Source organism: Rhinolophus hipposideros, assembly GCF_964194185.1.
Source record: "Rhinolophus hipposideros genome assembly, chromosome: 11".
Taxonomy (NCBI): Eukaryota; Metazoa; Chordata; class Mammalia; order Chiroptera; family Rhinolophidae; genus Rhinolophus; species Rhinolophus hipposideros.
This window is the reverse complement of record NC_138057.1, coordinates 80,334,792-80,557,098: the sequence shown is the minus strand read 5'-3', so window position 1 is coordinate 80,557,098 and position 222,307 is coordinate 80,334,792. Positions and strand designations below refer to the sequence as shown.

Here is a 222,307-nt window from a genome sequence, read left to right as displayed (position 1 = left end):
AGGGCAGGGAGGCCCTGGGCTGTGTCCAGAGGCCAACAAGGAGCCTTGGACAGTGGCCCCCCATGTCCGTCCCCCTTGCTGGAAACACAAGGTGTCCACAGTCTCTTGTACAATGAACCTCCACCCCAGGAACAGTTAACGTCCACCAGGGAGGAGACGTGCCTCAGTCAGCAGTGACACGGCCTGAGCACCTGCTGTCCCCGTGGGGTCCCCCCAGCACCTGCGAGCAGGAGACAGGGCGGAAGGCCACTTTCGTCCCGGGCATGCCCGTCCACTCCGACTCTAACAGGGGGAGGCACGAGGCCTGGCACACGGCAGGTGTCCCGTCTGGCATGTTGCAACCAGCGCATGAATATATGAAAGCTGCCCGGACCCCAGAGCCCCGCACTGAAGTCACATTCGGACAATGCTCCGATTGTTTACCACCCAAAGGGACCCCTTGCAGAATTCCATGTATTTTCAACCTTGGGAATCAGGGCTTAGACTGGCACGGCTTTTCCACGTGGCACGTGGAGGTGAGAACTTGCCACATGCTAATGAACCGGTTTAAGTCAGTGCAGCCAATGAGGGCGGGCCCAGCTGGGTGACCAGGAGGCGGGCGGGCAGGGCAGGGCTGGTGGTGGGAGGCTCTGCTCACCTTCCGCAGCTCCTCCTCCACCTTCCGGTCCAGGGGGTTGGTGCAGACCCTCCTCCACGTCTGGACGGCAGCCTCCAGCGGCTGCACAGGCACCTCGTCCTCCTCGAAGTTGACAAAGATGGCGTTGTGCGGGCGCCGAGCCCTGCTCAGGCCAATCAGGTTCTCACCAGAGATGGGGGGGTTGTTGTAGCCTTCCCTGGGGGCAGAGAGGCCAGTGAGGGCCTGTGTGCCGAGGACGACCCCAGGCTAGTCCCAGCTGGACGGGGCAGCAGCCCACCAGGCCTGTGACGCCAGCAGCCCACGTTTTTGTGCTTTCCCCTGGAATCTGGGTTAGGGAGAGGGTCTTCGGTCACCTGCTAAAGGCAGGAATCTGTTCTCGGGCTGACCACCAGGAGAAGGGGTAGCGAATGCCAAAGACAACTCAGCTCTGAAGCTGGGGCCAAAAGGTGCCAGAGGCTGGGGGGTGGGGAAAGGCTCCTGCCACGAGGCTGGTGGCTTCCTGACTGCTTTGAGTCCTGCATGGCACCGGCTTACTGGTGACAACCTAAATGCTCCTCAGGCAGGAGTGATGAAATCAGTTAGCACAGTCAAACAGGACGTGATCGATCTGCTGTCAGACAACAGCTACGCTCACTGACTGATGATTCAGGTATTCAGCCCTCTGAACAACCTATGAGGAAGGAATGCGGAAGTAACTGAGGCCACAGGGGTTAGAAACCTGCCTAGAGTCAGAGCTCATAATAATGGAGCTGGGACTCAGACCCGAGGAGGCCAGCCAGGGGCCACCCATGAACCACCAGCCCGGAGGCATCCAGACAATACAAAGATAAAGGAACAAGGGATATTACCAAACGGTGTCGCCAAAGCACAGGTTCTCATACCCTTGGGTCTCTCTCCATGCAGGCACAGAGCACACCCAGCCGAGTGAGCCCAAGGTGCCCAGAGTGGTCACCTCTTTAAGGCAGGTGTCAGAAGTGTCTAATCTGTACTGAAGCAGGGAGAGCACTACAAAGAACCCCCATAAGCCCATCATCAGCTTCAACAATTACCATCACATGGTTAATTTCATTTCAATCGTAACCCACCCCAAACCCACTAAATTATTTCGAGTACATTTTAAAGTATGTCCTGGGCATCATATAATTTATTTCAGGTCACTATTACCTTTTAAATTTGCTTCCATTTTACCTTAATTTTCTACACGAGTACATACCATGTGCATATTTATAAAGGACAAGGTAATTTTCACATTGAGAAATAAAATTACAAAGACAGGATCAAATGTGTACCTTTTTTAAAACAAAAAGGGACTCCATCAGAAACCGTCTGACAGGAGCAGCATTGCCCTGTTTTCAAAACCCTGGACGCCCCCACGAAGGAAAGTAGCTCACTGGAAGGCGAGGGTGCCCCACCCCCCACCAGCTTCCGCAAGGAGAGGCCCCCATCAGGCCACCTCCTAGCCTCTCCTCAGCCCACCTGTCCTACAGGAAGCTCAACCTCCCTGGACAGGGAGGGCCTGCGAGGTGGCAGCCAGGCCTCCTCCCTGCCAATCAGTGCGTCCCCAGGAAGGCCAGAAGAGCACAAAGATTGATAGCAGCCCTGGGAGAAAAGGCAGGTTCTTTCTACAAAACCACATAGGGAGGAAAACCGGCCTCCCAAGGGCAGTCGGCCCCCCTCCCCGCCCTCCTCCCAGGGGCTGGAGAACAGCTGCCTGCTGGCCCCGAAGGACAGAGAAGTGACTCAGACGCTGTCACTGGTGCCAGGGCCAGCAGCGCATTGGGGACTCTTTTCTATGTATTTTTGTTTGTTTGTTTCCAACTATAAGAGTAAAATGCTTGTGGGAGGAAAATAATCAAAACATTTCAGAAATATGTAAAATTTTTAAATTGATCATATCAACCCTGCTTAAAACTCAACTGTACTAACTATAATATCCACACAGAAATATATTTCCATGTGCAAGGGTTTCAGCAGGAAGGGATGGGACCTGATTCTTTTAGTCACATGTTTCTGTGATGTTTTGTTCTTTCTAACAAGCATGATTTACTCTTGCAGTCAGAAAAGCGGCCTGGGGATGGTGACAGGGATCCAACAGGAGCCTGAGACGTCAATCATAGCACCCCATGTGGCCCCGAGACGAGGGTGAAACAAGGGCCGGGTATTGGACGCCATTAAGGAATATTGTTAACCTTGCTTGCTATGGTGACAGCATTCCAGTTGTGTTTCTAAAAACAAGTCACATACACTGTTAGACACATACACTGACTTGTTTCTTGAGGACGTGCTGTGAAGCTGGGCTGGGGATGGGGGTGAGATGAGGCGAGCAGCAGAAGGCTGCTAGTCATTGCAGCTGGCGACGGCGGTGGGGGCCCAGGAGACAGTTCTCTTTACTTTGGGGTATGTTTACAACTTTCCGTATTTTGTTTTTAAAGGAAGAGAATACACCTTCTCCTTGGAATACGATCAAGGCCCCTTGCCGGGGTCTGTAAGGCCCTCACCCCTCCCACTCCCCAGCTCATTCTGTGAAAGACTGCATGTGCTCCCTGGCACAGACAGGCTGTAATTGAACTAACCACGTGTCTACTAAGGGACTGACCCTTATTTATTTTATCAAACTCTGCCAGGTGCAGAGTTTGTAAGTGTTCCAGAACCTTTGTCTTTTAGCTCTCCCAACAATGCAGGAGCTGTGCGCTATTGTCACCTCCCTTACAGGCGGGACGCAGTGCGGAGAGGTCGGGGCTCACTCACGGTGGCACACTGTGGCCGTGCCAGGACCTGAATGCGGACGCCTGGCACCAGTCTGGGCTCTCCCACCACACCAGGCTCTCAGTTTCTTGCTGCTGCCAACAATTAACCAGTAGACACTCTCATAAGTATATCTTTGAGCTCTTAGGTGACAGTCACTGTGGGATAAATTCCTAAGTGGGATTGCTACAGGCCAACAGGAAAGAACATCTAAAATCAGAACAGATTTTGCCAAACTGCTCTCCAAAAAAGCTGCCCTCGTTCTTGGTGCCCCTTCAGTAGGAGGGTGTCTGTCTCTCTGTCCCCTGAGGTGCATGCTTTGGGGGATGGGTCTTCAAGTCCAAAGTCAACATCCCGATTCACTCTCCTGCTGTGGGGACAGCTCTGAGCAAGGCCTCCGGGAGGGGTCAGGGACCAGGGCTGGATCCTGACACTTCTTGTCACCAGCTGCTCTGCCTCAGGAGGCACTGAAGCCATGGGCCTGGGCACAGCTGGCAGCCCCTGACCAGCGAAAGGGGAGATGAGCCTCAGCTGCCCAAGTCAGCAGGTGCTGAAACTCCATTTTGGGACGCTTAAAACATGCTATGGAATAATTCTTTAACAAATGTCACCACCTACTGGCCATTTTCGAAGCTGTCTTTTTCCTTGTGCTTATCTGTTTTTCCTGCTCTTGCTACCCCAAATCTCCACTCACTGGGGGCACAGATACTTGCTGAATACCTCTCATGGGTCAGGCTCTGTTCTAAGCACCAGGGTTATGACAGAGCACAGAAGAAGCCAAATCGCTACCTCCGGGGAGCTTACGTTGCAATTGAGACATTTTAAAAACAATTTGTCTTCTTGTTTGTAATCTGGAAAAGGAAAGCATCCCACAACAGAACGGTGCAGCACCCGTGCAAGGCCTGGGGGATAACTGTGTGCCCTGCATGAGTCACTGACCGTGAGTACCACCTCCCCCATGTGTCAAATGGGGGTGACAGAAACGGGGAACCTCCACAGGTTGGCGAGCAAACGCACGCACGGCACCTCTCCCACAGGACTGCTAGGTCACTGGCTGGGGAGGTGGCTGCGTTCATCTCCAGCTGGGTATTGTCAAACTCATGTTTTCTTTTTTGTACTGTTCAGTCTTGATTTTTACACAAAGGAAATTCCATTCCTTTGTGTCACTGTGGGGCCGGTCTCCAGTGTAAAACATGTGACATGCCCAGGCCTGTCTTGCCTACAACCCCAGGGGTCTCTCCTTATTGTCGAGATTGTGTAAATGAAAGAATTTATTTCATTTGCGCAAACCCAGCCCTGGCACATGGTCTCGCTGGGGTGCATGCAGGGGCGGGGTGGGGACGGGCTGTGCTACAGGCTATGACATGCGTCCGTCTGGCGTTTCCACTCTCGGTGCGAGAGAAACCACCCGAGTCAGGAGGGGCGAGCGCCCGCCCGTGCTCTCAGGAGCAGACGGACCGTAACCGAGCACTGTCAGAGCCACCCGGAGGGAGGGCACCGGGAGATGGCACACAGCTGGGCAAACTGGGCTGTGGTCGGGAGGTGAATATGGCAAAGGGAGACGGGCATAGCGAGGAGGAATTATACAGATGGCCATGAAGTCACTGCCAGAGATGGGGACAGCAAGGCAGGAGGGGATGGAGGTGGTGGGGAGACGTTAGAGGGGGACACTCGAAGGTGGCATTTCTTTGGTAGTATCATTACTGGTGACAGCAAGGTCCAGCAAGGACCAGGGACTCAGCTAAAACAGCCGTTTCTCGGCAGGAACCAAGTCCTAGCACTAGGCTCTCTGTCTTTCAGGGACCGCAAGCTTGTGAGCACACAGGCCACCATTCAGCGAGGGCGCGCTCTGTACTCATCCCTGGGCTGCAACTCCTCAGGCTTTTTCAATGTAACCCCCACGCCTCTGTTGGGGAGGTGCTCCTGCTATCCCGTCTTAGATAGGGAGCTGAGGCTCAGAGAGGCTAATGGTGTGCGAGGCCTCTCACCCCTGGGGGGCGGATGGGGCCTCAGACCAGGCCCGCTGGCCGGCCGCAGGGCCCTTGCTGTGACCAAAAGCTGTGGGGGCGGGGCTCACCGGTGCTGCGTCTCTGGGCGGTAGAAGTAGTCTACCGGGGTGTCCAGCCGCGAGAAGATGGGCGGGGGGATATAGAGTGGCAGCTCCTGGTGGAAGAAAGCCTCCTTCTCGGGCTTCAGCATGAGCACTTTGTCATACATTGATGTGTGACCGCTGCCCGCTTCCGTGTGCACTGCCAAGTACTGGAAGTCGGACATTCCTGGAAAGAGAGGCAGACAGATGGCAGACGCTGCAGCCAGGGACAACCCCCCTATTACACCTGCCCAGAAAGTGGCAGCTGCCATGTGCCCATGCCCAGGTCTTCTTGGGGAGGTGAGCCGTGCGGTGCAGGCTGCCGGGCCATGGTGGCAGGAGCTGAAACCACACCCTTCCAAAATGCTGCCATGCACTTGGCTTCATGCACCCCAAGTCACTTGAATATAATTTGGGGGGGGAAGGTTTATGTGAAATGTGACAATAACGCCCCGCTGTGCGCTTCTCAAAATGCAATGTGCCTGTGACTCACCTGGGATCTTGCTAAATGCAGACTTTGAGATGTTGCATTTCTAACAAGCTCCCGGGTGAGGCAGATGCCACTGGTCCAGAGACGCACAATGACTGGTGAGGTGCTGGCTCAGTTAGAGAGAGAAAACAGTCACTGGGAAAGCCTTGTCCGAGCAAGGACTGCCCTCGGTGGTCAATGCCACGTGCCACCAGAATGACTGACATTCAAAATGCCCAACCCCTGGGGTCCCAGGTCCTGCTTTCGTTTCTTTTCACTTTTCTCTTTCTACCACCTCTTCCTTTCTCAGTCTTTATTCTCTTCAGATTCTGAAAACTGCAGCTACAGCTACAGACATTTCTAAGTGCCCCCAGGTGCCTGCGCAGGTCCCTTAATGGGCATCATTTCCCTGAGGACTTAACGAACTCGGGGCCCGCCATACAGACCAGGAGAATGACGCAGAGAGAGGCCAACTGAGCGAACTGCACAAAGAACCTCGCAGAGCTCAGGCCCGCACAACTCCAAAGTCTGCGTTCTTTCTCACTCCCCCTCCCCAACCCCTTCCTATAGCCTCCTCACTGGGCTTCCCTTTGGGTAGCAAACTCAACTGAGGACCCCACCAGAGACATCCCATTGGCTAAGAGTTCAAAAGAACACGAAGTCCCAAGACACTGAGGCGATCTGGGAAGGCTTCAGAGGGGAGGCCAGCAGCAGTCACAGCCAAGAGAAGGTTCCAAAACACTGGGGGTTGAAAACTGGAGGCCTGCCGACCAGTTTTCTTTGGCCCCATATAATGTCTTTAAACATTAGGACTCTTCTCATGCAACTCTAGCTTCTCCTAAGAATGCAGATCAATGGCAATGAGCCCAGAGTCCATAGGAGCTGCTGGCTGCAGGGAGGAGGCTCCCTCATTTCCTGCCCCTCAAGCCTGGGCACACCCTGGTCGCCTTCACTGTGCACACGACCCACAAGGCTTCTGTAGGCAGCTGGGACACAGGCCCTGAAATGACCCAGCGTAGTAAGAATGCATTTGGCAGTTACCTTGAAATTTGTAAATGGTGGAGACGATGCCAAGGATCTCAATGTCCAAGGTGACCTCGGGCCGGGCCTCGGGTCCGATCGCCCCCGTCTGCCGTTTTGTCTTCCTCCTGATCCGCAGCAGCAAGCTGCTGGTACTGAAGCGATTGGCACACACAGGGTGGCAGTAGGGGTCCTTGGGCCGGAAGTACAGCTCCAGCCTCTTGGAGGGGTCTGCGTAGATCTGTGGTGAGGCCAAGGGAGACAGATGAAGCAGTGACCAGCTAAGCAGCCGGCGGGGAACTGCTCCTCTCTCAACAAAAGCCTGGTGGTGACCCAGGTGACCGGGGGAGGGCCAGGAAGCTCATGTTTCTTTCTGAGCTCTTAGTTCCCAAAAGACTCCCTTTTCAAACCAAGTATCTTAGCTTTTATCTGGCAGGGAAACTGAGGATCATCTCTTCCTTCTAAGTGCTTGTGAAGCTGGAGATAATAACTGCCAGTTCAGTAAAGCCTTCATCTGTCAAGGGCCCGGCCCATTCAGTGTAGGAAGTCACGTGATCCTCTGGCAGCGCTTCCCGGAGATATTATCACCTGAATTAACCATGGAGGTAACTGAGGCTGAGGGCTTGTCCAGGGCTTCCTATTCTAGGAACTACTCACCCCAAGGGTCTGGGTATTCAGTATCATATACAAATGTTTCTAGGTTCAAAGGAAGTTAAATCGATCAGTAATAAGCAGTTTGGCTCTGACTAGTTGTTACTTATTCTTTCCCAGCCTTGGTTCCTTCTTAACATGGAGATAATAAGAGCCGCTAATAACAGAATTGTTATGATGATTAAATGAAAGTATGTGTAAAGCAGTGCAGCACCCAGCTCGAGGTAGACACTCAACACGCGTCATCTACATATGAATGCTTGTCCCACACGACCTGTGTGCATATGGAAGCACCAGTAATGCTCACCGGTCCAAGACTACCTACTGCTGACTCCCCAACACCCAGGACAGGGCCTGGCCCTTAGTAGGTGCTCAGGAAACACCTAGGAAAAGAAGAAGGTTAAAAGGAGCCTTAACCCTCAGGAATCGCTTCTCATGAAACACAGACCTTTGAGCCTGCTGGGCTGGGAATGACTCCAGAGTGGGCCTGGCCCAGAGGAACTGCTCAAGAAACATGAAAGGAATGAATGACCAGTCTGTTCCCAAGGGGCTCACATTGCAGTTGGGCACAAATATCCGTGGGGCTAGGGAGAGTAAGCGTCCTGTTAATACCACAGGAAAGTGAGTCAGTCAGGATGAAAGAACACAACATGACGGATGGGGCCACTACAGGCATCCGGTGCCTAATGACGGGTTTTTCAATATTCATAAAGGGTGCGGAGCAATTAAGAGTTCAGACTTCAGAGCGGGAGCATCCCCACTGCACCATGTCCATGTACCAGCTTGTTTGACACAACCTTTCTTACCTGTGTCTTTACCTGAAAAGGGGGAGTAACAAGGGGATCTAGCTCCCTAGATTGTAGTGAGAACTCAGTCATGCCCGTGACAAATATTTTGGAGGCAGGTGACGGGTGTTAGGCTTGCAGGGATGGACACGAGAGGCAGGGATTCACAGGCTTCGAGCCCAGGGGCCCAGCCAGACAAGAAACACACTGCAACATCATTTCAGTCTGGAATTCGCAGGTTGTGGACAGATACCACCTGCCAGAGGCCACTTCAGTGAGGGCACTTAGTGAAGCCTCCCGAGAGGAGGGACGTTTCGAGCTCCGGTGCACGTAAAGCTCTCACGGAGCCGGGCACAAGGTAAGAATTCACCCAGCTCCCCTATTTCCTGGTGACCTCGAACAAGCTGCCCGTTTCCTTGTGAAATGCAGACGGCGACAGTCCCTGCCTGGCAGGGTCCAACGAGCACTGAACGTCCGTGCAGCACCTAGCACTGTGCCTGGTACAGAGCACGTCGTAGCCGCCACGACCGTCGGTCCTGAACACAGAACACGTCGTCCCGCTTCCATGGAGGTCACCGATGCTTCATCTCGCTGCGCCTGTTTCTCCTCCGTGAAAATAGGACCCGACAACTCCCACACCCTGCGGGGTTGCGGGTGAACTGCGTTCCCGGCGGCGATGCCGAGGCTGCGGCTCTTCCGAGGACGGGGTGCCTGCCCTACCGCCCTCTTCCCTCTGCGCCCAGGAAGAAACGGTCCACTCCCGGCGGCCTCCCAAAGCAAAGCCCCGCCCACTGTCCGCCCCAGAGCGGGCCTCCGGCTCCGTTGCCATGGAAACCCGTACTTCGCTCCCCGGGGCCCGGGCCCGCCCCTCCGTCCCTGCCAGGGGGTCGCGGAGACTCCCCGATCCTCACCCGGGAGACGCCTTCTTCGCCGCCCAGGGTCGTCAGCATCTTGGACACGTCACGCACCACGCCCGGGTACTCCACGCACACCATGCGCCTCTCGCGCCGCAGCTCCACTGGGATGGCGACCCCCAGCCCCGCGTCGCCCGACCCCGCTGCCATCCCGGCGGGTCTGGCCCGGGCCGCCGCAGACAGTTCCTCGACGCGCTCCCACAGGCCTCGCGTCAATGGTTCCTCGAAGGATTCGTTCCAGCCTCCCTCACCGATCACGTCTCTGTAAATCCCTGGGCTCAGGAAAACTCGAAGGCCTCGGGGAGCACATGCCGGAGGGTGAGCCCTAGGCGTCGGGGTAAAGGGCCACCCTGTCCTCAACTTAGTTTAAAATGAAGGGGTTTGCCCGAGGGGCGGGCAAAGGCCTGCGTCTCCTACCAACCCGCGAGGAACTCGGAGCCTCGTAGGACACCGCCGAGTGACTACAGCCAATGAAAACCGGGCCGAGCCGAGGTTTAGCCAATGAACAGTCAGGCGGAAGCCAGGGTCCCTCCCTCCCCCCGGCGAGCTGAGGCAGACTTCCGGCCGCCTTCCCCTGTGGGGAGAGTCGCAGCGGTGAATTGGTTCCCCCGGCGCGGAGCCCCGGCAGCGGCTTCCTGGGGGCTGGGGTTCCCACTCCTGCCAGCGTCCCCAGCAGGACGGGGTTCCCAGCGCACCTCCACTCGCAGGAAACTCCCAGGCGCCCTTGGCGTGTGTGGGGAGGGGGGTCGGTCCTTCGAGTCTTAGACACTTATTAAGCTCCTACTGTGTGCCGGGCGCTGCTCAGAACCCGACAGGAGAGAAGCGCCTGGACTTCCCTGCCGCCCGCAACGCGCACGTCTGGCTCCGGTCGGGCTCTGAGTATCGAATGCGGGCTGGGGAGCCCCTTCCGTGGGGTCACCGATCCTCCATGCACCGAGGGCGAGGAGGGCTTGGAAGGTGCTTTCTTTAGGCCCCAGAGCCTGGGTATTGCTGCCCGGCTGCCGCTCAGTCTAGGAAGCGCACTGAGACGTGAAGCTCGTCCAGCGGGGGCCGGATCCCCCCGCACCCCAGGGACGCGCGAAGGCGTAGTGGTCACCTGCGGCCACGAGGCGGCGGCAGAGAGCCCTCGCGGGCAGCAGCGCCCCCGGGCGGTCAGCAGCGCCCACGACACGTGGGGGACAGGGCCCGCTGCCGGGGGCGCGGGGCGCGGGGGGCGGAGCCGCGGTGCTGGGCGGCGCGTGTGCGCCGGGCCGCCGTCAGCCGCCGCTCCTCGTCCGGTGCGACCCCTGGGAGGCGTGCGCCCCTCCCCGCGACACCCCGACGCGCGCGCCCGGGTCCAGCAGCCCTGCCACGCAGGCCCGCGCCGGGTCGTGGCAAGGGACGGGGGCGTGGGGCGCGGGCTTTGCACGGAGGTTTCCCGCTTTTCTTCCCAGGGACATCGGCCTTCCCCGTCGACGCGTCATCCCGAAACAAAAGCAAATACGTATAGGACGGGCCTGCACAGGCTGCTCAGCAATGGAGTGTGTGTGTTGCCAAGTTCAATGTCCCCAGAAATGAGCCAGGCACGGGCCGGTGTACAAGGACAGTCACAGCGTTTGCGTGTCCAGCCCCCTGCATTGCAGGTGCCCTTTGTCAGGGCCCCGGGAGGTGCCTCGTTCTTGTGTTCACGTGGGCATACGTCTGATACAAATGGAAACAGTAACGTGTTTTAGCTACGACTGGTTCAGACCCTCGTGTCTTCTCCTTCAGCGTGCCCTCTGCCACACTGTCCTTGTTCCGGGAGGCAGTGGTCACCCGACCTGAAGGGTCTGGGCCCAGGGCACGTTGGGGCTGCGTGGGTGCGCGTGTGCAGTCCGCAGCCGCTTGTGTGGGTGGTGAGCTCACGCCCTGTGTGGCTGTGCTTTCCTGGAGGACACACTCCTGCCGCTTTCCGGGACGGTGTCCGGTGCTGTGACAGGTGGTACAGCGCTCGGAGCCAGCCAGTCCGCAAAATTCCTCCCATCGGCGGACGCGTGAAGTTGGAAGCAGAGGGATGTAAAATGGTCCCGCCGCTGTGCAAACCAGTAGGGAGGTTCGTCAAAAAATTAAACATAGAACGACCGTATGATCCAGCAATTCCACCCCTGAGTATATGACCAGCAGGATCAAAAGCAGACTCGCAAAGACATGTTTATACCCCATCGTCTGTAACAGTATTATTCACAATAGCGGAAAGGTAGAAGCAACCCACGTGTCCACTGACAGATGACGGATAAACAAAATGCGGTCCCTCCACGCCCTGGAATATCATCCAGCCTTAGAAAGGAGGGAAATCCTGACTCCTGCTACAACATGGATGAACGTTGAGGGCATCGTGCTAAGTGAAAGAAGCCAGTCACAAAAGGACAAATACTCTGTAATCCCACTTATCTGAGGTCCCTAGAGTAGACAAATGCATAGAGACGGGAAGTAGAATGGTGGGTGCCAGGGGCTGGGGGAGGCGAAAGAAGTGTTGAATGGGCACAGAGTTTCAGTTTTTCCAGGTGAAAACCTTCTAGGGATGGACGGTGGTGACACTTGTACAAAAGTGTGAATGTACTTAACACGGCTGAACTGCACATTAAAAATTGGTTAAGATGGTAAATTGTATGTTATGTGTATTTTGCCACACATGTTTAAAAAGCTAAGCAAAGGATTTGGTTCTCGTCAACAATCAGGAATGAATCTGATAGTGCAGAGTATGCAAGTAGAAATGCACCATACTTTTGGGGGGGTTTTAATAGGATTCGCACAAAACAGAATGCATCAGAAGTCTGTGTAGGGTCCAACTCATGGCAGTGCTACGGGTGGCCAGTACCCCTGGGTGCAAAGTAGCGTGTTTTATGCTCCCTAATTAGCTCCATATTTGATCGTATCTTACCACAGCGTTCTCACTAAGTTGAGATGCTGGGAAAAAATGCCCTTAACTTGCCATGACAAAAGCCAAATTTTCATCAACCCTGCTAAAGACTCCATTATTTTTTCGTTTTCTCTGTAGAAAATGATGTTACAAAATCATTGTCATGTGAGGTGGTGAGCAAAGAGTATGTAGACCAAAATGTAGGGAAAAGGTATGGAAAAGAGATGTCTGGCCGTTAATTAATACACATTTTTTTTCTGAACTTCTGGATTTTTTTGTATTTGTCATATAGAATTTAATGTGTTACAATTTCTTTTCTCATCGTAAATCACTTCTTACTTTTACACCTGTTGTTTTCTCGATTTTGTTGTTGTTTTTGGGGGCGTAAAGGAGGACTCTAAAATTGCATAAGTGTTAATTCCCCCAAATCTCGGAACTGTCCCCGGTACCAGGCAGAGGACTGGTGGCGGAGGCAGAAAATAAGTAAACAGACTGGGTATATTGATAGCAAGCCGCTCCCCCACCCACCCCAGCACCTTCTCGCTTCTTCCCGCAGGAGTGTGGGGACAGCCTCTCTCTGATCCTCCCTCCATGGGTGTTGGTGACCCCTCTCTCTTTTTGAAAACTGAACTCTTTAGTTGAAGGATAACATCCAGGTCAGAAAGCACGTGGTAAGTGCTCCTCCTGGTGAATCATTCCCAGGTGAACACACCTGTGGAACTAGCACCCAGATCAAGAACTGGAACCTCCATTGTCTGTATCTGAGAAGCAAGCCCCCCTTTCCTTTTATGACTCTGGTTCCTTTTACGGTGTTCTAAGAAATCTTTCCCTATCTGAAGCTCATGAAAATATTTTCTTCTGGAAGGTTTGGTTTAGTTCATCTAATGTTTTTTCGTTGTTATGGTGAGTTTTAGTTCATCTTGAGTTTTTTCTTTGGGTTCATCTTGAGTTTGTTATGGTGGGAGCAGCTGTTTTACACGATTCCTGCACCATAACTGAAGGTGAAATTTCTGTTAGGGTCTTTTTCATGTCTTTCCTCCCTGAAATAGTGCTCTCCCCTCCGTTGAAAATATTTTCCAACAGCCATTATGATTCTTTTTTTTTTTGATATGTGGGTTATTTATAAGCCTATTGCTTAATATCCCAAAATTGGGGAATTTAAAAATTATCTCCCTGTTACTGGCTTCTAGCTTAATTTCACTGTAGTCAGATAACATATTCTGTATGATTTCAATCCTTCCTTTGAAATTGATGAGGAGGGAGCTGGGGGGCACTTGCTTTGTGGCCCAACATGTAGTCAGACTTATTAAGTAAGTGTTCCGGGTACATCAGCAAAAATTGTGTGTTCTGCAGGTGTCAGGTGCAATGTCCTGTATCCTGCCTGGGGTGTGTGTGTGTGAGTGTGTGTGTGTGTGTGTGTGTGTCTGCTCCTTCTATGAGAGATGTGTTAGACTTTCCCATTATGATTGCAGATTTCCCTATTTCTCTTGTAGCTTTGTCAGTTTTGCTCTGTTTACAATTGAGGCCCTGTTATGTACGTATATACATATAAATTTAGACATGCTACATATTCTTGGTAAATGGCTCTTTCATCATCACAAAATGTTCCTCTTTATCTCTAGGAAAGTCTAAATTGTGTGATATGAATATAGCTACAAGAGATTTGTTTTGGTTAATGTTTTCACAATATATATCCATTTAAAAAAATTTTTTTCAGTTACAGTTGACATTCAATATTATTTTTTGTTAGTTTCAGGTGTACAACATAGTGCTTCGACATTTATATAATTTATGCAGTGATCCCCTCATTAGTATCCACCTGGCACTATACATGGTTACTTGTTATTACCATATTATTGACTATGTTCTCTGTGCTATATTTACATGCCCCCCCCCCGCCCCCGACTGTTTTGTAACTACCAATTTGTATTTCTTAATCCCTTCACCTTTTTCACCTAGCTCCCAACCCCCCACCTCTGGCAACCATCAGTTTTTCTTTGTATCTATGAGTCTGTTTCTGTTTTGTTTGTTTGTTTATTTTGTTCTTTAGATTCCACGTATAAGTGAGATCATGTGGTATTTGTTCTTCTCCCTTCTGACTTATTTCATATGTATCTTTTTCTATCTTTTCACTTTCAATCCTTCTGTATCCTTATATTTTAAATCTGTCTCTAGTAAGCAGGATGTTGTGGGGTTTTTTCTCCTGTCTAATATCCTTTGTCTTTGAACTGGAGTATTTAATTGTTTTATATTTAATGTAATGCTGACGTATTTAAATCTTTTCATATTACTATTGCTTTTCTATTTGTTCCATCTGTTCTCTGTCCTTTTCTTCCCCTTTCTCTTCCTCTTTTATAGTCATTATATTTTGTTACTCTATTTTCATTTTAATGGTTACCCTAGAGATCATAATATGAATCGTTGATCTATTAAAGTCAAATATAAATTAGTACCTTTACCATGTCCATGACAAAGCAGAGACACATTTAGACCCCTCTTGCTTCTTGCCTTTTGAGTGACTGTTACCATGTCATATATGAATATATATGGTGTGTGTATATATACAGAGGGTGCCAAAAAATGTATACACATTTTAAGAAAGGAAAAGTGTATTAAAATTATAATACTCAATATATACCGATAATAAAAGATGAATACATGTCACGTTTGACTTCTGCAATTACAAGAGGTGCTCAAAGTGGTTCCCATCAGCATCCAGATACTTCCAATTACGGTGAACTGCTGCTTGAGCAACGTTGACCAAAATGTCCACTTGTCTACATTTCTTTGGCACCACCGGTATAAATTATATAAATATATATAATTTATAATATAATATATAATATATATATAATATATAATAAAATATATATTATAATACGATATATATATTATACCGGGTGTGTGTGTGTGCGTGTGTGTGTGTATATATATAATATATATATTATAAAGTATATATATATAAAATATATGTATAAAAATATATATATATATAAAGTATATATATATTAGGTTGGTGCAAAAGTAATTGTGGTTTTTGCAATTTTTAACCTTTTAAATCGCAATTACTTTTGCACCAACCTAATATATATACTTTTAAATCAACTTTATTGAGGTACAATTTACATGCAATAAAATACACCCAGTTTAAGTGTGTAGTTCGATGACTTGACAAATATCTGGATGTAGTCATCTCCTCAGTTGTGATACAGAATGCTTCAACAACCCAAGGCGTTGCCCAGTTCCCTTTGCAGTGAGCCAGCTCACCAATCCGGGAAACAGGAGGGGGCGCAAAGCTCTGCCAGGTGACAGAGGAGGCCCTGAGCCCAGGCCTCACTCAGCCACGCAAGGGTGGTGCTGGGAACTGCCCTACCCCGGGGACCTCCCACGAGGTGAGATTTCTCCCAAAGGGAGGTGGGGGGGGATCCAGGACAGTCAAAGGGGAAAAAGGACGAATGCTGCCTAAACTCAACTCTTGTTGTCTCCACCGCAAGCTGCCCCCCAGCTCCCTCCTCTAGGATTCCCTTTCTCTAGGAACTTGGGTGTCAGTCACCCTGGAGTCTCACCCTCCCCAGCCTGGTCATCCAATGCTGAGGGTCCCCTCCATCACCTAAACCAGGAGTCCATCTTCTTTTTCCACTTCTTCCATCACCCCCACTCAGCTCACCCCACCTTTCAACTTTACTGCAGCACACAGCTTCCCAATGGATCTTCCACATCCACTTACGTTTTTATTTCAAGTGGATGGCTAACTAGATACACGTGGTTCAAAATCCAAAAGACACCAAAACCTGGTGGTGAAAGGGTTTCCCTCCCACTCCTTTCCTCAGACATGAGGATCAGCTTTTCTATGGAGGTGACTAATGTCACCAGTTTCTTGCTTATCCCTCTGGAGATAATCTCCATAGTTAAAAGCAAAGTCATATATATGTTCTTCATCCACTTTAAAAAAAGTGAACAGCTAACCCACAAATGGGTTTATTACTCTACTTCCCCTCTAATAAATAGTTGCACAGGTTTTTATTGGCTTCCCTGGAGTTGATAATATGACTCTTCAATCTATTAAAGTCGACTATAAATAAGTTGACCACAAATGGCAGCTTGGATACACTCCCTTCCATATCTTCCCTTTTTCACTTGACAATGTATGGGGGAAATTACTCCGCATCAATTCATACAGTGCTTCCTCATTGTTTTTGACAGTCGCACGCAATTCCACTGTATGGTTAGACAATGATTTATTTATCAGCTTTCTGCGAGGGACACTGGGGTCGTTCCAACCTTCTGCAAATACAATGTAGCCATGAATCACTGTTGTATGTCATTTCACACCTGGGCTAGATATCTGGAAAGTATTGTTGGGTCAAAGGGTATGTGCGTCTGTGATTTTGTTAGACGTCACTAAATGTTCCCCCATTGGGGCCACAACCATTTATAATCTCTCTCCCAATGAAGCCGGGTCACAGGGGCCCCCGGAGCCCCAGGCCATCCTCCAGCCCTGGCCTGAGACCTGTTTCATCCCGGGGGTGGGTGGGGGGCTGTCCCACTCCCTCCGCAGCCCCCACTTCTCTGGTTCGGGGCTTTACCTAGTGATTGCCTTGACCCCCTATCCCGCAAAAGGCCTCAGAACTGCCACGGCTCCCCGTGGCTGGGGTGGGGGGAAGGGCGCCCACACCCTTAAACGGAGATTCTGAGGGATCTCTTCTTCTAACCCCAGATTTCTAACTTTGCAGTTCCATGGTTCCCCCAGGGTCTCGTTGCCTTGTCCCGGTTGGCTCAGGGCAACCTGAGAAGGGCTGTCCTCCCCCCACTTGGAAGAGGCCTCTGCACGCGGCACACCTGCTGTCCCCGCTTTGGTAAGCTGGTGCCTCAGTTTCCCGCTGGATTGTTGGCGGGCCTCCGGCGGGTTTCTGGCGCCTTTCACAGACAGACACCTAATCGACGATGGCGCAGGGGCGCGTCCGCAGCGAACGCGGGAGCCGCACCCGCGGGATTCGGCCTCCACGGCGCCCTCGGCCGCCGCCAGGGGGCGCGTCCCCACTGCGACGCCCGCGGCTCCGCGAGCTCCGCGCCCACCCGGGGCGGGGTGGCACCTCCACCCAGACGTCCCTGCTGCAAAGGGGCGCTCGGGGACGGCGAGAAGCGGGATGAAGGACCTGAATGATCGCATAATTCGGCAGTTTTGGCCTCAAGGCTTTCCAGGGCCATGGCCCCACTTTCGGCTAGGAAGAGGAAAGGGAGCCCGGGAGGAGGAAGAGGAGGGCGAGAGAGGAGGGAAGGTGGTGGATGCGGGAGGTGAAGAGGGAGAATGCGCGGGGCCAGCATCGGGCGTGGCCAGCGCCCGACTCCGTCCTTCCTCCATCCTTCCCAGGCTGCCCAGTGTGAACCTGGCGCTGGGGCTCTGGAGGAGAGTGGGCCACAGAGCCGGGATGAACCCTGGATTCGTGGGCAGCGTTTACCTTCGGATTCAAAAGCCTTTGGGCAGAGGTTCTGTGAAGTTCAGTCCAACTTTGGGAAGGGGTGTCTCCGTTTCCTCGTTGTAAAACAAGTATCCACGGCACCCGCTATTTACATGGGAAGTGCTCAGTGTGGAGGGTGACCGGCCTCCACGGTGGTCAGAGCACATGAGGGCTCGTCCTTCGGGTGGGGAGTGGGTGCTGTGCTCCAGGTGCGGCTTTGAGCTGAGGTCCCTGTCATTTTCTCACTGAGGCCGGGGGAGGGGGGGTGGGGGGGTGGGGGTGGGGGTGGGGGGGAGTTCTCAAACGGGTCCAGCAACCACCCTGCTCAGTAGGATGGACTGTGGTTCTGAACTGCAATACACCATCCTAGAGAGACGATCAGAAAGCCCCAGGCCGCCAGCCCCACCCATTACCTAGCCCTGGGTCCTTTGGGGTGGGGAGGGGTCAGGCCCATTAGTTGGCCACCCATTGTCCAGCCATCGAACAGTATTTGTGCTGGGGAAGCAGTGGAGATCTTCATGGAATGTGTTCAGACAATGGCCCAGCTATTTAATGACAATTATGATTGGCAGCAGCGACGGTCACTGGGGGCTGTGCCTGGCAAGGGGAGGCCTCCTTGTAAGGTACATGTGGGCTGAAACAACAATGCAGAAAGGGCAAGCCCGGTGAAGAATTGAGGGAGCCACCTTCCAGGCAAAGGGAACAGCATTCCATGAAGCCCAGAGGCAGGCAAAGGCAGTCCCGGAGCGGTCGTGGCTGCCTGCTGGGTGCCCAGCCGCTTACTCTATGGAGAAGTGGCCCGTTCGGCTGCAGCCCAGAGCTGGGCTCCTGGCATTGTGGCCTCAGTCAAGGGGCATTGTCCGCCCTGGACTGTGAGCTGTTTGGGGCTGGGCTCTGGGTCTCAAGCCTTTGTTCAGGAAACACCAAGATCACATGTACCTGCCAGCTTTTGTGTGTGTGTATGTGGTACCAAAATATACATAACATAAAACTTGCCATTTTACCCATTTTTAGGTGTAGAGTTCAGTGGCATTAAAAGTACATTGACTCTGTGACCGTCACCACCATCCATCTCCATAGCTCTTTTCATCTTGTAAAACTGAAACTCTACCTATGAAACAATAACTGCGCATTCCTCCCTCCCCACAGCCCCCGGCAACCACCATTCTACTTCCTGTGTCTAAATTTGCCTACTCCAGGGACCTCACATAAGTGGAATCACACAGGATTTGTTATTTTGTGTCCGGCTTATTTCTCTTCACATCATGTCCTCGAGGCCCACGCATGTCATAGCAGGTGTCAGGATTTCCTTCCTTTCTAAGGCTGGACAGTGCTCCATGGTGCGGGGTCCTTTGGTTTTGCCTCCATCCGGTGGTGGATACGTGGCGCTGCTTCCCCTTTGGCTGCTGTGTGCGGCTGGCTTTTCTTGCCTCTTTGGCTCAGCACCTTGGGCCAAGCACACACCCAATGAGGTGTTTTGCAAAGGTCTAAAGGGGCTGTAGACCTCGTCTTGACTGGCGGTCTTCCTTTTGCATCTGGAGGCCCCAGAGGAAGAAAGGGCCTCCCAGGAGTCACAGCAGAGGTTTGAGGAGCTCCAAAGCTGCTGGGGACTGAAGGCACTGGCCCTTGGCACCAGGCCCGGGCCTGGACCATACTCTCTCTGTCGCTTATTCCACTCTAGCCATCCTCATGGTTTCCTGAGAAATGACCCCAGGAAGCTTCCCCAGATAAAGGAGAGGCAGCCAGACACATGGCCCTGTGTGCCAGGCACCCCCATTCCAACCTGATGCTGACCCCCAGAGACTGTCTGGGGCCACTCAGCCCTGTGGGGTGTGTGTGTGTGTGTGTGTTGGGGGGGGTGTTATTATCACTCTCTTTTTACAGACAAGCCAGGTGTCCAGAGTAGAGAAATGACTCGTCTAGGGTGACAGAACTCTGCCCAAAGTCTAACTTCAGGCCCATCATTCTGACCGTCTGTCTCTATCGGTGGAGGCGGCCCACAGGCCTCACTCCCCAGCTCCCTCCCATGTCCAGAGGTCTCCTAAGGAGAAGTGGGGGCCCCAGGGCGAGTCTACACCAACTCCAGCCTGGAGAGCCAGGATTCCGCCTGGAGATAGCTGAGCCGGCTGGGAGGCTGCTGGCCTGGGGTGGCCCCCATTCCTCCCCCCTCTAGGGCTGCCTGAGGACCAGCACCCTCACTTCCTCAGCACAGTGGGGCCCTGCTCAGAGCACGGCTTGCAGGCCGAGCTGGCACAGGGACGGGGTAGAGGGCATTTGTGGGCACCCTCCCACCCAACTTTCTGAGAAGGCCCCCGCCCTTCTCTTTCAACCTCCGGGGTGGGGGAGTGGGATGGCAACACTAGCACCCGCCACGGGCGCTTCCTCTTTGTGCCCAGCTCACTGCGCGGTGGCTGGTCCCAGGACCTCAGATCTGGCAGGGCCACCCAACGGCCCATCTCTCCAGCTAGACTTCCTCGAGGACAGGCCTCGGCACCCACATGTGCAGCAGCCCTCTGCCACTTTCGAAAGTTTATCTGCCAGAGGGGCTTTGAGGGTGGAGAGGGGACCCTTATCTCCCTGCCAGGGGCCTGCCCTACAGTTGGGGCTTTGTAATCTGACATTGTGATTTTTTCACCCTTGTTTTTTCCCCCCAGGGAGGGAAGATTTGCTGACTCACCGGGGGAGGTGGTTGGAGGGGTTGGGGGCGAGGCAGCTGGAGGGCAGTGATAAGTCTGAGGCCGGCTGAGGGGCGCTGGAGAGGAAACCCCGAACTGTGACGGTTTCCAGCTAAGATTGCTGTTCTGCAGAACTGCTCTGGGGACACTCAGCTCAGGGACCTTAACCTGCCCCCCAGAGCAGTCCCGAGGAGGGCCGGGCCGGCGCATGTGGGCACCCGGGGAGCCAGCAAGGACTGGCAGCAGGGGCCCTGAGAGCCTACAGAGAGCCGGGGTGAATGGGGCTGGGCACCGAGACCCCCCAGGACGGCTCCGGGGACCCTACTCGGTCACTCTAGCTTTCCACATTGGCCTCCCACGGCCCTGCGGGGGCACTGGCTGGCCCCCTGACCCTCAGCTGGATGGGTGCGGAGCTGGGAGCAGATCAGAGGCCTTTTGTCTCCCCAGGGCCTTTGCAGCCCGTTTCCTTGGCGAGGGGCCGCGCTTTTCCCTTTTGACAGATCAAATTCTTTTTTTTTTTTTTTTTTTTTTTTTTAGATCAAATTCTTTTCATCTTTCAGATGTCTGCTTCCTCCAGGAAGACTTCCCTGATCCCGGGGTTGGGCTTGGTGACCCACTAGCCACCCAGTATCCCCCAGGTGTCCCTCTCCTGAGTCTTGACCCATCAGGGCCCAGCCAGCAGTGGACACCCAGCAAATGCTTGTTGAGTGGGGTTCTGGGAGTCTCTCCTCACAACCCTGAGAGGAGTTGCCTTACATTGGGACTAAATGTATGGGGCCTGCAAGATGGGAAGAAATCCCCAGAGGGGACGGACTGACCCCCAGGGCTCCTCTCTGCTGCAGAGTGGACCCACTGGCAGGGAAAGGTGTCCCCAGCCCCGGGCCTGCCCTGCCTTTCCACAGCCTGTACCTCCTCGGGCCATCACCCTCAGTCTCCTTGTGGTGGCCTGACCTTCAGGTGCCTAGTGCCTCGCCCCCGCAGTGGCTATAGGGGAGACAGATGTCCCTCCCCCCACACTGCATGGTGGTGGCCACATACAGACACAGGGTCGGTGGGGCTGGGTGCAGCGGGAGGGCTCCGGGCAGAGGCCAGGCTGGCTAGGAGGAAGCTTCCCAGGATGCTCTCTGCCCCCTGATTTCTGACTCCCCCCAGAGTCCGGTGGGTAACCACAGCCCCGGGGAAGAGTGGTGATTGACGCCCCTGAGTCACTGGCCACACCCCCTGCTGCTCCCAAAAGGGGCTTCTGGGGCAGGAAGAGCTGCCCACGGTGGTCGCTTCACTGCCTTCCTGCTGCTCAACTGAGCTTAGAGATAAGTCCTCTCTGGGCTGAGAGAGACATGGGGGCTCTGGCCTTCCCCCGAAATCATGTCAGGGTTCCTCATGTGGAGGAAAGAGCCTGAGCGCCACGATAACCCCTTTATTTTTAAGAGATCCGGGAGGAAGTCCCAAGTCACCCTTTGCAGAAATAGCTCCGAGCCTCAGCCTGGCATCTGTGGCTCCAGCTGTCAGCTGCGCATGAGTATAGCGTGGATCCGTTCATCACACAGCGGCGGGGAGGACGGCGTCCGGGTCATCCAGCCCAGGACCTGTGCACACGGTCAGAGCCACTGACACTGATCATAACAGCTACATTCACTTTGTGTAACGTGTGGAAAGAGCAGAGGGTCTGGGTCGAGGGGTGTGGACGGGGCCAGCTCTTCTTAAGCTCTCAATACATATTAGATACGCGTCGTCGTCTATTATCAGGAATGCCAAGCAGAGGTCTAAGCTGCCAAAATGCGTTGGGCCCCACTTTTCTGTCGTCCTCAGTTTCAAACCACACTCCACGTGTGGACTCTCAGCTGCATCCCTCTGTGCTGCAGGCCCACAAATGTGCGTTCTCCATTCTCTCCCTCCCCCTCTCCCCGCCCCCACCCAGGTGCCACCCCACCCTCCCTTCCCTTGTTCAAGAATTCATGGAAGGAAATCTTGGGACCCAGGTGCACACAGGCTGAATCCAGAGATTTCTAAAGACCACAGGTGACTGGCAGACAGATGCTGAGACCCAGAGGGAAGTGCCTGAAAGTCACCCGGCCTCGTGGGGGCCAGAGTGACATTCCAGCCTCCCAGCACCCTGTCCCCAACTCTCTCCTGTGGGAGGGAACAACTCAGGGCTTCTCAGTGAGGCCCTGGCCACCCATAAAAATGCTGACCCCCCACGTGGACACACACCACCCCCTTCTCTGGATCGTCTCTCCTGACTGTTTTCCCTCTGTGTCCCCACGGAGCTCCAACAGAGTGGGCATTTTGTCTGTTTTCCCGTTGCTCTATCCTCACCATCTGGGCTGGGGCCTGGCATGTGGCAGGCACTTGGTCAATATGAGTTGATGAATGAATGTTTTTCTAACCCATTAGGGTGGTCTTTGTACCTCTGGAGATGTTCTGGGCCTAGGCTGTCACAGGGGACACAGCTGTGGGCTCTGCAGACCCCGGCAGCCCAGGCCCTCTGTGTGCATCTCAGGCTGAGCAGAGGCAGGTGTGGACAAACTGCCCCTGGGCTGGAAGGCCCAGCCGCGTGTTCCCAGTCCACCAGGGACCCTGCCCGGGACCCTCTCCTTGTCTCCCTGTTAAACAAATCACCTTTCTCCTCCTCCTCCCCCCAAAACACTCTACATTGTTGTTACAAAAACATCATGGGAAACCCAGAGAATGTCTAAAAAAGGAATTTAAAAAATCCTCCATGATGATTTTTTGACCCCTCCCCCAAGATAGCCCTCTGGACCTTGAGGCGCTCCCTCCGACAGGTGGGCTCGCACCACCCAGGTCAGGCTGCCTGCTCAGCAGCTGTGCTGTGGGCCTCGGGCACGGCTCCCTAGTAGGTCTCCTAGAGCCTCCAGCCCTGGGGGTGGCAGCCAGGCCTCAGGCTCCCGTCCCTTCTTCTGCTCTTCCCACTCCTGGCCTCCTGGGTCCTCAGCCATCTGCCCCTCATCTTCACACACTCTGAGACTCAGTTTCCTCATTCATAAGGTGGGGAAGATAACGTACCCGACAGCTGAGGAGTGATTCCTGGGACAAGTGCCAGGATGGACGTTCAGGGGCTCCCTAACTGAGAACTGAGTCCTCACCCCAAGACCACAGGGGCAGGGAGAGAAAAAGCTGGAATGGAAACGAATGGTGAAGTACCCTCCCATTTTCTCTCACATGCTTTCCCTCATGCGTTCTGGGGCATGGAAACTTCCAGAAAAGGAGACTTTTTCTTTTGGCTTTGAGGAAGAGCTGGGAAGCATCGGCTCCATTCCATGGCCTGGAAGGTTGTGACCAGGGAGAAATGGGGTCTTTAGCCTGTGCCCCCACAGAGCGAATTCCCAGCTACATATGCTCGTGTGGCTGGGATGTCAAGCCCCACCCCCACCCTCTCACCCCCGCCCCCACCCAAGGAACCTCAGAGGCAGCTTCCTCACTGCTCTTGTCGTTGGGGTGAAGTGGCTGGAAGCCTCTCTCTCTCCCTCTGTCCTGCTCCCCTTCTCCCGCTCTCTAGGCCACCAGGCCCCTGATAACACTTGGAAGGCGCTATCGGCGCGGGAGTGGCCTCCTACCCAAGCCCGCTGGCCTGCTCCATGCTGACGGTTGGCAGCCGGCACCATTTGATAAACTTATCAGGCCAAACCTGAGCACGGCCGCTCAGCCCATGTCCCTGCCTCAGATTTGCCTCCTCCTGCCTTCCTGCAGCCCACCCACCCCCAACCCTTTGGAACTCTGGGCTCTGCCTGGCTCCAGCTGGACACCAGGGAGGTGGAAGAGAGGAGCCCTCCACCAAGGCCCGGGGCAAGAAGTGCATGTCGGCATCCATCCCACTGCTCCCAAGACAGGGGCTTCACTTCAGGGGTCACCCCCACCGGCCAAGGAGGCGCCAGGGGCCCTGAGGGCGTTGTCTATTCATCCTAGACTTACTGGGGACCTACTAGGGGCTGGGCCCTAGCTAAGTATTAGGACACAAAGGATTGGAGCCAGCACTTGTGCAGGAGGAAGGAAGCTGCCTGTGGCACTGTGCATGGCCTGTGGGAGCCTGGAGGGCTAGCAGCTGGGGTGGGGTGGGGTGGGGTGGGGTAGGGTGGGGGGGAGACAGCAAGGCAGAGAAATGGTGTTTGTGTAGAGGGAGGCTTTTTTTATTACCAGTGATAATGTTATCGTGCATACCCATTACAGAAAAATATACTGAAAAATAAGGAGAAAAAAATACGCACAACCCCCTGTATTCAGCGACGGCCCCTGTTGATATGCTGCTCCTTTATCCTAGCAAACTTCCTTCCATGTGTGTGTAACTAACAAAATGGAATCACATGGTGCCTACTGATTTTTTAAACCACTTTTTCACTTAAGATATCATGAACAGCTTCCTATTTTGACACATTTATTCTGCAAAATCTATTTTCTCTTCCATTTTTTTCAGTGAAACACACACACAAATCCACGTCTCTTATAGATAGCATTGGGGGTGAAACCCAGCCCTCCTTCCCGGCCCCCAGAAACAACTGCTATCAATGGTTTGGTGGACCTGTTTCAGATTTGTTTCTCTAGGCATCGGCAAATGCACATTGTGCTGTTTTTACAGAACTGGCACACTACCGTGAAAAGCATTTTTCACTCCACACGGCGCCAGGCCCCTTCCAGGTCAGTCCTTGTAAAGCACACCCTGTCCTTTCAGTGGCTTCGTGGACTCCACCATCTGACTCACCTAGCCAGCCTCATAGCTAGTCTCCTCTCACGAGAGTTTAGGGTGGTTCCAGTTATTTCCCCCATTCACAGGGGTTTCAGAAGATGGTTCTATAGCTGGTCTGTGTGCCCAGCCATGACTATTTCTTTAACTCAAATTCCTAGGAGAGGGATGGAGTCTTAGGGTGAGCACAAGTTGAGTATTTAGGCACTTGAGCTTGGTTTCAAGAGTTCAGGGGAGGGAAGAGGGCATTCCAGGTGGAGGCGTGAGGGTGAGAAATGGCATGGAGAATTCCCTAAAGGCCTTTTGGGGAAATAACGGGAGAGACAGAATCCCAGGGAAGTGGGAAGGTTCCGCCTTGAGGTTCTGTGTGTCCTCCCTTCCTGGGGGGCCCTTCCCTCCCTGACCAGCCTCGGCAGGGAGCTGGGGACGAGCTCAGTTGACATCAAGTGCGGCTGGCATTTCTGACACTGACTCAGGCCTCCAGCCCCCAGGGCTCCCCTCTGCTCCCCAGGCCACACCATGTACCCCATGGATTGTCTTTCTATAGCTCAGCTCTGATGTCTCTTCAGCTCCTCCCCTGGTCCGCAAAGCAGTCAATGGCTCGGTGCCTTTAGAAGACTGCTGGGCCTGGCTCTCCTGCTGCCCCCAGCCCACCTCATGCTCTGCCCCACTGCTTCGTACACTTCTGGCCAGTCCAGATTCTTCATCATTCTCTGGTCGTGTCTCTTCTATTCCCTATAGCCACCCCTTATTTGTCCTGCCCCTTCCTTTTGAGAAGCCTGCACTCACACCAAGTGGGAGCCCATCTATGGCAGTGCAGGTTAGGTCACAGCAGTTGGGACTTGAGTCTTTAGGTAACTTTCAGAATAGGTCCTATTCTTCTAGAAAATCCAGAACCCTACATCCTTCCACTGCCCCCTCGGCCCTGCCTCCTCCCCTTGCTCCATCGTCCACTCCTTCCAGGCCAACATACCCTACTCTGGGCACCAGCAGATGGGGACAACTCAGCCACACACACACATGCCTGGGCCAACCCTGGGAGATACATTTCCATCCTGGTCAGTGATTTCCATGGAGACCTCTGGGCATCTTCCAGCTTCTGCCTCAGCGAACCTGGTCCTGGAACTGGCAGGGCCTGGCTACCCTGTTGGGGTGTGGCCTGCTCTGGGGCAGGGCTTCTCCCCCTTCCAGGGGGACACAGAGTGGAGGCTGGGATGGAGCCGGAAGCTGCTGACTCGACCTTTTATCCCAAAATGAACTCAAATGTTGCATTCTGAGCCCTAATGTGGCCGGTTTAATAGCAAAATACTGGTTTTGTTATTTGCCATTGAGTAGGCTGATACTCTGGGTGGTGTTACTGGCACCCTCCTCAAGTCTCACGTGCCCCCTCCACACCCACCCAGCCCTCAGCGGTGCGTTCAGTGTGGCAGTCTGAGAAGTGTGACAGCCCCCCCATCTCATGAAATTTCAGCGGCCACCATTTGTGCCGTATTCTATGTACAGAGTCCGCTGGTGTCATGTAATCAATCCTCGTGGAAAGACCACTGGACGAGGAGTCAGAAAACCTGGATTCTATGTGACCTTGCTGCTAACAGGAGGTGTCACGAGGGCCACCACTTCCCCTCTCTGGGCCCAGGGCCCTGGGGTGGCAAAGGGAAGCCATGTCCTTTCACAGGGCTGGACCATGCCTTCCAGTTCACATAATGCGACTCAGATGGTGGGAATTTCAGAGGTGGAAGTGGGATAGGAAGTGGAAAATGGACCCCCACGATCACAGACAGCAGCTGGGTGGTGCCCCACTGCGCCTACTGAGTTGTCCCCCCATCCCAGTGTAATGAGTGCAGACTCCACATCATGAAAAGGATAGAACTTCGGCGGGGAGCTCTGCTCCTACTGGCTGTGGGCTGGCACCATCCAGGGCCTTCTCAAGGGGCTGTAGCTCTGCTTATGAAAGCCATCTTTCCTGGGACAGCCTGGGACGGGTGGGGCGAGAAAGGCACAACAGGGTGACTGAGCTGGGCGCACTTCCCCACCCCAATGACTGCCTTCTGTGTGTGTGTGGGGAAAACAGGAGGGGGACCCCCAAGCCAGGCCCTTCCATACAGTGCTGACTCCTCCTGGGGAAGCAGATTTCATGGAGCCACCCCATACCTGCCCACTGGCCCCCTTTCTCTGCAATGTGCAAATGGGGTGCCAGACCCCACTCTCTGAGGCTGCAGTGCCCCCCCACACACCATTGTGGGCACTCTGTGGAGGGACCCCAAGCTAAATCCTGATCTTGAACCTCAGCAGATGAAGAAAGGCCCATTGTCTAGCTCATGGTCCCGCCCTACTGCAGAAGTAGCTAAAATCCTGATATTGGTGTGGTTTTGTTTAGCAAACAAGGAGCATGCAAAGCAGCTCCTTCATGCGTGTGCATGCGTGTATGTATGTGTGTGCGTCCCCAGCACCCGCCCTCACACTTCCCCAGACCTAAGAGGTGCAGGGAGAGGTCACTTACGAAGGGATCAGGAGCTCATTCCAGGCCTGGCTGTGTGGCTTTGGGCAAGTCCCTTCCCTCTCTGGGCTTCACATCTCCATGGGCAGGAGGAGGAAGGGAGTAGGGGGTTTCCAAGGCTTTGTTGGCTCTGGTGTGCTGGCTGCTCGAGGCCCAGGAGTGGGGCCTCCAGGTCATGAACTGGGAGGTGGCTGTGGAGGCCAGACCACCTTTCTCTGCAAATCTCGAACCCCCACCCCACTCTTTGCACCCCGGACAGGTTTGTTCAGGGGAATTCTGGCTAAGGTAAACAGGAAGAGCCTCTGGAATGAAATGTGCCATCGGGGTCCTGCCCAGCCAAACCCAGAGCTTGGGAGTCCCCATTCCAAGGGGCCTCGGAACCCCATAGGTTCACAGCAAAGGTGAGGACTAGAGGAATCGTTTGTGTGTGTCATTGAGAGGAAGGATAAATGGAGACTCGAAGAAGACTTGGAAGCAGATACCCTGATCCCGGGTCTGCACTTGCCCTCTGTGTGACTTTGGGCAAGTTGGCTGACCTTTCTGAGCCTCAGTTGCCACCTCTTAAAATGGAATAATGATACCTCCTTGCACAGGTTAGAGAGAATGGGTGGAAACCAGCTTGGTACCCAGAAGTAACACGTTTAGAAGTATCCGTTCCTGTGGGCCAGGCCCAGGCTTGGTACTGAGGGCTAGAGCCCAGAGAGGATATCTCCTAGCAGAGGGGAAAGTTACCCAGAGATAACTGCCAGTCCAGGTTCACTGGGTCCTGAGCCGTAAGTAAGGAGCCCAAGGAGCTCAGTGCTAAGGGGCAGGAGAAGAACTTCTGGCTGGAGTGACCCAGGAGGGCCTCAGGGCGGAGGTAGCATTGAGTGGGCCTTGTACTTACCATGTTCTGGGCCCTGCTTGCTGCTATTCCTCACATATGGTCTCGGGGAATCCTCCCCACAACCCACAGGAAAGGACTGTGCTGTTCACCATTTTACAGGGGAGGGAGCTCAACCTGAAGTCACACAGCCGGCAGCGAGGGGCGGCAGCAGGCTTCACTTAGTCACGTCTGCAAAGCCCCTTTTGCCATTTCATGTAACACCCACAGGATCCAGGGACCCTCTTTGGGGGCCATTATCCAGGCTGCCACCGTGGCGATGTTAGGACCTTGAGATGGAAAGCTTAGCCTGCGTCAGCCAGGTGGGCCCCATCACAAGGGTCCTTTCAAGAAGGTGAGCCCTGGATGAGACGGGATGATGGAAGCAGATGTCAGTGACGTGCTTTGTGGACGAGGAAGCAGCCACAAGCTGGGGAACTGGAGGCCTTAGAAGTCCAAAAAGACGGAGGAAACTGTCTCCCTCCAGAGGGAATGCACCCTGCTGACACCTTGAATTTAGCCCGCTTTTGGGTTTCTGACCGCCAAAAAAAATAGATTTGTGTTGTTTGAAGCCACTAAGTTTGTGGTGATTTGTCACAGCAGCCACAGGAAATGGACACAGCCTCCAACTACATTAACCTTGCCTTTCCCTGCGGTCTTGCTGCACCCACCGACTCTTTATGCTTCTGGTCCAGCCCGTCCCCGTTTGCTCTGGGCACACGTCTCCCAACTCATCTGAGAGCAACTGCCTAGCTTTCTCTGCTTTCAAAGCTCCCCACCACCCCTCGCCAAAGCCTCACCCACTGGCTTGCATGCAGGAGGCACTTAATAAATACTGGTCAAATGTAAAGAAATCTGTGTCTTTATTTCCATTTACAGCAATTGAGGGAAAGAGGCTTTGGACAGCAATAACTTCTGGTTTCTCCAGCCCCATGCTCAGACAGCAGAACTATCCCCACACAGACCACTCCCCATGGCCAGCTGAGCGCAGTGGGGCACAGCCAGCATGTCTGGCTAAAGCAGAGGGGTGCTAGGCCTCCCACTGGGGCAGGAGGCAGCTCTGCCTGTCATCCATGGCAGTCTGAAAGAGGCCCGCTGAAAACCAAGGGGACCAAGCCCCAACATGGTGGGCAGCAGGCAGGGGGAAGGATTTCTCTGTGGGTCCCAGCACTGGTCTGTTCTTGGCACCCCTGTCCACCTGGGGCTACTCCGGCCTTCTGCGCTCTGCCCTGGGGAAGGCACCCAAGTTTTTATACCTGTAGACAACTTCAGCTCAGAAAAGACCCATCCCAGCTCCCACACTTGGCAGCAGAGATGTTGGTCCAGAGAGGGAAAGCGATTTGCCCAAGGTCATACAGCACTTTTGTAAGTCTGAACACAAGCTGGAAGACTCCCATCCAGTGCTGCCTCCAGGAGACTGGGGATCTGGGTGCGTGAGGCTGGCCTCCCTCCCGGAGATGGGACATCAGGATAGGGGGCCAGGAGCCGGGAGCGGGCACAGCCTCACTTAAGGTTGTGCTGGCTCTCGTGGTGCCGTCTCAGGTCCACTTTGCGCTGGAAGCCCTTGGTGCAGAGCTCACAGCTGAAGGGCTTGAAACCCGTGTGCTTCCGGCTGTGGGTGATGAGGTTGGAGCTCTGGCTGAAGGCCTTCCCACACACCTGACACTTGTGTGGCTTCTCACCTGTGGGGCAGCAAGGACCGGGTCAGGGCCGTCCGCGCCGGGCCTGCTGCCCCGATGCCCTGCTTTTGTTCTGCAGAACTTGATTATGTTTTTATCTCACGGCCAACCCACATTCACTTTAGAAAACCATTAGAAAAGGGAGACAAGCAAAAAATAAAATTCTGACCCCCCCCCCCCTACACACACACACACTGATTTGTACCCGGATTAGGGCAGGGACTGGATCCATCTTGTTTATCAATATAACCCAGCACCTGGCACAAGTTCTGGTGCAAAATAGCCGAGGAATGAATGGATGAAGAAATGAATGAATGAAGAAATGAATGAACGAATGAATGAAAAATTCACCGGCTGGTGTCACTTCTACCCAGAGAGCACCAGTGTTGACTTGTGCTGTTTCCTTCCAGCTTTTTTTCTACGCATTAAGTGAACTTAAATAACAGAGCATCTAGCCCTCTTGTTGGAAGGGAGCCCTCCACCGTGTAACTTGATCCCACCCTCATCCTAAAGCTGGGACCTTTTAACAGTGAAAGGTAGGGGTGCCCAGAGGCTATGCCTGAGCCCTGGACAGGCTTGGCCTTGGGGGGCTTGGCCCGGGGACTTGGGCCGGGTGGGGTGGAGTGCTGGGCCGGCGGCCTGACCTGTGTGAATGTAGGTGTGCTTCTTCATGTCCGACTTCTGGTGGAAGCGCTTGCCACAGAACTGGCAGGGGTAGGGCCGGGTGTCCGAGTGAATGAGCAGGTGGGTGGACAGCGTGGACGAGCGCTTGAAGGCTTTGCCGCACATCCGGCACTCAAAGCTGCGCTCCTGCCGGAGGAAACGAGGCCCCGGGGGGTCAGGCGCAGGCGGGGCCTCGCGACCCGGGACTGCCAAGCTGGGCGCAGGACTGGACCCGGCCGGAATCCCCTGAGGAACAGGACACTCCATTGGGGTGGCCTCGAGGACAACTGGAGGAACAGGACCCAGGGCATGCCGCCCACCCTGTTCCTGCCTCCCAGGAGGGGCTGAGGCTTGGGGCCTGAGTGGCCGCCTGTGGAATTTTTCCTTGTAACTTTCACAGTCTCCCCAACACAGTGAGCCTCAATGCATGTTTGTTGGCTGACTGATGGACCGAGTGATCTAGGAGTTTTTTTCGAGGGTTCACATTTCACGTCCCTTAACCCAGAGTGAGTTCCCTGACACAAGGATGGTCATGGGCTGCACAGTGGTTTGGTTAAGAGTCTGAATTATGGGGGCCCAATTTTGGCTTCTGCCTCTTACTAGCCACCTGATGGAAGGCAAGTCACTTAACCTCCCTGAGATTCAGTTACAGATGAGGATCTGTAACAGAAATGACCTCAAAGGGCCGTCGGGAGGGTTGGGGGTAGAGCACTGGGCCGGCAATGGGCACGTGTTCACGAATGGAAGCTCTCGCATTCATTTTCTGCTTTTCCCACCTGAGCTTTTATATTTACCCGGCCGTTAGCAACTCAGGTCAGCTGCAGATGCTTTCCCGGAATGGAATACTAAAGAAGGGGCTCCTGCCTCAAGTAGGGCCAAGTGGGATGAGACGAATGTTTAAGCCTGACTCAGGGATTCTAAGACTCAGGGCCTCCAACCCAGGGGTGGAGCCGTTTCTGAGCGTCACAGACTTCGTGCAGCCCCTGAAAGCCCACCTGGGCCAAGAGTCTCTTCCAATAGTGTGCGATGCCAAGTGTGTTAAGAGTGGGTGTTGGGGACCCAGACCGGGAGGCAGATAGTTAGCGACCCTGTGTCACCCTCAGGGTCAGCCAGAGTCCCTGGGGCTTCCTGGGAGGAACACAGAGCAGGAGAGGGAATGGGGGTGCTGTGCTTGGCCAGCTGCCCACCTGGGAGTGGACGTGCGTGTGCTGTTCCAGGCTCACGGCGTGGCCGAAGGTTTTGCCGCAGACGTCACAGGCGAAGGGCCGGGTCCCGCTGTGGGAGCGGCGGACATGTACCTCAAGCCCGTGTGGGGTGGAGAACACCTGGGGGCAGGGGCAGAGCGTGAGGCCACTGGGGAGAGGGAGCCAGGCCGGGTCCCATGGCCACCCCACCCCCACTCCGTGCCCAGTGCAGGCACAGGTGGGCGTATAGGAGAAGGGGCCCTGAATTGCTAGTTCTGGAGTATGTGCTGTGTGTCCTGGGAAGGTACCTTTCTCTCTCTGTGGCTGGATTTCCTCTCTATAAAATGGGGGCTAGGGGACCTGGAAGCCACCACCCCCTTCCCTCCAGCCCTATCTAGTGGCTGCATAGCCTACTTGTTAAGAACTGGAGTTGGCCAGAGCCAGGTGGAACGCTGGTTCTGATACCTACTTGCTGTGTGTTCTTGGGCAAGTGACTCAACTTTTCTGAACCTTAGCCCCTTTTTCACCTCCCGGGGCTCATGCATGTCAAGTGCTTAGCATTGGGCCGGACACATACATGGTCAGGGCTCAGTGAGCAGTGGTGACGAACATTGTGAATCCTTGACGTCCACAGCACAGCACAGGGGACACCCAGCTATGAACACCCGCAGTTGCCAACGTGCCGGGGATGGGATGCAGAGCAGGGCCCGTGAGCCCACCTGCAGCCCCTGCTCACCTTGTTGCACTTGATGCAATGGTACGTGTCCATGCCTGGGGAATAGCGAAGGCTGAAGTCCAAGGGCGGCTCGGCACTGGGCACCAGAGGGCTGCCGTACAGGCTGACGGAGCGCTCCAGGAAGGCAGACTGCATGGTGGAGGGGGCCTGCCGGTAGCTGTGGCTGTAGGACGAGGCCAGGGCATCCCAGGAGAAGCTGGGCTTGTAGAACGGGGGTGAGTCGGAGAGTGGCAAGTCCCCGTCCTGGGGCTGGGACATCACAGCAGGATCCTCTGTGGAGAGTGGGACATAGGCCTGGTGGTGACTCATTTGAAAATTGGGTACCCACTCCCCACCATGTGCTTAGGATTTCAGTGTTTGAGTGTCAAACATTTACTGTGGGGGGATGTGCGTCCTTCCTGTGGCTCCTCAGCGTTTCCAGGCCCAAAGTGTCCCCACCCCAGAGTGCCCACCTCACCCACTTCGTCGGCCTGCCCTCTGAACCCCACACTGGAGTCTCGTCTGGAAATGAGCTCCCATCCAGGAGAGGTCCAAGCAGAAGCCCGAGACCCAGATTGCATCCAGGCGACCTTGCTGGTCCTTCCTGATTCCTCCACTCCAAGGGTCTCTGCTCTCTGGAGAGAACGGGCTCTCTCCAGGAGCCCGTTCACCTTCCGTTCCCCTTGTGCTCGCTGGGGAACGGCTGGCGGTCTGGGGCCACGTACCTGGTGCTGAGGCCATCCTGGTCAAGCTCGGCTCCAGCTCCAGCTCCAGCTCCGGCTCCCGTTTGAGGTTGTTCCAGTCCAGGCACTGGTTCGGGAACAGGGTGCTGAGAGCAGGAGCGTTGCTCAGGCCCTGGTCTCTGGCTGCTGTGGGGAGACAGGACCATCAGCTCCCTGCTCCAGCCCTAGGGAGTCAGGGGGAGGACTCCCTCCCCGAGAGGAGGGGGACCCAGAGCGACACCTGCGTGTTGCTGCCTCTGGCTGCTGACAGGGGCTCTGCCAGGAGGGGGGAAGCGGGTGGAGGCCAGTTCCCTTGGAGAACTCTTAGACCAGTCTCGCTTTTCCCTAACACCTCACCTTGGCCCCAGATCGACCCCCCACCTAGGTCTCCCATGACCTCATCTGGACCAGCTCCACTCTGATGCTGGCCTTGTCCCACATGGGTACATTCATTCAATCAACATGGGCCGAGCTCCTCCTGCTCCATGCCTGGAAGGGGGACTATTTCCAGTGAGCTGCTGCTGCATCTTAATCACGGGGGCAAGGCGGGGAGCCCCGAGGGGCCAGCCCGCGCTGGGACTCACCGTGGGCAGGAGGCCAGACTAGCTCATCCTCCTGGGCGCGGGGCTGGTGGTACCTGTGAGCCTTCTTACTCTTCACTAGGAAGGAGCGTGGCATTGTCAGCGTGCACCTGACGCCTACAAGGGGGCAGGGAGAGAACGGTTAGGAGGGACCAGAGGACATTTGTCCTCCTGAAGTCAGAATCCACTGTCCTCTGTTGAGGAGTGTCCCCCAAATGTTCATGGCCACCCAGAACCTGTGACTGTGACCTTATTTAGAAATCGGGTGTTTGAAGATGTGATCAAGTTAAGATGAGGTCATACTGGGTTAGGGTGGACCCTTTTTGTAAGTCCTTATAAAAAGAGGGGAATTTGGGCGCAGACACAGACGCACAGGGAGAATCCACGGGGAGGTGGAGGCAGAGACTGGAGTAGTGCAGCGACATGCGAAGGCAGCCGAGGCTTGCTGGCGACCGCCAGAGACTAGGAGAGAGGCCGGGAACAGACGCTCCCTCAGAATCTGCAGAAAGAACCGACCTGACTGTCACCTTGATTTTGGTTTCGGAGACCACAGAACCCCACGAGAACACATTTCAGTCGTTGTAAGCCAGTCAGTTTGTGGTACTTTGTTATGGCAACTAAATCCTAACCTCCTTCACTAGGGAGGCTAGGAAATGAACACAGCAACCTCTAGGAAACCTCAGGGCCAGCCTGCTCCTGCCTGCATGCCCCAGAGAAGGGTGGGAATGGGGTCTCCATGTGTGACACACTGTGGACCCTGCATCTGGAAACCTGCATTTGCACCCTATTGGCTGCATCCTGTTGCATTTGCACCCTGTTGGATGGGCCTTTGGATGCTGGTGAGGGGTGGTCTCAGCTCAGCTTGCGGAGTCAGAGGCTCATGAGTTAGAATCCCAGCTCACCTGCTGTGCACTTTGGGGCAGACACTTAACCTCTCTGGGCCTCTCTAGTCCCTCTTCTGCCAAGTGGGGCATCCAGGCTTGTAGTACTGGCAAGAGAATCCTACGTGCGGCTGCCTGTCAAAGGGGGGCTGGGTGGGCGAGCTGCAGCAAGGAAGGCCACCTCTATCACAAACCCACGTTACTCTGCAAGCTGGAAGCTGATACAGCCAGAGCACGCTGCCCCTTGACCGGCCCCAGCCCAGAGTCTGGTCCCCAGAGAGGGAGGAGGTCTCTCTCTCTCTCTCTCTCTCTGTCTCGGTGGGGGTAAGGGGAAGGTTGGAGTTGTGTGTGTGGCCCAAGGCTGAGAGGATCCCCAGTGCACCCCATCGGGAGGCCTGCGGTCTCTGTAGATATGGACGAAGAGGCCAATGTCCCCAACTCCAGGAGCTGTGCAGTGGGCCGGCCAGCCAACCGCCATCAGCAAACCTACTGGGCAGGGGCTTCGGGGGGACACCGAGGACCCAATCAGTGAAGAGACCTGCCCTTTGTCCCGAGTAGCTGGACCACGCAGACCACTGCTTCCCCTGCAGAGCGCTCTGGGGCATGACGTGTCTCCTGCCACCCAAAACGTCTCACATCCCTGTTCCCAGAGAGCATCTTCTGGTGGTCCTCTCTCCTCTCCACGCCCATGCCGCTGAGCCTAGGAAGAAGCTCAGAGGACATGCTCAGCCGGGGTGTCCCTTCGGCTTCCCTGCTGGTCTTGTTCCCCAGGCCTCAGAGGACTCCCTCCTGCCTGAGGCCGGCCACCGCGCAGGGCTGCAGGGGCGATAGGGCTAAGCGCGGGAAAGGGATCACGGCTGCTTCTGAACAACAGCGAGGGCCTGGGAGATAAGGCCACTGGAGGAGGGAGATTACAGAGGGCAGCTTGGAGCTCTGCCTTTGGAACGGGCTGGGAGTCGCCCATTCCCCAAGGGGATGACCCAGAGTGGGCAGAAGAGGGACCCAGGGGCATTCGGAGTATGGGCTGAGGCCATTCTGCCTGGGGGCCAGCCCAGGCCTGGCCCTCCTTGCGGCAGCTCAGTGTCCAGATCAACGCCCAACCCCCTGAGATTGCTGGGGGAAGACAGGACCTTCATTTATTACCAACAAGGGTGTGAGGTGCTCCCATGGTGCCTGGGCTGCAGGAAGCACTGGGCGATGGCACTATGTCAGCCCACATTCTAAGGATGGGAACAAGCCCTGGCCCAGGAGCAGGGACGTGCTCCAGGCCCTGTCCCTCGGAGCTCCGAAATGGGGGTGGGGTCCCATCCAGCTGTCAGATTTTAACCTCACAGGCTTGCCGGCCCTGCTGTCCTCCCCAGGCTTGCCAGGCGACCACAGTGGCCTTATCTCCCTGGGACATTCTTTTTCCTGCCACCCCCACTCACTGCTGGGGCTCCCCACAGCCCCTTTCCTTCCCCCTTCTAGCTCTTGGCTTCAGGAACCCCATGGGGAGGCCAGACCGTGGGCAGTTTGAGAGGAGACCCCCACACTGGGAGAGAGCTAGGGAGCTGGGTTCCCCTCGCCCTTTGTCCTGGGGGGCCTCCAAGCACCATGGGCTCTCTCTAGCAAAAGATGAATTTTGTTTTTTTACATGGTATTTTATTAGTAAATCAACCAGAACCAAAGGCAGGCATGGAAGCCGCTGTGCCCAAACTCTAGGAAATCCTTGCAGCTGCGCTCTGCTTCGTCCTGGCTGCCTTAGTCCTGGCAGTGAGCTGAGCCCCTACCACCCCATTTTATGGAGGAGGAACTGAGACCGAGAGACTGGTTCACAGTCCCAGGGCAGAGCGGGACTCAGTCACCCAGGCCTCCAGGCTCGTGATCGCCAGACCACGGGGTGGGCACTTAGTTTGGAGGGAACTGAGCTGACATGCTAAGGAGGAAAATGGGGCATTTAAAGCTCCCTGGTGTGTTATGTCATGGAATCCAAATCACCCCTACTGGGGTTAAGAGAAGCCGTGACTGCCTTCCCAGGTCATGGGGGACACAAGGCTGAGAGAGGACAGGGGCTCGCCAGAGTCTTACAGCCGAGCCAGGCCAGTGCCCGTCCTGTGAGAACTTGACCTCTGGTCCCGTGCTGGGCTCATCGCCCTGTGGTCCTTTCAGCACTGGATGAAGACAGCCTGCCTGGAGCAGGGAGGAGAGGCTGGTTGTGGGGGCAAAAGGGTGGGAAACCCAAATCCCCCTGAGTTTTGCCTCTTTTCCAGAACCCAAGAGGCCCGACAGCAATCCTTGAAGTGTTTTGGTGAGAGAACAGACTTCCTTTGGGAAGCTTTGGCCTCCCCTTGGGCTCAGATCCCGAGGAGACCCTAGACGTCTGCTAATTCGAACTCAGGACCACACACAATAGCCCTCTCTCAGGTTCGTGAGCTCACCGTGGGGGCCACCTGCACCCACAGAACTTCCTTTTGGACTCTGTTAGTGGAGTTTAAAAAACAAAACAAAACAAACAAAAAAAACAGGAACCAATCACCTAGATGGTAGTTAATTAACAACCACACCGTTTTGATTCACATAAACCCGTTCTGAGAAAGAGCTAAGAGCAGAGATTATGAAAGAAGCTGAAGATTTCTTCATAAAACAGAGACCTTGATGGTATCGGACTCCGGAAAGAGACTCACTGTTAACATCTCTTCAAAAACCCCCAATCCTGATAGAGGGTCCCCTGACCCTGAGTCAGAATCTCGGCTGAAGCTTTTGAAGTGAGGGAGCGACCCTGCACCTCAGCTTCCAGGAGGAGTTGGAACAGCAGGTCTGTGATTTTCCTACACACAGAGGTGCCTCGGGCAGGCTTCTGGAGGGCTGTCTGCTTCTGTGACCTTGGGTTTCACCACATCAACCGCCAACCTGGGCCTTGGTTTTCCTATCTCTCAGAAGGGATGGTTGGACTAAGATTTCTACACTTCCCTTTTGCTCTAAAATCCCATGCACAGTTCGTTGACCTTGAGCGCGGGACTGACCCACCTTGACTGAGAAACTCATCACTTGGGTTCCCTTTTTGGGAGGGTTGGGTAAGACTCCGTTGTTTCTCAGAGTCGGCTACCGAGGACCCTTTGGACTTCCTTTATGTTTAAAGACGTGACTTAAGGGGAAACACAAACAAAGAAAAAAAATCTTTCCATGTAGGAGTCAGAGGAAGTGAGCGTGGGTCATTTTAGGGGCTGGAGCAGAGAGTGGTCATTATTTGTATTTGAAACTTGGAAGGAGGTCCTACCTTCAGAGAATGCAACGTCAAAAGCCAGTGAATCAATTCCTGGGTGTATCCCCACAAGAATCGAAAGCAGGGACTCGAACAGATATTTGTACGCCCACGTTCACAGCAGCAGCATTCATAATACCAAAAGATGGATGTAACTCAAGTGTTCATCAATGGATAAATAAAATAAAATGTGATATATACCTACAATGGAATCATACTCAGCCTTAAAAAGGAAGGAAATCCTGACACTTGCTACAACACAGGTGGACCACGAAGACATTATGAGTGAAATGAGCCAGTCACAAGAGGACAAATACTATACGATCCCATTTACATGAGGTCCCTAGAGTGGACAAATTCATAGCGACCAAAAATAGAATTATGGGTGCCAGGGACTGGGGGTGGGGTGGGGAATGGGGAGTTAGTGTTTAATGGGGACAGAGTTTCAGTTTTGCGAGATGAAAAAGTCCTGTAAATGGATGGTGGTGATGGTCACACAACAATGTGAATGCAATTAATGCCGCTGAACTATACACTTCCAGTGGTTAAAATGGTCAATTGCATGTTATGTATATTTTATCTTAGTAAAAACAAAAATGAGTGAACAAGACATTTCCTGAGCATTTCTGAATTAGAGACCAAAGCAGCTCCCATTGGCTTGAATTCCTGGAAACAAATGAACAAAAACCTCCCTCTAGACTAAGGAGGAGAGTGGTAAGGTTTTCTATTGTTTCTGAAAAGGGTTAAGGGGATATGTCCCAGTGAAGCATCGCATGTGATCAGGCTATTTTCCTGGGGGGTGATCTGGGGTGATCTGGTCCCAGAGCCCTCGTGCTCTCCAATAGGCACTCCCAAGCCCTCCTGAAACCTCCAGAAAATGGTCTGCACGGGTTTTGAGTGACTCCCTCAATCCAATCCAATTAACCCCGGTAGCTTTCTGATGTTCCCCAAGAACTGTCTGCAAGGGAACCAGCGTGTATACTGACCCCCAAATCTGAGTTGGAAGAGACCTCATCTCCTTATCCGAGAATCTCTTCTGTGCCAGCTCTAAGAACAAGAAACCCGCCACTCCACCAAGACTGAAATCTGCCCATCGCCCACGAAGCAGGGTGTAGGAGCCAGGAGCCCTGGAGGGCGGATACAGCTCAGGTCACCCAGAGACCGCAAACAAACACCCCCCCACACAGCTCATGAAAGCTGTGGACTTTCTCCCCAGAAGAATGTACTCACGGCAATTTCATGGACGGTCCCCCCTTACGAAGCCCTATTTTAAAGCACCTTTTCCCAAACGCCCAGTCTCTAACTTGCTTTTTCGCCCCCCAAAAAGGTAGAAAAGACTGTGACACCACTCCCCAAGGCCCACGCTCTTGTTCCCAGAGGTTGTGGGGAGTGCAGTGGAGAGGGCAGCCTCCCCCGCTCCCGTCAGTAGGCTCTGGATGGGAGGGCGTCTCACTCTCGGGGGTCCCAGGAACTTTGGTGATGGTCATTTGGGACCATGGGCGCTGGGGCTGGGACTTCCTTCAGAGTTATCTCAACCCCACTCTCTACAGACAAAGAGGGGTCAGAGTGCCCCCGGGACAGAGCTCCAACTCAGGGTCCTCAGCGTGTGACATGCGCTCTCTGCCCAGGTCCTGGGACAGCTGGGATGTGCGTATCACACCGTGCGTGTAGCTGATATCTTGCATCCAGTTTTGAATGAGTTTTGAAAACGGTGTTTTTGTACTCTCGCCGGGAGGCGTAAGTCCTGTGCAGGCTCACGGCATCTCACACACTGTCTCCTCAGCCCTGCTTCTCCCGCTCCAAGGGCTGAAAGCTACATTCCATAAGAGAGATTGCCAGCCCACCTCATTCTTCCTAGAAGTGCAAAAAGGACTAGGTAACCTGCCTGGAAACAATCTAAGTGAGACATGCAAATGGAAAGAAGAGGCAGGGACGAGTCCTCCGCACTCACCTGTCCGGAGTCCTGCGGGTCCTGGTCCTGCAGTGGGGACTTCCCAGCCACTCTCTGGGGATTGGCTCAACTCGGTCAACTCTGTGACTCTCTGCACAAATAGATACTTCTCCTTTTCTGTCTCTCTCTCTCTCTCTCCCCCCCTCTTCTGTTCCCCTCCCTGATTTTCAATCTGATTATTTGTGTCAAAATCTGGCGGTGAAGGGCCAACCAATAGAGAGCGGCAGCGCCGGGCTGTATTTGCTTATCAAAGCTTCCCAGGACTCAGGGCACCCATTCATTTCTAACCCTGGGCTCCTGGAGCTGCACTCTTTTCTCCCGGAAATTTTGAGTAACATCTAGATGAAAAGAAAGTGATGGCTGAATTACTATATTTTAAAAATGAAAGTTAAAACAACATGGAATGGTTTACTTATAAACCTGATTTTTTATAGAGACTTATAACTCTCTTTAGTTTTTCTTTCTTTTCTTTCCTCCATCCGTCCGTCCTTCCCTCCTTCTTCCCTCCTCTCTCTCTCCCTCTCACCCTCCCTCCTTCTCTCCCTGCACTAGTTTACCATCTCCAGCCAGGAACACTCTGCTACAAGAACTTGGCTAGCGAGCTGCTGCATGTGGCTCTTAGAGAGGTCTCTCTTTTCCTTGCAGAGGTCACCCTTGAGAAGAAAGGTCAAATTCATGCGTCCCCGGACTTGACCCTAGAAGGGGTGAAGGAGCAGTCGTGTGGTAGCACGAAGAGTCAGCCAGACCCCCTGCCCGCTCAGGCCCACAGGCAGGCTGCCCTTGGGTCCCAGGGCCTGTGTCGCCATCTGCTGGCCGCGGAGGAGACCAGCGGAGGTCCATGGGGCCTCCAGCGTGACCCCGGTCACAGGGGGAAAGCAGGGACGGCCAGTCTCAAACACTTCATCCCATTGGACACGGAACCCCAGCCCCTTATCCCATCCCCAACACCCCATACCTTCTCCTCCTCCTCTGGCTAACAGGATGACTAATTTATTTCAGGAGGAGGTTTTGCATAAGACAAGAACTCACAAAACACTGCACTGTTAGGCTGATTTGCATGCTCTTCCAGCCCAGTGCTGGAGAGATTATGTTTCCCTCATAAAGAAATCAAGTGTGGCGACAGAAAGCCCCAACTTAAACTGCAAGTCCAAGGTCCGATGGAAGAGAAACGGGGTTTCACGGGAGGTGTGTCCCAGCTGAGCCCAGCCCTTCAGTGAGTGCTAGCCTGGCTGTCATCTGGGCCCGCGAGAGGCCGCGGGGCTCAGGGCGCAACCCCAGGCTGCTCACAGGAGACCCCAGCCCTGGGTCTCTCTTCTTGCCAGAGAGAGATTAGTGGAAGCATCTAGAATATTCTTTGGATGTTGCACATTGCCAACAGTCAGCCGTAACCATTTGTCATTATGCAGAAAACTTAGAAAATACTTCAACACCCAGAAAAAAGTCTCCCGTAACTTGACAGTTCCCATTCCTTCATGTTCTCACTTCATCATACGCACACATCCATATTTTGCCATTGTAAACTGGTGGGTCTTCTCCCACTGAATGTTATTTTATTAAAATACCTCCTGGATTTTCTTGGGGCTTTTATTAACATATTTCAGTTCTCCATGGTTTACCTTACCGACCACTTCATCAATTGGGGTGTTTAGTTCTCGGGATATTTTCTAGTGTAAAGCTGCTACATGGGGCCTATACAGTTTAGCTGCTGTCCTAAGGCTGGGATCCCACTTTGGGGTCCTTATGTTCCCTCTTGAGTAACCAACTCAGGAACTCCCTTCCTAGACCAGGATCCCAGCCTGGAAGCAAAGGCAGGCCTTCCCTGGAGCCGCCCCGGGACTCCCTCCAGGGGGAGCAGTGTCCAGGCCTCCAACCCCGGGGCTGTGTCACGTAGGCCTTGCAGCTGAGACCTCCCAGCTTTGGATCAATGCCCTCCCGGGATGCCCACAGAGCCCACTCTACTCCACTTAGCAAGCAGCCCTGGAAATGAAGTGCATTCATTAGCCTGCTCCCGGGGCAAAATCACTTCAGCATCTGTGTGCTCATTCATCCATCCATCCTTCCATCCATCCATCATCCATCCATCCATCCATCCATCCATCCATCCTAGTTACTGTTGGTACCTTTCATATACCAGGGTCCTTCTTCTTCCTTCTTCCCCCCTCCCTTGCTCCGTCTTAGTCAGCTTGGGCTGCCATGACAAAATACCATAGACTGCGTGCCTTAACATTTATTTCTCACAGAGGATGGGAAGTCCAAGATCAAGGTGCCAGCAGATTTAGTTTCTGGTGAGGACAAGCTTTCTGACTCGCAGACAGCCACCTTCTCGAAGAGACCTCACACAGCAGAGAGAGAGCTCTGGAGTCTCTTTCTCTTCTGATAAGGACACTAATCCATCAGGGGGCCCCACCCTCAGGACCTCATCTACACCTAATTACCTCCCAAGGCCCCACCTCCAAAGAGCTTCACATTGGGGGTAGGGCTTCAGCATATGAATTAGAGGGGGACACAAACATTTAGTCCATGCTTACTGAGTGCCTAGTAGGTACTAGATGACAGGCTTTCACATACGAACCAGACAGAAACCCTCATGAGCTCCTTCCTGATCCAGTAGGTGGAACGGAATACCCTGAAATTTCCAATTTGGGGTGAAAGTGCTGTGATGTAAACACGGTATGCAGAGGAGCATGAGGCCTGGGGAGATGGACCCAGACTTGGAGATTTAATGAAGGAAGTGACGTCTGTGATGCTAAGCTGGGTTAGCTGGGAGAAGGAAAGTAGGGAAACATGTCTAAAAGAGGAAGGGCTGGAGCTCAGGACCTTCAGGAAACTGACGGCAGCCAAGTTCAATGTGCGTGGAGGGTAGAGACTGAAGGGGAGGGAAGGATGGGACATTGGAGAAAAGAGCCTAGAGAGAAAAGAAGCAAGGTCAGGAAGATTCCCCTCGGGTGGAAAAACTGTCCGTGATTTCCCTTTGCCTAGCAGGACAAATTCTCCGTTTCAGAGATGAATGGTTCCCACAGTGTCAGAGCTCTTTCACATGACAGCACTTTCTCGGGTGCACATTGAAGAAACCCCAATTAGATTAGTTTAACAACAACAGCAAACCAATTCATTCGCTGTCACTGAAACGTTTCAGCTTCAGGCGTGGTTGGATCCAGGTGCTCAAATAATATTGTCTGGCTCACATTCATTCTTGCCTCAGGATATTTGCGTTTGTTGTCACCGCTGCCTAGATGGCCTAACTCCCAGAGATTCCCGTGGCTATCTCCTTTGCATTCAGGTGTCAACTGAAGTGTCACCTCCGCAGAGAAACCTGCTTGGCCATCAACTAAAGCAGGACTTCCCACTCCAGTCACTTTCTGCTCCATTAGCCTACCCTCTGTTCTTTTTGGCATTCATAATTATCTGAAAATATCTTGTTGACATATAACCTTTTAATTTATTTATTTGCTTATTTATTTATTTATTATTGACCTGACTGCCCACAAAGAATGGAAACACTACTAGAGCAGGTGTTGTGTGTGCCTGGCTCACAGAGGAATCTCCAGTGCTTTGGCACTGATGATGCATTTACAGAACGAATGAATGAATGAATGAATGAATGAATGAATACCACTCTCTCCATCTCTCAACTGTGCTTTGTTCTGTACTGGTTTTACCTTGGTGCTGAGATCACCAACACTACCAGCTATAGTCCACGAACTTAGAAACTCCAGTGGAAAAAAAGCCCCTTTCTCAATAGTTTCCATAAGAGGCCTGGGGTTGGCTCTGATTGGTTCAACCTAGTCACACGCCCATCCCTGCACCCATCACTTTGGCCAGGGGGAGAGATATGGGTCTCTCATTGGCCCAATTCAATGTTCTTTCTCTCCAATCTCCTCCTTAACAGCCTAATTCGGCCTCAACTCCTCCAGGAAGCCTTCCCAGACTTCCCACAATCCCTGGGGTCACCTGTGTCTAAAGGGTTTGGTCCACGCAGGACAACCTGTGGGTTCTTGTCTTGCTTTGTCGGTCGCGGTTACTCCGCTGTTTCTCAATGAGATCAACAAGCTATCTGAGGGTAGGAACACTGGGAAGTCCTCTCTCAGCAGGCAGCGGACACAGGCTGACCCAGTAACAAGGGCCCGCAGGAGCCGTGATCAGACTGAATAAATGGGCACCACTGTCACTGAGGGCTGGGCAGTGGACAGTGTGCAGAGTCCCCTGCCCTCCGTGGGGACATCTCAGGCAAGTAGAGGTGGTTCCGGAAGCTGTGTGTGTGGGGGGAGGTGAGGGCAGTGAATGCGCTGTGCTGGCTGGGTGGCAGGGTCCAGGCTGGTCCCATCACCAGCTGGCATTGGCTATGTGACCTTGGGCACGTTTCCGGCCTTGGCTTAGAATGGCCACAGAATTAGGAATGAAACAAACATGAATGAGTCCATCAGCCCGGGAATGGCAAGGGCGGACTGGGTGGTTCTTGCCCTGGGGGTGAGGGTGGGGGGGCTCCTAGCGAGTGGTTGAGCCCGGGGGCTACCCTTCTCTACCTGCCTCTTGAGGTGCCAGAAAAAGCACTCAACCGCTGTCCTGCTGAGACAGTCCTTCAGGGAGATTGCGGAGCTCTTTCCAAACCCAGGCTTCTTGCCAGGAGCCGCAAGCAGCTGAGGTGGAGGGAGCCCTGCCTGGAAACGCTGCTTGGCACTGGGGCATGGCACTGCCCTGCGGGGTCACCGCCTCACGACCCAGGCGACTGCGCTCCGCGGGAGGACGCAATTCACAGTGTAGCCACGCGGTGGCGCTCATACCTACTTTTCCTCTGGCATAAACCAGTCTGAAAACACTAAAAATTCTTACCTACCTACCTACCTACCTACCTACCTACCTGCCTACCTACCTACCTATATCCATCCATCCATCCATCATCCATCCATCCATCCATCCATCCATCCATCCATCCATCCATCCATCCATCCATCCGTATATATCTATTATCTATCTATCGTTCAATCTATCTATATCTAGCATCACCTATCTAACTACCATTTAAATTACAAGAATGATATATAATCAGAGTAGAAAGAAGAAAAAACGGAAGGTGCACCTCTGTCCTGGTCTGTATTCTTTTAGTTTCTCTGTTTCCCTCCCTCTCCTTTGTCCCCTCTCCCCTCCTCCTTCCTCCCCCCAACCATATGCATGTGTGCATGTGCATATAACGTTTTTGAATGCAGACAAATCTTGATTGACCCTTTGCTTTGAGGCCCACAGAGTTAGGCAGTATCTCCCCCAACCTGTGAGTGCAACCCTCAGTCCTCTGGCCTCCATGACCCTCAGAGGGGGCGGGCTACACCCTGCAGGAAGACCACGGGGCGTTCACTTCACAGGATGATTGGTGGCCTCAGGGGAGCAGGACACAAAAGAGGGGCGCAGAGAAATGGGCTGGGGAAGCAGGGGTGCTTGGCCAGGATCCTGCATTCCTACCCAATGCCTCCTAGCCACCCCAGCAGGGGCGTCAAACAGGTACTCGGGAACTCTGCCTCTAGGTTTAGGAAATACCAAGATGGTGAAGAGGCCCTTCTGCTCCTTGTATCCTGACAGACATCTCAGCAGGGAATCCTCTTCAAAAGTCTCCACCAGTTCTCCTCAGGTAAACATGAAACCTTCTGCCAGGAGGCCCGTGAGGACCCGGGAGGCAGGATGACCGCAGACCCTCAGTTCACCCACCTGAGGTTGCAGAAGGGGAAACTGAGGCCCAGAGAGAGACTTGCCAAGGGCACGTGGCTTCTGAGAAGGTGTGGGGACAGAGCCCCAGAGAGCAGTTTCCAGGCTCTCGGCCTCATGTGGAAAGGTGCTGGCTCGGGTAGTAGATGGCCGTCAGCTGTGACTGGGTGGCCATCAGCAGTTACCGGTTAGCCATTAGCCACTGACATAGCTGCCGTGGCTGCCCTGGTTGGGTTGGTTGGCAGGCAGAAAAGCAGACGACAGATTGCAGGTTGTGTGGATCCTACTTCCTATGTTTGTGTCACCCGGCCGCCAGAGAGACTGGGTTGCAGGGAGACCCCTTGTTGGGGTGTTGGCGGATGTTTGCTACTTGTGTCTCGACCAGCCGCCAGCGAGAATATAGTGGTGTGACTCCCCTACCTATGGCTTTGGGGGTGTCCCTTTTTGGCCTCACCATGTCCTGTGTTCTTATGTGGGGAGTGGGACCAGAGACCCCGCATGACACCCTGCATGACAGAAGGAGACTCAGGACTGGGACCCTGGCCTCCTAACTCTCTTTGAAAGCCCTTCATGATGGCGGCCGTTGTTTTAGTGCCTCAATCTGGGTATCTCATCTGTTTTATAAAACATAAATGCCCAATGGTGATTCACAGAGCAGGGAACGTCTAGTTCTCCAGGGTGGCCTGGTGGAATGGAAGACTCGCTCTGACGCTCAGGCCTGGGACTACGCACAGGCTTGACACAGCAGCTGCATAATCGGGGCCAGGTCTCCCCTGAGACCCTAACTTCGCATCTGTCAAACAGGGCTAAGGACGTGCTTCCCTTGAGGTCGTTATAGGTAGGAAATGAGGTAACGTGTGCAAAAGCATTCCATAAATGTGAAAACACCTCAATTCATGAGTTACTCTTTATCAGCAGAAATATTCCATAGCCGACTAACAAACTCTGCTCTTTTTTCAGAAGGTCAAGAGCAGCCTTAGTTGCTGGGGAGAAAACACCCCCCAAACCCAGGGCCTGCTTCTCCTCAGGGGGCTGTGCTCATTTCCATGGCAGGTTGATTATTAACGTAACACCTACATTTGGTTCCTGCTCCATGAACTGCCAGGGACTTCTTCGTGTTCTCTCTGGACGCTCACAGGAAGCTCACTCAGAGGCTGCACAGATGGAGGAGGAAGGAAAGGAAGTTCTGTGAACATGTACCCCGGGCCAGATGGGAGGGTGCTTCACAGGCCTCTTCTCTTAGTCCGAGGGAGCATTTTGTCACTTGGAATTCCCGACCGTGTGATGGGAAACCAAGCACCAACTTCCAGAGGTGGCTGGCAGCAGGCCCAAGTCCACACAGTGGTACTGGGGGCAACTGCTCCATCCACTGGGTATGGCCCTCCCCTTTGCTCCCCAGTCTTTCCCCAGCTCCAGGCCGAGCACATCACAGGACCAGCAAGTGTGCGATGCACGAAGGCAAGTCTGTGTTTTCTCAACAAGCTGTGTACGTGTGCGTGTTCATTAGCCAGCCTTAGGAGTGTAAACATATCCCGATGGGTCCTCACCTCCCCAGTCAGGCCTCGTGGAGTAGCACCCCCCGAGGGGGATGGCCTTGGTACCTGGGCACTTTCAGCAGACAGGAGTAGCACCCCCAGAGGGAGATGGCCTTGGTACCTGGGTACTTTCAGCAGACAGGAGTTTGCTGTGGCTGCTGAGCAGGCAGCGGCCCTCCCTTCCCCCACACCTACTTGGGTCAGGAGGCTCCAGGACTAGGACTTGGCTTCAGACCCCCCCGCCCAGGAAGCAGAGCCCGAAATGAATACATAAACAATGTGGACGTTTGGGAGGACGCACACCCCTTCTCGGAGAACTAGAAAGACAAACCCATCTGGGAAAGAGCCCTCTCTTTTGGCACCGGGGGCTCTGTCTCGCCGCTGGTGGGCACCAGGAGTGTCCTGCCTGCAGGAGGGCTGCATGGAATCAACACTCCCACCCGCCAGGCTCTGCACCCAATTTACATCTGCTTTGCATGTTCCCACGGTCTTCAGAGGTTTTCAGGTCTCCATTTTATCAGAGTCCCCTGAAGAACCAGCATGTTTCTCCTCTGTTGCTTCTTATCAACCCATGAGCCAGCAGGGAGGTCCCCTCTGACGAACATTAGAAGAAGACAACAGTGGTGGTGCTGGGGACAGAGGGAGAACCGGTGGTCTTGTGCTCATGGTCCGTAGAGCCCTGAAAAGTGATCTGTCCATGCTTTTCTGCAGGATGAGTGGTTTGTAGTTTTGAAAAGACACGTGTAATAAGCTCATTTGGAAAGCAGGAAAGGGTCCTTTACAAAGCATCCAGCCCAGACCCAGCCATTCCACTTCTGTGGCTGTCCCAGAAAGCATCAGAAAAGGGGACTCAAAGAGGTATCTGTATGTTCCTATGCACAGCGGCTGTGTTTACCACAGCCACGTGGTGGGAGCCACCCAAGTGTCTGTAGACAGAATAGGTAAACAAAATATAGTATATCCATACGATGGGATATTATTCAGCCGTAGAAGGAGGGAAACCCTGACACCTGCTACACCGTGGATGGAACCCCAAGGTATTTGTAAGTGAAATAAGCCAGCCACAGAGGGACAAATACTCTATGATTCCACTCACCTGAGGGACCTGGAGAAGTCACAATCACAGAGCCAAAGCAGAATGGCAGGTGCCAAGGGACTGGGAGGGGAGGGGAAATGAGTTATTTGTAGGAACAGAGTTTCAGTTTGGGAAGGTGAAAAAGTTCTGTGAGTGGACGGTGGTGATGGTCGTACAACCGTGTAAATGTCCTTAATGCCCCAGAATTCACACTTTTTAAGGGTGAGGATGGTCTGTGCATTTGACCACAGTCTCAAACAAGCCATCTTGCCCAGTGCTTCATTTCCACAGGTGGGGAAAGCGGACGTGCAGGAAGGTAACGCACCCCTGGAAGCAGAGGGACTCGCCGCCTCGTGACCAGGATTTAAGCGTTTCCTTCACTGCGGATTCCAGTTACTTTTTGATCTTCAAATACTTTTCCAAGTTTTTATTATGAAAACTTTTAAACAGGAAAACGAAGGAAACGTCTAATGAACACCCATCTGGCCACTACTTGTATTCAACAATAGTTACTATTTGCCAAACGTGCTTTAGCTCCCTATGTGCACATACTTGTACATGTATGTATAAACGTTGTTTTGATAAAACGTTTTGAAAGTATATAGCAGACATCGTGATACTACACCCATAAATACTTGAGCCTATGTCTCCTAAAAATGATATTTCTTACATAGTCCCCTAACTATGGTGTCATTATCAGACCTAAGAAAATTGTAATTCCCAAATATTCTGGAATATCCAGTTTCTATTCACATTTTTGCAATTTCGCCAGTTTTCTTCCAGAGGTGCTCTTTTAGAATCAGAACCCAGTTTTCTTTTAGAGGTGCTCTTTTAGAACCAGAACCCAGTTTTCTTTTAGAGGTGCTCTTTTAGAATCAGAACCCTACCGAGTTCGAGCATTGCATTTGCTTGTTTCTTTAGTCTCCTATGTGACAGAACAGTGCCCTCTACTCTTTTCATTTGACATTGATTTTCTCATCCCCCCACCAAGAGTCCAGTCCTGGTAGAAAGTCCTGCATCCTGGATCTGTCTAGCTGATGATCTACGAGGTCAGACAATTAAGTTCGCGAACTCATCCTAGAACAAGTGCTACGTACCTCATTGCTGAATATCACTAAAGTCACCCTTGAAGTACTCCCCTTGGGAAGCTATGCACTGACGCCAGCATCTAGTCCACGCTTCAAAGCAATTTTGGAACTCTTTTTCTGGAACGGCCATCAGAGCTGTCGTCGTATTACCCTTGATGTTCTGAATGTCATCAAAATGTCTTCCTTTCAATATTTCCTCTACCATCTCTGTGTCTTTCCCATCTTTTGGCCGGACTTCTTATAGAGCTTGATGTAGCAGAGCAGAGGGAAAGCATCAGGGCCTTCTCATCCCAGTTTAGTGACGCCAGAGGAAAGACAAACATCTCTTTTTTAGCATTCATATTATACAGACCCAGGGAAGGGCACTAGTTGGCCTGGCTCAAGCCACATATGCAAATGTGGGCCAATCAGTGTGGCTAGATATGGGGATCTCTGATGGGCAAGGCCTGGTCCAGGTGCCTGTGGCCTGGGGTGGTGGCACTGTGCTTGTCCCCAGGAAGGGGAACGGGAGACGCTAAATGGACCAATGCAATGGATGTACATTCCATACATCGGGTCAGTCCCACCTGCTTACAAGGTGGGGACGCCGGTCACACAGAGGCTCCAGGGTGGTGCGTGGAAGGTACTGGTCTGATTAACATCTATTCAGCAAGTGACAAAAATCAACCCCAGAGAAGCGGAAACTGTCTAGGCAGTCCAGACTGGGCAGTGCCCAGAGATGGTGGCAGGGCTGCCTCTGCCTGTTCTTTCCAGCCTCTTCTCATGAGCCCCTGGTGGTCCACACTGAGAGAACAATTACCATTCTTCTTCCAGACACTGTGTAAACAGTAGCAATGTGTGTATAGCCCCCTGAGGGCCAGGAGCCGAGGAGCTCCCTGTATCACTGCACCCTTCCAGGGAGGACAGAATTTCAGCAGGATGAGGTCAGCCAAGAAAAGTTAGGGGTTCAAAGGGGGGTTCCTGGGTCAGAGCTCTGGAGCAGTGCCTGTTCCCCGACTCTACCCCTTAACCTGCGCTCTCCCCATCCCTGGTGGTCTTAGAAATCCCTGAATGCACTGAGTCCCTGCCCTTGTGTGAATGCAAAGGTGGGGCCGGTTCTGGACATGGTTTGTGGACTGGAGGAAGTGGGAGACCCCAGACACGCCCCCGTCTCCCCCAACCTTTCCATCTCTGGACCCCAAGCTGACTGTGCTTGGGGGGCTACACAGAAGTTATTTGGTGAACTGGAATTTGGTGAACTGATTCCTGGGAGCAACGGGTCCTGCTGTGAGCGTACTTAACACAGTAACAAAACGAACATTTATTGAACTAAGCTCTACACTAGTTATAGCTTCATATCTCACTGAATCCACCCCAAATCCCCATTAGGTAAGCATTAGGATTACCCCGACGTTGTAGGTAAGGCAACTGAGGCTCACCCAGTTAGTAGGAAAGCAGAAACCGACCTTCTAACTCTGGTCTGTTTAAATCAAGAACTCTTGGCTTCTCCCAACTGCCTCCATGACTCAATGCCCACCTCCCCCACAAGCCAGCGTGGGCATCAAGGTGGTGTGCACTGCTCAAGGGCCCCCAGGAGAGTTGCAGGTGAGTAGGGACTGAAATACGCCTGGGCTCTATTCACATGGGCTCTGGGCCGAGGGGGTGCCTTTTTCCAACTCACAAATATACCCACCTGCCGGCAGCAGCCCCCTCGCAGACCACGCTGCGCCTCTTGGAATCCTGACAACACCCAGCACGCTGGCCCCTCCTGTACAGCAGGCCCCTGAAATCAAGGTTCCCAGACTGGTTTTTCCCATAACTCACCCAGCTTTTTCCTGCTTCCAGGCTCTTGCCTTGGGTCTCTAGGCCTGGAACGCCTTTCTCTTCCCAACCACCTCTCCCATTTCTGGTTCATCAAACCTACCTTTCCTTGAAAACCCGGGCGGATGCCCAGTCCTAAACGCCTTTCAGACACCAGTTAGACTTCATGTCACCCTCCGCCGCCTCCCTCACTGTTTGTCGTAACCCGTCTATCCTGCCTCTGATAAGGACCATCACCTATGAACGTGCTCTGCGTGGGACACCGCGCTAACACTCTCCATACTTGATCTTCCTGAATCTTTGTATTATTATGCCCATTTCACAGAGGACGAAACTGAGGCTCAGAGGCCTTCCAGACTTGTCCGGGTTTGCACAGCTAGGAAGTAGCACTGGATTAAGAGGTTCTGATTTGGAAGCCGCCTGCTCTCACGAGAGCGGTTGCCAGAGTTGTCGTGACCGGGTCTGGAGCGTCGGCAACCCGAGAGCAGAAGCCAGCGGTTCTTCGCAGCTCCGGATGTGGCCTTTTACAAATATTCGGCGAAGGAAAGAAGGTCGCCCTGGGCCGCGATTCTGTCCTTTGCTAGGTGAGCTGCCACCCTCTAAGGAGCCCCTTCACCCACGCGCGTCCCAGGGGCTCCGCGGGAAGCAGGACCGCACGTCGGCGGCCGGGGCCGCCAAGCAGAAGCCGCCGAGCGCAGGTAGGAGGCGCGCCAGCCACACCCGGCCGGTCGGACTTGTTTACGCCTCTCGCGCAGCCCCGCCCGCCCGGCCCGGGCACGTGACCGCCGCCCCGCCCCTCGCTCCCCGCGTGGCTCCTCCCGCCCGCCGGCCCTTCTTTTCGCCTCCTTCGGAGTCACAAGATCGCTCGGCCGCCGGCTTTCGGGATCCTTCCGCCCGTCCCCGCCCCCCCACCTCATCAACTCTCCTTGTTGGTTTTTCTCCTGGACCAGTTCGCGGCAGCAGTGATGAACGGAATGGCGTCTTCCGTCCCACGGGCCTGCCCCCCGCAGTCATCTGTCCCTGGGTTCGAGAGGGCGGCCAGACCCCGCCGGGGACTCTTTTTCGTGGCGGAGGCCGCGGCGGCCGTGGACGTTTCACGACGGGGGAGGCGCTGCGCGTCCAAGATGGCGGCGCCCTGGAGGCCGGAGGGGCTGTGAGGTAAACAGCCGCGGGGGACGCGACGCGGGGTGAGTCTGGGGGTGTCGCGCCCCCCTTCTCACCGGGGCCTCTCGGCGCAGCCCCGGCGCCGTGACCCCAGGCGGGGAGGCCCTGGGGGGCCGCGGCGAGGGGCTCGCTTGCTGGGGAGGGTCCCCGGGAGGGGGCTTCGGCAAGCTGCCCCTCCCTCTGGCGACGCGCCGTCTCCGCCGGGCCCGGCACAGCTCCGCGTCCCCGCGGGGGAGGCGCCCCGGGCTGTCACCGCGGCCCGGTCGGCGGCGGAGGGCGGACGGCTGCGCTCGGGCCGCGGCGCCGGGGGCAGGGGAGCTGAGCCCCGCGGCCAGCCGCCCCCCGGGGGTGGCCGGTTCCCGCGGAGGGCAGGGGACTCCCCCGCGGCGCGGGGTCGGGGTCGGCCGAGCGGTGGGCTCGTCCCGGGCTCGGGGAGCGGGTCGCGCGGGGGCGAATGAATGGAGGCAGCCCGTGGGCATCCGGGAGTGGCGCGGACTCGGCGTGTCCGCGGGAACGTGCGTGACCCGAGCGCCTGGGTCCGCCTGTGCCGGGGGGCGCGTCACGGACGGCGAAGGACGGTCCCCGCGGCCCGCGGGGGGGTCCGAGCGCCGGCGCCGCGCCGAGCCCGTCCTGGGCGCGTTCATTCATTCGGGCACGGGGGGGGCTGCGCGCGGCCCCGCGTGGGTCCCGGGCCGCCCGCCTTGCGGTGTCGCGCGTGTTGGGGGTAAAGACCAACAGCGCCTGTGTGTGTGTGTGGAGCACCCACTGCGGAGGAGCTCTGCCGCCACCGCCGCCTTGGTCCTCGGGACCGAGGGAACGCGGCCACCGATCCCTCCATTTCCCAGATGGGGGACTCGAGGCCCGGGGACGGCAGGTCACGTGCCCCCGCTGACTCCGCCCCCAGCACTAGAGCCCGGGCTGGCACCGGGGTCGCCCCACTCCCGGGCGGTGGGCCTGCGTGGTCCGTACTCCCGCGGCCCTCGTGTGCACCTGCCGTTGGGTCCAGGCTGGCCTGTCCTTCTAAGCGAGCGATTAGGAAGGACCCGTGGACCCAGGTGTGTGCACAGGTCACGTGCCCCGGCTGACTCCGCCCCCAGCACTAGAGCCCGGGCTGGCACCGGGGTCGCACCCCTCCCGGGCCGTGGGCCTGCGTGGTCCGTACTCCCGCGGCCCTCGTGTGCACCTGCCGTTGGGTCCAGGCTGGCCTGTCCTTCTAAGCGAGCGATTAGGAAGGACCGGTGGACCCAGGTGTGTGCACAGGTCCGTGCGCGCGCGCTGGGCGTTGAAAAGATGGTCAACTTGCTTACGTGTCTGAGCTTTTGTGTGCACGGTGCTGTTGTGCGTATGAACACGTTCGTCTACGTCAGGCTGGAAAGTATTTGACGCGTTAGAAAACGGACAAGTTCACTGCGGAAAGAAGTCCTGCTGAAACCCTCGCTGGATTTTTCGCCGAAATGTAGCAGCACTTCGCTTTACGTGGAGTAAGCTGTAAAAGTACTAACACAGAAGAATTCTCCTCTGAGATACTTTGATTTATAATGTTGGCATCAACCTGGACTCATCTGAATTCACACAGGCCGGCAAAGTGGAGCTGTACGTTTCAAGAAGCATTGTAGAAGCGGATCTTCTGGGAGCCCTCGATTTACGGGGCAGCCACCTGTGATTTTTAAGTTCAACATCCCTGAGTAAACCTGGAGTATGCAAATGTGACAACGGCTTTAGTGCAGGCAGATGGACCTCCCACAGTCACGCGCCACGCAAAGAAGGCTCCTCAGAAACACTGAACCGGTCCTCTCTGCCGCCCTGGGGAGCTGCAGAACCTTCTTTTAAGCACCTGGTATAAACTTAAGAGATACTTGTAGAAGATGTAAATGGAAAATATCCTCTTACTAAAGTTAGTATCTTATCCAAAACACTCTTACCTCACATGCCTGGAAGGGTGGATGATGAAAGCTTTCTTTGCTTCCTGGTGCTTTCTTTGCTTTCCATGCATTTCCTGGTGTTATACAAACTTGGTATGTCCCTAAATTCCTCGTTAGACAGATTCCGAGGTGGCTACATGCCTTCTTACTTGTTTTCCTTGAAATTGGAGTATCTCCAGTCCTGTGTGACTCAGTTGTACTCTCCCTCCCGGTTCAGCCAAAGACCTCTGAAACCACTCCTGTTGTGGTGTAATATGATCCCTTCTTCTGTGCATGCCTGGTTTCATTTGTGAGATGAAACTGAACAGTCTTAGTAGGACAAATCAAATACATACCTGTCTATGTGGTGTTTGCAGGATAATGAAATTACCGAAAGAAGCGATCTCGGAACCTCCGGCAGACCCCATAGTAGGTAGACGTGCATTTTTGGTCTTTGCAGACACCTTGGGTATATATTTTGGAAGAAGTCAGACGTGATTTGGATATGCACCAGAGGTTGTGGACCAGTGGCTTAAAGTTTCAATTTGGCTTTTTTCTTCTAATTTATAATTTATTGCAGAAGCATTTCTTAAAATAGCTTCTAACCTCTGATGTGTATAGTGGTGGGTGAATTTTGGACTCTGAATTACAGCCGACTTGATCTTATAGCTCTGTCTTCTTTCAGAGTTTGTTAGGATACACGTATGTTTTTTTCTGGGTACCAGGACCAGTAGTGGACTAAAATTAGCTTCTCCTGGAATTGATTGGATGTTCTCAGATGCAGATGAGCCAAATACAGCAATATTATCAATCATTGCAAGCTTTTCTAAAAGTCAAATAGCTTTCAACTTTGAAGAAGTCATTTAAGTTCTCTGAGCCTCAGGTTCTTCATGTGGTTGTAAATTAGAGTATTTCTAAGTCTAAATTTCTGTGATTTAAAGTCCTCCTGGGGCTTCTGTTAAACATTCTGATTAAATTGATGGAATCAAAGTGTTAATGGCTTTATAATAACTTAGCAAACTGGTGACTCTCAACCTGAACTGTTGATCTTTTGCTTTATATCACATTATTTTTCAAAAGTAATTTCCTGTGAGTTCCTCATTATAAATCTCTCTTTGAAAGATTAGTTTTATTTGTATTAGTTTCGTCTGTCATTTTAGTAGCTACAATCATGAAAGAAAGTATACTCAGTAGCATTCGAACCTGTAGTGTTTTGCTTAAATATGTGTGTGTATTTGTACGTGTGTATACATACACGTACACGTTTTATATATATGCAAACACTGAGTTTTTCCCTCGTGTTTAATATAATTTAGTTTGCATGAAATACCCATTTTCTTCTATTTAAATTGGTCTGAAAGAGGTCTACCGTCAGTAATTTGAGATTATTCTTTTTCTGATTTACTTTTTTAAGCCTATAATTACTAGAAATTAGTAATTTAATGTCTAATGTCTTTTTAGGGGGAGAATAAAAAATATTGCTATATTTTATCAATATCCGTGTATATATATATCCATTCATTCTCAGGACCTTGCTAATTTTTCTTGTCCCTTCTCTTGTGCAGTGCTAACTTTTGTTCTATACAGGGAAGTAGCTAAAAGTAACAGAATACTTTTTCAGGTTGAATGAATTCAGATAGTCATCTAATGAGTAAAGTGCCTTAAAAACCAAGCTTTGATACAAAACAAGGCATGATAGGGACTGGCCTAGAACTCACAGGTCGCTTTGTAAGGATAACGGCAGCAGAGGCCACGAAGTATTTGAGTCACGAGGGACAAGGTTGCCCATCTATTGGTGATGGCAGCCACAGTGAGAAGAATATGTGTAGTGAGTGACCTTACTGCCTGCGGTCAAGACCTGTGCTGCTTCAGTAGTTCACACAGCACAGGAACAAACATAAAGTGTATCCATTCTAAGTTATAGAATGTTTTGTCAATGTTTCAAATGCAAGTTGCCGGAATGGATAGACTGCTGAGCTGGAGGTACCCATTCATACATTTTGTTGAGTAGTAATATTGTTATAATAAAGTTTGTATTTATTGAGTACTTAAGAGCCAAATGTTGTGCTAAATATTTTACACATGAGCCTATTAACTCTTCCCACAACCTTAAGAGACAGGGTAAGGAGGTCAGGAAACTGAGGCCTCAAGTCACTCATTCAGTCGCTGATCTGGAATTTGAACCCCATTGGTTGACTCCAGAGCCCCCAAATTTAGTATTTCACTGTGTTAAGCTGCCTTGAGTTGCTATCTCATAAACTAACTCATTGATCCATGGTTCTTAACTTTTTTTTTTGGGGGGGGGGGGCTCGTTTCCCTTCTGAAAATCCATGGGAAACTGGACCAATATCCCTTCCTATCTCATCACCACCAAAAAAGTTCATACGGATACGAAATTTTGGGTATGACTTCAGGAATGTCATGGATCGCTTGAGCCCAACTGATCATTCTAGATAGGTTAATGTTCTTAAAAATGGACTCGGGCTTTATGAAAAACGCTCTTTTTCTTTTTTTAACCAGTAGGTAGGAAAGGCCCAAGTTTTTAAAAGATGAGCCTATGTTTGTATTATAAATCACTTCGTTCAACTTTTACATTGAAAGATTCTTTCCACTTCGCTGGGAATTCAACTTTAGGTGCCACGTTTTAAAGAAAAAAAAATCAGAAATGGAGAACTCAGTATAGAACTTGCTAAATGCTTGTCAGGCTTGGCATTCAGTCTGTGCTGGTATCTTCAGCACCTGGAAGAATTTCATTGGGATTTTCCCCAAGATTCATGCACTGTTTTTTTCCCCTTTGAACCTCAAAGCCTATATATAATACATATATTTATTTAATGTTTCTTGGCTTCATTTTTCTTCCTTGACCAGTGGTCTTAACCTTTAGTGGGCATCAGAATCAGCTAGAGGACCCCACTCCCAAAGTTTCTGATTCAGAGGTCCGGGGCAAGGCCCAAGAATTTGTATTTCTAACGAATCCCCGGTAATGCTGAAGTTGCTGGTGTGAGCCCCACGTCTGAGAATCCCTGTCCTAGACCATCAAACCCTGTGCCTTCATTCCATGGATAGTTCTGTTTTAGTTCTATGAACTTGAAACCTAAAGAAATCTTACAGTTTGCTCAGATTCCTTTTAAGGGAAGCTTTGTATAGTGACTTTTTGAAACATACGTGGTATCTGTCTCGCCTCTATTTTCTTGGTACGTAATTTTGGTTATGCTAATAGGAAGTCGGAAGGTAAGAAACATTACTTATAGAAGTGGTGTACCTTACCAAAATCAAGCTCTCTCTCCTCAGGCAAGTGACTAAAGGATTCACCTTTGAAATGGGATATAAGCTTCAGCAAATTGTCCATCGGGGGTCACTAACGGCAGAATTCTGAATGGAGAATCGGGAGCTCTCCTGTCCCGGCTTATATGACCTTGAGAGGGACCACAACTGCTGAGCCCGTTTCAGTCCCACATGACCACATTTGGGCAGGTTTTGCCATCAGCTGTTTTACTCACATGCTAAATAGTATGTCCTACCCCTTTCTCTTTCCTTCTACTCATTGGTAGGAAGAATGAATTGGAGCTAGGACCATCTTACCCTTTTTGTATGCATTTGTGCTGAAGGCAACTTTGTTCACTTGATAGACTTATTCTAGGAAATCACCTCAGAGGCGAACATAATAGTATGTATAACAGCGTCTTATTAACATAACATTATTACTTGTGTTACTAACATATGTTATCTGTATTATTAACATAGCAGTGTAATAGTTGTGCTTTACAGAATGAAATAGTCCATCTATGCCTGAGTCCGTGTCTGAATTGTCTTTGAATTTTTTTAGATAAAAACCTGAATATAGAACACAAGTTATAGTGAAGTGGTATCTGCCTTCATTTTACACCCGCCGTTGTGGTTTTCACTGTAGACCAGTGTGTGCACAGTGACCTTAGGCGATACGATTTGCAGTAATGTGTTCTGTGATTTGAAGTTTTGGGGCTCCTAGGACGTGCACGGCCACACACAACACTGGCTTTCCAAAAGTCTGAATAGTCACCTGATATTTTCAGGTAAAAGACTTTCTAAAGGCATTTTAGGTACCCGCCCCTCGTGTTCAGAAAGATGTGCGTAGTTTGTAGCCCTCCGACAGCTCGTAATGCATCTTGCCGAGGGCAGAGATAAGTGAAAAAATGTGTGTGGGCCCTGCTGACGTCAGCTCTACGTGGCTGTTGTGCTGGGGTTTATGTGTAATCCCAGGTGTATGAGCCGCCCATCTGTCAACACCTACAGAGTAAAATTAACTAAGGTGAACTGTGATAACAAACTGACCCATGTTCCTTTTGTTTGATCTAAAAATACTAAAGCACCGAGCCCCCTCATCTTCTCCCTCAAACCTACCTTTTATTTTTATTCAAAAACATTGCTTGTGGAAGTGCAATTACAATGTTGCATTTAGGTGAGAGCACAACTTGAAACTATCACAGAGGAAAAATCTAGATTTGGGAGCATTTGTTTTTTATTTGGCTTTTGAATCTGAGAACATGGATTGACCCTGTTATGCTCTGACCAGCATTTCCATCCATACCCTTGAGGGGCACATACATCTTTGAGAAGGGTCTTCTCCATTTGTCACTGCTGAACAGGAAATTCGCAGGTCACATTTCACTTTGCAACCAGAATGATTGCACCCAGTGGTACTTCCATAGGGCAGGATTTAAATATAAATTAATAAGTGAATAAACATAAACATTTACAAATCATTAAGTGATGGCAGGTAGCCTTTGACATGGCCACATGACAGTGATGCGGATTTATTAGCATTACCATTTTTTAGTGTAGCGCTAAAGACGCTCAGAAGCCTTACTGCTGAGCATTGGACAAAAGCCATGCTGATTTCCTGTGCCAGGGCCTTTATCTAGGACAGTGATCTTGCCTGGGCGGGATGAGATCTCATCTTGGATATATTCTAATTTTACCCTTGCTTTAGATATTCCTGTTCAGGTAAAAGATCCAACTGGGATTAATTGCAAGAGGAAGTCTACATGACTCATTGGACTAACAGCTGATTGTAAGATTCTGAAGATGAGAGATTTCTGTGTGTTTTTGTTTTTTTAAAAATTTTTAAAAAAAATTTTTATTGGGGAATATTGGGGAACTGTGTGTTTCTTCAGGACCCATCAGCCCCAAGTCGTCCTTCAATCTAGTTGTGGAGGGCGCAGCTCAGCTCCAGGGCCAGTTGCCGTTTTCAATCTTTAGTTGCAGGGGGCGCAGCCCACCATCCCATGCGGGAATTGAACCTGCAGCCTTGTTGACAGCTCGCGCTCTAACCGAGCCACTGGGCCGCCCCTTCAGAAGCTCAGCGGCAGCTCGTTGTCTTCAGTCTAGTTGTGGAGGTCGCAGCTCACTGGCCCATGTGGGAATCGAACCGGCAACCCTGTCATTCAGAGCTCGCGCTCTAACCAACTGAGCCATCCGGCCGCCCCGAGGCTCCCATGTTTTAATTCCAGCTCTGCTTGGCTTAGTGACCGAGGCCCTGTCTGAATGGTTTGGTGGGCCTTCTGAAAGGCCAGCCCGCCTAGCGGCACTGCACACACGTTTGCATGTGCCACTGAGGACCATTGATATAATACCCTTGACATCTGGAGCAGGAGGTCGCAACTGTCAGGGAGTGGCTCAACCCACCAGTTCGACTTTGACCAGCATGTTCAAGGGCTTGTTTCCAAGCTTTTCTGTGCTCTGTGGAATTGGGTGTATGTACCGCGTTTCCCCAAAAAGAAGACCTCGCCGGACAGTCAGCTCTGAGGCGTCTTTTGGAGCAAAAGTTAATATAAGACTGGGTATTATATTATATTACATTATATTATACCCGGTCTTATATAAGACCCAGTCTATTTTACTATAAGACGGGGTCTTATATTAATCTTTGCTCCAAAAGACTCATTAGAGCTGATTGTCTGTCTCATTAGAGATGATTAGGTCTTGTTTTCGGAGAAACACGGTACATGAGGCTCAGCTTTCATACTCAACCCTGGAATGGCTACCAGAGAAGCTGATGAAACCTTTGCCCATCTAAACAGGGTGTATTTGCCTCTTGGGTGCCAGAGCTGAAATCGGCCCTGGGTGCCCATTGATGGGCCAGGGCTCTCTGTCCTCGTGGAGTTTACAGTCTCGTGATCAGCCTGTACCCCAATAGATTTTGAAGGGCTCACATTGTAAAAGCAACCCAGAATGTACGTATTTATACATATTCATATTTAACATAGATATTTGATATGAGATCATTTGGACAGAAGGAGGAAGAAAGTAGAGAGATGATAGCTGTTTATGCTTGTCATGTAGAAGTAGATGAAGGTTGTGCTGTTTTGAGGGCAGAAGTTGCCCTTGTACATCCATTTAAGAAATACGGTAACTCCTCGTCATTCAGTCACCGACTGCAGTAAATCCTCACTTAGCATTGTCAATAGGTGCCTACGGCATCTCATCAACGTTACCACGAGGGGGTGCTGAACGAAATGACGACAGGACCTGCTGTACCAGACACTGGTAGCTGCTAGAGACGGAATAGCTCCTTTCCCTCCCTGGCTGTAACTTCTGTTCTAGTGAGGGAGACACATTCAGTAACTAATTACACTTAATTGATTGGGTTGTGGTAAGAGACACAGAAGTAGAGGCTGCTAAGAGGGTATAAACTAAGGCTTGCTTCTCTGATGAGGGGAACGTTTAAGCTGAGAGATTAAGGTGAAGACCAATCGCGGGAGGGGCACGGGTAGAGTCGCAGGCACAGGGACAGCAGGGACATGATCCTGCAGTGGGGACAAGGTGACTTGGCTGAGAGGCCGGTGGAGGTAAGGGACTGGGGCAGCCGATGAGGCCATGCAGGCCCACTCAGTGCGTGGTGCCTGGCCCTGCTCCTGCTCTTGGGCGCGCCTCACGGGGCTCCTGGGGAAGGACTCTGCCACACGCTGTGCCCCAGGCTATGGCACGCACCCTCTCCTGTAACCCCCACACAGCCTTATGAGGAAGAGGCCATGGCTCTCCTTGCTTGACACATGAGGTAACTTAAGGGTAGACATTAGAGACTTAAAGTAAATAGCCCAAAGTTACCCAGCTAATAAGTGGCAGAGCTTGGATTTCAACTCGGAACCCTCTGGTTCTAGGGCCTGGTCCTGACCATTTACTGCCCGTTTGTTTCTAGCTCTAATAAACGGGCAGTTAACAAAAGGCAGAGATTCCAAGTTCAGCACAATATGAAGAATTTTCCAGCACCCGGCTATTCAGACACGTAGACAGGGAGAGGCACGTGCACCCAATGATTGTAAGTGTTCATTCCAGTGGGACCCAGGTGGCCACCTGTAAGGGACAGAGCAGGAAGGAGGTTGAACCAGCGAACCCTGAACTCCGTCTCCTGTGTCTGGCTTCACTTCGCTGTAGGATGAATACATGTTTACATGTGTGTTTTCTTCCCTTCAGTGACCATGAAAGACACCAGGTTGACAGCACTGGAAACTGAATTACCGAGTGTCCCCAGGACAGGTAAGGCATCGGCTCAGTCCTCTGGGTGGGGGAGGACGGAAGGGAATTGGCCGTCTTGTCTGTGGTTGTGCACCCATATTCCTCTGCATTCAGGATTTGACGTCGATGCTTTTAGCTGCTCGCCAGGAGCTGGACCTTCTGTGGCATGAAGGAACTGGTCAAACTCCTGGTGATTGATGAATTGCTTATTCAGTGCCAGGCACTATCAGATGCATTGTATGTGTTACTTATTTTCTTCTTCAGAACCACGCGTTTGGTGTATCCCCGTTTTACAGGCGCAGACTCGGGCTCTGAGATGTTCCGTACTTTCCCTAAGGTCATGAGGCTGGTGCTTGGTGGACCCCTGACTCAGATAGTTCTGTCTAGCAGCAACGTTTCGTTTTCATCACTAACTGAAGTTGAAGCCTGTGTGTTGGAGCAGGTCATTTAACTAGTGCAGACATTCTCAACCCAGCCTGTCTTGGAAATGCACTTGGGTCTGTAAACGTAACTTTAGTGTAAACCAGTTGCGCTCTGTGGCCCCTGCCCCGTGCCCTGCTTTTCAGTGGGGCCTGGGCGTTGGGATTATGTAAACTGTCCAGGTGGCTGAGGTACATCCTGGGCTGAGAGCCCCGGAGCTAGTGACTTAGCCTCTACATCTTCACAGGGCTTTCTCTGTTGATTGTCTGAGGTAGTTTTCTGCGCTGAATTATATGCTGTAATCATTTCTGGAATTGGAGGATCCTGAGTCCCCGAATTTATCCTTCATAAACGCTGAGGCGCTGGCATTTCCGTGGAGATGGGTTTAGTCCTGGTGGTCTGACTGAGCGCGGAGCTGTGATTTTGAGTTTACAGCAGGAATGCCCCGTGCAGCCGCGTGGTGTGTCCATGGGAAGGCAGGAGGGAAGGGCTTGGCTCTGCTCCTTATACACAGACAGCCAGTGGGCTTCATTAATGGCTCACTGCTTGCCATTTACTGGATTCCGTCACTGCCTCACCTTACCGCATAGGAACTGTGAAATAAGGAGGGATTTTTGCCTTAAAGACCAATGTCTGTTCACAAACAAGGACTTAATATATATAGATGGTAGACCGTCTAATAAGGAAGTGGAAACATGGTTCTCTCACAAGTAGGGGAGGCTTTCTAAGTTTGACTTTAAATTTTTGAATTTTGTGTGTGTACTTAACACGGTCCCTTTTGCAGAGAGCCACTGAATAAGAATTTGAACCCAGTGTCAAATGGTCAGCTGTTCATGTCCTTCAGGCCCAGGCTGAGTATCACACAACCTAAATCTCAAATTTTATGAAACATTTTTTATTACTACAGTTGTATCACATTTTAGTAGCCAGATTTTTAAAGTTTGAAATTTTAATTGAAATTTTAATTTCAATACGGCCAATACTTTGCCGGCACTGCCAGCTGCTGGATTGCTCCTGCGGCCACTGGGGTCGTGTGTGTGTCACCGAATAAACAGCCATCTTTAGTTGCCACATGTGGTCCCATCACTGATCTTTTTGGACAAAGCAGGTCCAAAATTCAGGAGAGGTTCTCGTAGGTTGTTTTCTGGGATTCATAGCTCGGGCAAGCTTCAAGGATCCTTCATTTCCAGCTACTAGAAATCATTGGCGGTCATTTTGACAAGCTTTTCGTTGAAATTTTTAGCCTTCATAGGTGCAAAACTCCAAGAAATTTTCTCTATAAAGCGTTTTTATAAAGTGTGAAATTTGATTACAAAGTGTGTTTTTGAGTATTTTATTTTTTTCTTAACATTCTTTTCCTCATAGTCTATTTTTCTATTTTTTTTTATGTTTGGCTTGAAGACTGTCATGGATATTGTTGAGTGTGATTTTGAATTTTTTTTGTGTCTTAAAATTGAGATGACAGGTAGGCATTTTGTTTTTAATTTATCCTTACAAGATGTGAATTATTCCCCAATGTGACCTTTTCTTGAAAGACTACAAATTAAATGCAGTTCTTAAGGTTATTTTGTAATCAATGCTACAAAACAATCCTATGGAAGTTAAAATGAAAATATAATTTGATTTATGTCATTTAGCCAGGTATTAAAATTTGGTAAATATTTGACTCAGAGTAATTACTATTATTTATAAAAGTATCTAGCTAAGCTACCCTTTTAATATTTATGTTATTAGTTAACATATTTAACTATTTGGAAGTTCGTAATTTTTTTTCCTCCCTCTTTCCGCCTCCCTCTCTTTTTTTTTTAAATTTATTTATTGGGGTGACAATTGTTAATGAAATTACATAGATTTCAGGTGTACAATTCTGTATTACATCATCTATAAATCCCACTGTGTGTTCACCACCCAGAGTCAGTTCTCCTTCCATCACCATATATTTGATCCCCCTTACCCTCATCACCCACCCCCCACCCCTTACCCTCTGGTAACCACTAAACTATTGTGTGTGTCTATGAGATTTTGTTTCTCATTTGTTTGTCTTCTTCTTTTGTTGTTTTTGGTTTATATACCACATATCAGTGAAATCATAGGGTTCTCTGCTTTTTCTGTCTGATTTATTTCACTTAGCATCATACTCTCAAGATCCATCATGGAATACTACTATTTGGCGTTAAGGAAAGATGATATAGGAACATCCTCCTCCCTCTCTTCCCCGCCCACTCCGGTTCAAGCCGTTGTTTCTCAGTCTAGTTGTAGGACCCAGCGCCCTGGCCCATGCTGGTATTACGAGCCTTGCGCTCCCCCCCGCTGAGGCAGTCAGTTGTGACTGCTCACAGCAGCCCGCTGCAGCCCTCAGCAGCCCACGGCAGCTCATGGCAGCTCACGCCAACCTCTGGTTGCTCACGGCAGCCCAGCTCCAGGGAGAGCTATTGTTCACAGTCTTAGCTGTAGAGGGTGCAGCTCACTGGCCCATGTGGGAATCGAACCGGCGACCCTGGAGTTAGAGCACGGTGCTCCATCCACCTGAGCCACCCAGCCGACCCTGGAAGTTCATAATTGTTTTTAAGTATAAAAATCACATCATGAACTGAAGCTTCTATTTTTATGAGTAAACATTTATACTTAAACTGACAGAATTTCCACTTATAAAACACAAAACTTGGATGGTACTTCTAGAATGTTTTACTCTTATTTGAAAGTGATTATTCAGAGCATTCCAGGGATGGAGGGAACAGTAAATACAAAGCCATCGAGCAAGAACCTGCTGTCCCGGGTTTGAGAAGGCTGAGACTAGAGCAGGGAGATGAAGAGGAAGAGTGGAGAAGGGACGGTGTGTGGGCGTTCGTAAATGGCCGAATCAACGTGGAGCCTTAGCGGCCACTTGTGAGTTTAGTTCTTATTAGCTCCCTGCGAAGCCACTGAAGGGTTTTAGATGGAGTGATGGATTCTGATTTCCATATTTCAGCGTCTCTTGTGGTTGTTTGGTGGCACATGAATGGTAGGGGATCGGGAATACAAGTGAGGGAGGCGGCCACCGCCTTGTCTCCAAGGGGACACCATGGGGGCTTGGACGTGGCCGACAACAGAAGGGGTAGCGAAGTCAGTGGGTTGCTGACGGATGAGATGTGAGGGGAGGAGTGATTGAAGAGTCAAAGGTGTCGCCTAGATGTTTGCTGTAGACTGACGGTCGTGCCTTTTACTGAGACCCAGAAGACTGGCAGAGTGACAGGGTTTGGTGGGTGTTGAAAGTCACGGCTCCTTAGTATAAATAGCATCGTCTATAGCGCTGTGCTGTGGCCTGCGGCCGCTGAAGATAATATTAAAGTAGATGGAATGTTGCTTTGGCTTGTAGATGCAGAACTGCATTAACCCAGATACTGACTTTTGGCTGCTTCTGTCTCCTCTGTTTTCTACACTTGGTTGTTTCCAAAATGGAAGAGAGACTTTCACGGCTCTAAGCAGATGTTTCACGTGCCTGTGGTGCTCACCTTTAAGTGACTTCTTCTAGCCAATCTTTTGTAGGCTGTAAAGTGTGTCTAACATGTGCGTCTCACCCACCACGTCCAGTGTGAGCTGCTCCCTTCCCTCCTTTGTGCACGCGCTGAACCATGGCGATTTCCTACTCGTGCACATATAATTCTTCATTGCACTCTCTAAGTCCGTCTTCTCTGCGTAGCACCCTGCAGTTGGGCCCTCAAGAAACATTTGAATGAGTATAAAAACAGATATTCCAGTCACTGATTCCAAAAGCTTATGATTTAACTCTTGTGAGGGCTTTTCGAATATCAGAAATCCTTGAACTTGGGTCACTGAAACGAAGAATATTACACAAAGCCCAAGATTTATATGTTTTTCTGGGGATTCGAAAATGTGGTTAAAGGCAGAATTTTAGAATCACAGAGAAAAGCTTGTTGCCAAAAATATTCTAGTGTGTTTTAGATAAAACCTTATTTTTTCTTCTATAAAGTATTTGGAAAGAGTAGGCTTCAGAAACTAGACTTTTACACCTAAATTATATGTACAAACTGAAAACAACCTAGATAGTCCAAGCCGGTCAGCCCTAACTATCGCCAAGTTGACTGGATGGGCGCCATCTTTGTTTAGAAATGAGCTCATGTCACTCTGAGCTCTGGGCTGCCTGCATTTGGAGGAACAGCTCTGACACGCTTGTCTTCTGAATACACGAAAGAGAAACGCAGAGTCTCACCAGGCTCATACTAGGTAAGTAGCAGTGTTTTGGGAACATTTGAGAATCATTTTGAGATTTATCTGGAGTAGAAATGAACGTGGGGCTAGGAAAGTAAATGTGCTATTAAAATGTCATCTTGAAAGTGGTATCCCAAAGTTTTTTATTTGAATTCTTTCTGATAGTATACAGGTGCTGCTCAGTGAGTATTGTGCCAGGTATTGTGCTAAGTCTGTGACATATATTATCTCATTTAATCCTCTCAAAGAAGACTAAACCCTGACAGATTGGTGTTAGCTTCACTTATCAATTTAATTTAATCCAACTCACAACAAGGTGAAATTTGTTTCTCTTTCCAGTTTTGAACTCTTTTCTGATAAAAATCTTACCAGTTGAAGCCTCACATTTCTGAGCTCTTTGCCTATAAGGTTTGTATTTATAGGGGTGACCCAGCAACAAGAATTCTTACATCATGATTTGCTATGAAAAATGCCTTTAGACATTTTAATTGATTTTTCTGGCTAATGAACTTTTGATTCACCAAGAGCCAAAGCAGTGAATATCGCCAGGTTATAATTAAGTAAGAGCAGAGACAGTAGTAAGTTAATACTTGCCAGTTTTTGGGGTCATTGCTACTTTAAATTCGGCATCTTTGCAGGAGTAGCTTGACTCTTTAGCATAGTGTTTTCTCAAACAGGGCTTATGTATCACCCGTGTAAGAATTACCTGGAGTGCTGATTAAAAGACCAATTCCTGAGCCCCAAATTCAGTTCTGGAATGGGCCCAGGAAATTGCATTTCTGACGAGCGTCCCACCTGGTTTTGGTAGACCCTGTTGCTTGAGAACTGCTAATTTAGCTTACTCAAAGGAAAGCAAATAGGAAATGAGAATATATTTTAATACGGTTGCAAATGACCTGTGCATTCATTAGCCTGGGAGCTGGGCCGCCTATGTTCTGCTTTACTACGTGACCTTGGTAAAATTATTTACTGTTTTGGAGCGTCCATGTTCTCACTTGTAAAATAAGGATAATATCTACTCACCTCACAGAGTTGTTAAGAGGGTCAAAGCCACAAGCTAGCTTAATGTCACATTTAAGGGCTTGGGGCTTTGCACTGAAGCAAATCTGGGCTCAGATTTCAGTTCTCCCCTGGCTTTGCCTCTTGCTAGCTTTGTGACCCCAAGCCAATGGCCACTGGCTTGGGGTCATTGTTTCTATCCCTATAAAATCGGGACCAAAAAACCAATTCCACGGTACTAGTATAAGAAGTATATTCAATGGCTTTGTGACAGGTGTGCAGTGCCTGTCTAATAAACCGTAGTTGTTACTACTTGTTTTTGAAAATAGAGCTCTCGAGCCCAAAGCAGGGAGAAATGCCTAAGTGTCGGCTGTGTAGCCACGCTCGGAGGAGAAATGCATAAGTGTAGGTATGCATAGCCACACGGGGGTGAGGTGTGCTCCGTATGTGAAGATACTTCCTTATGGCTGCTCCACCGCCATACAGAACTGAGTTTGGAAGGTGAAGGTCCTCCCTGGCGCTCCTGCTGCTGTCAGTAACCCACGGCCTAGGAGGAGGGGTAGACGCTAAAAATGGAGAAATGACCCCGGGTTCAAACTGGGTATCGACCTTGGGGACTTGTGATCCCAGCAGCTATACTAACTTGCAGACACCGACGCGGTTGTCAAGAAGAAAATAGGATGCTCTTAGTCCTTTTTCTGAAAAGAGTTCGTCTACTTTTTAGATCCGTGATTTGAAACATACACATAATCTTAGCCAAAGCCCAAGGTGGAATCAGAAGTAGGAATGAAACTTGGCTTTGGTCCTTGTGTTAAGTTGCTGTGAAGATCGCTTCTGACTTGTGGCAGTTTTGTAGGTTTCTCTCTGATGGTTCCATTCCATAGAACGCCTCTTCAGAAATTTGTCAAAGATAGAATTACTCTTACACCCTAGCTGCCTTTATCAGCAGAGTTCTGGACAAACTTTTCACGGCACTGAACGCGTGCTCTGGATTGTCCTGCAGGTAGTTTTTTGTAGGGGAAAATGGGACCGTTTTGTTACACTGTCCTGTTCCTTTTCCTCAGTCTGGTAGTGGCACCAATGAAGAGCCTTCAGAATCTTTAACGAACGTCCTGGACCCGGCACAGCACATCCGTGTAAGATAATGGCCCAACAAGCAAACATCGGGGAGCTGCTCTCCATGCTGGACTCCTCCGTGCTGAGTGTGCGTGATGACGTCACAGCTGTATTTAAAGAGAACCTCACTTCCGGTGAGCAAGACCATATTGTCTCCAGCTTGTCTGCTAATCAGAGGACATTGGCCTGGAGGAGACTAGGATGCTGCCGATGAATTCTGGTTTTCATCTTCTAAGGCAGGGGTGGCCAAACTGTTTTCAACGGTTTTTACCAAGGGCCATATGTGGTAAACTACACACACAGCCGGGCCACTCACTCGAGGTGAAGTACGTATTGCCTCACCTGGTTTATTTAAGTAAACTAAACATATTTTTGGAATTTGCTGCGGGCCAATTAACAATGGATTGCGGGCCGCAGTTGGCCCGCGGGCTGCAGTTTGGACACCCCTGTTCTAAGGAGTCTTTAAAACCACCAGTAAAGACAACACACTGCTGGATTCACTCTCTATGTGGTTTTAGCTTTAAATTGTGGAAATATTCAAATACCCAAATATAGACATAAGAATACTAACCCCACAAACCCAGTGCCAACTTTTCTGCCATTCTTTGTTCTTACCTTCTGGACTCTCCCACCCAATGTCTTAAAGCAAATCCCAGATATGGCATTTTACTGTAAATCAAATATGTGATTTTTAATGTGAAAAATGCTTAATCTTTCTTTAATCAGAGGAATACAAATTTAAATAGTACCCTTTTTTGCTTACCAGGTTGGTAAAAACATCAGATATTGAGCATAGAAATGGATGTTGTTAGCAGGAGAATGTATTGTTTAACCTTTTGGGAGTATCTTTCATCAATTCAAAAGCATGTACCATCTGGCCCACTCCTAAGAATCTGTATTTCATTGTAGCCTTAAATGAAGTACAGTGAAAAATTAGAAAAAGCCAACTGTCCTTCAGTAGATGGATGGTCAAATTATGTGAGAAGAAGAGGTCAGGAAGGTCGAAGGTGCTGCCATGGGAAGGTGTCTGCAGCATCTTGTTAAGGGGAAAACGCACATGCAGGCTATGGGCGTATGGACGTGGGACTGTCCGTGCAAGTATGTGCGCGTGAGATTATGCAGCAGGAAAAGATTTGAAAGGACACGTCCAAACTCAAGGGTGTCTTCTGCAGAGTGGCTTGGGAGGCAGGTGGTAAGGGGAGTTTCACTTTTATGTGTTTTCTTATAGTCTGAATTGTTAACAATGGGCACAAATTATTTTTGTAAATAAAAAAGATAGTGTTTCATGTGCTTTTATGGATATTTAGGCAAAGCAACTTGGTATTATCCTATTGTTAAACCTAAATTAGTGTAAGGAGGCAGAAACGTAATGCTTCATAAAACTTTGGGTAGCATCTAAAGAAACACATTCTGGATTTTGTGACAGGGAACTATTTGCGGGAAGTTTAGAATATTAAAGGAAGTAACTGTTATCGACTGCCCTTTTCTTTATTCTTTATTTAGACCGTGGTCCGATGCTTGTAAACACCTTGGTGGATTATTACCTGGAAACCAATTCTCAACCGGTATTGCAGATCCTGACTACCTTGCAAGAGCCACACGATAAGGTAACTGCTGGCAGGTACTAGTAAGGCATTACTAGTAAGGCATTCAACACCGTTTCCACAAGGAGTGTGGCAGCGTCTGTGCAAACCCACGGTCCAGTCTGCCCAGAGCTTACTCCTGCCACCTGCGTGTGCCGTAGAGGATGTTGTTATAACCACATGTAACAACAATTTGCAGGACCTGTTTCCTGAAAAGTTTACAAAATAAAACATTTCAGAGGCTTTTGAAGCTCTTGCTGTGTAAAGCAATCCTGTAATCCCAATACTATAACTGTGCAATGACAACTGGATCCATGAGGCACCTTTCTTTGAAGCCATAAACTTTTAATCAATATGGGAAAGTGTGTAAGTGCAGGTAACCAGTGGGGCTACTTGACCAGTTCCGTTGCCCAGCACAAGGCCCTTGGATGGTTCCTTCTGGTTTGTTTTTGCTCTTATTTCTGTTGGGGGTAAATAGCCAACAAGGCGCTGTAGTGGCAGACTGGGGGGGTCTGGAGTTCATGTGCCAGTGACGTGACTCCGATTTGAAGGCCTTGCCATTGGCTGCCTCTTACGGGACATCCTGTTTGATTTTTACTCTGGGTTGAGTTTTAACTTCTGCTCCTACCTGATTTATATTTGGGGCCAATCATGTGGGCAGTCAGTCGCTGCTTCCAGCGGGATCCCCTCACAGCTTCCGCCCACCACACAGGCTGGAGCCCAGTGGTTATGGGGTCCCAGGGGCCTGCTGGGACTTCAGAGCGGGTGTCCTCCTACAGGCGGGCGGGTGTAAGGGGATCCTTTCTCAGGAATTGCGAACTGGCTGCCCTCTCAGGCCAAATGCAACACTGCTGTTTTCCCACGTGGTTTATAAAACCTTGACTTTGACCTCTTTACCTGCATGACCTTTAACTTCACATCAGAGGGAAGACTTGTGGGACTGGATGGAGTACCTCACTGCTGGTTATTTGTGTGAACCTCATATTTTCATAGGAGGATTTCCCTGGGTTCTCGTGACCCCCATCCCCAGCTTTATTGAGACATATTTCCTTGTTCTTTCACATTTTTAGCACCTCTTGGACAAAATGAATGAGTACGTGGGCAAAGCCTCCTCTCGGTTATCCACCCTCTCCCTGCTGGGGCACGTCATAAGGCTGCAGCCATCTTGGAAGCATAAGCTCTCTCAAGCACCTCTTTTGCCTTCTTTACTAAAATGTCTCAAGGTACGATGTTATAAGGATTCCAACGAAATGACCGTGAATATCGTTTCTGAAATGTCGAGTAGTTTAAAGCAAGCAAGCTGGGTTTTAACTTTACGAGTTGGCAAACTCCTAGGCATTTGGCTTTTCTCACTCAACACCAGAGTTGGGATTTACTGGGCACATTCCCAGTGCGTCACTGTGACTGTCGGGTATCTTTTGTCCAAGCACAAACGATACCATTTCAGTCAGATTGGTTCAATATTTCGTTGTCCCAGCCCTCTCCGATTTCATCATCGTCTTGCCTTCCCTCAGTAAAAAATATGCTGGTTTGTCTTGGGGGAAGCCCCATTTCTAAGTTTCTTCTTAGCTAACAGAAAAAGAGCTAACAGCTCTTAACCATTTAGGAGCATGTCTGGTTGCAGCTCTAATGAAGGTGCCTACAGAGTTGCATTCTACTTTCCTGCACTAACCTGAGCGCATTTTTCTACATTGGGAGGCAAAGCCTAAATAGAACTTTAAGATTTTCGTTTGACAGTGACTTCCTGAAATACTCAGGGCTATTTGCTTAATCTGTTTTAGTTTCTGAACTTGTTTCCTATCTATAAAATGAGAAAATGTGGTTAATATTAACTGCCTGTACCTCACCGAGACATGAAAATGTCCAGTAGTGTTTGTTCCCGGATGGCAGTACCTTTGGGTTCATCTGATACAGCACTGTGCAAATTGATTTTTGTCTTTGCCAAAAGCGTAACTGTTTTATTATCCCTAGAGGTGGGTTCCAAGGAGTCACAGTGGTAGGGGGTTATATAATCTGCATGTAATGTTAAAAAACAGAAACAATTTTAACAACTTAATTTTTAAGTGAATGGCTTGATGAGAATGTAATTCAATTTGGAGTCACACCACTTAGTTCAGATTGCAAAACTACTTATCTTTTCCCAAAGGACAAGCCTTGAAAATCACTTGTGGACTGTTACCCAAGCCTTCGGCTAGAATGTTATAAAATTAGGGTTAGTCCTTTTTACTGGAACTCATGTATTCTTGATTCTCCTACCAATATTTTATGTTCTTACTAGATATCTGCCATAATAAAAGATACGGTGCTTGATGTAAAAAGTAAACATATTTAAAACTTGATTTCCAGACGCCTAGATTCCTTTTTCAATAGGAATAATGAATGTCTTAGCGTCTGTGGAAGTCTTTTGATTACTATCTTGTTTCTTAAATCTGAATTCCGGTTACTTGGCAAACATTCATGATTTAATTATGGGTCAGGTGAGCTGCTGTAGCTTGTCTAGTTGATTCATTATCCATTGGGTATTAAGTGTCTTTAATTAGCATAAGGTTATAAGACTTGATATTTCTACTGTAGCCATGGTCAGAGGTCACCGTACCTTCTTTTACTTGCTGATTTCTAAATACTGCCTCAAAGGTGAGCCATGAAGTAGACTTGTTAGTGCTGCACTAATTTCTTCTTAAGTTGCAATCCTTTGAAGAGTAGTGGCATTACTTGTCAGTGTGTAGTGTTATTTAAAATTGACTTTGAAAAGGTAACTATTTTAGGATTTGGTTGAATGAACAAAAGCAGCAGCATTCCTTTGTTCTGTTAAAAAGTGCCTTCTCGTCCTTCCTCCACGTGCGGTCAATACAACATTCTCAGGCTTTGGGACGTGGGCGTCACCAAGCCAAGTTTAAGTGCCTCTCCCAGACGACGTTATCCAGGGGCACGGAGCGGTCCTCGCAGACTCACTGTGAGGCTGGTCCTCAATAGTTTTTCTGCTGAGCCTGTTTCAGTGTTGTCCCTCCAAATCCCTGAGGGATTTATGGGCAGGGAAGGGCGTCTGGACAGACCTCTCACTGGTGATCCCCTTGGTATCTAGACCCTCCGTGTGCCGTCACGCTGACCCCAGTGCCGCGCCTGACACGTGTTTCTTCTGCAGATGGACACTGATGTCATCGTCCTCACTACGGGCGTCTTAGTGCTGATAACTATGCTGCCAATGATCCCACAGTCAGGGAAGCAGCACCTTCACGACTTCTTTGACATTTTTGGCCGTCTTTCGTCGTGGTGCCTCAAGAAACCAGGTAAAGCTCTGCTGTGTGCCTGTCGCACTCCACCAGGTGAATGCTTCCATTACTGACAAACAGGTCGTGAGCTAGAAGCGAAGGATGGGTTGGATTTGACAGCTGAGATGGGTGGTTGTCACTAGCCAGGTGAGGAAATACCTGGGGTGCGTCCTTCGGAGTCACAAATGGGCAGCATGACTATTGAGATACCTTCGGGTCCTGTGGGCTTAAAGGATTCGTTCTCAGGTAGGATGTAGAACTCCCTGATTTTCAGTAAAGCGAGAGATAACTTCAGTCTGTGCTGTAGCAGTCTAAGCGTGAGCTTGTGGACCCGCTGGTCTGGCGGGGCAGAACGTACACTTCTGGTTCTCAGAAAGCCATTCAGTGCATATGGACGACGAGGAGGAGGAAGGAAAACGCAGGATGTGCTAATTAGCGTTCTCGTTTCCAGGGCAGTGGGATGTTTGTCCGTCTCGGCAGGTAGCACAGGTCTATCGGAACGATTCAGAAGCTAGGTGCATGTGACATTCGGGATCTTGTGATGATCCCAGCATGAGAGGATGGCGTGTGCGAGCCCTGTGGCTTCCAATGCAGGATGAAGTACAGCACAGGCTCATGTGACACTGGCTTATTCAGTGGGCTCTTGTTGTGGCGAAGGGGTGGTCCGCCCATTGTACGAGGAGCTTTCTGTATACTGTGCACGTGGGGGTCGAGGGAAGTAGAGATTAACTCAGTTTTCTTTCGCCCACTTTTAGCTCTTGAAGCTAATTTCAGGAGAAGCGTTTTTTTCACTCTAATTACAAATCTGCACAGCTACAACTACATAGTGGTTTTCAAAGGTTCGCATGCATTCATTCGTTCCCCAAATATTTGAATGCCTGTTGTGCACCAAGCTCAGTGCCAGGCACTAGGAGGACAGAGCTGGGTACGACAGTGCCGTTTTCAGGAGCCAGATGCCCATAGGGTAATGGAGAAGTGTAATTACCAATGTCGGGGAAAGCGAGTGACCCTCATGGTACAGGCAGTTCAGTATTGTGAGACCGTCTGGGGTCCTTTTTAAGGGCTGACTGCACAGCAGGGCAGAGGTTTGATCAGTCAGAGCCTCGTGGGTCATTCGGAGTAGATTGGAGTTCGTCTGAAGGTCGGAGGGAGCCACTGGTGGGTTTCAGTAGGGGACTGGTGTGTCCGCACCTGCGCTTTAGAAAACCATTCTTGCTATCTTTGGAGCAAGCTGGGAATGTATGTAAGCCCAAAGTCAGGCTGGTAGCCTCGGCTTCATGTCTCTTCTGCACACACCCATCTCGTGTCCAGCCAAGAGTCTCCTCTACATGGTTTTCTTTTTTAGGCCACGTGACAGAAATCTACCTTGTCCATCTCCACGCCAGTGTGTATGCTCTCTTTCATCGCCTCTATGGAATGTACCCTTGCAACTTTGTCTCCTTTCTGCGGTCTCACTACAGTATGAAGGAGAACTTGGAGACTTTTGAGGAAGTGGTCAAGGTAAGCGAGAACCACTCATTTATTTGATACTGTGTAGACAGGCTGCATTTATGACTTTTGTATTAAATGGTAGCCAGGAATTTTGAAAAGAAGTTCTGCTGCCTCCCGCACCGACCCATGCCCCCCTGTTCCCCAGCCCTAGGCAATCACTAATCCACTTTCTGCCTTTGTAGACTTGCCTATCGAGAAGATTTCACATAAATGGAATCATAATGTATGCTCTTTGTGACTGGCTTCTTTCATTTAACAGTGTTTCAGGGTCCATCCATGTTATAGCTCGTATGAGTACTTCATCCTTTTTATTGTCAGATAGTAATTCCGTTGTATGGAGATACCACAGAAATTCAGCCTTTTATAATTTGTATAAACTCTTCTAGCCAATGATGGAGCATGTGCGAATTCATCCGGAATTAGTGACTGGATCCAAGGACCATGAACTGGACCCTCGGAGGTATGGAAACTGTAGTGACACAGCATTGTAGAGAATCTCATGGGAGATTGAAAGTGTGGTCCAGGAGTTGCCCCTCTGGGGCCTTATTTGGGAATACAGGTTCTTCTGCTCATGGAATCATTCCATTTTGAAGGACTTGTGCTAACTTTCCTTTTTTCCATTGTCTCTGTCTTTTTTCTAGAACTCCTAGTTTTCAAATTAGGACCTCTTGGAGTGGTTCTCTGCTTTTCTTTGTTCTCCTGTTTTTTTTCTCTCTGCTCTTTTCTATTTCCTGAAGATGTTCTCGTCTTTAGCTTTTAATCTTTCTATTATAGTTTTATTTCTACCACATTGTTTTCAATACCTAAGAGCTCTTTAGTTCTCTGAATGTTCCTTTTTTTTTTATAATAGCCAGTTTCTGTTTCATGGATGCAAACTCTCATATCTTTAAGAATGTTGTAGTTGGGTTTTTTTAGTGGGAGGTTGTACAATTGGATGTATATGTTCAGTCTACTCGATTAACTTAGAAGCCTCGTAGGACAACCTCCAGAACTTCACTCACTTTGATTGGCAGAGGTTATCTGGCTTTTGAAGAAAGCTCTAACACAAAAGATAAGAGAGCAATGTAAAGAAAAGGGAGCTAGAAACTGATAATACAGAGAGCAGAAGAAAATGTCTGTAGTAGCTACAGAGATGAAGTATTTGTGCATATATATATGAAGGTCAGGATACCACAGAAGGGGACTGTCAGACTAAAGAAAGAACTCGTGAAAAATGAAAAAATCATATCCATAAAAAACATTTCAGTAAAAGAATTGGAAGATAAAACCTAGAATGTCTCAGAAAGCATAATCAAAGGCTCAAGATAAGTAATATGGGAAGATGGATGAGAAATTTCAAATAATCAGTGCACGAAGCCCAACATGCAATAACAAAGAGTTTTAAAAAAAGAGGAGAAAGCTTTGGTGGGGGAAGAAATTGTGAGAGAAATAATAGAAGAAAATTTCCAATACAAGTACAAATAATACAAGAAAACACATAATGCAATCATTGGAAGATATAACTTTCCAGATTGAAGGGGCTTACTTAGTGCTCAGCTTAAAGAATGAAAAAGAATGCTGCTAAGTCTCAATACTGTGAAATTTGAAATTTAGGGATAAACCTTTTAGAGAGAGAAAAGACCAAAACAGTAAGGATCAGAAATCAGAATGGTGTTAGTTTCTGAAACATCTTCAAAACTGAGAGAGAGATTTTCAACTTATAATTCTATACCCAGCCAAATTGCCTATCAAGTATGAGACATTTTTAGATATGCAAGGACTCAAATTTATCTCATAGACACTCTCTCAGCTAAGCACTGGAAAGTGTGTTTCACTGAAACGAGAGTAAAATCAAGGAAGACCCACAGTCCAGGAAACAGTGCACCTGACTTAGGATCATGGTCCAGGGGAATCTTGGGATAACACTGTGTGGCAGTGCTGAGAACAAGCAGTCCAGACTGAAGTGGGGGTGAGAGAGCCCCAGCAGGAGACTCTTTAGGGAGGGGGTGATTAATCCCGGTAGGCTATTTGCATTTCATTATGTAAAGATTATATTACGCATTATTTCAGAGCTGTTAGAGTAAGTTTAAGAAGAATTGGTAGTGGATATGCAGAAGACTGAGGAAAAGGAGCAGAAAAATTCATACTCCAGTACAAACTAAATCAAGAAGAAAGGAAGTATTGTGGTAGTATGACTTTGGCTCAGTCCTGAATAATACTTATGTAGTCATAATAATTGTTGAAAATCAATTTTGAAAAAGAATGAAACAATGATATGTTTGAGAGCATTGGGAAGGAGGGAAAAGGATGTATGAAAGTGACCTACGTCCTCACTTACCAAAATTATATTGTCTAAGAGAAAGTAAGTTGATAGTGGAACAGGTAAATGTTATGTTAATTGTTAGGACTTTGTAGAACATTTGGCAAATACTGAAGCGTCAGGGAAAAGAAACCATCACCCAAAACTTCAGGTCTTTTCATTTGAATTCTTAGTGTGGTCATCTCTCTATTTATGGACACATCTCTGAGTAGTTTTGTATCCTTTATTCATGTAGGATCATATCCTGAGCATTTTATGTCATTTGATCTTTGAAACCATGATTTTTAAAACCAACTTCAGTAAGAGGTACTTTGGATACAATAAAATTCATCAATTTTATTAAGTTTTGACCATCATGGTAAAAGAATGTTTCATTGCCCAGAAAGTCTTCCTTGCCCTTTGTCCGGCCCCCGCCTCACTCTTGGCAGCCATTGATCTGCTGAAAGCATGCTTTTTCATGGTGTGTAATAATTTTTCTTCCGTAGAATGTAGCTGTTTGGTTGGACTTCGGGTTTTATGCTGCTGCTTTTTCTGTTACAATCTGTGCTGGTCATTGTACGTCTTAATGTACATCTGTTTCCATAGGCTAAATTCTTCGAAGTGGAGCTGTGGATCCCATAACAGGACTTTTTAGACAATTCCTTACATGTCATTGTGGGCTTTCTCACTATATTTGTGGTCTAGGGATGGGTTAGAATCCCAAGGCTTTGGTAGGAAACCTTAAATCAGCCTCAGCAACCTGGCAGTTTCTGGGTCTCCCTGTTCTTTGATTACCTTCATTTCAAGGGGGATTTCCCCCTGGTGATTCACTGCTCTGCATAGTTCCTTTCTGTTTTGGGGCTAGGCCTAGTCTCTTGTTGATGAAGTTATCGGATTAGTTTCTGATAACTTCCTATAACCAATTGAAATAGGAATGTTACAGGTTTGTGACTTGAATAGCTAATTTCTTTCTTTGGTAGTACTAATTAGTACTAATTAATATAAGGGCTAGCATGCTTCTGCCTTGAACTGTGCTAACCTTAGGTCAGCGCTGGCATTGAGTTAGCACACTTAGGTATTTGACTGTTTGATTAAATGGATTACAACGGCATACGTGCATTTCTTGACTTTCGTTGCCTTTTCCAGGTGGAAGAAATTAGAAACACATGATGTTGTGATAGAGTGTGCCAAAATCTCTCTGGACCCTACAGAAGCCTCCTATGAAGACGGCTATTCTGTGTCTCACCAAAACTCAGCCCGCTTTCCTCATCGTTCAGCCGATGTCACCACAAGCCCTTATGTTGACACACAGAATAGCTATGGTAAAAACTGACTTTGGTACTTATCTGCTTTATCACTTTGTCTCTGGAAAGCATTGTTTATTTTTGTTGATTTTATTTTCTTTTCCTAGAATAAGACTTGGTTCAGCTCCTAGGAGCTGTTTCCCAAATATTTAAAATTTGAATTTACCTCCATTTGCTTCTGATGAATTCCTCCTTTAAGTTGAATTTAGTCCCATGCCCTTGGGCTCCTCCCTGATCTCATGCCAACACAGGTGGATGGGCCTTCAGTGATTAAAAAGAAAATGGATTGAAAGATTTGACTTGTGGGCTCCCCCTCCTGAGGGAACCTTTCTGTTTTTCAGACACGTCCAGTGAGGCCTTGTGGGCTGTAGAACTCACACAGTGTGAGCCAGTGTGGACAGTTTAGAGCTGCATTCGGAGAAATGTCCAGATTTCCCTGCAGGCAGCACCCACTGAAGTTGTCGTCCAGTGTGTTCCTATCCAAGTGGTCCTGAATCTTAACTGGACAGCAAACCTGACTGAGCTTTGTCTAGAGAACTTTGTGAATGTGACTTTGTCCTCAGGGGGGGCAGGAGTCCCCTCGGGTTTTTTCAGTACAGAGAACTGAATCGAACTGAATCGAACTGATGGGTCTAGAGGCCCACACTGGTGATGGGAGTCAGCAGAACCCTCACTCAGCCCGTGCGCTTTTTCCTTTTCATTTTAGGGAGTGCTGCCTCCACCCCTTACTGCACGTCCCGGCTGACGTCATTCAGCTCGCCAGGGCAGCTGCCTCCGACTCTGAGCGCCCCATCGACACGGCCGTTAACTGAACCGCCACAAGTATGGTGTCAAATAGTGCCTGCTTTCTCCTCTGCCTGCTGCTGAAGCTGACCATTGGGTCAGAATTGAGCGTATGGTCTGGGAAAATCTCACACTGCTCATTTCCAAAGGAGTCATTTTTAAGGATATGTGATATTAACAAAGGCCACTTGAGTTTCTCTTGGCATCAAGACTTACCAAAGGGGATTTGTCTCTTTGTAAATCTTTAATAAGATACCTTTTTCCAGTTAGCAGTGACCACTGGTCAGGGTATAAACCGTGGGATGATACGGGATTCACTCCTCATTGCTGATATGCCTTATTGACTTCGCAGGCCACCTTTTGGAGCCCATCTGTGGTTTGTGGTATGACCACTCCTCCAACTTCTCCCGGAAATGTCCCACCTGATTTGTCACACCCTTACAGTAAAGTCTTCGGTACAACTGGTACGTGTGTCTTAGGTTGGGCTTGGTTGGTTGGTTGGGGCCTGCCTTTTGTGACCAGGAACTGTTTCTCAGGTCTAACAGTGAGTTTGGGGGTCACTTGCAGCTGTGAACCCGTTTTTGACACTTCAAAACCTCGGGGGCTTTCAGAACATGTAAAGTGAACCTTAAAAAAAGGGCTGATTTCGATGCCCAGAAAGCAGCATTCTTTACAGTAGCAGTTAGGCTGAAGATAATTTGGCCATTGTTCTATTAGTTAGGCTCAGTGCCTGTGTGTTCTGTTCTTATCTCTGAGCAGGTGGAAAAGGGACTCCTCTGGGAACCCCGGCGACCTCGCCCCCTCCAGCCGCGCTCTGCCACTCGGATGACTACATGCACATTTCACTCCCGCAGGCCTCAGCCGTACCCCCCAGGAAGGTACGCTCGGCCCATCTGTGCCCCTCTGCCAAGCACAGTGACCTGCTGGCAGACTCACCTGGGGAAGCATATTATGCCAGAGAGAATTCTGCCCTAAAATGGGACAGTTGGAAGCAGAACTATTGAAAATAGACTAATCAGCGGCTCTCAAAGTGTGGTCTGCTGACCCCAGGGGTCCCGAAACCCTTGCAGGGAACCCACTAGGTTGGGACTGCTTTCGTGGTAATGCTGACCTGTTCTTTGCCCTTGGACTGTGTTGGCATTTGCACTCGTGCGACAGAAACAATGGTGGGTAAATGGCTGGCCCCTTAGCACGAATCGAGGCGTACACCCAACTCCGGTGGGCACTGCATCCTTCTTCCTTGGCGTGCTCTTTCAGTTTGAAAGAAGAAAAGAAAAACCAAAAATCTAACTTAAGAGTGTTCTGTAGAAAAAAGCAGTAAAAGTTACTAATTTTACAAAGTCTTGGCCCTTGAGAACGTGTATGTGTAACATTCTCTGTGATAAAAAAGGAAATATACACAAAGCACTTTATTGCATTCCAAAGTGTGGTGGAAATCTCAAGCACTTGTGCGATTGTCTGAGCTGAGAGGTGACCTGGCTGCTTTCTTTCATGGAGCACCACGCACACACTGCGGGTCTTCAGGCCGGAGTCAGTGGCAGACAGTTTCTTAGGACTGTAACCTTTCAGAAATTACCCCTTCTCCCGTTTGGGTGTAATATCAAAGATGGTTCTCCACAGTTAGCTGAAAAGTCTTTTAATCTACATTTATGTCTTACAACTACGTATCTGTGGGGCCCAGAATTTTCTTCATATACTTTAGCCAAAACAACATACTGCAACAGATGGACAACAGAGGCAGACGTGTGAATCCAGCTTTCTTCCGTTAAGCCAGATATTAAAGAGGTTGCAAAAATAGAAAACAGCTCCACTCTTCTTGCTAAGTTATTTTTGTTTTGGGAAATACAGATGTTTTTCAGAAAAATGTGTTATTTATGTTTACATGTAATGGGTGTGTTATTTTTAAGTGAATCAATGAGTATTTTAAAATGTGTTTTAATTTCTAATACAGTAACTACCAAGAGATACAACTGCATAAATAAAAGCTCTTGGGAGTCTCAATCATTTTTAAGACTATGAAGACATCCTAAGAGCAAACAGCTTGGGAACCACTGGGCTAACCTTTCAACTCCTTTATAACAGACTGAAAATTTAGATATTTAGGATTTTTCTCTTGCGTCGAGGCCATGTACATGATTTTTGCCTTGTGAGGAATATGGTCTGTGTCTTTTCAGGAGGAGAGAACAGACTCTACGAGGCCGTGTCTGCAGAGACAGCACCATCTTCCAAATGACCGGGGACCAGGTGAAATCTCGGGGTGACCATACACCTTGTTTGTCTCCTCCTGTTGAGTTATCTGGAAACAGGGAAATTCTGTAAAACACTGAAGCCTAGAAATAATTAAACATGTATTACTTCATTCTAAAAGCAACTTAATAATAATAGCGAAAATGGCTTTTAAGCCATTGCAGTGAAGGACCTGTGTTTAGAGCCATTCAAGCTGTGGTTTTATCTGTTCTCTGAGACGTGAAGAACGGAGAGTTTTCTTTTCTGTGGGATTATTTCTTGGCACCTTTAATTAGATTATTTATAAGATTTTAGTGTTCTGTAGTAGCCCCAGGAGAAGCACTTCAGCCTTCTCTGCCCGGCAGGAAGCATCATTACAGATGTGTTCTGTTACAGCGGAAGCAGTGTGCAGTGTCTGTCTTTGACTTGAGTGGTTTTTGTGTCTCCTCAGAAGAACTGTCTGGCAGCAAAGGTTCTGTCACTCTAAGTGACCTTCAAGTGTTTCTTGGTAACCTGGCCTTTGAAGAAGACAGCATAGAAAAAGACAAAGAAGAAGGTAATAGACATGGGACCCTGGGCTTATTTATACGAGGTGCTGTGAGATGATAGAACCCCCGTCCTGCCCTGAAATCGGGATTTACTGTCAACGCTCCCAGGCTGACCTGGTTTTTCTTCTCTTGGGAGGAAATGATGGGAGTTTTATTCCGGATCCTATGCCAGGCAAAGAGGTGGTCTTTTGTGCCTGTCTGGGCGGCACGCAGCACACGGCAGCACGCAGCCCCACACTGCCTGGCCTTCCCCAGGTGGCCTGTTTACTGTGCTGTGTCTTGTCCCTCCCCCACAGCGGCAATATCTAAAGAACTTTCTGAGATCACGACGGCCGATGCTGAGCCCCTGGTTCCTCGAGGAGGCTTTGACTCTCCCTTCTACCGAGATAGCCTCCCGGGCTGTCCAAGGAAAACCCATTCCGCCGCCTGCGGTGCTCAGGGTGCCAGTGTGAATGCTGAGCCTTTGAACTCCTCCCTGGACAAGCTTGGGCCTGACACACCAAAGCAAGCGTTTACTCCCATCGACCTGCCCTGCGGGGGCGCCGAGGGCAGCCCTGCCGGGAACACGGAGCGCCAGACTTCTCTGCAGACCAGTATCCTCACTCCCAGCCCTTGTAAAATCCCACCTCAGAAGGGCGCCGGCTTTGGAAGCGGGCAGCCTCCCCCGTACGATCATCTGTTTGAGGTGGCATTGCCAAAGACTGCCCATCATTTTGTCAGCAAGAAGACCGAGGAACTACTACAGAAAGCAAAAGGACACAGCGCGGAAGACTACAGGCCCTGCAGCTCCCCGGTGGAGGTGCTGGACAGGCTGATCCAACAGGGGGCAGATGCGCACAGCAGGGAGCTGAACAAGTAAGGCGCTCCCAGCCAGAGGCACCTGGCTCCCCTCCGGTCAGGCGGCCCTCTGGGCTGTTGCCTTTTCATAAACGTGCACGTGTGTGTCCTCTGTATGTGCACAGTAAGTTGGCATCATTCCTTAAATGAGTTCCATTTGAAAAGGAGTCTTCATATGTAGGCCGCTCGTGCCACTATTCTGTGAGGAAGTTCAAATGCTTCCACATTTGCGCTCAGAATTGGAGGAGGACGTTATGGTATTTCAAATATAGGAATATCTGTCATGGTATCTCTCTAGATGAAGATTTCCCCCCCTATTTTGGTAACATAGTTCATAAGGTGCTGCTGGCCACTCACGGTGGCACACGGTAGCCCACGGCAGCCCACGGCCGCTCACGGCCGCTCACGGCAGCCCAGCTCCAGGGAGAGCTGTTGTTCACAAGCTTAGCTGTAGAGGGCACAGCTCACTGGCCCATGTGGGAATCGAACCTGCGACCTCAGCATTAGGAGCACCGTGCTCCATCCACCTGAGCCACTGGGCTGGCCCCTTGTTGTGATTAAAAGCGATTAAAAGTCCAGAGACTACCCCCCCCCCCCCAGGTAAGATCGGTAACTTCGTCATTCAAAATCTTTCTTCCTAGGTTGTCTTTACCGAGCAAGTCTGTGGACTGGACCCACTTTGGAGGTAAAGTTGTTAACTTCAGCTCCAAATACAGCCGCTATGGATCCTGCTTGCTTATTGCCTTTTCTGTCCTTGAGGGAGGCGCCCTACAGGAAACCTCTTCCCTTTACTGCTGCTCCAGCCAGATTCTCCACTAAAGAGTATCTCAAGTGTTGCAAAGTCAGCATTTTCTATTTTCCAAAAGTGGCAAGGACCATGCACTTCCCAGTAGAATTGCAAAAAGTGTGGACCTAACTGACGCCCGGCTTCCCTAGCAAATTTCCGAGTGCAGTAAATGGTACTGGGAGGGGAGTAAGGGGAGAACACAGCAGTGAAGGGAGAAAAGGAGTCTTAAAAATATATACGTGTGGCTCAGGTTTGTGGGGCAAAATCAACAAAGCTCTCAAAGCATCATGCCACCACATGCCCCTTTGCGGTCCTTTCCAAGGGAGGTAGCTGTAGATAGCCCCTCTCCTCTAGAAAGACTATCGCTGGGGACCAAGTGGTCGTTGGCCGTGGGGCGGTGGTTTGGTCCTTAAAGAATTGTGTTTCTTAAGCTGACAAACCATGGGTGGGAGCTCAAGTGAACGGTACATAAAAGGCATCTTTGCTACCCTCCCTCTGCTTTAAAATCAGGCTCTCCTCCCTCAGATGAGATCCGCAGCCTCCGTAACCAGCTGCTTTTACTGCACAACCAGTTGCTCTATGAGCGCTTTAAGAGGCAGCAGCATGCTGTCCGGAACAGGCGGCTCCTCAGGAAGGTGATCCGAGCCGCAGCCCTGGAGGAGCATAACGCAGCCATGGTGAGCGGGCGGGGCGGCGGGCGCTGTCTGCTTTGGAGTCAGCGTGAGAGCGTGTGACAAGCAGCCTGCGTCGAGGGCAGAGCTCCCCATCCTCGCTCTGCTCACTGGGTGGCCGGGGACCGGCCCCCTGGGCAGGCTGCGAGCTTAGGCGTGAGCCTCAGGCCTCTGAGCTCCCTTGCAGACCATCGGGACCAGTGAGTCTTTCTGTCGTGATTGGCTGTGGTGCTGACAGGGAGAGAAGGTTCCTTTGTTTCTCCAGTGGTGAAGCCACCTCTCCTGAAGCTATTCTGTGGCCCAGAACTTGTGGCTCAGTTGTGAAGGCAGTTAGACCTGGAGATTAGACCTTGGCTCTGCCATGTAGGAAAGGAATTAGCCCCCGGAAGCCTGTCACCTGTCCTGTAAAATGGGAAGAACAATAGCCGCACCTGTTCCTAACTGTGCTGCTTAGAAGAAGTCATGTCGTAAGCGCTTGCTCAGTGTCTGGCGCAGGGGAGGCGTTTAGGAAATGTTCATCACTTTTGCGACCGTAAGATTGTCCATAGCAGAGGTCTCATTCCAGTGCTGGCGATGAGGACTCCTGAAGGTATCAGGACAGGTGGATCCCTGAGAAAAGCTCTGTAGGCAGTTCTGATCATTTGCTCATGTGAAGTTTGATAACCCCTGAGCTTAGACAGTAGCGAGCCATCAGGCTGTGGGCCTGTAGCTAAAGTTCCAGGACAGCATATGAGTCCCATGAAATGGTCGCAGCCTGTGTGCTACTTGCGTGTCACTGCCCATGGCGGGAGGCAGCTAAAATGATGGCATGTTTGGTCTCTGCTAGAAAGACCAGTTGAAGTTACAAGAGAAAGACATCCAGATATGGAAGGTCAGTCTGCAGAGAGAACAAGCCAGATACAGTCAGCTGCAGGAGCAGCGGGACACAGTGGTCACCCAGCTCCACAGTCAGGTCCGACAGCTGCAGCACGACCGAGAAGAATTCTACAACCAGAGCCAGGAGTTACAGGTACGGACCGCAAGCAGGAGAGGGCGTGAAGCACGTCTTGCCTCTTAGCTAAGACGAGCAGACCGCTGTGGCCGAAGCCGCAGCCGGTCTATCTCCCGGCACACACATTTTATTTAGGGCAGAGGGTCCCCAGGTCTCTCGGTGCCTAGTTCCCTGAGCGTCTCCGTAATCTTTTCCTGGCATTCGGCAGCCAAAACAAACACCTGACAGTTCTGCTTATTAAGTAGATCTAAACAACTTAGTGGTTTGTGTGTCCTGACAACTTAGTAGCTGTTTGAAAATATACATATAAGTTTCAAAAAAAAATTCCTTTTTTTAAACAACAGCAATTACTTAACCAACGCTGTGTGTGACCTCCTGGGCACTGCACAGAGTCTCAGACCTGGAATCAGACTGGACACGGACACCCTCATTTCCGGTTTCACACTGGCTTTCAAAACGCATGGTGATTTTTATCACAACCACCCGAAGCCCAGCTTTGCAAAGACCACGTCACCCACAGGCAGGGAGTGCATCTCGGACGGAAACTGGACGGCCTCCGGTTAGCAGTGCACACGATGACCAACAGATGTCGCTGTGTGCCCCTCAGAAACCAGATATCCCACAGCATCCGCGAGTTGGCTGCTTTCTGCTCCATAGCCCCAGGGCTCTTTGGGGCACAGTTTGGGAACTGTGGGCCTAAGGCCTTTTTTCCTTTTGTTAAACAAATCAGGAATTCAGAAATCAACCCTAACTTATTTTTTCAAACTAAGAAGTTAAATCCTGGGTCCAAGAGTAGTAGAGCAGCTGAGGACCCAGGCCCGGTCCTTCTGTGGCTGGCCTGGCGTGCCCTCACCCCCTGCGCCCGTCTCTGTTGCAGACAAAGCTGGAGGACTGCAGGAACATGGTGGCCGAGCTGCGCCTGCAGCTGAAGAAGGCGAACAGCAAGGTGTGTCACACGGAGCTGCTGCTCAGCCAGGTCTCTCAGAAGGTGAGACACGGGCGGGCGGTGGGCTGGGTTGTGTGCACAGCGCAGGCCCACACTCCCTTCAGACGGGCAGAGGTGCTACTCGTGTATCTGTGCCAGGGGTTCCCAGCACGGAGTGAGTCTGCCCTCTCCCTCCCAGGGGACATTTGGGTTGATATTTTTGGTGCTACTGACATGAAGTGGGCAGGGGCCAGTGTGCTGCTAAGCACCCTGCATGCGCAGGGCAGTGTCCACGACAGGGACCCACCTCCCAGCCTGAGCCCTGCTTTGTGTAGCTTGGAGAGCTCGCGCTTCATGCCTTGTGTAGGTAAGTATGCAGTTTGTTCGGGCCTTTGAGCCGTCATCCCTCTCTCTGGGATGCACGGCACTTCTTAGAAGTCACTTACTCACGAATGGTGAGTTTCCCTGGGGCCAAATGCCGCTGGCCCTGCCGTTCCTGGTATGGTAGGCCTGTGCGCCACCACCTTCTCCAGGTGTCCCGGGCGGAGCCAGCTCCGTGGAGCACGTTGGCACTTCCGCCCCTCCGCCTAGCACTGTTTGGAAGTGCATTTCTGTCCATTTTCATCACTCTTGGACACCTCCCTCCCCAGCAGCCATTGTGGTAGGGAAGTTGAACCCCGGAGCTGTTGCTTCTACCCTCGCACTGACTGGTATACCCAGCTGGTTCCCTGTCTGGGTCCATGTGCCAGCTTTGCGCTGTCCGCTCTTTTACTTCGCTGTGTGTCTTTGGTCAGCTCTCAAACAGCGAGTCGGTCCAGCAGCACATGGAGTTCCTGAACAGGCAGCTGCTGGTTCTCGGGGAGGTCAACGAGCTGTATCTGGAGCAACTGCAGAACAAGCATTCAGACACCACAAAGGTATGCGGGCGCACCGGCAGCCACGCCCCAGCGGGGCAGCGCTCAGGACCCAGGGGTGTCATGCAGGATGGCTGTCCGAGTCATTTCCTGAAAGGTGCTGCCCGGTCCTGGGACCCATCCCCACCTCTCCCCGGCCTGGCCATTCAGGCACTCAGCCGTCATGTCACTTTACATGAGCTTGTTTCCCTAGCTGGCTGGCTGGCTTTGAAGTTAAGTCAGGTATCACTGAAAGTACCTCATGGTAATTGGTACAGAGTAGGTGATGAAAGTATTTCCCGTCTCTTACCCACACCAGGTGTGGGTGGGTGGGGGAGGAATGGGGGAGTAACGGATGGGCGAGGGGGGGAGGAGGGAGGGAAGGGGGCGGGGCAGCCACTTCCGTTAAGCATAACCCAGGACTGGGTATATACTGAGATGCATATTTTTTCTCCCTTTTCATGTTGAGTTTAATTTCAGCAGACGGAGGTTCACTCCTGGCAACAAGGCCAGTAACAGGATGATCTGACGTTAATTAGCGCCTCCCCAATGGGGTGGAAGCGGAAGTTTTGTGTCACTTTATAAATAGCCTCGGGTAATGTTAGTGAAAGAGTCGGGAATGGAACTTGAACAGTAAATGCTCAGATGTTTCCTGTCACTAACTTCTCCATCACACCTGGGCTTTCTTTGTAGAGCATCTTTTTTGGCCAAATGGAGAGAGTAGTCTTAGAACCACAGATGTGATTTTTATAATAGAGTTACTCCTTATTTCTCAGCTCCTCTCAGCTCTCAGATGCAGACTCCCTTTAGAAGGATGTTAAATGTGGAGCTTTCTCTAGAAACCAGGCCTCACTGATTTTGGAAGTGTAATAGCTCTGGAGAAAGAAAGGGGAAAGGAGACCTATGGGCCAAGAGGATCTCTGGGACAGTCGCTTAGATGCATCCTGACGTCCCCTGAGATGGGTGGAGACGGCCTTGCTTCTGGCGCGTCTTGTGGTTGGAACTCGGACACTTGGGGCCTCAGGCAAGCCAGCTGACCTCCGTTTATAAAGCTCGTCACAGGAGGCCTTCCTCGTAAGCAGCAACAAAACCCACACTAAGCTGGCTTACCAAGAAGTCACTTCATGACTGCACTTGAGAAGAAGTCCCAAGGCAGGCAGCTCCAGACTGATCAAGTGAGCAATCTAGGAACAGCCTCGGGAGCCTGCACCGCCCGACCTGTTCTGTCGGCCTTGCCCTGGGGCCAGCAAGCTGTGCTCATGGGGCAGGCCGTGTGCCGAAGGGAGCGCTGTCCCAGGTAGACGCCATGATGTCCTGTGCAAGAGGAGAGCGTCGCTCCCTGCAGGCTCGTCAGCTGAGAACCCTTTCCCAGGAACCCTCCACCAGATTCCCACGCTTGTCATTGGCCAGGAGTGTCGTGTGCCCATCGGGAGCCAGGTGTTGCCCTGCCCCTGTCAGGATTTGCCCCTGGACTGAGCTGGCTTCCTCTTGTTCAGTGAAGTGTGTGTGTGTGTGGGGGGGGGCGGGGAGTGGGTATCTAAACACCAGGTAGGGAATGGCTGGTAGGTGCTGGCGGCAGCGCCGCACGCAGTGGTTGTGAGGGTTGGTGAAAGCACATGGATGTTTCTAGCTCCGTACCTTGTTTGGTTCTCCATAAGTAGCTGCACAGAGGTCCGATGTGCTTACCTGCTCTGTGCGGACGTGTGGAGCCATTGGCACAGCCGGAATGGCGGCGTTCCCGGGTGCCCAGTGCTGAGTTTCAGTCTGTCGCGTTCTATACCGAGAAAGCACCGGGTTCACTGATCAGCCTCTGTGGAAGCTCATCTGCTCGCTTCTTACGGCTTCTTATCTTTTTAAAAACACAAACGTGTGGTCAGTTTCGTTACGTGTATTTCACCCCAATAAAAACAGACAACACAAATGGAATGAACACGTGCTTGTTATGGACGTCTGCTTTGGCCTCTTTTCTGAGCGTTGCCGTGTCTTTGCTGTGGATTTTAAGCTGTTTCAATCCATCAGCAGGCGGGCAGGCCGTTTGCCTGGCGTGGTGGACGAAGCTTGTCAGGCCACCCAGTCTGAGGTGCTGCTTTGCCTGGGCACAGCCGCTTGTTCTGTTGCGTTCTCGAGCTTTACCTCAGCTGGCATCAGGAGAGGGAGAAGGATAGAAAAGAAAACAAATGGCCCACAATAAATACACTGTGCCCAAGTTACAGTGGGACATTGGCGTATTGTCATGTGAACGGGTATGTTTACACAGTTGATCATCTAGTCCCAGGGTTTCATAGTCTGCTTTTTTATCTTTTTACTGATACGTGTCATTTTTAAAAAAACTTATAAGATGTACTTTAATTTACTTGTTTCCCTGACGTCAGGTCGAACAGTATTTCTAGCTTTTTATTGCTCTTCTAAATACACTATGATAATTTTTTGTGCCAAAGTATCTTTTCAGGTTTCAAATGATTTCCTCAGGGATAGGCTTCAGGAAGCGCTACTAGGTTAATACTTACCGCCAGCTTACTTTCCAGAAAGTTGTACTGGTTTATATTTCCACTAGCAGTATTCTAAAGTACCTTCTCAGTGCTTATTATCTGGGTTTTTCAGACTGGATATGCCATGTTCATTTTCTGAAAGTACTAACTTCAATCCCTTTTTTAGGAAGTGGAAATGATGAAAGCTGCGTATCGGAAAGAACTAGAAAAAAACAGAAGCCACGTTCTCCAGCAGAATCAGAGGCTCGACACCTCACAAAAAAGGATTTTGGAACTGGAATCTCATCTGGCCAAGAAAGACCACCTTCTTTTGGAACAGAAGAAGTATTTAGAGGATGTCAAACTCCAGGCAAGGTAACTTCCATCGGGAAAGCTCTCTGCAGTGATGTGTTCTTTGTGAAGTGGAATTGCCCACATTCTGGGTGGTCTGTATCTTTCAGAGGACAGCTGCAGGCTGCAGAGAGCAGGTATGAGGCCCAGAAAAGGATTACCCAAGTGTTTGAATTGGAGGTCTTAGACTTATACGGCAGGTTGGAGAAAGATGGCCTCCTGAAAAAACTTGAAGAAGAAAAAACAGAAGCAGCTGAAGCGGCAGAAGAAAGGTAGGAACAAAGAGTTGGCATCAATGGCCATCTTTCTCACTGAGCTGCCACGCACAGAGCAGGGCCTGCTCAGGAGCTGGTACGTGGGAGCAATGACAGCCTGATCGGACAGGGCCGCAGCTCGCAGCTCCCTCCATTTCAGAGCCACCACAAGCTCCTGTCCTCAGAATGCCCAGTGATCTGCCCATGTTCCTTCTTCCTTGGCCCCGAATCACTCGATGTGGTCACAGGGCGCGTCCGTATTTCAGATTGCCATGTGCTGCCCCTACTCGTAGGTTCTCCTGGTGGGAGCTCACGCTTGCGTCTTCTGTGATGACACACAGAGCAGGCTGGCAGAGTCCAGTGTCAGTGTGAGCGAGCATCCGTGCGACCCTCGCCTCCCAGACCCGGGCGCTGCAATCACCACCTGCTTTTCTCCTCCCTGCATTTCTTACAGGCTTGACTGTTGTAGTGACGGCTGCTCGGATTCCGTAACAGGGCACAGTGAAGAGGCATCTGGCCACAACGGGGAGGCCAAGCCCCCCAGGCCTGGCATCCCCCGGGGCAGCAGTGGGAGTAGAGGTGGAGGCGGCAGCAGCAGTAGCAGCAGTGAGCTTTCCACCCCCGAGAAGCCCCCCAGCCAGAGGGCGGGCCCGTTCAGCAGTCGGTGGGAGTCGGCCATGGGCGAGCCGTCTGCCAGCATCCCTGCGACTGTCGGCTCACTTCCCAGTTCCAAAAGCTTCCTGGGCATGAAGGCGCGAGAGTTATTTCGGAATAAGAGTGAGAGCCAGTGCGATGAGGACGGCGTGACCATCAGTAGCCTTCCTGAGGCCCTAAAGACAGAACTGGGCAAAGACGCAGGCGTGGAAGCCAAGCCTGCCTTGACCGTGGACGGCCCGCACCCGTGCCCCGCCACCCCGGACAGTGTTGGACAGCTCCGTATCATGGACTACAACGAGACCCACCATGAACACAGCTAAGGCTGCTGGCCCATCAGTGTTAACTTGCGTATTGCTGACATAGAACAGGAGGTGTGGACGCACGTTTCAAAGCTTTCCTGTTTCCAGGGTTTGAGTGGCTAGCTCACGCAGTGGAAATGGGAGGGAGGTCCTTTTGACAGTTGACTGAATGCGGAACGGTTTTTGGATCTGGCATGGAAATGCCTCTTAACCTTCCCCTCGACCCACCCCCAAACCTCTCTCTCATTTACCTAGCAGTGTGTACTAATCCGAGGGCCAGTTTGCATTCCTCAGTAGTTTTATTTTCTTCCTTTCTCCCCCAAATGGTCGCGTCCTTTGAACCAGTGCAATATGAGGCCAAATTTAATCTCTGAATCTAACACACCACTCTCTCCTGAAGCTCAGATAACTGGGTTGGCGCCCCGTGAGCCCAGATGTTTGGGGGTACTGCAGGTAAGTCTGCTTTTCTCCTTTTCCAGGAGGACATAGCATGCAAAGCTGCCCCCCTTCACGTGGAAGCTTTTCCATGAGATTTCTTTGCTGCTTTTCGGTCTGAAGTTTAGCATGTAAAGCAGCAGGTCTGGAAAAACAATGGTTTGGTCACCCTTACATTCTTTTGGCGGTTCTCATAAGCTTCCTAGAAAGTTCTATGTGAACAGATGTCCGTTGTTTGGAAAGTCTGGAGCTGGCACTGTGGAGACCACCCTCCCCTTTGGGAATGCTTATCCCCTTCCCCACTACCTCTTATTTATTTGGTGTTTGCTCGAACGCTGGTACTGTTCCGACCTCAGGCTGGTGTGTGGGTGGGAAGCCTGCTCCCTGCAGGACGGAAGGAAGGGTAGAAGGAAGGGGGTGATGGGAGCCGTTAGCCGAGGGGCACTGCACTCATGGGTGAGGAACCGGTCCTCCAGGCAGGGCTGGGCTGGCTAAGTCTGTTCTGTGCCTCGGTGTTCCCACGCGCCTCTCGTTGATGTCAGCTTCTTTGTGACACTGCAGCAGGATGGCTTGGAAGGTCCAAAGAGTCTCTTCTCAGTTTCTATGACCATTGTTCTCAGGCTGTTAGAGTCGCCTCGCTATAGTAGGTTCTAGGCCACCAAAAAGGTGTCAGCTTTGTCACAACAGTTCTGATTTTCAGGGGCCGACTCCAGGGAGCCTGATTGTGCTGCTGCCCTCCCACACGTTAGTGATGGAAGAGCATTTTAAGGCAGAGTCCTGGAGAGTGTTGTTGCCACAGGCTGACTGATGGGAACCCACTGGGCTCAGAGGTGACACCAGTCAGAACACTGGCAGTGGCAGAGAATCGGGACTCAGCACATGCTCTTGAAATAAGTGCTAGAAGCCTAAGAATTCTTGCCTGGTGGTCCATCTGAGGCAAGGAGAGACTGGGAGGAAAGAGCCAATGAACTTGGTTGTTCTCTTTCTCTTCTTTCAGTTAAAAGTACAGAAGGGTTCAGCCATGAAGAGGGAAAAGAAACTAACGGTACGAAATCTTACTGCATATGGAAGCTTCCAGCAGGTCAGGGTCGAAGTCTCTTTTAAAGTGTGGCAATAAACAGTCTGGCATCGTAACCCAAAGGAGCCCGATCACGAGAGACGTCACCGTGGCGTGGGACAGAGGTCCCCCTTGGGACAGGATTGCAGGCTGACCTATTCCCAGCCTGAGGGGTGTGTGCCCACCTGCTCGCAGCCTCGCACTGTGCCTGCAGTGACCGCTGGATGTCCCAGGGGGGTATTAATAACACCAGACGTTTAACTCAGCTTTGTCCAAAGGAAAGCTTCAAGTCGAATGCGTTCCCGTTTCCTAGTTCAGGTTTAGAAAACAAAAACAAGACAAATTCAGAAAGGAAAGAAAAATGTTACAGGATGACTATTGAAAGCTGTTCTAGAAGCTGACCCCTCCCCACGCCCAGGAGATCTGCCACAGAACGTGACCCCAGGCGATTTAATCGGAGCCTTTTCCCTAACTGACAAGGGCAAGGAGGCCAACGTAAAGAAAGCAAACATTTTTAAAAACAGGCAGATGGTGCAGGTATAGGGAAGAAGGGCGGCGGGGTGAGCGGACTGCGGCCCAGCTGGGCTCGCGGGCCCCCGGCAGGGCTCAGGGCCTGCAGCCCGGGGCACCCCCAGCCTGGGCTGTCCACTCGCTCAGCTTTGCCTCCACAGCTGCCCAGAGGCACTGCACTCAGATTCCTTTGGGTTGTAGGAGGCCATGGGCTGGCTGCATTCAGCCCAGGCTGGGAGGTCGAGACCTGGAGCCTTGTTGAACTTACCCAGCCTGAAAATGGAGGCTTTTCTGTTGCAAAGGACTCGAGTCAATAGTCAGGTTTTGTTTGGTTTTGAAATTGATAAACCTGCCAAGAGTCCACGGGTCATCTGATCACGCTGCAGCAAGCGTTTTTAAGGATGGAGAGGTGACAGTAGAGGAAGGTCCTGAGAGAATCCGGCCTGGGAACAGGCAGGCCAAAGGCATCAGACAGTCGGGGTCCTGGGCGGTGCGGCGCGGATGTGTTAGGGCGGGGGGACCTCCATCAGTCACTCTGGGCACCCGCCTGCCTCAATGGGGGGGACGTCCTGACCCCACCTGACACTAACAGGGCGGCACAGACCCTGAGAAGAGGAGTCTGCTTCCTAGGCAGCATGGAATTTGTTTCTAAGAGGAGCACTACAGTATCATGTGGGGGCGGGGGGAGGGAGGGGGAAGGAGATGGCAGCGTGGGCTCCACAGGGAAAGGGAGTTCCTGAACCTGTTACAGCTCCGTTAGCACATGGATCTGTAGCAGACAGAACTTTTATGGATTTACAAAAAAGCTTTGACAAGGTTCTGCTCTAACGTCTATCAAAACTGTTATCAGATGGAAGAAATCCCTGGTCAGGAATCAGAAAACTGGCTGAAATCCAAAGGTAGGAGATAAAGGCCATTTCTTGGGTCAAGAGGTTTTAAGAGTTCTCCTTGGAGATGAGATGACCAGCCTCAGAAGGCGGCTGGGCAGACGTGACCTCCCTGGGTTTGTCAGCAGTTTTTCAGGAGGGAAAACTGCCTACCTAACCTTTGGGAATAAGCTGCTGAAGGCTCTTATTAGGCTCTATGAGTGGAGAGAGAAATGCTAGATAAGCTACTTCGTGAGCCAGAATATATGTACTGTCTTTAGGGGGAAATAGTCCAAACTCTTCTTAAAAGGTAAACTGTTAGAATGCAGGACACGGTCCTGGAAAGCCACTGACAATTGGAAAAATTAGCCCAGCAGGCCACGGCGGCCTGAGAGGCCAGCACCCTACTGGGCAGGTAGGACAACAGGAAACAAAGCTGCAGGCTCTGGGCCGTCCCCACCTGTAGCAGCTCCTGGAGTTTCCGGTGTTTTTGTCGAGAAAGAGCAAACTAGCAGTTGTCTAGAAGAGAATGAATAAAATCGTCGTGGCGATGAGAGGATCTGTGAGCTGGGCCACAGAGCAGTGGGTGTTTCTGTGTAGAGAATGTAACAGTGTGCTGTGATTAGCCAATGTGAATTTCACCAAATACTAGAACATACCACTTGAAGCCAGAAAGAAGTAACTGAAGAATGAAAGAAAGTACCGCGTAGTTTTCCTAAGCGAGAGCACTAAGGTGGTAGGAAATGTGAACAGGTGTAAGGACGGTGTGGGCAGAATGAAGGCTCTGTCCGGAGCTGCAGCCCGGGGGCTGTGTCCCTGCCTCGTACAGAGACTCAGAGAAGTCCGGTCGCACCCAAGAGCGTGTCTCCCATCGGGGAGAGGGCTGACTTTTTGCGGAATGACCCATCAGCACACCTTACTCTGCTGTATTTTCACTCTTTGAGGTACATGCTTTAAAACTGACCAGCAGTGGGTATTGGAAAAGGTTTCGGTCTGAAGATGTTTGTGTATCTGTTTACATCCAGAGTTCTGTGACACACGCCGCTGCCCTCTCTCCCCGCCCCCTCCCCATGCAAAGGAACTGATTGCACTTGATTAAGCTTTTCTCTAGGATGACAGAACCAGTTGAGGTCGGGGCCTGGCCCTTAGGCTGCTGCTGTGACCCTTGTCCCTGGTGGCTCATTTCCCTGTCCATGACTCTGACATGCCCAGGGAGAGCGATGTTCCCGTCTTTTCTGCAAGTCTGTACATGCCCGTCTGAGAAGGGTGGCTGTGGCTGCGTGGGCACCTGAGCCCACGACTGCTTTTGGCCTTGAAACGAGTTAATGAAGGCAGAGGACCTTTCTCCCCCACTTACCTTCCCGGTGCCACAAAATTGTCCTTCCTCTGGGCTCAGTAGGCTATTGGACCATTTTAGAGGAGACCCCTGAGAGTTTGAGACCCTCCCAGACCAACCCCCTCCCCCCCATACAGTGTTTGGACAGAGGGTACGACGCTGCTCGGCGCAGCAGACGCTCTGGCTTATCAAGGAGGCAGCCGGCGTTTCGCAGTGGGAAGAATCAGTGATCACTTCGGAAGACGTCTGTGGTCCATGAGGACGTTATTACGGAGGGACAGATTTCGCTGCCATAAACTGAGTTCTTAATCATGGATCAAGTGTAGCGGGCTAGCTTGCAGTGTAAAGGGGTCCCATCAGTGAAAAACAGAATTTTTAAACTGACTGCTTTTAGTTCAATTTTAAAAAGTCATCTCTTGTCAACAAATTGAAACCTTCCTGCCTCAATCTTGAAAGCATGTCACACGATCCACGTAAGATGCCATAAACATGAACTGCAAGAGAAAATGGTACAATCTTAGTGAGTGGGGATTGGAATCACGAGGGTTTGCTGTCTTTAGAATGTTCTCAAATGTCAAGGCAGTTGCTTGTGTTTAACTGTGAACAAATAAAAATTTATCGTTTTGCACTACTCTGCTGTGTTGCCATGAAGTGACTCCTGTCAGCCTCTGAGGGGCTTTTGGGCCGAGTAGGGACTGGTCCAAGATGGAAAAACCTCAGGGTCTGGGTGGGTTGGTGTGGAACCTGGCTTTAGTCTCTAAGATCCTTTTTGTTCTGCCAAAACATCTGGCAAACAGCCAGATTGATGTGTCGCAAATTCATGCCCTTTCCCCGAAGAGTGTCCTGGTGGTGTGGGAAAGGTGACTTGGCTCCTGCCTTCCAGAAAGCTCTCGAAAGCAGGCGGCCTGCCGGATCTGCACTGCCATGCAGCCTTACTATTCGTGCGCACTTGTGTTCCTAGGGATTGGCTGGCACGATGGGGTTAATGCAGCCCAAGGGACACTGAACTTGTTGAGAGCTGACTGACTGTGAGCCTTGCCGGTTTTGTGAGTGTGAAGGAAGGTGCAGCCAGCAGCCAGCACCTCCCAGGTGCCGTCAGGTGTTTGGAAGAAGGCAGGACCCTATCTACATGATTGTTAGACCACCCTAGCCTCCCATCTCTTGTTGGGGACGCACTGGGAAAGAACTCCGACACAAAGCGCCATTTGCAATGTGGTTTTCAGTTATTCCCCGGAATTTGGTAAACGGCTCCTTTGAAAGATGGGAGCAGCTTTGATTCAAAGACTCAGAGGTGGCAGTTTGGAATTGTCTGGAAAATCCAGGCACTCATCTGCGTAGGTCTCACACACGAGGGGTTACCGCGCCCCTTCCTGTGGGTCGTGGCCAGGACCTTCGAAGCGCACTTTCTGGAGCCGGGCTACTCCTGCCTGAAGTGGCTACTCTGTGCTCGTGGTTTTGCGGGCAGGCTGCTGCCTAGTGGCCTCTGAGGTCTTAGGATACATGTGCTTTCCTCTAAGGGACGCATCCCAGGAAACCAAGCCAGGCAGTGGTGGTAGAACACTTTTATTCTTGACTGTCGCCCGGGAAGAAGCAAGAATACAGAAGCTAAGGCACCCCCTGCGAAGGGAAAAAGCAAAGGTCAGACAGGACAGCAAGCTCAGCAGCCAGTGGCATATCTGACAATCCTGGGCCTCGCTTAGGCTGTGAAAACCAGGGAAGCGTCCTTGGACAGGAGCCACACGACCGGTGGTGTTCTCAGTGTCCTGGTTGCAAGTACAGGACAGGGAGGCGCCCGGTCCTCTTGGGCTGCGGTGCGGAGACCTGCTCGCACTGAGGATGGTGCCGTGGGAGCCGCAGCGGCCCGACGGTGGGAGCAGCCGTCTGCCACACACATGCGCCTTGCCCAGCGCTGCCGCTGCCGCTGCGGCCACCTCCGGCTGGATGGCTCCGCCTGGAAAGCTGGGCCTGCACGGGGCGAGCCTGGCAGAGGGGTGGTGGGTGCTCGAAGGGGACCTGGGCCAGGCAGGCAGTGCCGTAGCTCGTTCCTAGCCTCCCCAACACCCTCTTCATGGGCACAGAGCCTGCTGCTTAGAGGCGAGAAAAGTTAGAAGTTGAAGCAAGAGAGGGAGAGAGGTTCTCAGTAATACGCTGGGTGGCCCCTTTGGGGTTGAGGAGTGGCAGGGGCTGTGGTGCCAATGCAAATGGATGGACCCATGGAGACCAAGTTTAGTAAAGGCGCCCCACAGGGTGGCACCGGCCGTGAGCACGTCACTGGTCTTCAGTTACAGTTTCCCACCAGGTGGTCTCCAGGGAGGTTTTGGACAGCCTCTGTCTCTCCCCCCAGGCTGGAGGTTGTCTTTTCTAAGCTGCCTACACTGATGTTTCCGTGACCCAGGCCGGGTGCCTGCGGTCTGGGAGGGGCCAGCGGTTCCCGCAGTGGCTTCCTGGCGTGCCTCGGGCTCACTCACGTGCAGCACTTTCCGGGGCAGCTTCTCCGAGTGGGCCACCCATTCTTTCATTAAGTCCAGGATGAGGGGGATGAGGCTGACCACGCCTCCGTAGTGGTTCCTGGCCTCGTCACAGCTGAGGTGGTTCACCACGTCGTGAGGGTATCTGCAGGGCAGCGAGAGGGGGCCGGGTGAGTCCCCGCTGCGGGGACTCGCCACGCTTTGGCATGTGACTTCCAGACATCGGGCAGGGAGCCCTCCTCCTGACCCCACATTGAATCCCCTGGGGAGGTTTCACAACTGTGGCTGCATGTGCCAGCCTCCCTGTTCCGGACCCTGTGGGTGGGCAGGTTTAGGGGTCAAGGGCCCCAGGTAACCCTGGTGCAAAAGATGTGTAGAAACCTGGACGAGGGGCTGTGGAAACCTGCTGTCATTGCTCAAAAACATGCTGTTAGTCCCCTCCACGTTTCTTGCCAGAATAGGAAACAGCTTCCTTGAGAATGTAGCACTTTGTGCTGTGAATTCCCCGGAGTAGGGAACCCCACTGGCGCCAGACACCCCACTGCTCTATGAGCCCCTCCCTGCTCCAGGGCCAGGGTCTGTGCCCCACTGTACCTGGGGCCTCAGGAGCCCTGGTTTTCACTAACACGTTTTGTTTCGTGGGGTCAGTCATTCCAATAGACCCACGGGCCGAGGAGGGTCCAGCGGCTTCAGCAGCCCAGCCGCAGAGGCGCCTCTGCGGGTCTCAGCCCCCTCCCCGTCTGTGCACGTGCCGAGGCCTTAGGGGCAGGGCCAGCGGGACTCACTTGGCTCGCAGGCTGCTCAGGTCGTTGCTCTGGCTCACGAGGGTTTTGCATTTCTCGAGGAGATTATTAGTGACCGGCGTGCCCGAGTGCAGGGCCTCGAAGCCCTGGCAGAGCTTGTTGAGCTCGGCGCACGTGTCCAGAAACATGAGCAGGATACGCCGGTCTGTGGAGTTGTTGCAGTGGTGATCCGCGTAGCTCTGCACCTGCAGAAACCGTGTGACGTCAGCTGGCAGGTGCCAGCCGCGGCCTGGCTGCTCCTGGGGCAAACATTCCAGAGCACCCCCCACCCTGCCTGTTCCAGCCTCTCAGAGCCGAGATGCCAGTGACGTCGGTGCATTTCAGTGTACAGACCGCTACGCAGAGCTCAGGCCATTGTGTCCCGGGTGCCACGCGAAATGCTTCGCAGGCCTGTCTCACTTCATCCTCACCTAAGCCGCATACCCTGTGTGGCTTTTAAATCCTCATTTCACAAGTGAATGGGAGGTGGCTCAGGGCGGTGACGTCACCGCCTTGGGCACCACCGGAAGTGGTGCAGCTGGACTGCACACCCAGCAAAGCAGGTCTGAGCCGGTACCTGTCACTAGTCCCCATACACCTAAGTCGATGCCTAAAGCAAGGAGGGCTGGTCCCCGACGTTTCAGGCCACCGTCCCGCTTAGAGGACTGCTGGGTGAGGCCACCCGGGCTGAGGAGCAAACAGAAGGAACTAGAATCCTTTGCACTATTGTCCTGTGTGTCCAAGGCAGACAGAGGAGGGCCACATCAGTCAGTGGAGCTGGGGAAAACGGTTATCCATAGAAGGAAAAAGACGTCTCTACCTCATTCCACAGCCAAACATCACCTCGGGGAGGGTGAAGCGCTTAACTGCCAGACCACAGTGACGCTCCGAGGTGGGCTGTGGCGGGGGACCAGGGAAACTTGCTTGAACAACTCCTTTCCCTGGGGCGTGGTGGGGGTCCTTCCGGGCTCCGTGCGCCCGTGCCTCTGGGTCTGAGGTCGGCCAAGAGCGGGGGTTGACCTTGTGCTGTGGAGGACCCGCGCCTCTCCCAGTCAGGTGGTCCTCTTACCCTCCACCATCTGCCCGAAGGGGCATCACTACCCCTCCACCACCCATAAAGTTCTAGTCTGAACCAGCGTTTCCCTGCTGCCACCGGTTGCCTTTTTGTTGGCAGGGAATGTCTTCCCAAGCAATCCAAAGTGGTTCCTTCCAAAGTACAGGAGCTTTGCAAGGGGGAGGGAAGGAGGAGAGGGAGAGGCTTCGCACCCACTGCACATGCCCGCCCACCATGCACGCGGCCCAGGGGCCTGCACTGCGGTGTAACTACAACAGAGCAGTGTCGCCAGGCTACCCGGTGTGTGTGTGGGTAACGTTGGATGCATCTGGTCCCGGGAGGGCAGGGTGAGGCTTGAGAGTCAACACTTCAGATGGGGAGGCAGAATGTGGGGCCGCTGTTCCGAGTGCCTTCGCGGAACCTCAGGGAAGAGGGCCACACCCTTATGCTTGGGGGATCTGGGCTCACTCCGCAGCGAAGTACCAGTATTGTGAGCAGAGGTGGCGGGGCTCCGGTGCTCCTTCCTGATACTGAAAGCCTGGCCAGTGCCTTTGGACGTCTGAGCCTTTGGAGGATGGGCTGAAAAGGCCACAGCCAATTTACTTTCACATAGTTCAGGGGAAAGAGGGTGTGTGTCTGGAGAGAGCATGGAAACCTGGCCACTTATTACAAATTGGTGTACTTAACACAAATTGAAGTTTACCTGGGTGTTCGTTTTCCATAGGTTTAGAAGTTTTCAAGTTAAAAAACTGGGAAAAATTTTTATAAAAGTTAGAAAAACGAATTTTGAAAAGTGTGCTGCCAAGAAGGGTTGCTGTTCTCCACGGCTGGGGTGAGGTGGGGGCCTGCGTGTGTGCCCATGACTTCCTGGAAGACCGGCTGGGTGCTGAGTCCTCTAACTCCTGCAGAACAAACTGACACAGCAGCTAATCCATGAGGAGACACAGGTTACATGGCAACGTCAGTGTGCTTGGCATGCTGAGTTTCTTGAACCCCAGTGGAATCGACGGCTGGGGCCCATGCGTCTGTCCCTCAATACACCCCCAGTACTCAGCTGGCGGGACACGGGCTGACCACGTTCCTCCCATGACCTCATTTAATCCGCACTCAGCTCCGGGGAGGTGTGTGCTGCTCCTCTCACTTGACAGATGAGGAAACTGAGGCGTAGAGAGGCAAATCACTAGCCCAAGGGCAGAGGTGGCCTGGGGTAGAGCTGGGATTTAAGCCCTGGCCGGCTGAGTCTTGAGTCCATGTTTTTCACCACTTTGTTATTCACTCCCAGGTGCCAAGGGAAGGAATGGATGGCTCTTTCCACCAGGTAGGATCCGAGTCCTGATTCTGGCAGAATCGTGCTTCCCCTCTCTGGGCCTGTTTTATTTTTCTCATCTTCCAAGCAAGGGACAGGGCCTGGTGCTGCCCAGGCATCTCTGGGTCTGGCAGGTCCCGGAGATCCTGGCCTGACCCCGCCCCCATCCCCCTCCCAGCCCCCCCACCTGCCTGGTGGCTCCACCTGTTCAATGCTGGTGATTGGCCGGATCTTGTCGTGGGCGGTCTCCCTGCAATGCTCCAGCGCCGCGATGAAAGTGAACTGTTGCTGCTGGAAGAGCTTGTACTTCTGCTCGAGGTTTCGAAGAGACTCTTTTACCTCGTTCATTGTCTTGCTCAGGGTCACTTAACAGGAGAAGAGGGGTCTGTGGGGAGGAAGAGCAGAGCACTGAGGCCCCAGGGCCCGGACCACGGACCAGCTCTGGAGTCAACAGGACGCCGTCCACGCCCCTTTTGGTGGAGCTTTGAACTAAGTGGCTCCCTGCAACCCTGGGGGGCGGGGGGGGGGGGGGAGGGGGCAGGGACTGTTGTCATCTCTTTTGCAGCGGAGGGAATGAGGCCCTAGAAGGCCACACACTTGCTCAATCTCCCCCAGGCTATCCATGACAGAGCTGAGCCTGACCCAAGCCATTTATCCTCCAAGGACACATTCTCTGCCATAAAATAGGACCTACTTTCCTCTACGGTGGCCAATAAGTTCTCTGTATTTAAAATACACACACACACACACACACACACACACACACACACACACACACACACACCCCTCTCCGGGGGGCCTCCCTGTGGTGTCAGCAAAAGCTGGGATCAAGGAATGTGCCATGGCATGTAAAATTTGATTTTATCAGCTTGGACCAAATTATTTTAAAACACCTGCCACTCTGCAGTTAGTGGGATTCTTTCCTGTGGGCCAAGCAGGAGATGAGTCTCCTCTGGACTGTCCAGTCTGAGAAGACACAGCTGCGTTTGGGGCAGGGGCTCTGATTTCAGGTTTGCCCCTTCCTGGGGGGCGGGGGGGAGCTTGGTCACTGGCCACTCCTCCCTGCCTTCCCTTGTTAATTGCAGGATGACCCTGATTGGAAACGGACACCATGGGAAGTACTCTTCTTTGGTGCCTCACAGATTGTCTCAGTATGAGTCCGGCGGTCCACAACTGGTCTAGAATCTCCTCTGGGAGCAGAAAAGCTATGGGTTCTGCCCTCCGTGACATCACAATTTTGCCAAGCACACGCAAAATACTCCAGGTCACAGATTTATGGAATGTTAGAGCTGGCGGGACCTCAGCCGATCGATTCCCCTTAACTTCCCAGGGGCTGGGTGTCACAGCAAGCTTGTGCCGGAGACCCCCTAGGTGCAGTGTAAACAGCGTCCTGGAGCTGCCCCAGCTGGCTGCCCCCACACCTCAGGCACCAAGCAGCATGCAAGGAGTGCAGGCTTGGACACGCCCCCGTGGGGGGTGGGGGGCTGGGGGTGGGTCCAGGGAGGCTGCCCTGAGGGAGGCTGAGGAGTTGAGGTCCAAGGCAGATGCTGCGAGGGGCAGGGGCCGGAATACTTGGCAAGGGCGGGTGGGGAAGGCCACATCCCAGCTTCCTGGATGGTCCCAGGCGGAGAATGAGAATAGGATGGAACCGGAGGCATTTCCTTCTGCTGTGTGTCCCTCCGCTCCCTGAGCCCAGAGCAGGGCTGGGGCCAGGGAGGGCGTCTCCATGACAAGAAGAACTGGCATCAGGGGGATGAAAGGAAACGCAGGGGAAACAGACCAGATGGTGGCCTCCAGGACTTGACGGGAGTGGTAAATCAGAGAACTTGGGGAGGGCCGGGAGCTGAAACGCAGCCCGGTTGCCATAAAAGAGCTGGGCCAGAAGGGACCCTGACAATTGCTCCCCATAAACCTGAGTGGGTTGACTGTAAATACAATGGAGCTCACTTACTTCAGTGGCAGCGTCCTAAGGCTGTCCCTGGGAGCCATAGCGCCTGTTTGCCAACAGAGCAGGGCAGCTTCCCTGGGGACTGGCCTGGTCCAGGGCCAGGCAGGTGGGCGGCCTCCTTCCAGCTCAACCTCCTCCCCACTCAGCCTCCCTATCCCACCACCCATCTGAAGTGGGCAAGCCGGGAGGGGAGCTGGGGTTGTGGGGACGTGGTAGGAGCCCACGGTTTGTTGAACGCCTGCAGTATCCAGCCGAGGTTTTCCCCACAGCCCTCCTGGAAATGGCCCATGGGAAACTTAGGGCAGAGCGTTTTCTGTTGCGCCTCCCCTGGTGTCAGGCTCACCCGGGCCGAGGCTAGGGTGAGGCAAGTGAGGCACTCACCTCGGAGCCAACTTTAAGAGGCGGCAGAAAACTCAGCAATTGAGATAGGTAAGAATATTTAATGCACTACTTAAAAAAATAGAAGTTAACACCAAAAAGTCTACAAAGAACAACGTGTCAGAATTTTAAAGAAAGACGGATGGGCTGTGTCTTGCCATATTGGAGCCTGAGGCGGAAGGGAAAATCAATAATACCCTGTCTTTTTAAAATCTGTGGTATTTTATTCTAAATGGACTTTAGGCATTAATTCTGATCTTTGAAAACACAGCATTAAAATATTACGTATCTTGATGACTGAGGTTTGGGGCGCCTCCTTAGCACCGAGGCAAACTGCCTCACTTGCCTCATCCTAGTGGAGATCAGGGCTTACAAAGGACTCAGGAGTTGAAACCTCAAGTGCAGTACATTGGTGGGTGCTTGGGGTCGTGCTCAGAGCTGTGATTGGTGGTTAAGAATCTGAACTCTGGAGTCACATAGTCCTAGGTTCAGATCCTTCTCCCACCACTTCTTGCTGGCCTTGGCAAGCTGCTCATCCTCGGAGCCCCGGAGTCCTAACGTGCATTGCGTGAGACAGCAGTGTAAGGTGTGGAGCTCAGAGCCCAGAGCGCGGCAGTGCCTGGTTCTCAGAGCAATCAAAGCCACTGTGATTATTAAACAGTGTACATGTGACGCTGGCGGAATGCCACATGGGTATGGTGTGCACCCCAAAAGAAGCAGAGGCTGCTGAGGGCTTAACCTCCTGGAGGAGGGAAGGTTTGAAAGCAGGCTTTGGAGAGGTAGAGAAGGGGGGGAAGGGGATTGGGGAGATTGGAGGAACGCTGGGCTACAGGTTGGGAGGTGGGAATATTGTGAGCACGTGCAGAACGCAACAGAAGGGTGAGGCTGAGTGACCCCACGTGTCAGGCAAAGCTATGAGAAGAGGCCCTGAAGGCGTCTAAGCCAAGGAGGTGAAAAGCACTTCATGCATTCATTCACTTGTTTATTCATTCATACTGCAGTGCCTACTACATGCCAGGCCTATTCAGGGTGCTGGGCTATATGACATCGAACAAAACAGACAAGGTGCCATACCCTGGAGGAACTGTCCTTTCGAGTGGAAGGCGGACAAGAGGCGTAAGTGAATGAAGAGCGGTTTAGATAGGGCACAGCTAAAGAGAAAATGCAGCAGGGAAGTGGGATGGGACCTCAGGGACAAGGGGCTACCGTCTGCAAGAGGGCCACTGGCAGGTGGGTGGGTGCGTGTGGAGCGGAGCGAGCTGTGCTCCTGCCTCAACGAGGTCCTGGACAGCTCACCCCAATCCTGTCTACAGCAGGTTACTTGATGGGGCTCTGGGAAGACCGTGGACACGCATTACCACCAGCCCTACGAACCCACAATTATCCCCACACGACAGAAGATGAAGCTGAGATCACACAGCCAGGAAGTGGGTAAGCCAAGGTCTCTCTTTCACCTCTGCCTGACTATAAAGTCTGGGCTCTTAAGTTATCTCCTTCCTTCCCTCTGTGATGGTCCGGAGACAAACACGCCAGACAGCTTGACTGCTTGGGGGTTGGGTGACGCAAGGGCCTGCAAAGCTGTGCTCCTCGGGGTCATACTAGCTGGACCCCTGGACCTTGCTTCCACTCCCATGAGACTTTTCTGTCCCCCATCCCAAAACAATGAGGACTAGCATTCAGAGGCTGCCCCGTATGCCCGGCTCCCTGCTACTCTCCTGGGGCTTCCTAGGGCTGCCAAGTTCTCCAGGGATACAGCCCTACCTATGCTGGTGGCCCCAAGAGCCCCCGAGAGAAAAACTGACTCGGGCCTTGATCCTAGTGACATGCGTGCCAGGAATGTCGTGAGAAGAGCTGTAATAAGCTATCCAAAGTGATTGTCCCTTGAACCAGAGTCACTGCAGCCAAATTAGTTGGGATGAAAGACACAGGGTGGAGCACTCCTCGGTCTGCGGGAGGAGGACAGAAAAAATGATTACCCAATGGGTTTTCGGCTGTAATTGATTTGTATTTTTCCAGGCTGCTAAAGAACATTCAATCGCGGTATGAAAAGCGCCTGGGGCTTAAAATAAACGAGGAGGAGGCAAGTCATTTCAGAAACGTCCAGGAAGCAAACTGAGCCTCTCCAGTGCAAACTGCAGGCTTGGTGGTTGTGTTCTTTGTTCCGGGGGCGGCAGCTTGCTTTTCTTCCCCAGCTGTCTTTGCAGTTGGGTTTGACAAGCCTACCACGGTTTGCGGCTTTGAGGAAGCCTTTCTGAGGGGGAGGCAGAACTCCGCCTTTTACTGTTGGAGGGCGTGTCTCTGGGCTGGTGCCTGGGGGAAAAGGCTTTTACTAGGAGTCAGAACACCTAGTTCCAGTCCTGGCTCTGCCTTGGATGAACAAGGGACCTTGGCCAAGAATTTCCTCCTTTCTGGGCCTCAGTTTATCCATCTATAAAATGAGGGAGTCTGGATTAGAGGCTCTTCAAGGGGCTTTTGGATTCTAACGCTTTGTGATCAATAACTGATGAGGAAAGGGCCCCAGAAAGGGGAAATGACTTGCCCAAAGTCACTCATCCAACTATTTTTCACCATTCTGATCCTCCAAATTTTCATCTGTAAAATGGGAATGAAGGTACGTATTTCTGAGTTGGTGCAAAGATTAAATATGATAATAATCGTAGCCCCTATGTATTGTGCCCTTACTAGATGCCAATTACTGCCTGGCACTTAAGCTATATTAACTCTCCTGGCACCCTTCCATAACCCCACTTCTCAGGGGAGGAAAGGCAGGCTCACACCGCTGGTCAGAGTGCAGTCAGGGTTGGAACTCTGGGCAATCAGTACTGACTACGCCACATTCCCGCTCCGTAATGGACACACACACCACAGTTGAACGCGCAGAGAGCTCAAAACGGTAGCTCCTGCCGAGAACGGCAGCGAGAACTACAGCTCCCAAGTCAGTAGCGTCGGACACCTGGCTGCTCTCGTCCCACTGGGGATGAAAACGACACGCGCCACGTCCCACCCCCATCCCCTCGTCCTCCCGGGGCAGCAGCCGCGGTCCCTTGCACTCTGCTCCACCCCCACCCCCGTTTCCGAACGCGGGGCTTTAACCTTGCGTGTCCTAGAGCGGCCTTCACTCACAGAGCTCCCTGAAGCTGGCGTGCCTCCGTGGGTGTCTGGGGCCCCAGAGGGGCGGCGAGGCCCTTCCCAGGGCTTGGGGTGGGGAAGTTGGCGTGGAAGGGGCGGGGCCTCATTGTTACCGTAGGTGCCATAGCAACCGGGTCACGTGGCAGCCCCCCCACCCCGGGAGCGAGCGGCGGGGTGTCCAGGGGCCAGAAGCTGCGAGTCAGGCCGTGGGTTTCCAGGTGTCGTCCGCCCTCTGGTCGGCCCCATAGGCGCCCCCTCCCTCATCAAATATATTCTCCTACCTCTATTCTTCATTTGAAGATGGGGACACTGAGGCCCAGAGAGAGGAGCCAGGGCCCACGGAACCCCTAACGCCCGGGCCAGGGCGTGTTGGCGGAACCAGAAGCAGGATCCGCCGCCCGCCCTCTGCGGGGGGCCCACGTGCCCTCGGGGTGTTGTCGGGTGTCTCAGCACAGAGGGGGGCCCCTACCGGGGGCGCGTCTGTTCCTAGAAGGCAACAGCTGGAAGTGACCTGTGGCGCCCCGTTGAGAGGCGCAGAAGGGACAGCGAGGGAGGGGTGGGAGACCACCTGTCCCAGGCGGCGCGCCGGCCAAGGAGCCCGGGCCCAGGCGGGGAGCCAGCCGCCCCGGAGGGCGGTTGGGCTCGGCACGCGCTGATGACGTAGGAGTGGCGCCCCTAACGACCGCAGTCTCTAGGGGCGGCGCGCGCTGATGACGCAAGGAGCGGCGCCCCTAGCGACGGCGGTCACCAGGGAACGGCCGCCCGCGCCCTGGTAGCATGGACGCGACCACAGCCCCGCACCGCATCCCCCCGGAGATGCCCCAGTACGGGGAGGCGAACCACATCTTCGAGCTGATGCAGGTGACCCGGGCAGCCCCGCCCTGTCGCGACAGTGGGCGGCGGCGGGGATCCTCTGTCGCGGTACCAGGGTGCGCGCCGCTGATCTTGCAGCTGGGGGGCCACGTTTGTTAACCCACGAGATTGCCCAACTTGGGGAGTCTGACTCCTCTACCGCTGTGACCCCGAAGGACCCCTCACGCTGAGGGGTAGGCTGTCCTGACCAGGACTGGGTCCTGGCTCCGCACCAGCCGGCTGGATGGCCGGGAACCAGGTCCTCCCTTTTCTCAGTTCCCCCGTTGTGAAATGCCGGGGTGCAAGAGGTGCTCTCCAGGGGTCTCATGCGGCGCTGAGCATTCCCCGGAGGTCGGCAGTGTTGGTTTCAGAGCTGGGGCGTGGCCCTGTTCAAGGGGGCGGCCCCGTCCTCTGAGACGGCCTCCTCCTGAGACAGCAGCCCTGGGGTCTGGACAGCAGCCTTTCTCCCCTGGCTCTTCCTCCTTGGAGCCAGGAGCTCCCAAGCTCTCCTCCTGGGTTCCTGACCGACTGGCCCCCACTCCCTGTGTGACCTTAGGCAGAGCCCCACCCCGGGTGTTCTGCCGGTGTCCCTTCTGCACCTAGAGGTACAGGCTTTCCGGAGCTGCTTAGCCTCTCAGGTTCTGAGGGCCAGAGGGACCCAGGAGCCCAGCTTCCAGAGCATTTGTCTGCTCCTCGGGCTCTGCCCCACTCCCACAGGCATCATCTCTCTAGCAAACATGTTTCCTCTAAACAGTGTTAGCTGATAGAGGAAAAGAGAGAAAATTTTCTAAAACGGAGTGGCCAATCAGAGTAAAGAAAATGGGTGGTGAGCAGGATGGGGAGCTCCTAGGGGCACTGTGGTCTGCTCTACAGAACCAGGTGGATCTCATAGTGCTTGCTGGAAGGAGCAGTCCCAGAAAACGTTTAGTCCAGTATTTCCCGTCTGCAGTCCTTTGTGTGTTTCCTCCATGGTTTTTGTTGGTTTTACCATTTCTGCTTTTTTTTTTCATTTTAAAATAATTTCAGACCCACAGAATGCTACAAAAATAGTCTGATGTTCTGGTGTGTCCTTCCCCCAAATCCCTCCAGTAATAACATCTAATATAACCAGTACATTGTGAAAACCGGGACCCTGACGTTGGTACAAGACTTAACTAGACTATAGGCTTTCATTGGATTTCAGCCATTTTTACCTGCACTCGTTTTTGTGTGTGTGTATATGGTTCTATGAGATTTTATCACCTGTATAGATTCGTGTAACCACCACCACGTTGCCATTTTAACCTAATTATTTCTTTAAATCAACCCACTTTTAAAAAATTGAGTAACTTATTCTGCTTCGTCCTAAACGGTATCCTTGAAATCATAGGTTTGATGTATTTTTCTAATACACACATTCGATATACAACTATTTAAAAGTGACATTAAGAATATTCATCTGTGAACCATCTAAAATCATCTCACACCATCTCACCAGTGATATATGACCAACGACCTCATCCAACCATGCCATTTAACAGGTGGGGAAGCTGAGGCCCAGAGAAGGGAAGGGGCTTGCTGGTGAGATGCAGCGCGGGGCTAGGACTTCGTACAGTTCAGTGCTCTTTTTACTGCCCCACACTCCCTCTGCCCTCCCAGGGCTAAAGCCCCTCCCTGCTTGTCCCTAGGGTGAAAGGGTGCCCTATTGTACCAGCCCAGCTCCTCTCAGCTACCTGGTTCATTTCTGTGCCTTTTGTTCTGGAACAGTGGAAGCTCTTTCTCTTGGAATGAAATGGCCAGGCTATCCCAGAACTAGTTAGATATTTGGCTGGTAAATATTCTGTCCCACTCTGGAGGGACACTGGTAGCAGTGAGGGCCATGTCTCCCAGCAGACATCTGCACTGGACACCTACTGTGATTGTGCCAGGCACTGGGACGAGGGCGAGGCAGTAACAGTACTCACAGGCTGCAGCCGCAAGTGGCAGGATTTACCTAGTGAGTGTGATCAGGAAGGTTTTTTTCCATTGAGACCTGAGGACTGAGGAAGCGCAGTCCAAGATGAGGGAGCAGCATTTGCTAAGGCTCCAGGGTGCATGAGAAGGAACGGAGAGAGAGAAGGCTGGTCTGGGAAGCACAAAGGGATGGAGGGGAGCAGGCCCTGGACTGACTGAGTCAGGGGCATGGTCCCTCCAGCAGCCTCCCCTCCCTCATGCCTGTGCTTATGGGATACAAGCAGTTGCCAGCTGGGGCAGGTGCTAGGTCCCAAGTTGAAGGTATATTGGTGAGGTGCAGTGATTAGGCCCCATAGTGACCAGGTCCTGAGCCACCTGAACTCGGGGTCATGGGTGCCCCTGCAGGTGTTAACCACCTGGGTGTCTGCCCTGTGCCCACAGAACATGCTGGAGCAACTACTGATCCACCGGCCCGAGGAGCCCATCCCGTTCATGATTGGTTACTTACAGCAAAACAATGATAATGGTGAGCACGAGAGGTGGGGGCTGGGGTGGGGGCGCTCCCCCTTCTCCTGGGAACAGCTGTGACCCACTTTGCCCTCCTGTGTCTGAAAGGATGTCAGAACAGGGTGGGTAGGGGTTTTGACAACTTGGGGTGGTGGTTAATTGAAAAATGCCTTAATTTCTTATTAGCACAACTAATAAAAATTCTCTTGCTAAGTTATGAAAATGAAAAACTCAGAATGGCCTATGGAATCAATTATTCATGCTTTCGCACATCCCATCTGATGTCGCCTGTTGGGTTTGAGCCCTGTGATCACTCTACTTGTCAGGTGTAAATTTGGTTTCTGGTCGACCTAGACAGGCAGCGTTTGCATTTTCCTGATGGTCTCATTATCAGTGCCCGTTAATGAGTTCCAGAGCTCCCCACATCTTGGCCCGAGTGCAGGTCAGCCGGACCCAAAGCCAGAGCCCAAAACCAGGGAGTGGGGAGAAGTGGCTGCCTTCCACGGGATTTGCCACGTGGCCGAGGGTCATTACATCCCAGGAGCTGCCAGGAGAACTGGGCTCTCGGAGCTTTGATGTTTCTTTCATTGGAGCACTAACCACTTTGAAGGAGCTACCAGGCACCAGTGAAATTAGCGCTTGGTGCAGCTGAGAGGGATGGAGACCTGATGTGCCAGTGGTGGGGCTCAGAAGCCCGAGATGAGAAAGGACACTAAGTGGTTTAAAAAATCAGTAAGAGAGAGGAGAGCTCCCCCCCACACACACACACAGGGGAGCCCTGCGCACCTGGCCTTTTCTGGGAGCTCTGCCTGCAGCCCCCATGCAGTGTCAGGCTTGGTGCAGAGCGTGGAGGGGCCGTTTCACAGACCTCTGCAAGGTGGTCCAAAAAGAGCCCCAGCAGTGCCTTTTTCTGAGCCTCTAGTTGGCCAGAATTGAGAATGGACATTGACTGTGAGCCCGTAAGCCCCAGTGGGCACAGAGCCCTGACCCCAGGGGTCCCAGGAGGACACCTTCTCAAGCCGTCACCCTGCCTTTCCGCCTCTCCTTGTGATTCACTTTGCCCCACAAAGACCCTTTTAAGAGGCCTGCAGTCTCTGGTTCATGCGGGTGGGAGGGGCTCCTGTTCTGCAGGGTGGGTGTTAAGCCACCTTCCTTTCTTCCTGGTGGGCCTGCTGCACATGGCACTACTTACTCCCTACCCCCACCCCACCCCCCAGCCTCCCAAACCCCCTGCCCTGGGGCTCTGCTGTGAGGGCTGCTGGGAGCATTTCCGCCCATGTTCAACTTGTGAACATCTAAAGAAGTGGTGAGAGGGCTCTGCTCTCTTGGGCTCGGTTTCCCCATTCGTAAAATGGGCATGTTTGGTTACCAGACAGACTGAGATGGAGGTGGCGAAGCTCTGGCATGGTCCCTGGTGACTGGTCGGCGACAGCCACGGGAAGGATGCCTCAGACACGGGTGGGCTGTGGAAATGGCAGGGCCCCGACACTCACTCAGAGCTTCAGGTGGGGCGATGTCAGAGCTTCCACCTGTGAAAAGCTTAGTGAGATCTTTCGAAATTAAAATTGCACTTGACAAAAATATGACTTTGAACCCCAAGTAGCATTGTGATGGCACCTCACACTGCTGGTTTGAAACATCTTGATTAGGGGTGTATGTGCCATGCTGTGTGTTCACCTTGAACCTTGGAGCTGAGCCTGTCTGCCCGGCTGGAAATTCAAGAGCCTGGTATTTGAGACCAGTTCCATCTTTATGTTTTGATCTTGTTCCTCTGTGTGCAGATATCATTTTCAGTGTCAAACTATCCACTTCACCAGAGTGTTTCAGTTCAAACCTCATTTTTCTGCTTTGGACGCAGTGCGGCCGCCTCCATGCGTCCTTCACTAACCCCCGCCACCCTCCTCAGCGCCCCATTCATTCACGGGTCTCGTGGCTTTCCACGGCTGCCCTCCATGGAGCCTTGGCCCCTTTCTCCACATGACCCCGCTCTGTTGCTCTCAAGTTGGCTGAAGCATCTGGACCTTCTTGGGTCACCTCCAGCTGGGGCCGGCCTCCTGCTTGTCCTCTTGGATAGAGGAGGCGAGGTTTGGGCCACATGCTCTGTCACAGGGAGCAGAGTCATTGGGGTGCTGATCTGTCCCCACACTCTCAGGCCTTTGGCTGAGAGCTTTTATGGACGTTGGAGCATCTTGGCCCTTTGGCTCAAGCCCCACTCACTTAAGTGAAAAGGACAGAGGGACATCTGTGGGTTTCTTCCCCGTGCCCCGCCTTCCACCTACAAGGGAAGCAAAACGAGAAAGTGGAGGGGAGGCAGCGGAGAGGACCACACTTTTGTGATTTTTCTAGTAGTGGGGGGAAGGTGAAAACGGTTTAGCCCAACCCCCATGTGTTCTAGAAGTCGGACAGCAGGCACGGAGAGGTCCCCTGTCACTCAGCGAGCATTTCCCCTGCTCTAGGTTAGATTGTCACACCTCCCTTGGCAGTGGCCTTTGTTACCTGAAGCCGACTGTTGATCCTCTGCTTCCTGGGCATGGGTGTTGGGTGGTCCTGGCTTCACAGTGACAGGCCCAGTGGCTGGTCCAGAGGGAGAGAGGGTTCCAGACTTCTCCTGGTGAGCGAGCAAGCACACAGGGAACTAGGGGAGCCACCCGCACTTAGGCTGGCAGCCCCTTCACCGCAAGAAAAGCAGATTTAGTACAAAGTGAGCATTTACAGTAGCCCTGGGCAATATTAGAGCAGGCGACGGTGTGCATAATGGTATGTTTCGTTTTTTATCAAACGTTTGTCCAAGAAAGCTGTGTATTAGAACTCCAATACCTAAGGGTTTTCTTGTGAATTTTAAATCATGCTCCTAGTTAAACCTCAAAAGGATCTGTGGATGGAAAGGTTTTTTGATTTCCTTTGAAGTGGTTTGAAGAAGTTGATTACTCTTGGCAGTCAAGCAGCCTTTATGACACTGTTTATAAATAATTACTCATGAGCAGGGCTGGAGTTTCAAGGTGTTAGATTTTAAGAAACTGAAATTAAACACATAAATGTGTGTGAGAAATTGTGGGGGGAGGCCGTGGACGTTCCCCTTTTGAAACATTTCCACAGCTGTGTACAATTTGGGTGCCACTTACAGGAGCCCGGAAGGGGGAGGGGTTCCCCAGTAGCCTTTGAACCCTGTCACTTGGTCAGGACGAATCTGTGACTTGGGTGTCGTTCCCTGACCGCTCTCGCAGAGGTGCGTCTCCCTTCTCCTTGGGTTCTGCAGGCCCTCAGCACTGTTGGGTCCAGCCCAGGTTCTGAGGAACTTCGATGGAGGCCTGTGGTTAGAGAGGCGGCCGGGAGATGGGCACATGAGCCAGACCCCGTCCTCCATTGCGCCCTCACTCTGGCTTTGGCGAACAGGCCTTCTCGTCATGTCCAAGTAAGCTCTTTGCTTCAGTGCACGAGGCCCTTCCGCCCTCGACCACATTCCCTGCTGCTTGAACGCTACCCCTCCCCCAAACCTTTGGTGGCACCCCAGCTCCAAGCTTCCCTTATCATCTTAGCCAACCAAGTGTCCCCAAAGCCACCTCATTTCCAGACTCATCCTGTAAGCAGTATTTTCCACCTACTGTGGCTTCTCTCATCCAGGTTGGGAGCCCGGAAGGTGCTGCCCCAGGTTCAAGGTCCTGCAGAGCACGGCCTGGGAGTCCCTGCCCTGGCTCCCGGGCCAGCAGCTGAAAAGCCTTCCCTGGACCTGTGTCCTGAGCTTCCCCGGCCAGGTGAGCCCAGACTCTGCACGTGGTCTGGGAGGCGCTGTCCCAGGCCACCCTGCAGGGCCTGGCTCCTAGTGACAGTGTTGGCATGACCGGTGGCAGCCCCCAGCCCACATACGTGAGTGTCATTACAGCACCGGCTGCAGTGTCTGGTACCCAGTGCATCGGTGCTACGCGCCCTGTGCCACTCGGTGGCCTTACTTGGGGCATTGTTCCCAGTGCGGTGGACCCGGGCCTGGTTCCTGCCTGTGCAGGATTCTGTGAGCCACGCTGGCCTTTGAATAAACACCCCCCGCCCCCGCTCCACTCAGCTGCATCTGGTTCCTGCAAGATGCATCCAAGAATGCCAAGTGGCAGAGGGCATCTTTGTCTGGAGGTAGTAATGGTGGTGACAAAGGTGACAAAAACTCAGTGACCACAGAAAGGGAGGGGACAGCCGAGGAGGCCACTGCAGGTCCTGCTCTGTGCATGGCTCCTTGCTGTACTGGCTGCTGGAAAGGAGGATGAGACTTGGTCTCTGCCTTCAGGGAGCCTGCCGTTCATTCGGTGGGGCATAGTGCTCCCACCGGCTGCCCAGCTGTGGCACAAACCTTCCCAAGGCGGCCAGTAAGCAGCAGCCAGCCTCTTGGTCCTGAGCAGGGAAGGAAGCCAGTGGGGACTGGTGGGTGAGGCTGGATTGGGGTGAGGAGGGCATTCTTGATGCGGAGATGACAAGTGACAAGGTAGGAACATGGCAAACATCTTCAGGAGGAAAGAGGAAGCCCCAGGTCAAGGGAGAGGATTGCTCAGGGCTGCCAGGTTGGGTTCTGGGTCCCCAGCGAGGCGAGGCTGTTCGCATGAGCAGGACACATCCCAGCCTGCTATCGAGGTCGTGCCCCTCTGGGTCCAAGAGGACATAAAGGGACACGGAGCCCTTTGGCCAGAAGAAAACTGGAAGCTGAGTCCGCCATACTGAGGAGGGCCGGATGTAGCGTAGCCGAACCTTGAGAGGAGAGGAGTGCGTGCAGACGTGTACTGTGCTGGGGTGTCGCGCGTGTCCTGGCCGTTGGCCAGGTGGCAGGAGGTGCCCCTGGCCCACCCCGTCCTCAGCCTTCCGGCCCCCACGCTCCTGCCCGATTCACATCACCCTCCACGGGCGAGACGCAAGTTACCCACATTTCACACATTGGTGGGGCTGTGAACCAGACTCACAAATGTTTAGAGATGTAGAAAACGACAGTGTCCTAGAGCAGTTCGTTGGAGACACGTCAAAATCAAGTAAAGCAGAAAGCCATGATTTTCTCCTGTATTTGTGTCCCACGTCATTCGTGTTCCGGGAAGAGCAGTCCGTCGTCGGAGGCGGGCACAGGACCACTGCTCCCTGTCGGGGCTCGTCTAACACACCACCTTGCGACTGTCACCAGGGCCTGTGGCCCACCTTACTTTTCTCGGCAGCATGCAGCCCAGTGCTGAGCACGGAAGAGGCGCTCAGTGAGTTGTGTGGAGTGAATCACTGAATCATCTTGAACTTTTTCTCCATGTGTTCCCGGGAAAACCAGACGGAGCTGTGAATTTAAACGCAAGCAGTCTGGCTGGTCGTTACGTCGTGGCACAAATGGACACTCTAGTTCCTTCTCAGTGTTCACCGCCAGATCAGGTCTCTGAATGGGTGGGTTATTTCCCGGTGGCCTGGCAGGAATGGGCTCTGCTTGCAGACATTAGGGGCTCAGGGGGCTGGGCTCAGGGCCCTGCCTGACAGTGGCTGTTTTGCGCCCCTCCCCACCCCCGTAGTTAGGGGGAAGGGTGACACGATCAAGGTGGCCGTCAGCGCATCCCCTGTGCAGGTGCCACGTTCTGTTTCCTTTATTTTGACCCAAGTGCACACACCTCCCACGCTCTTCTTGAGATGCTGGTCTTTTCCAGCAGCCAGCACCCACTCAGTGGTCCGGTAGCCACTTCAAGAATTCTGCATGGCCAAAAGCCTGCCGGAGCCACGAGTCTCAGGGTGAAGCAAGCAGCCAGTGTTTCTATTTGCATCGAAATGCCCGTATTTGAAAACAAAGACTTTCCTAGCTGGGGTTTTATAAATCTAGCCCATACACTGCCGGCTTTCCTCCATTATTTGCCTCCGTAAAATGATGGGGAAATACAATTTGCTAAATAAAAAGGCATAAATATATTTTAAAAAACCAAGCCGTGAAGGTCGATTTACATAAAATACAGCTTTATTTGAGAGCGTGTCCCCGAGACGAAGTTCCTGTTTAAAATGCTTTATGGTGTTTGAAATCGCAATTGTTCTTGATATTTATTAGTTTGGCAAACAAGTTACCATGTCCGTGTCCCCTCAGAGACAGAAAAATAAACCAGCTCCGTGATCACTTACCTCTCTAAACACAGAGAATATGTTGTATGGCAAGAGCGTCTCTGAAGCACTGGGTTACAAACGACCGTGTCACTTGCAGAAAATGAAATCTGGGGAGGAAAGAAATGATGTACCCAGAGCAGCACAGATGTGGGAAGTTGCTTTGTCACATGGTGCAGTGACATTCACATCTTTTTATTCCACAGTGCCGAAGATTGTGGTGTTAGGTCCTCCTGCCGCGGGGAAAACAACTATCGTAAGTGTGTTGTGTGAAGTGTTGTGATGCTGTCATCTGTCACTTAGGCTACAGAGCTGGGATGAGCCTGCACGTCCCTGATTTCAGCACTGCTGAGCTTTGCTGATTCTCCTCTGGCTTCTTATATTCTTATTGCAAGAGGCAGTATGTGTTCATGGTAGAAAACCTAGAAAATACTAAAACAACGAAAGCCAAACAACAAAACCCAGAAACTATAATTCCTCAACCATCCAGAGATAAGTCTTATTTGAACATTTTGGGATCTACCTTGCAGGGGTTTCTCATGGCGACGGGACTGTGTCTTTGCACAGCTTTAGTATTAACCTGAGGAGAAAGCCCTGGAAGTCAGAGTGCTGGGTCAGACAGCGTACACATGTCAAAGACCTTTGGCATGGAATCTCCAGATTTGCTCTTCAAGTTTTAATTATGAACTAGTTCAGCCAATCAGAAAAGCATAGAAACGCCCAGATGTGACAGGACTCTATCATTTTGCCATACTCGTTTTGATGATCTTTTTTCCATTTGAAAGCCAACTTTAAATACACTGTGAACACGGCATCCCATCTCACCCCTTTTTTGTCTCTCCCTCCTTGGAGGAGACCCCTGTCCCTGAAGTCGGTGTGCTTTATCCTACCTGCGGTTTTAATCTTTAAGCTCCTTTTTCTGAAGTGCCCAAACCTTGTTAATACTTCAGTCATTGGAGATGGGACTCTTTGTGTCTTTTAAAAGCTGGGTACCCCTCCCTCGGTGACTGTCATTGCTGAGCCCTCGTCCCAGCCCTGGAGAATGTAGCAGGCTGTTTCCCTGATTAGCTGGCCTTTTGCTTTATTCTGCAAAGGAATTAAGATGGCCGATCCTTGCACAAAATAATCTGCCTCTGCTGTGCTTCAGAGTTAGTGTCCCTCCCTGTTCTATGCACCTGTCTGTCTGTCTTTCTATCCGTCTGTCAGTCTCTCTCTCTCTCTGTAGTTTTTCTACTTTGATCTGCAGGACCAGGCTGTCAGCTTTCACTCCTATCTGCAGTCCTCCCGCCTGAACCTCGGTTTTGCTGTTAGAATTGCTCTTTTACTGGGGCTCCCCGACCCGGCCAGCACGAGCGAGCGTTACCAAGGTGCTTTGGAAAACGCAGGTTCCCGACTCCCCGCCAGGTTCGCCTCATCAGAGTCCCCTGGGGAGGCCCAGGAAGCTGGTTGAACAGCTTCCGAGGGGATTCTGACGCTGGGAAGTAGGGTGGTAGCCTATGCACCCCGACAGACAGGCTCAGGGAGCTGTGTAAAAGCAGAGTTGGGTTGCTCAGCATGAGAGCTATCATTTGGCGAAGGACACTCTTGGACTACCTGGCTTCCTTCCTGGCTCTGGCTCTTCTCTGATCACAGGGTTGAATTCATGAAGCACTTGTGACGCAGAGCAGAGACCGTCTTTTGTCAAGTCCCAACTCAGCCAAGGTCAGGGCCCGACAGCACTTAGCTGGTGTTGCAGCTTGTAGCTTGTCGCCTTTTGGTGAATTCTCTGTTCCTGCCCCTGACTGCTCTATGTGGACACACAGAACCTAATGTCACAATAAGATGATACATAGTCGAGTCCCAACGAGGACCCTACAGGGCTCTTTCCTGATGGCGTCATCGACATGTCCCAGCTTGAGGAACAGAGAGAAGTAAGGTTCGTACCTGCCCGGGGACCTTCAGGGCCCTCGGAATCATCCTGACACCAAAATGGTCATCAATATAATCTTGGTATTAAGAACATTTTATGCATTGTTATTCCTTCAAGTTCATTATTCCCTTATGTAAATAATAGTCATGAATTAACTAAATGCACAGATGGCCAAAATAGGTCACCTCCCAACCTTTAAGAGTGTGGTTGTGACCCATATGTGGGTCCGAGCCCTGCATTTCCTGTTAGAAGGCTTTCTTGTGTTAAAAACTCATTGTCCACAGAGCTTGGAAAGGTATGCCCGGGACAGCTAAAGCATCACCCCTTTGTGGGTTTTCCAGCTCCATTGGGAGCCAGTGGCTGGTTGAAGGGGAGACAGCATGCAAGCAGAATTCCTAGGCTGAGGGTTACTTTATGGGTTTGTCTCCCTGGGTGGTCTTCCTCCTGCCAGAAATAATGATGCTTCCCTGTGGCCCATCTGTTCTAGTAGAATATGGAAAGGCCTAAGCATTATAATGGAGTTCGCTTAATTATAGCTTTCACTGAAATTTTCTTTTCCTCTTTTCTTTCTTCAGGCAATGTGGCTTTGCAAACATCTGAAAAGCAATCTTCTCACCATGGAGAACTTGATAGCAAAAGACTTTTCCTCTCTGGCTGCAGATGCCAGGAGGCATTATCAGAAAATGAAGGTAGGACTGGCCCTGGGGAGTGACAAGAGTTCCCAAGGCTCCCCCATCACCTGCCTCTCCCCCTGTTAATTTCCATTTCCTGTTGGATTAAATGAGAGCAAGTGCTGGGGTAAAATGAGATACAGGCAGGATGTGATGGAAGGAAGGAGAGAATTCTTAAGTAGGACGCATATATGCTGGTGGGTACTGAGGTGAGGAGATTTTGGTGGGAAAGGATCAGCAGTGGAGTGAGGAGGCCATTTTTGTACTGATTGAGGGGCCCAGGCTTGTTCCTTCTCTTCTTCTTCTGGTCAAATCGGGTGGGCGTGGATGTGTGTGGGTGGTAAGGATGGGGGCGGGCAGGGGCTCTGTCCTACAGCTCATGCACCTGCTGGCCTGTGCCGGGACGTGAGAGCTGAGCTGGACGGCAGCTGAAAGCGTGGGCATCCAGCGCTCTCCTGGGTGGAAAGGCCCCATGCATGCACGGCACCTCAGGGCTAGCACAGCAGGGCTGCCTGAGCACAGGGGCCGCCCTCCTGGGTCAGGCAGCCCCGCCCACGCTGTCCCTCTCACACATGTCCCATAAGGATGGGTGTTCTGTTTCTAAAATCCCACTAACCCTGTATTTGAAAGACTTTTTTTATCAAAAGGGAAATATAGGGCTTCATCATGTTGCTTCTCTTTAATGCAAATAGAAGCTTTAAAATGTTTCTTTAAAATCCCCTTTGGAGCAGAAGCAGGTGACTTAGTCTTTTCAGGCTGCATTCACAAAATACCACAGGCTGGGTGTCTTGCAAAGGACAAGTCCTCTCTCTCAGTTCTGGAGGCTGGAGTCCCAGATCAGGGCGCCAGCAGATTCAGCGTCTGCTGACGGTCGTCTTCTCCTGTGTGGTCACATGGCAGAAGGCCGAGGGAGCTCTCTGGGGCCTCTTGTACGAGGTTACTGACCCCATTTACGGGGCTCCACCCTCATGACTTCATCACCTCCCGAAGACCCCACCTCCCAATACTGTCACCGTGAGGGTTAAGATTTCAACACATGATTGGGCTGCAGGAGCCACCGACATTCAGGGCACAGCCGCAGGGCTGGACCCTGAGGGCATTCTTCACGAGACCCAGGCTGCCCCCTGTTTGTGAGGAGAGATAGCTGAGAGCAGTGAGGACCTTGTATCTGCTGAGCCCTGAGTGTGTGCTGGGCACTTTCTGGGCCTCCCTGCTCCCCTGCTCATCTCCCTACAAAGCCTGTGGAGGTGAAGGAATTGCCCAGGGCCAGGGCGGGGTTCTGGCCTGGGGACCCCTAACTCGGCCCCAGCAGCCTCTGCAGGGCTGCGGGCTGCACTGAGAGCCAGTGGCCCAGCTTCATCTGCGTTTCGATGGGCGAGGTCTTTACCACGTGGCTGTGTGGTCGCTCTTCCCGGTCACTGAACTTGGAAGGAGTTTCCAGGCCCCATGGGCCTCCAGTGAATGGTGGCTGGTGAGACAACTGTCATGGCCACCCCTTGGTTGCTCAGGGCAGGAAGGAGGATCAGAAGGGAGATACACTGGCTCCTGGGACGTGGACAGAGGAAGCGCCACCTCGTGGGCTGTGGGCCAGGAATCGGGCAGCCACCCTGGGCCTCTCTCTGCCTCTCTGAGGCCCCTTCACCTTTCATCACCATTCTTTCCATGCTTCCCTCTTCTGTCTTTCTAGGCCACTCATGACCACCATCCTGTTCCTGGGTTCAGACCACCCACAAAGGTAGCTCCAAGGCCCAATTCTCAGGAAAGGAAATTGGCTCTGGCCAGCTGGTCAGGTGTCCCCAGGGCCCGGTCAGTTCTGGGAGGGATATGGACAGAGGGCTCGGCGAGGCCATGCAGCATGGACATGGCTGGGAGGGCCCTGGTGAGGTGAGCAGTTCTCGCATCGCGGGTGTGACCTAGGCAGACTCCCAACCCGAGTTTACTGATTGCAGCAACTGGATAGAAGAGGAGGAGACCCCCACTCAGCAAGGTCATCCACCGCCACAGGGAGCCAATTCTAAAACTGTTTAATCCAGAGCACTTCCTGCCCCCATGTGGCATGGGGAACCATGGGGTGGGGGCCATGTGATGCCCCCTGCCCTACCCCTCCCAGTCCACAGTCCTGCAGGAGTCGGGCTGTGCGGTTATAGTTTGGGGGGACACCAGCTTTTGGGGGTAGGAATATGGTGTTAGAAAGAAGTGGGTTATCTCATTTTGTGCAGAAGATAAGCTTCTCAAGGTGCAGGAGGGAGGCAGGCTTATTTCTAGGATTAAGATGCTTTTATTAGATTTATAACATTCAACGGAGAGGAGGGAGTTTCAGGAAATTCCTCCTGGGTTTCATTACGCTAATTATCAGTGTATTTCAGACCACATCGGAGTGCTTTCAAGGGTGTCTTGTTGGGGTTCTTTGCTGGGAAGCACGGGGGGTGGGGGGGCGAGCGGGAGGGAAGATGAAAGGTGAGGACGTCAGGACTGATGAAGGAGTGAAAGGTTCAGAAGAACACAAATGGGTGCAAGTTGGGCCGCTGCGCGTGGCCTTGCCGCAGATGGCCGCCCGCCAGGCAGTCCCCTCATTAAGTGTCGTCTTTAAATCATCCGCTAATTTGGACCCCTTACAGTTCTTTGCAAGTAGCAGTAGCACCTTCAGATGCCTAATTTTCTCCTGTTAATCCTGGCTCCGCTCACCTATGCAGAATCGTCTTAGGTGGCTGCTGTTAACCAAGACGCCTTTGCTTCTGGCATTTCCAAATGGTTTCTGAAATGCTTCCTAGTCACCTGCTGTTCGCCAAGTGCTCTCCGGCAGTGCCAGGGGAGAGCCAGAGACGAGTGCCTTCTCCTTGCCCCTGGGAACTTCTGGCCAGTGGGGAGACTGAGGGCGCCATAAAACTGAGCACAAGCCAGGGTATGGGGCCAGGAAGCCTCAGGCCGCCGGTGGCTTGATTCGTTTCTCAGGAGGTGTTCCCCAAGCAGCTCCTGGGTCCCAGACTGGCTCTGGGCTGGGAAAAGTGTACAGGCGACAGGATTTAGGGGCTCCGTATAGCCATAACCATGGTCACGCTAAGCAGAGCCTCCTAAAGGCATAACTGATGCTTGTGAGTGGAAGGTTCCAGAATAAGGCAGAGGGCCACAAACCCATGTGGGCAGGAATATGCCTGAGCATGCTGGGGGTCCAGGTGACCAGGGATTGGAAAGAGCTTTTTTTGTTTTTGACTGTTTACCCTAAACTATTGTAAAGATCTACATGCTTGGTGTTTCCCGTCAGCCACTCAAGGCAGTGGTGTGGGACAGGCCTTTTTGGAAGGTTTGGGGTAGTGGAGGTAATTACAGTTCAGGATGGTGACAGAGAAACCCGAGGACCAGAGACTCAAGCTCCTTGTAAAGTGGCTGTTCCCACCTTAGGGCCTCCCTTCCAGGCCACCTCCCTCTGCGGGCCTGTTGGGTGCCAGGGGTGGGTGGGGGTGAGGGTACGGGGGTCTCTGCGCTCCCTTCAAAGTCTTGTCTCCTCTCCCTCCTCTGGTCTCCTGCCACCTGCTGCCTTTCGGAACCTGGAGAGTTCCTCCCATGTATACCCTCCCTGACAACCCTGAGAAGCAGCAGAGACTTTGAAGTGAGAGCTGTCTTGAAAGGATTCTCTGATCTGTTCTGACCTGAGCTCAAGTCCTAGAGCTGGGCTTCCTTCCCCACCAGGAGCCCCTTTGGGGGGAAGGGGTGGGATTCGTAGACCAGGAGTCGCAACAGTTCCCCTCAGACTCTGCTCTGGATGGAAGCTCATACTGCAGATCAAAATGCCTATGGCTCCTGAGCGAACGTCGCCCAAAGGTGACTCAGGGACATTAGGGGCCCTGACAGTGGGGCCTGTGGATGGGACCACACGGGCTCGTGTCATCCAGGTGAGGAAGCCAGTCTTGGAGAAGTTAAATGAGGCGCCCCAGGTGGCAGAGCCAGGGTCTGAACCTGCTCCCCGGGATGCCTCTGAACTTCAGCCTCTGAACTGAACTCCGAGGTTAGCACCTCAGGGTTCTGCCCCAGGCCCCAAGCACTGGGAGCTGGCCGGAGAAGAAAGGCCCATATTGGAGCCAACACAGCTGATTCTGCCCTTGACAGCAAGGAAGCAGGCTGGGGGTTCCATTGTCACCGAGCCCCTCACCCGGAGATGAGGGGCCAGGGCCTGGGCTGGGCCTTCTCTGTAACGAGCAAGGGCTTCACTCGGCTCCGTCAGTTTGTCCCTGGTTCTCCCCAAGAAGCTAGGCTTTGGGGCTGGTGTGGGAGAGCATGGCAGAGCTCGGGAAGGAGGAAGCCAGATTCCTGCACAGACAGCTTGGCAGGGCTCTGAGAAGCCTCGCCCCCCACCCCCCAGACATGACACATCAAAGCTGGCATCAGGACAGCACCGTGGCAGGGGGCACCCAGGAGGGGTAGAGCTCAAAGTCACCGACCTGTCCCCCACTGTGCAGACCGCAGGGGGCGCTGTGCCGTATCTACCGAAACCCTTGTTTTCTGACTGGCTTGCACCCCTTCCCAGTCTCCCCCGCAACCCAGTCTCCCCCTCAACCCAGTCTCCGGGGTTCTAGTACCTGTTTGGATGCTGTCTCTTGAATAGGTCTTGAATAGGAAGGGAAACGAATCTGGAGAAACTGGCCTCAGGGTAGAAACTGGCTCTGCCTGAAGTTGAGAGGGTCACCAGGGGTCAGGAAGGGCTAGCAGGGGGAGAGGAGGGTGGGGGCAGGGCTGCCCAACCCCTTCCCTTGCCAGCCTGGGAAAGTTTGCTGGGATCACTGGGAGGACATGGGCACGGGCAGAGAGACACCCTCCCTCCAGCCACTTCCCTCCGTGAGGTAGGGCCCTTGAGTGCTTGAGTTTGCTAAGGCAGGGGTTCTCCTGGACCAGCAGCCTCACCTGAAAACTTGTTAGAAATGCAGATTCTCAGCTCCACCCCAGACCTGCTGAATCAGAAACTCTGGGATGGGGACAGTGATCTGTGTTCTAACAAGTTCTTTCACGGTGCACGTTCAAGTTGAGAACACCTGGCTTAAGCAAGAAATTAGCAAGGTGGGGGACAGGACAGGTGGAAGGACACAGGTGTCTTAGGAGATGCCTCCTTCTTGTCTCTCTGGCCTCTTTTCTCTACGTGTCATTCATTCATTCATTCATTCATTCATTCATTCATTCATTCTCTCTTGCTCACTCTTGCTCTTGACTTTTGCTGTGCACTTAGTAGAAGCCATTGTAGCCCCATAACTTTCAAGTCTGGTTCCCATCAGAGGCTCCCCTTCCTCATCCTCTCATTGTCTGCTGTCTTCCTCTTCTAATTGCATATCCCTGAAAGGCCATTCTGGGGTTGAGAGAGCAGGTTTCTCTCTCCCCCTTTATTCTGGCTTCATTCTCTCACTCTCCCCTCATGCCTGCACAGGGGCTGCTGCAGCTCCAGCTCTTACATCCTCTCAGCTTCGGATCCAGTGCAAAGCAAGGCTTCCTGTCCCTGAGGATTGCACCCATGTCCTGAACCTGCCTCTCACTGGCTGGCATTGGGTCATGGACAGCCTCTGAAGCAATCTCAGTGGCTAGGAGTGAGATATGCTGATCAGCTTGCACCAATCAGAGCCCTCTTCTGGGTCTGAGGGTGGGTTTGACCCCACTGAAATTATATCAGTGGAAGGTCAAGAGGGCCGCCTCCTCAAAGGGACTTTGGGGTCTGTGTTACTGGAGGTGGGGTGTATGGATGCTGGGCAGAAAATAAAAGCAAAAATTACGGCACTGTTGCTCATTTCTTCTGGCAAGTTGTGTGAGGCCTGGAGAGGTCAAGACTAGCCCGAGGTCACCGAGCTGGCTGGAGCTGCAGCAGTCATTCTGTAGCCACGAGTAAGAAAGGCTGTTCCATGAATCCCCTACCCTCAGCAATGGGACTTAGTGTTTGGAATGTATTCGACCTCCCACAGCCTTTATCGGGGATGTGAGTGGGAGTGGGGAGAGATTTTTGGCCCCTGATTGTGTACTACAAGGGGAGTCAATGCCCACCAGGCGTCCACGGCCCCCTGGCAGAGCTGCTGCTGCGTCCAGACCCCCAGCATGGAAGGAGCGTGTGGGGTACAGTAAGGGTCCTCGGGGCGATAAATGCCACAGCACTGAGTCCTTGGGGACCAGGCACGTCCAAGCTCCTCACATGTATCATCTCATTTAATCTTCGGAAGCTCATTGTCTTCATCTCATGTACGAGTGAGGAAACCGAGGCTCAGAGCATTGAAGGCACTTGTCCAGGGTCACTCAGGGTGGCCAGGGCCCAAACCATGGTCGTCTGAGTCCCTGGCTGACACAGTGGCCCCCAAGGGTCTCCCTGGGATCTGTCTTTCCCCACTCGGCCCGTCCTCCTCCTGAGACCAGAGACCTCCAGCCTTCGTCCTACCTCGCTCCTGGCCCTCTCCTGGGAGCTGGGTACAGGGATGCCGTGTTCCCCAAGGATGTCCTTCATCCCACCTTCATATGCCAAGCCAGCCTGAGGAGGGGCAGCAGTGCTCAGGGTGGAGGCTTGGAGGGAGCCTGGAGGCTGTCGGGTGGGGCAGGGGGAGAGCATCTGGGTGGGGGCACCGGTAAGCAAGAGCGAGAGGGAAGGGGGGGCAGGGGACCCCGGAAGAGGGCGGGGCCGCAGGTGGGCCTGGGCTTTGCAGAAGCCATGGGGCATTGGCCAGGCACCTGCAGAAGCTTGGTGTCCACATGGCTGGGTCCTCAGGTCTCTGCCGAGTCCCAGGGCTGCCAGCTGTGTCCTGCCAGCTCAGCAGGCAGGTTCAGGCCCTCACCGTGTGTCCTCTTTCCCGTAGTCAGTGCCCAGCACGCTGCTCGTCAAGCTGATTCAGGAGCGCCTTCGTGAGGAGGACTGTGTCAAGCGGGTAAGAGAGCCTGCGTGGAGCCAGCGTGGCTCCCGCGGAGATGGGGGCTGGGTGACCAGGTAAAGGAGGGTTATGGGCATGTGTCCATGTCCTAGAGTGGAGATGACCAAGGGCCTTCAAAGGAGGGTAAAACAGACAAGTCGGAACTCAGTGAAGGTCAGCCTGTGGCTGTGGATTTCACCTTGGATGGAACCTGGTGGAATCTGGGGTGTCCACTGAGGCACCTGTAGGAGAAGAGCGGCCCGTCCCAAGGGGTCACAGGAGAGCGTTTAACAAAAGGACAGCTATGGAATGGGGGTAGCTTGTAGATAAGGCAACCAACCAGTGCTGGTGAAGTGGCCTGAGACCCATAGTGTCGGAGCTGGACAACCCTGGACCTGGAGGGGCAGAAGGAGAATGGGGTGCCCCAAACTCTCCTTCCATCCTCTGATTGGCCAGTGCCCCCTTTGGAGGTTGAATCAATTGCCAATGGCCAATGATTTAATCAACCATGCTGGTGTAGTGAAGCCTCCATAAAAACCCAATAGGACTGGGTTTGGAGAGGTTCCAAGTTGGTGAACATGTGGGGATGCTGGGAGAGTGGCACCCAGAGGGCAATGCCCTGTGCATCACTTCCGCCTGGCTGTTCCTGAATTATATCGTTTTATAGCAAACCCATGATCTAGTAAGTACAGTGTTTCTCTGAGTTCTGTGAGCTGCTTTAGCACATTAATTGAGCCCGAGGAGGGAGTCCTGGGAACCTCTGGTTTATAGCCAGTTGGTCAGAAGCACAGGTGACAATCTGGACTTGTGACTGGTATCTGAAGTAAGACCGAGCCCTCAACCTGTGGAATCTGATGCTATCTCTCGGTAGATAATGTCAGAAATGAGTTGAGTTGCAGGAAAGACACCAGGTGATGTCCTAGAATTGCTTGCTGGTGGTGTAGGAACCATCCGCCACACACACACTGGAATTGGTGACTGGAATCCCAAAGAAGAGTGGAGATAGTGGGAGGATGTGGAGTGGCAAAAGAGGGACAGCAGGCACAGTGACTGACTGCTGTGCACCGATGGATGCTGCGTGAGTGCTTTTCCCCCACCGGCTCCTGAGGAACCCTATTTGGTCAACACCATTACTTCCCCATTTTAAAGATGAGAAAACTGAGGCCCAGTCTCCCCCCGCCCAGTCCGCAGGTGATCTCATCGTTCTCATACGAGTGTCTTGTACAGAGCAGATGGTTTTCGTTTTAATGAAGTCCAATTTATCAGTTATTGGAACTTTTTTTAGTACTCCATTTTAATTTAGTGCTTGTTTTTTTGTTATATCTCTTTGTATACTTTTATTTTTATTTTTTAGTGGATGATCTAGCAATTACAATGTACAGGCTTACGTTTTCACAGTCTATTTAGAGTCAGTGTTTTACCACTTCAAGCAGAATGTGCAATATTAGGTCCCTTTCCTCTCCCCTTCATGTTGTGATTGTCTTACGTATACATCTATATACATTGAAAACCCCATCAGGCAATGTTAACAATTTTTGCTTTCAGTCATTAATTATATTTTAAAGAACTCCAGAGGTGAAGAGTCTATTATGTTTACCTGGGTATTTACCATTCTGTTGCTATCCCTTCATTCCTGATGATCCAAATGCCTCTTTCTGCCTGAAAAACTTGTTTTAGCTATTGTTTTTTTTAAATAAAGCAATTTTTTATTTTATTTTTTTAAAGGTCTTTTTAAATTTTTTTATTGGGGAATTTTGGGGGACAGTGTGTTTCTCCAGGGCCTATCAGCTCCAACTCATTGTCCTTCACTCTAGTTGTGGAGGTCGCAGCTCACTGGCCCATGTGGGAATCGAACCGGCAACACTGTTGTTCAGAGCTCGCGCTCTAACCACCTGAGCCACCTGGCCAGCAATTCTTTTAGAGCAGGTATGCAAGTGATGAATTCTCTTGATTGCCCTTCAGCGGAGAATGTCTTTATTTTGCTTTCATTCCTGCGGGATATTTTTTGTTGGATTTAGAATTCTAGATTGAAAATGTTTTCTTTTGGCACATTACAAATGTTTCACTTACTTTTGACCCGTATGATTTCTGATGGAAAATCCAGTCACTCAAACCCTTGTAAGTAATGCATCATTTTTCTCTTGCTACTTTCAAGATTTTATTTGCTTTCAATTTTCAGCAATTAAATTATGATAAATGTCTTGGCATGAATTTCTTTGGATTTATTCTTTTTGGGGTTTGCTGAGCTCCTTGAATTTATAAGTTAATGGTTTTCTCCAAACTTGGGAAGTTTTCAGCCATTATTTCTTCAAATAATTTTCTGTACCTTTCTTGTTCTCTCCCTCTCAGACACCAATGACATGAATATCAGACCTTTTGGTATTTCCCCATGGGTCCCTGAAGTTCTTTTCTTTTTTCCCTGTGTTGATAATTTGATAATTTGTTTGAACTCTCTTATCGTCTTATTTAATAAGTCAATAAAGACTTATTGAATCTTTCCTCTCCCATCTCCATTCTACTACTGAGCCCATCCAGTGAGTTTTAAAATTTGATTATTGCATTTCTCAGTTCTAAAAATTCCATTCAGTTCTTCTTTCTACTATTTCTTTGCTGAGGCTTTCCATTTGCCCATCCATTTACAGCTGACCCTTGAACAACACAGGTTTGAGCTGTGCAGCTCCACTTGCATGTGGATATTTTCCAATTGACCCACGCAGTTCAAACCCTTGTTGTTCAAGGGTCAGTTTCATTGTTGGGAATCGGGGTGTGCAGACCCCAACTGTAAACTATACATGGATTTCAGCTGTGGGGGAGCTTGGTACCCCTAACCCTCCTCATTGTTCAAGGGTCACCTGTACTCGTTGGAGATTTGTTATCATTGTTTAATAACAGCTGCTTCAGAGGCTGGTCCGATTATTCCAATACCTGAGTCATGTCGTCGGTGGTGATGTCTCATATCTTCTCCCAGGTGGGCTGAGATTTCCCTGTTTCTCCTTGTGCTGAGTAATTTTGTATCCTGGACATTATTTATTTATTTATTTATTTACTTATTTATTTATTTATTTAGATTTTAATGAAAATATAGCGAACATACAATATTATACTAGTTTCAAGTATGCACCATAGTTACTCAACATTTATCTACCTAAAGAAGTGATCACCATGGTAAGTCCAGCGACCATCTGACACTGTACCACATTATCACAATATTATTGACCATATTCCCCGTGCTGTACATGATATCTCCATGACTTATTGGTTTTATACCTGGAAATTTGGACCTCTTATTCCCCTTCTGCTTCCCCCCCTTTTAAATGTACCCATTACAGTTGACATTCAATATTATTTTATATTAATTTCAGGTGTGCAGCATAGTGGTTAGACATTTATATAATTTAAGAAGTGATCCTCCTGACTAATATACTACCCACCTGGCACTATACATAGTTATTACCATATTATTGACTATTTCTTGTGCTTTCCACCCCATGACTATTTTGTAACTAACTACCAATTGGTATTTTTTAGTCCCTTCACCTTTCACTCTGCCCCCCAACAGCCTCCCATCTATCACCCCAACAAATCTAGTCCCCATCTGACACCATACATAGTTACTGCAGTATTATCGACTATATTCCTTATGCTATATCCTGATTCCTGTGTAATAACCAGTTTGTACTTCTTAATCTCTTCCGGTTTTTCACTCACTCCCAACCCCCTCCCATCTGGCAACCATCAGTATGTTCTCTGTACCTATGAGTTTGTTTCTGTTTTGTTTATTTTGTTCCTTAGATTCCACATATAATAACCAAAATCACATTGCATCTGTCTTTCTCTATCTGACAGTCCACTCAGCACAATAGCCTTCAGGTCCATCCATGCCATTGCAGGTGGCAAAAACCCATTCCCTTCCATGGCCGAGCAATATTCCATTGTATATGTGTCCCACCTCCTCTTTATCCATTTTTCCACCCATGGACACCCAGGCTCCCTCCACATCTTGGCCATTGTAAACAGTGCTGCAATGAACATATGGAGGCACATGTCCCCTTGAAGTAGCCTTTGGATTTCTTCAGACAGATACTCAGAAGTGGGAATACTGGGGCTTTCTTTGTCTCTTGTTATAGCCTTTGTTTTAAAGTCTATCTTGTCTGGTATAAATATTACTATCACAGCTTTTTTTCTTCATGAAATATTTTTTTCCATCTCTACTTTCCATCTGTATATGTCTTCAACATGAAGTGATTGTCTTGTAGGCAGCATATGTAAGGGTTTTGTTTTCTTACACATTCATCCCTCCTATGTCTTTTGATTGGAGCATTTAATCCATTTACATTGAAAGTAATTATTGATAGATATGTAGCTATTGCCATTTTCTTATTTCATAATTTTGATTATTTTTTTTCTCCCTGTCTTAAAGAAGACGCTCTAACATTCCTTATAATACTGGTTTGGTGAGGATGAACTCCTTTAGCTTTTTCTTGTCTGCGAAGCTCTTTATCTATGCTTGGATTCTAAATGATAGCCTTGCTGGGTAGAGTAGTCTTGGTTGTCGGTCTTTGCTTTTCATCACGTTGAATATTTTGTGCCAATCCTTTCTGGCCTGCAAAGTTTTTGTTGAGAAATCAGCTGACAGTCTTATGGGGGCTCCCTTGTAGTTACTAACTAGTAACTTTCTTGCTACTGCTTTTCCTCTCTCTTGCTGCTTTTAAGAGTCTCTCTTTGTATTTAACCTTTGCAATTCTAATTATAATGTGTCTTGGTGTGGGCTTGTTTGGTTCATTTTATTTGGGACTCTCTGTGCTTCCTGGACTTTTATGTCTATTTCCTTTGCCAGGTTGGGAAATTTTTCAGTCATTATTTCTTCAAATAGGTTCTCAATCGTTTGCTTTCTCCATCGTTTCTCTTCTCCTTCTAGTACGTATGTGATGCAAATGTTGTTATGCTTGATGTTGTCCCAGAGGTCTCTTAAACCATGCTAGTTTTTAAAATTCATTTTCCTTTTTGCTGTTCTGATTGGATATTTTCTACTACCTTGTCTTCCAAATTGCTGATTCGATTCTCTGCTTCATTTAGTCTGTTGGTGATTCCTTCTAGTGCATTCTTCATTTCAGTTATTGTATTCTTCACTTCTGACTGATCCTTTTTTATGAATTCTGTGTCCTTTTTAATGCTTGGTATCTGTTTGTTGAAGTTCTCACTAAGTTCCTTGAGCATCCTTATAACCATGGTTTTGAACTCTGTTTCTGGTAGGTTGCTTGCCTCCACTTTGTTTAGCTCTGTTTCTGGAGTTTTCTCCTGTTCTGTCATTTGGGATGTATTTCTTTGTTTCCTCATTTTGGCTGTCTCTCTGTTTGTTTCTATGTATTAGGTAGATCGGCTATGTCTCCCAGTCTTGGCCGGGTGACCTTATGTAATAGGGCTCCCTGGCCACCTGCTCCAGGTGTTCCAGGAGTGTCCCTTGTGTGGGTGGTGTGTGCCCTCCTGTTATAATTGAGCCTTGATTGCTATTGGCACGTCAGTAAGTGGGATTAACCCTCAGGCTGACTGGCTGTGGGGTTTGGCCACAGCCACTGCTTATGGGCTGCTATGCAGAGGGCTTACCCTACTGGGTGGGATTCTCGTGCCTGTTGAGACCACTTTTTGTGTGTGCCACTCGTGGGGCTAATTGGGTGGTGTTCTGCTGTGGTCTGAAGCCAACCTCCAAGTATGTTGGTTCTGGGGCTCCTCTGCTCCAGTGCAGGCCCAGGTCACCCACTGCCTATGACCAGCTGGGGACTTCCTAGTAGGAGCTACAAAGCGATCCGTGTTGTTCGTTTCCTGTACTAACCCTGGAGGCATGTGGGACAGACCATACTGCAAACTGAGGACGGCTGCCACCAGTACTAGGCCTGGGGTAATTCCACAAAATGCCAGGACTCCCAGAGGCCTGCTGCCACCTGCCAGCTCCCTTAAGGTTTAGCCCCTGATAAAGCCTCCTATGGTAAGAAGGTTGGTGAGGCAGGGTCTCAACGAGTCGCTAGAGGGGGAACAGTTGTGGTCACCAGGTTAATGTAGACTCTGGTTTGGCCCCAGTGCTGAGCCTGGAGCTACTCGGCAAAAGTCTCAGAGCACACCGAGGCCAGTCACTGCCACCCTGGGACCCATGGACTCTGATAGTTTTCCAAGAAAGAGTGCAGTGTGGAAGGGGCTGGCTGCTCGGGGAGAAAGTGCCTCCAGCTGTGCGCAAGTTGGCTGCGGCGGGGTCCCAGCTGAGTCAGCAGAGCAGAGCTGTGGAGCTCCCCCGGCCAATCAGATTCAGATTTGGTCGTAAGCGTAAGCGTAGGGGGCGGGCTCAACACAGGAAAGATGGCGCCCGCCTGCTGGCTGCTCGGGAGGAGGACCCCTCACAGGGAAAATGCCGACTGTCCTCCAGCCCTCACTTGGTAGCACATACCTCCTTCTGGCCCCCGTATGTCTCCGAGGTCCCCTGAGTGACCGTCCCTGCGCTGGAGCTCAAGGTGAGTGCCTGCGAGTGAGTGAGTCCGTGTGTGGGCCGGTTAAGAGGACGCCTGCATTTTCCGCAGCTTTCCATCCCACCTGGAGGTCGGACTCCCCATTGCTTTTCACAGACAGGTGTTGTGGGGGCTCCTCTTCCTGGCACCAGTGCTCTGGGCTGGGAAGCCTTGTGGGGGGTGGAGTCCCTCGCTTCTCGGGGGGAACTTGTGCGGCTGAGGTGTCCCTCCTGGTTCTCAACCACTACATGGAGGTTTGGGGCCCGTTCTGCGTCTCCGCCCCTCCTACCAGTCTCTCCGTGGCTTCTCCTTTATATTTTTGGTTACAAAGCTTCTGTTCAGCCAGTCTTCAGATGGTCCTCCAGGTGTAATGTTCTATAATTTAGTTGTAATTTTAATGTGTTCACGGAAGGCGGCAGGCGCAGTGTTTATTCTGCCATCTTGGATCCCTGTCTGTCTGGGACATTTTAAATGCCGCTGAGGCTCGGTCTTGTCTGAGTCATGTGTTGCATATTGATATGTTTGTCTTCGTAGGCAGCTGACTCAGTTGGGCTCGGGTCACAGGTGTCAACCACCTTCTCTGGGTGGTGGTTTTGGTCCCACTTCTGTTTTCAAAGATTTGCGGTGCTGTGCAGTGCTCTCCAGCTCAGTGCTGTGTGTGCCCCTCAGGGGCCTGGGCAGAGGCCATGCTGTAGTTTATTTCTCAGTGTCAGAAGTCTGTAGAGGGTCAGACCTATGCATGCAAAGCTTGGAGGTGAGCCCTGAGTCCAGAACCAGCTTCATTTGCTTGCTTTCCTGAGCTCCCCTCCCCGTGGTTACTTCTTGTTCCCTAGTGGTCCTCCTTTTGCTTTCTGGCCAGAAAGCTGGGATGTTATTTATTCCGTTCTGCCACAGGCTTCCTGTGACTACACCTGCAGCCAGTGCCAAGGAACAGGGGGACAGTAAGAGGAAAATTAACGGGGCTTTGTTTCATTCTGTTGGGACTGGAAAGAAAGGGTCCGTGGTCTCCTTAGAGTTTCAGGCTCCTTTTGTCACTGCCACTGCAGCAGGGTTGCTGGGGCCCGGAGTGTAAGGAAATAGAGAAAAGACACACACACAGAGATTTCCCCACTCCGTGGTTGTTGGAGCCCCCTTTCCCACTGCCCAAGCCAGACAGAGGCTCCCCCTGGCCCTGCCTGTTGCCTATCTCAGGCTGCAGGCTGCTTGAAGACCAGGTTTTGGGATACTGGTTTGCTGCTGGTTTGAATTCTGCTCTTCTTCCCCGAGTCACCTGCTACTGAAGACTTTTCTGAGTCTCCAAACAGCTGCCCCGTGCATTCTGTCCTTATAACATAGCTGCTTTCAGTGAAGTGACAGGATAGTGTGTGTGTACTCCTTGCCCAGAGCTGGGACTTGTGTGTGTTTAATATCTCTCTCTCTCACTCCCCGCCCCCTCCTCTGCTTAAAAATGGATTGAGAGACCCAAATCTGGACAGATAACCTGGTCATCTTTCCAGTGCTCTGGTGAACAAGAAGAAGTTTTCAGAGGCTCGCTCTGTGTGGTCCTCAGCCACGTGAGTGGGACTTACGAGAGAGGAGATGAGGTGTCGTGTGGGTTTCGGAATCTGACTTGAGCAGCGTGTTTTCCTCTGACCTCAAATTGTTCACAGTAAGCTGATGGAATCCTGAACTTCCCCTTGGTAGTCTCGCATAGTCTCTCCAACATGCATTTAACTCCTGTAAACCATTCCTGGGCTTATCTAAAAGCTCGGTCCACACAGCCTCTCACCGGCAGTGTGGACAAAGTATGAGACTCTCACCGGCAGTGTGGACAAAGTATGAGACTCTCACTGGCAGTGTGGACAAAGTATGAGACTCGGCATCGCAAGGCCTTGCCAACTGCTACCACCATATCAAAACAGTAATCACATTTCTTATTAGTATTATCAATTAATTATAAGTGACATTATTCTTTCATTGTACTATATGACCATTTCGTGCACTGTAATTAATACTATTGGTTGAATGAACACCACTTATATTGATACTTATAATGCTATCAATTTTCATTACTATTACTATTTTGATGATGGTGCTACCAAACTGATGAGCGAAGATGGGGGACCCTGAGTGTGCCCTTTGTCCACCACACCACAGAGGCCGTGGTCATTACACGGCTGACGGTGAACACTGATTGGGCATGTAGGGCCAGGGGCGGCGTCCATGATCTCATTTCACCTGTACAACAGCCCGATGGGGGCGGACTGTTGTCACTTCTGTTTCAGGGACGCAAAATCTAAGGCTCGCAGAGTCTCGCTCAAGGTCCCACAGTCAGTCCCAGAACCGAGTGGCACACACGGAGCTGTGCTTTTGGCCACGCTTGTCTTCCCAGCGCGTCCCTCGGGGGGTGGGCAGTGCCTCCCTTCCTGCTGTCTGTAATACGACCTGAGCATTGAAGCACCTTCCGGCCTTCCAGTTCTGATTCTGATCGTGTCCAAGCCCTTGTTTCCTGGACAGGAGAGAAATCTCTCCTTTAATTTATTTGAAAATGTCTCCTGAGCCTCCAGGGGCAGCCAGTAGCATTTCCATTTTTTCCCGGTGGAGACAGGATTTCAGGAGTAGAGGTGAAGCTCCTAATGATGTGCTTTGGTTGTTCAGAAACAAAACAGACCCTCATCCAAAGTAAACAGGCCTTCTTGCTTTTAGGGAGAAAAATGACACACATGCATATTCATTTATATGGTAATTATTATTCAGCTACACAGGGACTAGAATTGGTAATTGAGAGCACAGAAAGAATGCAGGGGGTAGTGTTCAGGGAAAAACCACGCAATCGGAACCCATTGGGGTCCTGTAGTTAATGCTGGGTTTTCTCCTTTTTTTTCTGTTTTGGTGTAACACAGTCTCTTTGAAGAATGTCTTTGAAGTGACCGTCAATTAGAGGAAGAGAAATCAACACTTTCTGTTGGACGTATGAAAAAGAGGAGGGCTCTGCGTGTTGGGGACCCATTTCTTAGGGGCAGCCAAGTTCTTGAATTCTGAGAGTGCCTGTTGTTCAGACCACACCTCTAGGGCAAAGGGAGGCTAAGAAATGAGGCAGCGAGTTCGGGATATTTGGGGAAGGGCTCAATGCCGAAGAGATTCTAAATCTTCATGTGTGCTCTCCATGTTTTTGAATTACTGAGTGTCCTTCCCTTTCTATGGCACCCACTCCATCTCTCTGTTGCTGCCCTCACTGCTTCCTGGTCCTTTCTTCATGTTGCCGCCAGAGGGATCGCTTTTAAAAAAACGGAATGAATTTATTTCTCGACTGCAATACATTCGCATGGCTCAAATTCAAAAGGTACCCAATCCCTCTTGCACGCCTATCCCCCAGATACCAGGTTCCCTCCCCTGGAGGCAGCTCATGGTGACACCCCCTGGAAAGAACATTTTGCACGTAGAGAAACATGGGGCTTTTTAGAGTCGATCTTACTGTGTCCCTCCACCCCTGAGAACCTTCCCGGCTTGCCATCCTTCTTGGCTCCCTGTGCAAAGCCCCCCAGGTCTGGGCCAGCCTGCGGCCAAGCTTCAGCCCTCTGCCTCTCTCCTCCGTGCCTCTGGCCCCTCTGCGGGGGGACCAGGGGGCCTCCAACTTAGCCTGCACCTGCCCCACTCCGGGCCTTTGTACATTGCGGTGGGCAGACCCCACAGGGTTTCCAGTGTTTCCCCTCTTCCTGGTGTCCAGGCCTTATGAACCCCTCCCCTTCGGTGGGGGCAGGACAAACAGAATAGGGCAAAGGTGGTGAGGCATCACCCCCCTGATGGCATTGCATGATCTAAGACGCCGCCATAGCAGACCAGAGAGTGCCCCCCTGTTCTGGCTTGAGAGGTAAGCTGCCATGTTGGAGACTTCCCCCGTGGGCAGCCTGTGGGCCCTGAGGGCAGCCTGCAGCCTCCAGCCAGCTAGAAGCCAGAGCCGTCAGGCAGACACCGGCATGGACGTGAACCCTGCTCACAGCCTCATGGGGCTTTGAAGCAGTTCTGCCTCAGGCCCCCGGAGGAGGACATAGCTCAGCTGACCCCGTGAGACCCTGAGCAGAGGGCCGAGCGGGGCGGGCTCCCAGTCCTGCCACACGGAAACTGAGATCATAAGTGTGTTGTTTTACGCCACTGAGATTGTGCTCATCTGTTACGCAGCCGTAGAAGACAGACACACGTGCTCTTTTCACTGCCTGAGCTGCCCCCACCCCGTAGCTGGACACGGCTTCTCATTCCTCAGTCTTAGGTTAAAGTCACATCTTCAGGGAGGCCCCCTGGCCTGGGTTTCCTGTTAGATGAGTTCCCAGCGTCCTGCTTTCCTCCTCCTTCGCACGTCCACACTTATAATTAGGAATGGGAGTTCTGTGAGGGCAGGGCCCCACCTGTCCCATTCTGCACTCTCACATGGTACCTGGCACTGACTCCAGCTCAGGAAATATTTATGAAATGAATGGTTGGATGCCGTCGGATAATTCCCGAGTGCTGCACCAACGTGGCAATGAGATCCTATTCCAACTTGCTCTTGACCCAAGGAAGGGACGGTGTTGCAAATCCAACACAACTATGCAAGCCAATCTGAGCGTCCTCATGGCGCTTTCAGCAGCAGGAGCGCGTTTGCCCTCAGGCCTCCCTGGGGAGAACCTTTTTAAAGGCTATTGCCCTCCCAGGCTTGCTTTTGTGTGAATTGTGGACATGTGTTTACTGACCGTTCTCATCACATCTTAAACTTGTTTCCCGTTACTAGTGCTGTCGAGGTTTCCGTTTGGCCTCCGCCGCCTACAGCTTGACCAAGTTCACTGCTGCACCCTGAGGGTGGCATTGTACCCCAAGACCCAGGGTTCAGGTGTTTGACAACTGGTCTTCTGATGTGATCTTGGTGCCCTGTGCCGACACTTCCTGTGTCTTCCCTCTTCCTTCCTTTCATTGACTAACAAGGCTCAACCATCAGGACACTGGATTTTAAAATATTAAGTGAAAGCGCACTGTAATAGTGAGTCTGTCTGAATTCCAAGGTGTCTTACCCATTTTTTAAAAAACACTGTCTTTAGAAATCAGCCTGCCTAAAACCTTTTAGGAAAGGGGAGACCGAGGCCCAGATGGAGGAAGGGCCTCAGCCTCGATCAGAGGACAGTGGGCCAGGACCGCAGGCATTTTACCTGCCACCCCGCGAGCTTCTCTGCTCCCTGGCCGCCAGGCCTGGCTTTAGTTGAGGACTCCGTGATCTTATGCCAGTCCCTTTGACAAAGGCATTTTTATGTCACCAGAACCAGATTCACTTGGAATATCATGGGCAGGAAAATACTGGCTAAGAGAAAGAGAAGAAATGTTTCCATGGGTGGTCACCCCCCTCTACTATGGGGGAGAAGGACAGGCTTCTCCCGATTATGATGTCAGCCCGATTATGATGGCTCGTCAGACGGTTGGAGTGTTATCACCTGTGCACAGGCAGAGGCCTCCAGGCAGCAGGGACGTGACTTACGGTCTCCGCGGTGGCGGGGTCCCCTCTGCAGGCCTGAGCCAACATATCTGTACTGGCGGCCGCAGCTGGGAAAAGGTGGAAGGACCGGTTTTGAGAGGTGCGGAGGCCTCAATGCATCTCGCATGGAGCCCCTGTAATTGCAGGCAGGCCACGTGGCTCTGGGGACGTGCAGTGCCTCCTCTGAAGTAAGACTGTCTCTCTGTCCCGATTGAAGGAGATCGGACAAGCCGAGTGCTTAGCACCGGGCCGGCCCCGAGGTCCACGTGGGCAGGGTTAACTTTTCCCATGCGAGATGAGCAGGTGAAGCAATTAGGGTCTCTTAGGAGCCGGGAGAAACAGCTTCTGCGCACTTCACGGTGGGTGTGGCAGCCCTGGGCACTTCTGGGGGCGGCCTGTGACCTGCCTGCGGGCTGCACAGTGTGCGTTTGGAATCATTGCTCCAGCGAGCTGTGGGACACCCCCACAAGCCGAAGGAGGACGATTAGCAGTCTTTTACGTGTAGTGTAACATGACGTTTCAGAGCCAGCTGCAGCCTGCCTCCCCGCCTCTGTCCGTTTCCCTTGGTGTTTCGTTCATTCTGCGAGCTTCCACTTGGGATCCGATGGTCGTGCTCTGGAGGTTAGGACGGGGTTAGAGGGTGGCAGAGGACGAGGCACGAAGCCCAGGCCCAGAAGGCGGCTCCCCCTTAGCAGGCTGAGCTGGGCTGTTGGGCAGGGACCCTTAGTGTGGCTGTGGCAGCAGCTGGCTCCCTGGAGCTCACCTGGTGGCCCGTAGCCTCCTGCATCCCCGCTGTGTGTGGCAGCGTCTTCTGCTTCCCAAAGCACGATGCTCGGAGCCCCCACATGAGTGCAAGCCACACTTGGACTAAACAACTAGACCCGCCGTGTGTCTGCATCCTCCTCTGGGGCCCCGGACGGAGGCCTGTGGAAGGGCGCCACCCCGTCTGCATTCAGTACCAGTTCTCACCATCTCCTCTCATCCCAGCACCAGGTCGGGAAGTCTCCCTAATGGCCCCACCAAAGCCAGAGGAGCGGAAGACGGGACCTGTCCACTGGGACACGTGGTCGGTTAGCTGGGATGGAAACGTCACACAGGAGTGGCTTTCCCACAACTCATCGGGCCTGTGACCTTGTTATAGTGAAGCTTGGGAAGGATACAGACCAAGGCCCGAGCGGAGCCCTCAGCCGGGTGGTGGGGAGCAGAACTGGTCCACGGAGAGAAAGGGACGACCGGACGATGCTGAGCTGGCGTTTCTCAGCACATCACGTGTGCCAGGCGCCGCGGGGGCGCTGAGGCACCTTCTCACCGAATCCTCACACTGTCCTATGGGGACTTCGACACCTAAGACCTGTGGGCACCTCCTGTGCGCCAGGGACCGTTCTAGGCCATGTTAGGGACACAGGGAACGGGGAAACAGAGTGCCAGATTCTGTGGGCACGCAGCTGGCCGTGCGGCAGCAGGAAGGTGCTGCATTTCTCCCATAGAAACCCACTGCTGGTCCAAGGGAAGACACTTGATGCCTAGAAGAAAAGCCCGAGTTCAAGATGGCTGGCTCCACACAACCGCCCTCCGTGAGCTGAGGACAGAATGTGGACCCCCCTGCTGAACTTGAACCACACCCCTCAGTCCCTCGTCACGCAGGTCTGTGACGCACACTGGAAGCGGGTCACACTCACCCCCAGTTCACAGTGGCGGCGGCTTCCTGTGTTGCACGTAAAATGCACACTCGTGCTCTGCGTTCACAGGTTCACTTCTCTTTAATCTCATTGACTATCCCGGAGGCGCTCAGTTACGTCACGACGCAGGAGGAGATGAGGTAGCATACTTTAGACTATGGAACCAGACTTTAAAATTTACTCGGCAGCTTTCTAGGGTCTTTGTCTTTTCTTTTCTCCCTGTTTCGGTCTCGGATTTATGGTCCCCTGCCCACCACGCAGTCCGGGTTTTACGGGGGAAGTGCTCACGGAGTGCAGGAGCCCGACTCCGGTCCATGGAGCCACCAGCTGTTTGTTTTATTTCTCCTTGCAGTGTCATTGGACTGGCATTAATTACCCAGCTTTCATCCACTGACAGGAGCAATACAGGATTTTCTTGCCATTCTTTTGACACTCACGGGTTTATAGATGTCACTTGAATCCTCTGAGGAGTGCGGTTGTATTGATCAACAGCTCTGCTGAGGCCCGGGGCTGTGTGTTCCTCTAATACAAATGCAGTTAGGGTTGCAGAGCTTCAGAGGGGAGGTCTGACCCCCACTCAGGAAACCCACGGCTCGCAGCACGCTGGAGCAGGGGCCATGTGGGTGCACCCTCATCACTCCCTCCCGTGTGGGTGTTGCTGGGACCCTGCCATCAAGGCCATGGTTGGTGGGTTGGCCAGTTCCTTGATACAGGACTTGTTCATGGCACGCGTGGGCCCCTGTCTGCGTGCTGAGTAGCAGCACTCAGTGTGCCTATGGGTGACAGACTCGTGTGCTGTGTGTACTATGGCCCCTCTCACTGCAGTCGAGGAGGAAAAATTGGTGGCCGAAATGCAGGACAGAGTCTGATGTCTGAGCAGCTGTGAGTGGACTTTGGAGCAGCAGAGGGTACCCGAGAGGTGCAGCGATGTGGAAACGGGAGTGGACTCAGAACTACCCACCGACTGCGTCACCCTCGGCAGATTGGGTGCTGACTCAGAGGCTGGAGCAGAGGCCTGGCTCCCGAGAGCTGGAAACCCTCCTGGGGGGATGGAGCAGAGGGGCCGCAGGCCCTCACCCCCATTCCTACGCTCCAGTGTCGATTTCTCGGTTGGCTGTCAGCTGTGAGAAGTATGGAGTGTGCCAGAAGGCTGCAGAAGCAGTGAGCGGCTCCCGTCTCTCCCGCACCTGCTCTCCCCCACACATTGTGGGGCCTTCATGTCCATCGTCGCATCTCATACTAAATTCTGTCAAATGTGAGCAGTATTCCTATTGTCCAGATAAGGAAATGGTCCCACAGCTGACCAGCGGCCGCCGGCTGGCTCAGTGCCACCAGGCAATAGGATTTGATAGAACTGTGAATAGTAAAGTGGATGATTTTCAGCTCTAATCCATAACATATTAATTACCCCAGTTTTTAATATAAATAACCCAACGACATATAATACTAATTATAAATAAGAGTATTGGTTAGAATCCAAGAGCAAATGTGTATTTTATTGGGATAGCTTTTATTTATTAAGACATGTGGAATTCACCAGTATTAAGACTGATGAGTTCTCATTCTCTTGCAGACTTAAGAGACTTCACATTCCCCTTTTCAACAACTGGTCAGGTTGGATTTTTCCTGGAGCTGCGTAAGGAGTCTGGTCTGGAAGTGGAGTTGGAGAACGAGTTTAGGGAGACTTGGAAAGTGGTCCCGGCCCCCCAGGGAACTGAGCTGGAGGGAAAACGTCGTTCTGACTGGGAGAGGGAATAGGGTGGAAGTGTTTTCCAGTGGAAGGGACCCAGACACAACAGCTGGGACAGTGGGGCAAGTGAGCAGTGTGTGTCCGCACCAGGGGGCAGGAGATGGTCTGAAGGTGTGGCCCAGGTCCGCCCAGGTCATTGCCCACCTTTTGGGGGCCTGAAATGACAGCTTTGTACAGTCCTCCCTTGTGGATCAGCCTTTTTTCTTGTGGAAATGCAAATGGTCTTGCCCTCCAGTTGTTTTCAGGACAGAGAAAGGAAGTGATGCCTGAGGAGCACCTTATCATCACACTTGTTATTGAAGAGCTCACGAGATAGGTTCAGTGATTTTCTCATAGGTGGGTCTCCCTGACCCCACTTTGTAGGGCACTGAAACTTGGGGGTTAGGTAATTCAAGGTGACAGGGCTACGGGGTTAGAGCCAAGACTTGGACTCAGCCACAACCATCCACAGCCAGTACTTTCCCCGCCCCAGGGCCCGGATGGACAGGCCTGGGCGTCCCAGGACGAAGGGGGCAGAGCCCCAGCTCAAGGGGGTGTTGAGGAGTCCAGGGCTGGCAGCCTTGGTTTTGAGCTGTGCCTGGATCAGTGGATTTGGACAGGAGAACGAGGAGCGAGGTCTGAGGAGGCGTTTGGGGCCTGTGGATTGGGGACATCGCAGCCTTTGAGGATGAGGCTAGCAGCTTGGTGCGCACATCAGCACCCCAACTCGAAGCCAGCCCCGAACTTTCAGCACGTACTTGGGAATTCCCCAGGAGAAGAGTCACTGACGTTGTTGATCAGACCTGGGTGACTTGTCAGCCCCCCTCCCTGTGTCACCCCATGGGGTTTCCCCTTCTTTTCATGATTTCAGGAGCTGGCACAGTTGTAGTAGGAGAATCAGGCCGTGTGACCAAAAGTAAATGGTGATGTTGTCAAACCCCCGGAGGCAGGGCAGTCACTCGTCCTGGTCCATGCCTCTTTTCCCCACGTAGTTATTCAGATGTGCCCGTTCACTCTCAGAATGTGTGTTAGACCATAAATCTTATGGTTCCCCGACTTAGAAGCCACCCGCTCCAACCCTTTCATTTTAAGTGATGTTCACTGCTTTGCGGAGCCAAGCAGCCAGCTGGGGAAGAGCTGGGTAAGCCAGACTTGGGGTAGGCAGCTAAGTAACCAGTGACCGTTCACTCCCCAGGTGCTCACTGCTGGACACGCCCCCAAGCCCAGCCCAACGCTTCTGACTTATCCAATATGGAAGGACGGGGCACCGCACAGGGTGGTGGGTGAATGGCCAAATGAATTAATGAATCGATGAGGGAGTGAATGAGTGAAGGGATCCAGGTCTTCCTACTGAAGTGCTTCCCTCACTGTCACAGCACGATTGTCATTTCCCCATGTGCTGGACCCCGGACGACTGCCCACGGGGCTCCTGACAGTGGTTTCCTCTAGGAGGGCCCTGGCCGGTGGTGGCAAAGGGACGAGCAGGTCACAGGCGACACCTGGCTGGACCCCATCAGAGCCACTCAATGGAGACACGTTTTCCCATGTCGTCTTCCATTAGAAAACTCTCCTCTGTTCATATCTGGAGTGCCAGTCCCTCTTCTTTCCAAGAGGCTGCCTTTTTAAACGAGTTCTTCCTGTCAATTCTACAAACTTAAGTAGGATTCCTTCTTGAAAGCAGGTAGAGGAAAAGAACACCGTTCACCTTTCTCAAATCACAACGATAACCCTGGTGAACGCTGGCTGGCCATTTCTTCCTTGCCGGGCACTACACATGTGCTGCTGTTGTTTATTTGTTTGCTTACAGCCCTCATTTCATTACCCAGCAGCTGTGGGGTAGGTTCTTATTGTCCCCACGTCGCAGACAAGGAGGACATGGTCCAGAGAGACTGACATGACTGGTTGAAGGTCATCCCCCTGACAGAAGAGGCAAAGTCTGTTTTCAAAGTCCCCGCTTTTTACCCCACGATCATCTGACGCCCTAAAGGGCTAGTCTTGTTTCTGAAGAGGTGGGACTACAGCACAGGCATGGTCTGAAATGTGTGAGAGGAATGGACCCGTTCACTACACAGTGTTGGATTCACGCCTTCACCTTGAACCAGAGTCCATCATGCCTGAAACTGAGAACTGTGAATCCACACACTGAGTTACCTCTGCAGGGGTCATCCCAGAGTCGTTCCAGACTCAGAGCTGGGGTGGCGCTGGTCTGTTTGGGGACAGAACAATGTGGTCTTCAAGCTGTCCACCTCCTCAGAGTGGCTTCAGGGGCCACCGCAGACATTGGATGTGGATTTGACTTTAAAATACTTTTTAGCTATCTGGGAATTACTAAAAAGCCCCCTGAATACGTTCACATCTGTGCGTTACCCAACTTTAACACCTTGGGGATCACTGGCTTTGAGCCTATAGACCTAGGAGTATAGATTCTCCTGGATCTGCACGTTTGGATAAAAATGTCACACGTGTGTCACTGATTAGCGAGGGTGGAATGCGACATTGTTTTGTTATTTAGAAGAATCACTCCTGCTCATTTCAGCCTTGTCTGGGCATGTACGTCATTGGGCTATGCACACAAAAGGCCGGGTAAGCCAAGGGTGGGTGGCTGAGCTGGCAGGTAGGAGCCAGGTAAGGAGTAACGGTCCTGCTACACTCATATACGCAAACCTGGTCAGGAATACCAGCAGGCATTGTTTGAGGTTGAACTTTGAAATGAAAATTCTTGCCAGTTACCTTTTAGATGCGCTGAACGTGGAGGGCATTCTGAGATGATATGGCTGGCTGAGATTTTCATGTTTTTGCATGAACCAAAGGAACTGGGGCAATCTGGTGTCACCTTTTGCGTGTTCATCAAAATATGACACCTGAGTAGCACGGGTCCACTTCTACGAGGATTTTTTCAGTAAATACACAGTCGGCCCTCCATATCCCTGGGTTTCTTTCACATCCGCGGATTCAACCAACCCACTGTGGATAAAAACACTATTTTCGATCTGTGGTTGGGAATCCGCAGATGCGGAGGGCTGACTGCATTGTCTCCTAGAGGGGCCTGGAGCATCTGTGGAATGTGGAATCATGGGGGTCCTGGAACCAATCCCCCACTGATACCGAGGGTCAGCTGTCGTCTCATTGTTCCCACTGACTGCCTCTAGACCACAGCAGTCTCCCAAACTTGGTCTTATAAGATGCATTTCTTTTCTGGCAGATAAGAATCTCTTTCATATGTTGGGAAACCATGTAATGTTTCATTAGGAAAGAGGGAGGGCGGTGGCGGGCCTACGATGCCTCTTGTGATACTCACTCCATCCCCCTCTCAGACTTTGAGCTGAGTGAATCTGATTTATTGAATCCAAGTCTTCAGCCTCAGATGGCCTTCCTGGGACCGAGGAATCAGCTTGGCGCCCCAGGGAACGCCTCCCGAGCCTGCCTTTGGAGCTGGGAGCTGGATCAGGGGCATGTGGGAAAACTGAGTGGAGTGCCCCGCTCTGGTTTTTGGAGGAGAGGGAGGAGACGAGGGGAGACGAGGGGCAATGCATCAAACAGGCAGAGGACCCAGAGGGCAGAGTCTTACTGAGGGAAATTGCTAATTGCGCTTTAATAATAGTCAGGAGGGCAGGAAAGGCCAGTGTTCCCAGAGAGCTGCACGGCCCGCGCCGCGTCAGGCCGCGCTCTGCTGGGCCCCGCCAGGTTCCCTAGGCCGGCCGGCTGCTTTCCTTTCCTTTCTTCTCATCTGTGACATCTGCTCAGTGCTTGTCCCTCCTGTGATACCGTACCCCTCGCAGCTGTGCAGACCTCCAGCTCCACGCTGGTGCATGGGGTGCCCTGAGCATACGGCCTTTTTGATGTGTGATAAAACAGAACCAAGCCGCGGGGGTACGGCGAGCGCAGGCTTCAGAATATCAATTAACCTGCTCTGAGCAGAGCTGCCGCTCCAGAGTGGGACAGGCATTTCACTGAAGTGTCAGCAGGATGGATAATGTATTCTAATTAGGGATTGACTGTTTCCTCTGCATCCAGCCACTCCTGGAAGTCAGACCCGTGAACCTCACGGCCCCTAACGAGGGCCCCTCATGGCCGTGGTCGGAAGCTACTTACTGATTTATGACTTCATGCTTTGCCAGACTTTGCAGCCATGAACTTGCTCTCAGCCAAAATTGCTGTTTCTCCTTGAAAGTGCAGTCCATTTGCAACTGGGCAGGTGCACAGAACCTCCATAAATGCAGGCGCTCTGGGAAAGACCTTCTCCAAGTGCTGAGCCGGGGGCTCACAGCTTGAGGATGCCCTGAGACCAACACGCCTGGGGCAGAGGCCTGGTCACTGTGCCCCTGCGTTCTAGGTGGATAGGTGGATCTACCTGGGCCGGCACGGCATGAAGGATCCCATGGCTGCCTTCCCACAGAACGTGGGGCTGCACCCAGGGGTCCCTCGGACCTGGTTTCCTAGCACCTGGGTGATCGGACCATCCCGCTGAGTCTGAAAGCAGACGGGAAAGCTGGTGGCCTGGGATTCACCTCAGAGCCCTCCACCGTCCTCTTCTTTAAATTTCACACCCGCACCAGAATGGTGTGCTGGCAGGGCCGGGCTAATTAGGGAGATGTTCCCCATTTTGCTGCACTTTTCCTGTGTAATTGGAAGGCCCGCTTTCTCCAGTGAGAAGTCGGTGAGAGCTGTTCCCCTGAATAGTTCTAAAAGCTTTGGACCACATACTGATATCAGCTGCAGATTGATGGGCGAGATGATAATGATTGCTTGGTAATGCAATATTAAAAGCAGAGGTCTCTCTCGGTGCTGACTGAGGACGGAGTTCCAACCTTTTTTCAGCATCAAAAAGTGACTCAAAACTCAGTCACCAGCACTTGTCCTGGAAGAAGCAATCAGTGGGCTCCCAACCCCTCCCCTCCAAATAAACAAGAAGTACAGAGGTCTGAGTGGAGCTCAAGTTCAAATAGCCGCTGCTCCCTTCCAGAACCGGAAGCGCGGAGCTCTCAGCCGGCGGTTCCGGCTCCTGTGGCCGTCTCCACATCTCTTCTTTAGAGCTGCAGCCCGGTGCCTGGCTGGTTATAACAAGGACTTGAGGGAGCAGAAGGCTGTTGAAAATCTTTTTTGCACTTTTGCTTCATTAGTTTAGAAGCCAGGGGTTCCACAGCGGCGCGTTTTCCTGCATAATTTAAGAAATTAATGAAAACATGCCCAATTTTTCCATCCTCTTTTACTCTGTAAATTTGTTTAGCTCTTTTTTTTTTTAAACTGTCAGTGGAGGCTGTTGGAACCTAAATATTTTAATATTGAGGAAATACAGGCTCTTTTTTGTTTGTTTCTTTCGGAAAGACATTTCTTTCCAAAATGTCACCCACATGGTGTTCTGTAAATTAGCTGTTATGGGTTGTGAGTGACCTTGGGTCTGAGTTCACCCCATCAGTCCATCCTCTGACCTTAAAGCAGCCAAGTTCTCATAATGACTGAGAAGGAGGGACCTGTAGCCGGAAGGTGGGCCCCCTTCTGAGAGCCAGTGTCAGAACCCCCCTTACTGCAGAATGGAGATCTGAAGCGATCTGTGGCTTTATTTCACTCTTCCCAAACTCACTTTACCCAACTTATCTGAAAGTATTAAACAGTGTGTGTGTGTGTGTGTGTGTGTGTGTGTAACTTGATTCATGAGACTTGAAAGGACTTTAGAAATTGTTTGATGTGAACATTGCTGAGGGACATACAAAAGCAACGGAAAGATGATATGTTGACTTGATATTGTAAAAAATGTTGATTCTTCATAAATTAATCTCTACATTTAATGTTATTCCAAAGTCCTAGTAGAATTTCTGTTTTGGAACTCGACAAAATCTTTTTGCTGCTTACCTGGAAAAAACAATTTTCTTTTTTTTTTTGAAAAAATGACAAAGAAGGAGGAGCATGTCCTCTTCGACATAACAATAAAGTATAAAACAACAATAATTTAGCTGGGGTGAGGATGATACAACACTCTACAGGCAGGAAGATGCCAGAGCCAGCATCATATCAGCATTTAGACTGTGATAAAAAGTGACATTCAGCAGGGAAAGGATCAGCCATTTTGTAGATGAGTTTGGGACAGTCAGTGAGCCACAAGGAAACAAATTGGATCACAGCATCACGTCATTTTCAAAATAAAATGTGGTTCTGTTAAATGTTTAAATGTAAAGACTAAAACCTTAAGCAAAGACAATTTAAATGCAAGCGAATGTTTATCAGCTTTTGCAGTAGGAAAGGATTTTCCGCACATCCAGACAACGCCAGAATCCAAAGAGGAAAATGCTGATTGATCTGGCCAAAAGCACGTGTGTTAAAAACACCATACATAAAATTAAAAGGCTAAAGACAAACTGCAGAAAACACTGGCAACATTTGCCTCAAAGGATCTGTGATAGTGTTTGCCAAAATGGGTTAATATTTTTAATAAATAAAGAGCTCTTGTAAATAAATAAAAAGATAAAACCCAAAGGGTAAAGTGGAGGGATGGCATGAATAGACATTTTGGAAGAGAAAAAATTCAAATCGCCAACAAACATAGGGAAAAAAGATTGAGCCTCATTCATGATCAAAGAAATGTAAATTACAGCGGTGACACTCTCCTCTATTTGCGGGACAGATTTCCCCCACGATAGGGCCTGACATTGACCAAGATGCAGGCAGACAGGCTGTCTGCCACTGGTTTCCTAAACCGGCCAGACAGTTTTGTAGTGCTCTGGCAAAATGTATCAGAAGTCACAAAAGAAGGTGTGAACTTTTAGAAATTTACCTTGCGGGTATTCTTTGTGTATTGAGATGTTCGTACAGCATGTTTTCTATGATGGTGAGAAACTGGAAGGAAATGAAATGACAACAAGTGGGTCTCGTTAACAGTTGGCAGGTTCGTTCATGGAATGCCCGGCAGCTTTGAAAACTTCCAGGAGAGGCGCATAGGAAACATGTTCCTATGTTTTTGTGAAATGTTTTTGTTATATGAAAAGAGCAGACCATACAAAGTAGTATGTATGGTGTGACTCCCCCCGCCCTCGGGGAAGAGGGATGTCTGTACCTGAAGCCTGGAAGGAGAGAAGCAAAATGTTCACTGTGGCCAGTTCAGGCCACTGGTGTTATCAGTGGACTTGCGCCGTTATTTCAGCTTTTCAGCATTTCCACATGGTGTACAATGGTCGTGTCTGACTCACAATTGGACTTAAAGAGTTAATAAAAATAAATCTTCCAAACCGATTCCTGAGCTGTTTCCAGAAGGGGTGATGGCCAAGCGAGAGGTTTCAGCCCTGGGACAAGTTGGCTGCAGAACAGAAACTTGAACTCGGGTCTCTTCATGTTGCATTCGGGGCTTGTTCTTAAGAAAAGTGGGGTTTTGTTTTGACCTTGGTGGTTCCTTGTCCCGGGAATCCCATACCTGCGAAACTGTCTTTAGAAAATAATTCAAAATGTGGAAAGAGCCATATGCACGAAGATGTTCATCAGGGCGTGATTTATGGTCGTGAAATTGTAATGATTTAGGACAGTGAACAAGCAGCTGAAATGTTCAGTTGTGGGACGTGGTCACGTAACCATGGCATGCTCAGTCGGTGGGAATATTGTATGGTCATTAAAATGGTGGCAAAGGAGAGGCGTGCTGATAGGAAAAGATACCGTGGTCGCTAAAACGTGTGGTGGGAAAAGTCAGGACATAAATGATCATCTATGATTATGATCATAAACGTAAAATTCAGAAGGGAATATAAACATGAGAGTAATTTTTACTTTGGCTGGATGTGGCTATCAGAGCTTTCATTTTCTTTTGTCTTAAAAGTTCCAGTCTTTCTGTAAAGCTATGTTATTCCTTTTTTAATTCCAAGAACATTTAAAAGCATGAAAACAGATGAGTGTCTTTCCAATTCTCTGCCCAGGGCTGGATTCTGGATGGCATTCCTGCAACTCGGGAGCAGGCTCTGATGATTCAGACCCTTGGGATCTTCCCCAGACACGTCGGTGAGTAGCCTCCGCAGGCGCCCCCAGAGCTGCAGCCCCCGGGCTCCCAGGGGGATGCCCTGCTCTGCACCCAGCTCCCCGGTTCCCACCCTCAGCCCAGGCACCGCCCAAGGGGAAACAGGAGGGCAGCACAGTCGGATTTTTCAAAGAGCTGAGTGCACGTGGGACTCATTCTTAGAAAAGTGGGGTTTTGTTTTGACCTTGCTGGTTCCTTGTTCCAGGAACCCCACCTCTGAGAAACTCTTTCTTGGGAAACAATCTGAAATGTGGCAAAAGTGTTGTGCACGGAGGTGTCCCTCGCGGTGTTTATCGCCGTGAAAACTGTCAGCCGGCCACGTGGGTAGATTTGCACTGTCCTCGGTCCTGAGCTTGTCCTTTGTGTCTTGGTGCCGTGAAGACTCTCAGGCATGGGAAATGGGCGCTGTTTTCATGTCATTATACAGTGAGGGAAACATAAGGCAAGCTGTTGGGCCGCGGGATTCATGTCTGGGTCCGCTGCCCAACGTGTCTGCTTCCCCTTCTCTCCTTCTCTGCACAGTCGCCCTGAGTGCTCCAGACACGGTCCTCATCGAGAGGAACTTGGGGAAGAGAATTGACCCTCAGACTGGAGGTACGGCCATCTTCCCCGCCCCACCTGTGGCAAGTCAGGGACCCCCTCATAACAGCCCCTCCCGCCACTTGCTCTCCGGCTTTGGCGGCAACTGGACCTGGGTTTGTGGGCCGGGCTCTGCCAGGTCCAGCTGTGTGAGGTGGGCTGGGTTGCCCAGCATCTCTGAGACTCGGTGTTCTCATCTGTACGTGGGGATGAAAACACTGAGACGTATCTTAGGGTGCGATGGGTGTGGGAGGATGCAGTGACAGTGCAGGTGGGCGCCTGTGACAGTCCTGGCGCAGAAAGTTGCGCTGCCCCTCCCCGAGTCCGAGTGTCACTGTTGTCTGTGATTGTGGTAGTGACGTCCCAGCAGGCCTAGAGCCGAATGCAGCCTGCACTGGTGGCTGGCCAGTGCCCCGGGGTTTGCAGGCTCAGATCTCAGGACCACAGCCCCTTACCACTGGGCAGGTGACCCCAAATGCGTCCCTCTGTCCTCGCAGAGATCTATCACACCACCTTTGACTGGCCCCCTGAATCTGAAATCCAGAACCGACTGGTGGTACCCGCGGGCATCTCGGAGCTGGAGACAGCACAGAAATTGCTGGAATATCATAGGAACATTGTCAGGATCCTCCCCTTGTACCCCAGAATCCTGAAAGTCATCAGTGCTGACCAGCCGTGCATGGACGTCTTCTACCAGGGTAAGCCCTGTGGACAGCAGACTCCCCAGGCACTTCGACTTCCTCACCCCAGGGGCACCTCATCTGGCAGTGCCAGTGTCCAGAGTGTGCCCAAGAGCCTGGGAGTCAAGTCACAGATGATCCAGGCTCCCTGCGGGGCCCCTGATAGTGCCGGGCTGACGGTCTCCACTCTGTGTGGTCAGCAGATTGGACCGTGAGGTGGGTGGGTGAGCAGACTCGAGGGAAAGGGTGGGACGGACATGGCAGCAAGAAGCATTGCCCTGAGGGTGAAGGAGGAAGAAGAGAAAATTTATAAAAACTGAAAATACAGCAACAAATTGCCACCACCACATCAAAAAACCACAATGCAACTCATGTCCTGAAGCCACTTAAAAATTGGCTGAAGCAGGCTGGTGTGCGTGTGCGTGTGTATGTGTGCGTGTGTGTGCGTGCGTGTGTGTGTGTGTGTGTGTGTGTGTGTGTGTCAGTTGAGCCCCAGGACTTTGGAGCCAGGTGACCTGTGTTCAAATCTGGAGCCCACCACACCTGCTGTGCCGAATACGGTAACCCTCTTAACCCTTCAGAGCCTCAGTTTTGCTATCCCCAAAATGGGAACAAAACTCCTGCCTCCCCGCCAGGCTTGGGTGAGGATGATGTGGGATTCTGCAAATCGTGTGTCCGCAGCTGCACACCTAGTGGCCAGTGCCGAGAATCGGCTCGATACATTCCAGACGTTGGTGTTCTCATCACGATTCTACAGCCTGTCCAAAAGGCCAGGGAAAGTGACAATAATTCTATCCCAAAGCAGCTGAATTAGAACTTCTCAAAATCTTACCAAGCTGTCGTCGTCTCCAAGGCCAGTTTCCCCTTCCGCGCAATGCCAGGTAAATGACATGATAAAAACACCACCAGGTTCTTACGATGCTTGGCAGTTTCCATGGGCTCTTTTATATTCTCTAAAATCTCTTTAAGAGAAGCTTTGTTTGGTGGGGAGGTGGTCCTGAGCTCCCCAGGCAGGCCCTCCCACCGGCCCCACCTGCCTGTGCACTTGTGTGAGCAGCTTTGCTCTCCTGAGAGCCCGGAAACGGCACGGAAACTTCTGGAGTATCGCAGGTCAGCCACCTGACCGGTGGGGTGTCTAGAAACTGATGCTACTTAAAAAAAAACGCCAGGATGAATGGGTGGCTTATAATTTTCCAGCGATTTTGCATCTCGGAAGGGTCTTTAGTAGCAAGCACTACATTCTGACGATAAACAACTACAGCATTTATCTTAGGCCATGATTCTGCATTTACACATTAATTACTTCCAAATTATTTAATTAAATTTAAAAGTTCATATGATCGTTCATAAAGAATTCATGCCTGGAATTGTAAATAAAAATGTGCATCTGAATATATTAATTATTATTAATTAATAATGCAGAGAGATAAATTGAAAATTGGAGTGCAGAATTCTCTCTGTTGTTTTTTTTAATCTGTCTGCAGTGCATCCAGCAACCACATATTTTTAAAAAGAATAATTAGATGTCGAGGCTGTCTGGGGGATCATTACTTCTAATTAACTTACTTATTTACTGTAAATGAAGCATCATTGGTAAGCAGGCTGCTTGGCCTGTAGTTCAAATGTGCTGATCGTGGAAGGTCTGAGAAGAACGGGAAGGTCTGAGAAGCTTGCATTGCTTCCGCCAGGTTACGCCCATCGGTGCAGATGGTACCATGGCAGTGGCCTTGGGAAAGTTGCCCCGGCCCTGTGAGTGGGGACGAGACTCATGCAGCCCTCGAGGGACTGTCGACAGAGCAAACCAGATAATGCCTGTCGAGTATTTAGTTTAGCACTTACTGCATGCTAGTGATGACAGTGACGATCATGACGTTGAATAGACAGCCTATGAGCTTATCTGCCTTTAGTTCTAAAAAAGAGGGGAACTGTGGTATCCCTAATGAGCCTTCCAATGAAAAATCCCTAGGACTTGAGAGGTCAAACCCTGCCCAAGGAGCATACATATCCTAATCGTTCTTGATTTTGCCCTTGCCCCTGCCAGGGGACAGTCAGCAATGTCTGGAGACATTTGTGGTTGTCACAAACTGGGACAGGGCTACTGGGCCCTGGTGGGAAGAGGCCAGGGGTGCTGCTCAAATCCCGCAATGCACAGGACGGGACCCACAGCAAGGAACTGTTTGGCTCCAAAGGTCAGGAGTGTGAAGTTGGGCCACCCTGCTGCACCTGTCAACGGTTTCAGGGCAGCTGGGTTCCTGACGGCCTGTGTTGGCTCAGCCCCTTGCCCAGGGTGGAATCCATCTGAAGGCAGGAAGGTGCCACAGGGCCACCCATGGCTGATCTTTGGCGCTGGATGGTCTGTGTCCCTGGCAGGAAGTGGGCTGAGACGGCAGACCCAGTTTTGATGTGGGCAGTGGGGGAACGGGCACAGCCTTGGCTCAGCTGGCGGGCAGCTCCCCTTGGCAGGGGCCGAGTGGCTGTTCTTTAACGGCCTCTGCAGCCACTCTCACACCCCCTCCTCCTCCATGACCAGGTGGGAGGTGACCTGGTTTGATGTTCAGTAGCTCTTGGCATCCACACTCTCTGTGGCCGCCTGTGTTGGAGACGCTCCCCCTGTGTGCGCCCTTCTTTGTTCATCAAATGCCAGGGCCACCAGGGTCCAGGCCTGTGCAGCTGCACCCGCCCTTTCCCGGGACCTATTGGATGGCTGCCTCTTTGGAGATTCACAACAAAGTTGGTGTCACAGAGCTCAGCTGCAAATTATTCTCCACCAGTGCCCAAGTCCTTTAGAAGTCCTCGCGTGCTGGGCCCCCGCATGGCCCAATGAGGTCATCAAAGCCAGTCTTTGCTACTAGGAAGCTGGCCTTGTCATGGGCTTCAAGCGAGAGGTTCAGCCGGATTCAGTTGGGAAATACCACAACCCAAGAGTGCATGTCCTGTGTCCCGGAACCAGCCCCCCACCGCAGGGAGGGAAGCGCAGATTCCCACACTGTTAGAGGCATTCAGGGCAGTGCCGAGGGGTGGCTGTTGTGCATTTCATTGCCCCTCCTGCCTTGGTGCCAGCCTGAAGCTAAGTAGTTCCCCCGCAGTTTCGCCCTGCTCGGCAGTGCTAAGTTGGGTTTCCATGGAGCTGTAAAGGCGGGGAATAATTCCTGTGTGAGACGAGCCCGAGCGCAGGTGCTGTGGGGCCGGTTTCCCTTTCTCTAGGGTCCAGGTTTATTTTCCTCACGTCCTCTCTTTCCAGCTCTGACCTATGTCCAGACCAACCATCAATCAAACGCCCCATTCACCCCGAGAGTGCTGCTTTGCGGGCCCGTGGGCAGTGGGAAAAGTCTGCAGGCTGCCCTTCTGGCCCAGAAATACAGCCTCGTCAACGGTGAGTGCCCGGCAGCCACCCTGCTTCCAGAGGCTGCCCTGCCCTCCCACGCTGTCCTGTTTTATGGGGGTGAGAAGGAGGGCGGCATTGCCTCTCTCTCTTGCTCTCTGCTCTGACAATTTTCAGTTAGTCCATCTTTGCAAGGATAAGGTTTTTTCCTTCTGGAGAATACTGCCATAAAGACATTAGCCAATGAAAACATGTCCGCAGCCCAAAGAGCTGGAATGATTTCTAGTTATCATCTTTATATCCTCTGTAAGGGTGGTGTTCTGTGCTCTGCACCAGACGTGCTTCCCTCCAGCCTCCTGGAAGCTTCTGCTGCTGTATAATACGGATCTGCTATGTATTTGTTTTCTCCCATCTCATTTGGCTCCACAACCCAGGTCAGCGTGTTTACAGGCAGACAATTTCTGAACCAGAGGAAGACTTCTTGCTCGGCACAGTTTCAATAAATATTTTACCAGGAGGAGAATATTGCAATCAGTTCTCTAGGTCTTTCCCGGGGTGGTCCCAGGCGGTCTTAGATGCCAGCCTGTGTTCAGGGGGATAAAGGCCTGGGAAGGAGGAAGGAGCTGTAGCAGACACACAGCCGGCTGGAGGGAGTTAAAGGCACTGCCCCCCCCCATGCCCCTGCAGTGTTCCATAAGCCTAAGTAACCGCACTTTATTTACTAAGGAACATGAGACCTGCACCCCCAAATATATAAATATGCATATATATACCCCAAATTATACATATACACCATACAAATATACATGTATATACACAGACAAATATGTACAGAGGGTGCCAAAAAATGTGTACACATTTTAAGAAAGGAAAACTACTAAAATTGTAATAATATATACCGATAGCAAAAGATGAACACAAGTCACGTTTGACTTCTGCAATTACAAGAGGTGCTCACAGTGGTTCCCATCAGCATCCAGACACTTCTGATTACGGGGAACTACTGCTTGAACAATGCTGATCAAAGTGTCCACTTGTAGACATTTTTTTGGCACCTGAGGATCAAATTTTGAATAAAAATGCTTTCCATTAGGTCCCCTGCAACTTAAAATTCCAAAGCCACTGAGACTAGCCAGGAATTAATGACAAAAATCATACCCATAAAATGAAGATAGAGAACTGAGCAGGTATTCTGATTAGTATGGAAAAATGCTAACAGTAGTAATATTAATATTTTACTACAAATACTCAGTAGTGTTCTGATTTGATTAGTATGGGAAAATAGTCTGGATACTTTAAGCTAAAACACGTTTTGCCTTGCACCAGTTTTTGGTTTTTTTAAAAACAAAAACAAAACCCCTTGTTCAGAAGATTCCTTCTCTTTTTTGATTTACGCTCTCCTTCTTTGTTAGGAACAAGCCACAGCCTGCTGTAGCTGCACTCGCGTGTGTGTTTAGGTTCCTGCACTTACTGTTCTGTGAAGGCACGTGAAGAGTTAGAGCACGCAGAGCCTGAAAGGCAGAGGGCGGGTCTGAAACAGCAGCAGGCCTTAACATAGCGCAGGGCTTGGTTGAACACAATGTCACCGTGTCCTACTTTGTTTATGCACACAGCTCAGCAAGGAAGAGCACGTCTTCATTGCAATTTTTTCAGCACACCCATCCCGAAGAGATGAGATGACCAGGCTAGATTTTCCCAAAAGTGAAAATAGAAAAGCTCCTCATGGTTTTTGCTTTGTGGCCAGAGCCATTTTGGGGGCCCTTTTCGATAACTGAGCATTTGGAGACGAACTCTGAAAGTTCACATTACTCAAAGGCATTCTTGATAAATATGAGACGTCATGAGATTTCAGTAAACCGACGTAAGGGATCTGCTGTTGACAGGGACAGGTGTATGAGTGTCTGCAGAGGCCTATCTGCACCCAGCGCTCTGGGACCTGCCCCATGGCCAGCCCCTGGCTGGGTCCTCGTTTCCACATACGAACCTCCCAGTCCCGGGAAAACAGCTCCAAACAAACAAACAACCCACCCCGTTCACTCCAATGGCGTTTACTGAAACACTCCGATTTACAATTGGCGGGAATACACTCATAAACGGGCGCGTCTTTTTCGAAGAAAGGCCACTGCTGATTGAAATGCTGACTGTGCAAATCCTTTGGCCCAGTGATCTCACCCCTAGGATTTTATTCTTCTGACACACTCCTTTGTGCAATGAGAGATGTGAAAGGTGCGTAATGAAAAGTAGAGGCAACCCCGCACTCTGCTCATAAGACAGTTAGTTAAGTAAGTTATGGTCAACCCACACCATGGAGTACAAGGCAGCTGTTAAAAAGAAACCTGTAGAGCGAGTTAACGTTCGCGATGTATTGTTAAACGAGGGAGGGCAGAAAGCAAGTCACTCAGTGGTGTTTAGGGGATGGTCTCATTTTTGTGCAAAGACTAAAAAAGTATGTTAGTCTTTGCTCAAAAACATCTGGAGGAACACCCATACACCAAACTGTTAATCTCTGTAGAGCGCTATATTATGCGATTCTGACTCTTTTTTTTGCAGTGAACATGAATTTTATTGTGAAGAATTTTATTAAAATATTAATATTACTCATTGAGTGCCTGCCATATGCAATGCACGTTATTGGGTACACAGATAGGGCAAATGTAAAAAAAGAAATAAGAAAGGGACTAAGGGTCCATTGGGCCCTGTCAGGGTGGGGGATGGGGAGTGAGCAAAGTGGGGTGCGATTGGTCCCCACGTAGTTCCCAATCTAATGGTGTCTAAAGCCTTTGGTGTCAAAATACTTTGAATTGTTAGAGAGAGGAGACTGTTACTGGGTTTTCTTCATAGACCATTGTAGAGCGAGGTGATTTTAGGCAGGGGTTTTAAACCATTCTTTTTTTTTTAATTGAAGTTTATTGCGGTGACAATGGTTAGTAAAGTTACATAGGTTTCAGGTGTACAATTCTGTATTACATCATCTATATATCACATTGTGTGTTCACCACCCAGAGCCAGTTCTCCTTCCATCACCATGTATTTGCCCTTCTTTTCTAGTATAAACACTTAACATTATACATTTTCCTCTGAACACTGCTTTAGTTGCATCTCACATTTTTTTTGTGTGTGTGTGAATATAATATTTATTTTATTTGCTAGAATGACTCTTTGTTAGCAGCAGATAGGACCAGGAACACAGACTTATGATATGAAAACAGCTACAAGCGGGACTGCCTGATCATGTCATAGCATTTTCTAGGTATTTCTGCCCCTTTCCCAAATATGTTGACTTTAACTTTCTACTCCACCATCTTGACCGGAACTTATCTTGCAAATTTTTAATATGTTTTATCATTCCGCTCAAAATATTTTGTAATGTCCCTTGTAGTTTCTTTTTTCACCCATGTATTATTTAGAAGTGTATTGCTTAATTTCCAAATATTTGGGAATTTTCCAGATTTTTCTTTGTTGTTTCCTGATTTCTGACTTAATTCCATTGTGGTCAAAGAACATACCCTGTATGATTTCAATCCTTTGAAATTTATTGATACTTTTTTTATGGCCCAGCACATGGTCTATATTGGTGAATTCCACTTGAAAAGAATATGCATTCTAGTGATGTTTATACTGTTCTAAAATGTTACCCTGTTTCCCCGAAAATAAGACCTAGTTGGACCATCAGCTCTAATGCATCTTTTGGAGCAAAAATTAATACAAGACCCGGTATTATTATGCTATGTTATGTTATGTTATATTTATTATATTATATTATATTATATTATATTATATTATATTATATTATATTATATTATATTATATTACATTGATTATATTATATTATACCCAGTCTTATGTTAAAATAAGACTGGGTCTCATATTAATTGTTGCTCCAAAAGACTCATTAGAGCTGATGGTCCGGCTAGGTCTTATTTTCAGGGAAACATGCTAATCCATTTTATTTCCTCTGTTGACTTTTTGGCTTTGTCTCTTTGTTTAATTTTGTTAGTGGTTATTCTAGAGAGTAAATATACATCTTTTACTTACACCAGTCTATCTTGAATTAATATTATACCTCTCCATGTAGAACATAAGAACCTCACAGCAGTATATTTCCATTTACCTTGCTCCTGTCCTTTATGCTTTTGTTGTCATACATATTACCTGTACATATGTTATAAACACTACAATACATTGCAATTGTTTTAGCTTTAAATAGTCTTCTTTTTTTTAAGTCAAGAAATGCAGGGAGAAAGGCTTTTATATACAGCCACATAGCAACACTCTTCACTCTTTTGTTTAGATCCAAATTTCCATCTGATATTTTCTGTCATCCCAAAGAACTTCCTTTAACATTTCTTGTGGTGAAAGTCTGCTGGTGACAAATTCTCTCAGCTTTCATCTGTCTGAAAATGTCTTTATTTCACCTTCAGTCTTGAAGGGTGTTTTTGCTGCATATAAAAATCTATATGACAGTTTTTTTTTTCTCTTAGCACTTTAAAGATGTCATTCCATTGTCTTATGGCTTGCATTGCTTCTGATGAGAACTCAGAGATTATTTTCATCATTCTATCTCTATAGATACAGCAGCTTTCCCCACACTCTGGCTGTTTTTAATATTTTTTCTTTACCTTTAGTTGTCAGAAATTTAACTATGATGTATTAAGGTGTGGTTTGCTTGTGTTTATTCTGCTTGGGTCTCAGAGATTCTTGGATCTGTGGGTTGATTTTTTTCCATCAAATTTTGAAATTCTCCTGCCATTTTTCCCCAATATTTTTTCTGCCTCCTCCCCTCCTGCCCTTCCTGGAACTCCAGTTACATGTGTGTTAGACAGCTTGATATTATCCTCTAGTTCCCTGAAGTTCTAGTCTTTTTTCCAGTCCCCACCTCCACCCCCTGGCCTTCAGTTTGGATACTTTCTGTTGCCTGTTTTCCTGTCTTCAAATTCACTGATTGCAGTCCATGCAGTGACGTGTTCCATTTAATATACTGTGTGATCCAGTTCTAGAATTTCCATCTGGTTCTTTTTCAGTTTCCATTTCTCTGCTGAGATCCCTCCATCTGTTCACTCATTTTAACTATCTTTTCCTTAAAGTCTTAAACATATTTATAATAGCTGTTTTAAAGTCATTGTGTGCTAAGTCTGACATCTGTATTGTCTCTTGATTGGATTTCTATGGCCTGTTTTTTCTCCTTATCGGGTCATATATTTGTCTTTTTGTTGCATCTCAAGCCGTTTTTGATTATACACTGGACATTGTGGTTCTCACATTGTTGAGAGTCTGGTTTGTGTTCTTCTGCTTTAAGAACGTTGAGTTTCGACAAGCAGTTAAAGTACTGGAGGATCCATTTGATCCAGTTGAGACTTGTTTTCAGTTTTGTTAAGGTGTGACTAGAGTGTGCTTACTCCAGGGCTAGTGTATTCTTACATCTCCCTGCAGTCTCAGCTAAAGGTCTGGGGCTTCAGCAGGGTCTCCTGCATCTCCCCACACTGTGTCACTCTCCACTCAGTTCCCAGCTTCTCAGGAGCCTTCCTCTACCAGGCCCGTGGAGTCTACACATGCACAGCTGTGCATTGGCCAAAGACCCAAGGGAAGCCCGTGCAGGTTCCCGGAACCCCTTCTCTGTGTGGCTCTGTCTCACTGTCCTGTTCCACAAATGCCAGCTGCCCCAGAGCCACAAACTCCGATCTTTGTTTCCCGCTGCTCTGTTTGGGTTCCATTGCTCCTATGCCGTGTTTTGAAAAGTGGCCATAGGTAGAAATGTAGGATGGACGTGGGACTCTGTCAAGCATAACAGCCCTGGCTGTTGGTCGTCCAGGGCCTGAAAAGAATTGCTTCCTATATTTTGTTCAATTGTATGGCTTTTTATGATGGAAGGTAAATATAATACCTGTGACTGCTTCATGGCCAGAACTGGAAGTTAAGGGTTGAATGTCACAGAGACCGGTTTGAATCCCAACTTTGCTGCTTGCTGGCTCTGACCTGGAACAAACAGGTGACTTCACCTCTTTGAGTCTCAGTTTCCTTATCTAGAAAACAACAGGCTGCCTCGAGGACTGAGTAAGAGCATATTTCGCACAGGGTCTGTCCTATTGAACAGTCTCGGGGACCATCAGCGTTTAGTACTCCTTAGGCTGCCCTTAGCGAGTAAAGCTGCCCACCACTCTGGGTACAGTCACTGCTGTCATTTCCAGTGACAGAAGATGTCGTCATTGAGGATGAAGTCTTTGGTGATGGCTGTTGTCCTAAACATTCACTTCATTCAGTTAATTTTAGGATTTTTTTTTCTTTTTTTGGTTTCTTTAATATAAGAAAACTCCTTAGGCTTAAAGTTAAGAAAAGAAAGATTGTGCAATTAACAGCTCATGAACATACAGCTTGAACCTTCCAGCTTTGGCTGTGAAGGGCTTTCGTAGCCAAGGAGAAGGTTGCCTGTGGTTTTTCATTCCACACTTCTTGACTGATACCTCACGCGTGTGGCCATGGTGGGGGTCTCGGAACACAGTGGGGCTCGTGATAGGAAGGCTCCTGCTTGCAGGGACGGCATCCGAAGGGGTTAGCAGCAGTGCCCAGGGAACTCCAGTATGCTGCCTTTGTTCTGCGGGAGTCCATTTGTTCTGTAAACGGACCTGCGTGTGGACCCATGGTCCCGTGGAAACACTCTGCCCACCAGGCCTAATGGAAACAAGCTTCCCCACCCTCCCCTACGTAATAACAGTGTGAACATAAGCTCAGTTGGGGCACGTCACTTGGGCCCTAGCAGTTCTCCACCTGAATGTTAGTCCTCAACCCCGACCAGAGTCCCGCTCGGTGATCCCACTCGGTGATCCCGCTCAGTGATTCCAGGCATAAGCCAGGCCCGGCAGGAGCTTCTGCGGTGGCAGCTTTGCAGTTTGTCTTCCCCACACCGTCCACGTCTAGCAGGTTCTTTGCCAAATGTATTCTTTTTCATTCTGCATCTTCCTCCTCAGCTTTTTTATTTCCCAATTCCTTTTTGATATTTACTTTCACTTGGACACACACCCACACACAGAAAAACTCTTTCATATTTTCTTTCAGTGACCTTTTTTTTTCCCCCTCAGCAAGCAGCACTGGGGTTTCTTATTTCTCATTCTTCCTTCGATTTAAAATGTAATGGGTATCTTTCTGTTCCTCTCCCCTCCAGTCTGCTGTGGACAACTGTTGAAAGAGGCTGTGGCAGGCAAGTCAGAATACAGCGAGGTCATCCAGCCCTTTTTCGAAAAGGAGATGGCAGGTAGGCCGCACTTTTCCATAACTGCCAAAACCTCACGGGCTCTGGAGAGACATGGCTCCCTGCAAGGCTCGCTAAGCCCCTGGGAATGCAAACTGGGGAAAACAATGGGGAATGGGCACAGGGCTTTCTAGTAAGCAAAGGCTGTGTTCCTGCTCCCTGGTAAGGCCTCTGGCCTCCAAGCCTGTCCCGAGGGAGGGGGTTTGTGGATGTGCAGTGTCATCCCTGATGGTTGGGAAGGGTTCTGGTTTTCAAGAATGTTTGCTTTCCATAACTGATAGCACTTAAAAGGAGAGCCTGGAGGGGCTACAGACCTGCCCACATCCTTCATTATTTGGGGAATAAAAATACTATGAGCAAATATTCTGATTTAATCACCAGTCAGACTCAGAAGGTCCAGACAGTTTTGCAGATTCAGTGATTGACCGGCCACTGGTCCTCAGAGGGTCAGATGCTCCTTGTCTGACGGGGAAGGCTGGACCACATCCTTCCAGACCCCCGTGTGGTCTACAACCTGGAAGTATTCCCAGCTCCAACCTCCACCCAGAAGGGCACCTTTGGGATCATTCGAGTCTAGTTACCTGAGTCCACCAATGAGCTGTGGCCACACAGCCAGCTCCTGTCTGGGCTCCTCGAGACCCTGTCTCCTCCTCAGCAGCACGTTTCCCTCCCACATCCTCTCGCGCAAAGTGCCACAACTCCTCTGTGCAGTCAGTACAAGCTCTGTTATCAAGTCTGACATGAAGACATACTGAGTGTGAAGAAAAGCGACCCCAGGAGAAGCCCCGTTCTAATGGGCCATGCGTGTGATGAGCAGGACACACCCCCTGCCGCCCTCTGCCAACATGCTCACTGCCTTCTCCTACCAGGACCCAGTGAGTGGGTAACGAGGCAGGAAGGACAGGCCACTTGCTCAGAGTGCTCCCCAGGGGCTGTGTCCTGTCCTGGCTCTCCCAAGTCCCTCCTTAAGATATTCCGGTCCCCGAGGTCAAGTTCAACTGCCCCAGAGTCAGTGACGTACACAGGGGAAGGCCAGTGTGTGAATCTGCTCATCCCTTAGTCTCCGTGTGGCAAGTAGAATGAGGTGGACACAGGAGGGAGCAGGTGAGAGTGCAATGAAGTACGAGCTTTGGTGCTTTCTGTTGGCTCAGACCCTGGGGCTGCCCCGGACAGCCGGCCCTTCTGGAGCCCTGGGCCCCTCAGCGGTGAGACGGAGATGGCAACCCCGGGGTTCAGGGTGCCCTGTGGACCCGGTGTGAGGTGTGTGTACAGTGCCTGGAGGCTCTTAGGAAAGCGTGACAGCAGCCAGAGCCGGAGCAGCAGTAACGGGGACCTGAGGCAGAGCTTCCCGCCAGCTCTGCCAGCTTCCTGTTTATGGGGTGGGGGGGTGACCAGCACCCTCAAGAACGTTTGTCGACTGAGTGAGTGTGGGAGCTAGTCAGCAGATTCGTATCATTTTAAGTCTTGCTGCATAGGAAGTGGTCCCTCGCGCGGCTGGATGATGGCTGGTCTGCTTGTCCACCAACAAGCATTCAGTGGTTCAGAAAGAAAGACAAGGGCACGCAGCAGTGTCGGCAGTCGGGGCATCTTGGCAGCAGTGCCCGAGCTCTTTGTCTCGCTCCTTGCAACTTTTCGGTACTTTTGAAGTGATTGGTTTTTTTTCTTTTCAGAATGAAGTTGCAAAAAGTAACTGTTTAGGTGGTTTCCAAATTTGCTGTTCTTCAATGACCTTGTACCTGCACGGGCTTGTGGCCCCCTGACCGTCAGGGCCCATGCACGGACCGGTCATCGCTGACCCGTCATTCTGTGTTGAGGTGCACGCCTGCCGCCAGCATGCGTGGAAGCCCTGTCCCCCTGCGTGTGGCCAGCTCGTTCATTTCCTATTGCTGCCGAAACAAGCTTAGTGGTTTAAAACGACACAAATGTGTTGTCTTACAGTTCTGGGGGTCAGAGGTCCTCACCTCAAGGAGCCGCGGGGTTGCGTTCCTTCCCGAGGCCCCCGAGGCCCCGGGAGAAGCTGCTTCCTTGGCTTTGCCACTTTCTAGAGGTCCCTTCCTCCATCTTCAAGGTCAGCAGGGTAGCATCTTCCAATCTTTCTCTCTCTGGCCCCTAAACATAAATCCAACGAGTCTTTCCAGTGGTGGTCGAGAGGTGGACTTGTTTTCTTGTTTTTGTTTTTTGTTTTGGTGACTACAAAGGAGACTGAGCGCGCAATTTCCTGTAAAGTTAGTGAGACCGGGACCTTCAATCTTCAACGCTTTGTGCTAAATTTTTCCTCTAGAGCCTTCTGTTTACTTAGATTGTGTAGCTCTATATTTCCTACAAAATTAAAGACACAACAACAACCAATATCATATCTAACTAGCAGAAGCAATAAGTTCTGTCATTTCACAAATCCCAACCTCGCAGGGACAACAAAGAATGCATTTACATTCGTAACCACTAACAGGGTCTCATTAGTGGGAAGTGGAGAAGCTGCAGAGAAACCAACGCGGTCCGTGGGCAGAGGAGGAGGCTGGCATCACCCAGGTCGGCAGCGGCCCGCTTCTCCACCAGCTGAAACAGGAGGAAGTGGAAATGATTCTCATAATTCAGTTGGAAGAGAAGGTCAGACTGAACATGGAAAGTCTGCTTCGCCAACCACAGCCGGGCTTATCTCTGAATAACTGCAGTTGGCAGCCCGGCCGAGCCCCACTGCTTCTCGAATGCAGAACGCCGATGTCTGGCACCAGGTGGAGCTGTGCCATGTTTGGGGTTTGGGGCGCTAATCACACCCTGAGCTCTGAACCCATTTAGAGACAGGCCCCAGGGTAGCGGGAAGGAGGGTGTGATGGGTCCGAGGGCTCAGCTGGGTTTCCCAACAGGCCTCCAAGTCCAGGCCGGGACACAAGCCAGTGGAGATGCGGACGTGGCCCCTTCCCCAGTACATGGCCATGCCCCGAAGGTGGGCACAGGAAGACTGGCCCCAGGCCTCCCCCTGGAAGAGCCTGGCTGAGTAGAGGCAGAAGTGGGAAGGGAATCCGTCTACACTGGGCGAGGGCCAGCCCGCTGGAGACTGGGAGCTGGAGGGACCAGGCTGGCCCATGAGTGAGTCTCCTGTCTGAGGACAGAGGCAGAGGGCAAGGGGACAGCAGAAGTCCCCTTCCCCACGCTGCCCTGGGATTGTTAGGTGCCTCCTGAATATGCCAGAGCAGCACAGCGCAGCACCTCACACTCCCACTGGCGGGACTTCTGGAGGGCGGAGATGATGGTTGCTGTCTTTCTTTTGGGGGCCCATTGAGGCATCTCAGGTTTCCCGCTTCAAAATCCTCCACGTGTTTCAGATATCCATGCCCTCAGTGCCAGCCGCATTCCCGGGGATGCAGGCGAGCACTGGCCATCCCCCTGCACGTGTTTTCACACATAAAATCCAGAAGCCTGCACGGTTCAGGGAGCTCAACTAAAGGGCAGAGGTCCTTAGTAAGGACACAGAGACTTGTCACCCTGGGGCAGAGCCCTGGCACCTCTGAATGGGCAGCTGTCACGGCCAGAGCATCCGACCATGTGTGGAAACCCACCCACACCCCCCAGGACAGCCTGTGCCCTCTTTCTCTGGGGACACTGTGCCCTGTGCTCCTGGCTGCCAGCAGCCTCCGCCACGTTCCGGCTCTCCCTGGGGTCCCTGCTGGGCAGGCTCTTGCCCTCTCCACTCACCTTGGCGCTGCACGGCCTCGAGACGGTTTTGTTATTGCATCTTGGCTACCCTCAGGCTCGGTGGAATAGAGCAGATGTCATCCTTTGCCCCTGTGGGGCCACTTCCTCTTAGTCCCCTCACGAGGCCTCAGGATGTTAACGTCCCCGTCGTGACCTCTGCAGACTTAGTTATGTTCTTTTTTGTCCTCACGGGTGCTGCCAACACCTCCTTTCGAATCGGCAGCAAAATTAATAACTGTTGTTTTCTCATCTTTCCACGTTTACTGAGCAAACGACTGCAGGGCCCCACTTAGCTCGTGCTGAATCTCTCGATCCTAGGCTCCTGGCGACAGCACCGTGGACAGAGGCATGGGGTGATGCTTTCTGGGTGCCCTGGACTTTGAAACACATAGGTCTGACGTCCGAAACTCATTCTAACTCGAGCTACCGTGAGCAGACCAAATTTATCCCCGGGGTTTCTGCACGCGGCGTCCTTATGCGGCCCCCTCCGTGACCATAAGGGGCGTTGGGGCTGAGATCATGCTGGCTGAGCTGCTGGGAGGCGCCTGTCACCTGTACATGGGTACGAAACAGGTAAAAAAATCTATGCCGGGCTTTTGGGAAAACGACGTCTCAGCTGCTTCTGCAACATGTAAAATTCGATGGTTGGCGCTCATGGCCTCCACTGCCACTGTCTGTTACGGCGGTGTATGCAGATGGGCTTTCTTCTCCCCTAAATCAAGTAAAGGAGCGTCTGGATCTCATTCTCTGCTGAAATCATGGGTGACTCACTGCGGCCACCACCTCCACTTGTGCTCGGCTCCTTCCCCAGGGCTCCGTTCCTACCCCAGGGCCCGTGGAAGGTAAGAGTTCTCAGCCCTGGAGACCTCCAGCTTCCCGAGGAAAGCAGCCATCTGTCAGTGCCCACTGGCGTGTCTGGGTTCCCGGCTTTCACTTAATACAACGAGCCTTCCTCATCGGCCTCAGCTCATCCCTAGGGAGAAGTGTGCACCATTCATTTCTAGCCCTTCGCCCAGTAACTTCAGCCATAAACAGCCCCGTGGCTGCTGGCGATGGGCACAGCTTCATTCCAGACTGCTGGTTCTGATTAGTGGGACCGAAGGGTGGCCTACCCAGCTCTGCTGATTGTTTTCATTCTCGAACACAGCTTGCGCTTTTTCTGGTGGCCAGCTACCTGGGAAAGATACTGTAACAGCCAAAGATGTGCCTTGTCGTTGGTTTAAGTCTTTGCTCTGAGTGTGTGAGCTGCTTGTCTTGATCTGTCCGCATGGCACTCAGAGCGCCTTGGGGTTGTCAGGTCGGGGACCACCCATGAGGGCATGTCCCCAGCAATGGGGGGTTAGTCTCCCTTTTGTGGGTGGAAGGGAAAAGTGTGCATTCCAACACCTGCCAACCCTCCTTGTTGGCCAAATTACCATGAGCTACTACTAACTCACTTCACCCCTGCAACCAACCCCACCACTGCCAGCATCCTCCCGACAGCTAAAACTCTTCAATTATCGGAAGGCCCCCATTGCTGGTGCACACACCAGACAGACTGACTTGCTACCTAGTTAGCATAATAATTTCCCCCTAAAAGCACAAGTCCTGATATGTAGAGAAGAGAACGTAGAAGACGGATCATTACCGAGTGTTACCTGTGCCCCCTCCTGCACACCCCGATATTTCTGTCTGGAGAGGGTCCCTCATGGCCTAATAGAGCAGTGTTTTTCCCAGGTAGCCGGCGAAGAGGCGGGAGATTTGAGGGAGTTTCCACTCTCATTTGCACCCTTTCTGGTAATGAGGCCCCACCACCACAAATGCACACCTCGTAGCACAAACAAGCCGAACCCACCCCAAATTGGGATGATTACGAGCGTTTTCCAGAGCCTTCTGTGCATGGGCCTCCCAGGAGGCTTGGATCAGAGCACAGCCAAAGTGCTTCCCTTTTTAGGGGGAATTAATATTCTCATCACTAAATGCACACAAAAGATGCGACAATAGACCAGCTTTTCGCTTTTGTTAAAAACTTGCAAAGAGTTGCTGAGTTGAAAGCCCAAGTAAAGCTTCCCATCTGAGGAGGTAAGCGGACTGCGATCTCCTGTTCTCAGCAACCGCAGCCTCGGCGAGCTGCCAGCCGTCTACGGCGGAGGGGGCCCCTGAGGGACCTCTGCCCGCTCAGCAAGCCTTTGCATGTGGTGTGTTTGTACTAGCTGCAGACAGCGCCTGACGCTCTAAATAATTCACCAGTTGATTAATAGACTCACAGGGGTATAATTAGAAGAGGGAGAGACAGTGGGTACAGTAACCGGTGCAGTGCTTGGGGGAACAGGGGCCTTTATTTTTTTAAAGAAACTTTCTAGGGTGCTGGGCGTTTGAAGATAAGTTGGGAAGAGCTCAGTGCCTCTTCCCTTTTGAAGTGGAAATAGGACAGTTTGAATCCGTCGAGTTTAATTTTTCACAAGCTTTAGGGGCCCCGCAGTGCAACTCCCTTTTTATTATTGAAAAAAACTCCACAGTTTTCTTTCATTTTTCTACACACACACACACACACACACACACACACACACACACACACACACACACTCCAAGCAGTAAGTAATAAACACATTAATTTACTCTTTTATTCAATGTGAATTTTACTTGGTTTACCTTCCTGGGATGTGTCCCCCATGTCTCTTGGGTACCCCACCCAGAGCCCCCACTATAGGGCTGCCTATAGTTTGAGTAATGGATAACCCTGTAATTTATGCATTTTAAAGGAACCCTCACCTTGGTCTGACAATGCTTTTGAAGTAGCTCCTTTTTTCAAGTCAAACTTTTGACTTTTCTGCTGGGACTGCTACAAAGATTTCCTTATGGAAACGAGGTACGAGTCTTCAGCGGGAGAGAGAGCCTTGGCCGTGGCCGAGAGAGCCCAACAGAGCAGCAGGTCTCAGAGTGGCTGTTGCATTCTGAGGGTCAGCGTGCCTGTTAATGAGAACAGACAGAGAAAAGGGGTCAGCGCCCCCATTTATCAACAGATTCCTGTCCCTAGAGAGTCTAGTCCATCTCCTTGTTTTTTATAAACTAGACTTTCATCGAAAAAGTGCGCGTTGTTTCTCTACATTATTAAAATGATGCTTCACCTGGGCGTCATCCAAAGGTCTGTCACCAAAAGGTCACAAAGCTTTTGCTCCATGACCTGTCCAGTGGGGAAACTGAGGCAGAGAGCGGCTCTCGATTCATTCGTGCTTCCATTCAATGAAATGTCTCTGTCCCCAGCCAGAGTGGGGTTTGCCTAGTGCCGTCCTTACCAGCTGGCTGCGTCACAAAGAGGGGCGGCAGCAGATGTTTCTGCTGGACTAAATGTGCTTGCTGGGTGTCAGGTTCCAGATCACAGAATGAAATGAAACAAAATCCAGACATTTCTGGCCAGTCGGTGGTAAGCCCAGAAGTGCATGGTGTCCTTCTCTCTTTGACCAGAGCTTCTGGAAGCATTTCCCCCTCCATGGGTAGCCCCGGTGGCTTTCAACCCACTCAGCTGTGAAATCGGTTGCGACAGGCGGGACCCCGAGGGCCCAGCCTTCTCCTCCAGCTGGGAGGTCTCCCCTGCAGCCATCTGGGCGGCTCCTCTCACGCCCCCAGACCCGTGCAGCTTGAAGCCCCTTTCCCACTGGGAGTGTCCCTGACGGGAGCTGACACCAGCTGCTTCCTCGTGGGGCTGTGAGTGGAGTCAGTGGACGGGGAGAATGTCCTGGTGACGTTCTGCAGCCCCTATACCTCGGACAGTCGCCGTGACCCTGAAACAGATCAGGGACATGAGACTGGCTGGGCTTTGTCAGCTAGAAGGTGGCACTGAGGCTTCTCCATAGGGAACATGCACAGCTGTGATGGATGAGGGGGGAAGTGTGGGGCCCACGCCTGGCAGCTCTCACCGGTCCACACCACTCTGAGAAGGGGACAGTGGGCGGCGACAGTGGGCATGGGGCAGACTCTCATGTCCACACTGCTCTGAGTGAGAAGGGGACAGTGGGGGGTGACAGTGGGCATAGGGCAGAGGGGGGGATGGGCAGGGCTGGGGCAGAGGGAACTGGGAAGCGGAGAGGTGTGGGAATAGTATAGAGTATTAAGTGCCTGTTTCCATCTGTTCCCATCCCCCCCCCCCGCCACCGTCCTGTGGCATCCAGGGGTCATGGAAGGCCAGCAGGGAGACTCCTTTCTTCTTAGATCTCGAATGCACAAGTCTGATTTATCCCACCTGTGATCTTGACCTCTAGAACTCTGATCTCACCGCCCACTTTTGGTCATGGTTGGGTTCCAGGGAGGTGAACTGGACCTCCTCTGGGACACCGCCCTACCTCAGTGTCCACGCCCCCCCCCACGTCCCCCGCACCTCAGGCTCAGTCTGCCTGGCCGACTGTCTACTTCCCAGTCCCCAGGGCCAAAGCAGGAGCTCAGCTCATGTTTGTGGATGAATGAGTGAGCACACAGCATGGTGTGGGGATACCAGGCAGGCCTGCCCTATAGCATCTGGGCCCGGAAGCTGCCCTCCCCTGCCTGTATTCTGTATAGGTGAGACCCCCTTCAAGGTCACGGGGGAACAAAGGCGAGAACAGGTGATAGCAGGCAGCAGGCAGCGGGTTTCTGGAGAGGAGACCTGCAGTGCTGACTCCTGGACAGTCAAGGGAGCAGCTGTAGGTCTGCGCTTAAAGCGCCAGTTCAGACTCTGCCACCTTCCTCCTAGACGTGTGACCGTGGGCCAGCCGCCCGGCCTCTCAGACTTTCCCATCAAAGCTATTGGTGTGTGACGTGTATGGGCTGAAACTGTGTCTATAAAACGTTTAGCACAGTGCACGGCACGTGCCAGGCCAATGGGTGGATACTCACTAATGTCCTTCACGGTACCAGTAGCTGTCGTCGTCGTAATCGTAGCAGAAGTGATAGTAGTAGCAGTGCTTACATGCTTCACACATGGATTTTTAAAATATTTTATTCTAGTTCTGTGACTGCTACCTGCTTTGGGTGCCGGGTCCCCTTGGTAAGTGGGAAGTGGCAAAGGGCCATTTCCCCACACCTGCAGTGCTCCAGTCACCTATCGCACCTGCCCTGCAATCTAGTGGCATAAAATGACGACTGTCTTATGCTCCTGATTCCATGGGTCAGGATCTCAAGAAGGGCATGGCCCTTCCTCTCCAGCCTGCCTTGGGCCTAACTCGGCGTGGAGCCAATGGCAGGGGACAACTGGGCTAGTTCACCTGGGTCCAACTCTGTTTCTCAGTTCTGGTGGCAGCTTGGGTCCTTGCTTCTTCTCCCTGTTGCCTGTGCGGGAGCTCCTGTGTCCAAGATGGAGTCTTCATTTCCATGCCTGGTGCCTGGAATGAGATGCTTGGAACTGCCAGGGGCAGAGTTCACGCCACTCCTTCACCTGAAAGGCAGGGAGTGAGCAGAGACTGGGCAAGTGGCCCTGGAGCCAGGTCGCCTGGCTTTACATCTGGGCCCCACTGCCTATTAGTGTGTGGCTTGGGCAAGTTACTTCCCCTCTGTGCCTCAGTTTCCTAATCTGCAAAATGGGGTTGTTAGGAAGACTACATGAATTAATGCTTGTATTAGAACAAATAAGTGCGTAGAACGGAGCCTGGCTTTCAGTAAGCACTTAGCTCACATGCTTGTTAAATGAATGCACCATCGTGTCTTCCATCCCAGGAAGCCGGGCTCATGCTTGCTCCCCAGCTTCCCGGCGGTTGTGGATTTTCTTCTCACAGATCACATGGGCAGCGGCATTCTCGCTGCCTTTGAGATGTGGGGGAAGTAACTCGTTCTGAGCCCCAAATTCATTCAAGTGGCGGGAAATCATGTTCCTTAAACTCTTGGAGCTTCAGAGTCCAGTCCAAGGTAATCCCTTGCACTTTGAAACCATCCAGTCCACACGCACAGACTGGCTGACCTCTTCTCCTTTTCCCACACACTTTCATAGTCCCCTGCAAGACGGAAAAAATGTGTTTTAAGAAAAGAATAATTATCAAATCGTTATACAGAGTGTGGGTACTGAGCATTTTTATTAAAAGCCTTATTTGCTAAGTGAGGTACCACTTATTTTATGGAAAAATGTCTAGTTTTAAATGTTTTTTTCTTTCCTACCTAAACCTTCATTAGAGAGACAAACAGAAGTGTCCACCATTGGGGGGCTTGCCGTGCAGCTGCGACGTGTCAGTCGTATGTGGGCCACTCAGTCTTACCTTCACTCTTTGCCCGAGTACACGTGGCAGAGAGGGGAGAGACAGGAAGTGATAGGAAGAGGGTTGGCCGCTCCCCGGGGATGAGTAGCTCAGAATATGCTCCTAATTGGGAAGAGCCCCAGGGATAATGTACTTTTCAAGACTAGAAAAAAAATCCAATATCCAAAAAATTGTTATTTCCAGGCACCATTGTCTGCCAAGCAGTTTTAAATGCTATTGTTAAGCAATAGAGATGTTAGAATACAGGTTTTTGGAACCTAAAGAAATCTTAGAAGACATCTGTTCCATCTTGTGCCTGGGAAACCCAGGCCCGCTGAGACGGAGGCCTGTCAGGGGCAAGTGACTAGAGGTTACCAAGGAGGCAGGCCAGATCCAGGGCTTGCTCCCCCTGAAGAACTGCAGGGCGCGGCCCATGAGAAGAATCCCCTTTCTCCTCATTATCTCAGAGGGTTTAGAAACGTTTATCATTTCAAGTGCTCATTTAGGGCGCAGTATCCATGATGTACCAGCAGGTGGCAGTAAATAATAAACAAACAGCATCACTAAGGGCACAAGGCCCAGGTCCTGGCCCTGTGGGTGCTGCAGGTCCTTGTAAGACACTGGTGATTTCTGGTTACCTCAGCGAGCACGGCTTGCAGGCTCAGCTGCCAGGAGTCATCCGGGGTGTGTGGGGGGGTGACAATCTTCCAGAAATGGTAGGAGTTTAGCTTTCATCGAATTACAGTGACAGTAAGTTGGGACCCCCAAACGGCCCAACTTGTTACCTGGACTAAGGCCCCAGCATTCTGGGTAATAGATGTGGGGGGGGGGGTAGGGCTGGGAGCCCCGTTTCTTTCAAGCATGAGATGAAAATGAAACAGAAGCAACCCCTCTTCCTCCTCCCCAGTCCTGTTCTTTTCTCAGGCTCTCCCACTGGTCCCCCTTCAGGAGTGGTCAGGACCCAGAGCTGTGTTGGGAGGTTGGGAAGGGGGGAGAGAAGCCAATTCTGAGTCTTCATGAACCTGACAGGTGGCCAAATGTCACACTGACCTTGATTTCAAGGGGGACTTGAAGAAGGAAAGAAGTTACAGGGGCAGTCCCAGGGTGTGTGTGTGTGTGTGTGTGTGTGTGTGTGTGTGTGTGTGTGTGTGTGATACCATGTTTCCCTGAAAATAAGACCTAGCTAGACCATCAGCTCTAATGTATCTTTTGGAGGAAAAATTAATATAAGACCCGGTCTTATTTTAATATAATAACAAGTCTTATATAATATAATGCCCAGTATAATATAATGTAATATAATACCTGGTCTTACATAATATAATTAATACAAGACCTGGTCTTTTATTATATTATACTACATAAGACCAGGTCTTATATTAATTTTGCTCCAAAAGATGTATTAGAGCTGATGGTCTGGCTCGGTCTTATTTTGGGGGAAACATGGTATGTAGATGGGTGTGGGGTATAGAGTGTGTGTATTGTGTGTGTGGTGTAGTGTGTGTGGGTGTGTTTGTAGGTATTCAGGTGCATGTGTGCAGAGGAAAGCGGAGGTGTAGGAGTGTGTGTGTAGGCAGATGTGTGTGTAGTGGTGTGTAATGCGTCTTTGTAGTGTAGGGGTGTTGTAGGTGAATGCACGGGTGTGAGTGTGTGCACGTGTGTCTACGTGGGTGCCTGTGTATTGGGTGTATGTAGGGGTGTGTGTGGAGAGAGTGTGCAGGGGTGTGTGGTTAGGTGCTCAGCTTCTTCTCATTTGCCCTGGGGTGGTAGGAAGGTAAATGGTTTGTTCGGAGTCTGTCAATCAACCTTGCGTCTTTTTTACCTTTAAGCACCGGCTGAGGGAGCTGTTTCCTTTGCTCCGCTTCTGGGCTTTGGACCAACTCCAGAAGCCTAGTGCCCCTCTTGCCTGCCCCCCCTCCCCAGCTGAGCCCAGGTCAGGGGCTCTAACTGGTGGGCTGAATGTAGGAACGCAGGTGTGGGCAGCAGGCCACAGCTTGGTGAGCAGGAAGGGCTCGGAGCAGGGCCTGGAGCGAGTCCCTTCTGCCCCTGGGCTCCGCTTCCACTGGAAAATCCGAAGCTGGCCTCGCTGCTCTGTCAGGGCTCTCCCGCCCAGCTCCCACAGATCAGCCCTCTGAGCTGGACAAGACAGGATGAAATCAGACCTGCGTCTGGGAAGAGCAGGCCCATCCTGGCACCGCAGGGTGGCCTGGCTCACGCTGACTTTGTCCTGTACTGCAAGAGAGATCTTGCCCTGGGCCCTGGTCCTTTAAACGGGGATCTGTGCTGTAAGTCCAGAGGGTGGGCCAGGTGCCCTGGGTGAGGTGGGGGCCTGGTGGGATCGCTGTGGGACCCGGGCACCTCTCCTCTGTGACCTGGCTCCCATCAACCCCTGTGCCAAGCACACCCAGCAGCAGGAAATGAATGGATTGAGATTTTAATAACCTCGAGGTCAATGTGAGGACTGCCCTCTTTTATGGAAGATCTAGAGGGAAAAAAAGGACCCAAAACCATGTGGTGTGGCCTCATGAAATAATAGGATGTTCTCATCTTGCACTTTGCTAAATTTAGGGTTGACAGGACATTTAGGAGAGGTAGCCCTCGGCAGTCGCCTGTGTGCAGGCTAAGATGTTAACTGTCAAGCCCAGGAATCAAGCCTGAGGCACCTGGCTCGATGGAAAAAGACTTTAGACCTCACTGAAAATCTCTATCTGAGCGGAGGATAAAGGGTAAATGGACAGCACTGTCAGGGAGGCTTTAAACTTCAGCAGAACTCGGCAGGCCAGCCGGAGCTGCTCCGAAGAAGGGGCGTTTGGCTGAACAGGCTGCTCAGATCACGTGGGGCTGGGCGATGAGTCAGTAGCCTGCAGGAAAGAAGGCCAGCAGCACAACCAGGGCGCAGAGCGGAAAACCTGCGGGAGACTCGGGCTTCGCCCTTCAGCCCTGGACCCACTCCCGGGCTCGGAAGGGAATCTAACTGGCAAGGTCAGTGGCCTTGGAGGCTTCACGGGCGGTTCCCCAGTCCCGTTCATCTCAACCCCGATGGGGAACACAGAGGGGACCCCTCGCATTAGGCACACAGAGTCTTTTGTGCTGGGAGGGGGACCACTGAGCCTCCTACTTTGCAGCCCTGCAGCCCCTCCCAGGCCCTGTGAATGGTGAGTGACTGACACTCAACAGTGAGGGGCAGAGAGGTGAACGGCCTCAGGGGAGAGCCTGTGCAGCTTTCCCAGCATGACCCCAGCAGGACAGTTCTGGGCAAACAGCCGTGATGCCAGGCTTCTGGGCAGGGCTTCCTGGGAGTGGGTGGAGTCACAAGAGGACAAAGACTCCACCCAACACCCAGGTGCCCCCAAAGTAAGAGCCACTTACTGGTGCAAGTATGGCTGACCTTCTGAGGAGATTTCATCCTTTGTCCCTTTGGAATGGCTTCGCACAGTGGCCTTTCAACCTCCTTCAGGTATATAAACAGTTTCCTGCTTAAAGAAACTTTTTAAATGGAAGGTTTTAAGCATATATACAAAGTAGAGAGAATGGAGTTGTGAACCTTCAGGTTCCCCCCCCCCCCAGCGCAAGCCTCCTCCCAACAGGATTATTTTTAAACAAATCCCAGGCATCAACATGTATCCTCTTGATGTCTATTAATTCAGGGGTACGTTGTGGTGTAGATGAAAGGGGTCACCCAGGGAAGGACCTCCCGTGGTTTTTTTTTTATCACATGGGAGCTGATTTGGTGTCTGGGACAACTGTGTTTCAGTTTTCTGCACACAGGCACTTAAGGACCCAAAGAACCTTCTGGTTTTGGGAAATGGTACTATTCATTCATTCACTTATTCAGAAAGTTTATTAAGTGCCTATTCTGTGCCGGCCTAATGCCAGGTGCTGGCATATAGCAATGGGCCTGACTTTATGGGGGTCCCTGCTTTGGGGGCTGAGGTGAGTGTGGGAACACAGGCATTAACTGCACTGATAATTATTGGCTCTCAATTGACTAGTGCTCCTTTGGCAGCCATGTTTTCTTCACTCCCAAACAGAGGGGCTCGTTTGGTTTTGGCTCCAAGTCCAAATCAGTGTGAGTTTTTACCTTCTACCCCAGTCTTCTGGGAACATGACCTCCCCCCGCCCCCTCCTCTCCGGCCCCTCCCCTCCCCAAGCCCTCAGCACTTCCTACGTCCCTGTGCCCTTGGGGCCGGGATGCTACTGACTGGTGTTGCCGTGTCTGTCTGGACTCCAGGACCCTGAGCTCCATTACCGATTGGCTCTAATTTTGGGGGCATCAGTGGGGCCCACTCACTTTTCTCTCGTGTGTGTATGTGTGTGTGTGTGTGTGTGTGTGTAAATTAGACTATATTATACAATTCATTTACTGCCTTTTCCCATTTGACATTCTGTCATAGACCTCGTTTCAAGTTAACATAAATACGGATGATTTGTTAAGTTGCACAGAGGTCCCACCCTTTGCTTAACCTGCCCTCCACTGGTGACACTTGAGGCTGTTCCCGGTTGTCACCACTATAAACAGCACTAAAATGAACATCTTGTGCCATCCATGCTTTTATCTTAGGTGTCAATTCTGAAAAACAGGATTGGTGGGTACATTTTAGCTTCTGATGCAAATTGGGAAATTGCCTCTAGAAATCTTTGCCAACTTAACAGGCAATCCCCCTCCCAAAAAAAACCCCAAAAGTCTCTTTGTGTTTCTATCTGGTCTTCCATTCCTCCTTTGAGTCAGATTTCTTTCCTGTCGAGAGAGACACTGGCTTGGACTGGTCACTTAAGCCACAGCCTTTTGAGGCCTCGGTTTCTCCAATGCGGGTCCTGAGATTAACTCCCATGTGTTCATTGAATAAATAGGCATTGAGGGCCAATGTATGACCATTCCCAAGATGGCCTCATGTGGGCCCAATCTCCTTCCTTCCTGAAGGCTTGGCTGGGCTCTCCACCCCCACGTCCCCAGACCCCACTGGCTCCAGCCACACGGGCCCCTTGTCTGTCCCTTGAACACATCAAGACCATCCCAGCCCCGGGCCCTTTGCCCTTGCTGTCCTCTCTGCTAGCGCGACTCACTATCCAGACCTCAGCCCGAGGGGAAAGGCCGGCCGTGACCCGGTCAAGCCAGCAGCCTCCTGTCATCGGTTTGTTTTCTTTGTAGTATTTGCGCCTCCTGGAAGCGGTTCCTTATCCATGCTCGCCAGCCGCCCCGCCTAGAACAGACTTATTGGGGGGGGGGGGGTCCTGGGCATCTCACTTCCTGTGTATCCTGCATCCAGCACAGCGCAATAACCACCCACTGAGCAATTCCTGGGAAAGGCCTGTTTCTGGATGAGCTGTGTTAGGTGAAAATATCTGTAAATATTGCGGGGGAGACCTGCAATGAGGAGCTCTATGGCAGATTCTAACCTACGTTGTTTTAAATGTACATTTATTTATCTTGACAGAAAACACAAGATTTGTGGATCAGGGGACAGACTCAGTATTTATTTATTTTTCTCATTTTTTTCTTTTGTTGTGGTTTTTTGGTGTGTTTTTCAAGGACAGACCCATTATTTATTCATACAGTAATCTCAGGGTGGGCTTTCCACACCCCATTTCCTCACAAGGTGATGTGGGGAGAGCCAGTGTACCCTGTGGGAGGTAGCACGGGAGAGAAGCCCCGAAATTGTAACCCTTGGAGCTTAGAGGGCAGTGGCCATGGTGGGCTCCCTCCTCCCAGCGTCCGCCCAGGTTAGAAACTGCTCCCGGGAGAGGAGGGGAGCTCATCAGGTGAACAACCCCTGGAATGGAAACAGGACAGGGGACACTCTGTCTTTAGGGGTCGAGGCGTGTTTGAAGTGACTGTCCTTTATCCCAGGGACCAGCAGTCTGTGCTCAGAACGCCATAACCGTGGGGGAAACAGGAAAATATTCGTGAGCTCTTGTTTCCCACTGTGCATGTCCTGCACTGAAAAGCACCAGTCACCCTCGTTGAGTGGTTCCCACCTGCCTGGAATCGTATGTAGTGTCCACCCCGTAGTGACTGGTCCTGTCATTCTCTTTTGGGAGATGAGACTCAGAGAGGTTGCGTGACCAACTGGAGTTCCATCGGCCTGTATGGGCAGGGCTTACATGTTTGTGCCCTCCGCCCGGGTTCTCTCCTCTCTACCACCGGGGCAGACGAGTCTGGTCAAGCTGGTTCTAACATATTAGGTTAGTTGAAATGAAGCTTATGAAAACGGAAACCTCCTGTGTATTTATTCCACACCTGCTACGTGCCGGGCACTGTGTTCACCATGGAAAGATAACATGGACGTGGTCCTTTGCCCTCATGGAACGAGGACATCCTTTGTAAGAGGCAGACATTACATGGGAAATTAGCCAAAGAGGTAATAACAAGGTTGCCATGACAGCAAAGCAACACATGTCGGGGCCGTCCTTGGAGCAGACATTCTCTGGGGCCCGAAGGCTGAGTGCGAAGCCCGGCCCCAGGCGGGCGTGAGGGAAGGACGTTCTGGGTGCAGGGGGTGCGGTCCAGGGGGAGACCTTCAGAGACCTGCAGAGTCACTTAGGAGCGAGCCCTGTTGGCCATGGGGAGGGGACAGCTCTTTTCCTTAGAGCACTGGGGAGCCATGGCAGGCTTAAGCGCCCAAGAGATGGGCTTACTTACTGCTCATTCATGTTAGATAGCCAGCAGTTCTCATTCGAGTGAATGAAACCCCTTTTCTGTTCTCTCCTGGGGGCTGGGGAAGAAAGGCTGAAAGATATGAGAAAGAACAAATTCAGAGAAAGGCAGATGACTTAGAATAAGGTTTTATGATTCTTTGGCGACAAGGGAATACCCGGCATGTCGGTGGCCATGGGGAAAGCCAATGTTAGTGATTTTTCTGTTCCTCTCCACCCTGTGTTCACCTGACCGTCAGCCTGGGGGCTTTGGGGAGGTTTCAGATATGCGCATTAGGGCCACTTGCCTGATCCAAGCATGCAGGTGGGAGAGGAACCAGGCGTCTCCAGAGAAGCCGTCAAATGCTCCATCATCGCAGCCCTGGGAGACCAGCTCATCACAGGGCCCACATTCACAGCAAATAGTGGTAATATTTACCAAGTATTTCTGGAAAAATGAGTGCAAAGTGCAGGAAATGCAGTGCAAATTGCTAGAACGCAGTACATCAGCAACATAGGGCAGTTAATGAATCTGAGGAGAGAGAGATGAATTTCAGGAAAATGTCAATTGTAATGTAAACAAGAGACTTCTCAGTAGCTCATTCTCCATAAGACTTTATTTTAGTCTCCGGTTATAACTGGAGCTGAGCTCCTTGGGGGCTTGATTCTATCCAACAGAGCGGGAAGGATGGGAGGAAGGAGGGGGCGGGGTTGCTTGTGGATCGCAAATTAGCCAAGAGCAGGGGACCCCAGTGCCGTCCCATCTGAGGAGCATGACACCCTCCGCAGGAGCTGGGGAGGGACATCCTTTGCTGCAAAGACTGGATCCGTGGGGGGAAACGGCCCACGTGTTACTGGACGGCTGGGAACTACCCTGCTGCCGATGGGCCCGGTCATCTTATGCAGGTCAGGGAAGGTGAAGGTCAAGGTCACCCTGGACCTATCTCAAGCAGCCACATTCTTCCTGTGGAGGGGCCCAGGAAAGGGTCTTGTCCACCTAAACCCGACCCTTCACCAGTTTAATTCACAGTCACGTAAAGCAAGGAAGCCCATGGGCCACAGATCCTCCCTCCCTTCTGGTCGGGTTAGGAGAAGTGCCCAGGGCGGCAGTACCACCACTGTCCTCCTCTGTCTGCAGTTCCTGATGGCGTCGTCAAGAAGCTGCTCTGCCAGCGCCTGAGCCAGCTCGACTGCGTTCAGAGAGGATGGGTGCTGCACGGCTTCCCGCGAGACGTGGACCAGGCACGCATGCTGACCGGCAGGGCCTACACGCCCAACAGGTGAGCTGTTCCCTGGGGCTCAACTGACAAGATCCATCGGGCAGCATCCAGTTTATAGGAGCCTTCGCTGGTGTCCTGTGAACTTGGAGCCAGACTTAGGTTCGAATTTGGCTTTGTCACCTTGCTGGACCTGAACTCCCTCCTGGAGCAAATCATAACATACCAAACAGTCTTCCCGTCCTCATGGGATTATTGTGCAAAGCAACGGATGTTTTCTTCTACTATTTTGACAGTTTTGTTTTTCACATTTAAATCTTTGATGCCTCTGATGTTTATTGTGACCTGGGTATGCAGTACGAGTCTAACTCTATTTCCCCAAGTGGTTCGCCATTTGTTCAAAACAATGTTGAATATGGTTGGATATGCTGTCCTGCCTCTACTACCTTGAACTTGAGGGCACAGCACAATTGTGGCTATTGTGGAAATAAACAAAGACCACCCAAATAAAAACAAGCAAAGGCTATGAAGTCAGAACTTTCTCTGACAAGGGAGTTGGCCAGCGTCGCTCCGTTTGGCACAGACTCAGGCAGGCAGAGAAGCAGGAGAGCATTTGAGCAGAAAAGGAAAGCTTTTCAGGGGTGCGCTGATGGAGGCTGTGGGCCTGGGGAAGCTGAGGCGCTGACTAGACACGGGGCGTCCTATGCACTTGGTTAGGGAAGCGTGTTGGAGGTCGTTTTCAGCAAGGTCAAGGTCATGCGTGCTAAACTTCCTAATGTCTTGCATATTTGAGAATGTCTTTCTGTTATCTTTCTTTGTAAACATCATGCAAAGTAAAGAATTCTTTGGACACATTCCTCCCCCTGCAGTTTCCTAGGTTGTTTCTATACTGTCCTCTGACACCTCGGAGTTGCAATACTGTTGGAGGTTTTCCCCATTATAGACAATGTGCTTTCTCTGTCTGGATGCTCCTAGGGCATCTCTCTCTCTGTCTCTCTCTCTCTCTCTCTCTCTCTCTGTCTGTCTCTCTCTCTCTCTCTGTTTATTTACATTCAGCAGGCCATGTCTCAGTCTTGGCTTTCCTTATTACTTTTCTCTGGAACATTATGAATCTTTTCCATTTACATTATTTCCGGAGAATTTTCTTCTAGTACATATATTAACACTTTTTGGTTCATCTGCTTGGTGTTCTCACTCAGGAAAACTGATTATGTGTGTGTTGGATATTCATCATCTGTTTTCCATAATTAAACCTTTTTTTCTAGTGGATTTTATCCTTTCCTTTTCTGTATTTTCTCAAATCTGTCCTTCATGATAACTTTATTTTGTATCATATTTATTTCCTGTTGCTTCTCATTTATGTTTTCGTTTTTATAGTGGTGTTTTATGTTTCCCTTCGTTTTTCCCCTTAACTTGGTCGGCGTTCTTTCATCTCCTTTACGTCGTCTCGTCACCTTTTCTTTGATTTCTTCTAGAGTGTGTTCTCTCTAAATTATTTTGAACACATTGATAAGGCTTTATCTAAACTAGCCTTCTGTTTCCTAACATAAGTAATTCTTCTTCCAAAGGATATTCATTCTCTCTCCCTTTTACTTTTAGGATGCTTTTTGGCTAATGCAGATGTTGTTTGCAAATCATTTGTCTTCGAATAGGCGGTATATTAGTACCGTACGGCTTCTGTAATGAATTAGCACAAACTTGGTGGCTTAAGAACGCAGTTTATTGCCTTACAGTTCTATAAGGCTAAAATCAGTGTGTCAGCAGGGCTGCCTTCCTCTCTGGAAGCTCTGGGACGACTCCATCTCCTTGCCTCTTCCAGCTTCTAGAGGCTACCCACCGTCCTTGGCTCAGGGCCCCTTCCTCCACCTGCAAAGTTGGCCATGCTCCAGCACACTGACCCCGGCGTGGTCACACACCCCTTTGACCAGAGCGGAACAGGTCTCAGATTTGAAGGACCCAGGTAGTCAGACTGGGCCCACCCAGATAATCTAACCCTACCAGCGTCCTTCCTGTAACCTCATCTGCAAAGCCCCTTTCGCCATGTCAAGTGACATACTCACAGGTTCTGGGATTAGGAGGTGGGCATCGGGGGGGTGGCATTAGTCTGCCCTCCACTGTTGGACTCTCTAAAACTCTGTCTTACTTACCTGCCTAGAGTTGGGGGTGGAGAGCTTCCTTCTGGAAGACTGCAAGGTCTGCTGAGTTCTAGGGCTGCAGGGCCCAGCAGGCATCCTGACTCTCCTGTCTGCTCCCCACGTTGCCGGGAATTTCCCAGGACTGCCGTGCCATGAGGCTGTTTCCACCCCCCGCTTCCTGGTGTCTACAGTTAGCTTCTGTGTGAACTTACCATCCACCTGAAGATGAAAGGTGTAGGGAAAATGCAAACCAGTCACTTAAAAGGCTGGGGTCATGGACGCGGTCGGGGCAGGAATCTAGTGCTCATTTCTGCCGAACCCTGGGGGAAAAACTGCCTGTTTTATTTATTGCCCAACTGCACGGTGCCAGGACCACAAGCCCAACAGGGGAAGACCACAGTGTTTATTCAAAAGCATACAGAGAGGAATAGTGAAGAACCTCTTTGATTTAGGGCAGGCTTGCAAGCGAATACTTCTCTATTCACCACGGAGTAAAAAATCAGTTTCTAAGGACTTAGTAAATAATGCCAATTTAATTTATTTGACCCTCGGGCAGAGGACAAGCAGGGCGAAAAAAGATGTTTGTTTACAATGTGGAGTTAATCGTATGCTGCTGTTTCATCACCCTTTTGTATTTCTCTCGCATCACTGAGGGTATATTTTCCCTCCTCCTTCCTCATCTCTGACTATTCCATTTCCTCCAGCTTTGTTTTCAATGAAACATTTTAATGATTAATTCAGGAAGTGATTTTTATCCATAAACCTTCAAGTTTAAACCAGGCTAAGGAAGAGAGAAACATCCTAAAATGAACCTACCTGGCTGGCACTGGGCTGAATGAGGGCTGTGATTCCGGTTCAGTCGTGGTGCCAATTATAAGCATGGTAGCTGTGGCATTGCTGGTTTTGACACCAGGAAGAAATCTTGACAGAATTATAGCCTACAAATCAATCTGGGAATACGATATAGAAATCTATAATTCAGATATGAAAACAATCTCCAAAGGCTCTTTTTTTAGGCGGGTTTGATGAAATGAGATTAAAATAAATTTACATATATATCAATTTTATTATTAAAATATATTCGCACTAGTAAATAGAATTATTGGGGAAGGGTAAGCTACTCTGTGTATTGGACACAGAAATAGACCTCTTTGGCTTATCAGAAAACAAAGTTACTCTCTCCTTGTCAAATATAAATCTCTTCTTAGAGCTAATAAATGGATCGAGTTCGAATGCAATGTTTTTCTCGACTCGTACCTCATAGAGCCATGGCACATAAACTAAATTATATCCCACTGAGCAATATCAATCTCTTGCTTCCAGTTTCACACAGAGAGGGAAGCAAACCAAGTAATTGATGTGTCGAAAAGAAGAAGAAAAAGTTATTTGAGAACAAATAAAATGGGCTATAAAGTTTGTTAAAATGTAATAATAATGAAAAAAATAAAAAGGAAGAAGAAGAAAGAAAGTAAGAAAGAACTATCCAAGGCTACATCCAGAAATTTGCCCTCTCTGCCTGGCTGTAAAATAATTCATTTCATGCTGCAAGTTTGGAGCATGGTATTTTCTTTTAAAATTAATGCCCACTATAGAGAGGGAGTATAGGATTCTGATTGATGTTGGGAGGTTTGCAGTGTATCAGACAGACTGTTTTTTTGTTTTATTTTGTTTTTTGTATTCTCCTTCCCCTCAGTGCTGCAAGGAGGGGGCAGGGCAATCCGTGGCCTTGAACCTCCTCCACGCTGGCTGCACCCGCTGCAGGGCTGACAGACAAGGCCCTGGGCACGTTCCACTGCCCAGGCCCGGGTCAGAGCCAACACCGCTGCGTCTCTCAGAAATCCCTGGGAAAGAGGGTACAGGGTGGGACCCTGCCTGAGCCTGTAGCAATGGAAGTCAGCAGAGTGGTAGCAGGATTTTATTAGTGTTGTTTTCTGTACTATTTCTCTCTTTCTCTATCCCATTGCACTCAATTTGGGGATTCTGAAGAAATCAGCCAAGAATGATATTTTAGATGAGCTCGTTTGTATCCCAGGTCATTCTGTGCAAATTGGAAACTCCTCTATAGGTTCCTTTGAGACTGTGGTGGTTTTTGAATTCTTACTTATGATGATTTCTTAAACCAGATGGTTTTGTGTCCCACATCCACAGGAGCCCCGAGGGCGTTTGGTTGTCCCTGGGAAAGCAGTGACAGGTCTCTCACTGCACGTGGCTCACCATTGGTGCTGGGTGTGTTGTTAGCTTTCGCTAAACACACGGCCCTTTCCCTCCAGGGAGCCAGAGAGCAGAGCCAAGGAAAGGACCTTGCCTGGCAAACATGGGTACCATGCCTGAAGGGGATGGGAATCCCAGCCCTAGGGTAGCCCTGCTCCTCCACATCTGTGGGTCTGGAAGCGTTTGAGATTTCCTAGGGCACAGCCCTGGTGGTCCCGCCTGGGCCATCTACACTCGAGGCTGGTCCAGAATGGTCTGTCCAGGCTGCTTCTGGTGCCGACAGGAATACCTTTCTCATCTTCTTCTCTGACTGTGCTCTGCCCCAGTCCTGCCTTGCTCCTAGGTGAAGCCCTCAGGCACTCTTCTTCTTGTCCCTCCTGCCCCTCATCTTCCATCGCCATCATCATCACCATCATCATTCTGACAAGAGCCGTGATGCTGAGTGCCAATTATGTTCCTAATTACACCTCATTTAATCCGTTCCACAGCCCCATAAAGTAAGTTTGCTCAGTAAAAGGCACCTGGGCTGGGAGAATTTGGGTCCCTTGCTGCGGGGCTAATGGAAGAAACCAGCCCTGAACCCATCTCTTTGCATTGTTCCTTTGTACCTTTTCCGCAATGCCCTTAACATTTAGCCCTGCTCCCTCCCAGCTGGCTTGAAAAAGCTACATTTTATCTGTTTCCTTATCTGTCAGATGGGACAATAACCTCTACTCTTAACCTAACAGCACTACTGCTGGGGGAAGTAAATGAAATATATGTGGGTGCGACTTATAGTTGTCAAGTGCTGTCTGGACACAGTGGGATGCTCTCAGCTCGTTCTGCGTGTGACCCCTCTCCCCCAATGCACACAGCGCCCCCAGGTAGGGCGGACTCTCATTCAAAATGTGGGATGGGGTTTGTCTTCTCTCCTGTTCTCTCGCAGTAAATTACACACTCACATCCCTCCGATACGTTGCCCATTTGTCTACACGTTAAGAGGTGTGAAAACATTTATTACGATTGACACGCATGTGATTCTGAATTCCTGTTGCATAAAAGGAGGCTAAAATGGTCTAGCCATTATGGGCTGGTACAAGTAACTTACTGCTCTTTAAAAATATTTTTTCTCTAATAGCAATCTGTGTGCTTTTCTTATTAGGTTGGTGCAAAAGTAATTGCAGTTTAAAAGGTTAAAAATAATTGCTAAAACTGCAATTACTTTTGCACCATCCTAATACCTATCTAAGAAAAACTCCCGGGTTTAGAGTTGGGGAAGGTGGTGTCTTATGTACCTGGCAGCACGTAGCGTAGGAGAATGTCTATGAAATAGATGAAGACAAAATCGCCCGTTTGTCCAGAAGGAGCGCTTGAAACCAGGCAAATGGGAAAGCTGCCATCAGGGCATTTAACGACGTTGGTAAATGATTCTGCCTAGTGCTGGTTTGATTTCTTGGTTTCAACTGTCGTACATGTAAACAATGGAAGATTAAGGTAAATCATGCTAGTAACAACTGAGCTGGCATATAGTTTCTATGCCAGAGCTCTCTAATTTGATTTCAAGGCTTGTTCTGTTTAGTTCCTTATGACACTGTTCTCGGGGACAGCACAATGAAACCCTTGGGTCATGGCTTTGCCATCTCCCACATGTCCCAAACTGAGAAGGATGCTGTCATCTCTTAGGAGCCAGCAGCAGGACCAAGGAGAAATTAAAATGTAAAGCAGAGAGGGTGTCTTCCCTCTCTCTCGTGCCCTCTCTTTTGTGTTATCACTTGGTCCTTCCTGGAAGCGCTCATATTTCTGCAGCTGAGCCTGGTGTGGATTAGGGATAATAAACAGCCCATTAATGGAGGCCTCAACTAGGAAATGGACTTGGAATCAGCAGCAGAATCCAGTGGCTGACTGAGGTTAATAACTCCATTACTCCAGCTCGGTGCCGAGCTGCCGGACGAGCAGGCTGTTAGCCTTATCTTACTCCTCATTAATTGAGCTAATAGAACCCGCGTGACCCTGCCTTGCTGCTGTCATCTGACGGTTTACCAGACATGGGCCGGAATACATATCATCAACTGTGTGCTCCCCAGGAGGCTTTTGTTTTTGAAAGAAAGATCTTTCTCGAAGACTGGTGAGCCGCAAGAACCCTTCCTAATGATGGAGTTACTGGGAGGCTTTCTGCACAGGACCCCAAAATCACTCTGGGCACCTCTAGGCAGATGTATATGTGGGTTTAGGGCTTTAGCTTCAAAATGAACTTTGGAGGAAGCAGCCATTGTCTCAACAACATGTCTGGGATTAAGGGTGAAAAAGAAAGAGTGGCATATGCTGGGATGGGAGCAGGGGCAGCCCCACGCCTTGTCTCTCCTGGGTCTTCTCTTTCTTTCAGCATTTGGCAGCCGTCTCTCTTGCACCTGTCCTTCCCGCCCCCAAGGTTTCCAGATAGTTCTGTGCTGCTCCCTGGGTAAGTGGTCTGAGGGCTCAACTTACCTTTCTAAGCCTCAGTTTTCTTAACCGTCAAATGGGGTCACAACCCCTCCCTTCCTCCCTCACCCTTTGCTGGATTCATGTGTGTGTCTGCTGGGGAAATGTGTACATGCAGGACTTGTGAATTGGAATGGGAAAATGCTCCCTACAACCAAGATGAGGTCAACAGGTTAAAAATCAAAGACTGTTTCCAGCAACAGGTAACTAAGCTCTCTGTGCCTCCATGTGCTCAACTGAAGGCCAGGGACAGTCACATCGAGGACATCAGGTGGGAGGATTAGCTGAGATGACCCAGGGAAGCCCTCGTCACGGAGCTTGGGGTCACCAGGGGCTCCATATGTGGGAACCTAGTTTATGCCTAGTAGACTGGGGACTCCCTGCCTGTCCGTGGAGATCAGAGCTTCTGAAAGGTCAGATCAAACCACTTTCTTGCCAAAATACCAGTTGCAAGGTTTTGTGGCCCAGGCTGGCCCCTCGCCTGCGCCAGGCAGATCTCTTCCATCTGGTCAGAGGAGGGTGGGTAGTTCCTTGTCACCTGGTGACACGTGGGGCAGAAGACTGATTCTGCAAATGGACAAAGACAAAATCACCCTCTTGTCGGAGAAGCGTCAGAGCCAGACAAACAGGAACATCTTCATGCCAGAGTAGCCGGGCAGGTTGTCCAGGAGCCGTGAAGTCAGTCTTGAAAAGATGTGAAATTTTCATCTCCTGTTCCTGTTGTTTTATAAGATTTGAGGATTCTTTTGATGATGGGACACAACACAGTGACACTCAGAGAAGTGAAAGGCAGGGCTCTTTGTTACTTACAATTCCAAGTGAGAGGCGGCTGGCAGGCTAGGCCACGTGGGGGGTGCAACCTGGGGACAGGTTATAGCAGCTGAGCTGTGGAAGGCAAGGGTGGGGGCTTAGCTAGGTTTTGCAAGCTCTCTGTGGGTTGACTAATTTAAATAATTTGGGGGCTTCCGGGGGTAGGGACTGTCCCCGGACAGAGTGTGGGAGCCCCACGAGGGATGTGGGCTTAGCAAAGTATGTGAGAAGAGGAACCGAGATTTATTAGCCATGCCTTCAGCACCGGCTCAGTTTCCACCACACTTCTAGCCACGGACACCCTGTGACAGCACACCGTGACTGACCTGGCTCTGAGAACACGAGTGGTGCTTCTTTGTAGCACAAAGAAATCCTAGCTAGTGATGGGAATTTGGCAGGCTCTTGGGAGGGTGGAGCCGAGGTGTGGTATGGTTCCCAGAGGCGATGGTGGGGTCACCTGGCTGAGGTTGGGGCCAGTGGTGTTGGTAACGGGGCCATCAGCCCACAGCCCCTGGAGCTGTGGCATTTTAATCTTTCAGTAAATAAGAGCTGAAGTGGAAAAAGGATGTTCTCCCGTTCTTTTCCTGCTTGGGGACTGTTGACATTTTACCACCTATTTCCAATGTTTGTGCAAGAAAAAAGTCTGGTGAGGATGATTCTGAGCAAATGTGGAAGGTCGGCGCTGCTTTTTTCCTGGGTTAAAACTTAGTTTGTGGCCGTCTGTTGCTCCATTTGCTGTCTTTCTCTGAGCGCACAAGAGCAATTACTTTTGAAGCCACGACATCAAAAATGTGCATTATCTCTGCACTCTTTGCCTGCAGCCTCAAGGATCTATTGCGTATAAAAGGACAGTGAATTCCCAGAGTGAGCAAGTCTCGGCCACCACAGGCTGAGCTCCACTGTCCCAAACAGGCAGCTGAGGGGGACAGCTGAGGACCCCGAACACACATTGCACAGTGTGCGGGTGGCCAGAAACCTCAAGGGAGCGAGTGAGACGTGGTCTGTGTGTGAGGATCTGCGAGTTCAGTCTTTAGGAAGAAACAGGGCATACATAAGTACAACAAGGGATTTGTGTGGTATTTTCGTGGTGAGAAGTTTTGTTATTATAGTTCAGGACCGACGCTAACAGTCCCGTTGTGGTTTGTTGAAACTCAGTTTATTTATTAACCATTTAAAATGTTTTCCTGAAGAATTTTCTGAGAGCATCCAGTCCTGCCTGCAGGGCTGTTGAACTTCCTGCCATCTCGAACCGTCTAGTAAAGATTTCCAGGCTCCATGCGCCATCCCCTCCTCTTAGCACACCTTCCGGGTAAATGTGATTTTGGGAGAAACTGCCAGCTTCTCTCGATTTCCTAGTTTAGCGTCTGATAACCTTTGCAGTCAGAACTTTTCCCTTCATGCCTGACCCTCCCTTTCCCCACCTTCACTGGCCAACCACATCTCAACTTCCTTTCCCCCTTCGGACTCTAAGCTCTCACTAGGGGTCCAAGAGGTTTTATTGACCAGTTACAGTGCCGAAGCCGGTGGTGAATAAGACAGCGGACAGGATAACGGGAGACTGACAGGTGACCTTTAACAGAGCAGAGCCCAGGGTAGCTGGCATTTGAGTCCAGCTCTGATGGAGACGCCCCCATTTTGGGCAGGCGCGACACTCGACCGCTGACTTAAATTCGTTTCCGTGAGAAAGGCAAGAGGACAGAGGTGGCAAGATGACTTGGAGAAATCGTGTTTGTTTTTCTTTCCCTGTAGGAGACTTTGCGACACATCCGAGTGTAGTTCAATTTTCCCTCTTCCTTAGAGGCATAAATAAAGTGCTGAACTGTTGAACCTGGCATTGTGCTTTAAAAGCCTGGGCCTCTGCCAGATTCAGGTGCCAGATGTCTAAAAGCTGGAAGCTCTCCTTCCTAAATATCACGGACATTTTTTTAATTAAAAAAAAAAAAAACTTTAAAAAAAAAAAGTCTTCCACAAATAGAAGTTCAGCTTTACTTTTTCTGAGATTGTAAAGCTCTGGGCAGTGCCTCTTTGCAGGCCCTGAGGTTTCTGCAGATGTCAGGCCCCTCCCCCAACCCCGGCAGGCGGGTCAGACCACGCCCCGCATATGAGTCCTGGGCAGACTCCATCTGGGGCTCCAGTATTATCCCTCCTTTCTCTCCTGGCCCTTGGTCTCATGAAGTGTGGGTTCTAAATCCTAGGAAAGTGTGGCACGTGTTGAGAGAAGACCTACCAGGCCTGGAACACCACCTCCTCCAGGAAGCCTTCCCTGATGCTTCTCCTGGCTCTGCATCTTCACGGGACCTTCTGCATTGTTCTCGTGATAGGAAGCGGCTTAATAGGACAGTGGTGAAGCAAGAGGCTGTGGAATCCTGGCTTTGCCCCTTACAGGGTGTGTGAGGCTGGGCAGCTTTTATTCTCCCTGCGCCTCAGTATCTTCCTGTGCTTACGTTCTGGGGACACAAAAGGAAACAAAGCCTAAAACACTTGCCATAACACGGCTTATGTTCCAGCTGGGGTGAGAAAGGTTATAAACAACCAACAGATACCTAGTATGTTAGTTCTATAGGGAATAGGGAAGATGGGCAGTGGGAAGGGAGTGTTGGGGTGGTGCGTTGTGTAGGAAGTGGTTAGGGAAGGCCTTTCTGATAAGAGGACATTTGTGCAGAGGGGACACATGCTGAGAAGATCTGGTGAAGAGCATTCTAGGCCTGGGAACAGCAAGTGCAAAGGCCCAGAGGTGGGTGGCAATGGGCTCGGCCAGTTTAAGGGCATCATGGAAGCTGTTGTCAATGGAGCAGGGAGAGAGTGGGAGGCAAGGTCAGAGGCAAATGGGCCCCCAGGCCCAGGAGGACACAGGCTTTTCCTCTGAGTCAGGTGGAAGCCACTGTAGGTGTTTCAATAGATGAGTGATGGGATCTAATTTATGTTTGAAGAGGATTACTCAGGCTGCTAGGTGGAAAGTGGACTGCAGGCAGGTGGACAGGGCAGAAGCAGGGAGGCCATTGGCAATAATCCAGGTGAGGGATGCTGTCCCTGGCCCATGGTAGTGTCCGTGTAGGTGGCACAAAGCTGTCAGGCTCGGACTGTATTTTGAAGGTAGAACAGACACAGTTGAAATGCGATCAGATTGGATGCCGGGCATGTGAGAAAGAAGAACTCTAGTTTCTGCTGGCATATCGGGAAGAATGGACTGGCCATCTACCAATCAGGGAGGAGGTACACGGAGCAGGTCTGGACGAAGGGGGACCGCCAGCTCAGTTTAAGATTGAGAGGCCTACTCGGCATCTGTGTTAGTCTGCTCGGGCTGCCATAACGAAGTCCCACCAGCTGAGGGACTTAAACAACTCAAAATTATTTCCTCACAGTTTTGGAGTCTGGAAGCCCAAGATGAAGGTGTCAGCAGGGTTGGTTTCTTCTGAGGCCTCTCCCTGGCTTGCAGCTGCTGCCTCTTCGCGTGGTCTTTTCTCTGTGCACGCACACCCCTGGTGTCTCTCTATGCATCTAAATTCCCTCTTCTTATAACACACCATTCAGATTGGATCAGGGCCCACCCAACGGGGCTCGTTTTAATTTAGTCACCTCTTTAAAGGCTCTATCTCCACATACATTCACATTCTGAGGTCCTGGGGTTAGGACTTCAACGTGTGGATTTTGGAGAACACATTCAGCCCATGACAGGCTCCGCGGCATTTTGTTATGGCAACCCGAGCTAACGAATACAGCATCCTAACAGGCCTCTCAACTGACCCCCATGCCTGCCCACAGGGCACGTGTCACAGAGCCCAGCTTCTCCCAGCACCCCCTCCCACTCCTCGGCAGGGTTTCCATCGGCCCCCTCCCCACCCGCACACTATCAAGGCTCTGAGCTTTCCTTTTTCATTCCCAGATTCCAGTCCTTGAAAGTCAAAGCCACAAGGCCTGTGGAGGCCATCTAGTGCAACCTCTCAGTTGCAGAAAGAACCTGAGGCCCGAGAGAGAAGCCACTTGCCCCATCAGTGAGCAGGGCTGAAAGCAGGCCTCCTGGCCCCAGGCTGACTGTTGTCTTATTTGTTTTGCTTTTAGATGCCTGTTCTTTTGCTCCACCCCATCACCCTGGATAGGTGAGCAGTTGCCCACCCCGCAGTCCCACCCCACGCCTGAGGTCTTCCAGTGTCCCCCTTTTCTTCCCCTGCCTGTCTCCAGAGAGGGGAGACAGTGGATTGTGACTGCCCTTGTACCTGGCCATGTTCCGTCCCTTTTGCTTTAACCAGATCCCCCTCTTCGTGTGGAGCTCTGGGAGCGTCCCCCCTCTCCTCTCAACAATAATTAGCCTTGTAAGACTAATGGATGAAATCGTGTCTAATTACCCTGCTGAAGGCCCAATTATGCGATTAACATTCGTGGGCTATACGCTAATGATGGGAAGAGCCTCTCATTTGCATAGCATTAAGTTAATTGAGCTGCAAGGCCGATAGGTAGGATGGGGTGGTGATGGCTGGATTCTCTTTCTGTAAGGATACTAATGACCAGAGAGGACGATTCACCTGACAGCTTTATTAATTAACAACGATCCGATTACCTAGCGGGAGTGGTAGTGGGCAGAAAGGCCTGGATTTGTAGGAAATGAGAGATGGGAGCCTGCTCTGCTGATTTTTCTTCCCAGCACTTGGCAAAACCTTGCTCAATACCTTCTGCTATGCACTTCTTCGAACACTTACTTCTCTCATGTTGTCATTCATTCCCCCTCTCATCTATTCATTCCACCCACATTTACTGAGCACACCAGGCTGGGGGCCCTGCCCGGGGAGTGTTTGTGGAGAGGGTTCCCTTTGTCTACAGGCCCCCAGCTTCTCCCAGAGGTTTTGATTCAGCACTGAGTCAACCTTCAAGTTGGCGAATGTCAGCAGAGTTTCAGACTTTGAAGAATCCTTAGGGATCATCAGTTCAGGTCTCTTATTTTACCCCCTAAACATCGGGGCGTAGAGAGGCCAGACACCTGGAGGATGAGGTCACTCAGCGGGGTGGGGCTGGTGGGCCTGGCCCTGCCTTACGCTCCCTGCGCACAGTACTATCCTGCCATCTTGGCTCCTTCGTTAACCTCTGGAGGTTGTATTTGGAGTATTTAGATGTTGTCTCCTTGGGAAACTCAGCCGGAAGCCCGTCCCACATGCTCCCATGGCCCTCACTTCTCCCCTCACAGTGCTGGCCACTGCGCCTTCCTCCTGGCGTCTTTCTTCTCCGTGAGCAGAGACTGTATTGTGCTCCCTGTTTAGTAAGTAGATAATTTGAACCAACTAAGGAATCATGCAAGTGGTGTGGCTGGGACTAAAACCCAGATTGCTTTCCAATGCATTTTAAAACATTGAATTTTTTAACAAAAATAAAATCATGTGTCCATCCTTATGTAACTTGCTTTTTCACTTAATGAAATATTGTGGGTATCTTTATCATTACATAAAGCTGTAACTCACGAAATATTTGCATAGTAGTATCACACTGCAAACTGTTACATGGCAATGACACAATGACACAGTCCAGGTGTGCTATAGTGTATTTAAATGCCCTCTGTTGGCAGACATTTGTTTCCAGTTTTTTCTATTAGAAACAATGTAACAACAAGCATATATGCATATACAGACACACACACACACACCTTTTATTTTTTAAGTTAGTTTCAGGTGTACAAAACAATGTAATAGTTAGACATTTATACCCCTCAAATAGTGATAACCCGCCTCCCCCAATCTACTACCACTCTGACATCATATATAGCTGTTACAGTTCCACTGACTCTATTTCTTGTACCCCACATACTGTGTGTGGGGGGAATATATATATATGTATATATATGATTATTATTATTCAGCTTCAGCTTCAGGTGTACAGTGCAGTGGTCAGGCATCTACACCATCCCTGAAGTGGTCTCCCTGATAAGACAAGTGTCCATCGGATACCCTATAAAATCTTTACAACATTATTGATTATATTTACAACATTATTGATTATATTCCCCAAACTGTCTTTCATATCCCCGTTGCAATCTTGTGGTTACCGATTGTGCTTTCTAATCCCCTCACCTTCTCCCTCATCCCCACCCCCCTCCCATCTAGCAACCCTCAGATTTTCCTCTATATCTCTGACACACAGACATTTTTATGCATTTGTTTTGATCATTTGCTTAGGAAAAATTAATAGATATGAAACTGCTGAGCTAACGGGTATGCACAATTAAAAAGTTACTTTTATTTTTTAATTAAAAGGAGTCAGAGATTGAAGGACTACAAATGCATGAATAGTCAGTGAAAAATAAATCTCAAAAGAAGAACAACTGAAAATCAATGATCTGAGCCTCAGGCTTAGGTTAGAAAAATAATAAACCCAAAGAATGGCAGGAAAGAGATAAAATGAACAGAAGTCAAGGGGGCAGAAAACAAAATGACAGTACAGTCAAAAGTTGGTCCTTTGCTAAAATTAAAAAAATTAACATGTCTCTAGCAAGACTGATCAATAAAAAATAAAATGCACAGGTAAACAATATTTGGAATAAAATAGGGACACATCCATAAACAGAGCCGAATTTTAAAGGATAAGAAAAATATGATGAACACTTTTGTGACAATAAATTTGGAAACAGACAAGATGGATGAATTCAGAAAAAAAGTCTTACCAATGTTAACATCAGAAGAAATAGAAAATCCGAATAGTCCTGTAACCGTTAAACACATTGTAACCATTAAATACATCGACTCATCAGAGTAAAGTCTTCCCCTCCCTGACAGTCCCCCATACGATCGCTCCTGGCAGCACCGAATGCGATCACAAAACACGAAAACAGACCATTAACCGTGAAGATGCTGGGTGAGTCGCAACAGAGCCACACGGTGGTGTGCCATCCAGCAATGGAAGGGACTGAACTACAGCCACACACGTCCAAGTGGAAAAATCACAGAAAAATAATATTAAGTGGAAAAGCAAGTGGTAAAAGAACATAACCCCAAAAAAGCAAAACTAAACAATGTATGGTTCAGGTACACATACACATTTCCATAAATTCTTGATGGTGGTTCTCTTCAAATGTGAGTACAGACAGAGGGATGGGATTGGTTAGGACCAGCCAGAGGGTTTCAGTATTGATGTGATGTATTTCTTTGGTGGGTTAATTGTATATGATATATATATTAGAAAGCATCCACCAGAATAGAAATTCTTCGAGGAAAAGAATCTCTCTTATTCACCAATACTGTGTTTTCCCAAAATAATACCTAGCTGGACAATCAGTCCTAATGCATCTTTTGGAGCAAAAATTAATATAAGACCCGGTCTTATTTTACTATAAGACCAGATATAATACACTATAATATGATATGATATGATATGATATGATATGATATGATATGATAATATATAATATAATATAATATAATATAGCAGGTCTTATATTAATTTTTGTTCCAAAAGACGCTTTAGAGTTGATCGTCCAGCTAGGTCTTATTTTCGGGGAAACAGGGTATATCTCAAACTCCTAAAATAAAGCCTGGCACATAGTAGGTTCTCAGTAAATATTGGTGGCTTGAATGATTATATCTTACATCACTTATTTTTATATATCAAAATATTTCCTAATAAAAAAGGGCAAAATACTAAGTTTTCTTCTAAGTTTTTTTAGCAACCTCTGTTCATAATTTATTGGGTATTCTTCTAGAAAATGTCTCTTCATCCATAAAGAGAGATAAATATATGTGTTTATTTTCTGTCGGTGGAGACCTACTACATAACTGCAAAGAGTTAAATGGGACATACATCCTTATGTAACTTGCTCTTAGGTTATCTCTTAACAGTGTATCTTGCGATGCGGCCACAGAGCACCGAGAGCTCTGCCCCTTGACCTTGTTGGTGACCGTGTGGTATTCCAGCCTGTAACTGTACAGTAATGAATGTAACCAGGTCCCTGTAGAAGAGCATTTAGACTGCTCCCTTTCTTTCACTTTGCTAACAGTGCTATAGTAAGTGCCCTGGACATATGGCTCCACTTATTCACAAGATTGTCTCTACAGGTTAAAACCCTAGAGCTGCTGAATTCTAGTTGCATTTTTATTTCCGATGGGTGCTACCAAAGTGCCCCAGAGATCCAATTCTACGGGTGGGAGTCAAGCAGTGTATGATGGAAGGGGGAGTAGCCTTTGGAAACAGCTGGAACACCCAAGGAACAAGGCTTCGTTTAAGCTTAGGGGCACCATGCTGCAGGACTGCAGAGAACACCTGGCCAGCGGTGTGAGTGACGGCCCTGCAGCCACCAGGTTTGTGGCACAGTTCAGCCGAATCAGCACGCGCATGCTCAAGTCGTGGAAATGTTTGACGTCTTGAAACTTTTTTTTCCCTGTTTTTCAATTAAATTTATTAGGATGACAAAGGTTAGTAAAGTTACATAGGTTTCAAGCATACAATTCTGTAATACATCATCTGTATATCCCATTGTGTGCTCACGACCCAGGGTCAGTTCTCCTTCCATCACCAAGTATTTGACCCCCTTCACCCTCTTTTACCTCTCCCACCACCTCCCGATATCCTCCGGTAACCGCTAACCTGCTGTCTGTGAATATGAGTCGTGTTTGTCCTGTTCCTTTGTTATTTTCAGTTTTATATCCCACATATAAGTGAAGTTACATGGTTCTTGACTTTCTCTGTCTGATGTATTTTGCTTAGCATAATACTCTCAAGATCCATTCATGTTGTCGCAAATGGCAATATTTCATCTTTTCGGGATTTTTTATTTTTTATTTTTTTTGTTGAGAGCCCACTGGCCCATGTGGGAATCGAACCGGCAGCCTTCGGAGTTAGGAGCACGGAGCTCCAACGGCCTGAGCCACCGGGCCGGCCCAATATTTCATCTTTTCTTATGGCAGAATATTATTCCATTTTGTATAAATACCACAATTTCTTTATTCAATTATCTATCAAAGGATACTTTGATTGTTTCCATGTCTTGGCCTCTGTGAATAATGCTGCAACAAACATCGGGGTACATATTTTTTCAGATAAATGTTTTCAGATTTTTTGGGTAGATACCCAGGAGAGGGATTGCTGGGTCATATGGTAATTCTATTCTTAATTTTTTTGAGGAACCTCCACACTGCCTTCCATAGCGGCTGCACCAGTCTGCATTCCCACCAACAGTGTCTGAGGGTTCCTTTTTCTCCACAGCCTCTCCAACACTTGTCATTATTTGTCCTTTTAATGATGGGTGTGAGGGGATATCTCATTGTGGTTTGATTTGCATTTCTCTAATAGCTAGTGAAGTTGAGTATCTTTTCATATATCTGTTGGCCGTTTGTATGTCTTCTTGGGAGAAGTGTCTGTTCAGGTCCTCTGCCCATTTCTCAATTGGATTGTTTATTTTGTTGTTGTTGAGTTGTACAAGTTCTTTATATATTTTGGATATTAGCCTCTTATTGGATGTGTTGTTTGCAAATATCTTCTCCCATGAAACTTAAGTTTTAGGGAGCATATTTTTTCCCCCTTAAGATCAATGATGGATTTAAAATATGCCTAAATGTTTTCTTTCAAGAATGGTTGTAACTGCCCACAGCAGTTACTTCTTGATTCACATGTAGCATAGTTAAATAATGACAATTACTTCCATTTTTAGTGCTTTGAGCCTCTGGTCACAACTTAAAACACGACAGGCTTATGAACACAAAGGCCAACCATGAAAGAAAGTTGTTCTCATGAGGCCCATGCTGCCTCCTTGAGAAACGGAACACAGAGTGAGGGAGCTGACTGGTGGCTGGGGGGTGGGAGGGCTCCCCAACGTGTAGCCTTTAGAAAGGCCAGTCCCTGGACACTCTGGCCTCCGACTTAGCTCACGCTGCTCATCCTGACGCCTGGTGGTAGAAACATGCCAGGACCGTCCGTCTGTCCTTTGTGAGAACAGGTGTGCCCCAGGAAAGCAGGACATAGAGCTCCACCTAGGCTCAGGCCCACTCGGTTCCCCTGGGGACAGACTACTGGCTGGCACTGCCATGACATTTTCTAGAAGTGGTAGGTTTAGTGTTAAAAACACGGGGTTTGGAGTCAAAGGTTAAGTTTGCTGGGTTTAAATCGGCATCGGTTGGCAAATACTGAGTGAACACATGGTATGTGCTGGAACAATGGACAGGATGGACAGGCCAGCTCCCGTCTGAGTAGGAGCCCCACTCGGAGGGGGAGAAGAGCAATAAGTGACTCATTGTACCACACACCATTACAGTTAGCTCTGAGGCCCCGAGAGAGGTCCAGGGGAAGTGCATTCCAAGCAGAAAGGACACTCAGGCGAGGGCCCAGAGACAGGAAGTCACTCCCCTTCCCTCTCGTTACTTCCCCTCTTGGAGCCTCCGTTTCTTCATTTGAAAGTGGAACTATTAATAGCCACATGGTGCCAAGTTGCTGTCAGGTTCCAATGTGTAGGTAAATGTATAATAATGTATAGGTAAATATAAATAATGAATAATTAGGCAAATAAGTGAATAAGAAGCACTAGCGGTCACCATTTTTGCTCCAGCTTGGTGAACTGCTCCTTCTGGATTTCACAGAGAAGACTGGGGGTAACCCACGGGCCCCGGGCACAGCCTGGTCGTTCTGTGAGAGTTGTTACTGTCATTAGAGGAGAGAACAGTCCTTCTTTTTGTCTTATCTGTCCTTTCCATTTGCTGCGAGATAGCGGACTCTCCTTGCTCAGAGCTGGGTGGGTCGAGAGGCCGGGAGGGAGCCCTCCTGAGCTGGGCCCTTTGCTCCCGGACCCTCCAGCCATGCCAGCGAGCAGTGGGAACTCCTCTACTTTTCCCTGTGGCTGCTTCTGGATTGAAATGTCAGTCACCTTGGCTGCCCCTGGACAAACGCGTTGAGTTGTCACCCGCCAGGCGCCCACGGCAACTGCTGCGGCATAATAGAGACAAACATAGCACCAAACTGGCATTTGATGGATCCAAAATTATGTATTTAATTCGCAGTTGGTGTAGAGTGCTCATAAAATCTTGATCATGACAGAGAGGCTAATAAACATTTGAGAACATACGTATTTGGGGAGGAAATGGCTTTGTGAAACATTTAGTTGTGGAGTAGTTAGGGGAGCAGAAAAAATCAGCCAAGCAGAACTCTCTAGATACCAATCTGGTGAGTTATGTATGTAGGGTCGGTAATGATTGTGAGTGAGCCGTTCTGTGGGCGTCCGCACCTTAATGTGACGAGCACACACAGGGAGAGCTGCACTGCTCTCTGTGGCCGCCTCACTCTAAGCCTCGAGCTGTTTGCCCTTCAGGTATCTGATCTAAGGGGCAGAGGTGCAGCGGCTGGGGAATGGATCCGACTGGCCTGTGGGGTGCCTACTGGATGCCCTCGGGTACACAGCGCCGAGTGAGCCCGAAGTCAGCCAGGCGTCCATGGGGAAGCTGTCCGGGGGGAGAACCCCTGAGCTGCTGTGGTCCCCGAGGCTGGGCAGAGCGGCTGTGTGGGTGGGACAGAGACCCTGCCCCATATACTAGGTGTGGCAGCTTAGGGCCCAGACCGCCAAGGTTCAAATCCTCTCTGCCACTTACTGGCCACACGACCTTGGGAGGTCACTTACATATTCTCTAAAGTGGACATGATGACACAGTACCGGTCCCCAGGGATTGTTGAGAAATAAATCAGGTGGTATATGTCTGGTACCCACAAAAACACATTTTGAGCTCCAGACTAGGATAACCCAGCCTCCTCTCGCCTGGCCAGAGAGATGTCTGCCAGCAGGGTGCCGGCGATTCTGGAGAGAAGTTGGTTCGGGTTCAGTTTGTTTTGGAGTGTGGCCCCCGGCAGCGGATCCATACCCACCCCTGCCTTCTGTGTGGCAACACGTGGATCTGTGGTTGGTGGAGAGGTGGGTAAAGGAGTTTGTTACCAAGAATAGGGAGCTTCAAAGTATATGAATGGTTTACTTAACAAATGTTTTTGTGGGTTTCAGGCCTCTCTCCCCACCCCCCCCCCCCGATTTCCGGGGCAGAGCTCCACGCCCAGGACCCTCTAGGAGAGGCCTCTGCACCAAACATCATCCTTTCTATAAATGCTGAGGAAGGCGAGGGGTTCCCAGTGCTGGCCTTGAAGTGTCCTCTTTAGAATCTGGGAGGTTCTTTGTGGCAGAATAATTTTTCTCCATACAGGAGTGAGCTGCTGTTTGGGTATTTTCTATGAGAGGGAAACAGAATTTAAATGGATCAGTTAGAGTCTGGCCAAAAAGAACTTTTGTAGTGTCTGTAAAAATGGCCATAACAGAAAAAAACCCAAAAAACCCAAAGGAGCCTGATGACTAACCATCTTTCCTTGGAAATCTTTGAGAACCAATCAACCATTAGTCTAAGGCAATTCACCTGCAGAGTGAGAAGGTTTCTGGGGTCCTCTTTACCCCTGGGTGCTGTACTGCAACTGCTAGTGGGATTGCTGCTTCCACAGCTGGTGGTTTGTGGATGTCATTCCACCAAGGTCATTCATTCATTCAGCAAACTCTCCTTGAGCCCGTGGTGTGTGTTATATGCACACAGTGCAGGCTCTGGATATGCCTAGATGAGTGAGCTGCAGTCCTGCCCTCCACAGTCCCCTCCCCGTGGAGGTCTGCCTTTCAGAGGGGCTGGAGGCTGCTGACCGACAGCTGTCTCTCCTAGTTCTTGGGGTACAGGGCAGGGCACGCGACCACGGGAAGATACCCTGGATGAGATAAGGATCGCGGTGCCAAGGACGCCCGGGCGCTCCAGTTTCCTGACACATGGAAAATATGAAAACCTGTTAAATATTTTAGATAACCAAGTTGTAATCCAAATATCCACGGCAGTGAGTGCTCGCTCCTGTCAGCTGGAAGAAGGGAAGATGCTGATAAAAATATCAGCAACACATGGCTAATCAGGCCAGCGGTAATGTTTTGGCCGTAAGGCCTTTTTCTTTAAGTAGTTGGAGAAAAATGGAATCAAGTTGGAAAATGTTGGACCGTGATGTGAGACAGGCATGGCTGGGGGAAGGGAGAGGAGGAAATGCTGCATTTTGTGAACGTGTCCATTGTGGAGCAGCCACAGGAGCGAGCCAGCCGAGGACGAGGACGCAGTGGCAGCAGTAACTGGAGGTGATTGAAAGTTTGACCTTTGGTGATGGAAACGGGATGTAAAAGGGGCGGGGCTTCTGGTCACTGGGCATCCAATCAGGTGAGCGAGGGGGCTAGATGCTGTTTCCTCATTTGCATGCTTCCCGATCTAGGAAAACTTCATCATCCAGAATCATTGGTGAGTCAGGGAAAATGTAACAAGCTGTCTTATCTCGAAGGCCCCTGTGTCACGTTGGGCTTGCCCTGCAGTAAGCGGACTTCGCTCCATCACCGGTCCCCATTTGTGCCTGCAGTCCTGCGCTAAGATGCAAGTAGCCATTTCTGTCCTGGACCAAAACACGTCATTGTGCCTGCTGTGGCTGAGGTACTTCAGAAACATCAAAAAGACGTAATCTGCATGGCGTTTTCCATTTCCCGATGTCGGGCTCCCCCATCTGCGGGTGCTGCAGGGATTCCCGGTGGGCGTCAGTGCTTCCTCCTGCCCAGAGTTAGTGCTGAGCTGAGTGGATTCTCAGAGCGCCCTGAACTGAGTTGGCCTGCAGTGGGGCCTTTAGAAAAGGCGGCGTAAGGTCTGGGACCTGACCTGGCAGCCCCTTGTGAGCCGCGTGAACAGAGGCCAGTTAGTTCACTTCCCGGCCCCTTTTCTGCACCATAAAATGTAGCAGATATAGTACTTAACTCAGAGCTGACAAAGGGGACTTCCGTGTATGCCGCCTGCTGTCCCCTCTGGCACCTTAGAGCCACTCTGGGAGGCTGCAGGAATGAGCACTGAGAGTAAAGGTGGGGCCGGGGGGGCCACCACAGTGAAAGTGCCCTTTCCACCTCAGCAGGCAGGGAGGCCACACCATCCAGGGCCTCGTAAGGGAGGATGACCGCCGGTCCTCCAGCGTGGGAACTGGCTAGTCCCAGAGCCACCAGTGGGAGCCCATGCCCGGGGGCCCTTCCCGACCAAGGATGTCCATGCCTGGGTGGGGTCCAGGATGGCTTCAGCCTCTCCCCCCTACGAGCCCCAGCACCCTAGCTAAGCAGAATGTGGGACTCTGAACAAGTCCATGAGCACGTCTAACCAGGCCACTGCCCCAAACCCTTCTAGGTAGAAATTCCGGGTCCCTGCCATTGGGGTCAGGCAGAGGGCCAGTGCCTGCGGCCTGCCAAGCCCCAGGCCTGCAGGGCCAGGCTCACCCACCGGTGGGCGTCTCGGCAATGGAAGGCAGGACGAAGAGGGCCCACGACTAGCGGGACTGAACACTCACTGGGAGGTGACTGGGAGGTGACTGACAGGTGACCGAATGTTGGACTCCTCATCACTAGAAGCTGCAAAGAATGATACCGCTCCCTCCTCATGGGGATGCCATGAGACTCCCCGACGTGCAGTGCTCAGTCTGGAGCCCAGCTGGGCAGCTGCTACGCCTAGTAATGGGGGCAGGCCTCACGCGTGGATTGTCCATCCCACAAGTATCTGTGGCGGGCTGCCCTTTGCCAGGCATTGTCCCAGATCCTGGGGTGACGGCAGGGAACAGAAGAGTCCCACGGAGGAGACGGACAGTAACCAAGCAAGCAAAGGAGAAACACCCACAAATCACGTGCTTCTTGGGGGATGTCAGGGCGCAGGGGCAGGTCCGATGGCTGGGGAAGGCTCCGGGGGGGGGGGGTCGTTTAAGCTAAGACATGAATGAAAGGAAGGGGGCAGGCCTGGGAAGAGGAGGTGAGGAGCCCTCTGGACTTGGGGTGGGAGGAAGCCGGGCCTGACCCAGAGCAGCTGGTCTGGAGAGCAGGGTGGCAGGCGGAGGGCCAGCGGAGAGGCCCTCAGGGCTCAGGATGAGACTGAAGAGCCAGGCCAGACCCACCCAGCCCCGTCATACCCCAGGGCTAGGCCGTGGGAAGGCCCCGGAGGAGCTGGTCAGAGAGCGGTCGTGGTGGGGGGGGGGGAGTGTCCATGTATGTTTCAAACATTTCCTTATACAGGGCATCCACGTATTGGCGAAAAGTTAGAAAATGTAGCTAAGTATGTATTTCTGGTATTCAGAGATAGCCCATGTCAACATTTTGTATATGTGTGCTGACATTGTTTGGAGATACTCTACAAAAGCGTGGTCTTAACCACACGCATCATCCACCTAATCCATTGTCCATGTTCACAGACGCTGTCGCAGCCCCGTGGAGTGACTGCACAGCACGCTGAGAGCAGTCGTGCTGTCAGCCCCAGCGCATAGGCACAGGGGCATTGCGGGGAGGGGCCCTGGGGTAGATTCCAGCAGAACTGGGAGGCTTCTGGCTTCGAATAATAGATTTAACTCATAGACAATGATCGAAACCCAGAAGTTTTAAATTGCGGCCCTGTGCCCCCAGCCAAGGTTGTGGAAAAGCTTTATCTAGAAGCTCAGGTTTCACTCCTGGGTAGGTCCACTTCCGAAGTTTAACCCAGGAGCAGAACCAGATAAACAGTTTAACCCTGGGTTTCTTGGCAGTGGGCAATTAGGGGAGTCTTCTCTTGGCACCACCAGGCCATAGCGCTGGGCTTTGGGCAGTTGTCCTTTATCGCTCCCAATCGAAGTTTCCTCCAGTTGCAGCCGAGTCCAGGGTGCAGTTTGTCCCTAACTTCCATTAGCAACGCGTCTCTGAATGCATCGTGAAGTTAGGTGCAGGGTGAGGAGGGGACGGGTCTCAGGGAGCCTCTCGGAGGCAGCTCACATGGGGTAGGGCTGTGTCATGGCAGGATCTGCCAGGGGCAGACTATTTGACGTAGCAGAATCCGAAATTATGTCTCTGCTAGTCCACAAGTAAGAGCGTCTTCTCATATTTAGAAATGTGGGAGGAAATTTGAGAATGGCCTTCCTGGCGTGGAGCTCAGAGGGGATTTCCCTTAGCTGGAATGTTCCGGAAAGTCATTTGAATTGCCCTGGGAAGTCCGCAGAGGTGTCTCCCATCCGGCCTCTGTAGCCTCCATGCTGGAGAGAAAGATGCATGAAGGGAATGAAGATGGTGGCAGCCTGACAAGGTGGAGGGGAGGCTAGCCTGGGGGTGGGGGCACATACGGGCCCAGGAGCCCCATAAGGGCCTTCCAGGCAGAGCCTGGGCCACCCCAGAAGCCTGCACATGGTAGAAACAATAAAAATGTGCCGAGTGTCAATACTGCAAGCAAAGGAAGTGGAGGAAGTAGGTCATGGAGGAAATAAAAAGATGGCAAATGCGTGGTCACCCTGTGTGACCGCCTTCTGCACCAAGCGCATGTCCTTTACGACAATTCGAGTGTGGCTTGTGGCTGTGGTCGTCCCCACTCACCCCTCCTACTGCCCTCAGCTCCAGCCAACCCTTCAAAATTCTCCCTCCATTCTGAGGACAAGGTTCTTGAGAACAACATCCTTCAGTCAACAAACATTTATTGAGCACCTACTGTGTGCCTGGCACCATTCTAGGAGCTGACAACAGGGTAGAGAGCAACGCAGACATATCATGTGCCCTCAGAGACAGACAGTCAACAACAACAACAAAAATTCATTGTGTTCAGGCCGGCCTGGTGGCTCAGGCTGTTGGAGCTCCGTGCTCCTAACTCCGAAGGCTGCCAGTTCGATTCCCACATGGGCCAGTGGGCTCTCAGCCACAAGGTTGCCGGTTCGACTCCCACAAGGGATGGTGGGCTGCGCTCCCGGCAACTAGCAATGGCAACTGGACCTGGAGCTGAGCTGCGCCCTCCACAACTAAAAGGACAATAACTTGACTTGGAAAAAAGGCCTGGAAGTACACACTGTTCCCCAATAAAGTCCTGTTTCCCTTCCCCACCAAAAAAAAAAAAAAATCATTGTGATCGACTCCCAGGGAGGAGGGACAAAGCAGCCGTGGGAGAGGACGGGGGCTGACATCTCAGCAGCCTCCTGAACCAAGTGGCCACCCAGAGATGAACATTCGAGGCCAAGGGGCCCGCCGTGCAGAGGGTGTGGCTTAAGGACGCGGGAGCCGGAAGCAGTGAAGGGAAGTGGTCTGCGGTCTGCGTGCTGCCGATGCCAGGACCTGAGCCAGTGCTCTCTCATTCTATTCTAAAAAAAAAATCATCTTAGGAAAACTGAAAGTGTCAGACATGATCCCGGTGGAATGATGGGCTCTTGAATCAGACGGGTCTGGCTGGAATCTGGTTCTGCCCTTGACTTTCTCGTGACCTTGGGCAAGTCCCTTCCCCCCGCTGAGGCTCCATTTTCTCATCTGTAAAAGGGGGCTGGTTATGGAACTGCTTCAGAAGTTTGCTCATGAGGAGTAAATACGACCTCAAACACATTACGCTAAGTGAGAGACTGTAGTCACACAAGGTCAGGGTTGTATAATATCCACAGATGCAGAGAGCAGACTACTGGCTGCCCAGGGCTGAGGGAGAAGGCGCTCAGGGGTCACTAGGTAGTGAATACCAGTCTCCTTCTGGGGTGATAAAAATGTTCTGCAACTAGACAGGGGCGATGGTCATATAACATGGTGACTGTGCTAAATTGTCACCGCACTGTGTTTATTCAAATGGCTAATATTATGTTTGTGAATTTCTCCTCAATGGAAAAACTAAACGCGAGACATACCTGCCTCAAGAAAAAGAGTAAGTATGACAATACAGGTGGAGCGCCCCGAAAAGCCCTGCATTTGGTAAACACCCAGCAGGTTGCTGGTTACCACCCTGGATGCTAGAGTCCAGTGGCTGTGGGTCCCACATCCATTTGGGTCATTCAGTAGCTGGTAACAGAGCAGGGTGACGGTAACCCATCTGCCCCAGGCTGGCTGTGAAGACTAGTCCAGTGGCGTCTGCACATGCTAGCGACATGTGAGGCATGAGGTATCTGCAGAGCCAGAGCTGTTTGCGAGGTATTCTAAGCAAGACCATCCGGGAGGCAGTGTGGCCCGGTGGTCACCGCTCAGGCTGGGGTACCCCACTAACCCAAGCTCACGAAGTCTGCTATAACTAAGGATGATGTGACCTTTGGCTGCACTAACTGCTTTGAGCCCCAGTTCCTGTACCTATCAAACGGGGCATAAGAGTTGTACCTACTTCATACAGAAAGATTCCATGAGATAACGTTGTGGGTGTCACGTGCTTAGCCCACAGCAAACACTGTAAATATGAGCTGATTGACGACAGCCATTCATCAGAAAATGATTCACCCAAAATGGTAGGGTGCGTCTCATCTGCCTTGCCCAATTACACTTACCAAGTAAGGCGTGTGTCTCATCTCTTTGCTGGTCGCAAGCTGGTCTTTCCATATGATGTTTAGTCTCTTAATGGCGGGATCAACTCCAGGGACCAAGGACAGGTAGTCCTTACCCGTGTGTGTCTAAGCCTGCGTAGTTAGCTAAGTGAGGGCAGCAATGTGTCCGCCCATTCACCACTAGATCCATGGTACCTGGGACAGTTGGTGACTAGGACCTAGGAGGCACTGCGTAAACATCTGTGGAATAAATGAATGAACAAACATAAGCTGATTTCCTAACCCAGAGGCGTTGGTTTGCACTGAGCTCTTCCCACATTCTCACCTGACCCTTCTTGAACCTGGGCACCTGGGAGGCTGCAGGCCTGGTGAGAGCTGCCGTCTACACACAGGAACTTGTCCTTTGTCCTTCTCGGTGGCCACTGTTGTGTCCCTGTCTCTGGTCTGCCCTCTCTTGTGAAATGAAGTGCTGACTCCATGATGCTGTCAGGGGGTCAGGCTCATTCCAATTATACTTCTGCACGTTGTGTGATCTGCATGAGAAACTGGTCCCATCATGTGTTATCACCCTTATCCTGTCGTTGAGCTTAAAATTGACAATTTTCCTTTTTTGAAATAATCTTATTCTTGTGATTTTACCATTAGTTGTTTTTCTTAATTATAGAAATAATACATTCTCATTGTAACAAAAATAAGCAGACATGTATAAATTAAAAAGCCCTTTTATTTCCCCTGATCCCTCCCCGCAAATAATCATTCCGGCCAGTTTGGTGTACATCTTTACAGCTTTATTTCTCGTGTGAAACGTGAACAGGCTCATATGACGCATGTTGTTAGGTAACTTCTTTTTTAAGCTCAAGCTTGTGTCTTAGATGTCTGCCCTTTGTCAGCACCCTAGAGCTACCTGATTTCATTTAAAAGCTGCAGAAAATGCCACAATTTGTTAAGCCTTCCTCTGTTTGTGGACATTTATGTTGTGTCTAGATTTTTGCTACAATAAGTCACTCACCTGTAGGAAACTCGCCCACGTGTCTGCACGTGTACAAGTATCTGCTCAGGAAAGTCCTGAGCCAAGGTGTTCACTCCTCTACGTCTCAGTTTCCCCATTTGCGCACTGAAAATACTGACGTTTACCTCACAAGATGATATAAAGTCACGTTTGTAAAATATTTAGGACAGTCGGTCTCACACAGTAAGCACTTGATAAATGATACTTTGGTTTTATTTTAAACCAGGATGCATTAAATCCAGCCGAACTACCCATTGCTTGTCAGCACTTCAGCTTAGGTCCCGTGGAGCTATTTTAGGCTGAATTGACCCTCTTTCTGTTCATCTGTAATTGGTCCTTCTTCCATCCTTAAAGCGATGATCATTTGGGTGTTCTTCTCACCTGAGTTTCTTGGTCTCTTACAACCTTTTCCTCTTGAATCGAGTCAGAGACGCCCTGCACTTGTCACAAAAGGTTCTGCTGACTCCGTGGCCTTCTTGTAGATTTCACTAGTGGCTTCACTTGACATCCAATGTGCGGTTGGCGGCGGGAAGCCGACCTTGACCTTGTGTGCATTTGTGGAGTAGATAAGTGGTGACTTTAGCCTCCTTAATGACACAAGTTGAAATCGCTAGTATCACACGGTAATGGTGTTAGCTGAAATAATTTGGGCAGTCATTACATGCCAGACCAAGTACTAGGCACATGGATTAGCTCTTTTAACCTTCACCACCTACAGCCATCCTCATCTTAGAGACAGAGAACCTGTGGCTTCTTCTGCTCAGGGTCACAGCTCTGGGTGCAAATGTGGGAGCACAAGATTTTCTTAGGGGTCCACTGGGAGACTGAAAGTGTTAACCTCAGGGCTTTAACCATAGTTACTGAGTGTGTGAGTGTGTGTGTGTGTGTGTGTGTGTGTGTAACAGAGTGTGTGTGTTCAGCTGGTATGGAATCCCAATTTAGAAGAAAGAGGAGCAAGTTTGAGGTCGGCAGCTCATTGACGCAGGGCTCGAGCGATCTGGGATGAGCTGGGGGACACTCGGCCCCCTCCTCGCAGAGTGAAGTGGGGCTGTTGGTATGAAGGTGGCATCTCTGAACCAGCCACCACTGTCCTCCAGCTGGGACTGGGCCACGTCTGCTGCCTCTGTCCTGCACACCGCATTGCGGATGCACTCTCTGTTTCCCAGCTCCCAGCTGATCTTACTCCTTCTTGGGGCGGGTTAGTTTGCTCTTCTCTGCGATTTCCTTCCAAGCACGCGCCAACGTGCTGATGACAGAGCTTCAAGTTTGGGTCCAAGTTTGCCACTAACCATGTTTAATGAAGCCCCCAGTGGCCGCATTGTGCGGCTGGACAAAGTCAGGCCTGGAGGAAACCCTTAGCTGGAGAAGCATCCCAGGTGAACTGCCCTTGGGGGAACCTGGGCCTTCTGGGTGACCCGAGGGACCCCTGCACCTTGGACACGGCACGGCAGGCAATACTGGAGGCTTTGGAGTTCCTCTCCCACCTCCCCCACACGAAAGGGGGTCAGGTCCCCGGTGTGGCCACTGTCATGTAGCCAGCATCCAGAATTGTTGGTAAAACAAAAGCCGATCACATGCTGAGCCCTTTTAATCACCTAATGGCTGGGGACACCCGACGCCCCAGCTCGGGTTTCCAAGCCGGCCGGCCGTGGCCCGGCCGCTGTAACTACAGCCAAGTTTGGCCCGGCTTCTCCGTATTACAGCCTCAACACGGACGCACACAATTGAAGTATTTGAGAACAATGAAATATGCATGGCTATCAGTGACAGCCCCATAAAGTGCAGCAATTAGCCGCGGTAATCCGAGAGAGGGAGCCGGCCCTCGCAGCCCGTGGCTCCCCATTAGTTAAATGCATTTTGTACGTCCTCATCCCATCAAATCAACTAACACTTCCTTTAATTGGTTCATGAATTATACAGCCACCCCACATTATAATTTAATCGCCTGTAAACATTCATAGGGCCCCACTGTAAAGTGTATCGCGCTCATTAATTCGTTAATTTCAGCAGATGGAAGGGGAGATCGGGTGAACGGTGGCAGAACAGAGCGCCTTGGGCAATGGAAGAAGGAAAAAAAGGTGGGGGGCCGTTTAGGTTTTTTAAGGGCTGTCAGAAACTCAATCTGTGAGCTGTCAGCAGCCCGGACCCATCCCCACCCCCTCCACTCCACCGACTGCGGGGGAAGTGACTGGCGGGTGCATACCGAGGCTTGTCAACCGTCTTTAAACATCAAGCCAGCGGGTAAACCGAGCCCAATGTAAATTAATTCTTGTCTTACGGGCCCCCCTTTCTCTGTCCCCATGAATATTTCATGGCGGGCAGCATAAATATTAATTCTAATAGCTCTGCACAGTGGTTATTATTTCTGTTTTATGACAAATATTCATAAAATATTCAGGACCCTTTTTTAGAACATTTACACACTTGATTGTGAATTTTCCCAGTTTCCCGGGGACACTGTAAACATATTGGGGTTCTCTTGATGGACTTTTCCCCCTTAATTAATACCCCTGGTTATTAATATTTAAACAGATTTAGGCTTTTCGAGAAGTAAAACCTATTAGATTGGAGAGCTGAAGGGCATTTTTTCCCCTTCAGTCTGTAGAATGGGAGGGACTATTTGTCTTTGACACCTGGGTAATCTGACAAAGGATAACCTTGCCTTTTTATTTTGAAAACAATATCTATCCTTTTTGCATGTGTCTGTTCTCCTCTTACTTTTTAACCGGGAGCTCTGGCAGCAGCCCAACTTCGAGTAATGAAATTCTTTGCAAGAGGCCACCGCAATGTTTATGCAAGGATTTAACATAATTTGGGCATAATTAAAGTGTGGGTTTAACAAACATGGTGGCAGATTCTGCAGGCAAGGTCGCTGCAGTTGGGGATGAAGGCTCTTTTGGAATCCAGCTTATTTATCTTTAACCCTGAGGGGCAGCTTGCTCGGAGTCCCTGGGGAGACAAACTGAGGAGGGGGTCCCAATGGGGGGAAAGCCAGGTGTCCCTTAGGTGATAGAGGACACAGGTGAGGTGGTGGCTTTGGCCTGAAGGGGCCTGAGGTGGGGGTCCAGCGAGCCCTGCGGACCAGGGCGCCTATGTGGTGTTACCCCCCCACACTCGTTCTCCTAAATTGCTTTAGGGTTCACTTTCCATTCCCTGATTCTCACCAGAGGCTTCAGGAATCTCTGACAACTGCAGGGAATGGCGTAAAATTATTTTTCATACAGGAAGGTAGCAGGGCAGCCAGAGAGCGTCCTAGAGTCAGGCGGACCTGGCTCCCAGCCTGGAGGGATCACTCAACCTCATGGGGGCCTGAGTGTCCCCATCCTTGAAATGGGCGTGACCACACGACCTGGGTTGTGTGCTTCTGGCAAGGATTAAATGGGACAATACCCATGTGTGATATGCTTAGAACACGTGCCTGGCGTGTAGTATGTAAAGGTTTGCAGTGGTGGTGATGGTGGTGGTGGTGGTGGTTAATGAGAGGCAAAGAATCAAAATTGAAGCCAAGAAGTAAAACACTTTTAGATAGTCGTGGAGGAAAATTCCGGCTGTGGAAAGGGTTACACAGAAGTTGCTCTGCAGCACCTTAAAAAAATAGAGTTGCGAATGGCGATTCGGACAGTGGGGAGAGAAGGTGCGTGGCTGAGGACACTGGGATATCCTACGTAACTCCTCACCAGGGCCAGATTTTTATGCTGCACTTGTCCCTGATGGACACTGCCTTTGAGAAAGGAAAGCTTGCAAGGAATTCACCTAGCCCGCCCTCTGCTCCCCACTTCCGGGGACTGCTGACAAGGAGATGTACCTGTGTCCTAGGTGGCTCGAGGGTCCAGACCTTGCACACCCTCCTCTCTGGTCCTTGAAGGAAATGCCTGCCTCTCGAGCAGTACTGGTGGGGCAGGTGGGGCCGGGAGCAGAGGCTCGTGCAGACACCTCCTTGGCCTCTGGACCATTTCCTGCCTTGGATCCCTTTCTGCTGATGTGTTTCAAGTGGAGAAAGATGACATTGACTCCTGCTGGCTCTGAACCTGGGACACTGAGCAACACAGGCCCAGAGAACTACAGCTGCACCACATGTCTGGGGTTTGTGGTTTGTGCTCAGCTTGGGGACGCCAAGGCCGCCTTCCTGCCTTCTCCCCAATTCACAGTGGAGCGCTGCGGCTCACTGCACAGACACTGGCGCCAGCTGCCTGGGTTCGAATCCCAGCTCTGCGACTGCATGCGTCAGGGTTCTCCAGAGAAACACGACCAGTAGGACGTACGCTGTATATACAGAAATAGACAAGGAATCGGCTCATGTGATTGTGGCGACTGACAAGTCCCCAAACCTGCAGGGTGAGTTGGCAAGCTGGACATCCAGGAGAGCGGATTGTGTGGTGTGGTTCTCGTCCAAAGGCTGACAGGCTGGAGGCCAGGAAGAGCCAGAAGACCTTCAAGTCTGAAGGCAGGACCAAGCCAGTGTCCCAGTTCAAAGGCAGCCAGGAGGACATCTCCCTACTCAGGGAGGGTCAGTCTTTTTGTTCTATTCAGGCCTTCGACTGGTTGGCTGAGGCCCACCCACACTCGGGGGTGGGGGGCAACTGCTTCGTTCAGTCTCCCGATTTAAATGTCCATCTCATCCCATCCCAAAACTCTCACAGACACACCCAGAGTAATGTGGAAGCAAATCCCTGGGAGGGCTGCGCTGGGCAGGAATCCCAGGCCCTGGCACTGTCTTTCCCCAGAGGACGGTGACCTTGCTCGAAAGCAAGGTCAAGTGTCCATCCGCTGGTGGATGGATCAACAACATGCGGTTTATCCACACAATGGAACCCCATTTGGCCATAGAGGGAGTGAAGCTGTGACCCACATGACAATGCGGATGAGCCTTGAACACATCAGGCTAAGTGATGCCCGGATGTGGGCCCACGCAATAGTCTTTGTGCTTTATAGGGATTAGCATGTTTAATTCTTAAAATAACCTTCTAAGGCACTGCTTTTTTCCCCTTTCTCCTCCTAAATGGAGACTTGGGGGGCCACATAGTGTATGATTCCATTTCTATGAAATGTCCAGAATAGGAAGAACCAATGGAAACAGGAGGTAGAGTGGTGGTTGCCGTGGGCTGGTGGTAGGGGGTGGGGAGGGACTGCTCGTGGGTGCAGGGTTTCCTTTAGGTGTCATGAAAACCGAGATCAGGTTGACGGCGGCACTGCTTTGTAAATACACTAAAAATCATTGCCTGTTCCCCTTTAAGAGGTGAATTCTATCTCAGTAAGTATAACGACGACATAGGGTTCAAGCCCCTGAAGATGCTGGAGGCTGTCAGCTGGCCACACTCCTTACAGCTGAGCCAGGCATGCTTGACGGAGGGTCCCATGGAGCCTCTCGGTGACCCCACACCAGGGGACAGTGACAAAATGTTCACCAGCCCGGATGTTCTCCTGGGCCTGTTGCAGACCGTGGGTCTGAACTGGTGTCCACACAGGCGTGCTCCACTGTTGATTCGTGTTGATTTGTGTTCCCAGTCAGAGGGCACTTGTGTCCGCAGGTTGTGTCTGTAGCAACAACACTCTGAGGACGAGGTGGGAAGTGTAGTGTGGCCTCTGGTCAGGGCCCAAAAAAGACGCTGGGCTTCCAAGGATTTGCAGGAACTTGGTGTTATGAGCTGGGGAGGGAGCCAGGCCCCTCAAACACAGACATGGAGCAAAGGGCAACCAAGGGAGTGCGTGTGCCTGGTGGCCCCTCAGAGCCATTGTGGTTCCGCCAAGGTGAGTGGCTGACGTGCTGAGTGTACGTGGCTTGAGAGAAGTCGGGGAGAGGACATTTGGGGAGAGTTTGACACAGCACCTTTCTGGAGCCAGGAGAAGACCCTGGCCAGAGTGTTTAAAGAGTGCCCTGTGTCCCCACACATCTGGGCTGGGAGCCACAGGCACAGATGACGCCATGATTTGGCACAGACTGGCCCATCTTGTAGTGTAGCTCCAGCTAGCTTTCTACTGTCTACTGTCATTTTTGCTTTACATTCATTTGCCTTCTCTTTGGGAAAAGTTTGTAGAACTTTCTGGCTTCCAACCTTTTGTTTCATGATTGTCTGGGCAGCGTCTGGGTGGCTGCGTGCAGAGGAATTATTCTCTTTCTTCCCGGTGGTGAAGGAGGCAGAAATTTTAAGATGACTTTAAAATGAAGACTGATTATGCAAGAGTTTGATTCCTGGGTCATTCTCCTTAAGCCACGGGCGGGGGTGCTTGCTAATTTAGCAGTTAGTGCTAGTCAGAGAGTGTTCTTGCCCCTGAGGAGATTTTAGACCCAGCCAGGGTGGACTGCCACTGTCAATTATGTGCAGTTTTAAACAACTGGCCAGTGGGAGCCCCCTGTTTTCCAAGGAGTGGAGTGGAGGGCGGGACGTGATGGAACTTGGCAGCTGCTACCTGCGGACAGGAGGGGCCGTGCAAGGGGGTTGTTAAAATGAGGTTGAGATGTTTGGCCTTTAGTTTGCAAATTGGACTCTTGTCAGAGTAAAAAATATACATCGTAAACATTTTAAAGTTCTGGCCAGGGCCTTGTCCCCACCCGAGGGCCAGCTTGCGTCCAGACTCGGCTACGCCAGGCTCTCCTGTGCTGTCTTCACCAGAGCTGAAACGGGAGTCTGCAGCCTGCGTCTGTGGCCTGGGGACCTGCCAGAGGACCTGGGGACTCGTGGGCACTTCTCTCGGAGGTGGAGTTAGGCCTCCTCCGTGCCAACGTGCCGCCGTTCACTGCATGTTTATTTAGCCCTGAGCACATGCCCAGCCCGAAAGCCAAAGGAAGCAAGGCTCTCTGTCCTCGGACAGCTCACCCCTAGTGTGTGCAGAGGTATGTGTCCTTCTGCAGGGGACCTGATTTTCATTCGTTAGTTTTGAAAGGCTGTGTAATTCGCCTGCACCTTCTCTCCCATATCTCTGAAGTGCCCTTTCTTCTGTCCCTCTGACAGCGTGCCCATCCCTCGCCACCATCCCCAAATGCGGTCATCTCAGACTCGGAGGCCGCGCTCTCTGCCTGCAGACTCGCCAGAGGTCTTGTCCTGACAAGTCTGTAAAAACTGCTTCTCTTTGAGCTATAGGAGTGCCCCACCGACGGCTACATCATGTCACCTCTCTGCTGTGTTGTGGGCGCACATTTTCATTAAACACGGGCAGACATTCTAAGGTTCCTGTACGGTGTCCTTTTGCATTTTTCTTGGTGATTCTTGGTGCTTTCTGGTTCCTTGCTTCATTGGTAGTCATTGCCAATTTCCCCTTGAGAGAAAACGCCTGCAGTGTACCAAAGCCTGCCTGGAAGAGTGCGCTCTGAGTGTACATTCCAGCTACCAAAGGGGCTCCCAGGGCCAAGTCTTCCTTTAAAGCCCGGTGCACCACTGCCTTCCAGCAGGTGCAGTGCAGCCCTCCAGGCTCTGAAGCGGGAAGAAGGAGGCAGTTTGAACCTTTCTTAGGAAACTGTGTCCCTAGATCCGACCTTCCCAATTTGAATATCAAATTTGGAAGTACTAAGGTAGTAAGGGATCTATTTATGTTTCCCTGTGCATGTCGTTTCTTGTTCATATAGTTCACATTTCTACATATTCTGGATACAAATCCTTTATCAGATATGTGTTTTGCAAATATTTTCTCCCGGCCTGTGGCACATCTTTCATTTTCTTAATGTCTTTTGAAGAACAAGTTTTTAATTGACCTTTAATGAAATTTAATATGTCAATTTGTTCTTTCATGGATCATGATTATGATGTCATATCTAGGAAATCTTTAACTCAAGGTGACACAGATTTTCTTCTAGAAGTTTGATAGCTTTAAGTTTTTTATTTGCATCAATATCCATTTTGATTTAAATTTTGTATATGGTGTGAGGTCTGGGTCAGGATTAATAACATCATCTCATTATCATCATTATTTGCATTAGTTCACTGTTGAGTGAAAAAAACACATTCTTTCTCCATTGAATTGCATTGGCACCTTTGTTGAAAAGTAAATGGCCATATCACTATGAGTCTATTTCTGGACTCTATTCATTCTTTTAATCTATGTGTCTGTCCTTTCACTAACACGATATCTTGATTACTGTAGCTTTGTAGTAAGACTTCATATCAATTTGTTCTTCTTTTCAACATTGTTCTCACAATTCCACTTCGCTTCCAGAAATAACCTCCATAGAATTTTAGAATTACCTTGTGTAGAATCTTTAAAAAACCTTTTCGGAATTTTGGTTGGGATTGCATTGAATTTATAGGTCTATTAGGAGGAGTGACATTTTAATAATATTGAGTTTTTGAGTCCATGAACATGGTATAGCTCCCCATTTATTTAAGTCTTTGATTTCTTATATCAGTGTTTTATAGTTTTTCAACATATAGATCTTGCACAAATTTTGTTAGCTTGACACCTAAGTATTTCACATTTGTACTATTGTAAATGGTACTTTTAAATTTCAATTGCTGGGCTGCTGGATGGCTCAGTTGGTTAGAGCACGAGCTCTGAACAACAGGGTTACCGGTTCAATTCCCACATGGGCCAGTGAGCTGCACCCTCCACAACTAGATTGAAGACAATGAGCTGCTGCTGAGCTTCCAGAGGGGCAGCTGGGTGGCTCAGTTGGTTAAAGTGCAAGCTTTCAACAGCAAGGTTGCCGGTTCAATTCCTGCATAGGATGGTGGGCTGCGCCCTCTGCAACTGAAGATTGAAAACGGCGACTGGACTTGGAGCTGAGCTGCGCCCTCAATAACTAGATTGAAGGACAATGACTTGGAGCTGATGGGCTCTGGAGAAACACACTGTTCCCCAATATTCCCCAATAAAATAAAAAGTCTTTGTTAAAAAAAAAAAAGTCTTTGTTGTGTTAAGCAATTGAAATTTAGAACTTAAAAAAAAATTTCAATTGCCAGTTGTTTATTGCTAGTACATACAAAGTCTATTTATTTATTTATTTTTTTGTACATTGATTTTGTACCCTGTGAATTCACTAAAATTATTTATTCTTGTAGCTTTTTTGAAGATTCTTTGGGAATTCTATTTAGAGGATCATGTCATCTGCAAATAGAGATAATTTTTTTCCCTTTTTAATTTGTATGCATTTTATTTCCTTTTCTTATCTTATGGCACTACCCAGGACCTCTGGTATGATGTTTAATAGGAATGATGAGAGTGGGCATTCTTGCCTTGTTTCCGATCTTAGGGGGAAAGCATGCAGTCTCTCACCATTAAATATGATGTGAGCTGTAGTTTTTTGATAAATACCCTTTATTGTATCGAGGAAGTTACTTTCTATTTTAATTTGCGGAGACTATTTACCAGGAATTGATGTAAGATTTTTGTCAAATGCTTTTTCCACATCTATTGAGATGGTTTTATAGGTTTTCTTCTTTAGATATGGTAAAGTACATTGATTGGTTTTTGAGTGGTGAACCAGCTTCTCATTCGCAGACTGAACCCCATTTAGTTGTAATGTGCTGTTTTTATGTATTGCTAGATTCAAATTGCTAATGTCTTACTGAGCACTGCTGCATCAGTATTCATGTGGGGTACTGGTCTATAGTTTCCTTGCAAAGTCTTTGTTTGGTTTGTGGCACCAGGGAAAGGCTGCCTAATAAATTTGTTCTATTCTCTACTCTTCTGGAAGAGTTTAGGTGGCAATGACATTGCAATTACTGTAGATTTAATTAGTACACCATGTAGTTCATAGTTTTTCCATCTATTTATTTATATACATGTATATATTTTGAATTTCATTAAATTATAAGTTTTTTCAAGGCCTGAGAACCACCCCTTCCCCCCAACCTTCACCATAATGTGTAGTAACTACACCATAGTGCTTCTTTTTTAAATTATGGTAAAATACACATAACATGAAATGTACTATTTTAACCATTTTTAACTGTACTGCTCTATGGCATTAGTTATTGCTGTGCAGATATCATCACCACCGTCTCCAGAACTTTCTCATCTTCCTAAACAGAATCTCTGTCCCCATTAAACACTCGCTCCTCATTCTCCCCTCCCCTAGACCCTGGCACCCACTGTTCTTCTGTCTGTCTCTATGAATTTGTCTACTCTAGGGACCTCATGTAAGTGGAATCATACTTGTCCTTTTGTGTCTGGCTTCTTTCACTTGACATATCTTCAAGTTTCATTCATGTTGTAGTACGTGTCAGGACTGCTCCATTTTTCAGGCTAAATAACATTTCATTGTATATATACACTTTTTTTTTTTATTCATTCAGCCTGCCCATCAATGGACATCTGGGTCATTTCCACCTTTTGGCTACTGTGAACAATGCTCCTGTGAATGTTGGTGTGTAAATGTCTGTTCAAGTCCCTGCCTTCGGTTCTTTTGGGTCTGTACCCAAAGGTGGAATTGCTAGATCATGTGGTAATTGTATGCTTCGTTTTTGGAGGACGGCCATACCGTAGTCCACAGCAGTTGTACCAGTTATATTCCCAAGGGTTTCACTTTCTCCATACCCTTGCCAACGCTTGTTATTTGCTGGTGCTTTGATAATAGCCATCCCAACGGGTGTGAAGTGGAGTGGCATTGTGGTGACCCCACAGTGCTTTGTATTGAGTTTTGCCCGTAGTGGAGGCTCAGTGTTGAGACCAAGAGGCTAACAAGGGCAGGCCCCTGCCTCTGGGCTGGACCGATGCCATAATTAGTCAGTTAATGTATGTCATCTCTCTCAACCTGTCATATCTATCCATGGGTCCAGGAAATATCCCGCCTTCAATTTCCAGTGAATTTAGCTCTGGATAAGGGTGAGCTTCAGGGCCTTTGAGGAGGAAGGTTTCCTTTGCTCCCCAAACAGCACCCCAGGATGAGAGAGAGTGAAGAGATCCCAGCTGTCACTGGGTATCTGACAGCCCTGCCCCCGCTGACAGAGGCTGAGTCCTGGCCTGTCTGGGACTCAGTTTCCCCGTCTTGTACCCTGAGCAGATTGGTTCAGAGCACTCTCAACCTTGGCTACGTACTAAACTGCTTGGTAAGCTTTTCAGAATCTTCATTCCCAGGCCTCACCTCGGGCAGTTGTATCAGCATCTCTCAGGGTGGGGCCCCGGCCTCGGTATTCGCAGGGCGCCCCGATGGTTAGAGGATGAGCCATGCTTCCCACTCCTGCTTGTGCACGTTGGTTTACAAGTGCAGGTTTTAGCAGCTGCTAAAACCTGGTTGAGTAGCTCTGGGAGGGGTGCCGGGGAAGCTGTATTCTAGACGCGCCTTCCAGATGATTCTCAATATCAGACACTGGGCGGAGTCAGTGTGGCACTTCTCCACCCCCACATGCATACAAACCGCTGTGGGTCTTGTTGAAAATGCAGACTGATTCAGCAGGTGGGCGGTGGAGCTAAGCTCCCAGGCGGTGCAATGCTGCTGGTCCGAGACCCCACTTTGAGTAGAGAGGGAGCCATGAGCCTGAAGTTCTGCAGTCCCAATGGCAGGCTCCCCGCTTACTCACACACTGGCGGGGTCTGCCAGTATCCTTTGCTTTTACCATCCTCCCTTTCCTGGGATGTATTATTGTAAATGAGGAGCATAAAAGAGAAACCTGAGCGGCGGGGGGGCGGGGGGGCGGCGGGCCTGGGGCAGTGTATCTCCACAGAGCTACATGGGTTCTGCGTTTCACCCACTCCCCAGCTCTCCCACAAAGCACGGCGCCATGAGCCAAGCTAATCAGAAGCCTCCAGTGTGGACGCACAGCTCCTCTCCAGCGAGGCCTTTCGCAGCAATGTGTTTCAAGTACCAATTTGGTATCTTCGGGCTTCTGATCTTGCCAGCCTTTCACAAGCCATTTGCTTGAATGACGACAAGTGGTCTTGCGATGCTTGGTTAAAAATCTTTCAATTGGGGCTTGTTTGTTTATGAAGCAGCATCAATTACCAGGGATCCCAAACTGACTTCCTTTCTACTGGCGTCCGGAGTGCCAGCGTCAGCCGCCAGCCGTGGTGACAGCGTGTTTTGGTGTCGCTGTTGGGCCTTGCAAGTTCCGGGGGTGCGATGGGGGGCCCAGCATGTTTGGAGTGTAAAGGATAAAAGCTCGTTGGAACACCTGCGCTCACGGTGTTGACGCTCCCCTACCCCGCATGTTTTATTTCGTGGCTGTTACTTTACAGCACGTTGCGAATGGAAGTCATTATCGAGAACATGTGGGCCTGGCTTGGATCAGCCTGCATCCAGACCCAATTCCTGTGGCCAGGAGGAGCTGGCACTCAGATTGACCACATCCCAGCCTCCCTCAGGCCCAGCCCTACAGCCCTGGGGTGAATTAACTCCAAACGAGTCACAGGGAGGACGGGCATTGGGTGCCTGTAAATCCGTGGGCACGTGTAAGCGGAAGGCAGCAGCAGGTGTGAGGACAGCGTGTGGTACCTGGGCAGCCCCACTCGGCCGTCCACTCACGGTCTGCCATGGCCGCGTCCTTCATCTCTCTGGAGAACACGAGGCTTTGACTCAGGCCAGTGGCTATAACCACTTGTAAGAAGTGGCACCCTTTGAGAATCTGATGAGAGGCATGGACCCCACCCCCACCCCCACCCCGGGAAACATGTGGTCCACAGTCTGTCTAATTTCCAGGGTCACAGGACCTGCAGGGGGCGCTGGTGCAGAGTCGCAGGCCCAGGTGTTTCCGATGCCACCCGGTCCAGTTCCTGGGGAAATCCTGGGCTCCCTCCAGAACCTGAAGAAGGAGCATTTCTGGGCCAGGGGAGTCGGCATCCCGCAGTCACAGGCTCCCCAGGGGACTATGATACCAGTGGTCCCTGGGAATGAGGGAGCATGTGTGCGGTCTCTTCCCACCCTGGGCTTTTAGCAGCGTTGTCAGCTCTGGCAGTTAGCTCAGTTTTTGGCTGGAGTGGAAAACTCGGGCAGCAGGCAGAGAGTTGAAACAGACCTTGGAAGCAAACATTCATTTACTCGTTCTATCACAAGTCTTTCGCAGGTAGTGCTGGGTGTGAGGATACTGGCTGAGGGTCAGCCATTGCTCTGGCCCTGGCAGGTGGCACCTGGGCCGCAGAGGCTGGTCCACGACCCATGGGGACCAGTGTCCCACTGCACCCACCAAAGCTTGGCCTCTCAGCAGCCCACTCGACACTCCTGGTGAACGCCTGGGACGACAGTGAGGGGCTTCTTTGTTCACTGAGTTGGAGGAGGCAGCATATCCACCCCAAAAGGCTCCCACCCTAAGAGTGAGGTGGGAAACCTCGTTTGTGTACATTTTTCTTACACTTAGAGGTGCCTCTCGCATGAGTTTACTCCCTTGAAAGTGAACTGAACAAGGCTTTGGGGGCACAGGGAGTGTTTGCTGTCACTGATGTCGTCCCCAGTGGGTTGCACACATCCGTCACCCAACCTTGATGTCACTGCTGATGGCTCTATTCAGTGTCACATCTCAGTTCCGTACGAGGGGCTGGTAACACGAGAGCTTACTGCTGGCCTGGCACGGCGCGGACACTCAGTAAATGTGTGTATGGATTAAATAAAAGATGAATGAGTAAGCTGTAAGTGAGCAATGGAACATTCCAGAAGTTATTTATGAAAACAAGCCAGGATGTTTTAATGCTGGGTTGGTCTGTGGGCAGGAGCCATGCACACCTGGGCCTTCGCCCCCCCGCCCATCCCCCACCCCCAGAGGGAGCGACAGCACACTTGCCTGACCCAGCACTGTTCACATTAGTCACTGTCAAGGGCCAGCAAACTCTTTGTGGCGGGGCTGTCCTGGTCATTGTAGGATGTTCAGCACTGTTCTTGGCCTGTACCCACGAGAAGCCAGTGGCATCCCTCCCCTAGTTGTGACAACCAAAAATGTTCCCATATTGTGCTAAATGTCTTCTGGGGGCAAAGTCACACCCAACTGAACATCCCTCCTCAGGTTTTATATAAAGAAAGGGTGCCGTTGCCCAAAGAGGAGGGATTGAACCATTTGAACCAGGGTGTCGGAGATTATTCCCAGTCAGAGAGCCGAGGCACAAGTGAGCACTCTGTCTTTTCCGCTGGGCTCGTGACTTTTAAGGTCCTGTCCCTTGGGTCCGGGGCTCCTTTCTGAAAAGCAGCTGAAAACAACCCACCCCGCCTCTCCGAGGGTTCGGGCAGCCAGGGTGCTTGAACTCTCGCGGCAGGTACCCAGTAGACATCATAGCTCCGAGAATGACCAAACCACACTACGCTCGGCACACACTTCATCTCAGGAGACCTTCGACACCAGTCAGCTACTGTTAGCGCCATTTCACGGTGAGGAAACGGAGTCTGAGAGGTTGTATTAGTGGCCCAGGTCACCCAGCAAGTCCAGGGTGGAGGTGAGATTCTAACCCATCTGTGGACTCCACAGGACACACTGTCCTCCCCAAGGGACAGGTCATCTGCTCCCCTGCGGCTCACCTGCACGGTGCCCCCGAAGTCCCACCCCCAGGAGTGATGGGGCCTGGCAGCTGTCCTGAATCCGGTGCAGAGAGCTTCCGAGACAGGAAGCCTGCTTGTGTCCTTCCCAGGTGACCTCTGGGAGCGCTGGTACCGGGAGCTCCCGATGAATGGTCCCGAGTCTCCAGCCACTTTCAGGTCTTGATGACGACTCTGGTCTCAGGTGACAAGAGTCTAGCCCAGCCTGGGGTTCTCTCCTGTTAATTATGGTACTTGTTCTTTTCCCGCAGGGTGTTTTTCCTGAATGTGCCATTAGATTCTATCATCGAGAGGCTGACCCTGAGGAGAACAGATCCTGTCACCGGAGAAAGGTTTGTCGGTGACTCCGGGTAGTTGGCCATCAGAGAGTTTCTGGGGCCAGGAGCCACAGGGGAGCCTCCTCTCTCCGCCTGGCAGGCCTATGCCACGCAGGGCTGCTCCCGGATCAACACTGGTGACTACTGACAGAAGATTCTAGAAAGGGGGGTTCATCCAACTAGCACCTCTGGGCAGCAACTGTCAACCCTCTTTGCCTGGAATAGTGACCAGGAAATGAAGGGCCGAGGCTCTGCAGTTGTTGAACTCTCGCCCGCTCTATCCTGGGCAGCAGATGTGACCGCAGTGTGTGAGACGTCTGCACTGGGCAGGTGTCACCTGCACACTGACGGGGCCTTGCTCTCACCGCGAGGCTGGGCACAGCCCCACGGGGACCAGTGCCCTTTGAGCCTTCCCGTAGCTACAGGGAGTACAGCCTGAGCTGTATTCTGAAGTCTGACCAAGTGCTAACGCTGTGTTCATGTTGAAATGCAATCAGAGTCCCTGCGATCACAAAGGGGTAGGAGCTTTCATCTTCCCAGAACCCAGGCCTCGTTTCGTGGTGACCAGGCCACTCCAGGTGGAGTGAGGAGGGGCAGGAAGGACATACCAGGGTTTTTCTAACCGATAGGCCTGAGGTCTTCCCTCTCCCTTGCTGCCAGGGGACAGTCTTTTGCGGACCTGTGTCAAGCACAATGGCCTTCCCCTGCCCCTGGGGTCTCCCAGCAGTGACCGTCTATGGCACTGTCATCTCCGCTCACAGTGTTCTTATAGTGTCCCTTCCCCCGTTTCACTCAGCTCCATAAACATCGCGTCAACATCTGGCTGGCTTGCCATTGTGTCGTCATAGCAGATATAATACCAGACCTATAGCAGATGCCTAATAAACATTGTTTGGAAGGACAAAGAAAGGAAGCAATGAAAGAAAGAGAGGAATGTGGCACTTCCTATATTATTCTGTTCTGTCCTAGTATTACTGCGTTCTTCCCCCCGGGGGGCAGCGGTGACCTGCTGGTCAACAGTAGGACAGAGGGCCCTCTTCTCCCCTGCCCTCTGGGCAGGCCCTCGGGCCACCTGCTTCCCCCCACCCTCTTGTAGGTACCACCTCATGTACAAGCCGCCTCCGACCATGGAGATCCAGGCCCGTCTCCTGCAGAACCCGAAGGATTCGGAAGAACAAGTCAAGCTCCGGACGGATCAGTTCTACAGGAAGTGCGCTGAGCTGGAGCAGTTCTACGAGCAGGCCATCACGCTCAACGGGGACCAGGACCCGTACACGGTCTTTGAATACCTGGAGAGCGGGATCATTAATCCCCTGCCCAGTAAAGTCCCCTGAAGGGGCCATAGTTACTCCCCACCCCCACCCCCAGCGCCTGGAACCTCAGCCGAGCCAATAAAGAGTGCTGGGTGCAGTGCCGTGTGTCCTGTAGGTGAGGTCGCTGCAGGTGGCCTTGTTTGGGGCTCTGGGAACACAGGAGGGGCGAAGCCCAGGGGGGCAGCAGGGCAGAGTGCGGCGGGCAGGGGGGGTCAGACCTGGGATAAGCTGTGCCCGGCACCGACGCGTAGTGCGCCCTGGACATCACAGCTCTCGGAGCGTGTTTCCTCACAGCCGACGTGGGGTGGTGACAGTACCTGCCTCACGGGTTGCTGTGGGTCCAGTGAGCTGATGCAGAGAAAGCACTCAGCACAGTGCATGGCACACGACGAGCGCGCAAGAAATGCTTTCACAAAACACCATCTCTATAGCAGTGCCGCCGGCAGAACTCTCTGGAATGAGGGCACGCTCTGCACTGGCCAGAGCGGCAACCACAGCGGCAAGTGACTGTTGAGCACTGGGACGTGGCTAGTGCCACCGAGATGGCTTTAATTTTCCTTAATTTTCATTAATTGAAATGTACATAGCTACATGTGGCTGATGGCTACCCTCGGACAGGGCAGTTCTAGACTCTCAGCCATTTCTTACGACTTGCGGGAACCCTTTAGAAGGCCCCGTTCAGGTCCTACGATAATATCCCCTCTGGGGCCTGCAGAGTCCAAAGCGCCAAGGAGTGGATGGCGGAGGGATGATGGGACAGTGACACCTTAGGCTGACAGGGCGCGTGGTCTTCTTCCATAAGCTCGCCCCCACCCACCCTCATTTCCTTCTACCTCATTAGAAAGGTACTTGGCTGATGCCTTCATCCACAGAAGAGGACACTGAAGCCGCACAGGGTAAGGGACTGGCCCACGTCACTCAGGTCCATGGCGAGACCTGAAGCTGGTGTCCTGCTGCTCTAGGATGACTAAATCGCCTGCTGGCCTGGGGTGGCCCCGAGTCCCGCCAGCAGATGTGCCCGTGGCCCCGGCCATAGGAGCCAGCAGGGTGTGCGGGGAGCCCAGCCTCCTGGGCTTGCTGTCCTGCTTCCGCCCCTGCCACAGGCAGGTGGAGCCCAGGCCGGCTGCAGCCAGTTCTCACGGGGCTGGGCATTCTCTCCAGAGGGTGTGTCCGAGCCTCTGCACTTGCCTCTGCGGGGCTGGGCCGCGCAGCCCCCGGCCCTCTCTCCTGGCCCTTCTCAGGCCCTGGGTACTACCCCTGAAACTCCATCAGGGGCCTCCCCTGCCCAGGCCCCATTTCTTCCCAGCCCCCC

At 50.8% G+C, this 222,307-nt stretch overlaps 5 protein-coding genes across 24 annotated transcripts in view; 2 read left to right on the top strand and 3 right to left on the bottom strand.

Moving 5' to 3' along the window:
* GTF3C5 (general transcription factor IIIC subunit 5) overlaps positions 1-9,739 on the bottom strand; it is a 16,539-nt gene extending 6,800 nt beyond the window's left edge. The window contains exons 1-5 of one of the 2 annotated variants that reach the window (XM_081067138.1): positions 9,308-9,689; positions 6,982-7,201; positions 5,965-6,067; positions 5,460-5,658; positions 638-833 (exon numbers count right to left, since the gene is read on the bottom strand). In XM_081067138.1, the coding sequence (XP_080923264.1) occupies positions 638-833; positions 5,460-5,656 (393 nt within the window). In that variant the 5' untranslated portion in view covers positions 5,657-5,658; positions 5,965-6,067; positions 6,982-7,201; positions 9,308-9,689. Of the gene's footprint in view, positions 1-637; positions 834-5,459; positions 5,659-5,964; positions 6,068-6,981; positions 7,202-9,307 lie in introns of both variants that reach the window. The other variant, XM_081067137.1, reaches the window with a different exon arrangement.
* A 19,485-nt stretch (positions 9,740-29,224) lies between these two features.
* GFI1B (growth factor independent 1B transcriptional repressor) lies at positions 29,225-40,044 on the bottom strand. Of its 2 annotated transcripts, none has more exons than XM_081065954.1 (7): positions 39,995-40,044; positions 33,925-34,038; positions 33,344-33,487; positions 32,640-32,911; positions 31,907-32,044; positions 30,701-30,965; positions 29,225-30,059 (listed from the first exon to the last, which is right to left on the bottom strand). In XM_081065954.1, the coding sequence occupies exons 2-7, from the start codon at positions 34,016-34,018 to the stop codon at positions 29,881-29,883; spliced, it is 1,092 nt and encodes a 363-aa protein (XP_080922080.1). In that variant the 5' UTR covers positions 34,019-34,038; positions 39,995-40,044; the 3' UTR covers positions 29,225-29,880. The 2 variants fall into 2 exon arrangements, with proteins under 2 accessions (XP_080922080.1, XP_080922081.1); XM_081065955.1 differs by having other exon boundaries at positions 30,701-30,866.
* A 12,219-nt stretch (positions 40,045-52,263) lies between these two features.
* TSC1 (TSC complex subunit 1) lies at positions 52,264-95,940 on the top strand. 6 transcript variants are annotated; one of them, XM_081065538.1, is made up of 23 exons: positions 52,264-52,373; positions 61,704-61,766; positions 68,438-68,623; positions 69,993-70,096; positions 71,143-71,295; positions 73,215-73,359; positions 74,687-74,841; positions 75,219-75,292; positions 78,257-78,432; positions 79,121-79,236; positions 79,550-79,661; positions 79,957-80,075; positions 81,372-81,441; positions 81,875-81,979; positions 82,268-82,826; positions 83,450-83,493; positions 84,121-84,272; positions 85,093-85,275; positions 86,135-86,245; positions 86,977-87,099; positions 89,731-89,918; positions 90,005-90,166; positions 90,603-95,940. In XM_081065538.1, the coding sequence occupies exons 3-23, from the start codon at positions 68,518-68,520 to the stop codon at positions 91,123-91,125; spliced, it is 3,480 nt and encodes a 1,159-aa protein (XP_080921664.1). In that variant the 5' UTR covers positions 52,264-52,373; positions 61,704-61,766; positions 68,438-68,517; the 3' UTR covers positions 91,126-95,940. The 6 variants fall into 6 exon arrangements, with proteins under 6 accessions (XP_080921664.1, XP_080921660.1, XP_080921665.1 ...); XM_081065534.1 differs by having other exon boundaries at positions 84,106-84,272; XM_081065539.1 differs by having other exon boundaries at positions 52,283-52,344.
* Positions 95,941-96,854: 914 nt separating this feature from the next.
* Positions 96,855-107,033, bottom strand: SPACA9 (sperm acrosome associated 9). 3 transcript variants are annotated; one of them, XM_081065944.1, is made up of 4 exons: positions 106,338-106,496; positions 101,123-101,303; positions 98,562-98,764; positions 96,855-97,921 (listed from the first exon to the last, which is right to left on the bottom strand). In XM_081065944.1, exons 2-4 carry the CDS (start codon positions 101,264-101,266, stop codon positions 97,591-97,593), a joined length of 678 nt encoding a protein of 225 aa, XP_080922070.1. In that variant the 5' UTR covers positions 101,267-101,303; positions 106,338-106,496; the 3' UTR covers positions 96,855-97,590. The 3 variants fall into 3 exon arrangements, with proteins under 3 accessions (XP_080922070.1, XP_080922071.1, XP_080922072.1); XM_081065945.1 differs by lacking the exon at positions 106,338-106,496 and adding an exon at positions 106,655-107,033 and having other exon boundaries at positions 96,857-97,921; XM_081065946.1 differs by having other exon boundaries at positions 96,857-97,921; positions 106,368-106,472.
* A 49-nt stretch (positions 107,034-107,082) lies between these two features.
* AK8 (adenylate kinase 8) lies at positions 107,083-221,092 on the top strand. Of its 11 annotated transcripts, none has more exons than XM_081067559.1 (14): positions 107,083-107,234; positions 109,599-109,683; positions 115,958-116,007; positions 118,236-118,349; positions 125,144-125,212; positions 148,468-148,549; positions 149,088-149,159; positions 149,642-149,842; positions 153,066-153,197; positions 160,303-160,392; positions 178,030-178,171; positions 184,817-184,891; positions 219,617-219,697; positions 220,779-221,092. In XM_081067559.1, exons 1-14 carry the CDS (start codon positions 107,151-107,153, stop codon positions 221,014-221,016), a joined length of 1,515 nt encoding a protein of 504 aa, XP_080923685.1. In that variant the 5' UTR covers positions 107,083-107,150; the 3' UTR covers positions 221,017-221,092. The 11 variants fall into 11 exon arrangements, with proteins under 11 accessions (XP_080923685.1, XP_080923689.1, XP_080923691.1 ...); XM_081067564.1 differs by having other exon boundaries at positions 107,175-107,302; XM_081067563.1 differs by lacking the exon at positions 184,817-184,891.
* Positions 221,093-222,307: the final 1,215 nt, after the last annotated feature.

Excerpts from the sequence above, each read along its gene's own strand:
- GFI1B (XM_081065954.1), bottom strand. The coding sequence starts at position 34,018 with ATGCCACGCTCCTTCCTAGTGAAGAGTAAGAAGGCTCACAGGTACCAC. Across the intron at positions 33,488-33,924 it reads AGTCTGGCCTCCTGCCCACG|CAGCCAGAGACCAGGGCCTG; the intron begins GTGAGTCCCAGC and ends GTCTCCCCACAG. Across the intron at positions 30,966-31,906 it reads ACACGCACGTCCACTCCCAG|GGGATTCCGGCCGGGTCCAG; the intron begins GTGGGCAGCTGG and ends CCTGTTCCTCAG.
- TSC1 (XM_081065534.1), top strand. The coding sequence starts at position 68,518 with ATGGCCCAACAAGCAAACATCGGGGAGCTGCTCTCCATGCTGGACTCC. Across the intron at positions 74,842-75,218 it reads CTTTTGAGGAAGTGGTCAAG|CCAATGATGGAGCATGTGCG; the intron begins GTAAGCGAGAAC and ends AAACTCTTCTAG. Across the intron at positions 78,433-79,120 it reads TGACACACAGAATAGCTATG|GGAGTGCTGCCTCCACCCCT; the intron begins GTAAAAACTGAC and ends TTTTCATTTTAG.
- SPACA9 (XM_081065945.1), bottom strand. The coding sequence starts at position 101,266 with ATGAACGAGGTAAAAGAGTCTCTTCGAAACCTCGAGCAGAAGTACAAG. Across the intron at positions 98,765-101,122 it reads CAATCACCAGCATTGAACAG|GTGCAGAGCTACGCGGATCA; the intron begins GTGGAGCCACCA and ends CGGTTTCTGCAG. Across the intron at positions 97,922-98,561 it reads CTGAGCAGCCTGCGAGCCAA|ATACCCTCACGACGTGGTGA; the intron begins GTGAGTCCCGCT and ends GCTGCCCTGCAG.
- AK8 (XM_081067559.1), top strand. The coding sequence starts at position 107,151 with ATGGACGCGACCACAGCCCCGCACCGCATCCCCCCGGAGATGCCCCAG. Across the intron at positions 125,213-148,467 it reads AGGAGGACTGTGTCAAGCGG|GGCTGGATTCTGGATGGCAT; the intron begins GTAAGAGAGCCT and ends TTCTCTGCCCAG. Across the intron at positions 178,172-184,816 it reads AGGGCCTACACGCCCAACAG|CATTTGGCAGCCGTCTCTCT; the intron begins GTGAGCTGTTCC and ends TCTTTCTTTCAG.